The sequence below is a fragment of the Staurois parvus genome, unplaced genomic scaffold, assembly GCF_062004578.1.
Source record: "Staurois parvus isolate SC_StPar_1 unplaced genomic scaffold, SC_StPar_1.0 ptg001624c, whole genome shotgun sequence".
Taxonomy (NCBI): domain Eukaryota; kingdom Metazoa; phylum Chordata; class Amphibia; order Anura; family Ranidae; genus Staurois; species Staurois parvus.
In genome coordinates, this window is record NW_028319420.1 from 115 (window position 1) to 288472 (window position 288358).

Consider the following 288358-nt stretch of genomic DNA (forward strand, 5'->3'; position numbering starts at 1 on the left):
TAAAAAACAAAAAAAAAAAACCCAGTATATATACCGCCATTTGTAAACACTATAAATTTCACGTAAGCCAATTAATTTACACATATTGGGATTTTTTTATAGCAAAGACATGGAGCAGAACACATTTTGGCTTAAATTTGTGATGAAATGTGATTTTTAAAAAATTTTTACTGGACATGTCTAAATGTCTAATAGCAAAAAGTCAAAAATATTGTTTTTTTTTTTCAAAATCGTCACTTTTTTTTTTTTTATTGTGCAAAAAATAAAAATGCATAGGCAATCAAATACCACCGTATCATTGACCAGCCGTAATGCAAAACAATGGCCTGCTCAGGAAGGGGGTTAAATCCTCTGGAGGGCAAGTGGTTAAAGGTTAATTCACCTTTTGTAACATGTTACCCCCATATTCAGAGTGTAACATGTTATGAAAGCACTGGCCCCCGCTCCCTGCAGATCACCAGCTTTGTCAGCTAGTGAGCGATCTTCTCCCCGATAGCTGTCAAATGTTTAAAAAATGTGGCCGTGCGGGGCTCCATTTGCCTGGTCACATCACTCCTCTGTGAATGAGAAACTACTAGTCCCGACAGACTTAGCGGCTGTCAGTTTGTAGTTCTCAATGAACTACCACGGCACTGTGGAGCACTGGGATAGTTCATTCAGTCTTTCTGTCAGTATATCTGCTTGCTTGTACATCCTGTATGGGGTGAGCAGATGTACTGACAGATCTGCAGGAGACCTGCATGGCATCAGTGATCTGCCTATCGCTGGTGCAATGCTTTCCAGGCTTCGGCAGCAAAAAATAATGCACATTTTTTTACCTGCATATAAAATGTGCATTTTTTTTTTTTTTTTATCAAAAGGTGAACTTACCCGTGAACTAAAGGGCTTTGGAAGGTGAGAATACCGGCAGCAAGTATTATGGAGTATTTTAATTCTTGGGATTAGAAAGCCTTAATGTATAACTAAAGGAAAAACTTTTTTTTTTTTTTTTTGGGGGGTAGAGAGGAGAGGGATTAGAACACCTGTCAGGTTTTTATTGCTGTCTTTGTCCCTGAGAGATCCCCCCTCTCTATGTGTCCTGTTTGCCATTATCATCGAAGGTAAATGTAAAAGAAAATCCCAAATTTTGTGTTGTCCCCAGAAAAGTAATAGAGGGGAAATCTTCCAATGAGGGACCCCAAAGTATTCCCTTAATTTTCAGGGATTTTTTTGACTTCCTGTTTTGGCTATGGGACAGGAAGTGAAGGTAAATCTCCCCAATGGGACACAGATGGCAAAAAATAAAACTGACGGGGGTTATAAATGTCCAAAATGAAAAAGAAATGTTGCCTATAGTTCTACTTTATACCCCTATTAAAACATTGAACTCTTTCTTAGCAGGATCAGTGATGTTCTCGCCTATGCCGTCCCTTCACCCACTTGTCTCCCCCCCCCCCCCCCTTGAGCTGACATCTTAATTGTGGTCACCCAGCTGTGACACCTTTTGGCTTCACAGCTGGGTGCCCACTGCACGAGGTGTACTGCACCTCCCGAATGGTCCGGCAGTCTTCTTGGACCTGTAAAGTGTCCTAGAAGACTGTGGGGGGAAGGAGGAGGGCATGCTAGAACCAGGGACCCGCTCCCCCCCCCCCCCCAAAAAAAAGTGTAAAATGTGGCAGTGGAGGGGGTAGGAGGCAGACAAACAGAGCTGCCCCTTTTGGTGGAGCTCCCTTTAATATATCTATAAATTATTTTTTTTTAAATGCAAACAGTAACTGAAATTTGATTTATTATCAGCTTCTTGAAGTCAGCAGAGATCAGACTAAGGGGGGGGGGGTGCTGCAGCAGTGCAAGGGACCAGTTGATTGTGCTCATGTGCTGATAGGAGGAGAAGGGGAAGTGACAGAAAGATTCGGCTTTCTGCTTCTCTCTTTACTGTTCAGTCATAGGCTAGGGGAAAGGCAAGACCTGTAAGTGTTAGTTATCTGCAGCAGAGAAAAATGGGGTTCCTGCTCTGACAAACAGTACTGTGCTGTGTGGCAGAGCTGTGTAGATTTCAGGACTGGAGGGATAGAAATATAAGTCCTTTGTCAGATAAGACCTGTATAAATATTTCAGCCATATGTTTGAGGTTAATATTATATAAAGGCTGGTATGTGTGAAATGTATTTATATATTTTGTTGTTTCTTTTTGTGTATTTTTCTCCTGGTTTAAGGTTTCTGCTGGTTTCTCCTTGATCAGTGATGGTCCAGTGAGCCAAGCAGTGTGTGAGATGATTAAGTAAGAAGTTGGGACCATGGGGCAGAAGAAAAAGCCATTTCTCAGGTTACTGGATTACCTGGTGATCATAGGCGCAAGGTAAGCCATGGTTCCTTTTCATGTTTTATCACTAGAGTACTACAGCAGGCATCACTCGGGCAGTTTAGTTCTATAACCAAAACACACATACATTGTCAGCAGCAATCCACTGCCTATCCAGAGCTCCTTTTTATTCTTAGTAATTTCAGATCATACACTAGAAGGATAGATGACATTTTAGCAAAAATCAATATTCCATCTCTCTGTTCTCTCCTTTGTCTTTGGCTCAGAGACAGCAGCGGGAGCCATTGGCCAGTGAGGAGGAAGCCGGGCCAGGCTGTGCTTTGTGAGTCAATAGACACTCAGAGCTGGCTCTGCAGTGAACCTGCACGAGTGCTCCCATAGCCAGTGGCTTGTTATGAGGACACTTGGCAAAGGGGGAGGAGCCAGGGACCCGAGGGGAGCACAGAGCAGGTAAGTATGACATGTTTATTATTTTAAAGAAAATAAAATGGGTTTAGAATCACTTTAAGTTGCTGTTTTGAGACAATTACAGGGGATTGCCATATCTGTTTTCCTTTTGAAAATGTAAAAGTCAACACATTCTTCAATTTAAATCAGCTAAATACATTTTGGATGCTTCAAAACAAAAGTATTGTAACAAAAAAAAAATATTTTGTCTAGTGGTACATAGAAATGAAAATTCTGGTGCCGAAATGAAAATTCAAAATGCACTTAGCCGAGAACCGAAATGCACAATTTTTAAACATGAATATATATTTTTTTGAAAAAAATACACTTTGATTAGAAAAAAAACAACAATATATACCTCAATTTTTTTGTAAAATATGAAAGAGAATTTTACGGCGAGTAAATAGATGCCCAACATGTCATGCTTTAAAATTGTGCACGCTCTTGGAATGGTGTGAAACTGCGGTACTTAAAAAATCTCCATGGGTGATGCTGTAAAAATTTCTACAGGTTAGCAGTGTAAAGTTACAGAGGAGGTCTAGTGCGATAATTATTGTTCTTGCTCTGATGTTCGTGGCGATACCCTCACACGTGGTTTGAATATTGTTTACATATGTGGACATGGCCTACATATGCGTTCACCACTACGTGGGGTGACAGGGACACTTTCAACTTTTTTTTAATTTATTTATTTTTGTTTTGTTTTTTGCACTGTCCCTTTAAAAAAATTGTTATCACTTTTATTCTTATCACAAGAAATGCATGCATCCCCTGTGATAGAAATAATTAGTGACAGGTCCTCTTTATGGAGAGATATGGGGTCAATAAGACCCAACATCTCTCCTTTACAATGTAAAGAATTGGATCAAAAAAAAACCCATTGATCTAGTGCTTTAAAAAAAAAAAATGTCCGTAACCGGAAGTGACATCGCTCCGGTCCTCCAAGGGCATAGAGATGAGTGGAGGCCATCTTTCCTTCACTCATCTCTATGCCCAGCGCCGGGATCGATGGTTTCTCAGGTGAGGCTGAGAACTCCCGAGTGGCGGCAGCGAGGGGCGGGGTTTTTTTGGCACCCGTATCGGTGCTTTTTTTCATTTCGGCCGACGGCCGAAAGGGGTGTTTTTGGCAGAAACGCTTCGGGCCACTGAAATTTCGGTGCATCCCTAGTTTGGTCCACTACCTGCAATGCTGCTGAGAAGGACCCTTTCTCGCTGTGTGGAGGCAACGGTTGCCTTTCAGAGATCTGATACACCCACTGCTGAGTCAGAGACAGAACTCTCCAATCTGCAAGGTGCATGAGTGTCGCTGATCCCAAAGCTATAGGTCTGTCCTCTGCAGAACAACTGCTGCTTCCACAGAAAGAGCAAGGGTCCTTCACTGCAAAATGCTGTCAGGGGAAAAAAAGCTCAGTTCACGGGAAAGAAAGTACGTAAATTTCATTTGGGTTCAGCGTTGCATGACCACGAAATTGTCAGTTAAAGTAACGCAGCGCTGTAATGCAAAGAATGGGCTGGTAAGGAAGGGGGGGGGGGTAAATCCTCAGTAGGGCAAGGGGTTAAATATGTGTTAACCTCAACACAGTGTACCATAAATAATCAAATGCAAACTGCTCATATTACAACATTGTGTATACATTCGATAAACATAAAGTAAACCAAAGAATATGTAAGTTAAAAGTTCAAAAAGATAATACGAAGGTGTGAAAAGGGCCAGTGGTTTGGTACTTGTAATAACATGCTCCACTTAACAGTACTGTTGGTGCCCCACATGGACCAACACTCACCCTATGTAGGTGACCAATTATCTCTAGTATGGTCAACAGCACTTGTGGTGTATTCCCCTGTACAATCATCACAGTTTTGTTTATCCGGGTAGTATGCAGCACACCAGATGAATCCACTCATAGAAAGGATTCCCCCTCTATTTTTACTACATTCTCTCGGGCCCTTAGTAATGTGGGGTCCTTCAGTTGTTCAGTGGCAAAATTTTCCCTGTGTACTTCTAAGTCAAACACTAGGGGTTGTAGGCTCCTCCCTAGGCTCTGTTTTCCCTGCTAATACTGGCAAGGGAAACACAGGCTCAATCCTCACCCTCAGAGGATTCCCTAGGATAACCTTCAGGCTCTGAAGGACCATTTAATGGGAAATCTGGGCCATTCTAGAGCTCCCAGAATTTTGGGAAATCCCTCCCCACAATGGCGTCATGTGGCAGTTGGGGAACCAGATCCACCTGATGACACAGGTTACCGAGGGAGGTCTCAAAGGACACTGTTGCCACTGGATACTCTCTCGTGTCCCCATGAACACAAATGACTGCCAATTTTCTAGGGTGCAAGGTTTTTCCCGTTACCAATTCAGTTTTTTCCAAAGTAACCAGGCTACCTGAATCCAACAATGCAACAACATTTTTACCATCAATACCCATTTTGCATAAAGGTTTCTCATTTCCCTTTTCAGCAGTGCAAGTAACAGTTGCAAATGGGGACTGCTGTCTCTCAGTAAGAAAGTCACAGTGCATTGGTTCATCCGTACTTGGGCAATCTGCTGCTACATGTCCCTTTTCCCGGCAGCGGTAACAGATTATCCTTCTGCTCACCTCTGGCGGGTTTGGCTTTCCAGGCCGCTCACGCCAGATATTGGAAACAGTCCCAAAAGTACCTTTCGTTCCCCCTTTTCCAATCTCTCCACCCCCATCCCTTGGTGCAATGTTACCCATTGCTGGGGATGGTCTGGTCTTGGGGTGGAAAGTCGGTGATTCCTTGAGGGAAGACGTAAGATTTTCAGTCGCTAGATATCTCTCCACAAGGTCCAAAAGCTTGTCTGCTGTTTGTGGATCTCCATGACTCATCCATTTCTGCAAGGTAGTAGGGAGAGACCTCAGAAATTTGTCCATCACCACCCTTTCCACAATCTTTGGTCCAGACAGTGTATCTGGCTGCAGCCATTTCCTGGTCAAATGAATAAGGTCATACATTTGGGATCGGGGTGGTTTTCCCAGTCGATAACTCCAGTTGTGTACCCGATGAGCCCGGACAGCCAGGGTTACGCCCAGCCGCGCCAAAATTTCCATTTTTAAACGATCCTAGTTCTTGGCTTCCTCAGGCTCAAGGTCAAAATAAGCCTTTTGGGACTCGCCAGATAGTGGGGTGGCCACTAGTCCAGCCCACTGCTCTTTAGGTCAACTTTCTTTTTCAGCTGTCCTCTCAAAAGTGGTCAGAAACATCTCAGGGTCCTCATCTGCAGACATCTTTGGCAGCAGGTGACTTACACGGAAAGATGGTATGGTAGTAAAATCACTCCCAGCCTCAGTCTGCTCACTCTGCTGAAGCTGTTTCATGATGGCTGCAATTTGCTGTTGGTGTATCTGTTCCTGCCATTCCAACGATTCCCTAAGGCGTGCCTACGCCTGTTCCGGGGCTTGCTGCTGGGCTGCAAGGCTCTGTTGCAAAACCTGCTGCTGGGCTGCAAGGCTCTGTTGCAAAACCTGCTGCTGGACTGCAAGGCTCTGTTGCAAACTTGCATTTGTTTTCTGCTGACTTGCATTTGCCAAAGCAAGCTGTCTCAGTATCTCTTCCATGCTGGCCTTGCTTCACCTGCCTGCATCCTCCACCATATGTGAGGGATTAACTCAGTAGCGGGTTGTGCTTGGCCCCCTGGATGGGTCAGAACACCGTGAAAGAGGCTCAGCACGACAGCAGGATCTTGGTGAAAAGTTTGTGCTTTATTTACAAGTCGGGTGAACACACGGTGCAAATAGTCAAAACAGCAAAAAAATACAAACAGAAAATAAAACCTTGCCCTGCTGGGCATCTAACTACAAACACAGGTTTCCTATCTAGCTGTCTGAATACAGCCTATTGCTGCTTAGACACAGAGTGTTCACACAGTCTAAGATCACACAGATTATCTCTCACCACAGGATGGTTTGGTTGCTCCCCAGTCTGTCCTGCACAGCAAACTGGTTCCAGGTTGGAGCATCCTCTCTAAGCAGCCTGGGCGTTTTATAGAGCCCAGAGCCCTCAACTCGCTACAGCTGAGCTAATGAAATCATCAGTGACCTAAAACGGCTCACTACACAGCACAACAGGAGAAACAGTCCGTGTATAACATGAACCTGGGGCAAATATACCTTCCATCCTGGACACATCCCTTAGTTCTTCCTGCCTTCTTGTCACAGCACCCTTTGAAATTATGGACAATCCTGAGGCACCCTATTCTGAAATGTATAAAAGTATTCTAATAGTTTTATATAACGCAGCAACATCCGCATACATAGGACGCCCAACATTAGAGGTGATTTGTTTTTCCAAAGTAAATACACTTTTGCACACTGGTACTGACTAGTATTCCAATGTTTCTCTTCTCCCTCAGTTTTTCTCTATCACTGAGATGTGACCCCCAGCACAGACCGAGAGGGGCGGGAGAGGGTCAAACCAAGATACTGTGCAGGCAACCAACATCCTCCTTATCAACTGATGATGTCATTGGTTGTCAGGCACTGGTGGCTAAAAGGTCCTAATGGTGCACAATGAAAACCTGTGGCTTTGTGTTACTAAAAGGCAGGCTTGTTCCACCCGCTGGCTTGTGTACAAGTTTTGGGCAATTTTTAGACCTTTTTCCAAGGCACCCCTGAAGAAACCTCAAGGCACCCTGGTTGAGAAAGGCTGGTCTAGTGCGTTAGTGTACAGTGCATTGCAGTGTCCAGTGTGCCAGTGTACAGTGCATTGCGGTGTCCAGTACATCACACAGTACGCTGCATTGCGGTGTCCAGTGTACAGTGCATTGCGGTGTCCAGTACGTCACACAGTACAGTGCATTGCGGTGCCCGTTGCGTTAGTGTACAGTGCATGGCGGTGTCCAGTGCATCACAGTGTACAGTTAATGGCGGTGTCCAGTGCATCACAGTGTACAGTTAATGGCGGTGTCCAGTGCATCACAGTGTACTGTGCATTGTGGTGTCCAGTGCGTTAGAGTACAGTGTATTTTAAATATTGTATTGTTTTTTTCCAGTTTTTTTCCACTACAAATAAGATGTGTGTGGTGCGCATATGAATTTGTTCTTTTTTTTTTTTCTTCTTCAAACTAGAGTCCGGCCCCCCAACAGTGTGAAGGTCTGTGAACTGGCCCCCTGTTTAAATAGTTTGAGGACCCCTGGTATAACCTGTAGGTCATAAAGCTACACATAAACCTATATTTGTTTTCTTTATTCTTCAATAGTCACAAAGGATATAAGTTCACTTTGTGTGCACCAAATGTCTTTGCAAACTTGGTTATTACCTTGCAAAAGTAGCAGTCCCATCGCTAGGCTGTGTGGAGTCTAGAGCTGTGAGAGGTACCCAGAAGGTACCAGAGCTTTTGACGATCGACGGCTTGACGTCATATCCGGCGCGGGCGCCATCTTGGTGCTCCGGTTTCCGAATCACAGTACACCCCTGGAGTGGTGTAAAGGCTTGCTTGCTTTCAGGTCTATGTGAGTAGTTTTTAGTCTTCTTTGTTTTATAATAAAAGGTTTTACACTATACGAGTCTCTTTTGCCTCACTGGTGACCATACTGGAGGGCCATACACTGGAGAGACACCACGGACTTCATCCACCGCTTATGTTATAGCCAAGAGGAGGGATTTGCACCATTGCAAGAGGGATCCATCTACTATCTGGAGGAATATTCCATCTATTACACAAGGCTCTTTGGTCCCTGGGGGCCTGGGCAGGAAGGTGAGGGGGCACCCCAGCTATAGAGGATTGGCACACTGCAATTCACATCTGCATGGAGTTTGTGTGACACATAAGGACACTATTTCACCAATTTATTCATGTCACCTCTATGTATGTCATTTTCCTAGTTGTCCGCTTCACCCCACATTGATGTCAGTTATTTGTGTTCAAGTCTATTTGCATACTTGGGATATATATCACTGAGTCGCCTGTTTTAATATAGCGCCGTATTATTTGTTTATATTCATGCACCCAACCATCCACACAATGTAAAAATAGTGATGGGCCGAACACCCCCCCCCCCCTGAATTTCGAACTCATTGCAAGTCTATGGGACTCGAACTTGTAAATTCAAAAGTGCCCATTTTGAAGGCTTATATACAAGTTATTGGCCATGAAAGGGGTGTGGGGACTCGGGTACGGTCCTGAGGTACATAAATCAGTGAAAAAAAAAACTTACAAAAGTATTATTTTTAAAGGGGTAGTCATTTTTCATTGCCTACAGTTAAAAAAAAAAAAAAACCTTTAAATATCATGCCTGGGGGGTTCTCTTAAACTATCTGCAAACTTTCACATCTGTACAATGTATAGAACCTGCTTTAGCAAAAAAAAAGTGAAATGTAATATTTAGAAAAAAAACCTAATCCTTTACGTCTGGTAGGATGGTTTGGAGGGACTCTACAGTAAAAGATATTTTAAAAAGTGCGTGGGGTTCCCCCTAAAAGCCATACCAGGCCCTTTAGGCCACATGCCTTTTAAATTAGGACAGTGTCCCCATGCCGATGGGGACAAGGGCCTCTTCCCCACAACCCTGACCCAGTGGTTGTGGGGGTCTGCAGGCAGGGGAGCTCATTACCATCAGGGTACCCCTTTAAATAATGATTCTGCCCCCCTCCTTGTGAGTGAGTAAGGGGTACTTGTACCCCTACCCATTCACTAAAGGGTTAAATTGAGTAAAAAATAAAGAGACCAGACTTTTTAAAAATTCCTTTAACATAAAAAAAAACAAACGTTTGTAATAAGTCCTTTGCCGGTCAAATGTGAACAATCGGGCGGAGCTAGGGGTAACTATTGTGATGTGATTGGCCAAAACATTGCACCTGACGACCTGTGGTCAGTTGCATTGTTTGGCCAATCACAATACACTGTGAAAGTGCAGTGCATTGTGGGACCCGGCAGGTGAACAGCCTGCCAAATGCCCTTACCATTCATGTGTTCGCAGAACACATGAATGGCCGATGTTCGAGTCGAACTTACAGCCCATTACTATGTAAAAGGAAACGCGATTCATCAGACAGGCCACCTTCTTCCATTACTCCGTGATCCAGTTCTGATGCTGTTTTGCCCATTGTAGGCGCTTTTGCCAGTGGACATGGGTCAGCATGGGCACTCTGGATGGTCTGCGGATACACAGCTGCACACACCACAGACTGCACTGCCCGTTTATTCTGCTTTCGACACAACAATTTCAGGGACAACAGATTTACTTGCTGCCTACCTATTGCTGATTGGTATTTAAAAAAATAAATAAATATATATATATATATATATATATATATATATACACACACACACACGTGCGTATGAAGGGCAATTTATACAGATTTTCAGTGTCATCTACAGGAAACAAAATACTTATTCAAAGGAATATGGTGAAATGCATGAATGAAGGTCAGCAAGAGAGAGGCTTGAGCAGTGATGCAATCCCAGCACCCAGAGGCAAGGAGCTGTGGGTTAAAGGGGAAGGAAATTGCTCAAGGGAAGGGAGGTACACAGGGCAATCCTTACATAGCACAGATGGCTGAAATGTAGTAGGTCAATACCCAAGACAACACTAATAGAAAGGGCTGGGCACATAGGAGGAAAAAACAGGATCATAGTTAACAGAACAGTAATGAAGTGTGATGTTAGTGCATTACACTACTCCCATATTAAACGTCCCAACAGCACTCTATATTGGTCTGCTCCATAAGGGCTCTTGGTAATTACAATCCCCAGTCCCCAACTGTTTATGTACTGTACTGGTTCACATATATGCAGATTGGATGCGGTTTGAACCACATCCAATCTGCATGACAAGTGAAATAACATTGCTTCCTATGGTGCCTGTTCACATACTGTATGTCCTGTACACTGGCAGTGCTGATTCAATGCGGATTGAAAAAGAGTCCTGTCCGATTTCTGAGCAGTGCAGTCTGGTTCAGGTGCGGATTAACAGGCTATTGAATTCTATGGAAACTGTTTCTAAACCACACGTCATCAGTTGTGAACAGGATAAAATCTTGACCTGAACCTGATCTAAAACTAACCTGAACCGCTGAACAACTACTGTGTCACTTAGCTGTGATATCTGAGCTTCAATCTGCAACGCACATGTGTGTACCCACACGACTCCTTTGCAAGTAACTTTATGTCCACCAGATTTAAGAAATATTTTGGTCCAAAGACCTTTTTAAAAATCCTAATGTACCACTGGAAACTTGTGTTCAAACATGTCCCCTAGAAACCCAATAGCTGTATTCTGGTGGATGCGACTGTCAGTAAATGCAGGACACATCATTCAGACGTGAACAGACATCTGGGTTCAGGTATCTCTCAATATATGCTCTGGATATATTGCTGGCTTTTTGGAGGACATTATAAGGCTGGCCATACACTATACAATTTTCTGTCCAATTTCTGCCCATTTTCCTTTAGATTTAACTTCCACTATGTAAAGCAAGGGCCTGCCTAATTGGATACAGTTGAAAGTGTTTTTCAGGTTTGACCTCATATTCTATGGTTTTTGGTAAATCTAAAGCAAAATTCTCAAGAAAATTGTATAATGTATGGCCAGCCTAATTAAAAGAGCAAACTAAATGGGAGAAACCCGTCCTTTCAAAGCTTGTATGCTCACCTAGGCGAGGATGACATATGAAGTAGGATATCTACATATAGTTTACATGGGCGAAGATATGATGGGGATCTCTGTCAAGTCTATAACGCATGGCAGAGAGCTGCAGCGTGTGTACACATTTGTGCAATCCCACAAAACCCAAATTCATGTCTGGAAAGCAGTAGGTCCTTGCCAGTCTCTGGGGCCAGACAGAGACATACAGGTATTTCCATGCATACAATGGAGTCTCGCAGAGTTTTGCACATGCATAGACGTGCCATGGGCCTCTGCCAGGTCATATAGACTAGAAATAAAAAAAACTTTAGCTAGATAGGCTGCAGTTCCTCTTTCAAGAGTTCCTAAATTTTTTGTAGCCACAGATTGAGTATTATTATATACGGTTGTGCTCAAAAGTTTGCATCCCCTGGCAGAAATTGTGAAATTTGGGCATTGATATTGAAAATATGACTGATTATGCCAAATAATTGTCTTCTATTTAAGGATAGTGATCATATGAAGCCATTTATTTTCTCATAGTTATTTGGCTCCTTTTTAAATCATAATGATAACAGAAATCACTAATCCATTAGTCACCTTAAGTGTCATTGAATGTTTACGATGACACTAACTATAGACATTGGTCTCTGATGTGGGATGTACCCACTATGACCAGGAGACCAAATGTGTGGGTGAAGTGGACAAGCTGGTACTTTGGTAGCTAGAGATCTGCAGGTTGTCCTGATCTAGATGCTAAAACATATACAATTGTGCTCAAAAGTTTGCATACCCTGGCAGACATCGTGAAATTTTTGAATTGATATTGAAAATATGACTGATCATGCCAAAAGAAGTCTTTTATTTAAGGATAGTAATCATATGAAGCCATTTATTAAGTGTTCTTGCATGGCAAGACCACTTACTGTTATCTCACATATATATTCCTATTATTATAATAGCCAAATTTACCACCCTAACTCCTCCCACAGTTTTTACACTACATAGACAGTAATATACCGAAACGTGCGAATTGTTCCCGATTGGTGTGCTATTACTTTGTGGAACGATTCGACAAATGGTTCACGAAATATCGGCGTTTTTGTGGTGAAATTGGTCCCATAGGAATGAATGGCGGAATGTTCAAAACTAGAGTGGGAGCTGAAAAATCAGGACATGATTTCTAAACTGCCATCACTCCCTCATTTTCAAGCCCACCTACACAAATCTTATATCAAAACGTTCAGCTATCACTGCTGCCACTAAAAATGTCCACGGCTAAGCCATAGTCCTGATAGTTTTTACAATATGACCATTTGTTTGCAACTCACGCCGCCCATTGACATTCATTGAAACTCCACTCTAACCACCTCAAATTTGAAGGGCAATTTCTAAACTGCGACTGTGCCTTCATTTTTAATATTTCATATTTCAGAGACATACTATGCATCAAAGATGCATTTGAAGATGGCAACCGCCAGTGAAGTGAGCAAGTTGGAGCAGTTTGTTTTTTACCGCTCTTCTCTGCCCTTGCTGTAGAGTGAGTTGCCATAGGAACCCAGGTGTGTGAGCAGGCAGCAGAGTGACAAGCCACTCCACCCAGTTACTCCGTCCACTCCAGTTGTAGACTACTGGTGGAGGCAAGAACACTTCACACAATTTCCCCAGAAATTGTAGCTTTTCTAGTTATCACATAGTTGTTTGGTTCATTTTTAAATCATAATGATAACAGAAATCACCCAAGTTGCCCTGATCAAAAGTTTACATACCATGGAATGGCCTTTGTATAGACACACGAGGTGACACACACTGGTTAAAATGGCAAATAAAGGTTCATTTCCCATATCTGTGACTTTTTAAATTGCAGTTAGTGTCTGTGTATAATAGTCACTGAGTTTGTTAGCTCTTATGTGGAAGCACTGAGCAGGCGAGATACTAAGTCATGGGAAGCAGAACAGAACTGTCAAAAAACCAGCATAACAAGGTAAAGACACTTTATAAAGATGGAAAAGGATATTAAAAGATATCCAAAGCCTTGGATATGCAAATCAGTACTGTTCAATCACTTATTAAGAAGTGGAAAGTTTGAGGATCACTTGATACTAAGCCAAGGTCAGGTAGACCAAGAAAAATTGCAGCCACAACTGTCAGAAGCATTATTTGGGATACAAAGAAAAACCCACAAGCAACCTCAAATACAGGCTGCTCTTGGAAAAGATGGTGTGTTTGATGGAGCACAATATGACAATACTTGAAAAAATTAGGTGCATGGTCAAGTTGCCAGAAAGAAGCCTTTACTGCGGCAATGCGACAAAAAAGGTTAGTGACCCATGTCAAGGTGTTGTCAGGCATATTGTAGTAAACGGTCACTTGATGGCTAACCTGGAAAGTTAACCCAGGCAGATCCCACCCTCTATTCAGCGCTGCTGGCTTTGCTCTGTTATGTTAGTGACAGCGGTGGAGTCAATCTGGCGTCCGGCCCTAGGTTTCACCCCTCTGATATGACAGTCAGTAACACTGCTCTGGGGGGGTTCAGACCACCATGACCCCCCCCCCTTATCTATGCCCCAGCTCTTCAGTAGCTGGTTTCCTGTCTGGGTAAGCCTAGGTGCCCCACTTGAAAACTGGGTTCATGTGTATATTGTAGATATAGTATTATATGCATGTATTATGTTGTATTCATTCATTTTTCAGATGTTCTGCTCTCTGTTTTCTCCTGAAAAAATGGAATAACTGCAAAACATGTTGAGAAGAAGTGGGTAATTTTTATGCTCTAGATTGTACTCTCTGGCGTTTTGTATTCGTTTTCAGTAACATTAGTCCCGTTATGAAAGAATTATGAAAATTGTGTGGGCATATTATTGGTACATGTTTGTAAATGCTTGTATTTTAACATTGTAATAAAGTACTTTCGGCCTCAACCAAAAAATGTCCTTTGTATAACAGGCTTTGGACGTAGGTGCCCTTACATTTCAAAGTATATATATTTTTGCACATGTTTCTATGATCTCTTGTATCCTATCTGCAGCCTTTAACCATGTCCTGTTTCATGTCCACAATCTCTAACTATTTCTTGTATCGTGTCCACATTCACTAACCGTCTTCTGTATCATGTCCATAATCTCTGACCATCTCTTGTATCATGTCCACAGTTTTCGAATATCTCTTGTATCATGTCTGCAATCTCTGACCAATTCTTGTATGATGTCTGCAATCTCTGAAGAGGAGCCTGGAGAGGAGTCAAGAGCGAGAACGTTGCTAGCACAGGGGTCACAGGAGGAGTCAGATATATGTTGACTGTGGAGAGAATATCCAATGGAACCAGAGAACCAGAGCTGCCAAGCTGGAGTCCGGAGAGGATCATCTCACTGAACCCTACTTTGAGCATCTGAGAGGAGGTCATTGACAGTGCTACCAGTCCAGTCTGAGGGGGGTCACTGATGTAAGGAGGGACTGAATTGAGTTAGGTAAGGGGTAGGGATGCACCAAAATTTCGGTGGCCGAAACGTTTCAGCCGAAAACACTCCTTTCGGCTGTTGGCCGAAATGAAAAATAAGCACCGATACAGGTGCCGAAAAAACCCTGCCTCTCGCCGCCGCCCGCTGCCGCTCGGTAGTTCTCAGCCTTACCTGAGAAACCATCGATCTCAGCGCTGGGCTTAGAGATGAGTGAAGGAGAAATGGCTGCCACGCATCTCTATGCCCTTGGAGGTCCGCAGCGATGTCACTTCCCTTTCCAGCCATTTTTTTTTTTCTAAGGCACTAGATCAATGCTTTTTTTTATCGAATGCTTTACATTGCAGAGGAGAGATGTGGAGTCTTATTGACCCCCATTAAATTAATTTTAAAAAAAAGTTTAAAGTGCCCCCATCCCCCGTGCTACATGTAGTGGTGAACGCATACATAGGCCATGCCCACGTATGTAAATGGTGTTCAAACCACACATGTGAGGTATTGCCACTTACGTCAGAGCAAGAGCAATATTACTCACACCAGACCTCCTCTGTAACTTTACACTGCTAACCTGTACAAATTTTTAAAGCATCACCCATCAAGATTTTTAAGTACTGCAGTTTCACACCATTCCACGAGCGTGCACAATTTTAAAGCGTGACATGTTGGGTATCTAGTTACTTGCCATAACATCCTCTTTCTTATTTTACAAGAAATTGGGGCATATATTGTTTTTTTTTTTTGATTTTTTTTTTTTAACCAAAGTGTATTTTAAAAATATATATATATTCATATTTAAAAACTGCGCATTTCGGTTTTCGGCCAAGTGCATTATGAAGTTTTGGTTTCGGCACCAGAATTTTAATTTTGGTGAACCACTAGTAAGGGGTGCACTGATATACAGGTTCCCTGTCATATCAATAACCCCCCCCCCCGCACCTTAATTAATTAGTTCTGTGGAAATTGGTCTATTGCAGCAGTTTTTACTGGAACGGGTGGTGAGGGGAAACCATCACACGAGGACACCTGTCATACTGAAAACTGCAGCAAGCTCTTTGAACACATTTTTTTTTAACCAAGCATTAGCATTACTGTCTCTTTGGTAACTGATATGTCAGTTTTTAATGTTGTCTCTGTGCTCCAGCTGGGGAGAAATACCCTCCATTTGCCCTGTTCACTTTTCCACCAAGTTCAGAACAGAAATTGAGGGGATTTTTGCTCTCTTCATCCTGGGATTTCCCTTCTATTTCTGTGGTGATGGCTAATTGGCTATGGGACTGAAATTGAAGGAAAATCTCTCCAGATGGATGAAGGTGACAATACTGCTGTGTTATATCAACCTGACCTTCATGGAAATGGAAAAATATGTTTTTTTCACTTTTCATGTAACTTAAACAGATTGCTAATTGCACTAGCTATATGTTTATAGCTTAAATATTGATATTTGCACTGTTGTTCACTGAAAATTGACATTTTATGTACTTTTGTGAAGTAGGAAGATTCCAATGTTACAAACAACCTTTTCATTGGGGTGCAACCTATATGCTAGAGATGGTTTGCACCTAAATGTAAGGGGGTCTGCTGTGCTGGGGGAGAGGCTTATGGGAAGGCTGGAGGAGTATATAAACTAGGATCGAGGGGGGAGGGAGAATTGGATTAGAATGGGGTAGACAGATCAGGCAGGGGTCAGTCCTTATTGGTGGGTGGAATGTTGAAAGATGAGGGGAGGGCTATGGCAGATGATAAGAAGGTTCCCATGTTGCAAACAACCATTGGAACTGGTACCATTTGTAGAAAAATAAAAAACATGCAACATACGCGTGCAAAAGGTTTAAAAGAATTAAAGTATTTGTTCACCAATGCCAGAAGTCTGCCAAGCAAAATAGGTGAGTTGGAAGCAGGGCTGCTGTTAGCAATCATGGGGCTCCATACAGCCTACCTGATGGGGCCCCAAAACCCCAACCCTGCCCCACCCCCCTTACCCCGCCTACCCACCTAAAAAAATATGCAGCTTTGTCTTTAAGGATAGTTATTTTCCCCAGCCTGTTATAGGCAGGCCATACATGATGCAAATTTTGCAAAAATCGATCAATTCCCCCATCAACATCTATGGCTGGCTTAAGGATGCATCTGACTGTCCTATCTTCAGCCCTGACTCACACCACTGTGGCTTTGAAATTGTGCTACTTCAGTGTGATTTCAAAGCCACAGATCAGAGAGATTTGTACCTAGGATTTTACTGCGGCTTGCGACTCCATTTACCAGTCAATGCAAGTCGCAATGAAATCGGAAAAAATTAGTGCAGGAACCTTTTTCAAAGTCGCTGTGACATGAGTCGCAGTGATTTGAACGGTTCCAGTGTAAACCAGGGCTCATCAATCATCACGATTATCATGATAATCATAGTGCAGGTGCTGTGGCTCAAAGCACCTGTACTGTGTGACTATCATCATGACAATGATGATCTCATTTGGCTGCTCCCTGCTGTATAATTGAACATAGTCTAGGCAATGGTCAGGGCACAGGGAAAGGTGTGTATTGTGTCATGTAATTACTGTACCGTTCCTGTGACTTCTGCTGCTGCTGGGTCCGCAGGTGCCCGAAAAAGAAATAAAAGTCCCCCTTGTCTCCCAACCCTCAGGATGAACTGATGGAGCCCCCTCAGCCCAGGAATAATGTTACCACCACCCGGGAGCCATGTACACAGGGGAACAGTGTGTATGCACTGACTGTACATGTGATCCTACATGAAGCCTGAAGCTGCTGTCTGGGCCCCCCTTTTCTGTGGCAGAGCCCAGGCCCCCTACAGGAGGCCCGGTGGTACCCCCTTATCAGCAGCCCTGGCTGTAAGCTTTGGTACATGAAGAGAACTATGATTTGATTGGTATTGCTGAATCCTGGCTTCATTCTTTACATGACTGGGCCATTAATATTCCTGACGATGTTCTCTTTCGGGGAGAGATGGTAAAAAGGAAAGGTGGTGGTGTCTGTCTCTATGTGCGAAGTGATCTCAGAGCGAGTGTGAAAGAGGACCTAGTTGATGGAGAGTGTGATGAGGCTGAAGCATCATGGGTGGAACTGCATATGGGGGTGTGTACTACAAAGGTAATCATTGGAGTTTGTTATAGGCCTCCCAATGTTAATGAGGAGGTGGAGACTCAGCTCCTTGCACAGATTGAAAGGGCTGCAAGGGCTGGGACAGTGATAATAATGGGGGATTTTAACTACCCGGAAATTGACTGGAGTAATGGTACTGCAGGAACAGTAAAAGGGCAAACATTTATCATCCTACTACAGGACAATTTTATGGTACAATTCATAGAAGCCCCAACTTGGAATGGTGCTCTGCTGGACCTGGTAATCTCAAACCATGCAGAGCTTATTACTAATGTCCATATAAAAGAACATCTGGGCAGCAGTGACTATAACATGATTTCATTTATTGTTAGGATGTGGTGAGTGAGTGACAAGATAATAAATTGCACCACATCCCTGGAATTTGAAAACGTTGAACTAGATAGTGTGGGATTTTCAGGGTGCAAATTTACAATGATAAACACATTTAAAAACCACAATAAATTTTATTTAATCTTACAAAAAAAAGGGAAAAGAAAAAGAGTAAATAATTACAATACTGTAAAAAACAAAAATTGAAGCTTGGCTGTATTGTTGCAGTAATTCCCTACATGTTTCACCCAACAAGGGCTTCTTCAGGTGTGAGAGAGAGAGAAAAGCTTCAACCACGATACAGTCTATAATATATCAAAAAGAATATACATAAACAACGGAGTTATGACATACATCCACACAATGAACATAATAATCAAAAGTATAAAAGAACACGCCGGGTCACCCTAGATGTCAGGTTCACGGAGCTACTACCGCATATGAAAATGCACTATCAAAGAACCTAGTTGGCCTATGCATCCGTGCAATTGTAGAGGATATAATAGGGATCAAATATCCATCCAAACATAGGTATAAATATGCAAAAATTAATAATTACATTTCTACCAGATGGGGCAAAAAAAGAATCAGATAGAGGGAGAGAGAACACCAGGTGATGTCAAGTCATTGAAATAATTAAAAAATAAATGAAAAATGAATTTACCTTTAAATTATCACAATTCAGGCAATAGAGGAAGCAAGAAAACAGTTTTTGACTCAAATTGTTAATATACAATTCAGCCACTAGATGTCAGGAGAGGTCACAAGTTCATAGAATATTAGCTGTAAAAATCAAACCGTACTCAAAACAATGCAGTGTACAGAATCACCCAGGTGACTGAGCAGTCACCATTTTCCTGAAGCCCTCCCCTCAACACAAGTCTCTCAAATTACCTCCAGGGGGTCTCAAAACGTCTCAAGAGATCCTACATGTGCACAGTTGATTAGCCAAAGTACCATATCTTTATTCCCGCCATAATTTACCTTCCACGCCGGCCGACTTGTGACGTCACAGGCCGGGTGCAGAAGTCAGACATACAACTGCGCATGCGTGAGGTCTCTATTGCGCATGCACAAACTGAAGCCGACGAAAACACAGCCAGATCTCTTAATAGGAGCAACACCTAAGCAGGACAGCTGAAGAAAAGAAATAAAAACAAACAAACAAAAAAAACAAATCCATTTATACCATGTAAGGAAGACATCCAATCATTTCTATATAAGCCTGTTTTGGTCCAATCCAAACAAAAAATAATTAAGCCTAAAAGACAACAATTCCAAATCTAAGTAAAAGGGGGCCGGAATTATGGTTTGCAAGTTGTGTTTAGGCAAGCACATCGGAAAAGGAATCTTCAGGTGCAGCTACGCCCTGGGCGTCCGTACAATTGCACCTAGGGACGCATTATGGCATAAGTTACAAACACTAGAGATTGTAAGTAACATCCGAGTGAGCAAGGTGGGTTCCTAAATCAGAATAATTTTCTAGCAAATAACAGCATTTATTCTTTAATTTTATTACAATAGATAAAAAATGTACAGACTAAGCAAAATATTATAGCATTTATGTTTATCATTTCATAAGCATAGTATTAAAATATAACAACTTTTTTTAATCGGTCCTTACTGTGGGGTGATGGATAGGCAGGATAAAAGAAATTGTAAAATCACAAAAAACATGTTCATTGTGTGGATGTATGTCATAACTCCGTTGTTTATGTATATTCTTTTTGATATATTGTAGACTGTATTGCGATTGAAGATTTTCTCTCTCTCCCCTGAAGAAGCCCTTGTTGGGTGAAACATGTAGGGAATTACTGCAACAATACAGCCAAGCTTCAATTTTTGTTTTTACAGTATTGTAATTATTTTCTCTTTTTCTTTCCCCTTTTTTTGTAAGATTAAATAAAATTTATTGTGGTTTTTAAATGTGTTTATCATTGTAAATTTGCACCCTGAAAATCCCACACTATCTAGTTCAACATTTTCATGATTTCATTTATTGTTAGCTGTAAACAACAAGCATATATGGGAAAATAAAAACACTCAACTTTAAGAAAGCTAATTTTTCCAAGGCTAAGAGCTGCTCTCCAAGAATTAGACTGGGAGGGAATATTAGCATCGATAAACACAACACAGACATGGGAGTTCTTCAAAAAGACTGTATGTGAACACACTGCAAAATATATTCCCATGAGCAACAAGTTTAAAAGGCTAAAAATCAAACCTATGTGGCTTACGGCCAAAGTTAAAAAAGCAATAAATAATAAGAAAAGAGCTTTTATGAAATGTTAAAATGAAGGAACGCTATCATCGTTTAAACATTACAAAGAATATAACAGAATATACAAAAAAGAAAATCAAGGCCGCAAAAAATTGAAAAAAAAAAACGACAGATTGCAAAAGATAGCAGGATAAACCCGAAAAATTCTTCAAAATATATTAATAGAAAAAAGGTTCAGTCCGAGCATGTAGGCCCTTTATAAAATAATGAGAGTGGGTGACTGGGGACAAAGAGAAAGCAAATTTATTAAATACCTGCTTAAGCTCTGTGTATACAAAGGAGCATGGGGGAGCTCTTGTCCATAATGGACATGGTATTGACACAGCTCCAGATGATCCACATTGGCTTACAATTGATATGATCCAAAAATATTTAGACAGAATAAAGGTAAATAAAGCACCTGGACTAGATGGCATACACCCACGGGTCCTTAAAGAATTGAGCTCTGTCATTTCAAAGCCATTGTTTCTCATTTTTAGGGACTCTTTAATGACTGACATAGTACCACTGGATTGGCGTAAGGCCAATGTGGTGCCTATATTTAAAAAGGGGACAAAATCTTTAACAAGTAATTATAGACCTGTTAGTTTAACTTCTATAGTTGGGAAGATAATGGAGAGTTTATTAAAAGACCACATAGATGAGTTCTTGCTGGAAAAAAATATTTTAAGCAACAGACAGCATGGATTCATGAAAGACAGAAGTTGTCAAACAAATCTGATTTCTTTTTATGAGGAGGTAAGCAAAACCTTGTACAGAGGGGTGGCTGTGGTATACAGTACTTGGATTTTGCAGAAGCATTTTACACAGTTCCCCACACACCACCCAGACCCAGTGGTCAGAAAGGTGGTGGGGTTGGTTTGCTTCTATCCCCACTGAGCACCTTTCAAGTCTTCCCTAACCCTCTCTCTCTATCCTTCTCTTCTTTCGAGACTCCCTGCATCCGGCTGTTTTCTCCCATTTCTCTGAGGATCGCAGTGATCTATCGGCCTCCTGGACAGGTGTCCAGCTTTCTGGATAATTTCTCTGCCTGGCTACCCTACTTTCTCTCCTCTGAACTACCCGCTATCATTCTTGGAGATTTTATCATCCCTATTAATGTCAACAACCCGGCAACATCCCAACTCTTCAACATAACCTCATCTTTTGCATTAGCACAGTGTATACAGTCCTCCACTCACTTTAATGGGAATACATTAGACCTTGTTTCCTTCCATCTTTGCACTCCCTACAACCTCACAAACACCCCCTTTCCTCTCTCTGATCACAATCTCATCACCTTCACACACCTATCCCTCCAAACGGCAATTACCCACAGAAACCTTCACAACTTGAACCCTGCTCCTTTCCACTCTGCCACTGACCAACTCTATGACAGAATCTCTCCCCTGTCCTGCCCTGACCTGGCCACTGCTGTCTACAACAGTTTGCTTTCATCCGCATTAGACTCGGTTGCTCCTCTAACAACACAAAGCATCAGGCCCCGACCATTACAACCTTGGCAGACTGACCACACCAAAAATCTTAAACGACATAGTCATGCGCTGGAGCGATTGTGGTGTAAATCCAAATCCCACCAAGCATTCACCCGATATAAATCTGCTTTCTTAACATACAATTCCTCCCTTCATGCTGCCAAACAAGCCTACTTTGTCACTCTTATTAATACCTTCTCATCCAGTCCTCGTCGTCTCTTCTCTACTTTTAACTCTCTACTTTCTCCACCTCCACCCAGTACCTCACTCACTGCTCACGAGATTGCAAATCATTTCAAAAACAAGATTGACGCAATTTATAGGGGCATCGCCACTGCACAGACATCCATCCCACTTAGCATACGTTATACTAAACCTCCCTCAACACTTTCCTCTTTTGACCTCACTACTACCGAAGAGGTCACTAAGGTTTTCTCAGAAGCCCGTCTCACTACCTGCCCCCTGGATCCTGTCCCCTCACAACTACTACAGTTACCCTCTTCTTCCATCCTATGCTCCCTCACTCACATCTTCAATCTCTTCCTCTCTAACGGTGCCTTCCCCTCCCCTCTAAAGCATGTGAACGTCACTCCCATACTTAAAAAGCCCTTCCTGGACCCCACCAACCTGAACAACTTAAGACCCATCTCCCTGCTGCCATTTACCTCTAAACTCCTAGAACGCTTAGTCTACAATCACCTGAGCTCCCACCTCACCGACAACAACCTTCTTGACCCTTTACAGTCTGGCTTTCGCTCTCTACACTCCACTGAAACTGCTTTACTAAAACTCACTAATGATCTACTAACTGCTAAAACCAATGGCCACTACTCCGTACTCTTACTACTTGACGTCTCAGAGGCTTTTGATACAGTTGACCATCCCCTCCTCCTCAAAAAACTCCACTCTCTTGGCCTCAGAGACTCTGCTCTCTCCTGGTTCTCCTACCTATCGCAGCGCTCCTTCAGTGTTACCTATAACGCTGCCTCCTCCTCTTCACTCCCTCTTTCTGTAGGGGTCCCTCAAGGTTCTGTCCTTGGACCTCTTCTCTTTTCCATCTACACCTCCTCCCTTGGTCACTTGATAAACTCCCATGACTTTAAGTACCATCTCTATGCTGATGACACACAAATCTATCTTTCTACTCCTCACCTCACCCCTTCAGTCTCCACTCGCATTACTAACCTACTAAGTGACATATCGGCATGGATGTCACTCCACATCCTCAAACTCAATCTTTCCAAAACTGAGCTCTTAGTATCCCCCCCAGCCCGTGCCCCCTCCCCTGACTTCTCCATCAAGATCAATAACACAGTCATCAGTTCCTCCCCTCATGCCAGGGTACTAGGTGTAATCCTAGACTCCCATCTGTCCTTTCAGCCCCAAATCCAATCGCTGTCCAAATCATGTAGACTTCACCTCCGCAACATCTCCAAGATACGACCATTCCTAACCTCGGAAACTACTAAGCAACTTATTCACTCCCTTGTTATATCTCTCCTTGACTATTGTAACTCCCTCCTCATTGGCCGACCTCATCGCATGCTATCCCCTCTTCAGTCTATCATGAATGCTGCTGCCAGACTCATCCACCTTACTAACCATTCTGTATCTGCCACCCCTCTCTGCTGTGGTGGTTTATGTAAGGATTTATTCTATTTATGAAGGGCGGTGTCCCTTTCCCTTAGATTAAATGTTACAGTGCCTCCAGCCGTTAAAATACGGCAAATATTTAGTGAACCAATAATTTGGACACCTTGATAATTTGATCACCACTTTTATTATACCTTGAATTCTTTTAGCCAGTATGATTTCGTACCATACACACAAAATTTGCCTTATAATAGATAATTATATAAATTTATTTATGTACAAAAACTATATATATCTTAACACAAAACGCAAAAGACTGGTGATGAATGAATACTGGTACACACGATCAAAGATATACTATACCAATATTATACACAATACAATATTTCTAAATAATGATAAACAAGATAACAATTTTTCTAGATGATAATGATTAAAAATTAAATTTAATAATAACTGATAATTTAGAGTATCTCAGAGGTTATTTTCTCTCATAACGTGGCCATAGGAATGGGAGAAGATGTTCCCTGATACATTATACTCTAACTACTAATATTTAATAATTTATGAAATATGTAAATTTGCAATATGACACCAACAATATCTAACAGTAATACAGGATCTCTCTATATATATGTGAATACCCACTGCAGTTGTTATCACTCTAAGGTAATTCTTATCACTCTAAACACATAGGAAATATGCAATACAATATTAAATATAGACAGTCTCACCACACCCAGAACTTGGACTATGACACCTTCCCAGTGGATTCAGCTGGCAATGGAAACGCCTTCAGAATAATGGCCACAGGGCAAGTGATAGATAGGCAGTGTTGGAAAATGTAGGATGGGAGAAATTTAGAGAGTGTAGAAGTTTACTAAAAAGTTTTTAAAAGTTTGAAAGGATGAAAGAGTGGTTATTCAGCAGGGATGGATTTCAGCCTCGTCTGATTTCTTCAGCTTGTTTTTCTTTGGCTCCAGTGAGATTTTTCAGTGAGTCTTTCAGTCAGTCTTTTTTTTTAGTGAGGTTTTTTTTTCAGGTTTTTTTTTTTTTTCTAAATCGGGTGCATGGCTTTTTATACCATCTAAACTATTGTTTTAAAAGACCCTCCCAACAGGCTTTTGATTGGCCGGTCGAGAAGTGTATGTACCTAAGCTATCTCTCACCTGTCCGCCAGGTGGCAGTCAGGTACCATAGAACAATTTGAGTATTGATGATGACTCACACCTCGGGTGGAATTCAAGGTGATTTCAGGTATTAAATATACGTCTCATCCAGATATATATATTTGATTATACCTATAATGTCCTGGATAGGAACTATAGAAGATATATGTGTATTCAGTTATTCATTTCCCTGAGATACAAACTTGTGTGAAAGCATTTGTTTTCTGATAAAACATACAACTGATACTAATTCACAATATATCTTACTTTTCATCATTTCATACTCAATTTAGTGATATACAATCCCCATTGCTGAATGTATTTTTGTTTCAGAAAGAGTAGGAATAATGTCTCTTTTTGTTAATGTCTTTGTGGGTAAAATATAAGTTCCAAGCTTTAACTTTTAGTCTTAAGAATGACACAATACTGATGTTTACGTCCATTGTAAAGATAATAGGGCAACAACCAGTTGTCCTTGTAGTTTGAAAAAAAACAGTTTGAAAAGACTGTTGACTCATCACTCTTTTCAAGGCTTTGTTTACTCTTCTCAGACTTGCAAGTATGGTCTCATATATTGTTAACTGTCGGTGTGGTGACTCAATGTTTAGAGGTCCAACGTCTTATTTGACTGTCTGATTAACTTTTGTAGATGCACTTTCCCCAACCCCAATGGATAAATAGCATTTGTTGAGAATATACATTTTAACTAGTCTCATAGTCGCCAACTTAAACTTCTCAGGATTGTCTATCTTGGGCCACCTGTAGATAGTCAAACAGTCTATTGTCTCTGGAAAGAGCTCCTTCCACCCATTGTCTGCATGTAACTTCTAGAGATGAGCGAATTATTCAAAAATTTGATTCGGCTGATTCGCCGAATTTGCGGGAGAAATTCGATTCGATGCGAATTTATTCGCTGCGAATTTAACTAATTAAAAGGGTTTCTAGGCTTCAGAGAGCCTTTATATTAGTGCAGAACACTGTACCTTTAATTTAAATGCCCTTGGAGTCTGCTGGGGAAGAGAAATAATACTGTCAGTCAGTATGACATGCAGATGAGTGCCGTCGATCTTAGAATCACCGCAAACTTCACTCATTTGGGCAGTCACAGGGCACGACGAAGAAGAAGAAGAATGAAAAGAAGAAGAAGAATGAAAAGAAGAAGAAGAATGAAAAGAAGAATAAGAAGAATGAAAAGAAGAATGAAAAGAAGAAGAATGAAAAGAAGAATGAGAAGAATGAAAAGAAGAAGAAGAATGAAAAGAAGAATGAAAAGAAGAAGAATGAAAAGAAGAATGAGAAGAATGAAAAGAAGAATGAAAAGAAGAAGGAGAAGAATGAAAAGAAGAATGAAAAGAAGAAGAAGAATGAAAAGAAGAATGAGAAGAAGAATGAAAAGAAGAATGAGAAGAATGAAAAGAAGAATGAAAAGAAGAAGAAGAAGAAGAATGAAAAGAAGAAGAAGAATGAAAAGAAGAAGAAGAAGAAGAATGAAAAGAAGAAGAATGAAAAGAAGAATGAACTATATTACTATATCAGTCTCTAATGGATGCTGGAGAGTTAAACCCCCTAACACCTGCTGTGCCCATTATGAGGGGTTCCCACCATCCCTGTGCTGAGTTCCTGGGTCTGTACACCTGCTCTGCCCATTAGGAGGAGTTCCCACCATCCCTGTGCTAAATTCCTGGGTCTGTACACCTGCTGTTCCCATTATGAGGGGTTTCTACCATCCCTGTGCTGAGGTCCCAGGTCTGCACACCTGCTGCGCCCATTACTAGGGGTTCCCACCATCCCTGTGCTGAGGTTCTGGGTATGCACACCTGCTGTGCCCATTATGAGGGGTTCCTACCATCCATGTGCTGAGATTCCGGGTCTGCCCACCTGCTTTACCCATTATTAGGGGTTCCCACCATCCCTGTGCTGAGGTTCCAGGTCTGCACACCTGCTGCGCCATTATGAGAAGTTCCCACCATCCCTGTGCTGAGTTCCTGGGTCTGTACACCTGCTCTGCCCATTAGGAGGAGTTCCCACCATCCCTGTGCTAAATTCCTGGATCTGTACACCTGCTGTTCCCATTATGAGGGGTTTCTACCATCCCTGTGCTGAGGTCCCAGGTCTGCACACCTGCTGCGCCCATTACTAGGGGTTCCCACCATCCCTGTGCTGAGGTTCTTGGTATGCACACCTGCTGTGCCCATTATGAGGGGTTCCCACCATCCATGTGCTGAGATTCTGGGTCTGCCCACCTGCTTTACTCATTATTAGGGGTTTCCACCATCCCTGTGCTGAGGTTCCAGGTCTGCACACCTGCTGCGCCCATTATGAGAAGTTCCCACCATCCCTGTGCTGAGTTCCTGGGTCTGTACACCTGCTCTGCCCATTAGGAGGAGTTCCCACCATCCCTGTGCTAAATTCCTGGGACTGTACACCTGCTGTTCCCATTATGAGGGGTTTCTACCATCCCTGTGCTGAGGTCCCAGGTCTGCACACCTGCTGCGCCCATTACTAGGGGTTCCCACCATCCCTGTGCTGAGGTTCTGGGTATGCACACCTGCTGTGCCCATTATGAGGGGTCCCTACCATCCATGTGCTGAGATTCCGGGTCTGCCCACCTGCTTTACCCATTATTAGGGGTTCCCACCATCCCTGTGCTGAGGTTCCAGGTCTGCACACCTGCTGCGCCCATTATGAGAAGTTCCCACCATCCCTGTGCTGAGTTCCTGGGTCTGTACACCTGCTCTGCCCATTAGGAGGAGTTCCCACCATCCCTGTGCTAAATTCCTGGGTCTGTACACCTGCTGTTCCCATTATGAGGGGTTTCTACCATCCCTGTGCTGAGGTCCCAGGTCTGCACACCTGCTGCGCCCATTACTAGGGGTTCCCACCATCCCTGTGCTGAGGTTCTGGGTATGCACACCTGCTGTGCCCATTATGAGGGGTTCCTACCATCCATGTGCTGAGGTTCCAGGTCGGCACACCTGCTGCGCCCATTATGAGAAGTTCCCACCATCCCTGTGCTGAGTTCCTGGGTCTGTACACCTGCTCTGCCCATTAGGAGGAGTTCCCACCATCCCTGTGCTATATTCCTGGGTCTGTACATGAAAAGAAGAAGAAGAAGAATGAAAAGAAGAAGAAGAAGAATGAAAAGAAGAAGAATGAAAAGAAGAATGAAAAGAAGAAGAAGAATGAGAAGAATGAAAAGAAGAAGAATGAAAATAAGAAGAAGAAGAATGAAAAGAAGAATGAAAAGAAGAAGAAGAAGAATGAAAATAAGAAGAAGAATGAAAAGAACAATGAGAAGAATGAAAAGAAGAAGGAGAAGAATGAAAAGAAGAATGAAAAGAAGAAGAAGAAGAAGAATGAAAAGAATGAGAAGAATGAAAAGAAGAAGAAGAATGAAAAGAAGAATGAGAAGAATGAGAAGAATGAGAAGAATGAAAAGAAGAATGAAAAGAAGAATGAGAAGAATGAAAAGAAGAAGAAGAATGAAAAGAAGAATGAAAAGAAGAATGAGAAGAATGAAAAGAAGAAGAAGAAGAATGAAAAGAGGAATGAGAAGAAGAATGAAAAGAAGAAGAAGAAGAATGAAAAGAAGAAGAAGAAGAATGAAAAGAAGAAGAATGAAAAGAAGAATGAGAAGAATGAAAAGAAGAATGAGAAGAACACCTGCTGCGCCCATTACTAGGGGTTCCCACCATCCCTGTGCTGAGGTTCTGGGTATGCACACCTGCTGTGCCCATTATGAGGGGTTCCTACCATCCATGTGCTGAGATTCCGGGTTTGCCCACCTGCTTTACCCATTATTAGGGGTTCCCACCATCCCTGTGCTGAGGTTCCAGGTCTGCACACCTGCTGCGCCCATTATGAGAAGTTCCCACCATCCCTGTGCTGAGTTCCTGGGTCTGTACACCTGCTCTGCCCATTAGGAGGAGTTCCCACCATCCCTGTGCTAAATTCCTGGGTCTGTACACCTGCTGTTCCCATTATGAGGGGTTTCTACCATCCCTGTGCTGAGGTCCCAGGTCTGCACACCTGCTGCGCCCATTACTAGGGGTTCCCACCATCCCTGTGCTGAGGTTCTGGGTATGCACACCTGCTGTGCCCATTATGAGGGGTTCCTACCATCCATGTGCTGAGGTTCCAGGTCTGCACACCTGCTGCGCCCATTATGAGAAGTTCCCACCATCCCTGTGCTGAGTTCCTGGGTCTGTACACCTGCTCTGCCCATTAGGAGGAGTTCCCACCATCCCTGTGCTAAATTCCTGGGTCTGTACATGAAAAGAAGAAGAAGAACAATGAAAAGAAGAAGAAGAACAATGAAAAGAAGAAGAAGAAGAATGAGAAGAATGAAAAGAAGAAAAGAATGAGAAGAAGAATGAGAAGAATGAAAAGAAGAAGAATGAAAAGAAGAAGAAGAAGAATGAAAAGAAGAAGAAGAAGAATGAAAAGAAGAAGAAGAATGAAAAGAACAATGAGAAGAATGAAAAGAAGAAGGAGAAGTAGAAGGAGAGGAATGAAAAGAAGAATGAAAAGAACAATGAGAAGAATGAAAAGAAGGAGAAGAATGAAAAGAAGAATGAAAAGAAGAATGAGAAGAAGAATGAGAAGAATTAAAAGAAGAATGAGAAGAATGAAAAGAAGAATGAGAAGAATGAAAAGAAGAATGAGAAGAATGAAAAGAAGAAGAATGAAAAGAAGAAGAAGAAGAATGAAAAGAGGAATGAGAAGAAGAATGAAAAGAAGAAGAAGAAGAATGAAAAGAAGAAGAATGAAAAGAAGAAGAAGAAGAATGAAAAGAAGAATGAGAAGAATGAAAAGAAGAGGAATGAAAAGAAGAATGAGAAGAACACCTGCTGCGCCCATTACTAGGGGTTCCCACCATCCCTGTGCTGAGGTTCTGGGTATGCACACCTGCTGTGCCCATTATGAGGGGTTCCTACCATCCATGTGCTGAGATTCCGGGTCTGCCCACCTGCTTTACCCATTATTAGGGGTTCCCACCATCCCTGTGCTGAGGTTCCAGGTCTGCACACCTGCTGCGCCCATTATGAGAAGTTCCCACCATCCCTGTGCTGAGTTCCTGGGTCTGTACACCTGCTCTGCCCATTAGGAGGAGTTCCCACCATCCCTGTGCTAAATTCCTGGGTCTGTACACCTGCTGTTCCCATTATGAGGGGTTTCTACCATCCCTGTGCTGAGGTCCCAGGTCTGCACACCTGCTGCACCCATTACTAGGGGTTCCCACCATCCCTGTGCTGAGGTTCTGGGTATGCACACCTGCTGTGCCCATTATGAGGGGTTCCTACCATCCATGTGCTGAGGTTCCAGGTCGGCACACCTGCTGCGCCCATTATGAGAAGTTCCCACCATCCCTGTGCTGAGTTCCTGGGTCTGTACACCTGCTCTGCCCATTAGGAGGAGTTCCCACCATCCCTGTGCTAAATTCCTGGGACTGTACACCTGCTGTTCCCATTATGAGGGGTTTCTACCATCCCTGTGCTGAGGTCCCAGGTCTGCACACCTGCTGCGCCCATTACTAGGGGTTCCCACCATCCCTGTGCTGAGGTTCTGGGTATGCACACCTGCTGTGCCCATTATGAGGGGTTCCTACCATCCATGTGCTGAGGTTCCGGGTCTGCCCACCTGCTTTACCCATTATTAGGGGTTCCCACCATCCCTGTGCTGAGGTTCCAGGTCTGCACACCTGCTGCGCCCATTATGAGAAGTTCCCACCATCCCTGTGCTGAGTTCCTGGGTCTGTACACCTGCTCTGCCCATTAGGAGGAGTTCCCACCATCCCTGTGCTAAATTCCTGGGTCTGTACACCTGCTGTTCCCATTATGAGGGTTTTCTACCATCCCTGTGCTTAGGTCCCAGGTCTGCACACCTGCTGCGCCCATTACTAGGGGTTCCCACCATCCCTGTGCTGAGGTTCTGGGTATGCACACCTGCTGTGCCCATTATGAGGGGTTCCTACCATCCATGTGCTGAGGTTCCAGGTCGGCACACCTGCTGCGCCCATTATGAGAAGTTCCCACCATCCCTGTGCTGAGTTCCTGGGTCTGTACACCTGCTCTGCCCATTAGGAGGAGTTCCCCCCATCCCTGTGCTAAATTCCTGGGACTGTACACCTGCTGTTCCCATTATGAGGGGTTTCTACCATCCCTGTGCTGAGGTCCCAGGTCTGCACACCTGCTGCGCCCATTACTAGGGGTTCCCACCATCCCTGTGCTGAGGTTCTGGGTATGCACACCTGCTGTGCCCATTATGAAGGGTTCCTACCATCCATGTGCTGAGATTCCGGGTCTGCCCACCTGCTTTACCCATTATTAGGGGTTCCCACCATCCCTGTGCTGAGGTTCCAGGTCTGCACACCTGCTGCGCCCATTATGAGAAGTTCCCACCAACCCTGTGCTGAGTTCCTGGGTCTGTACACCTGCTCTGCCCATTAGGAGGAGTTCCCACCATCCCTGTGCTAAATTCCTGGGTCTGTACACCTGCTGTTCCCATTATGAGGGGTTTCTACCATCCCTCTGCTGAGGTCCCAGGTCTGCACACCTGCTGCGCCCATTACTAGGGGTTCCCACCATCCCTGTGCTGAGGTTCTGGGTATGCACACCTGCTGTGCCCATTATGAGGGGTTCCTACCATCCATGTGCTGAGGTTCCAGGTCGGCACACCTGCTGCGCCCATTATGAGAAGTTCCCACCATCCCTGTGCTGAGTTCCTGGGTCTGTACACCTGCTCTGCCCATTAGGAGGAGTTCCCACCATCCCTGTGCTAAATTCCTGGGACTGTACACCTGCTGTTCCCATTATGAGGGGTTTCTACCATCCCTGTGCTGAGGTCCCAGGTCTGCACACCTGCTGCGCCCATTACTAGGGGTTCCCACCATCCCTGTGCTGAGGTTCTGGGTATGCACACCTGCTGTGCCCATTATGAGGGGTTCCTACCATCCATGTGCTGAGATTCCGGGTCTGCCCACCTGCTTTACCCATTATTAGGGGTTCCCACCATCCCTGTGCTGAGGTTCCAGGTCTGCACACCTGCTGCGCCCATTATGAGAAGTTCCCACCATCCCTGTGCTGAGTTCCTGGGTCTGTACACCTGCTCTGCCCATTAGGAGGAGTTCCCACCATCCCTGTGCTAAATTCCTGGGTCTGTACACCTGCTGTTCCCATTATGAGGGGTTTCTACCATCCCTGTGCTGAGGTCCCAGGTCTGCACACCTGCTGCGCCCATTACTAGGGGTTCCCACCATCCCTGTGCTGAGGTTCTGGGTATGCACACCTGCTGTGCCCATTATGAGGGGTTCCTACCATCCATGTGCTGAGGTTCCAGGTCGGCACACCTGCTGCGCCCATTATGAGAAGTTCCCACCATCCCTGTGCTGAGTTCCTGGGACTGTACACCTGCTGTTCCCATTATGAGGGGTTTCTACCATCCCTGTGCTGAGGTCCCCGGTCTGCATACCTGCTGCGCCCATTACTAGGGGTTCCCACCATCCCTGTGCTGAGGTTCTGGGTATGCACACCTGCTGTGCCCATTATGAGGGGTTCCTACCATCCATGTGCTGAGATTCCGGGTCTGCCCACCTGCTTTACCCATTATTAGGGGTTCCCACCATCCCTGTGCTGAGGTTCCAGGTCTGCACACCTGCTGCGCCCATTATGAGAAGTTCCCACCATCCCTGTGCTGAGTTCCTGGGTCTGTACACCTGCTCTGCCCATTAGGAGGAGTTCCCACCATCCCTGTGCTAAATTCCTGGGTCTGTACACCTGCTGTTCCCATTATGAGGGGTTTCTACCATCCCTGTGCTGAGGTCCCAGGTCTGCACACCTGCTGCGCCCATTACTAGGGGTTCCCACCATCCCTGTGCTGAGGTTCTGGGTATGCACACCTGCTGTGCCCATTATGAGGGGTTCCTACCATCCATGTGCTGAGGTTCCAGGTCGGCACACCTGCTGCGCCCATTATGAGAAGTTCCCACCATCCCTGTGCTGAGTTCCTGGGTCTGTACACCTGCTCTGCCCATTAGGAGGAGTTCCCACCATCCCTGTGCTAAATTCCTGGGTCTGTACACCTGCTGTTCCCATTATGAGGGGTTTCTACCATCCCTGTGCTGAGGTCCCAGGTCTGCACACCTGCTGCGCCCATTACTAGGGGTTCCCACCATCCCTGTGCTGAGGTTCTGGGTATGCACACCTGCTGTGCCCATTATGAGGGGTTCCTACCATCCATGTGCTGAGATTCCGGGTCTGCCCACCTGCTTTACCCATTATTAGGGGTTCCCACCATCCCTGTGCTGAGGTTCCAGGTCTGCACACCTGCTGCGCCCATTATGAGAAGTTCCCACCATCCCTGTGCTGAGTTCCTGGGTCTGTACACCTGCTCTGCCCATTAGGAGGAGTTCCCACCATCCCTGTGCTAAATTCCTGGGTCTGTACACCTGCTGTTCCCATTATGAGGGGTTTCTACCATCCCTGTGCTGAGGTCCCAGGTCTGCACACCTGCTGCGCCCATTACTAGGGGTTCCCACCATCCCTGTGCTGAGGTTCTGGGTATGCACACCTGCTGTGCCCATTATGAGGGGTTCCTACCATCCATGTGCTGAGGTTCCAGGTCGGCACACCTGCTGCGCCCATTATGAGAAGTTCCCACCATCCCTGTGCTGAGTTCCTGGGTCTGTACACCTGCTCTGCCCATTAGGAGGAGTTCCCACCATCCCTGTGCTAAATTCCTGGGTCTGTACATGAAAAGAAGAAGAAGAAGAATGAAAAGAAGAAGAAGAAGAATGAAAAGAAGGAGAAGAAGAATGAAAAGAAGAATGAGAAGAATGAAAAGAAGAAGAAGAATGAGAAGAATGAAAAGAAGAAGAATGAAATAAGAAGAAGAAGAATGAAAAGAAGAAGGAGAAGAATGAAAAGAAGAAGAAGAAGAATGAAAAGAAGAAGAAGAATGAAAAGAACAATGAGAAGAATGAAAAGAAGAAGGAGAAGAATGAAAAGAAGAATGAAAAGAAGAAGAAGAAGAATGAAAAGAAGAATGAGAAGAATGAAAAGAAGAATGAGAAGAAGAATGAGAAGAATGAAAAGAAGAATGAGAAGAATGAAAAGAAGAATGAGAAGAATGAAAAGAAGAAGAAGAATGAAAAGAAGAATGAGAAGAAGAATGAGAAAAATGAAAAGAAGAAGAAGAAGAATGAAAAGAAGAATGAGAAGAAGAATGAAAAGAAGAAGAAGAAGAATGAAAAGAAGAATGAAAAGAAGAAGAAGAAGAATGAAAAGAAGAAGAAGAAGAATGAAAAGAAGAAGAAGAAGAAGAAAGAAAAGAAGAATGAGAAGAATGAAAAGAAGAAGAATGAAAAGAAGAATGAGAAGAACACCTGCTGCGCCCATTATGAGGGGTTCCTACCATCCATGTGCTGAGGTTCCAGGTCGGCACACCTGCTGCGCCCATTATGAGAAGTTCCCACCATCCCTGTGCTGAGTTCCTGGGTCTGTACACCTGCTCTGCCCATTAGGAGGAGTTCCCACCATCCCTGTGCTAAATTCCTGGGACTGTACACCTGCTGTTCCCATTATGAGGGGTTTCTACCATCCCTGTGCTGAGGTCCCAGGTCTGCACACCTGCTGCGCCCATTACTAGGGGTTCCCACCATCCCTGTGCTGAGGTTCTGGGTATGCACACCTGCTGTGCCCATTATGAGGGGTTCCTACCATCCATGTGCTGAGATTCCGGGTCTGCCCACCTGCTTTACCCATTATTAGGGGTTCCCACCATCCCTGTGCTGAGTTCCTGGGTCTGTACACCTGCTCTGCCCATTAGGAGGAGTTCCTACCATCCCTGTGCTAAATTCCTGGGTCTGTACATGAAAAGAAGAAGAAGAAGAATGAAAAGAAGAAGAAGAAGAATGAGAAGAATGAAAAGAAGAAGAAGAATGAGAAGAATGAAAAGAAGAAGAAGAATGAAAATAAGAAGAAGAAGAATGAAAAGAAGAATGAAAAGAAGAAGAAGAAGAATGAAAAGAAGAAGAAGAGGAATGAAAAGAAGAAGAAGAATGAAAAGAACAATGAGAAGAATGAAAAGAAGGAGAAGAATGAAAAGAAGAATGAAAAGAAGAAGAAGAAGAATGAAAAGAAGAATGAGAAGAATGAAAAGAAGAATGAGAAGAAGAATGAAAAGAAGAATGAAAAGAAGAATGAGAAGAATGAAAAGAAGAATGAGAAGAATGAAAAGAAGAAGAAGAATGAAAAGAAGAATGAGAAGAAGAATGAGAAGAATGAAAAGAAGAAGAAGAAGAATGAAAAGAAGAAGAAGAAGAATGAAAAGAAGAATGAGAAGAAGAATGAAAAGAAGAAGAAGAAGAATGAAAAGAAGAATGAAAAGAAGAAGAAGAAGAATGAAAAGAAGAAGAAGAAGAAGAATGAAAAGAAGAATGAGAAGAATGAAAAGAAGAAGAATGAAAAGAAGAATGAGAAGAACACCTGCTGAGCCCATTACTAGGGGTTCCCACCATCCCTGTGATGAGGTTCTGGGTATGCACTCCTGCTGTGCCCATTATGAGGGGTTCCTACCATCCATGTGCTGAGATTCCGGGTCTGCCCACCTGCTTTACCCATTTTTAGGGGTTCCCACCATCCCTGTGCTGAGGTTCCAGGTCTGCACACCTGCTGCGCCCATTATGAGAAGTTCCCACCATCCCTGTGCTGAGTTCCTGGGTCTGTACACCTGCTCTGCCCATTAGGAGGAGTTCCCACCATCCCTGTGCTAAATTCCTGGGTCTGTACACCTGCTGTTCCCATTATGAGGGGTTTCTACCATCCCTGTGCTGAGGTCCCAGGTCTGCACACCTGCTGCGCCCATTACTAGGGGTTCCCACCATCCCTGTGCTGAGGTTCTGGGTATGCACACCTGCTGTGCCCATTATGAGGGGTTCCTACCATCCATGTGCTGAGATTCCGGGTCTGCCCACCTGCTTTACCCATTATTAGGGGTTCCCACCATCCCTGTGCTGAGGTTCCAGGTCTGCACACCTGCTGCGCCCATTATGAGAAGTTCCCACCATCCCTGTGCTGAGTTCCTGGGTCTGTACACCTGCTCTGCCCATTAGGAGGAGTTCCCACCATCCCTGTGCTAAATTCCTGGGTCTGTACACCTGCTGTTCCCATTATGAGGGGTTTCTACCATCCCTGTGCTGAGGTCCCAGGTCTGCACACCTGCTGCGCCCATTACTAGGGGTTCCCACCATCCCTGTGCTGAGGTTCTGGGTATGCACACCTGCTGTGCCCATTATGAGGGGTTCCTACCATCCATGTGCTGAGGTTCCAGGTCGGCACACCTGCTGCGCCCATTATGAGAAGTTCCCACCATCCCTGTGCTGAGTTCCTGGGTCTGTACACCTGCTCTGCCCATTAGGAGGAGTTCCCACCATCCCTGTGCTAAATTCCTGGGTCTGTACACCTGCTGTTCCCATTATGAGGGGTTTCTACCATCCCTGTGCTGAGGTCCCAGGTCTGCACACCTGCTGCGCCCATTACTAGGGGTTCCCACCATCCCTGTGCTGAGGTTCTGGGTATGCACACCTGCTGTGCCCATTATGAGGGGTTCCTACCATCCATGTGCTGAGATTCCGGGTCTGCCCACCTGCTTTACCCATTATTAGGGGTTCCCACCATCCCTGTGCTGAGGTTCCAGGTCTGCACACCTGCTGCGCCCATTATGAGAAGTTCCCACCATCCCTGTGCTGAGTTCCTGGGTCTGTACACCTGCTCTGCCCATTAGGAGGAGTTCCCACCATCCCTGTGCTAAATTCCTGGGTCTGTACACCTGCTGTTCCCATTATGAGGGGTTTCTACCATCCCTGTGCTGAGGTCCCAGGTCTGCACACCTGCTGCGCCCATTACTAGGGGTTCCCACCATCCCTGTGCTGAGGTTCTGGGTATGCACACCTGCTGTGCCCATTATGAGAAGTTCCCACCATCCCTGTGCTGAGTTCCTGGGTCTGTACACCTGCTCTGCCCATTAGGAGGAGTTCCCACCATCCCTGTGCTAAATTCCTGGGACTGTACACCTGCTGTTCCCATTATGAGGGGTTTCTACCATCCCTGTGCTGAGGTCCCAGGTCTGCACACCTGCTGCGCCCATTACTAGGGGTTCCCACCATCCCTGTGCTGAGGTTCTGGGTATGCACACCTGCTGTGCCCATTATGAGGGGTTCCTACCATCCATGTGCTGAGATTCCGGGTCTGCCCACCTGCTTTACCCATTATTAGGGGTTCCCACCATCCCTGTGCTGAGGTTCCAGGTCTGCACACCTGCTGCGCCCATTATGAGAAGTTCCCACCATCCCTGTGCTGAGTTCCTGGGTCTGTACACCTGCTCTGCCCATTAGGAGGAGTTCCCACCATCCCTGTGCTAAATTCCTGGGTCTGTACACCTGCTGTTCCCATTATGAGGGGTTTCTACCATCCCTGTGCTGAGGTCCCAGGTCTGCACACCTGCTGCGCCCATTACTAGGGGTTCCCACCATCCCTGTGCTGAGGTTCTGGGTATGCACACCTGCTGTGCCCATTATGAGGGGTTCCTACCATCCATGTGCTGAGGTTCTGGGTATGCACACCTGCTGTGCCCATTATGAGGGGTTCCTACCATCCATGTGCTGAGGTTCCAGGTCGGCACACCTGCTGCGCCCATTATGAGAAGTTCCCACCATCCCTGTGCTGAGTTCCTGGGTCTGTACACCTGCTCTGCCCATTAGGAGGAGTTCCCACCATCCCTGTGCTAAATTCCTGGGTCTGTACATGAAAAGAAGAAGAAGAAGAATGAAAAGAAGAAGAAGAAGAATGAAAAGAAGAATGAGAAGAATGAAAAGAAGAAGAAGAATGAGAAGAAGAATGAGAAGAATGAAAAGAAGAAGAAGAAGAATGAAAAGAAGAAGAAGAATGAAAAGAACAATGAGAAGAATGAAAAGAAGAAGGAGAAGAATGAAAAGAAGAATGAAAAGAAGAAGAAGAAGAATGAAAAGAAGAATGAGAAGAATGAAAAGAAGAAGAAGAATGAAAAGAAGAATGAGAAGAAGAATGAGAAGAATGAAAAGAAGAATGAGAAGAATGAAAAGAAGAATGAGAAGAATGAGAAGAATGAAAAGAAGAAGAAGAATGAAAAGAAGAATGAGAAGAAGAATGAGAAGAATGAAAAGAAGAAGAAGAAGAATGAAAAGAAGAAGAAGAAGAATGAAAAGAAGAATGAAAAGAAGAAGAAGAAGAATGAAAAGAAGAAGAAGAATGAAAAGAAGAAGAAGAAGAATGAAAAGAAGAATGAGAAGAATGAAAAGAAGAAGAATGAAAAGAAGAATGAGAAGAACACCTGCTGCGCCCATTACTAGGGGTTCCCACCATCCCTGTGCTGAGGTTCTGGGTATGCACACCTGCTGTGCCCATTATGAGGGGTTCCTACCATCCATGTGCTGAGATTCCGGGTCTGCCCACCTGCTTTACCCATTATTAGGGGTTCCCACCATCCCTGTGCTGAGGTTCCAGGTCTGCACACCTGCTGCGCCCATTATGAGAAGTTCCCACCATCCCTGTGCTGAGTTCCTGGGTCTGTACACCTGCTCTGCCCATTAGGAGGAGTTCCCACCATCCCTGTGCTAAATTCCTGGGTCTGTACACCTGCTGTTCCCATTATGAGGGGTTTCTACCATCCCTGTGCTGAGGTCCCAGGTCTGCACACCTGCTGCGCCCATTACTAGGGGTTCCCACCATCCCTGTGCTGAGGTTCTGGGTATGCACACCTGCTGTGCCCATTATGAGGGGTTCCTACCATCCATGTGCTGAGGTTCCAGGTCTGCCCACCTGCTTTACCCATTATTAGGGGTTCCCACCATCCCTGTGCTGAGGTTCCAGGTCTGCACACCTGCTGCGCCCATTATGAGAAGTTCCCACCATCCCTGTGCTGAGTTCCTGGGTCTGTACACCTGCTCTGCCCATTAGGAGGAGTTCCCACCATCCCTGTGCTAAATTCCTGGGTCTGTACACCTGCTGTTCCCATTATGAGGGGTTTCTACCATCCCTTTGCTGAGGTCCCAGGTCTGCACACCTGCTGCGCCCATTACTAGGGGTTCCCACCATCCCTGTGCTGAGGTTCTGGGTATGCACACCTGCTGTGCCCATTATGAGGGGTTCCTACCATCCATGTGCTGAGGTTCTGGGTATGCACACCTGCTGTGCCCATTATGAGGGGTTCCTACCATCCATGTGCTGAGGTTCCAGGTCGGCACACCTGCTCTGCCCATTAGGAGGAGTTCCCACCATCCCTGTGCTAAATTCCTGGGTCTGTACATGAAAAGAAGAAGAAGAAGAATGAAAAGAAGCAGAAGAAGAATGAAAAGAAGAAGAAGAAGAATGAAAAGAAGAATGAGAAGAATGAAAAGAAGAAGAAGAATGAGAAGAATGAAAAGAAGAAGAAGAAGAATGAAAAGAAGAAGAAGAAGAATGAAAAGAAGAAGAAGAATGAAAAGAACAATGAGAAGAATGAAAAGAAGAAGGAGAAGAATGAAAAGAAGAATGAAAAGAAGAAGAAGAAGAATGAAAAGAAGAATGAAAAGAAGAAGAAGAATGAAAAGAAGAATGAGAAGAAGAATGAGAAGAATGAAAAGAAGAATGAGAAGAATGAAAAGAAGAATGAGAAGAATGAAAAGAAGAAGAAGAATGAAAAGAAGAATGAGAAGAAGAATGAAAAGAAGAAGAAGAAGAATGAAAAGAAGAAGAAGAAGAATGAAAAGAGGAATGAGAAGAAGAATGAAAAGAAGAAGAAGAAGAATGAAAAGAAGAATGAAAAGAAGAAGAAGAAGAATGAAAAGAAGAAGAAGAATGAAAAGAAGAAGAAGAAGAATGAAAAGAAGAAGAAGAAGAATGAAAAGAAGAATGAGAAGAATGAAAAGAAGAAGAATGAAAAGAAGAATGAGAAGAACACCTGCTGCGCCCATTACTAGGGGTTCCCACCATCCCTGTGCTGAGGTTCTGGGTATGCACACCTGCTGTGCCCATTATGAGGGGTTCCTACCATCCATGTGCTGAGATTCCGGGTCTGCCCACCTGCTTTACCCATTATTAGGGGTTCCCACCATCCCTGTGCTGAGGTCCCAGGTCAGCACACCTGCTGCGCCCATTACTAGGGGTTCCCACCATCCCTCTGCTGAGGTTCTGGGTATGCACACCTGCTGTGCCCATTATGAGGGGTTCCTACCATCCATGTGCTGAGATTCCGGGTCTGCCCACCTGCTTTACCCATTATTAGGGGTTCCCACCATCCCTGTGCTGAGGTTCCAGGTCTGCACACCTGCTGCGCCCATTATGAGAAGTTCCCACCATCCCTGTGCTGAGTTCCTGGGTCTGTACACCTGCTCTGCCCATTAGGATGAGTTCCCACCATCCCTGTGCTAAATTCCTGGGTCTGTACACCTGCTGTTCCCATTATGAGGGGTTTCTACCATCCCTGTGCTGAGGTCCCAGGTCTGCACACCTGCTGCGCCCATTACTAGGGGTTCCCACCATCCCTGTGCTGAGGTTCTGGGTATGCACACCTGCTGTGCCCATTATGAGGGGTTCCTACCATCCATGTGCTGAGGTTCCAGGTCGGCACACCTGCTGCGCCCATTATGAGAAGTTCCCACCATCCCTGTGCTGAGTTCCTGGGTCTGTACACCTGCTCTGCCCATTAGGAGGAGTTCCCACCATCCCTGTGCTAAATTCCTGGGACTGTACACCTGCTGTTCCCATTATGAGGGGTTTCTACCATCCCTGTGCTGAGGTCCCAGGTCTGCACACCTGCTGCGCCCATTACTAGGGGTTCCCACCATCCCTGTGCTGAGGTTCTGGGTATGCACACCTGCTGTGCCCATTATGAGGGGTTCCTACCATCCATGTGCTGAGATTCCGGGTCTGCCCACCTGCTTTACCCATTATTAGGGGTTCCCACCATCCCTGTGCTGAGGTTCCAGGTCTGCACACCTGCTGCGCCCATTATGAGAAGTTCCCACCATCCCTGTGCTGAGTTCCTGGGTCTGTACACCTGCTCTGCCCATTAGGAGGAGTTCCCACCATCCCTGTGCTAAATTCCTGGGTCTGTACACCTGCTGTTCCCATTATGAGGGGTTTCTACCATCCCTGTGCTGAGGTCCCAGGTCTGCACACCTGCTGCGCCCATTACTAGGGGTTCCCACCATCCCTGTGCTGAGGTTCTGGGTATGCACACCTGCTGTGCCCATTATGAGGGGTTCCTACCATCCATGTGCTGAGGTTCCAGGTCGGCACACCTGCTGCGCCCATTATGAGAAGTTCCCACCATCCCTGTGCTGAGTTCCTGGGTCTGTACACCTGCTCTGCCCATTAGGAGGAGTTCCCACCATCCCTGTGCTAAATTCCTGGGTCTGTACATGAAAAGAAGAAGAAGAAGAATGAAAAGAAGAAGAAGAAGAATGAAAAGAAGAATGAGAAGAATGAAAAGAAGAAGAAGAATGAGAAGAAGAAGAAGAATGAAAATAAGAAGAAGAAGAATGAAAAGAAGAAGAAGAAGAATGAAAAGAAGAAGAAGAAGAATGAAAAGAAGAAGAAGAATGAAAAGAACAATGAGAAGAATGAAAAGAAGAAGGAGAAGAATGAAAAGAAGAATGAAAAGAAGAAGAAGAAGAATGAAAAGAAGAATGAGAAGAATGAAAAGAAGAATGAGAAGAAGAATGAAAAGAAGAATGAGAAGAAGAATGAGAAGAAGAATGAGAAGAATGAAAAGAAGAAGAAGAATGAAAAGAAGAATGAGAAGAAGAATGAGAAGAATGAAAAGAAGAAGAAGAAGAAGAATGAAAAGAAGAATGAGAAGAAGAATGAAAAGCAGAAGAAGAAGAATGAAAAGAAGAATGAAAAGAAGAAGAATGAAAAGAAGAAGAAGAAGAATGAAAAGAAGAAGAAGAAGAATGAAAAGAAGAATGAGAAGAATGAAAAGAAGAAGAAGAATGAAAAGAAGAATGAGAAGAACACCTGCTGCGCCCATTACTAGGGGTTCCCACCATCCCTGTGCTGAGGTTCTGGGTATGCACACCTGCTGTGCCCATTATGAGGGGTTCCTACCATCCATGTGCTGAGATTCCGGGTCTGCCCACCTGCTTTACCCATTATTAGGGGTTCCCACCATCCCTGTGCTGAGGTTCCAGGTCTGCACACCTGCTGCGCCCATTATGAGAAGTTCCCACCATCCCTGTGCTGAGTTCCTGGGTCTGTACACCTGCTCTGCCCATTAGGAGGAGTTCCCACCATCCCTGTGCTAAATTCCTGGGTCTGTACACCTGCTGTTCCCATTATGAGGGGTTTCTACCATCCCTGTGCTGAGGTCCCAGGTCTGCACACCTGCTGCGCCCATTACTAGGGGTTCCCACCATCCCTGTGCTGAGGTTCTGGGTATGCACACCTGCTGTGCCCATTATGAGGGGTTCCTACCATCCATGTGCTGAGGTTCCAGGTCTGCACACCTGCTGCGCCCATTATGAGAAGTTCCCACCATCCCTGTGCTGAGTTCCTGGGTCTGTACACCTGCTCTGCCCATTAGGAGGAGTTCCCACCATCCCTGTGCTAAATTCCTGGGTCTGTACACCTGCTGTTCCCATTATGAGGGGTTTCTACCATCCCTGTGCTGAAGTCCCAGGTCTGCACACCTGCTGCGCCCATTACTATGTTTCAACCGCTGTACATGTGAAGGAACTGTCAGAGAACTGTCAGAAATAGCGGAGCTCTCTGCAGGGACACTTTTGCCGGCTGATCGGGAAAAATCCGGTTTGTGCACCCGAAGTTGGCTAATGTTCGGATTCGGCACAAATCGAATTTTTCCTGAAATTCGAAACGAATTCCACTTCGCCTGGTTCGATTCGCTCATCTCTAGTAACTTCATTAGAGGGTCCTTCGAATTCCGACCAAAAAGAGTTAACCCTTAACAGATGGCTAGGCTGGTTGGCTGTTGAAATAAAGTTATGTTTTTGATAAATAACTTCAAAAGGCACTACACTGCCTATCCCTCCACTGCCTTCCAGTTGCCCAACGAATAAAATTCAAAGCACTAACAATAACGTATAAAGCCATTTATAACTCTGCCCCAAATTACATCACCAATCTTGTCTCTAAATATCATCCAAACTGTACTCTCCGCTCCTCACAAGACCTCCTACTCTCTAGCTCCCTTGTCTCCTCCTCCCATGCTCGTCTCCAGGACTTCTCCAGAGCTTTCCCCATCCTCTGGAACTCTCTACCCCAATTTATCAGACTATCGCCTACTCTGCTCACTTTTAGGCGAGCTCTGAAAACCTATCTCTTCAGGGAAGCCTATCCTGCCCTCAGCTAATACTGGAATCTTCTACTCTTCCAACCAGTCCATCCCCCACAGTTACTACCTTTTGCACCACTAGCCCCTCCCTCCTAGATTGTAAGCTCCAAGGAGCAGGGCCCTAAAATCGCTCTTGTATTGAACTGTATTGTTACTGTATTGTCTCCCGTTATATTGTAAAGCGCTGAGCAAACTGTTGGCGCTATATAAATCCTGTATAATAATATAATAATAATATGGCTAATGTGTAAGGTAAAGTCTACAGGCTTGGAAAAATCTGTATCTAAATGGATAGAAAACTGGCTAAAAGATCGTATTCAGAGAGTAGCTGTTAATTATTATTATTATTATTATACAGTATTTATATAGCGCCAAAAAGGTTTGCTCAGCGCTGTACATTATAGTGGGGGACAGAACATGAGACAATACAGCAACAAACAATACACGAGGGGTTCGAGGGCCCTGCTCTTTCGAGCTTGCAATCTAGGAGGGAGGGGATAGTGGCACAGGAGGAAGTGGCTGTGGGGGATGGCGTGGTAGGAGGAGTGGAGGAGATCGGCAGTTAGGTGAGAGTGGGGTAGGCTTCCCTGAGGAGATGGGTTTTCAGGGTGCGCCTAAAGATGAGGAGGGAAGGTGACAGTCTGATGGATTGGGGTAGTGAGTTCCAGAGGATAGGGGAGGTCCTGGAGAAGTCTTGCAGTTGGGCGTGGGAGGTGGAGACCAGGGAGCTAGAAAGTAGGAGGTCTTGTGAGGAGCGAAGATTACGGGTTGGGTGGTATTTGGGTATCAAGTCGGTGAGGTAGTTTGGGGCAGCGTTGTGAATGGCTTTGTATGTCAGTGTTAGTAGTTTGAATTTGATGCGTTGGGCTATCGGGAGCCAATGGAGAGAATGACAGAGGGGGGTAGCAGAAGAGGAGCGGTTGGTAAGGTGGATGAGTCTGTCTGCTGAGTTCAGGATAGACTGAAGCAGGGATAGTCTGTGATGAGGTAGGCCGGTGAGGAGGGAGTTGCAGTAGTCCAGACGTGAGATAATAAGGGAGTAAACGAGTTGTTTAGTAGTGTCTGGGGTTAGGAAGGTATGTATTTTGGAGATGTTGTGGAGGTGGAGCCTGCATGAGCTTGCTAATGATTGGACATGGGGTTGGAAGGACAGGTTTGAATCTAGAGTGACACCTAGGACTTTGGCTTGCGGGGTGGGACTGATGGTGGCATTGTTGGTCGTTATGGAGAGGGGGGGGGGCGCGGGCTGGGGGGAAAATTAGGAGCTCGGTTTTGGAAAGGTTCCGTATGAGGAAGTGGAGCGACATGCAGTCTGATATGTCGTTCAGCAGGTGGGTGATACGGGTAAAGACTGAAGGGGTGAGTTGAGGGGTGGAGAGGTAAGTTTGCATGTCATCGGCGTAGAGGTGATAGTTAAAGCCATGGGAGTGTATCAGTTTGCCGAGGAAGGAGGTGTAGATGGAGAAGAGAAGGGGCCTGAGGACAGAGCCTTGGGGGACCCCAACAGAGAGGGGGAGAGAGGGGGAGGTGGTAGCGTTATAGGTAATACTGAAGGAGTGTTGGGAGAGATAGGAGGAGAGCCAGGAGAGAGCGGAGTCTCTGATGCCGAGGGAGTGTAGTTTATCAAGGAGGAGGGGGTGGTCAACTGTGTCGAAGGCCGCGGAAAGGTCAAGGAGTAAGAGGACTGAGTAGTGGCCATTAGCTTTGGCGGTTAGCAGGTCATTAGTGATTTTGAGTAGGGCGGTTTCGGTGGAGTGTATGGGACGGAAGCCAGACTGTAGTGGATCAAGGAGGTTGTTGTCAGTGAGGTGGCCGCTTAGGCGATTGTAGACTAAGCGCTCAAGGAGCTTGGATGTGAATGGCAGCAGGGAGATGGGTCTAAGGTTGTTCAGGTCAGTGGGGTCCAGGGAGGGTTTTTTGAGTATGGGAGTGATGTGCGCGTGCTTTAGGGGGAAGGGGAATGCGCCAGTAGAAAGGGAGAGATACTCTGAATGGTCTAGCTTTGTTAGTGGTGTACCCCAAGGTTCAGTGATGGGACCCTTACTTTTTAATATAATTATAAACAATATAGAGTCTGAGATTAAAAATACCATTTCAGTCTTTGCAGATGACACCAAGCTGTGCAGAGGAATAACGTCCTTACAGGATGTCTCCAATTTACAAGCTGACCTCAATGCACTGTTTAATTGAGCAGCTATGTGGCAAATGAGGTTTAATGTTGATAAATGTAGGTTAGCACTTGGGGACTAAGAATATGCATGCATCATACATACTAGGGGGCGGTACAACTGTGGGAATCAATGGTGGAGAAGGTTCTGGGAGTTCTGGTAGATCACATGCTTAATAATGGCATGCAATGCCAAGCTGCGGTTTCTAAAGCGACCAAATCCTCGCTTGTATTAAAAGAGGTATAGGCTCCAGAGAGAGATATCATATTACCCCTGTACACATCATTAGTAAGACCTCATCTGGAATATGCAGTTCAATTTTGGGCACCAATTCACAAAAAGAACATTGGGGAACTGAAGAAAGTACAGAGAAGGGCAACTAAACTGATAAAAGGCATGGGGGAGCTCAGCTATGAGGAAATATTAGAGGAACTGAATTTATTCTCTCTAGAGAAGAGGAGATTAGGGGGGATATGATCAGATGACATGTTTTACTAAGTTATCCAAGTAATGAATTATTTGATTGCATTTCAGATGATGAAGAGCAAGGATTTGTGAGTCGCACTTGAGGTAGAATCAGTGAAGGAGAAAATGGAAAGAGACAGAACGCAAAATGAACAAAGCTCTCCCTTATTTGGTCTACATTGTCACTGAGGTGAGTGTCATATTTTTTTCTTTTTAAGGGTTCATTAAAGGAGTAAAGCCAAAGCTCGTTTGGCTCTACTTCTCCTGGGAATCACAGTAGTGCAGTTCGTTCAGCACTCCTATGACCCATTTTCTGAAACCCCCTCAGCTGACATCACTCAGCTGGTCCAGGTTCAGGAAAGATCTTGACTTTAACCACTTGCCCTCCTGAGGATTCCCCCCCCCCCCTTTCATCCTGACCAGGCAATTTTTTGTGTTGCGGCGCTGCGTTACTTTAACTGACAATTGCACAGTCACACAACGCTGCACCCAAATGAAATTTATGTCCTTTTGTTCCCCACAAATTGAGCTTTCTTTCAGTGGTATTTGATTGCCTGTGCATTTTTGATCGACAATTTTGAAAGAAAAACAATATTTTTGACTTTTTCCTATTAAACATGTCCAGTAAAAATTTTTAAAAAATCAAATTTCATCAAATTTAGGCCAAAATATTTTCTGCTACATTTCTTTGTTGAAAATAACTTGAATCAGTGTTTATTATTTAGTCTGTAGGAAAGTTATAGAAACCACAAACTATCGTATATACAGTGCCTTGAAAAAGTATTCACACCCCTTGAAATTGTCCACATTTTGTCATGTTACAACCAAAAACATAAATGTATTTTATTGGGATTTTATGTGATAGACCAACACAAAGTGGCAAATAATTGTGAAGTGGAAGGAATGATAAATGGTTTTCAAAATTTTTACAAATATCTGAAAAGTGTGGTGTGCATTAGTATTCAGACTCTTTACTCTGATACCCCTAAGTAAGATCTAGTGGGACTAACTACCTTCAGAAATCATCTAATCAGTCCATCTATGTGTAATTTAATCTCAGTATAAATACAGCTGTTTTGTGAAGCCCTCAGAGGTTTGTTAGAGAACATTAGTGAACAAACAGCATCATGAAGGCGAAGGAACACACCAGACAGGTCAGGGATAAAGTTGTGGAGAGGTGTATTGCAGGGTTAGGTTATAAAAAAGCATCCCAAGCTTTGAACATCTCATGGAGCACTGTTCAATCCATCATCTGAAAATGGAGAGTATGGAACAACTGCACACCTACCGAGACATGGCCGTCCACGTAAACTGACAGGCCGGGCAAGGAGAGCATTAATCAGAAAAGCAACCAAGAGGACCATGGTAACTCTGGAGGAGCTGCAGAGATCCACAGCTCAGGTGTGAGAATCTGTCCACAGGACAACTAATAGTCATGCACTCCACAAATCTGGCCTTTATGAAAGAGTGGCAAGAAGAAAGCCATTGTTGAAAGAAAGCCATAAGAAGTCCAGTTTGCAAACACGTCGAAGAAATTGCTCTGGTCAGATGAGATCAAAATTGAACTTTTTGGCCTAAAAGCAAAACGCTATGTGTGGTAGAAAACTACCATTGCACATCACATCACCCTGAACACACCATCCCCACCGTGAAACATGGTGGTGGCAGCATCATGTTGTGGGGATGCTTTTCTTCAGCAAAAACAGGGAAGCTGGTCAGAGTTGAAGGAAAGATGGATGGAGCCAAATACAGGGCAATCTTAAAAGAAAACCTGTTAGAGTCTTCAAAAGACTTGAGTCTGGGGTGCAGGGTCACCTTCCAGCAGGACAACGACTCTAAACATACAGTCAGAGCTACAATGGAATGGTTTAGACCAAAGCATATTCATGTGTTAGAATGGCCCAGTCAAAGTCCAGACCTAAATCCAATTGAGAATCTGTGGAAAGACTTGAAAATTGATGTTCACAGACACTCTCCATACAATCTGACAGAGCTTGAGCTATTTTGCACAGAAGAATGGGCAAAAATTTCACTCTCTAGATATGCAAACCTGGTAGAGACATCCCCAAAAAGACTTGCAGCTGTAATTGCAGCGAAAGGTGGTTCTACAAAGTATTGATTCCGGGGGGCTGAATATAAATGCACGGCACACTTTTCACATATTTATTTGTAAAAAAATTTGAAAACCATTTCTCATTTTCCTTCCACTTCAAAATTATGTGCCACTTTGTGTTGGTCTATCACATAAAACCCTGATAAAATACATTTACGTTTTTGGTTGCAACATGACAAAATGTGGACAATTTCAAGGGGTATGAATACTTTTTTAAGGCACTGTATCTGAAAATCAATAATTCCTGATGTACTAATAGCCTGCCTCATTCTTAAGGCCCTAACATGCCAGGACAGTACAAATATCCCCCAAATGACCCCTTTTTGGAAAGTAGACAGTTCAAGGTATTTAGTAAGAGGCATGGCGAGTTTTTTGAAGTTGTAATTTTTTTGTCCTGATATTTTTAAAAATGAAGAATCAGGACAGTACAGCATCATCATATAACTGGTGTGGTGGTGATCAGGAAAACTGGTGACAGTACAAAAAAAATTGTTTTTCATTAATTCAGTTTTCATCTTTTTTTTTCTTATTTATTTTATTACGATTTTTAACACACTGTGACCAGAGCAAATACTCAAATATATAAAAAATACAACCAATTTTAGTAGTTTCACAATAAATAAAACTAAACTTATAAAATATGTCTCTCTGCTGTTGTTATTTCATATAGATACAAATACACCATCAATTATAGTACATAGGGAAAACTTGAAATGTAGAATTTGTCATACGAGATCCTGAGTGTTTCAGAGTCATAAAACTCCTTCTTTGGGGTATTTCTGCATAAACAGTGATGTAATCTATGAAACTGAAATTGCAATTTTATAATATATAGAATATCAATATATATGTACACGATGCATTAAAATCAATGTATCCACATAAGAATGCAATACTCACACTATAGTGAGTGAAGAGTTAAAACAGTCACTGGGGCCGCCTAAGTGACAGGTACATAAGGAAGGCTGCATTAATATCATATGACTGCGAAACACCCACCAACTGCTGTTTATGATAGATGTATGCACAGATAAGTGCAAAAGCATCCATATAAGATGATAAATAGTATTGGGATAGTGGAACAGAAGAAAATTCTCTACAAGAATATACACATATATATATATATATATATTTTTTTTTTTCTTTTGAAAGTATATTAAAGTAGAGGCATATATTTCAGTGGGGGGCATTAAACAGGCACCCAAAACACCAAAACAAATAAGATCGATTACATTTTGGTGAGTATATTGACTTGGTGGATATGTTTGTTTTTGTGACTTGGGAGCCTCTGTGTAATGCCCCCCACTGAAATATATGTCTCTACTTTAATATACTTCTAAAGGAATCTTTTGATATATATATACATTTTGTTTCTCTTGTAGAAAACTGTCTTCTGTTCCAACATCCAATACTAACTGTCATCTTAGATGGATGCTTTTGGACCTTATCTGTGCAGACATCTATCATAAAGAGCAATTGGTGGGTGTTTGGCAGTTACTTCCTTTTTACATCTTTTTTTGATTGTATTGACTGACATTAATGCAGCCTCCCTTACGTACCTATCACTTAGACAGACTGTTTGATGAGCCACAGGAAGCTGGGACCCTAAGGGGACACAAGTGGGGAAGTGATGGTCATGTGGTTTGTTTTTATGCTACGGCTGATGTTTCAACCTTATATTCACTCTAGTGTGAGTATTGCATACTTACATATATCTGTATATTGATAGTGTATTTATTCAAAAATTGCAATTTCAGTTCCATAGATTAAACTAACCTTCATGCAGAAATATCCCTGAAGAAGGAGCATTATGACTCTGAAACGCTTGGGGTCTTGCATGACAAATTGTACATTTCAAGTTTTCCTTATGTACTATGGTGGGTCGAAATAATTTTGTCCAGTCCATTTTTGGCATTTTGCATGGAATATGTCAGATTTGGCTTTTTGTTCCTCCATTTTTTTGTCTCATATCAATACAAACAAAAGAAATAAACATGAGAATGCTTAAACATTTATAATTGCAACAATTTTCTGGGGCAAAGTGGTGCATTGTCTGACAGAAATGTAGGGGTGCTAGTATTTTTGGCCATGACTGCATTTTATAAGTATTGTTTTATTTATTGTGAAACTACACAAAATTGTTTTTTTTACATATTGGCTGTAAAAATCCCAAACAATTGGGGAAAAGTCTCCATAGTCAACTTCTCAATGAAACTAAATTTACATCTGGAATATGGTACACCTTTGGATGAGCTGATTGTGGTGATAGGCACTGATCAACTCACTTGTATGCAGGTACAATGTAAATGTTTTCTGTATTAAAGTGGTTTTATCTGCACTCTCCAGTGTGCTCTGCTTCTGTCATGTATAATTGGCCCTTGGAGATATATATACAGAGCTTGACTGGATCCAATGTAGCCCGATACATTTGTAAGATTAGAGATACAGTATATATAAATATAGCCGGTAACTGACAGGCTCCAAACTGTCACATAGACCTATCAATCCAGGAAAGTCGTTGCATTCCAAAATGTCTCAATCAATATGTTTAATTCATTTCAGGTTTAACAGTTGCACAAGCGTTTCAAGTGTCCCCACTCTTCACCAGGTGCAGGTAAGCTCAACCATTGTTGTGCAGTTGTTACCTGGAATAAATTCAACATATAGAGCAAGAGGTTTGACTTCCCTGAATTGATGTGTGTGTGTATTATACCACCACCACCCGCCTGAACCATAGATACAAGGCAGGATGGATTCATGCTTTCATGTTTTTTACGCCAAATTCTAACCCTACCATTTGAATGTCTCAGCAACCAGTCTGCCCATACTCCTCTGACATCATCAAGGTATTTTCGTTCACACAACTGCCGCTTACTAGATATTTTCACTTTTTCAGACCATTCTCTGTAAATCCTAGAGATTGTTGTGCCTGAAAATCCCAGTATGTCAGCAGTTTCTGAAATACTCAGACCAGCCCATCTGGCACCAACAACCATGCCATGTTCAAGTCACTTAAATCCCTTTTCTACTCCATTCTGATGCTCGGTTTGAACTTCAGCAAGTCGTCTTGACCATGTCTAGATGCCTAAATGTATTGAGTTGCTGCCATGTGATTGGCTGATTAGCAATTTCTGTTACCAAGCAATTGAACAGGTTTACCTAATAAAGTGGCTGTTGAGTGTATAATTAGGCTTAAATAACTAAATGAATCACCTGACAAGAGCTATAGAAGATATATATCTTTATTATTTTCTAAAAAAAAAAAAAACCCTAAACATGATAGAATATGAGACCCTAGAATAAAAATCACTATTAAAGCAGTGTTTTTTTTTTAAGAAACATTTTCCTGTTTTCACACTTAAAATGGAGCTAACCTTACTGTTCCTTCAATGGTCTTGTCTCTCAATGGCATGTCCTCCTAGGTGACTGTCACATACCTGGTCGAGGGCAAGCTGACGAGAGGGCTTTCCCTTACACCTCCTGTCCTGTTTCACCTGGAGTTGATGACAGGTGATAACAGGGCATGGAGGGGCATGGGTGCCTTGCTGGAGATCCTGGCTGGAAGAGATGCCGGACAGCAGGCAGACTGGTGAACTTACAGATACAGAAGGCGCTGTAGCAGGTGCAGAAGAGCAGGCAGTAGTCAAGCAGGTGAGCAGGTGGATGCAGGATCTCAGGTGGGCAGAAGTCGGTAGTAGCCAGGTAGCCGAGGTACAGAATCGAGAACCAGAGCGTACTCCGAGCCAGGCCAGGGAAAGTAAAGTTTAGCAGAGAAGGTATGGGAACAGCTGGCAGGAGGCAGAGTCAGGTCACAAGCCGGAGTCAACAGAGTATCAGGAACAAGCGGAGTCAAACAGATCGGGCCAAACACAGGAGTGAGCACAGAATCAGGTCACAGGCAGTAGGAGCTGACGACCACTCAGCAATCCTCTGGTTTCTACAGCAGCTTTAAATAGGCAAGTGGGTGCCAAACACCCATGCTTACTCATGCTCATGTGCGTGAGTGTAATGACCATGCTAATGTGCTTACGCATGTGCATGAGTTGGGCACGTCCAGTTCTTGTTTTTGAGAGTTGTATTATACACATGCGCATATCTTCACACACGACCATATGATTCCCCTGGCAGTGTTAGTTATCAGCCATCTTCGTTGGCTGGTGCAGGATGAAGTCATTTCTGCACATGCTCAGAAGGCCATCATCCCAGCACACAGTGACCATACGCATGTGCAGCTCAGTTTACATAGCCAGAGAAGACAGCGGGCAGGCAGGTAGCTGTATTTTACTGCAAAAACACTGCATGTCTCTTTAGCAATAAAAAGCCTGCCTGCTCACTGATTATGGCAATGGAAGCTTAGTTCCGCTTTCAGAAAGTTGCATATACTCATTCTCTGGGCTGGGTGGTTATTAAATTATACCGAAGGGGTCTCACGTTAGCACCATCCGGTGCAGTAATTCTAAATAAAGGCTTGTTCATAACATGTCTGTTGAGTTGCATTTTACTGTACACCTCCACACATGTATGATGGCATGAAGTAAAATGCAGCTAAATAAACATGGTGTGAACAAGCCCTAAATGACAAAAATAAAAATCTGGCCTTCTTCATCACTGAAAGTCTGCTAGTTACATTCCTTTTTTCATTTTCTTCTTTTTTTGCCAGACCTGTTTAAAAAAAAAAATCCTGACTCCTCCTCCCCTTATAGCCAACCAGTCAAGCTCTCTTTTTTGCAAGATGTTTTTAAAAGTAAAATCCAGCAGCCTCCTCCTCCCCTTATAGCCTGCCAAGCATGCTCCTTTCTCTTTTTTGCAAGATGCTTAAAGAAAAAAAGAAAATCTGGCCTCCTCCTCCTTTTATAGCCGGCCAATCACACTCCTTAAAATGCAGCTAAATGAACATGGTGTGAACAAACCCTAAATGACAAAAATAAAAATCTGGCCTTCCCCATCACTGAAAGTCTGGTAATCTTTTTCTTTTTTTTTTTTTGCCAGATCTGTTTTAGAAAAAAAAAATCAGGCCTTCTCCTTCCCTTATAGCCATCCAATCAATCTCTTTTTTGCAAGATGCTTAAAAAAAAAAACAATTCGGTCTCCTCCCCTTATAGCCAGCCAATCACGCTTCTTTCTCTTTTTTGCAAGATGCTTAAAAAAAATAAAATTGCGGCCTCCTCCTCCCCTTATAGCCAACCAATCATGCTCCTTTCTGTTTTTTTGCAAGATGCTTAAAAAAAAATGAGGCCTCCTCCTCCCCTTATAGCCGGCCAATCACACTCCTTTCTCTTCTTTGCAAGGCACTTAAAATGCCATGGCAGATTTTAGGGAAAGGTGAACTAACCCTCTAAAGCAGTGGTTCTTAACCTGGGTTCGATCGAACCCCAGGGGTTCGGTGAGTCAGTCTCGCGGGTTCAGCGGAGGTGAAGACCCACACCCGACTCATATGATTCGTGCAGTAAATATTCATTATTATGTTTTTGTTTTTGTGTGAAAAACATGTTTTAATGGTTTTGTTCTTTGTTCTTAACGGTTTTGTTCATTTTGTGCACCTATGTATAAATATATACCTATGTTTTGAATTTTAAAAATCATATTTTATTTTTCCAATTAAGAAGGGTTCGGTGAATGCGCATATGAAACTGGTGGGGTTCAGTACCTCCAACAAGGTTAAGAACCACTGCTCTAAAGTCTAAGTTCCTTTTGCACCATGTTACACTTGTATTTCCCCGCACTGTGCTTAGTAGCAAACCTAGCCCCAGCATAGCTGGTAAAAGGGAGGGAGTTCTCCCTTACCTGTTAAAGCGGTTGTAAATTCTGTTGTTTTTTTTTTGTTTTTTTTTTTTAATTAAAATAACAAACAAACATGTCATTCTTTCCTTCTCTGTGTAATGGTATTGCACAGAGTGGACCCAATCTTCCTCTTCTGGTGTCCCCCACTGGCAATCTTGGTTCCTCCTCCACCAGATTTCCAGGCTCCATGCCTGATCCCGGTTATCCTGGGACGAGCATGGCAGATGCCACCGTGTAGATGGTAGGGAGATCTGTGAATGTCCATTTGCTGATCTCCCCTTCCCGTTAATGACTCAGAAGGGACATATAAGAGATACTTCTGAGTGGTGGTGTCCCTTTTCCCAGCCAGTATTATTATTATTATTATTATACAGTATTTATAAAGCGCCAATAGTTCGCTCAGCGTTGTACATTACAAAGGGGGACAGAACATGTGACAGAACAATACCAATACAATGTGATACACGAGGGGTTCGAGGGCCCTGCTCTTTCGAGCTTAGTATGGGAACTGCACTCTATTAGTTTCATTTCAGAGCAGGTGAGACATCAAGAGTCAGTCACCAAAAATGCATCACATGAGGGACTTTATGTCCCCTATGTGATGGGGAAAAAAAGACTTAGAAAAAATTGTGTAAAAAATTAAAGTTATACCCAAGCACTTCTGCTGGATTTCTTCCACATGCCCCAAGAATGCCTTTTAACCCCATGCACCCTCATTATTTTTTCCAGACTTTTTGTGCCCATCTGAAACTCAGGACCAGAATGGTTGATGCTGCTGGGTAGAGGGGAGGTAGATCAGTGAATAGGTCATGTCCTGGGGTTCAGGCTCGAAGACCAGTAGCTATAGCAGTAGAGAGGTTCCCACAGACCAGCAGGATAAGTACACTGGCAGGTCATCCTAATGGATGATGCAGGCTTACCCGAGGTGCAGGGTCTAAGTACCAACCCGTCTCCACCAGAGCTCCTGATGGTGGAGATAGTATTTAAGATAACAGTCTCTCGATGTGTGTGATATCCTCAAATCAATGTGAATTTGTGCTCCTAAAATTAGTCCACCTTCATGAAGGCATTCTTTATATCCATGTGTTCCTCAAAAAGAAAATTCTACATAGTGCATTACCCCACAAAACATTAGGGAATATAATAACCACCCGGTGCTAATAAAGTGTCACGCCACTCAGTGTCCACTTCTAAGTGGCTGTATTAAACACCCTTACCCTATCAAAGCTTGTAAACGACTTTCTATCTCATAATAATCCACAAAAACTGGTGCTCCATGCCGTCCTTTTCTCCCATCGGTATTACCTCCGACAAAAAACATATAATAGTGCAATATTCTTTGGGATACCAAAAAGTGCTCCCCTTATATTTCACAGCATTAGTGTAATGTAAATCCACTCCCCGTCACCTTACACACCATGCACCTTACCGGACTAAACACTTCCACAAGTATAAATGGCTCTCCTCATCTGATAATCCCTGCCCTGTTCAATCTCCATATGGCATCACGACATGGGTCAAAAAACAAGATCCTTATAGTGTAGTAAGTCTTAGAAAAAGGGTCTAGTTTATTAAAGTTATGCTTACAATTAAAACAGTAGTAAAACGCATTATCTTCCATTGTGGGGAACATGAATCCTCAGAAAAAACGTCAATCAGTGAATAAACCTCAATCAAGATGGCCACTCCGCAACTTCCGGTCTATGTCTATGTCCGATGTCAAGTCCTTGATGTGTTTCGTCACTTCCGACTTCTTCACAAAGGGTGCGTACGTCAGACCGGCGGCCACTTATATACTCTCACTCCTCCCCTTAACACAGACCGATAGCGCCATCTTGAAATAGGGCATTAGCCCACTGATAAAATAAATGAAAACCACCAACTCAAATGGGCCAGTATATAAATGCTAGTATGTATAATGCTCTATATACATATCATGGGGACATAACTGGCATAACACTCTATACCCGCACATATACACCCGCACACATATACACCCGGGCATACGATAACAATAGCAGCAATGCATAATATTATACCTAACACCATCTAGTGGTATAAATTGTATATGCACTATCCATCCACTATTCAAATAAATATTGGATAAATAGATAAATAATAATAAATACACAATTTTAAAAAAATCTCCTGACTATCTCATGAATAAATATGAATAAATTAATTAATTGTTATTAATATACAATATCCATAACACTATATGCAAATGAATCCTATAAATAATCCCCATAGCATATAATACCTCATAAATCTATCTATTAGTGGACAAATAAATGGGAATATTTTACCCCTATATAAAACTATACAATTTTGGTTAAAAATGAATGAGTTTAAAAATAGAAATAAGGCACCTAGACACAGTTATAATAAAACCCAATTACCGTATTTGCCGGCGTATAAGACGACTTTTTACCCCTTAAAAATCTTCTCAAAAGTCGGGGGTCGTCTTATACGCCGGTATAACATGACATGACACTTTTTAGGGGGGCGGCGCGGTGCCGCCGCCGCCCCGCCCCTTCCCCTAACGGAAGGGACACTAAGTACAGGGGTGGGCAGGGGCTATTTCTTACCTGGTTCCGGTCCCACGACGATCCGGTCCAGGAAGCGCGGCTGCGCCTTCAGTTCGGCCACTGGAGTTCGCGCGGCTGCTCGGCTCCGCCTCCTCACCAGCGATTGGCCGCCAGAACTGTAACTCAGGAAAGGCACACAGGCGGCCAATCACCGGCGAGAGGGTGGAGCCGAGCGGCCGCGCGAAAATCGAGTGCAGGACCAGCAGGTAAGTGGTCAGTGTAGAGGTGCTGCTGCAACCACATATGCTGGCTGCAGCAGCACCATACGAGAACAGAGTCAGCAAGTGTCAGTGGGAGGAATAGTGCCCCATCATTGGTGTCACTGATACCAATGATGGGGCACTATTCCTCCCACTGATACCAATGATGGGGCACTATTCCTCCCGCTGATACCTATGATGGGGCACTATTCCTCCCACTGACACCAACGATGGGGCACTATTCCTCCCCCCCTCTGACACCAACGATGGGGCACTATTCCCCCCCCCCACTGACACCAACGATGGGGCACTATTCCACCCCCCACTGACACCAATGATGGGGCACTATTCCACCCCCACTGACACCAATGATGGGGCACTATTCCTCCCCCCCACTGACACCAACGATGGGGCACTATTCCCCCCCCCCACTGACACCAACGATGGGGCACTATTCCCCCCCCCACTGACACCAACGATGGGGCACTATTCCACCCCCCACTGACACCAATGATGGGACACCATTCCTCCCACTGACACCAATGTTGGGATACTATTCCTCCTACTGACACCAATGATGGGGCACCATTCCCCCCACTGATACTAATGATGGGACACTATTCCCCCCACTGATACCAATGATGGGGCACTATTCCCCCCACTGATACCGATGATGGGGCACTATTCCTCCCACTGACTCCAATGATGGGGCACCATTCCCCCCACTGATACTAATGATGGGACACTATTCCCCCCACTGATACCAATGATGGGGCACTATTCCCCCCACTGATACCAATGATGGGGCACTATTCCCCCCACTGATACCGATGATGGGGCACTATTCCTCCCACTGGTGTGCACTGGAAGAGGGGTAGTCTTATACGGCGAGTATAGCCCAAACACTACATTTTAGCAGGAAAAGTAGGGGGGTCGTCTTATACGCCCAGTCGTCTTATACGCCGGCAAATACGGTACCATGTATTAAAATACCAAACGTTCATCTAAAATACCTCTAATCCAGTGGAAAGGCAACTACTCCTAATCCCCTAAATATCTATTCTAAAATAGACTAGAAACTAATAGAACCCGTCATGCAAACGGTATCTCTGTACTGAGCTTAAAGCCCGTCTAGAATATAAATAGTAATTACCATTACACTCCACCAGTATGCTAATATCCCAGAGCTGGGTATGGGAGATGGGACGTGGACAACTAGAAAATTTAGACTTAAATCCCTATTTAATATAATATATAGTAAAACTATTTATGTGTCTGAAATAAAACAATTAAGGTCCAGATCAACATCCAGACCTTTAGGTTTCAAAGTGTCCAGTTGGAAAATCCAAAACATTTCATTTCTAGAGATTTCTATAATTTTGTTACTTCCTCTCCAGTGTCCCTCCACTTCATCTATTCCACAAAATCGTTATTGTGTTGGATCACATTTGTGGACGTCTCTAAAATGCCTGGACAAATGATGGTCCTTCTTCCCCTTCTTTATATTAGAGACATGTTCTCTGAGTCTTTTACACAGTGACCTAGTCGTTCTGCCTACATATTGAAGTTTACATGAAGTTTCCAATAAATAGGTCACATAAGGGGTAGTGCATGTTATGAACTAATCAATCTTAAATTCTTTTGTCGTGACCTGTGACATAAAGCTCTCTATTTTCCTAGTTTTCATCCCTGTTGTTTTACAAATATTACACTTTTTACATGGGAAAAACCCTTTGAGATCAAACATCTTAATTGGATTTTTCCTTGGAGGGGAAATTATATTTTTAACCAGCTTGGTCCGTAGATTCGATGCCTTTCTATATATAAACCCAGGTTTATTTGGTAACTGTCACGTACCTGGTTGGGGAGCCTGACGTGGAGAGGATGGCGTCCTCTTACTACTCCCACTCGGGGCCCTTGATAGTGGGGACAGAGGGCACCGAGCCAGGAGTGGCACGAGTGCCTGGTGGGTCTTGAGATGACTGTAGGCAGGTGATGACTCGGACGATCCGAGTGCAGGCCAGGTGCGGGTGCAGGAGTGTAAGTGCAGCAGCAGGTAGGTATGGCGGCAACAAGGATACAGGCCAGGTGCGGATGCAGAAACGTAGGTGCAGCAGGTAAGTATGGCAGCAACCAGGATACAGGCCAGGTGTGGATGCAGGGATGTAGTTTCAACAGCAGGTATGGCGGCAATCAGGATACAGGCCAGGTGCGGATGTAGGAACGTAGGTGCAGCAGCAGGTAAGTATGGCGGCAACCAGGATACAGGCCAGGTGCGGATGCAGGAACGTAGTTTCAGCAGCAGGTAGGTATGGCGGTAACCAGGATATAGGCCAGATACGGATACAGGAACGTAGGTGCAGCAGCGTCAGACAAGCCAAGTCAGGATCAATCGGACAGATCAGGTACAAGGGAGCAGGTAAGCGGATAGTCAGGGATAAGCTGGGTCGGTGCAAGCGGAGTTCTTTCTTTGTCAGGGTCAGATCAGATATAGGCAACAGAATCAGGTTATGGAGTACAGGATGTTGTAGACCAGAAGGCATAGGCTAAAGTGTGTTGGTGATTTAAATAGCCCGCCTTGCAATGATGTGCACGCCAGTACGCATGTGTGTAACCGCATGCTCCCATGTGCATTGCCACAGCTGACAGGGATCCGGCACAGGCGCATAGATGTGCATCGGCGAGGGTACGATCCCTGACAGCTCCCCCCCCCCCAAGGGCAGCCTCTGGATGCCAACTGGGCCATTTTCTCTGGATGCCTACGTCTGATTGCCAAGATTAAGTCTTTAGCGTGGATGTTGGATTCCGATTCCCATGAATTGTCTTCAGGTCCATATCCTTTCCATTTAATTAAATATTGGAGCTGGTTCCTCCTCTTTCTACAGTCGATAATTGTCTCTACCTCATATTCCTCTTCACCATTGACGATCACTGGCTCAGGTGGCCCCAATCCCCGGCCAGGAAAAGGTTTTGAGCAGTGATACGTGGAATACCGGGTGAATCCTTAGTGATTCCGGTAATGTAAGCTCGTATGCTACGTCATTAATCTTTCTTTTTACTGGGAAGGGTCCCACGAACTTGGCACCTAGCTTCTTTGAGGGATAAGTCAATTTTAAATTGGCTGTTGACAACCATACTTCCTCACCAGGTTCCAGGACCAGGTCCCCCTTTTTTTTCCTGTCAAAGAATCTTTTGTTGTCCAGTTGAGCTTTTGTGATTGTCTCCTGTAGCACCTTGTTGTTTTGCTGAAGGAATTCAAAAGTGTTTTGGACCGCTGGAATTGATGATTCAGGCACTATTTTGTATAGAAACACAGGATAAAATCCATAATTAGAGAAAAAGGGGGACTGTTTCGTGGCCGAGTGTTTTGAATTGTTATATACAAACTCGGCCAAGAATAAAACTGATACCCAGTCATCTTGGGGAAATGACGTAAAACAGTGAATGTATTGTACCAAGGTCTGGTTGGTTCTTTCCGTTTGCCCGTTGGTCTGAGGGTGATAAGTGGAAGAGAAAGAGTCCCATTTTCAACTTCTCACAGAGTGCTTTCCAGAATTTTGAAGTGAATTGTACCTCTCGATCCGAGACAATGTTCCCTGAAACACCATGGAGCCTCACCACCTCTCTTATGAAGATTTGGGCAGTCTCAGCTGCAGAATGTACTCCCTTCATGGCAATAAAATGGGCCATTTATGAAAAACGATCCCTACGACAAAAATGGGCGAACATCCCTCTGATGGTGGCAGTTCTACAATGAAATCCATTGAGATAATTTCCCAAGGTCGAACAGGGACTGGTAGGGGCCTCAATCCCCAGGTCTTGCTTCTGTTGCCCTTGTTACATATACATGTGGGGCAGGAATTTACATAAGCTTTGCAGTCCTTCTCCCAATCAGGCCACCAGAACAGGCGCTGCACTAGGTCTAAAGTCTTGTGGACCCCAAAATGTCCTGCCAGGGGATGGTCATGACATAGCCCCAAAATGACCAATCGGATACTTTCTGGTGCAAAGATCTTGTCTACTGACCAGAGTAAACCTTCTCTAATGGATAGAGTTACTCCTGGTGGGGAAGGAGCCCCTAAAGATGCCTGCTGAATTTGTAAAAAAAGGTCTGTTTGTAAAAGACAGAAGTTGCCTGCTGAGAGCACCGTATCAGGGGTAGGAGGATCCTTAGGATCATTGGACATCCTAGACAGAACATTGGGCTTGATATTCTTAGAGCCTGGTCTGTAGGTAATGTGAAATATAAACCTGGCGAAACTAAAGTGCCCACCTGGCTTGTCGGGGTTTTAGACGTCTCGCAGTCTTCAGGTACTCCAGATTCTTGTGATCGGTATAGATCAAAATGGGGTGTGCTGCTCCCTCTAAAAGGTACCTCCATTCCTCCAAAGCTGGCTCGATGGCAAGTAATTCTCGATCCCCTACATCATAGTTTCTCTCCGCAGGGGATAGCTTACGGGAAAAAAAAGACAACTGGATGAAGTAAGAGTTGCAGGCCTTGCCGCTGTGATAGGACAGCCCCAACAACATTCTCCGAGGCATCTACCTCTACCACAAAGGGTAGTGCTGGATCTGGATGGTTTAGTATGGGTGCTGAAGTAAATAGTCCTTTTAATGAGTCAAAAGCGCTTTGAGCTTCTGGTGTCCAACAGAATCAGACCCCTTGTTTGGTCAGTTGGTTGATAGGAGCAATGATAGATGAGAATCCTTTGATAAATCTCCTATAAAAGTTTGCGAAACCTATGAAACGTTGTATTCCTCTTTTTTCAGATGGTGCAGGCCATTCCAGGATGGCAGAGACTTTTTGGGGGTCCATCCTAAAGCCTTCAGAGGATATAATTAATCCTAGGAATTGAATGCTCTGGCGTTCAAACTCGCATTTTTCAGGCTTTGCATATAGTCTGTGTAGTCTGAGGCGACCGAGGACCTTCTGCACAAGTCCTCGGTGAAGTTCAATAGATGTGGAAAAAATCAGAATGTCATCCAGGTAGACTATCACAAAATTATCTAAGAAGTCTCTGAAAATGTCATTTACCAGGTGCTGAAAGGTTGCAGGGGCATTACATAGTTCAAAGGGCATGACTAGGTACTCGAACTGCCCAAATCTGGTACAGAAGGCTGTCTTCCACTCATCTCCCTCCCGGATTCATACGAGATTGTATGCCCCTCTTAAGTCCAACTTGGTAAATACGGTTGCGGACCTGAGTCTTTGGATTAGTTCTGGGACTAATGGCAAGGGATAGCTGTTTTTAACCGTAATATTGTTCAACTTGCTGTAGTCTACACGTGGACGGAGGGAATGATCTTTTTTTTCTACAAAGAAGATACCTGCTCTTGCTGGGGAGGTGGAGGGGCGGATGAACCCCTTGTTTAGATTATCATCAATGTAGTCTTTCAGTGCCTCCAACTCACGCTCTGACAGTGGGAAGATCCGACCGAAGGGAATCTCAGCCCCGGGTAGCAGTTAAATTGGGCAGTCATAGGGTCTGTGGGGTGGAAGGGTGTCTGCACCACGTTTACTAAAAACATCCAGGAAGTCATGGTAGGCTGCAGGAACGATTTGGCATACCTCAGCATCAATGTCCATACACAGTAGGGGCACAGGTTGAGCAGGAAGTTGAGGTAAGCAATGCTTGTGGCAGTAGGCCAATTTAAAGTCCACTTCACCAGATACCCAATTCGCGCTGGGGTTGTGGGCTTGTAACCATGTGATTCCCAAGATAACTGGAAACAGTGGTGCTGCAATAACATCCAGGCATAGTAGTTCCTTGTGACTAGATGGAGGTATTACAATGGGTAGCGGAATGGTCTCCTGAGTGACTGCCCCAGATTTAATGTTGGATCTGTCAGCCAAGTATACTGTCAACTAAAAAATTTTTTTCCTGCGCCTAGTGAAACACCCTACTATAGGTTCTATCCTGCTGCTGTGCAATGTGATCAACACAAATTGTAAAAAATATATAAGTGATGTAAGGCAACCTCTCACAGAATCTCACATCACAGCTCCAGGTTACAGCAGCAGCTCCACAGAGACCACACATATACAGATCCCAAAAGATGGCCGCTGGAACGCACCGCTCAGCGTGCGCTCCACTCACCGGAAGTGACGTCAGACGTACGGGGTAGTGACCGGAAATTGACGCATTTCCGGTCACTACCCCGTACGTCTGACGTCACTTCCGGTGAGTGGAGCGCACGCTGAGCGGTGCGTTCCAGCGGCCATCTTTTGGGATCTGTATATGTGTGGTCTCTGTGGAGCTTCTGCTGTAACCTGGAGCTGTGATGTGAGATTCTGTGAGAGGTTGCCTTACATCTACTGTTCATCTGGAAAGAAGCTGGTCTTAATAAATATGCCTTTTTAAAGCGATTATAATGTGAGTGGCCTTAATCCTTGATTTCACTTATGAATGGTGTTTTGCAATATTACACTATCTGAGTTTTTTTCTCCCTGGTTGGATGGTGGAGTTGATGGTGGAGTCTATGCTGGAGGTGAGGATTCCTATAGAGTGGATACCAAAGAGGGTTTAGGATCCCATAAATTCCTAAAAGGCGTTTCATTCACCTTAATCTGGTGAGTGCATTTGATGTTGGTTTTCACGGGTGGAAGGTGGAAGTTTCTTTATAATAGAAGAAGAATTTGAAAATTTCTGTTTGCACAAACTATTTTTGAATTTTATGTTTATTAATTTTGATGGACTTCACTATTTATTTAATTTTTTATATATGTTTGCACTTTGTATATTGATTTGATGTAGAGGTCTATGTTTGCGCTGTTCACTTATATATTTTTTACAAGTATACTGTCAGTCTCTGCGTTTTGGCTTTTAAGGGTATCTGATGTTGCAGGGCGAAAGTTGAGTCGATAAAGCAGCTGCAGACCCCGGAATCAATGATAGCGGACACTGGCAGGGGTCTTTCCGGAAGCTGGAATGAGACAGAAATGGCATTGTGAGCAGGGTTGATGGTTGCAGGTGGTAGTTTAGCAGGCAGGATAGTCAGAGACTTACATAGCTTTGCGGGACAATTTCATACATAATGGCTGGGTTCTCCGTAATAGAGGCACGGCGTTGGCGTTCTTCCGGAGTAAGTGAGGTTCGTAGCAACCCTATTTGCATTGGTTCGGATTCTTCAACACTGGGTGTGGTAGGACTAGGTGGTACCATGTTTGCTGGAGATGGTGCCCTGGGTAGCATCCACATAGGGCGGACTTGGTTGGCAGACCTTTCCAGTCTTCGTTCCCTAAGCCGGCGGTCAATCTGGATAGCAAGATTAATGAGCTCTTCCAGTGTGTTTGGTACCCCTACACAGGCTAGCTCATCTTTAAGGGGTTCAGCAAGGCCTAAACAGAACTGATAGCGTAGGGCAGCATCGTTCCAATTGGTATCGGAGCTCCAGCGCCTAAACTCCGTCACATAGTCCTCAGCTGCCCTGCTAATGGGAATGGAGAGCTGCTTCTGCTGATGCAGATTGCTGGGGATCGTCATAGAGCTGAGCCATAGCCTCGAAGAAGCGATTTAAGGAAACTAACTTGACGTCTTCCTTTTCCAGCAGATTGTGAGCCCATGCTTGTGGTTCTCCCTGGAGGAGTGATATCACGAACCCCACCTTGGTTGCCTCTAATGAAAAGGTGCGAGGTTGTAATGCAAAATACAGTTCACATGCGTTGCGTAATGCCCTGAATTTGTTGCGATCACCAGAAAACCTTTCGGGTGTGGGGACCCTTGGCTCCGGGGGCAGCAGCATCACTGCAGGGTTCATCATAGCTCCCGAAGCGACAGTTGGAACAGATGTCGCTGTGGCGCTGGCAGAAAGTGCGGCTACAGATAGGGTTTGAAAACGATTTTCAAATCGGTTATATCCCTCTTGCATGCCCTTGACGGCTTGTGTCAGTGCCGCAATGTGCTGACAGATTTCTTCTAGAGGAGAGGCCCTTCTCTAAGGCTCCGACATGGCCTTCTGGTACTGTTACGTACCTGGTTGGGGAGCCTGATGTGGAGAGGAGGGCATCCTCTTACTACGCCCGCTCGGAGCCCCTGATAGTGGGGACAGAGGGCACTGAGCCAGGAGTGGTTTGAGTGCCTGGTGGGTCTTGAGATGACTGTAGGCAGGTGATGACCCAGGAGCAGGCCAGGGGACGATCCCTGACAGTAACAATAGGCCCAAAATGTTATCCCTTTTTAATATAGGCCAGTACTTACACATAATCCCTTCCATCTCCATACTGGCAACTGAAGTTGGAAATAAAAGCAAATTCCATCTTCTTTTCTTCTTTTTTAGGTCTCATTTCTTTTAGTGTTTTTATCTTTCTGTTTCCCATGTATTCTTTACTGATTTCAAATCTGTTTTTCCAATCTACCTGGATCATACCCTTTTTGCACAAACCTTTGTTTAATCAGTTCAGATTGATCAATATAATCCGTAACCCTCGAACAATTTCTCCTTATGCGACTAAACTGCCCCTTCGGTATCCCCTGAATCCATTGTGGATGGTGACAACTGGAGGTAGGCATGTATTCATTCCTATCTGTCTCCTTAAAGTATATTTTGGTATATAATCTCTGATTATCTTTAAAAATACATAAATCTAGAAAATTTACTGATTCAACATTTATAGTCTGGGAAAAACCCAAGCCGTGTGGATTATTTTCTATGTGTTTTAAAAAAAACCTGTAGTGGCTCCATATAACCAGGATATCATCTATAAATCACTTCCATGTTCTTAACCCTTTTCATACCTTCCCAAAAATTACTTCATGTTCCCATCTCGCCATGAAAATATTTGCTAGGCTAGGTGCAAATTTTGCGCCCATTGCCACGCTTTTTTTCTGGACAAAAATCTCCTGCATACCAGAAATAATTGTTAATTCTTAAATTGCTTAAAAAAAAAAATATCTGGCCTCCTCCTTCCTTCATAGCCGGCCAATCACACTCCTTTCTCTTTTTTGCAAGATGCTTAAAAAATAAATCCGGCCTCTTCCTCCCCTTAGAGCCGGCCAATCACGATCCTTTTTTTTTTTTGTTGAATAGAAAAAGAGTAAAAAAAATGAAAGCCATAGAAACGTATTAAAAAACATATGCATATATATTATTTATTTTTTGTGAAAGGTGAACATATGCATTGACAGATTTGGCGGAAAGGTGAACTATTCCTAAAAGGTGGCTATAAATCTTTTCTTTTGATATCCCCCCACCAGCAATCTTAGCACATGCTTTCACTGGATTTCCAGGTTCTACACCCAATCGGTGAACCCAGAACCAGCATGCTGTGTGCCGCTGGGTAGATGGGAGGAAGATCAGTAAATGGATCTTCCATTTCTGTTAATGACCCAGAAGTGGCATGTAAAATGTAATTTCCAGGTCCTGGTGTTCCTAGCCGGGGAAGAAACTAGTAAAGTGAGATATTCAGGGCTTTTTTTCAGCTGGAACATGGCGGAATGGCATTCCGCTACTTCCAACACTAGCCCTGTGCTCACCACTATCTACTGCCCGGCTCCCCTGTGACAGCACAGCTGAGCTAAACTAGCAGGCGGCTCTCTACAGCTCTCCCTGCCTTTGCACACAGTGCAGACGGAATTCACGGCAGTCAAATCATTAATTTGAGTGACTTAAGCACTTGCAGCTTCAGCTCTAACTAGCCTCTTTATCTCTGCGCCTCTGAATGGGGATGGTGCAGTGCCCTCCCTCCCGCTCATCAGCTAGTAAGCCATCCCGCCCTACCACCCTCCAGCTTATCAGCTACTAAGCCTGGCAATTCTATTCTGGCTCTCCCTTCCTTTTAATGTGTGGGCAGATTAGGTGGGGGGGGGGGGGGGGTGCAGAAGTAAGAATTGATGAGAAAAGAGTGGAGGGCAGAGATAAGACTGGTGAAAGTTTAACTTTAATATTTATTTTAGCATAAAAGTCAATTCTTCTGTTGCTGGAGGGTGCAGAAATTAGCTTTGGAGAGGAGTACAGGGTGTGAACTTTGGGCAAGGTACTGGGGTGAGCTGCGAGTAGGGTACAGGGGTGATCTGCGGGCAGGGTACAGGAGTGAGCTGCGGGCAGGGTACAAAGGTCAGCAGTGGACAGAGGTAAATGTGTGAGCTGCGAGCAAGGGTGAACTGTTGGTAGGGTACAGGGGTGAGCTGTGGCAGGGGTACAGAGGTGAGCTTTGGAGAGGAGTACAGAGGTGAGCTGCAGCCAGGGTATTGGGGTGAGCTGCGGGCAGGGTACTGGGGTGAGAGGTGGACAGGGGTACTGAGGTGAGCTGAGGGCAGGTTACAGAGGTGAACTATGGGCAGGGTACTGGGGTGAGAGGTGGACAGGGGTATAGGGTTGAGCCATACACAGGGGTATAGAGTTGAGCTGTGGGTAGGGTACAGAGGTGAACTGTGGACAGGGTATGGGATGAGCTTTGGCAGGGTTACAGAGATGAGCTTTATAGAGAGAGTACAGAAGTGAACTGTGGTCATGATACAGGGGTGAGCTGTGGGCAGGGGTACAGAGGTAAGCTTTGAAAAAGGGTACAGAAGTGAGCTGTGGGCTTGGGTACAGGGGTGAGCTTTGGACAGAGATATAGAGGTGAGCTTTGGAGAGGGATACAGGGCTGAGCTTTGGCCAAAGATATAGAGGTGAGCTTTGGAGAGGGACACGGGTGAGCTGTGGACAAAGATATAGAGGTGAGCTTTGGAGAGGGATACAGAGGTGAGCTGTGGACAGGCGTGAGCTTTGAACAGTGGTACAGAGGAGAGCTTTGGACATGGGGGAGAGGTGAGCAGTGGATAGGAGGTGCATAGGTGAGTGTTGGGTTTTGCTTTTTTAGGGAATACAATTTGTAAAGTTTTCACTGGGGAAGATTTTTACTTGGTAGGCAGGGACAGCATACATACAGTATAGCAGGGCTTGAAAAAGCCGCTCGCCCGCTCGCCAAATGTGAGGAGCAATTCCTCTGTGGAGAGCGGCGAGCACAGATGAAGCTTGGAGCGACTGCACCTGTGCTCCAAGCCTCATTGTGAAGCCAAGTTCCGGTTTATAACTTCCGGTTTCCGACTTCTGCGGCACCGCCGCCGAGGGAACAAGTGCAGGAGAGGTCTGCTCTCCTCCGCTGAGAGGAGACACCCTCTCCACCGCCGCGGGGGACTCGAGGGGACAGTAAGTACTGTATACAACATGTCCTATCACTATAATGGAGTACAGGGGAGCTGGGATATACATTACTCAGTAATGTACGTATATCCCAGCTCCTCTGTACTCCATTATAGTGATATGACATGTATACAGTAATGTATATCCCAGCTCCCCTGTACTCCATTATAGTGATGACATGTATACAGTAATGATTACTGTATACATGTCATATCACTATAATGGAGTACAGGGGAGCTGGGATATACATTACTATGATTACTGTTTACATGTCATATCACTATAATGGAGAACAGGGGAGCTGGGATATACATTACTGTGTACATGTCGTATCACTATAATGGAGTACAGGGGAGCTGGGATATACATTACTGTGAACATGTCATATCACTATAATGGAGTACAGGGGAGCTGGGATACACATTACTGTGTACATGTCATATCACTATAATGGAGTACAGGGGAGCTGGGATACACATTACTGTGTACATGTCATATCACTATAATGGAGTACAGGGGAGCTGGGATACACATTACTGTATACACGTCATATCACTATAATGGAGTACAGGGGAGGGGAGATATACATTACTGTATACACGTCATATCACTATAATGGAGTACAGGGGAGGGGAGATATACATTACTGTATACACGTCATATCACTATAATGGAGTACAGGGGAGGGGGGATATACATTACTGTATACACGTCATATCACTATAATGGAGTACAGGGGAGGGGGGATATACATTACTGTATACATGTCATATCACTATAATGGAGTACAGGGGAGGGGGGATATACATTACTGTATACATGTCATATCACTATAATGGAGTACAGGGGAGCTGGGATATACATTACTATGACTACTGTATACATGTCATATCACTATAATGGAGTACAGGGGGGCTGAGATATACATTACTATGATTACTGTATACATGTCATATCACTATAATGGAGTACAGGGGAGCTGGGATATACATTACTATGATTACTGTATACATGTCATATCACTATAATGGAGTACAGGGGAGCTGGGATATACATTACTGTGATTACTGTATACATGTCATATCACTATAATGGAGTACAGGGGAGCTGGGATATACATTACTGTGTACAGTTTTATATTTCGGACTATTTATTCTAAAGAAAAATGTAATTTCATAAGCTTTGGTTGGGGTTGGGGCGGGGTTGGGGGTGGACCTGGGCAAGGTTGGGTGGGGCAACTGGTGGGGAATAAGTTTTGTGACCGGCTAGTAGGTCTGGACTCGAAATTTAAACCCCTGCAGTATAGCATACAGAGATCATTGGTGCAACAATGTCTCTTTAACTCCCACTGTAAAATTAGGCCACACCCGCTCGATGATTTGAGTTCCTGCACCTATTCTCTGAGAAAAAAAAGCCCTGGAGATATAAGATTTACATTTGTACAGGGCTCAACAAATCCCAGGCCCAGGATTAGAAATTGCTTCCTGGCACCTTGGTTCACATACTGCTTTGCATTGACTTCAATGGGAAATCCTCATAGACTTCAGAGGGAAATCACGCCCTGTAGACTTCAATGGGAAATTGCACCTCATAGACTTCAGTGATAAATCGTGACCCGTGCAATTCAAAGGAAGATCACACCCCGTGCAGTTTAATGGGAAATCGTGCCCCGTGCCCCATCATTAGTGTCAGTGTGTGAGGAATAGTGCCCCATTGTTGGTATCAGTGGGAGGAATCATGCCCCATCATTGGTGTCAGTGGGAGGAATCGTGCCCCATCATTGGTGTCAGTGGGAGAATCATGCCCCGTCATTGGTGTCAGGGGGAGGAATAGTGCCCCATCATTGGTATCAGTGGGAGGAATAGTGCCCCATAATTGGTGTCAGTGAGAGGCCCAGAGGCATAGTTCCCCATCATTGGTGTCAGTGGAATAGTGCCCCATCATTGGTGTCAGTGGGAGGAAAAGTGCCCCCTCATTGGTGTCAGTGACACCAATGAGAGGAACTATTCCTCCCACACTGACACTAATGATGGGACACTATTACTCCCACTGACACCAATTATACTTACATCGCCGTGCCGCCCCCCTGAAAAGTGCCGCCCTAGGCAAATGCTTTGTTTGCCTCGTGGCAAATACGCCCCTGGGACAAGTGAGGGGCAGTGGGACAGGAGGAGCGCAGTGGGACAAGTGAGGGGCAGTGGGACAGAAGGAGCGCAGAAGGACAGGTAGGGGGCAGCGTGACGGGGGCATAGAACAGAATCAGGGCAGCGAGACAGGAGAAGCGCAGTGGGACAGGAGAAGCGCAGAAGGATAGGTGAGGGGCAGTGGGACAGGATGAGCGCAGAGGGACAGGTGGGGGGCAGCGTGACTGGGGACATGAGACAGTATCGGGGCAGCTGGACAGGAGGAGCACAGAGGGACATTTAGGGGGCAGCGTGACGGGGGGGCATTGGACAGGAGAAGTGCAGAAGGATAGGTGGGGGGCAGAGGGACAGGAGGAGCGCAGAGGGACAGGTGAGGGGCAGTGGGACAGGAGGAGCGCAGTGGGACAGGTGAGGGGCAGTGGGACAGGAGGAGCGCAGTGGGACAGGTGAGGGGCAATGGGACAGGAGAAGGCGCACAGAGGGACCGGAGGAGCCCAGAAGGATAGGTGAGGGGCAGTGGAACAGGTGAGGGGCAGTGGGACAGGAGGAGTGCAGAAGGATAGGTGGGGGGCAGTGGGACAGGAGGAGTGCAGTGGGACAGGAGGAGTGCAGTGGGACAGGTGAGGGGCAGTGGGACAGGAGGAGCGTAGTGGGACAGGTGAGGGGCAATGGGACAGGTGAGGGGCAGTGGGGCAGGAGAAGGAGCACAGAGGGACAGGAGGAGCGCAGAAGGATAGGTGAGGGGCAGTGGGACAGGAGGAGCGCAGAAGGATAGGTGGGGGGCAGTGGGACAGGTGAGGGGCAGTGGGACAGGAGGAGCGCAGTGGGACAGGTGAGCGGCAGTGGGACAGGAGGAGCGCAGTGGGACAGGTGATGGGCAGTGGGACAGGAGGAGCGCAGAGGGACAGATGGGGGGCAACGTGACAGGGGGGCATGGGACAGGATCGGGGAAGCAAGACAGGAGAAGCGCAGTGGGACAGGAGGAATGCAGAAGGGTAGGTGAGGGGCAGTGGGACAGGATGAGCGCAGCGTGACAGGGGGCATGGGACAGTATCAGGGCAGCTGGACAGGAGGAGCGCAGAGGGATAGGTAGGGGGCAGCGTGACAGGGGGACATGGGACAGGATCGGGGCAGCGGGACAGGAGAAGCACATTGGGACAAGAGAAGCGCAGAAGGATAGGTGCGGGGCAGTGGGACAGGAGGAGTGCAGAGGGACAGGTGGGGGGCAGCGTGACAGTGGGCATGGGACAGGTGAGGGGCAGTGGGACAGGTGACGGGCAGTGGGACAGGAGGAGCTCAGTGGGACAGGTGAGGGGCAGTGGGGCAGGAGAAGGAGCACAGAGAGACAGGAGGAGCGCAGAAGGATAGGTGAGGGGCAGTGGGACAGGAGGAGCACAGAAGGATAAGTGGGGGGCAGTGGGACAGGTGAGGGGCAGTTGGACAGGAGGAGCACAGTGGGACAGGTGACGGGCCGTGGTACAGGAGGAGCGCAGTGGGACAGGAGGAGTGCAGAGGGACAGATGGGGGGCAGCGTGACGGGGGGGCATGGGACAGGGTCGGGACAGCGGGAGGAGTAGCGCAGTGGGACAGGTGAGGCCAGTGGGACAGGTGAGGGGCACTGTGACAGGAGGAGCGCAGTGGGACAGGTGAGGGGCAGTTGGACAGGAGGAGCGCAGTGGAACAGATGAGGGGCAGTGGGACAGGAGAAGGAGCACAGAGGGACAGGAGGAGCGCAGAGGGATAGGTGGGGGGCAGTGGGACAGGAGGAGCGCAGAGGGACAGGTGAGGGGCAGATGGACAGGAGGAGCGCAGAGGGATAGGTGGGGGGCAGCGTGACAGGGGGCATGGGACAGGATTGGGGCAGCTGCACAGGAGGAACGCAGAGGGACAGGTGAGGGGCAGATGGACAGGAGGAGCACAGAGGGACAGGTGGGGGGCAGTGGGGACAGATGGGTGGTAGTGGGGACAGATGGGTGGTAGTGGGACAATGTGGGGGACAGAAGGGGGAAGTGGAACAGGTGTGGGGCAGGGTGACATGTGGGGGCAGTGTGATGGATGGAGAGCAATGGTATGGGGGAGGGAAGTAGAACAGGTGGGGGGCAGTGTATCAGGGGACAGTGAGACAGGACCGAGGGAGCACCAGTCCTCCAAGCACTTACCTGTCCAGCAGCGGCTCCTCCAGATGGTGTCAGGATCATTCCTGTGCCTGTGTCCCTTCTCCCCCACGATCTCTGGCGGCAGCTGCAAAGGACCGGGCGGGCTCCGCCCCTCTGACCTCGTCCTCTTCTGCTTCCTCCTTCGCGGCACCTTCTGGCCTTTCTGCAGATCCCGGCACACTGACAGCGGGCCCCGCCCCTCACGCGCTCTGAGCGCACACCGGGGATCCACCCACCACTCCGCTCTCCTCTGCAGCCGGTCCCTCAGCCATGGCGGCCCTGCCGCTGTGCCGCCCCCCTGAAAAGTGCCGCCCTAGGCAAATGCCTAGTTTGCCACGCGGCAAATACGCCCCTGCTCATACCAATAATGGTATAATATTTTTTGTTGTTTCATTTTTGTTTTGTTTTTTTAATTATTAACTACTACAAGAAGAAAATAGCTGTACCCAAATGAAATTTCCTTCCTGTTTTTCACACAAATAGAGCTTTCTTTCAGTGGTATTTCATCACCTGTGCGCTTTTTATTTTTTTGTGCTATTTTTCTGCTACATGTTTTTGGTAAAAAAAAATCCCAGTAAGTGAATATTGATTGCTCTGTGTGAAAGTTATAGTATCTACAAACTAAGGTATAGAGAATGGAATTCACACAGTTTTTACTTTCTGACTGCCCATCACATTTCTTGAGGCGCTAAAATACCAGTCACTAGTCACTTAAATGATATATTTCTCACACAAGCCATGGGTATATGTGGAATTACACCCCAAAATACATTCTGCTACTTCTACCGAGTGTGGGGGTACCACGTGTGAGAGACTTTTTGGGAGCCTAGCCAAATACAGGAGCCTGAAATCCAATGAACACTTTGAAAGCTGGACGGTGTGTAACTTCCTCATTTCACTTCCTCACCACCTATCACAGTTTCGGAGGCCCTGAAATGCCAGGATAGCACAACCCCCCCCCCCCCCCAAATAAACCCTGCCGATCTAATTTTTTCTCACAAGGTTTTGAAATATAAAAAAAACAAAAAAAGTATGTTTTTGTTTTCTTTCTTCATTTTCCAAAAACTTGTGGCAACAAATGAGATCTGCAAAATACTAACCATGCTTCTTATCAAATTTCTTAGGGTGTCTACTTTTCAAAAAGGGGGGGGGAGATTGGTGCTATCCTGGCATTTCAGGGCCTCCTAAATTGTGATAGGTAGTCAGGAAGTGTAATGAGTAAATAAAGCCCTTTAAACGCCTGAAGGAGCATATTGGATTTTGGGGTCCTGTACTTGGCTAGACTGCTAAAGTCTCTCACATGTGGTACCCCCATACTCAAGAGACACAGCAGAATGTATTTTATATATGTAATTCCACATATACCCATGGCTTGTGTGAGCAATATATCATTTAAGTGACAACTTTGTGTAAAAAAAAATGTTTTTGTCATTCTCCAAAAACTTGTGGAGAAAAAAATAAATTTTTAATGAAGTTTAAAGTTATTTTGATTTTTTAAATTATTTTTACACTGTCCCTTTCATTTTTTTTTTATCACTTTTAATGCTATCTCAGGGAATGCAAATATCCCCTATAACTGCGATGGACATTGTCATACATAAATTTTTGAGAAATTTGGGGTCTATCAGACTCTAGATATCTCCTCTGCTCTTACATTATCTAATCTCACCAAGATCGGTGTGATCAGATGCTTTCCCAATTTACAAATGGCGCTGTTTATATCCTGCAAAACTGAAGTGATCAAATGCTGGTAAGCTTCCGATTTCTTAGACTACAGAGATGATTGGCACCATGGCGGTTTCCAGTCAAATCTATGGTTAGCTGGCAGAAACACCGGCTGCATTCTCAGTTTCCCCTGATGGCACGGGAAAGCCTGAGAAGGCAGTGGAAAGCAGCGGGGGCATCTTCTCCCGCTGCTTGTAAAAACAATCCTGCAGCTAATTAGCCACTAGGATTGCTTTTACATGAAAACTGATCGCCAGCTGAAAATAATTATACAAGGATCCTGATATAACCACTCAAAGTCCAGTGATGTACCAGTACATCGCTTGTTTGGTATATATGCTATGTTTTTTTTTCTTTTATGCAGCCTGTGTACTGAATGAAAAAAAAAGAAGAAATCTCTGCCAGAAAAAGTGTGTGGTATGCCCACCATTAGAATATACCTCTCTGTCCACCCACTTCTAATGGTGGGCACGCATGAAACGAAAAAAAAATAAACTAACAGGTTCCTCTATTCACATCGGTCGATGTGGATGAAGAAATCTCTGCCAACAATTTAAAAAAAAATATATATACTGAAGCATAGGGGCCATCCACCCACTGGCCACCCCAGGCCCCCATGCTTCGGCATATACCGTATGCTCTTTTTTTAACTGCGCATGAAAAATCTCATCCCACACTGACTAATGTATATTCTGAGAGCAAGTTCCTGTTGCTGTCAAAATAAACAGGTCGGTGCTGCAGCTGAATGACATTCCTGCAAAGAAATATATATTTTTTTTTTTAAAGCATAAACTATTATAACTACTTCAAGCCAGAACACATCTTAAAATATATCATCATAATAATATTAATATACAATAACAATATTTTTTTGTATTTTTTTTAATCATTAACTACAATGAGCAGAAAATATCTTAAAATATATAATAATAATAATAATAATAACAATAATAAAAATAACAATAAAAGTAATTTTTAAGCATAAACTATTAGACTACTACAATAAAGAACTTATTTTAAAATATATAATACTAATAATAATATTCAATAACTATATATATTTTTTGGGGTTTTTTTTTCAAAGCATTAAATACTATAACTTCTAGAAGACAGGAAAGCTCTTAAAATATATAATACAATAAATACATCTAAGCTGATAATATTATAAATAAAAATTATATATATATATATATTTTTTTTTTTTTTTTAAAGCACAAACTATTATAACTACTTCAAGCCAGAGCACATCTTAAATTATATCATTATAATAATACTAATATACAATAACAATATTTTTTTGTATTTTTTTTTAATCATTAACTACTATGAGCAGAAAATATCTTAAAATATATAATATTAACCACTTGCACTCCTGAGGATTTACCCCCCTTAATGACCAGGCCTTTTTTTGCTTTTTGGTGCTGCACTAATTCAACTGATAATTGCGCGGTCATGCAATGCTGTACCCAAATGAAATTTACGTCCTTTTTTTTCACACAAATAGAGCTTTTTTTTGGTGGTATTTGATCACTTCTGTGATTTTCATTTTTTGCGCTATAAACAAAAAACCACGAAAATTTTGAAAAAAAAAACAATATTTTCTCCTTTCGGCTATAAAAAAATATATCGTAAACTCAAAGTTAGTCATAAATTTAAGCCAAAATGTATTCTGCTGCATGTTTTTGGTAAAAAAAAATCACAATAAGTGTATATTGATTGCTTTGTGTGAACGTTATAGTGTCTACAAACTATGGTATAGATACTGTAATTTATCCCATTTTTTGCTATACAGCGCTGCACTAGTTTAACTGACAATTGCGCGGTCATGCAAAGCTGCACCCAAACAAAATTTATGTCCTTTCTTTCACACAAATAGAGCTTTCTTTCAGTGGTATTTGATCACCTGTGCGCTTTTTATTTTTTGCGCTATAAACAAAAAAAAACCCCAAATTTTGAAAAACCCAATATTTTTTCATTTCCGTCATAAAAAATATCCACAAATCTCCAATTTCATCATAAATTTATGCCAAAATGTATTCTGCTACATGTTTTTGGTAACAAAATAAAAAAAATCCCAATAAGTGTATATTGATTGCTTTGTGTGAAAGTTATAGCATCTACAAACTATGGTATAGATAATTTGAAATTTGCACAGCTTTTACTTTCTGACAGCCCATCACATTTCTTGAGGTGTTAAAATACCAGGATAGAACAAACACCCCCAAATGACCCCTTATCGGAAAGTAGACACCCTAAGCTATCTGCTGAGAGGCATATAGTGTCCATGGAAGATATATTTTTTTTCCACAAGTTTCTGGAAAATGACAAAAACATTTTTTTTTTTTTGTACCCAAAGTTGTCATTTAAATTATTTATTTATCGCACAAGCCATGGGTATTTGTGGAATTATACCCCCAAAATACATTCTGCTACTTCTACCGAGTATGAGGTTACCACACGTGTGAGACTTTTTGGGAGCCTAGCCACATACAGGAGCCTGAAATCCAATGACAACTTTGAAAGCCTGAAGGTGCGTAACTTCTTCATTTCACTTCCTCACTACCTATCACAATTTTGAAGGCCCTGACATGCCAGGATAGCACCAACCCCCCCCCCCCCCCCCAAATGACCCCTTTCTGGAAAGGTTTTGAAATATAAAAAAAGAAAAGAAAAAAATATGTTTTTGTTTTCTTTCTTCATCTTCCAAAAACTTTTGGCAACAAACGAGATCTGCAAAATACTCATCATGCTTCTTATAAAATTCCTTGGGGTGTCTACTTTCCAAAAATTGGTCATTCGAGGGGGTTTGGTGCTATTCTGGCATTCCAGGGCCTCCGAAACTGTGATAGGTAGTCAGGAAGTGTAATGAGGAAATAAAGCCCTTTAAAAGCCTGAAGGTGCTTATTGGATTTTGGGGTCCTGTACTTGGCTAGACTGCGAAAATGTCTCTCACATGTGGTACCCCCATACTTGGGAGAAGTAGCAGAATGTATTTTGGGGAGTAATTCCACATATACATATGGCATGTGTGAGCAAGAAACGATTTAAATGACAATTTTGTGTAATTTTTTGTCATTTTCCAAAAACTTGTGGTAAAAAATATATTTTTCTATCGATTCAACATGTCTCTCAGCAAATAGTTTGGGGTGTCTACTTTCCAAAAAGGGGTCATTTTGGGGGTTTGGGGCATTTTATGCTTAGCATTAGAAGTTTATGCCACACATCACTCACTCTTCTAACCACCTGAAGACCAAGCCTTTTCTGACACTTTTTGTTCACATTAAAAAAATCAGTATTTTTGCTAGAAAATTAAAGTGAACCCCCAAACATTATATATTTTTTTAGAGCAGACACCCTAGTAAATAAAATGGTGGGTGCTGCAACTTTTTATCTCACATAGTACTTACACAGCGATTTTTCAAAAGCAATTGTTTTTTAAAATATACACTTTTTTTACATTTTAATGCACAAAAACACAATATATTGGCCAGTTGTTTGGTATGATATAAAAGATGATGCTATGCTGAGTAAATAGATACCAAACATGACATGCTTTAAAATTGCGCATGCCCTGTGCAATGGCGACAAATTGCATACATTTTTAATATCTATAGGCAACGCTTTAAAAGCCTTTACAAGCTACCATTTTAAATTTAGAGAGGAGGTCTAGAGCTATAATTACTGCCCTTGATCCAACGTTCGTGGCGATACCTCACCTGCATGGTGCAATCGCTGTTTCCATACTGGCACAGGGTCAACGCTGTCGACCGCAGGTGAGGGTGGGCGAGGTTCCTTTTTTTTTTCTGATTTAATTATTTTTACACTGTCCCTTTAATTTTTTTTTTTGATCACTGTTAATGCTATCTCAGGGAGGGGGAGGGGGGCATTTTCTGCAGCTAATTAGCCACTAGGAATGCTTTTACATGAAAGCCCATCGCCGGCTGAAAAAAATGATACCAGGATGATGCCTGCAGCTGCAGGCATCACCCTGGTATAACCATTCAAAGGCCAGTGGTGTACCAGTACGTCGCTGGTCCTTGTTGGGTGTATATGCTATGTTCTTTTTTTCTTTATGCAGCCTGTGGGCTGAATGAAAAAAAAGAGAAGAAATCTCTGCAAGGAAAAGTGTGTGGTGGTATGCCCACCATTAGAAACCTCCCTGCATCCACCCACTTCTAATGGTGGGCACACATGAAATGTGCCAACAAATATAAAATATATATACCGAAGCATAGGGGCCATCCACCCACTGGCCACCCCAGGCCCCCATGCTTCGGCATATATGCTCTTTTTTTTAACTGCGGATGAAAAATCTCATCCGACAGCACTGCACACACCTACTTATGTCTATTCTGAAAGCAAGACCCTGTTGCTGTCAGAATAAACAGGTCAGTGCTGCAGTTTGACATTCCTGCAAAGAAATCAACAATGGTTAACAATAAAACATTAACTCAATAAAACAACTTTATAATTGAAATATCTCTTCAAGGAAAAGTGTGTGGTGGTATGCCCACCATTAGAAACCTCCCTGCATCCACCCACTTCTAATGGTGGGCACACATGAAATGTGCCAACAAATATAAATATTTTCCTCGCCGGCTGTTTTCCACCTTCAACTCCCTGCTCTCTCTGCCCCCACCTCCACCCAGTACCTCACTCACCGCCCACGAGATTGCTAACCACTTCCAAAGCAAGATCGACGCAATTCGCAGGGACATCACCACTGCTCAGACTTCCGCCCCACCTAGCATCCCTCACACGAAAACCCCCTCGACACTCCTCTCCTTCAACCTCACCACTGTCCAGACCTCCACCCCACCCAACATTCCTCACGCTAAAACCCCCTCAACACTCCACTCCTTCGACCCCGTTACCACCCAAGAGGTCACTAAGATCTCTGAAGCTCGCCTTAGCACCTGCCCCCTTGACCCTGTCCCCACACAACTCCTACGATCACCCTCCTCCTCCATCCTACGCTCCCTCACTCACATCTTTAATCTCTTCCTCTCTACTGGCACATTCCCCTCCACTCTGAAGCACGCGCACATCACTCCCATACTTAAAAAACCCTCCCTGGATCCCACTGACCTGAACAACCTTAGACCCATCTCCCTGCTGCCATTTACATCCAAACTCATCGAGCGCTTTGCCTATAATCGCTTAAGCTCCCACCTCACCGACAACAACCTCCTTGATCCTATTAATATATAGTACCCCCTGTGCTATTATACCGTTAAAACGCTAAGCAGCCAGCACTTAAGTGCCACAACCCAGGCACCAAACACAGTCAAAAAATAGAAAACATAAAACAGTGCAGCGCTACAAATTCCTATACAAATGAACATATAATATATGCTAATCCAATATATCTCATCCCTTGTAGGAATATAGTACTGTGGTCACTCCCAGTGACATCTAAAATAGCGTTTGTTACACCACACCATAGGTGTACTGCCTGTGTGGATCCTAATAGGGTGCACCAAGATGGCACCCACGCTGGATATGACATCACTGCGCGGTCCCTTTAGGCCCCTCCCACTGGGGTATCTATGCGTTACGTCACGATTGGTGCACGTGACTTCCTCAGGATGACCTGAGGAAGTCACATGCACCAATCGTGACGTAACGCGTAGATACGCCAGTGGGAGGGGCCTAAACGGACCGCGCAGTGACGTCATATCCAGCGTGGGTGCCATCTTGGTGCACCCTATTAGGATCCACACAGGCAGTACACCTATGGTGTGGTGTAACAAACGCTGATGAATAGCTGCATAAGTGTGAGTAGACAACTGTAGTGTGGCTTTTAATAAAGTAAACGGTTTTACACTATGTTGGATCTTTTGGCTTTACTGGGGATGCTTATGGAGAGGCACCTGTCCTAGTACCGGGAGGTATTAACTGGACACAAAACCTACCAGAGGAGGAGAGTCCCACCACTACTGCTGAGGAGGATTCCACGGTTTTGGAGGAACATAAAGAGGCACTTTTAGCTCATTGGTCCTGAGGGGCCTGGGCAGGAAGGTGAGGGGGCACCCCTGTCACTGTGGATTCACACTCAGTTTGGAGCACCTGCATGAAGAGTTGTTGTGTTTCACTTATTAGGACACTCAAGGACTTAGTATTTTATATGTCACTGGGAGTGACCACAGTACTATATTCTTACAAGGGATAAGATATATTGGATTAGCATATATTATATGTTCATTTGTATAGGAATTTGTAGCGCTGCACTGTTTTATGTTTTCTATTTTTTAACCTCCTTGATCCCCTACAATCTGGCTTCCGTCCTCTACACTCCACTGAAACCGCCCTACTCAAACTCACCAACGACCTGCTAACCGCTAAAGCCAATGGCCACTACTCAGTGCTACAACTCCTCAACCTCTCCGCGGCTTTCAATATGGTCGACCACCCCCTCGTCCTCAAAAGACTATACTCTTTCGGCCTCAGAGACTCCGCTATCTCCTGGCTCTCTTCCTATCACAACGCTCCTTCAGCGTTACCTATAACGCTGCCACCTCCCCCTCACTCCCCCTCTCTGTTGGGGTCCCCCAAGGTTCTGTCCTCGGGCCCCTTCTCTTCTCCATCTACACCTCCTCCCTTGGTCATCTGATAAACTCCCATGGCTTCCACTACCATCTCTATGCCGATGACACTCAAATCTATCTCTCTACCCCTCGCCTCACCCCTTCAGTCTCCGCCCGAATCACTAGCCTTCTGATCGACATTTCAGATTGGATGTCACTTCACTTCCTCAAATTAAACCTTGCCAAAACCGAGCTCCTAGTTTTCCCCCCAGCCCGTGTCTCTCACATGTGGTACCCCCATACTCGGGAGAAGTAGCAGAATGTATTTTGGGGAGTAATTCCACATATACATATGGCATGTGTGAGCAAGAAACGATTTAAATGACAATTTTGTGTAATTTTTTGTCATTTTCCAAAAACTTGTGGTAAAAAAATAAATTCTTCTATCGATTCAACATGCCTCTCAGCAAATAGTTTGGGGTGTCTACTTTCCAAAAAGGGGTCATTTTGGGGGTTTGGGGCATTTTATGCTTAGCATTAGAAGTTTATGCCACACATCACTCACTCTTCTAACCACCTGAAGACCAAGCCTTTTCTGACACTTTTTGTTCACATTAAAAAAATCAGTATTTTTGCTAGAAAATTAAAGTGAACCCCCAAACATTATATATTTTTTTAGAGCAGACACCCTAGTAAATAAAATGGTGGGTGCTGCAACTTTTTATCTCACATAGTACTTACACAGCGATTTTTCAAACGCAATTGTTTTTTAAAATATACACTTTTTTACATTTTAATGCACAAAAACACAATATATTGGCCAGTTATTTGGTATGATATAAAAGATGATGCTATGCTGAGTAAATAGATAACAAACATGACATGCTTTAAAATTGCGCATGCCCTGTGCAATGGCGACAAATTGCATACATTTTTAATATCTATAGGCAACGCTTTAAAAGCCTTTACAAGCTACCATTTTAAATTTAGAGAGGAGGTCTAGAGCTATAATTACTGCCCTTGATCCAACGTTCGTGGCGATACCTCACCTGCATGGTGCAATCGCTGTTTCCATACTGGCACAGGGTCAACGCTGTCGACCGCAGGTGAGGGTGGGCGAGGTTCCTTTTTTTTTTTCTGATTTAATTATTTTTACACTGTCCCTTTAATTTTTTTTTTTGATCACTGTTAATGCTATCTCAGGGAGGGGGAGGGGGCATTTTCTGCAGCTAATTAGCCACTAGGAATGCTTTTACATGAAAGCCCATCGCCGGCTGAAAAAAATGATACCAGGATGATGCCTGCAGCTGCAGGCATCACCCTGGTATAACCATTCAAAGTCCAGTGGTGTACCAGTACGTCGCTGGTCCTTGTTGGGTGTATATGCTATGTTCTTTTTTTCTTTATGCAGCCTGTGGGCTGAATGAAAAAAAAGAGAAGAAATCTCTGCAAGGAAAAGTGTGTGGTGGTATGCCCACCATTAGAAACCTCCCTGCATCCACCCACTTCTAATGGTGGGCACACATGAAATGTGCCAACAAATATAAAATATATATACCGAAGCATAGGGGCCATCCACCCACTGGCCACCCCAGGCCCCCATGCTTCGGCATATATGCTCTTTTTTTTAACTGCGGATGAAAAATCTCATCCGACAGCACTGCACACACCTACTTATGTCTATTCTGAAAGCAAGACCCTGTTGCTGTCAGAATAAACAGGTCAGTGCTGCAGTTTGACATTCCTGCAAAGAAATCAACAATGGTTAACAATAAAACATTAACTCAATAAAACAACTTTATAATTGAAATATCTCTTCAAGGAAAAGTGTGTGGTGGTATGCCCACCATTAGAAACCTCCCTGCATCCACCCACTTCTAATGGTGGGCACACATGAAATGTGCCAACAAATATAAATATTTTCCTCGCCAGCTGTTTTCCACCTTCAACTCCCTGCTCTCTCTGCCCCCACCTCCACCCAGTACCTCACTCACCGCCCACGAGATTGCTAACCACTTCCAAAGCAAGATCGACGCAATTCGCAGGGACATCACCACTGCTCAGACTTCCGCCCCACCTAGCATCCCTCACACGAAAACCCCCTCGACACTCCTCTCCTTCAACCTCACCACTGTCCAGACCTCCACCCCACCCAACATTCCTCACGCTAAAACCCCCTCAACACTCCACTCCTTCGACCCCGTTACCACCCAAGAGGTCACTAAGATCTCTGAAGCTCGCCTTAGCACCTGCCCCCTTGACCCTGTCCCCACACAACTCCTACGATCACCCTCCTCCTCCATCCTACGCTCCCTCACTCACATCTTTAATCTCTTCCTCTCTACTGGCACATTCCCCTCCACTCTGAAGCACGCGCACATCACTCCCATACTTAAAAAACCCTCCCTGGATCCCACTGACCTGAACAACCTTAGACCCATCTCCCTGCTGCCATTTACATCCAAACTCATCGAGCGCTTTGCCTATAATCGCTTAAGCTCCCACCTCACCGACAACAACCTCCTTGATCCTATTAATATATAGTACCCCCTGTGCTATTATACCGTTAAAACGCTAAGCAGCCAGCACTTAAGTGCCACAACCCAGGCACCAAACACAGTCAAAAAATAGAAAACATAAAACAGTGCAGCGCTACAAATTCCTATACAAATGAACATATAATATATGCTAATCCAATATATCTCATCCCTTGTAGGAATATAGTACTGTGGTCACTCCCAGTGACATCTAAAATAGCGTTTGTTACACCACACCATAGGTGTACTGCCTGTGTGGATCCTAATAGGGTGCACCAAGATGGCACCCACGCTGGATATGACGTCACTGCGTGGTCCCTTTAGGCCCCTCCCACTGGCGTATCTATGCGTTACGTCACGATTGGTGCACGTGACTTCCTCAGGATGACCTGAGGAAGTCACATGCACCAATCGTGACGTAACGCGTAGATACGCCAGTGGGAGGGGCCTAAACGGACCGCGCAGTGACGTCATATCCAGCGTGGGTGCCATCTTGGTGCACCCTATTAGGATCCACACAGGCAGTACACCTATGGTGTGGTGTAACAAACGCTGATGAATAGCTGCATAAGTGTGAGTAGACAACTGTAGTGTGGCTTTTAATAAAGTAAACGGTTTTACACTATGTTGGATCTTTTGGCTTTACTGGGGATGCTTATGGAGAGGCACCTGTCCTAGTACCGGGAGGTATTAACTGGACACAAAACCTACCAGAGGAGGAGAGTCCCACCACTACTGCTGAGGAGGATTCCACGGTTTTGGAGGAACATAAAGAGGCACTTTTAGCTCATTGGTCCTGAGGGGCCTGGGCAGGAAGGTGAGGGGGCACCCCTGTCACTGTGGATTCACACTCAGTTTGGAGCACCTGCATGAAGAGTTGTTGTGTTTCACTTATTAGGACACTCAAGGACTTAGTATTTTATATGTCACTGGGAGTGACCACAGTACTATATTCTTACAAGGGATAAGATATATTGGATTAGCATATATTATATGTTCATTTGTATAGGAATTTGTAGCGCTGCACTGTTTTATGTTTTCTATTTTTTAACCTCCTTGATCCCCTACAATCTGGCTTCCGTCCTCTACACTCCACTGAAACCGCCCTACTCAAACTCACCAACGACCTGCTAACCGCTAAAGCCAATGGCCACTACTCAGTGCTACAACTCCTCAACCTCTCCGCGGCTTTCAATATGGTCGACCACCCCCTCGTCCTCAAAAGACTATACTCTTTCGGCCTCAGAGACTCCGCTATCTCCTGGCTCTCTTCCTATCACAACGCTCCTTCAGCGTTACCTATAACGCTGCCACCTCCCCCTCACTCCCCCTCTCTGTTGGGGTCCCCCAAGGTTCTGTCCTCGGGCCCCTTCTCTTCTCCATCTACACCTCCTCCCTTGGTCATCTGATAAACTCCCATGGCTTCCACTACCATCTCTATGCCGATGACACTCAAATCTATCTCTCTACCCCTCGCCTCACCCCTTCAGTCTCCGCCCGAATCACTAGCCTTCTGATCGACATTTCAGATTGGATGTCACTTAACTTCCTCAAATTAAACCTTGCCAAAACCGAGCTCCTAGTTTTCCCCCCAGCCCGTGTCTCTCACATGTGGTACCCCCATACTCGGGAGAAGTAGCAGAATGTATTTTGGGGAGTAATTCCACATATACATATGGCATGTGTGAGCAAGAAACGATTTAAATGACAATTTTGTGTAATTTTTTGTCATTTTCCAAAAACTTGTGGTAAAAAAATAAATTCTTCTATCGATTCAACATGCCTCTCAGCAAATAGTTTGGGGTGTCTACTTTCCAAAAAGGGGTCATTTTGGGGGTTTGGGGCATTTTATGCTTAGCATTAGAAGTTTATGCCACACATCACTCACTCTTCTAACCACCTGAAGACCAAGCCTTTTCTGACACTTTTTGTTCACATTAAAAAAATCAGTATTTTTGCTAGAAAATTAAAGTGAACCCCCAAACATTATATATTTTTTTAGAGCAGACACCCTAGTAAATAAAATGGTGGGTGCTGCAACTTTTTATCTCACATAGTACTTACACAGCGATTTTTCAAACGCAATTGTTTTTTAAAATATACACTTTTTTACATTTTAATGCACAAAAACACAATATATTGGCCAGTTATTTGGTATGATATAAAAGATGATGCTATGCTGAGTAAATAGATACCAAACATGACATGCTTTAAAATTGCGCATGCCCTGTGCAATGGCGACAAATTGCATACATTTTTAATATCTATAGGCAACGCTTTAAAAGCCTTTACAAGCTACCATTTTAAATTTAGAGAGGAGGTCTAGAGCTATAATTACTGCCCTTGATCCAACGTTCGTGGCGATACCTCACCTGCATGGTGCAATCGCTGTTTCCATACTGGCACAGGGTCAACGCTGTCGACCGCAGGTGAGGGTGGGCGAGGTTCCTTTTTTTTTTCTGATTTAATTATTTTTACACTGTCCCTTTAATTTTTTTTTTTGATCACTGTTAATGCTATCTCAAGGAGGGGGAGGGGGGCATTTTCTGCAGCTAATTAGCCACTAGGAATGCTTTTACATGAAAGCCCATCGCCGGCTGAAAAAAATGATACCAGGATGATGCCTGCAGCTGCAGGCATCACCCTGGTATAACCATTCAAAGGCCAGTGGTGTACCAGTACGTCGCTGGTCCTTGTTGGGTGTATATGCTATGTTCTTTTTTTCTTTATGCAGCCTGTGGGCTGAATGAAAAAAAAGAGAAGAAATCTCTGCAAGGAAAAGTGTGTGGTGGTATGCCCACCATTAGAAACCTCCCTGCATCCACCCACTTCTAATGGTGGGCACACATGAAATGTGCCAACAAATATAAAATATATATACCGAAGCATAGGGGCCATCCACCCACTGGCCACCCCAGGCCCCCATGCTTCGGCATATATGCTCTTTTTTTTAACTGCGGATGAAAAATCTCATCCGACAGCACTGCACACACCTACTTATGTCTATTCTGAAAGCAAGACCCTGTTGCTGTCAGAATAAACAGGTCAGTGCTGCAGTTTGACATTCCTGCAAAGAAATCAACAATGGTTAACAATAAAACATTAACTCAATAAAACAACTTTATAATTGAAATATCTCTTCAAGGAAAAGTGTGTGGTGGTATGCCCACCATTAGAAACCTCCCTGCATCCACCCACTTCTAATGGTGGGCACACATGAAATGTGCCAACAAATATAAATATTTTCCTCGCCGGCTGTTTTCCACCTTCAACTCCCTGCTCTCTCTGCCCCCACCTCCACCCAGTACCTCACTCACCGCCCACGAGATTGCTAACCACTTCCAAAGCAAGATCGACGCAATTCGCAGGGACATCACCACTGCTCAGACTTCCGCCCCACCTAGCATCCCTCACACGAAAACCCCCTCGACACTCCTCTCCTTCAACCTCACCACTGTCCAGACCTCCACCCCACCCAACATTCCTCACGCTAAAACCCCCTCAACACTCCACTCCTTCGACCCCGTTACCACCCAAGAGGTCACTAAGATCTCTGAAGCTCGCCTTAGCACCTGCCCCCTTGACCCTGTCCCCACACAACTCCTACGATCACCCTCCTCCTCCATCCTACGCTCCCTCACTCACATCTTTAATCTCTTCCTCTCTACTGGCACATTCCCCTCCACTCTGAAGCACGCGCACATCACTCCCATACTTAAAAAACCCTCCCTGGATCCCACTGACCTGAACAACCTTAGACCCATCTCCCTGCTGCCATTTACATCCAAACTCATCGAGCGCTTTGCCTATAATCGCTTAAGCTCCCACCTCACCGACAACAACCTCCTTGATCCTATTAATATATAGTACCCCCTGTGCTATTATACCGTTAAAACGCTAAGCAGCCAGCACTTAAGTGCCACAACCCAGGCACCAAACACAGTCAAAAAATAGAAAACATAAAACAGTGCAGCGCTACAAATTCCTATACAAATGAACATATAATATATGCTAATCCAATATATCTCATCCCTTGTAGGAATATAGTACTGTGGTCACTCCCAGTGACATCTAAAATAGCGTTTGTTACACCACACCATAGGTGTACTGCCTGTGTGGATCCTAATAGGGTGCACCAAGATGGCACCCACGCTGGATATGACATCACTGCGCGGTCCCTTTAGGCCCCTCCCACTGGGGTATCTATGCGTTACGTCACGATTGGTGCACGTGACTTCCTCAGGATGACCTGAGGAAGTCACATGCACCAATCGTGACGTAACGCGTAGATACGCCAGTGGGAGGGGCCTAAACGGACCGCGCAGTGACGTCATATCCAGCGTGGGTGCCATCTTGGTGTACCCTATTAGGATCCACACAGGCAGTACACCTATGGTGTGGTGTAACAAACGCTGATGAATAGCTGCATAAGTGTGAGTAGACAACTGTAGTGTGGCTTTTAATAAAGTAAACGGTTTTACACTATGTTGGATCTTTTGGCTTTACTGGGGATGCTTATGGAGAGGCACCTGTCCTAGTACCGGGAGGTATTAACTGGACACAAAACCTACCAGAGGAGGAGAGTCCCACCACTACTGCTGAGGAGGATTCCACGGTTTTGGAGGAACATAAAGAGGCACTTTTAGCTCATTGGTCCTGAGGGGCCTGGGCAGGAAGGTGAGGGGGCACCCCTGTCACTGTGGATTCACACTCAGTTTGGAGCACCTGCATGAAGAGTTGTTGTGTTTCACTTATTAGGACACTCAAGGACTTAGTATTTTATATGTCACTGGGAGTGACCACAGTACTATATTCTTACAAGGGATAAGATATATTGGATTAGCATATATTATATGTTCATTTGTATAGGAATTTGTAGCGCTGCACTGTTTTATGTTTTCTATTTTTTAACCTCCTTGATCCCCTACAATCTGGCTTCCGTCCTCTACACTCCACTGAAACCGCCCTACTCAAACTCACCAACGACCTGCTAACCGCTAAAGCCAATGGCCACTACTCAGTGCTACAACTCCTCAACCTCTCCGCGGCTTTCAATATGGTCGACCACCCCCTCGTCCTCAAAAGACTATACTCTTTCGGACTCAGAGACTCCGCTATCTCCTGGCTCTCTTCCTATCACAACGCTCCTTCAGCGTTACCTATAACGCTGCCACCTCCCCCTCACTCCCCCTCTCTGTTGGAGTCCCCCAAGGTTCTGTCCTCGGGCCCCTTCTCTTCTCCATCTACACCTCCTCCCTTGGTCATCTGATAAACTCCCATGGCTTCCACTACCATCTCTATGCCGATGACACTCAAATCTATCTCTCTACCCCTCGCCTCACCCCTTCAGTCTCCGCCCGAATCACTAGCCTTCTGATCGACATTTCAGATTGGATGTCACTTCACTTCCTCAAATTAAACCTTGCCAAAACCGAGCTCCTAGTTTTCCCCCCAGCCCGTGTCTCTCACATGTGGTACCCCCATACTCGGGAGAAGTAGCAGAATGTATTTTGGGGAGTAATTCCACATATACATATGGCATGTGTGAGCAAGAAACGATTTAAATGACAATTTTGTGTAATTTTTTGTCATTTTCCAAAAACTTGTGGTAAAAAAATTAATTCTTCTATCGATTCAACATGCCTCTCAGCAAATAGTTTGGGGTGTCTACTTTCCAAAAAGGGGTCATTTTGGGGGTTTGGGGCATTTTATGCTTAGCATTAGAAGTTTATGCCACACATCATCCACTCTTCTAACCACCTGAAGACCAAGCCTTTTCTGACACTTTTTGTTCACATTAAAAAAATCAGTATTTTTGCTAGAAAATTAAAGTGAACCCCCAAACATTATATATTTTTTTAGAGCAGACACCCTAGTAAATAAAATGGTGGGTGCTGCAACTTTTTATCTCACATAGTACTTACACAGCGATTTTTCAAACGCAATTGTTTTTTAAAATATACACTTTTTTACATTTTAATGCACAAAAACACAATATATTGGCCAGTTATTTGGTATGATATAAAAGATGATGCTATGCTGAGTAAATAGATAACAAACATGACATGCTTTAAAATTGCGCATGCCCTGTGCAATGGCGACAAATTGCATACATTTTTAATATCTATAGGCAACGCTTTAAAAGCCTTTACAAGCTACCATTTTAAATTTAGAGAGGAGGTCTAGAGCTATAATTACTGCCCTTGATCCAACGTTCGTGGCGATACCTCACCTGCATGGTGCAATCGCTGTTTCCATACTGGCACAGGGTCAACGCTGTCGACCGCAGGTGAGGGTGGGCGAGGTTCCTTTTTTTTTTTCTGATTTAATTATTTTTACACTGTCCCTTTAATTTTTTTTTTTGATCACTGTTAATGCTATCTCAGGGAGGGGGAGGGGGCATTTTCTGCAGCTAATTAGCCACTAGGAATGCTTTTACATGAAAGCCCATCGCCGGCTGAAAAAAATGATACCAGGATGATGCCTGCAGCTGCAGGCATCACCCTGGTATAACCATTCAAAGTCCAGTGGTGTACCAGTACGTCGCTGGTCCTTGTTGGGTGTATATGCTATGTTCTTTTTTTCTTTATGCAGCCTGTGGGCTGAATGAAAAAAAAGAGAAGAAATCTCTGCAAGGAAAAGTGTGTGGTGGTATGCCCACCATTAGAAACCTCCCTGCATCCACCCACTTCTAATGGTGGGCACACATGAAATGTGCCAACAAATATAAAATATATATACCGAAGCATAGGGGCCATCCACCCACTGGCCACCCCAGGCCCCCATGCTTCGGCATATATGCTCTTTTTTTTAACTGCGGATGAAAAATCTCATCCGACAGCACTGCACACACCTACTTATGTCTATTCTGAAAGCAAGACCCTGTTGCTGTCAGAATAAACAGGTCAGTGCTGCAGTTTGACATTCCTGCAAAGAAATCAACAATGGTTAACAATAAAACATTAACTCAATAAAACAACTTTATAATTGAAATATCTCTTCAAGGAAAAGTGTGTGGTGGTATGCCCACCATTAGAAACCTCCCTGCATCCACCCACTTCTAATGGTGGGCACACATGAAATGTGCCAACAAATATAAATATTTTCCTCGCCGGCTGTTTTCCACCTTCAACTCCCTGCTCTCTCTGCCCCCACCTCCACCCAGTACCTCACTCACCGCCCACGAGATTGCTAACCACTTCCAAAGCAAGATCGACGCAATTCGCAGGGACATCACCACTGCTCAGACTTCCGCCCCACCTAGCATCCCTCACACGAAAACCCCCTCGACACTCCTCTCCTTCAACCTCACCACTGTCCAGACCTCCACCCCACCCAACATTCCTCACGCTAAAACCCCCTCAACACTCCACTCCTTCGACCCCGTTACCACCCAAGAGGTCACTAAGATCTCTGAAGCTCGCCTTAGCACCTGCCCCCTTGACCCTGTCCCCACACAACTCCTACGATCACCCTCCTCCTCCATCCTACGCTCCCTCACTCACATCTTTAATCTCTTCCTCTCTACTGGCACATTCCCCTCCACTCTGAAGCACGCGCACATCACTCCCATACTTAAAAAACCCTCCCTGGATCCCACTGACCTGAACAACCTTAGACCCATCTCCCTGCTGCCATTTACATCCAAACTCATCGAGCGCTTTGCCTATAATCGCTTAAGCTCCCACCTCACCGACAACAACCTCCTTGATCCTATTAATATATAGTACCCCCTGTGCTATTATACCGTTAAAACGCTAAGCAGCCAGCACTTAAGTGCCACAACCCAGGCACCAAACACAGTCAAAAAATAGAAAACATAAAACAGTGCAGCGCTACAAATTCCTATACAAATGAACATATAATATATGCTAATCCAATATATCTCATCCCTTGTAGGAATATAGTACTGTGGTCACTCCCAGTGACATCTAAAATAGCGTTTGTTACACCACACCATAGGTGTACTGCCTGTGTGGATCCTAATAGGGTGCACCAAGATGGCACCCACGCTGGATATGACGTCACTGCGTGGTCCCTTTAGGCCCCTCCCACTGGCGTATCTATGCGTTACGTCACGATTGGTGCACGTGACTTCCTCAGGATGACCTGAGGAAGTCACATGCACCAATCGTGACGTAACGCGTAGATACGCCAGTGGGAGGGGCCTAAACGGACCGCGCAGTGACGTCATATCCAGCGTGGGTGCCATCTTGGTGCACCCTATTAGGATCCACACAGGCAGTACACCTATGGTGTGGTGTAACAAACGCTGATGAATAGCTGCATAAGTGTGAGTAGACAACTGTAGTGTGGCTTTTAATAAAGTAAACGGTTTTACACTATGTTGGATCTTTTGGCTTTACTGGGGATGCTTATGGAGAGGCACCTGTCCTAGTACCGGGAGGTATTAACTGGACACAAAACCTACCAGAGGAGGAGAGTCCCACCACTACTGCTGAGGAGGATTCCACGGTTTTGGAGGAACATAAAGAGGCACTTTTAGCTCATTGGTCCTGAGGGGCCTGGGCAGGAAGGTGAGGGGGCACCCCTGTCACTGTGGATTCACACTCAGTTTGGAGCACCTGCATGAAGAGTTGTTGTGTTTCACTTATTAGGACACTCAAGGACTTAGTATTTTATATGTCACTGGGAGTGACCACAGTACTATATTCTTACAAGGGATAAGATATATTGGATTAGCATATATTATATGTTCATTTGTATAGGAATTTGTAGCGCTGCACTGTTTTATGTTTTCTATTTTTTAACCTCCTTGATCCCCTACAATCTGGCTTCCGTCCTCTACACTCCACTGAAACCGCCCTACTCAAACTCACCAACGACCTGCTAACCGCTAAAGCCAATGGCCACTACTCAGTGCTACAACTCCTCAACCTCTCCGCGGCTTTCAATATGGTCGACCACCCCCTCGTCCTCAAAAGACTATACTCTTTCGGCCTCAGAGACTCCGCTATCTCCTGGCTCTCTTCCTATCACAACGCTCCTTCAGCGTTACCTATAACGCTGCCACCTCCCCCTCACTCCCCCTCTCTGTTGGGGTCCCCCAAGGTTCTGTCCTCGGGCCCCTTCTCTTCTCCATCTACACCTCCTCCCTTGGTCATCTGATAAACTCCCATGGCTTCCACTACCATCTCTATGCCGATGACACTCAAATCTATCTCTCTACCCCTCGCCTCACCCCTTCAGTCTCCGCCCGAATCACTAGCCTTCTGATCGACATTTCAGATTGGATGTCACTTAACTTCCTCAAATTAAACCTTGCCAAAACCGAGCTCCTAGTTTTCCCCCCAGCCCGTGTCTCTCACATGTGGTACCCCCATACTCGGGAGAAGTAGCAGAATGTATTTTGGGGAGTAATTCCACATATACATATGGCATGTGTGAGCAAGAAACGATTTAAATGACAATTTTGTGTAATTTTTTGTCATTTTCCAAAAACTTGTGGTAAAAAAATAAATTCTTCTATCGATTCAACATGCCTCTCAGCAAATAGTTTGGGGTGTCTACTTTCCAAAAAGGGGTCATTTTGGGGGTTTGGGGCATTTTATGCTTAGCATTAGAAGTTTATGCCACACATCACTCACTCTTCTAACCACCTGAAGACCAAGCCTTTTCTGACACTTTTTGTTCACATTAAAAAAATCAGTATTTTTGCTAGAAAATTAAAGTGAACCCCCAAACATTATATATTTTTTTAGAGCAGACACCCTAGTAAATAAAATGGTGGGTGCTGCAACTTTTTATCTCACATAGTACTTACACAGCGATTTTTCAAACGCAATTGTTTTTTAAAATATACACTTTTTTACATTTTAATGCACAAAAACACAATATATTGGCCAGTTATTTGGTATGATATAAAAGATGATGCTATGCTGAGTAAATAGATAACAAACATGACATGCTTTAAAATTGCGCATGCCCTGTGCAATGGCGACAAATTGCATACATTTTTAATATCTATAGGCAACGCTTTAAAAGCCTTTACAAGCTACCATTTTAAATTTAGAGAGGAGGTCTAGAGCTATAATTACTGCCCTTGATCCAACGTTCGTGGCGATACCTCACCTGCATGGTGCAATCGCTGTTTCCATACTGGCACAGGGTCAACGCTGTCGACCGCAGGTGAGGGTGGGCGAGGTTCCTTTTTTTTTTTCTGATTTAATTATTTTTACACTGTCCCTTTAATTTTTTTTTTTGATCACTGTTAATGCTATCTCAGGGAGGGGGAGGGGGCATTTTCTGCAGCTAATTAGCCACTAGGAATGCTTTTACATGAAAGCCCATCGCCGGCTGAAAAAAATGATACCAGGATGATGCCTGCAGCTGCAGGCATCACCCTGGTATAACCATTCAAAGTCCAGTGGTGTACCAGTACGTCGCTGGTCCTTGTTGGGTGTATATGCTATGTTCTTTTTTTCTTTATGCAGCCTGTGGGCTGAATGAAAAAAAAGAGAAGAAATCTCTGCAAGGAAAAGTGTGTGGTGGTATGCCCACCATTAGAAACCTCCCTGCATCCACCCACTTCTAATGGTGGGCACACATGAAATGTGCCAACAAATATAAAATATATATACCGAAGCATAGGGGCCATCCACCCACTGGCCACCCCAGGCCCCCATGCTTCGGCATATATGCTCTTTTTTTTAACTGCGGATGAAAAATCTCATCCGACAGCACTGCACACACCTACTTATGTCTATTCTGAAAGCAAGACCCTGTTGCTGTCAGAATAAACAGGTCAGTGCTGCAGTTTGACATTCCTGCAAAGAAATCAACAATGGTTAACAATAAAACATTAACTCAATAAAACAACTTTATAATTGAAATATCTCTTCAAGGAAAAGTGTGTGGTGGTATGCCCACCATTAGAAACCTCCCTGCATCCACCCACTTCTAATGGTGGGCACACATGAAATGTGCCAACAAATATAAATATTTTCCTCGCCGGCTGTTTTCCACCTTCAACTCCCTGCTCTCTCTGCCCCCACCTCCACCCAGTACCTCACTCACCGCCCACGAGATTGCTAACCACTTCCAAAGCAAGATCGACGCAATTCGCAGGGACATCACCACTGCTCAGACTTCCGCCCCACCTAGCATCCCTCACACGAAAACCCCCTCGACACTCCTCTCCTTCAACCTCACCACTGTCCAGACCTCCACCCCACCCAACATTCCTCACGCTAAAACCCCCTCAACACTCCACTCCTTCGACCCAGTTACCACCCAAGAGGTCACTAAGATCTCTGAAGCTCGCCTTAGCACCTGCCCCCTTGACCCTGTCCCCACACAACTCCTACGATCACCCTCCTCCTCCATCCTACGCTCCCTCACTCACATCTTTAATCTCTTCCTCTCTACTGGCACATTCCCCTCCACTCTGAAGCACGCGCACATCACTCCCATACTTAAAAAACCCTCCCTGGATCCCACTGACCTGAACAACCTTAGACCCATCTCCCTGCTGCCATTTACATCCAAACTCATCGAGCGCTTTGCCTATAATCGCTTAAGCTCCCACCTCACCGACAACAACCTCCTTGATCCTATTAATATATAGTACCCCCTGTGCTATTATACCGTTAAAACGCTAAGCAGCCAGCACTTAAGTGCCACAACCCAGGCACCAAACACAGTCAAAAAATAGAAAACATAAAACAGTGCAGCGCTACAAATTCCTATACAAATGAACATATAATATATGCTAATCCAATATATCTCATCCCTTGTAGGAATATAGTACTGTGGTCACTCCCAGTGACATCTAAAATAGCGTTTGTTACACCACACCATAGGTGTACTGCCTGTGTGGATCCTAATAGGGTGCACCAAGATGGCACCCACGCTGGATATGACGTCACTGCGTGGTCCCTTTAGGCCCCTCCCACTGGCGTATCTATGCGTTACGTCACGATTGGTGCACGTGACTTCCTCAGGATGACCTGAGGAAGTCACATGCACCAATCGTGACGTAACGCGTAGATACGCCAGTGGGAGGGGCCTAAACGGACCGCGCAGTGACGTCATATCCAGCGTGGGTGCCATCTTGGTGCACCCTATTAGGATCCACACAGGCAGTACACCTATGGTGTGGTGTAACAAACGCTGATGAATAGCTGCATAAGTGTGAGTAGACAACTGTAGTGTGGCTTTTAATAAAGTAAACGGTTTTACACTATGTTGGATCTTTTGGCTTTACTGGGGATGCTTATGGAGAGGCACCTGTCCTAGTACCGGGAGGTATTAACTGGACACAAAACCTACCAGAGGAGGAGAGTCCCACCACTACTGCTGAGGAGGATTCCACGGTTTTGGAGGAACATAAAGAGGCACTTTTAGCTCATTGGTCCTGAGGGGCCTGGGCAGGAAGGTGAGGGGGCACCCCTGTCACTGTGGATTCACACTCAGTTTGGAGCACCTGCATGAAGAGTTGTTGTGTTTCACTTATTAGGACACTCAAGGACTTAGTATTTTATATGTCACTGGGAGTGACCACAGTACTATATTCTTACAAGGGATAAGATATATTGGATTAGCATATATTATATGTTCATTTGTATAGGAATTTGTAGCGCTGCACTGTTTTATGTTTTCTATTTTTTAACCTCCTTGATCCCCTACAATCTGGCTTCCGTCCTCTACACTCCACTGAAACCGCCCTACTCAAACTCACCAACGACCTGCTAACCGCTAAAGCCAATGGCCACTACTCAGTGCTACAACTCCTCAACCTCTCCGCGGCTTTCAATATGGTCGACCACCCCCTCGTCCTCAAAAGACTATACTCTTTCGGCCTCAGAGACTCCGCTATCTCCTGGCTCTCTTCCTATCACAACGCTCCTTCAGCGTTACCTATAACGCTGCCACCTCCCCCTCACTCCCCCTCTCTGTTGGGGTCCCCCAAGGTTCTGTCCTCGGGCCCCTTCTCTTCTCCATCTACACCTCCTCCCTTGGTCATCTGATAAACTCCCATGGCTTCCACTACCATCTCTATGCCGATGACACTCAAATCTATCTCTCTACCCCTCGCCTCACCCCTTCAGTCTCCGCCCGAATCACTAGCCTTCTGATCGACATTTCAGATTGGATGTCACTTAACTTCCTCAAATTAAACCTTGCCAAAACCGAGCTCCTAGTTTTCCCCCCAGCCCGTGTCTCTCACATGTGGTACCCCCATACTCGGGAGAAGTAGCAGAATGTATTTTGGGGAGTAATTCCACATATACATATGGCATGTGTGAGCAAGAAACGATTTAAATGACAATTTTGTGTAATTTTTTGTCATTTTCCAAAAACTTGTGGTAAAAAAATAAATTCTTCTATCGATTCAACATGCCTCTCAGCAAATAGTTTGGGGTGTCTACTTTCCAAAAAGGGGTCATTTTGGGGGTTTGGGGCATTTTATGCTTAGCATTAGAAGTTTATGCCACACATCACTCACTCTTCTAACCACCTGAAGACCAAGCCTTTTCTGACACTTTTTGTTCACATTAAAAAAATCAGTATTTTTGCTAGAAAATTAAAGTGAACCCCCAAACATTATATATTTTTTTAGAGCAGACACCCTAGTAAATAAAATGGTGGGTGCTGCAACTTTTTATCTCACATAGTACTTACACAGCGATTTTTCAAACGCAATTGTTTTTTAAAATATACACTTTTTTACATTTTAATGCACAAAAACACAATATATTGGCCAGTTATTTGGTATGATATAAAAGATGATGCTATGCTGAGTAAATAGATAACAAACATGACATGCTTTAAAATTGCGCATGCCCTGTGCAATGGCGACAAATTGCATACATTTTTAATATCTATAGGCAACGCTTTAAAAGCCTTTACAAGCTACCATTTTAAATTTAGAGAGGAGGTCTAGAGCTATAATTACTGCCCTTGATCCAACGTTCGTGGCGATACCTCACCTGCATGGTGCAATCGCTGTTTCCATACTGGCACAGGGTCAACGCTGTCGACCGCAGGTGAGGGTGGGCGAGGTTCCTTTTTTTTTTTCTGATTTAATTATTTTTACACTGTCCCTTTAATTTTTTTTTTTGATCACTGTTAATGCTATCTCAGGGAGGGGGAGGGGGGCATTTTCTGCAGCTAATTAGCCACTAGGAATGCTTTTACATGAAAGCCCATCGCCGGCTGAAAAAAATGATACCAGGATGATGCCTGCAGCTGCAGGCATCACCCTGGTATAACCATTCAAAGTCCAGTGGTGTACCAGTACGTCGCTGGTCCTTGTTGGGTGTATATGCTATGTTCTTTTTTTCTTTATGCAGCCTGTGGGCTGAATGAAAAAAAAGAGAAGAAATCTCTGCAAGGAAAAGTGTGTGGTGGTATGCCCACCATTAGAAACCTCCCTGCATCCACCCACTTCTAATGGTGGGCACACATGAAATGTGCCAACAAATATAAAATATATATACCGAAGCATAGGGGCCATCCACCCACTGGCCACCCCAGGCCCCCATGCTTCGGCATATATGCTCTTTTTTTTAACTGCGGATGAAAAATCTCATCCGACAGCACTGCACACACCTACTTATGTCTATTCTGAAAGCAAGACCCTGTTGCTGTCAGAAGAAACAGGTCAGTGCTGCAGTTTGACATTCCTGCAAAGAAATCAACAATGGTTAACAATAAAACATTAACTCAATAAAACAACTTTATAATTGAAATATCTCTTCAAGGAAAAGTGTGTGGTGGTATGCCCACCATTAGAAACCTCCCTGCATCCACCCACTTCTAATGGTGGGCACACATGAAATGTGCCAACAAATATAAATATTTTCCTCGCCGGCTGTTTTCCACCTTCAACTCCCTGCTCTCTCTGCCCCCACCTCCACCCAGTACCTCACTCACCGCCCACGAGATTGCTAACCACTTCCAAAGCAAGATCGACGCAATTCGCAGGGACATCACCACTGCTCAGACTTCCGCCCCACCTAGCATCCCTCACACGAAAACCCCCTCGACACTCCTCTCCTTCAACCTCACCACTGTCCAGACCTCCACCCCACCCAACATTCCTCACGCTAAAACCCCCTCAACACTCCACTCCTTCGACCCCGTTACCACCCAAGAGGTCACTAAGATCTCTGAAGCTCGCCTTAGCACCTGCCCCCTTGACCCTGTCCCCACACAACTCCTACGATCACCCTCCTCCTCCATCCTACGCTCCCTCACTCACATCTTTAATCTCTTCCTCTCTACTGGCACATTCCCCTCCACTCTGAAGCACGCGCACATCACTCCCATACTTAAAAAACCCTCCCTGGATCCCACTGACCTGAACAACCTTAGACCCATCTCCCTGCTGCCATTTACATCCAAACTCATCGAGCGCTTTGCCTATAATCGCTTAAGCTCCCACCTCACCGACAACAACCTCCTTGATCCTATTAATATATAGTACCCCCTGTGCTATTATACCGTTAAAACGCTAAGCAGCCAGCACTTAAGTGCCACAACCCAGGCACCAAACACAGTCAAAAAATAGAAAACATAAAACAGTGCAGCGCTACAAATTCCTATACAAATGAACATATAATATATGCTAATCCAATATATCTCATCCCTTGTAGGAATATAGTACTGTGGTCACTCCCAGTGACATCTAAAATAGCGTTTGTTACACCACACCATAGGTGTACTGCCTGTGTGGATCCTAATAGGGTGCACCAAGATGGCACCCACGCTGGATATGACGTCACTGCGCGGTCCCTTTAGGCCCCTCCCACTGGCGTATCTATGCGTTACGTCACGATTGGTGCACGTGACTTCCTCAGGATGACCTGAGGAAGTCACATGCACCAATCGTGACGTAACGCGTAGATACGCCAGTGGGAGGGGCCTAAACGGACCGCGCAGTGACGTCATATCCAGCGTGGGTGCCATCTTGGTGCACCCTATTAGGATCCACACAGGCAGTACACCTATGGTGTGGTGTAACAAACGCTGATGAATAGCTGCATAAGTGTGAGTAGACAACTGTAGTGTGGCTTTTAATAAAGTAAACGGTTTTACACTATGTTGGATCTTTTGGCTTTACTGGGGATGCTTATGGAGAGGCACCTGTCCTAGTACCGGGAGGTATTAACTGGACACAAAACCTACCAGAGGAGGAGAGTCCCACCACTACTGCTGAGGAGGATTCCACGGTTTTGGAGGAACATAAAGAGGCACTTTTAGCTCATTGGTCCTGAGGGGCCTGGGCAGGAAGGTGAGGGGGCACCCCTGTCACTGTGGATTCACACTCAGTTTGGAGCACCTGCATGAAGAGTTGTTGTGTTTCACTTATTAGGACACTCAAGGACTTAGTATTTTATATGTCACTGGGAGTGACCACAGTACTATATTCTTACAAGGGATAAGATATATTGGATTAGCATATATTATATGTTCATTTGTATAGGAATTTGTAGCGCTGCACTGTTTTATGTTTTCTATTTTTTAACCTCCTTGATCCCCTACAATCTGGCTTCCGTCCTCTACACTCCACTGAAACCGCCCTACTCAAACTCACCAACGACCTGCTAACCGCTAAAGCCAATGGCCACTACTCAGTGCTACAACTCCTCAACCTCTCCGCGGCTTTCAATATGGTCGACCACCCCCTCGTCCTCAAAAGACTATACTCTTTCGGCCTCAGAGACTCCGCTATCTCCTGGCTCTCTTCCTATCACAACGCTCCTTCAGCGTTACCTATAACGCTGCCACCTCCCCCTCACTCCCCCTCTCTGTTGGGGTCCCCCAAGGTTCTGTCCTCGGGCCCCTTCTCTTCTCCATCTACACCTCCTCCCTTGGTCACCTGATAAACTCCCATGGCTTCCACTACCATCTCTATGCCGATGACACTCAAATCTATCTCTCTACCCCTCGCCTCATCCCTTCAGTCTCCGCCCGAATCACTAGCCTTCTGAACGACATTTCAGATTGGATGTCACTTCACTTCCTCAAAGTAAACCTTGCCAAAACCGAGCTCCTAGTTTTCCCCCCAGCCCGCGCCCCCCCCCCCCGACCTCTCCATCACGACCAACAACACCACCATCAGCCCCACCCCGCAAGCCAGAGTACTTGGTGTCATTCTAGACTCCAATCTGTCTTTCCAGCCCCAGATCCAATCGCTGACAAATTCATGCAGACTCCACCTCCACAACATCTCCAAAATACGCACATTCCTAACTCCAGAAACTACAAAGCAACGCGTTCACTCCCTTATCATATAACGACTTGACTACTGTAACTCCCTCCTTGTCGGCTTACCCCAACACAGGCTAACCCTGCTTCAGTCTACTCTGAATTCTGCGGCCAGACTCATCCACCTTACTAACTGCTCCGTATCTGCCACCCCCCTCTGCCAATCCCTCAACTGGCTTCCGATTGCCCAACGCATAACACTCAAAATACTAACACTGATGTACAAAGCTGTTCATAACACTGCCCCAAACTACATCACCGACCTGATATCCATCTACCACCCAAATCGCACTCTCCGCTCCTCACAAGACCTCCTACTCTCTAGTTCCCTGGTCTCCTCCTCCCATGCCCGCCTCCAGGGCTTCTCCCATCCTCTGGAACTCACTACCCCAATCCATCAGACTGTCACCTACCCTCCTCACCTTTAGGCGCACCCTGAAAACCCATCTCTTCAGAGAAGCCTACCCCGCCCTCACCTAACTGCTGATCTCCTCCGCTCCCCCCACCACTCCATCCCCCACTGCTATTTCCTCCTGTACCACTCTCCCCTCCCTCCTAGATTGTAAGCTCCAAGGAGCAGGGCCCTCGAACCCCTCATGTATTTTATTGTATTGTTACTGTATTGTCTCATGTATTGTCTCCCATTGTAATGTACAGCGCTGAGCAAACTGTTGGCGCTATATAAATACAGTATAATAATAATATTTAGACTACTACAATAAAGAACATATTTTAAAATATATAATACTAATAATAATATTCAACAACTATATTTTTTTTTGTTTTTTTTTTGTTTTTTTTTTTAATTTTTTTGTTTTTTTGGTTTTTTTTTTAAAGCATTAAATACTATAACTTCTACAAGACAGGAAAACTCTTAAAATATATAATACAATAAATACATCTAAGCTGATAATATTAATAATAGATCTCTATAATACCATTCTCCTCATCGATCACGTAGTCGATTCCATTGTCATCTAGAAACTCTCTCATACGGTTGAAATCCTGGTTCCCTCGCACGATAGGAATGTTCGCCCGGCACATGGGACAGGTAGCACTCTGTTCAACCCATTGTTGGAGGCAGCGGTTGTGGAATTGGTGATCGCAGGGTAGGGTAGTATTGGCGTCTCCATCTTCACAATCTGCTAAACAAATGGTACAGATTACCTGCTCCTCGCCGCGAGGCTCCATGGCCGGTGCTCCCTGTGGCTCCATGGCTGGTGCACCCTGTGGCTCCATGGCTGGTGCACCCTGTGGCTCCATGGCTGGTGCACCCTGTGGCTCCATGGCCAGAGCTCCCTGTGGCTCCATGGCCAGAGCTCCCTGTGGCTCCATGGCCAGAGCTCCCTGTGGCTCCATGGCCGGTGCTCCCTGTGGCTCTGGGTGGTGCTCAGCAGCCCTGTTGCGGTCTCTTGGAGATCGGCTTCGGCTGATGGCGGCGTCCTCCCTTCTCTGCCGATGTTGCGCTCTGGACCTCGTCCGATGAGCTATGGGAGACTCTCCGCCCTCCTGACGTGATAGCCTTCCACGAGATGGACGTCGTGAAGATCTCGGCATCCTGGTAGTAATTGATGCCGGAGTACCTGAAAACAGCTTAAATATATCTAATATTAAGTAGAAAAGGTACAATTTCTGGGGAAATTGTGTTCTTGCCTGCAGCAGTAGTCTACAAGTGCAGTGGGCGGAGTAGCATTTGTCACTCTGCTGGCTGCTCACACACCTGGGTTCCTATGGCAACTCACTCTACAGCAAGGGCAGAGGAGTGGGCGGAGCCTCTGTTGACACAGCTGGGTTGCTATGGCAACTCACTCTGAGAGGCATTTTTATATACACACTGCTCCAACTTGCCAACTTCACTGGCGATTGCCATCTTCAAACACTTGTAGTTTTAAAAGTATAAATGCTACCGTGAAAAGGTTTATATTGTTAGAATCACAAGAACCAGACCTAAATTTTGATGTATAGTATGTGTCTGAAATATTAAAAATGAATGCACAGTCGCAGTTTAAAAATGTCCCTTAAAATTTCAGGTGACTGTGAGTGAAGTTTCAATGAAAGTCAATGGGAGGGGTGAGTTGCAAACAAATGGTCATATTGTGAAAACTATCAGAACTATGGCTTAGCCGTGAACATTTTTAGTGACAGCAGGGTTAGCTGAACGTTTTGATATAAGATATGTGTAGGTGGGCTTGAAAATGACATAGTGATGGCAGTTTACAAATCATGTTCTGATTTTTCCTTCCACACTGTAGCTTTGTCATTTCTCACTCTAGTTGCACCATTCATTCCTATGGGAAAATTTCACCACAAAAACCGCGATATTTCGTGAACGATTCGGCGAAACGTTCCACAAAGTGATAGCAATCCGATCGGGAACAATCCGCACGTTTTGATATATTACTTGTCTTTGTAGTGTAAAAACTGTGGGAGGAGTTAGCGTGGCAAATTTGGCTATAAGAATAAGAATATATTTGTGAGATAACAATAAGTGATCTTTGCAAGAACACTGAATTACACAGGATTGGGGCCATTCAATGGTTATTATTGAGTTCTGCCACAAGATGGCATTCTCAGATGTAATACCGCTCCTCGCCATAGATGTCTCCCTTCCCAGTCGGCTCTATACAGAGAAAACGGCGGCCATCTTTAGCTATGTAAAGTCTATGGGAGGCGGAGGAGAGGAGCAGCTGAGAGGGGAACAGGAAAGGAACGGCCGGGGTGGGGATGATGGCCTCCCGGGGGGAGCTGAGCTGAGCAGGTGAGGAGGACAGAGGGCAGGAGAGCTGGGTAGGTGGATGGAGGAGGCCGGGGGGCTTTGTGGAGAAGGCTGGGGGGATTGTCTGTATAAAAAGGCTGATAGGAGGTCATGTCTGGAGAAGGTGGGGGAATAAGAGGCACAGATATAGCTGGGGCTCCCCAACCTGCCCCCCAGCGTCCCCCCCACCTGCCTCCTCAGCATCTCCCCAATTTCCCCCTCAGCGTTATCCCCCCCGCCCCATTCAGCTTTATCCCCCCCACACCCTCAGCTTTATCCCCCCCCAGCTTTATCCCCCCACACCCTCAGCTTTATCCCCCCCCCTCCACACCCTCTGGGTTATCCCCCCCGCACCCACTTAGCTTTATCCCCCCCTCCGCCCACTTAGCGTTCTTCCCCCCTGCCCCCTTAGCGTTTCCCCCCCCCCCCACCTTTTCCCCCAGTTTCCCCCCCCCAGCCCAGTGTTTCCCTCCACCTGCCTCCCCCAGTTTTCCCCCAGAACACTGGGGAGGCAGACTGTGGCTGACCCCCCCCAGGCCTGCACAGGGTACAGCTCACTGAAATCAAAATAAAAGAAAAACAAAACTGTGTGACTGGCCCCCAAGTTGTGGCCAACAATGCCCTGAGTGTCCGAGTTCTCCAGTCCTCCCACTTCTTCCACAAGTCTTTCAGTGCCGCATTCCTGGGCCGTCCTGGTGTCATCCGGCCCTCAGAGTGTAACCAGTCCTCACCCAGGGTGCGTTTTTTTAGGTCATGTGGCAGAAATGTGCTGGTTGTTAAGAAGTGGCCGCCCACCGGCATCCTTCACAGCCAATCAATAGCTGCTAGTTAAAGGATAAGTTCACTTTTTATGAATAAAAGCACTTTTTTTTTTTAATTTTCTGGTGGAAAAAAAATGTGCACTTATTTATTTGTTTCAGGAGCCTGTAAAGCTTTGTACCAGCAATCAGCAGATGGCTGATTGCTGGTACTCAGCAATCACAGAGATCACCAGATGCGCGCTGCTGGGGGCACGCGGGAGGGCGCGTTCTAGGAGGATGTCGTATGACGCCCTCCCAGAACTGGACAACTGCGCTGTAGCCTTTATTCGGCTATAGGCTGGTTGTCAAATGGTTAAGAAGCCAGTACCTGATGACGTCCTTAACAACCAGCTATTCACCAATATGCTTTGCAATGCAACACATTTAACACACACCACAAAACGCACAGCAACCGTGGTATAAACGTGTGAAATATGCATATGTGTTTTTGCCGCAAGTCAGCGTGAAAGTAGCCTAAGTGATGACACAGCCCCTGTGATGTTGCTTGTCACATGGTGTTTCGGGAAGTAAACAGAGGAAGGCTTGTGAGAGTGAGAACCAATACTATAGATCTGTGATCATGTCATTAGAGCAAAGGTGTCTTCACATCGCAGCATTTTAGGATACTGAGAATATTCGTTAGAATGCACACGTGCCAGAGGTGTCCCCAGGAAGGTAAACATCAGTATTGTATTAACCGCTTCCCGTCCACCCTATAGCAGAAGTACTGCTACAAGGCGGCACGGGTGCACAAAATCACGTGTATATACCTGATTTTGCATTTCCAGGTAGGGGGCGCCCATGTGCCCTACCCGCGTCACCATTCGCGGCTGCAGCTATCAGTCACCGGGTCCCAGTCGGTGTTTACTCACCGGCACACGGTGATTGCCGAACATCTCCGACAGTGAAGGGGGGGGGGGGGGGAATGGTTTGTAAACAAAACAGTTCTCTCCCCTGTCAGCTCCTGCCCACTGCTTTGCATGGCTGTGCAGAGCACTAACACACAGCCCCATAGTAACACAGAACACAGGTTAACCCTTTAATTGCCCCACATGTTAACCCCTTCCTCCCAGCTGCCATTAGTACAGTGTCAGTGGTTTTTATTAGCACTGATCACTGTATTGGTGTTCTTAGGGATGTCAGTGAAAACAGGTCAGTTCCACCCAGTGTCAGAATGCCCACTGCAGTCCCGCTATAAGTTACTGATCGCCGTCATTACTAGTAAAAAACAAAAAAAAAAAACCCAGTATATATACCGCCATTTGTAAACACTATAAATTTCACGTAAGCCAATTAATTTACACATATTGGGATTTTTTTATAGCAAAGACATGGAGCAGAACACATTTTGGCTTAAATTTGTGATGAAATGTGATTTTTAAAAAATTTTTACTGGACATGTCTAAATGTCTAATAGCAAAAAGTCAAAAATATTGTTTTTTTTTTTCAAAATCGTCACTTTTTTTTTTTTTATTGTGCAAAAAATAAAAATGCATAGGCAATCAAATACCACCGTATCATTGACCAGCCGTAATGCAAAACAATGGCCTGCTCAGGAAGGGGGTTAAATCCTCTGGAGGGCAAGTGGTTAAAGGTTAATTCACCTTTTGTAACATGTTACCCCCATATTCAGAGTGTAACATGTTATGAAAGCACTGGCCCCCGCTCCCTGCAGATCACCAGCTTTGTCAGCTAGTGAGCGATCTTCTCCCCGATAGCTGTCAAATGTTTAAAAAATGTGGCCGTGCGGGGCTCCATTTGCCTGGTCACATCACTCCTCTGTGAATGAGAAACTACTAGTCCCGACAGACTTAGCGGCTGTCAGTTTGTAGTTCTCAATGAACTACCACGGCACTGTGGAGCACTGGGATAGTTCATTCAGTCTTTCTGTCAGTATATCTGCTTGCTTGTACATCCTGTATGGGGTGAGCAGATGTACTGACAGATCTGCAGGAGACCTGCATGGCATCAGTGATCTGCCTATCGCTGGTGCAATGCTTTCCAGGCTTCGGCAGCAAAAAATAATGCACATTTTTTTACCTGCATATAAAATGTGCATTTTTTTTTTTTTTTTATCAAAAGGTGAACTTACCCGTGAACTAAAGGGCTTTGGAAGGTGAGAATACCGGCAGCAAGTATTATGGAGTATTTTAATTCTTGGGATTAGAAAGCCTTAATGTATAACTAAAGGAAAAACTTTTTTTTTTTTTTTTTGGGGGGTAGAGAGGAGAGGGATTAGAACACCTGTCAGGTTTTTATTGCTGTCTTTGTCCCTGAGAGATCCCCCCTCTCTATGTGTCCTGTTTGCCATTATCATCGAAGGTAAATGTAAAAGAAAATCCCAAATTTTGTGTTGTCCCCAGAAAAGTAATAGAGGGGAAATCTTCCAATGAGGGACCCCAAAGTATTCCCTTAATTTTCAGGGATTTTTTTGACTTCCTGTTTTGGCTATGGGACAGGAAGTGAAGGTAAATCTCCCCAATGGGACACAGATGGCAAAAAATAAAACTGACGGGGGTTATAAATGTCCAAAATGAAAAAGAAATGTTGCCTATAGTTCTACTTTATACCCCTATTAAAACATTGAACTCTTTCTTAGCAGGATCAGTGATGTTCTCGCCTATGCCGTCCCTTCACCCACTTGTCTCCCCCCCCCCCCTTGAGCTGACATCTTAATTGTGGTCACCCAGCTGTGACACCTTTTGGCTTCACAGCTGGGTGCCCACTGCACGAGGTGTACTGCACCTCCCGAATGGTCCGGCAGTCTTCTTGGACCTGTAAAGTGTCCTAGAAGACTGTGGGGGGAAGGAGGAGGGCATGCTAGAACCAGGGACCCGCTCCCCCCCCCCCCAAAAAAAAGTGTAAAATGTGGCAGTGGAGGGGGTAGGAGGCAGACAAACAGAGCTGCCCCTTTTGGTGGAGCTCCCTTTAATATATCTATAAATTATTTTTTTTTAAATGCAAACAGTAACTGAAATTTGATTTATTATCAGCTTCTTGAAGTCAGCAGAGATCAGACTAAGGGGGGGGGGGTGCTGCAGCAGTGCAAGGGACCAGTTGATTGTGCTCATGTGCTGATAGGAGGAGAAGGGGAAGTGACAGAAAGATTCGGCTTTCTGCTTCTCTCTTTACTGTTCAGTCATAGGCTAGGGGAAAGGCAAGACCTGTAAGTGTTAGTTATCTGCAGCAGAGAAAAATGGGGTTCCTGCTCTGACAAACAGTACTGTGCTGTGTGGCAGAGCTGTGTAGATTTCAGGACTGGAGGGATAGAAATATAAGTCCTTTGTCAGATAAGACCTGTATAAATATTTCAGCCATATGTTTGAGGTTAATATTATATAAAGGCTGGTATGTGTGAAATGTATTTATATATTTTGTTGTTTCTTTTTGTGTATTTTTCTCCTGGTTTAAGGTTTCTGCTGGTTTCTCCTTGATCAGTGATGGTCCAGTGAGCTAAGCAGTGTGTGAGATGATTAAGTAAGAAGTTGGGACCATGGGGCAGAAGAAAAAGCCATTTCTCAGGTTACTGGATTACCTGGTGATCATAGGCGCAAGGTAAGCCATGGTTCCTTTTCATGTTTTATCACTAGAGTACTACAGCAGGCATCACTCGGGCAGTTTAGTTCTATAACCAAAACACACATACATTGTCAGCAGCAATCCACTGCCTATCCAGAGCTCCTTTTTATTCTTAGTAATTTCAGATCATACACTAGAAGGATAGATGACATTTTAGCAAAAATCAATATTCCATCTCTCTGTTCTCTCCTTTGTCTTTGGCTCAGAGACAGCAGCGGGAGCCATTGGCCAGTGAGGAGGAAGCCGGGCCAGGCTGTGCTTTGTGAGTCAATAGACACTCAGAGCTGGCTCTGCAGTGAACCTGCACGAGTGCTCCCATAGCCAGTGGCTTGCTATGAGGACACTTGGCAAAGGGGGAGGAGCCAGGGACCCGAGGGGAGCACAGAGCAGGTAAGTATGACATGTTTATTATTTTAAAGAAAATAAAATGGGTTTAGAATCACTTTAAGTTGCTGTTTTGAGACAATTACAGGGGATTGCCATATCTGTTTTCCTTTTGAAAATGTAAAAGTCAACACATTCTTCAATTTAAATCAGCTAAATACATTTTGGATGCTTCAAAACAAAAGTATTGTAACAAAAAAAAAATATTTTGTCTAGTGGTACATAGAAATGAAAATTCTGGTGCCGAAAATGAAAATTCAAAATGCACTTAGCCGAGAACCGAAATGCACAATTTTTAAACATGAATATATATTTTTTTGAAAAAAATACACTTTGATTAGAAAAAAAACAACAATATATACCTCAATTTTTTTGTAAAATATGAAAGAGAATTTTACGGCGAGTAAATAGATGCCCAACATGTCATGCTTTAAAATTGTGCACGCTCTTGGAATGGTGTGAAACTGCGGTACTTAAAAAATCTCCATGGGTGATGCTGTAAAAATTTCTACAGGTTAGCAGTGTAAAGTTACAGAGGAGGTCTAGTGCGATAATTATTGTTCTTGCTCTGATGTTCGTGGCGATACCCTCACACGTGGTTTGAATATTGTTTACATATGTGGACATGGCCTACATATGCGTTCACCACTACGTGGGGTGACAGGGACACTTTCAACTTTTTTTTAATTTATTTATTTTTGTTTTGTTTTTTGCACTGTCCCTTTAAAAAAATTGTTATCACTTTTATTCTTATCACAAGAAATGCATGCATCCCCTGTGATAGAAATAATTAGTGACAGGTCCTCTTTATGGAGAGATATGGGGTCAATAAGACCCAACATCTCTCCTTTACAATGTAAAGAATTGGATCAAAAAAAAACCCATTGATCTAGTGCTTTAAAAAAAAAAAATGTCCGTAACCGGAAGTGACATCGCTCCGGTCCTCCAAGGGCATAGAGATGAGTGGAGGCCATCTTTCCTTCACTCATCTCTATGCCCAGCGCCGGGATCGATGGTTTCTCAGGTGAGGCTGAGAACTCCCGAGTGGCGGCAGCGAGGGGCGGGGTTTTTTTGGCACCCGTATCGGTGCTTTTTTTCATTTCGGCCGACGGCCGAAAGGGGTGTTTTTGGCAGAAACGCTTCGGGCCACTGAAATTTCGGTGCATCCCTAGTTTGGTCCACTACCTGCAATGCTGCTGAGAAGGACCCTTTCTCGCTGTGTGGAGGCAACGGTTGCCTTTCAGAGATCTGATACACCCACTGCTGAGTCAGAGACAGAACTCTCCAATCTGCAAGGTGCATGAGTGTCGCTGATCCCAAAGCTATAGGTCTGTCCTCTGCAGAACAACTGCTGCTTCCACAGAAAGAGCAAGGGTCCTTCACTGCAAAATGCTGTCAGGGGAAAAAAAGCTCAGTTCACGGGAAAGAAAGTACGTAAATTTCATTTGGGTTCAGCGTTGCATGACCACGAAATTGTCAGTTAAAGTAACGCAGCGCTGTAATGCAAAGAATGGGCTGGTAAGGAAGGGGGGGGGTAAATCCTCAGTAGGGCAAGGGGTTAAATATGTGTTAACCTCAACACAGTGTACCATAAATAATCAAATGCAAACTGCTCATATTACAACATTGTGTATACATTCGATAAACATAAAGTAAACCAAAGAATATGTAAGTTAAAAGTTCAAAAAGATAATACGAAGGTGTGAAAAGGGCCAGTGGTTTGGTACTTGTAATAACATGCTCCACTTAACAGTACTGTTGGTGCCCCACATGGACCAACACTCACCCTATGTAGGTGACCAATTATCTCTAGTATGGTCAACAGCACTTGTGGTGTATTCCCCTGTACAATCATCACAGTTTTGTTTATCCGGGTAGTATGCAGCACACCAGATGAATCCACTCATAGAAAGGATTCCCCCTCTATTTTTACTACATTCTCTCGGGCCCTTAGTAATGTGGGGTCCTTCAGTTGTTCAGTGGCAAAATTTTCCCTGTGTACTTCTAAGTCAAACACTAGGGGTTGTAGGCTCCTCCCTAGGCTCTGTTTTCCCTGCTAATACTGGCAAGGGAAACACAGGCTCAATCCTCACCCTCAGAGGATTCCCTAGGATAACCTTCAGGCTCTGAAGGACCATTTAATGGGAAATCTGGGCCATTCTAGAGCTCCCAGAATTTTGGGAAATCCCTCCCCACAATGGCGTCATGTGGCAGTTGGGGAACCAGATCCACCTGATGACACAGGTTACCGAGGGAGGTCTCAAAGGACACTGTTGCCACTGGATACTCTCTCGTGTCCCCATGAACACAAATGACTGCCAATTTTCTAGGGTGCAAGGTTTTTCCCGTTACCAATTCAGTTTTTTCCAAAGTAACCAGGCTACCTGAATCCAACAATGCAACAACATTTTTACCATCAATACCCATTTTGCATAAAGGTTTCTCATTTCCCTTTTCAGCAGTGCAAGTAACAGTTGCAAATGGGGACTGCTGTCTCTCAGTAAGAAAGTCACAGTGCATTGGTTCATCCGTACTTGGGCAATCTGCTGCTACATGTCCCTTTTCCCGGCAGCGGTAACAGATTATCCTTCTGCTCACCTCTGGCGGGTTTGGCTTTCCAGGCCGCTCACGCCAGATATTGGAAACAGTCCCAAAAGTACCTTTCGTTCCCCCTTTTCCAATCTCTCCACCCCCATCCCTTGGTGCAATGTTACCCATTGCTGGGGATGGTCTGGTCTTGGGGTGGAAAGTCGGTGATTCCTTGAGGGAAGACATAAGATTTTCAGTCGCTAGATATCTCTCCACAAGGTCCAAAAGCTTGTCTGCTGTTTGTGGATCTCCATGACTCATCCATTTCTGCAAGGTAGTAGGGAGAGACCTCAGAAATTTGTCCATCACCACCCTTTCCACAATCTTTGGTCCAGACAGTGTATCTGGCTGCAGCCATTTCCTGGTCAAATGAATAAGGTCATACATTTGGGATCGGGGTGGTTTTCCCAGTCGATAACTCCAGTTGTGTACCCGATGAGCCCGGACAGCCAGGGTTACGCCCAGCCGCGCCAAAATTTCCATTTTTAAACGATCCTAGTTCTTGGCTTCCTCAGGCTCAAGGTCAAAATAAGCCTTTTGGGACTCGCCAGATAGTGGGGTGGCCACTAGTCCAGCCCACTGCTCTTTAGGTCAACTTTCTTTTTCAGCTGTCCTCTCAAAAGTGGTCAGAAACATCTCAGGGTCCTCATCTGCAGACATCTTTGGCAGCAGGTGACTTACACGGAAAGATGGTATGGTAGTAAAATCACTCCCAGCCTCAGTCTGCTCACTCTGCTGAAGCTGTTTCATGATGGCTGCAATTTGCTGTTGGTGTATCTGTTCCTGCCATTCCAACGATTCCCTAAGGCGTGCCTACGCCTGTTCCGGGGCTTGCTGCTGGGCTGCAAGGCTCTGTTGCAAAACCTGCTGCTGGGCTGCAAGGCTCTGTTGCAAAACCTGCTGCTGGACTGCAAGGCTCTGTTGCAAACTTGCATTTGTTTTCTGCTGACTTGCATTTGCCAAAGCAAGCTGTCTCAGTATCTCTTCCATGCTGGCCTTGCTTCACCTGCCTGCATCCTCCACCATATGTGAGGGATTAACCCAGTAGCGGGTTGTGCTTGGCCCCCTGGATGGGTCAGAACACCGTGAAAGAGGCTCAGCACGACAGCAGGATCTTGGTGAAAAGTTTGTGCTTTATTTAGAAGTCAGGTGAACACACGGTGCAAATAGTCAAAACAGCAAAAAAATACAAACAGAAAATAAAACCTTGCCCTGCTGGGCATCTAACTACAAACACAGGTTTCCTATCTAGCTGTCTGAATACAGCCTATTGCTGCTTAGACACAGAGTGTTCACACAGTCTAAGATCACACAGATTATCTCTCACCACAGGATGGTTTGGTTGCTCCCCAGTCTGTCCTGCACAGCAAACTGGTTCCAGGTTGGAGCATCCTCTCTAAGCAGCCTGGGCGTTTTATAGAGCCCAGAGCCCTCAACTCGCTACAGCTGAGCTAATGAAATCATCAGTGACCTAAAACGGCTCACTACACAGCACAACAGGAGAAACAGTCCGTGTATAACATGAACCTGGGGCAAATATACCTTCCATCCTGGACACATCCCTTAGTTCTTCCTGCCTTCTTGTCACAGCACCCTTTGAAATTATGGACAATCCTGAGGCACCCTATTCTGAAATGTATAAAAGTATTCTAATAGTTTTATATAACGCAGCAACATCCGCATACATAGGACGCCCAACATTAGAGGTGATTTGTTTTTCCAAAGTAAATACACTTTTGCACACTGGTACTGACTAGTATTCCAATGTTTCTCTTCTCCCTCAGTTTTTCTCTATCACTGAGATGTGACCCCCAGCACAGACCGAGAGGGGCGGGAGAGGGTCAAACCAAGATACTGTGCAGGCAACCAACATCCTCCTTATCAACTGATGATGTCATTGGTTGTCAGGCACTGGTGGCTAAAAGGTCCTAATGGTGCACAATGAAAACCTGTGGCTTTGTGTTACTAAAAGGCAGGCTTGTTCCACCCGCTGGCTTGTGTACAAGTTTTGGGCAATTTTTAGACCTTTTTCCAAGGCACCCCTGAAGAAACCTCAAGGCACCCTGGTTGAGAAAGGCTGGTCTAGTGCGTTAGTGTACAGTGCATTGCAGTGTCCAGTGTGCCAGTGTACAGTGCATTGCGGTGTCCAGTACATCACACAGTACGCTGCATTGCGGTGTCCAGTGTACAGTGCATTGCGGTGTCCAGTACGTCACACAGTACAGTGCATTGCGGTGCCCGTTGCGTTAGTGTACAGTGCATGGCGGTGTCCAGTGCATCACAGTGTACAGTTAATGGCGGTGTCCAGTGCATCACAGTGTACAGTTAATGGCGGTGTCCAGTGCATCACAGTGTACAGTTAATGGCGGTGTCCAGTGCATCACAGTGTACTGTGCATTGTGGTGTCCAGTGCGTTAGAGTACAGTGTATTTTAAATATTGTATTGTTTTTTTCCAGTTTTTTTCCACTACAAATAAGATGTGTGTGGTGCGCATATGAATTTGTTCTTTTTTTTTTTTCTTCTTCAAACTAGAGTCCGGCCCCCCAACAGTGTGAAGGTCTGTGAACTGGCCCCCTGTTTAAATAGTTTGAGGACCCCTGGTATAACCTGTAGGTCATAAAGCTACACATAAACCTATATTTGTTTTCTTTATTCTTCAATAGTCACAAAGGATATAAGTTCACTTTGTGTGCACCAAATGTCTTTGCAAACTTGGTTATTACCTTGCAAAAGTAGCAGTCCCATCGCTAGGCTGTGTGGAGTCTAGAGCTGTGAGAGGTACCCAGAAGGCCTCTCCCACTAAAGATTTTACAGAAAGCTGCTGTACAGAGATAACATTTCACACTGGATTGCTGCACAGATGTGGCAGAGATACACAAAGCACACAAAGATTGAAGGAAGAATACACACGCCTCTGGTAATTAGACAAGATTTGGTTATTCCAGGGTTTAGCTTTCAGATTTTTTTTCTGTATCTTGTTTAGGAGACTTTTACTTTCTTTTTCAGCGAAAGGTGCCTGCTCCGCAGGGGCTGCAGACTTTTAATTTTTTGGGATATTTAGGGTTATTGTTAGAAATAAGAGCACAGTTAGCCATAATGATATGACTGCGGTTCTTACATTTCCATATTGTATGAAAGACACACAAAGAAGGTAACTTGGACTGCAAGTCCACTTATAAACACCAATTAACCACTTCCTTACCGCCCTATAGCAGAAATGCTGCCAAAGGGCAGCACGGGTGCACAAAAACACGTATGTACACGTGATTTTGCATTTCCAAGTAGGGGGTGCGCGCAGGCCGCGTTCATGCCCTACCCACGCCGCCATTCGCGGCCACGGCTGTCAATCAGCGGGCCCAGGCCGATGATTACCTGCCAGCACCCGGTGATTACCGACAATCACTGACGGGGAGGAGGGCTACTTTGTTTACTAACAGTCATCCTCCCCGTCGGCTCGGGCACACTGCTCCGGGTGTAAGCACGCCCCCATAGTAAAACAGCGCACAGTTAACCCTTTGATCACCCCTTATGTTAACCCTTTTTTGCCCAGTGCCATTAGTACAGTGTCAGTGCTTTTTTTTTTTTTTTTAGGACTGATCACTCTATTGGTGTCACTGGGGATATCAGTGACACCAAGTCAGTTCCTCCCAGTGTCAGAATGCCCACCACAGTCCCGCTATAAGTCGCTGATCGCCGTCATTATTTATAGAAAAAAGAAAATAAATTCCAGTATCTATACCGCCATTTCTAGACGCTATAACTTTCACGTAAACCAATTAATTTACTCTTATTGGGATTTTATTTTAGCAAAGACATGGAGCAGAATACATTTTGGACTAAATTTATGACCAAATTTTACTTTTTAATTTTTTTTTTTTTTTACTGGACATGTTTAATCGCTTCCGCGCCACCCTATAGTAGAAATACAGGGCGGCACGGGTTCATAAAATCACATATATGTATGTGATTTGCACTCCCACGGTTTTCGTGCCCCTCCCAGATAGCGTCAGATTTCCTGACAGTACACCAGTAATCCCATTTAACCCCTTGTTTGCCAGGAGCACACTCACATACACTATAAACCTCCATTGCTAGTATAGTCTTTGAATGGATCAATATCTTTGATCAGATCAGCACTATACCAGTGTTCACATTAGTATAGCGTCCCCAAAAACGCAGTATTAGCGGGATCAGCCCCGATACCTGCCAGCACCTGCGTTTGGCCCCTACGCTTACCGCCCCCTTCTCCCCCAGCAAGTGCAGTGTCAGTAGGTCACTGTCACTTGATACATTGCACACAAAACCGCAGTGTTTGTAGAATCAGGCCTGATCTCTGTTAGCACTTGCTGGTACATTTTTTTGTAGTGGTTCAAGCAGTCCCTGACAGCTAGGTGCTCCTTTTACCGTGGGGCGCACTAGGTACCTATAAATGTAGTGGCCAAAATGCCAATGGAAAGGTACTCTAGTGAAGAGGCCTACAGGATTCTGAGTATGTCAGGTGAGAACGAAGGGGAAGACTCCCTGACACAATCAGCCTCAAAATACGAACCTATAGACAACAGCTGCATCCTGACAGATAGCTCAGATGATGGAGAAGAGGTCTCTGCTAAGATCAGGCGTACCCAACCCCAATCCCAGGTTGCTGAGATGTTACAATTGCATGATGACTCTCATATGCAGCAGAGTGCCAGTACTAGTGCCACTCTACCTTTTGGTGAACTGGCGAGCACCAGCAGCCTAGTACATCCTGGTCTTTCACATACTAGCACTGCAGTATCACTTGGTGATGTGGCAAGTCCCACAAGTGTAGTACAAGCTGGTGCTGCAGGCATCATCCTGGTATAATGTTTTTCAGCCAGTGATCAGCTTTCATGTAAAAGCAATCCTAGTGGCTAATTAGCTGCAAGATTGCTTTTACAAGCAGCGAGAGACGATGCCCCCCTCCCCCGCTGCCTTCCACGGCCTTCTCGGGGGAACCTGAGAATGCAGCGGGTGTTTCTGCCAGCTGACCATAGAGCTGATTGGAGACCAGAATGGTGACAATCATCTCTATAGTCTAAGAAATCAGAAGCTACGAGCATTTCATCACTTCAGTTTCGCAGGATATAAACAGCGCCATTTGTAAATTGGGAAAGCATCTGATCACACCGATCTTGGTGAGATTAGATAATGTAAGAGTAGAGGAGATATCTAGAGTCTCATAGACCCCAGATTTCTCAAAAATGAATGTATGACAATATCCATTGAAGTTATAAGGGATATTTGCATTCCCTGTGATAGCATTAAAAGTGATCAAAAAAATGAAAAGGACAGTGTAAAAATAATGTAAAAAATCAAAATAACTTAAAAAATAAAGCACCCTCGCCCCCCCCCCCCCCCACATTGATCCCGTGCCAGTATGTTAACATCGGTTGCACCATGCATGTGAGGTATCGTTGCAAAAGTCAGATTAAGGTCAGTAATTCTAGCACTAGACCTCTGTAAATCTAAAATGGTAGCTTGTAAAGGCTTTTAAAGCATTACCTATGGATATTAAAAATGTATGCAGTTTGTCGCCATTGCACAGGGCATGCGCAGTTTTAAAGCATGTCATGTTTGGTATCAATTTACTCGGCATACCATCATCTTTTATATTTTACCAAATAATTGGCCAATATATTGTGTTTTTGTGCATTAAAAGTAAAGAAAGTGTATTTTTAAAAAAACAAATCGCTGCTCGAGTACTATGTGCCATAAATTGCAGCACCCACCATTTTATTCACTAGCGTGTCTGCTTTAAAAAATATATGATGTTGGCGGGTTCAAAGTAATTTCCTAGAACAAAATACTGATTTTTTTTCATGTGAACAGAGAAGTGTCGGAAAAGGCTTAGTCTTCAGGTGGTTAGAAGAGTGAATGATGTGTGGCATAAACTTCTAATGCTGGGCATAAAATGCCCCCACCCCCAAAACGACCCCTTTTTGGAAAGTAGACACCCCAAACTATTTGCTCCCGTGTATGGGGATACCATATGTGAGAGACGTCTTGGCAGTCTAGCCAAGTACAGGACCCCAAAATCCAATATGCTCCTTCAGGCTTTTAAAGGGCTTTATTTCCTCATTACACTTCCTGACTACCTATCACAGTTTCGGAGACCCTGAAATGCCAAGATAGCACCAACCCCCCCAAATGATCCCTTTTTGGAAAGTAGACACCTCAAGGAATTTACAAGAGGCATGGTGAGTGCTTTGCAGATCTTGTTTGTTGCCACGCGTTTTTAGAAACTTTTTTTTTTTTATATTTCAAAACCTTGTGAGGAAAAAATGAGATCTGAAAAATACTCACCATGCCTCTTTCAAATTCCTTGAGGTGTCTAGTTTCCAAAAAGGGGTCATTTTGGGGGGGTTGGTGCTGTCCTGGCATGTCAGGGCCTCCAAAACTGTGCTAGGTAGTTAGGAGGTGAAATGAGGAAGTTACGCACCTTCAGGCTTTCAAAGTGGTCATTGGATTTCAGGCTCCTGTATGTGGCTAGGCTCCCAAAAAGTCTCACACATGATATAAAAAAGCACACAGGTGATCAAATACCACCGAAAGAAAGCTCTATTTGTGTGAAAAAGTACATAAATTTTGTTCATGCGGTCATGCAATGCTGCACCCAATTATCAGTTGAAATAGTGCAGCGCCGAATAGCAAAAAAAAGCCTGGTCAGGAAGGGAGGTAAATCCTCAGGAGGGCAAGTGGTCAACACATTTATATGCGCTCACAAGTGTAAAATAGGATGGCAGGAATATATCCGAGCAGGACCAGTCACAGGTGTCAGAGCTTCAGGTGATCAGGCTGGAGCTGCTGTGAAAAGGGCCATGCATAGGGATTTCTGGAGCCAGGATAGATGCCTCCGCATCAGATGGGGAGCCAAGACTGTTCCTGCTAGTTTTCCACTTGCAAGGAGTCACGAAAGGATTATGAGAAATTAGTTTTTAAGAGTAACACCTCGTCTTCATCATCCTCCAGGCAGCAGAGAGCAGGCAAGTTTCAACAGTTACCGGAATTGTCAGATTGGCCTGACATTGAAGCATAGAGGGCCATGACACTTGCTGTAGCCAGGTACACGTGCAACTACATACCTAAACATACTTTATTCTTTGTTAAATATGTTGTACGCTTTCAAATAGTTATTCGTGTAATTCTACACCTTGTGTTTTCTGTTTATCTCACCTTGTAATCAGGGGCGGACTGACAACTCATGGGGTCCCCGGGCAATAGGGGATCATGGGGCCCCTGTGTCTTTGCCCAAACTCAAAAAAGCCTATGAAAAAGGTACCACGGGCATCTCATGGGGCCCCCCTACTGACCCCGGGCCCTCGGGCAGTGCCCAAGTTTCCAAATGGTCAGTCCGCCCCTGCTTGTAATGATAGGCTGATCAGTTCTCCTGTGTCTATGTATTCATACACCTAACTTGTCCCTTAGGACAGGCAACTACTTGTTTTGGGTCACACAGGGTCCTGTGCATGGAAATGCAGGCTGCACGTTATTCCTCATCCCCGAAATAACTACACTTATTTAAATAATGACACATACACAATATTTCTTCTTTTGGCATAAAATTTTGGCTGCGGCACTTTTATTGGTAATTACACACAACATAAATTAAATTTGCAATATCGTTTATTCAAAACTTTTACATTTTAATTATCAACCAGGAATAAACTTGCTCAGTCTTTTAGGACTCGAGCTATCTGAAATAATTCTATCAATAAGACCCCACCAGCCAAACTATTTACAACGTCCGGCCTACCCAAGAGCCGCAGGCCAATTCTATACTATTTTGTAATGCTAAATGAAAGATATCTATACCTACGTTTGATAGATGCACACCGTCTGAACGATAAATGCCACTAACTCCTCCTTCTAGATCCGTGTGATGGTATGAAATTCCACCTATCAGAGGCATGAATTTTTCCATAGACTTGTTTAGTCGTCTTTTTTAATTGAGGATTAACTAACCATACAAGTCTAGGGACTACTTCTGAAAAGATAATGGTAGTATTCGGGGATGGTAAGTGGCAACGGTGTAAGTCCCGTTACGTCATGAACATTAGTTCTAGAGTTTTCTCATTGTCTATGGCATTTCCCCCAAGGTGTATGATTAATATCTGAGGTGCAGGCCAAACTTCAAACAACTTAGAAAGATGAAAAAACAAGTTAAACCATTTAAGACCACGTATTCCTTTCCATAAAATTAGAGATTTTGCAGGATCCGTTGTTAAATTAGCTGAATATGAACGCTGAGCCGCTCTTTTCAAAGCCCAGTAGACAAATGAATGTCCCAGTATCCATATATATCTTCTATCACCTGAAGAAATAAACAGACAGGTTAGGTCTAACATATAATTGGAAACGTTGTGACTCCTATCTACCTAATTTTTTTATTATTTCATCATCCAAGCCCATTTTTGCAGTTTGCGTAGCTGCGCCTATTCTAAACGAATGAGATGTGAATTTAAATTGTATAAGACCTAGTTTGTTAATGCCTTCTTTAACCACTTGAGCGCCTGAGGATTTACCCCCCTTAATGACCAGGCCTTTTTTTGCTGTTTTGGCGCTGCACTAATTCAAATAATTGTGCGGTCATGCAATGCTGTACCCAAACGAAATTTACGTCCTTTTTTTCACACAAATAGAGCTTTCTTTTGATGGTATTTTATCATCTGTGCGCTTTTTATTTTTTGCGCTATAAACAAAAAAATCACAAAAATTTTGAAAAAAAAACAATATTTTCTACTTTCAGCTATAAAAAATATATCGTAAACTCAAAGTTAGTCATAAATTTAAGCCAAAATGTATTCTGCTACATGTTTTTGGTAAAAAAAAATCCCGTGCATTAGCGGGCAAACTGGCGCTATATGGGAGGGGCGCTAACACTATCGGAAGTCACCAGTGACACTAATACAGTGATCAGTAAAAATCTGTTCACTGTAATCAATGACACTGGTGACAGGGCAGTGAAGGGGTTAACTGGGGGGGGGCGATCAAGGGGTTAAACGGGATTACTGGTGTACTGGCGGGCAATCTGGCGCTATCTGGGAGGGACGCTAACACTATCGGAAGTCGCCAGCGACACTGATACAGTGATGAGTAAAAATCGATTCACTGATCAGTGACACTGGTGACAGGGCAGTGAAGGGGTTAACTGGGGGGGGGGGCGGGGCGATCAGGGGGTTGAATGTGTCCTAGGTGTGTTCTAACTGTGGGTATGTGCTGTTTTACTCATTTTTACTGTGTCTTCTTCTCTGTCTGGAACGGAATGTGTCCAGGCAGAGAAGAATGACATCATATCCTGTCCTGTGTAAACTTCAACAAAGGACAGGATAGGACAGGGACCAATCATCTGATTTCAGCCAGACATCACTGGCTGAAATCTAATGATTGATCCCTCCGGGATCGAATGGTGTCACCCGCGGGTCGGCGGGAGCGCACGCGCCCCCTGCTGGTGAAAACATCGGGAGCGCGGAACCCGTTTTAAAACGTGGTTTTGCGCCTGAGTGCCGCCCTGCACACGTATATATACAGTGGCAGGGCGGGAAGCTGTTTAAAATGGCATTAAATTGAGACTTACAGCTGATGCATCAGCATGCACCAGAAAAAGACCCAGGCTGACCGGTCTAATATTCAAATACTTTTTTACCATGACAAAAGGGCAAATATCCATGTCTCCCCAAGTATTATTATTATTATACAGTAAGTATAAAGATTGATCCATTTTCCTCTTCCAGCCTGATCTGTTTTTGAAAATGGAATAAACAAACTAATTCCATTTTCCAAAACCGTCACATTTTGTAGTAGTAGACCAGACATTTCTTTTTTTATTTGGGGGCAATAGTTCTGATATGCGTAATGCTCCAAAAAATGCTAGAATAAATGCCACGTTAAACAGTATAGATTTGGAGTCTGAAAAACAAATTTCTTTGGTAATCCTACATATTTTTTTTAATAATTCGATAGATATGGGATGTCTTGTGTCTGGAGAATAATGCTGTTTTTTATATCCATTGAGCGCTTGTTTCACCGAAAAGAATGATGTACATGCTGGAAAATTACTTGAGGAAAAAGGAAACTCCTGCTAGAATTTTAACTATATGGCTATAAGCAAAATTCATGTGCATGAATGAGCACAAAAAAGAAAGAATTGTATTCTCAGATGGGCAATTGAACTGATAACCCAATTCTCTGGAAAACTGCTTCCATTTATTCCATGAAGATGAATATTCAACCCATGTGCTGTTGGATACCGAATTTTTTATGGCCTTTATCAGTACGTTTAAATCCGGTTGCACAGGTGATCTGGGCACTCGAAACCCTTTTAAATCTGCTGTTGGAAATAATTGTCTGAATCTTGATATCTGGAATCGAGATAAGGCGTCAGCTATTTGATTTTCTTTACCTGGGACATATCTTGCTTTAATCCAAATATTAAGTTTTAAACATTTCAAAACTAAATATCTAAGCAATTTTACCACCAAAATTGACCTAGATGATAAACAATATACTGCATACATAACCCCTTTATTATCTGTCTGTACTAACAGCCTTTTGTTGGAAAAGTGCTCTCCCCATAATTCCAACGCTACTATTAGAGGAAATAGTTCTAGCAAAACTACCGTATTTTCCGGCGTATAAGACGACTGGGCGTATAAGAAGACCTCCTACTTTTCCTGTTAAAATATAGGGTTTGGGCTATACTCGCCATGGAAGACTACCCCTCTTCCAACGCACACCAAATAAAAATTAAAAAACATCAGATTTGATTTCAATATGGTCATTTTAATTCAAATGCTTATGACATGCAGATACCTAGCAGGAAAACTGTCACTTATAAACAAAGGCTGTTTGTCATCAAACATGTAAACATAAAACAGTGCAAGTGGATTAAACTTTTCCTAATTCACTCTAAAGCTGAAAGGAAGGATAAGACAATAAACCCATGGGAGCTGCCATGCTGTTTATTTTCTAAGCAGTCAACCAAACTGGAACTGATGATGATAGGAGGAAGATAACAAACAATAGAGAGAGAGCAAGTTCCTGGCGAGTCAGCAACGCCCATCATAACTGCAAGGTTTTGCTGGTGTGACAGTTTCCCTTTAAAAGCCTTCAAAATCCTCCTGTTTGTCATCTGATATCATAAGTACATCAATGACATCTTGTGATACATTTGTAAGGCAGTCATCGTATGGATCTAATTCCGTATCAGATGGTGTGGTCTCAGCTTCGGCTTCCTCTTCATCTTGCCACAAGTAGTCATCCTCCATACCATCTAATGAATTTGATATGCCACACTTCTTGAAAGACTTGATTACTGTTTCTGTATCAATATCATTCCAGGCTTTTATGACAAACTTGCACAAAACATCCAGCTGTGGAGCCCGCATGTTTCCTCCTTTTGTGAATGACTTTCCGCCGCTAACCATCCACTCATTCCACTGTTCTCAAATGCGATCTTTAAATGGCTTGTTTAGGCACACATCCAGTGGCTGTACCAACGATGTCAATCCTGCAGGAATAACTGCCGCATCTGTGTTTATTCTTGCAAGCCTTTGCTTGGTGCTGGGAGTTAAATGAGCCCTGAACATATCCCACACCAGTAGACTACGTTTTTGAATAAGTCCACCTGGTCGCCTGCTCCATACATTATCAAGCCATAGCTTTACCCCTTCTTCATCCATCCAGCCTTTTTCATTCACGTGTACAAAACAACCAACAGGGAACTTGAGTTTCGGCATTGTTTTTCTTTTAAAAATAATCGCTGGTCTCAGTTTGGCACCATCAGCTGTGCATGCTAGTACCACTGTAAAACTGGACTTCTCATGTCCTGTTGTTTTTAATTAAAATTGTTTTTTCACCTTTTGGATGGACAGCTTTATTTCCAACCATATCAAAATTCATTGGAGTTTCATCCATATTTCCGATACTACTTAACGCATAGCCATGTTTATTGCGCTGTTGTATTACGTATCGATGGAAACTATTTACTTTGGCATCAAGATCTGCAGGTAATTCTTGTGCAATTTTCATCTTTTGCCTAAGTGTCATATTATGCCTTTCCAAGAATCTAGTACACCAGGATACAGTGGCCTTAAATCTGTTGCTGTGATCTGGGTTAGATTTGGCCCACTGAAGTGCAAACAAACGTATTTTATTTCGGGTCACTATATAACCGTTTTGGCGATGCTTATTCACCATGTCTGCTACATGTTTTTCGAGTTCTGGCCAATGTGGGGTGCCTCTTCTTAATGCACACTTACCCCTTGGCATACACTTTAATGCTTTTTCATTTGCTTTCCAGTCCCGAACCATCTTTTCTGTTACTCCATATTGTCTTGCAGCAGCACAGTTATTCTGTTCCATGGCAAAGTTTACAACTTTAAGTTTGAAACTGGCTTCATATTTCTTTCTTCTTGCTGGTGGAGCCATGATGGGGTCTTGACTGTTATCCATTTGTATACTGTACTGTATGTACTGGTGCTGTACTGTATGAACCGGTACAGATACTGGTGCTGTACTGTATGAACCGGTACAGATACTGGTGCTGTACTGTATGAACCGGTACAGATACTGGTGCTGTACTGTATGAACCGGTACAGATACTGGTGCTGTACTGTATGAACCGGTACAGATACTGGTGCTGTACTGTATGAACCGGTACAGATACTGGTGCTGTACTGTATGAACCGGTACAGATACTGGTGCTGTACTGTATGAACCGGTACAGATACTGGTGCTGTACTGTATTCACCACCACATGTATCTGCTCACCAGATAGACTCTGTTTTTTCACCACATATAAGATGCACACCAAACTTCATTAGAGATGCGCTGTTCCAACATTCGAATTGGTTGAAGTGCAGATGCTCCTGCTTCCCCCTGCCTTCCCTCAGAATCGCCAATCCAACCCAGTATACAACAACCAACAAATCACGGCAAGCGATGTATTTTTTGTGCACACTGCATACAAAGCCTGCTTGGATTGGGTGGGTCAGCTCTCCCTGCCCAGCCCTCCCTGTCTCCAAGATGATCCGAGCGGTACCGTAGTTTGCACAGAACTGCCACAGTGAAGACATTATTATTATGATTATAATGCTTAGCTAATTACCGTATTTCATTAAGATATTGCCATGAAGGGGTCAATTCAACAAGGTCGGATGCAGCAGTTGAGTGCTCGATTGATTGTGACTGAAACTGTGACATGCGCAGAAGCGTCAGGGATACACATCTTCATGGGCATACTCATCTTGCTGCTAGCCGATGTGTATCCCTTTTCTGCATGTCACAGTTTCAGTCCAGCTCAATCGAGCACTCAACTGCTGCATCCGACCTTGTTGAAGTTTCATGCAGTTCTGCTATGAATGGTGATCGGCGATCGTCTACTGCTACCGAAGACATGCGCAGAAGCGTCAGCTCGGAAGTACCGGTATGGATTCAACACAACACCCGGCATATAAGACGACCCCCAACTTTGTAGAAGATTTCCATGGGGTAAAAAGTCGTCTTATATGCCGGAAAATACGGTATGTTCTTTGTTGCATTCATTCGAATCCATTTTGATGGCCATTTACCACAACTCCAATGTGATTTCCATATTTCCGCAAAACCAAATGAGCCAGCTGAATCAGTGAACAATTCAAAATCCGTTGCAAAGATAAATTCATCCTGAAAAAACGAACAACCTTTATATTCCTCAAAAAATTTTAACCACACTACTAAATCCTCCTTTAATTCACAGGTTAATCTTACATGTGAGAAAGGAGATTTAAACCCGAAATCGCTAAATAAAGCGTACACGAAAATATTTTTCCCACTGGCATTATTCTGGATGCAAATGCCAGTAGGCCTAATAATGACTGTAATTCTATTAATAATACTTTTTTTTACCCTCTTATTGTTGTCAATTTTTTCCTCTTGGCAGTCGAAATTCAAATTTTTCTGTGTCTATCAGTATTCCTAAAAATTCCAATTTTGTGGTTGGATAAATCGTTTTCATTTGCTAATGGTATACCGAAATGCTGCGTTACCTTACTGAACATTTGCAGCATGTCTACACATATTGTCGAAAATGCTGGGCCTATAAACAAAAAATCATCCAGATAATGAGTTCTCCCATTCTGGCCTGATTCTTTTTCAATAGCCCATTGTAAGAATTTTGAAAATGTTTCGAAATACGCACAAGACAGTGAACAACCCATTGGTAAACATCTATCGTAGTAAAGTTGACCTTCATAATGGATACCCAATGAGTTAAATGCTTCTGGGTTAATAGGTAATAGCCTAAATGCTGCCTTTATATCTGCCTTGGCTAGCAATGCTCCTTTTCCAAACTTTCTTATTTTATGAATGGCTCCTTCAAACGTGCAACATGATGCTGATCCTTCATCTATTTTGTCGTTTAAAGAAAAGCCTTTTGGGAATGATAGGTGGTGAATAAGCCGATACGTATTCGGTTCTTATTTAGGAATATTACCCAGTGGCGATATCCTAAAATTATGAAAAGGTGGTTCCTTAACCCCTTTGCGCCGGCGCCTCCCGGCCCTTTTAAGAGTTTCAGAAGCCGGGAGGCGGGGTTCAGGGTCATGTGACCGCTGTGATGCGGCGGTCACATGATCGGGAAAGGTCCCAATCGAAAGAGGAGATCGGGACCTTTCCGTGAGTATCGGACATGTGTGCTGGGAGCACGGCAGGGTGTGCGCTCTCGTCACATATGTCCTTTTTTAATAGAATGCAAATGTGCGACCGCTCGGCGTCTAGGCCCAGACGCCGGGAGGCCGCACATTTGCGTTCGGCCAGTGTGAAGAGGTTAAAAGGACCAGCCAGGCGTCCTTCTTTTATTTCTGTTTCTAATTTTTTTCTAACAATGTGAAATTGATCTACCGACTTTAAATTATCAACAATATTACATCCATAACCTGAAAATATTGGTAACAAAAACCATTCAAAAAACCATCCGTTTAAAAACTTAACTGTCTCCTTGTTTGGATATATTTCCAACTTTGACGCATGTTTTCCAAATTCACTGGTGTGCTGCCTTTTGATACATTCTCTCTTTTGTCCTTGAAAAGCCATGTTTCTTTTGAAACCTTTAAGAAATGAATGTGGGCCTGAACAATGCGAACATTCGTGTTTTGTACCTACATGACCCTGCCCACTTACATTGACTTTCATTGAATGCGTAACCATATCCCTTTTATATAAGGGAATACTGTGATGGAAGATTGTGGTTTTTGAAATGTCTGTTTTTGAGGTAATATTAAGTTTAGCCACAAGCCTACATTCTTCATACCCCATTTTAGTGATGGATATATAGATAGTTTTTGCCGGAAAGATTTGTCGTAATGATACCATCCTAATCCTCCAAAATTTTTATAGGCCTCTAAAACTTGTTCCAAATGTTGGAATAAACCACTGCAATGCTCTGGGTGTTTTTCCCCTAGCACGCTAGAATATATTGCAAAAGCTTGCAGCCAATTATGAAATGATCTCGCTATTGGTCTACGCCTGTCTTCATCGTCGGATTTTCTATCAGTTTTGCCTGTGAAATCTTTTGCTGAGGGTAACAATGACAGAATAACCACAAATTCTCCTTTCCATATTTTTTCTTTTAATTGCGTTGATAAATGATATCCTAGCGGGGATATTTCACATAGCAAAACTTCTTTTAAACATGTTTCTGGTATTGGCGAATTAATATTCATTCCCGTATTATTTTTTTCTATACTCATGCTACCTAAATTACTGGACAATTTATCATTAATATTAACATTACTATCCTTATTAACCCACACATTAGCATGACTACTATTTTTAACAAATTATCACTATTAACATTTTTGTTTAAATTATTAGTAAGTGTTGTAATGAAATCTAATATTTTTTAATAAGCTGTTAATCTCATCATTTCCACAAGATGTCGCTGTTTCGATTTCTGGATCCCTGTGCTGACCTCTGTTGCCACCACTGGATAAAGTCGGTATTGCATGCACAGGCTCGTTTCTCTTCGGGCTTTCCTGACTCAGCTCCAGTTGAGGTTGTTGCCTAGCAACCACTTCGGAGGCCGCAGCCTCACTTTCAGCTCCGAGGGATGCTCGACTTCCATGAATACTTACTCTTCCTGGCAGCGAAGGAACCTGTCTCTTCCTCCTCTCATGCTGGCTTGCTCTTCCGACCACCGTTTCTTCCGATGCCCAGCCGGACTCCTCTTGCCCTGCTGATGATGCTGGTCAACCACTGGAACCGTGCCGAGACTCGCTCTTCTGTGACAGGCTCTATTCGGCCGCTCTTCCTCTGACAGCGCTTCGGTGAGTTCTCCAACCCCTGTTCTGTGTCTTCCCGCTCCTTCCCCTCTTCCCCTTCGGCTGCCATATCAAGGCAGCGCCACAGCCATTCTTCTCCTCCGCTGCTCCTGGCTTGCTCCAAAACTTGCCTCATGAGGGTCTTCATGGTCAGAATTAGCACAAACCGGCTCCTTAATATTATAGCTCCTTGCAACCTGTTGGCCAACTCTGACCAACTGTGAGAATTCTGTTACGAAGTGCCCTGTATATAATGAGCCCCAAACAATTCCAGAATGTTCCAGGTCACATGATTTTTCCCGCTTTTTCTAAGGTCACGTGGTTATTCTCTTCTTGCGTTTTTCTCTGTCAGATTTCTTAAAGGGGCCCTAACCTAATTCCTACCTATTCCTGAGGAGAAGTTTTTTTTTTTTTCTTTTTTATTAAATTAGGGATGGCGTCCGCATGCCCATGCTTTCAGGCTCATATGTTAGAGCCCTCGTTTTTTTTATTCCTGTTGTATCACAAATGTGGAAGTGCTAATGTGATAAAACACATCCTTCGGCATGGTGATCTGTTGTTTGGTTTGCCTGCTTGTGTCTGTGTCAGATCTAATTACTGTGTAGGTCTCCTTTGCACAGCACCAGACTGAGATACCCAGGGACTGTGGGATATATAGTTTCTTCACAGGATGGTTCAGTTTTCAGGTTACAGACAGAGGCCATGCACTATTTGGTGCAGTGCCAGGCTGCATGCCTCATGTTTGAACACAACAGAAAATTCTGACACAAAAATGTCAAGATTTAGAGCTGATTCACACGTGTAGAGCGGATTGAAGCTCAGGTTTCACTGCTAATTGACACAGTAGTTGTTCAGCGGTTCATGTCAGGTTTACATCAGGTTCAGGACAGGATTAGCTCAGGATCTTATCCTATTCGCCCATCTGTGGCTTAGAAATGGTTCCCCAGAAGGTAATAGCCTGTAATCTGCACCTGCAGGCACTGCTCAGAAATCGGAACGGACTTTTCCACACCGCACTGAATCCGCATTGGACATATGTGAACAGGCACAATAGGAAGCAATGTTTTTTCACATGTCATGCGGATTGGATGCGGTTCAAACCACATGCAATCCATATATACAGTTGTGTTCAAAATAATAGCAGTGTGTTGAAAAAAGTGAATAAAGCTCAAAATCCTTCTAATAGCTTTTATTTCCATACACACAAATGCATTGGGAACACTACACATTCTATTCCAAATCAAAACATGAAGAAAAATATCAAATTTGTGTTGTTCCTCTAAAAAAAATTGAAGAAAAGTGAATATTAGACTGTTCAAAAAAATAGCAGTGTTTGTGTTCTTCTTTACAAACTCAAGCATTCACTATATAAAATGAAAAATGTTTGACGATTTTGCTTTCCTTTGAATCACTTAATGAATATTTAGTTGTATAAACACTGTTTCTGAGAACTGCTGTACATCTGTGTTGCATGGAGTCAACCAACTTCTGGCACCTGTGAACAGGTATTCCAGCCCAGGATGATTGGACTACATTCCACAGTTCTTCTCTATTTCTTGGTTTTGCCTCAGAAACTGCATTTTTAATGTCACCCCACAAGTTTTCTATTGGATTAAGATCCGGGGATTGGGCTGACCACTCCATAACGTCACTCTTGTTGGTCTGGAACCAAGATGTTGCACGTATACTGGTGTGTTTGGGGTCGTTGTCTTGTTGGAACACCCATTTCAAGGGCATTTCCTCTTCAGCATAAGGCAGCATGACCTCTTCAAGTATTCTGATGTATTCAAACTGATCCATGATCCCTGGTATGCGATAAATAGGCCCAACACCGTAGTATGAGAAACATCCCCATATCATGATGCTTGCACCACCATGCTTCACTCTCTTCACAGTGTACTGTGGCTTGAATTCAGTGTTTGGGGGTCGTCTGACAAACTGTCTCCGGCCACTAGACCCAAAAAGAACAATCTTACTTTCATTAGTCCACAAAATGTTGCGCCATTTCTCTTTAGGCCAGTCAATGTGCTCTTTGGCAAATTGTAGCCTCTTCAGCGCGTCTTTTTTTTCAACAGTGGGACTTTGCAGGGGCTTCTTGCAGATAGCTTGGCTTCACATAGGCGTCTTCTAATTGTAACAGTACTCACAGGTAACTTTAGACCTTCTTTGATCTTCCTGGAGCTGATTGTTGGCTGAGTCCTTGCCATTTTGACTATTCTATCCATTTGAATGGTAGTTTTTTGCTTTCTTCCACGACTTTCAGGTTTTGGTTGCCATTTTAAAGCATTTGCGATCATTTTAGCTGAGCAGCCTATCATTTTCTGCACTTCTTTATATGTTTTCCCCTCTCCAATCAACTTTTTAATCAAGGAAAATGTCTGGAACGACCCATTTTCCTCAGAATTTCAGAGAGAAATGCACTGTAACCAGCATGTACATTTGCTGCCTTCCTTCCTTAAATAAGGGCAATAACTGCCACCTGTTTTTCAAAGAATGAATGACCTCACTAATAGAACTCCACACTGCTATTATTTTGAAAATGCCCCTTTCAATTAGTGATTCAGTTACACAGAATCAGCAGCATGCATGTCATGACTGTTGGGTCTGTTGGATTTCTATTACTCTACTACACCTGCTAGTAAATTATTTGCCATGTAGAAATATCATTTCTACCAAAAACAGTGATTGATCAGGTTAGTGATGTCTGACTGCTATTATTTTGAACACAACTGTATGTGAACCGGCACTAACTCTACTATAGTGTGTGCATATGTGGCAACAAATGACACCATGAAGCTACACAATCAATGCACATCTGATCCAGGTAAAATACAAAAGATGCAAGTGGGAAGGTTTATAATGAAAAAGTCACATTCACTTAATTAGAAAAATTCTATTATTTCCTTTTGTTTATATTATCAGTGTATTCTAAAACATTTTACATACAGTGCCTTGAAAAAGTCTTCATTCCCCTTGAAATTTTCCACATTTGTGTCATTTTACAGCCAAAAACTTAAATGTATTTTATTGGGATTTTATGTGAAAAATACATTTCGTTTTTGGTCATGATGAAAATTATGTGGAAAATTTCAAGGGGTAAAAATACTTTTTCAAGGCACCGCAGATCAGTGGCTTGCCACCTAGTTAACCGCTGTTCCAGCTGAGCTTACAACCACGTTTGTAGTTACATGCACTCATACAACCACACTGGGGTTTAACCAACCTAATTGCACCTTTCATTGTAGGGTAAAATGAGAATTCTAAGTGGTGTATTTTAAAAAAAAAAAAAAAAAAAAAAGGAATAACCACTTCCCAGCCACCCTATAGCAGTTTTACTACTCCAGGGTGGCCACTCTGCACAAAATTCCATTTTTTTTTTTGCATTTGTGGTTAGGGGGCAAGAAAGTAAGGAATGCATTGAAGGTAAACCAAAATGAAAACATGCACCAGTTCAGCTTTCAGAAAGAACATTGCCTGGAGTTACATTCCAGTTTGGCAACACTTTCATAGAACACAAATTAGTATATGAGGTACAGGTAGCCAAAGGAAATCCTTAGAACTGGATATATTCCATTACAAGGAATAGTGCAATCATCATCATTGTGTTGAAAAGGAACATGAATAAAATAAACCATCGTCTGGCTAAGAGTTTTGACAACTGATTTTACATGACAATTTGGCCTACACCAGAAAAAGCAAAAGCTGATGTTTAACAGTAGCCAATGACTAGACGTTTGAGAACAGTGGGAGCACAGGCTAAACAGAAAAAAAAAAGGATTATGTATAAATAGGCTACTGTATATGGATACCTTAGGTATAAAAATATCTGTGCCTAGAACATCACAGCCCATAAAGCAAAAAAGTGCCTGCACTATTCAATATGGATCATACAATTCCATGTTTAAAAACAGTCAACAAATAGTGACCCTGGAAGATACTAGAACAATCACTGTAAACTACATTAAACAATACATTTTATAATATGTATCTAAATATGCAGTTATTGCGACTCTGCTAGAACAGTCCTCTTCTATTCTAAGTTACCTCCAAGAGAAATTTTCATTAACACTGTAGTCACCACAGATGGCATCACAGAGTAAAATACAGTCCTGGCAGAGTGTAGGCATACAGCTCCTAATGTGTACAAAAGCATTTTGCGCAGTTTTGCAGCCATTGTGTCTTTATTGATGACAGGAAGGCAATGTGGTGCCTCTTCCACTAGCGCCACCAGCTCTGAAGGCTCTTCTGACTTTACTTTCCATAGAACTTCTTGTTTAGAAGGAAGATGAGAAGGTTTACATTGACCTTTGCTCGGTCAATCATCTTCATAACCGCAACACCCTCATACTGCAGCTGGAGAAGGTCCTGAAAGTGCAAATGGGGAAAATCAGGAAGGTGAACACTTGGTATAAAAGCCTGCATTCAATCTGCAAAGTTGATTGGAGAACACATAATACATGTCTTGTTTTCATACAAATTTAGGATACACACGCAGACCTTTACATGGATGATCTGGACACGTACTGGCACATTCATTGAGCTATGTTACAGGGTATCATTGTCAGTAACAAAACTAGCAATAGTTGAGCCCACTGGTAGAATGGTGTGGAAATCTCTGCAAACTATATATATATAAAAAAAAAAACCCTTCAGTTCTACATTTCTGTTCTCTTCTCTTGTTAATATGATCTTTTTGCAAACTGCTAAAATCTATTTCTTGGAATTGATTGATGAACACAGAAATTCAGATGCTGTCAGGTTCTACTATTATCCGCAGGAAGATTAAACATTGGAAAACCAACAAATTGTAAACCAACCTCATGATAACCCTTCATCTACAAAAGCATGCCTCAGATGGTAGCAAGCAGTACCTGAACATTAACACAGAATGGTAGGACCTGTGTCCCTCAATTGGCTGCTAGATACTCTGCATTCCTACTTCTTTTCTTGCCCATTGAGAGACACACAATTTAGATGCTGCTGGGACACCCAAATGTGGTGTGCTACAGAGGAACAACCTCTAACAAGCCCAACAGGACTGGGGAAGAGATGCTTGAAGGACCAACATCTGACACTTGATTAGGCTAAGCCTCTTACCCGATAGAGTAACCTGCCAGACAACCAAGGAAGGACACAGAATCAGCCTGATGCTCAAGACCAGGGGTCTCCAAACTTTTTAAGCAAAGGGCCAGGTTGCTGTCCTTCCGCCTTTAGGGGTGCTGGACTGTGGCCAGTGGGAGTAGAAAATGCCCTGGCAACAGTGCCCTATCATTGGCTTTAACCACATGCCGCCCAGCCACTGTAGAAATACGTTGGCAGGGCGGCATGGCTGGGCAAAACCACGTTTAAAACGTGTTTGCAAAACAGGTAGGGGGCGCGCCACCGCCCTACCTGTCCCGCCGATCACGGCCACGGGTGTCAGTTACCGGCTGTGTCCCGCCGATTAGCGGCAATCACTGACAGAGAGCAGGGCTGCAGTAACTCTAGAATATTGTTTTTTTTTCTCAAAATTGTCAGCTTTTTTTTTTTTATAGCGCAAAAAATAAAAACCCGCACAGGCGATCAAATACCACCGAAAGAAAGCTCTATTTGTGTGAAAAAAAGGACATAAATTTCATTTATGTATCGATTGCATGACCGCACAATTGTCCGTTAAACTAGCGCAGCGCTGTATAGCAAAAAAATGGCGTAAATTGCAGTATCTATACCATAGTTTGTAGACGCTATAACTTTCACACAAAGCAATCAATATACACTCATTGGGATTTTTTTTTACCAAAAACATGTAGAAGAATACATTTTGGCTTAAATTTATAACTAACTTTGAGTTTACTATATATTTTTTATAGCTGAAAGTAAAAAATATAGTTTTTCTTCAAAATTGTTGGTCTTTTTTTGTTTATAGCGTGAAAGATAAAAAGCGCACAGGTGATCAAATACCACCGAAAGAAAGCTCTATTTGTGTGAAAAATAGGACGTAAATTTTGTTTGGGTGCAGCATTGCATGACCGCGCAATTATCAGTTGAATTAGTGCAGCGCCGAGTAGCAAAAAGAGGCCTGGTCATTAAGTGGGGTAAATCCTCTGGAGGACAAGTGGTTAATAGGAGGAATAGTGCCACATTGTTGATAACAAAAAGAACAGTGCCCCATTGATGGTGTCAGTAGGGGGAATGGTGCTCCATCATTGGTTTCAGTTGGTGGAATAGTGCCCCAAGGGCCAGATAAAGGCAAGCAAAGGGCCACAGTTTGGAGATCACTGCCAGAGAGTTGCACCAAACAGAAAGGAATGCTAAACATGGATCTAAAAGCTGATCAACCACTACCCACTAAAACAGATGGAACAACTATAGTAACAAAAGAAAATAAAAACACAACTGGATGTGATCAACAGAAAATGGGGACAAACCCTGGAAGGAAAAAGTCCCAAGAAGTAATTAGGACAAACCAGGTCCAGGTGAGAAAGACTAGCCAATCTTCATGGGAAGGACTAAGCTGTCTAGAATCAAAACGACACAAAGTCAAGCATTAAAGAGGAGGTCTGGCTAGACAACCAAACTGGCTATGTGACACTTACCAGGGAAAACTTGAGCAGCAAAAACAAACAGCCATCGGGTGTGAAAAAGAGTGAGACCAGAGAATCCAAGGGATAGATTCCACAAAGTCAATGTGACTCAAGGGTTTGACTGAAGAGAAGGCACCCCCCACAAGGGTAGGCAGGAAATGGAATCGAAAGCATAGCCCCATATACTGGTGAGAAGGGGACCACTGGCGCTCATACATGCTCCCTGGCATGCACAGGTGCTGTTGTTACATTTCAGAGGATCCTGTTGAGAAACTGCCTTGTCTATCCCTGACCTCAAGCGCTGGATCTATGAAAGCTCCCAAGGAAACAATGGTATGCCTCCTTGAATGTTGTATGGCTAGCAAAAATCAGGGAAATCAATGAAATGGAAGACTTGGTTGCAACAGAGAGCACAAGAGATACATGTTTGAAAAAAATGTCTGCTCTGATTATTCAGCCCTACTAAACTTGGATCTAAACCCTGTAATGTTAGCAGAACACAACTTGTCTTATGGGACCCGAAAGTAAGAGCACGGCATCTATCCTTTCCCACGCTATTGTATCCTTTCCCACGCTGTTCAGGTGAGTTTACCCCCACCCATTTTTAAAAATGTTAATGAGTGCAGAGAGCCACGTGTAACATGGCACATATGGTATCGGATTTCCTCTCTTCAGTCTGTACAGCTCTGCTGAGCAAGCTGGCTGGCGAGTTGATTTTTGAACCATTTTTCCTTTATTACGGATATGCGTTGCCCGGTTCACTTAGTCCTTGCTTCATAAGCCAGTTATAGACCAGGGCAGGTGCCATGTTTTATTTTTCTGCTGAGCCGGGGGATTAAATAAGCTCATAATTTTATTTGCTGTGTTTTACAAAGTCTACTATTTGTATTATGGACATTATAATTATGATGTTGTACACGGAAATCCCTGTATACTTTTCTTTTTACCATTGTTGTGTATGATCTCTGTACTCTGTTTTATTGTTAAATAAAGATATGGAGGAGAAAAAAAAAAAAAAAAGGAAAGCCCCCGATCCTTCAGATCTAGAGAAGTATCAGACATCATGGAGCAAGGGACAGATATCTTTGTAGTACAGCTAAAAGCAATACATTGAGGGCAGAACAAAACAAAGCATCTGAAGAACCTTTCTTAAGAAGCTGATGATCAGTCAAAGGAAGGGGACCTATCTGCAGGTGCACAGGTCTCACAAAGTCATCAGGATATACTCTGTTCTTTTCAGAGGATACCTGCTGCAGTGAAAGAACCAGACTATTTTCCTTCACGCAGAAAGGACTCCCTACTCCTTCTTGTTGAAGACGTGGCAGCAGATGATGCCCAAACTGTTTTGAAGGGCAAGACAGTAGCCCCAGGAATAGTGGCTCTCCAGTGAGCAAAACCATATAGGGGAAGGGGGTGCCACAGGAAAAAAGGATTAGCCTGTGAGTAGAAAGAGGCATTCTCTGAACCTGAATTCCTGAGACACAAACTACCCAAGGACCCCTGGGGTTCACAATCAACCCCCCCCCCCCAAAGTGCTTGCTGCATCTTCATACTGAAACTTTTTAAATAGAGTTTGTGGACTGCCTAAGTGGGCCTGGGGGCAGAAGTAGATGAAAGAAGCATAGGCTTCAGCCGATATTTCCCTACACCTGAGAAAGCATTGGAAGCCTTCGGCTCTCACTGCTGTCATGCAGGCACTTGGCAGGAGAGAGGGACCAGGAGCGTCGGCGGGGGACCTGAGAAGAGGATGGTTGGGGCTACTCTGTGCAAAGGCATTGCACAGAGCAGGTAAGTATAACAAGTTTTTTGATTTAAAAATAAAATAGAGAAACTTATCTTTAAAATCACTTTAAGAAAATAATATATATTTTCACACTACCCCTACACAAACACTTCAATGGTCATTCTTGTGAGGAGAAAAAAAAACACTTTCAAAGATTCACATCTTTGCTTTGCGGTAAAACACATTTTAAATTTGAAATGCACATTCCCAATGCATAAAAGACCTACATTTTAGGTGCTACAGTGCACAAATGTTATTAGGGTCCTGTGGTGTGCTGCAAATTAAAAAAAAAAAAACCGTTGCATGTGCATTACAAAGGTCTGCTATGGTGCTTTGGCAGCCCATATCAAATGAATGATCTTTCTTACCTCTACACACATACAGGCATGCAGTAATGAATAGTAAAGGCATGAAAAGTGTCCCTTCCCCTTTCTATAAATCATAATTTATCTTTATAAAAGTTATATAGTAGTATTGCGACTTAATTTAAAAAAGAAAAAAAAGCAATTAAGTCTGGTTTAATTTTTCAGTAAGCACATGAATCGTAACTTCAGAGTTATAATAACCTAGACATCTCTCTGCTATATTGGAAATGTGCAGTCTTTCATTTTTTGGCAGACCATGAGCAAATAGTACAGATAATGGGTTAACAAAACTCCAATGAGATTACCTGATAATGCAACATATATGTTTCCATTTGAACACCCATGAACTTGGCTTTCACTTCAAAATCACCAACTTCTTCCATAGGAGATATTTCAAAGATCACATTTTTAAATCTGCATAGACAACAGATGACAAGTGTGAGGGGTGTGTCAGACAGACAGTGTTGCAACACATATATACAGCATGAGATAAAAAAAAGAAATTCATCTTCAACACTGAAACCAGCAATGAAATTCTGCACCTTCTTTAGAAAATCGGAAATTTTGTGCATTTTGTAATCCAATGGTGCCACCAGTGATTTTGAAATTTGACCAACCAAGCCTTCAATTTCACCTCAAGTTGCTAAAGAAAAGAATTTTCGTGGCTGGGAATCTTCTTTTCTTTCCAGGCCACAGCTCATGCTTCTTTTTCGATTAAGTTTCTCGCATGATTCTTCCATCAATGATTAGAAACTAATGGTGCGAAATTCGAATGAAAATTCTTCGTTCCAATTTTCGAAAGAAAATTCTTACAGAATTCGACCTGTGTGTGGCTTGCATTACACAAAATCTGGAATTTCTGCTTCCCTGTCTTGTTATCTCAGGAGAGTAAACTTAATTTTTAATGTAAAAGGTGAAATGTATACTAACTTATGCTTATTAGGAAACATTTTGTTGATCTGGTGAAATACAAGAAGGAAGGTGAGCAAAAGACAGGCTTGAGAAGTGATGCAATCCCAGCACCCAGAGGGGAAGCAGCTGTGGGTTAAAGGGGAAGGGAATTGTTCAAGGGAAGGGAGGTACACAGGGCAATCCTCTCATAACACAAATGGCTGAAATCCAGTGGGTAGATACACAAGACAACACTAGCAGAATGGGCTAGGTGTGTAAACAAGAGAGAAACAGGATCCTAGTTAACAGAGTAATGAAGTGTAATTTTAGTGTGGAAGAAGGGGCTTCCGTCTAGACACTCTGCCATAAAGCCCAGATCAGTGGAAGGCTGCAGTAATGGGATCTCTGGAGAGCAATCAGAGTGACCATCAGGTTCTTGGTCACCTCTCTTACAGAAGTCCTTCTTCCCCGATTGCTCAGTTTGGCCGGGCAACCAGATCATTGAAGAGTCCTGGCTGTGCCAAACTTCTTTCAATTCAGAATTATGGAGGCCTCTGTGCTCTTGGCAACCTTCAGCGCAGCAGAAATGATTTATCGCCTTCCCCAGATCTGTGCCTTGCAATAGTCCTATCCCGGAGCTCTACAGACCGTTTCTTTGAATCATGGCTTTTTTTTCTGATACAGTATGCATTGTAAACTGTGAGGCCTTTTACCCCCGGTTCACATATATGCAGCCGTGCGGGCTTCGTTTTGCGCGGGCACAAGAGCCAATTCATTTGAATGGACTCCTGTGACATGCAGGGAAGTCCCTGCACTTCTTCTGAATACACAGCCCGCATGGGAGCCTCGGTTCGCATTACGGCTGCGTCTTCCAGTGCGGGCAGCGTGCCATTAGAACTAATGGCACCAGCCCCCGGGTCCGCATTCCTCAGTGCGGGTGGTACAGCTGCACGGATTTTCGTGCGGATCCGCAGCCGCACCACCCTCCTTATGCAGGCCATAGACGGGTCGAAAACCGGCCATTTTTAAAAAAACGAAAAATCGGTCGTTTAATAGGCCGCCGTTACCACCAATGGTAAAAAATAAAAAAATCGGCCGATTTTCGTCCCGTCTACGGCCGGCATTTAATTATTTCTGTTCCTTGCAGAGAGCACAGCTATTATATTTGACATGAAAACATATTGCGGTTGCAACAATGTATCCATTTCGGATACAGCTGTTTTTTATTCGGATACAAATAGATACATTGTTGCAACCGCAATACTTTTCATATAAAATATAATAGCGGACTGGAATTCTTCTTTTTCTTATTTTTTCTTCTTCTTGCAGGTCACGGCTCATGTGCAGATTTTTTATTGGTAAAACAATCGGCCGATTTGCCCATCATTGCCGGGAAAATCGGCTGATTTTTTCCTAACTTTACCGATAAAAAAAGTGCCAAAACCCCAAAAAATGGCCGACCAATTAACCCACTAACGGTGTGAAAATCGGCTGATTTTTTTTCTTTTTTCGGCTGAAAAATCGGCCGATTTTCGACCCGTCTATGGCCTGCATTATAGAGAGGTGTGTGCCTTTCCAAATCACATCTAATCAATTCATCTTACCACAGGTGGACTCCAATCAAGGTGTAGAAACATCTCAGCAATGATCAAGAGAAATGGGAGGCACCTGAGCTAAATTTCAAGTGTTGCTGCAAAGGGTCTGAATACTTATGCCAATGTGATATTTCAGTTTTTTATTTTTAATAAATTCACAGACATTTCTAAAATCCTGTTTTCATTTTGTTATTATGGGGTACTGAGTGTAGATTAATGAAAAAAATTATTTAAACTGTAGTATCAGGTTGCAACATGACAAAATTGAGAAAAGTAAATGAGAGTCTGAATACTTTCTAATCACACCACTGCAATTTAAAATCGTGCGATTTGTGTGTAATTTCAGGTCTGATTTCTGAAGACTTTATTGCTACTTGTAAAGATTTTCAGCAATTTCTTGCAATTTGCAGTGTGATTTCCATTATATTCTATGTATGTGAAATTGCAACAAAACTGAAGAAAAGGTAATGCAAGAACTACTTTAGAAATCGCGCTGTAGCAAATCGCACATGTTAAGACACTGAAATTCACATTCATTAGATGCGATTTCAATTCACAAATTGCACCTGAAATCGCACCGGTTTGACCGGGCATAAGGAAATGGAACTACTCAGTAATTGCCCAATAGTACAAAATCAAACTGCTAACAGTCTTATGTATGATACTTATTTTCACTTATACCTCCCGCATGCTTTTTAGTCAGTGTATTTTGGAATGTCGGGCAGGGTAAGGTACAGTCAACAGCATAGCAGCAGGGAGATGATAGATGAACAAGGGACTTCAAAAAAGACTGACAAATACAGAGGCTGGCCTAATAAAGACAGCTACAGTTTTCTTACAACTGCTTTTTATTGGAAGAGGCAATGCTAAAAAAAACCCTTTTGGCTAATAAAGTATTTTTGCATTAACTGCATAAAAGTTACATTATAGTGATTGATGAAAAACATACTCAAGACAGACTGGTCCTTTACTTTTCCCCTTGAGCCCTCACACTTATGCGGTGTGGTATATCACATGTGATTCACACAGAAACCGCACTGCATTCCTGGGCAAGCTGCAGGACCCTTTTTTTTTGTTCGCACTAGAATTGGATTTCATGGGTATTCACACCTATGCAATCTGATTCTGCACATCTCACCATGTTTTGCAAACCGATTTCGGGGTGCTGTTACCATACACACCCACAGCGTTTTGTATGAACGGGGTGCGAATATGATGAGGTGTAGAATTTGCACACAAACCAGTGCAAATCCCGCACTGCATCAGTGTGAACCCGGGCTCAAAGTACTTCGTTAGTGCACCAACTGGGTTGGAGAGAGTGTTTGTTTTGTTTTTTTCTCAATGGAACGTGCCTCAGTGGCTCTTGAAAACACAGATATTCCACTTCAAAATCTTTGTCCTGCCACATGTCTATCCCATGGATGGACTGCCCTCTGCAATTTAACTTATTCTAGTTTCCATAAAAAAAAACATCAAGTAGATTGCTTGTCAGCATGAAGTTCGGGTACGTGTGCACATCTTCCATTTGCAGTCTAATATCTTTGAATGAAGGGCACGGTTTTATGTATAAAGTCACTCAGGCTGGTATACACTTACTGGTTTGCTTGTAGATCCTCAATCTCCAGTAGCACACCTTTCTCATGGAGCCGGGCTGCCGTATATTTCAGAGATATCTTCTTGCTCTTTTTCACCCCTCCTGGTTTCTTGGAAACTCTGAATTTAAGAAATAAAAAAATAAACTGAATGTTTCCCAATTCTGTGTTTTTTTTTATAGAAAAGGAGAAAGTATCTAATATTTAAAAAGCAAAAAAAAAAAAGCAGTCAGCAGCAACCAAATTTCAAATCATCTAAGTTCTGAAAGTGACCAATTCTAAAATCTGATTGCTTGATATTGGTAACGAAACATCACTTTTTAAATATAATTAAAAAAAATAAGTCTATTTGTGTTGAAAACACAAGTCAAACCAAGCCCGCCCAAATCACAGAAAGAATATCTTTGGTACTCACTTGCCCTTGCTTGCCAGGTTGTCCAGGCAAGTCTTGATGTAACTCTTGTAATAGTCTACTTGTTCTTCATAAAACAGAGCCTTGGAGTTCAGAGCAGAATGAGTCTGCTGCAGCTTCACCAGTTCAGCCTTTCTCCTTTGTCGGTATCGCCTTTGATTACAAATCTCCTGAAGTAGAAAGCACAGCAAGCTTTTAATTAAAATTCAGGACAGATTTATTTATTGCATACATGTTCAGTAAAGTTTTCTGCCTTTTTCGTTTTAAACATAAAATTTCTGGTTTATCTTCTGCACTAAGTGCCTTACATGATCATATACTATTCCTCACATTGTAAATATCCCTGGTGCCCAATGCACAGCCTGGTGGTTCCTATGTGAGGCCAGCCATGTTTTGGGCTGGGTCCATCACCAGTTGGAGACTAGAGGGTTTAAGCAGTATCAACCGTAGTGTTGCCCACTAGCCTTGCCGCCTGCCCACCAACATTCCTAGTGCCAACTGTACCTGCTGGTCCCACCCTTTCCCAACCATTATTCCCACCCCTAGCTTGCAATTGTCAGCGCATTGCCCACTGAATCAGTGATAGGGCAGGGCTGTATACAGGTGGGAAGAAGGCAGTTTGAAAACTCAGTTGGAACCTGTGACAATCTTCCGCTTTGTGACGACTGACCATGCCTAACCAATGTGAGGGGGTCACCTAACCACTGAACACCAAATTGGCAGTCACTATGACGTGCCTCCATACATTGGTGGGCATTGAAGTGCCCTCTTAACCATTTCAATACCGAGCAATTTTACACCTTCCTGCCCAGGCCATTTTCAGCGCTCTCTCACACTTTGAATGACAATTGCGCGGTCATACAACATTTTACCCAAACTAAAATGTTATCATTTTCTTCACACAACTAGAGCTTTCTTTTGGTGGTATTTAATCACCGCTGGGGTTTTTATTTTTTGCTAAATTAACAAAAAAAGACCACAAATTTTGAAAAAAAACCCACGTTTTTCTTTGTTTCTGTTATAAAAGTTTACAAATAAATAATTGTTCTTCATAAATTTAGGCCGAGATGTATTCTGCTACATGTCTTTGGTGAAAATAACCCAAATTAAGATGTATTATTTAGTTTGTAGGAAAGTTATAGCGTTCACAAACTACGGTATAGATCTGAAAATTGATCAGTCCTGAAGTACTGACAGCCAATCTAATTTCTTGAGGTCCAAGAATGTCATAATAGTACAGATATCCCCCAAATGACCCCTTTTTGCAGAGTAGACAGTCCGACGTACTTCATAAGAGGAATGGCGAGTTTTTTGAAGTTGTATTTTATTTTCATAATTTTTTGAAAAATGAAAAAATTATTTTCACTATTTTTTTTTTTTTACATACTGTCACCAGTGCAGTACAGCGTCATCATATAACTGACATGGCGGTGAACAGGGACACTGACTGGTGACAGTATGAAAAAAAAATATATATATATTTTTTTTATTTTTTTATTATTTTTAATTAAATTTTTTTTTTTTTTTTTTAAGATTTTTTTTTCATATTTTACTATGACCAAAGTAGTACAATGTTACCAAAGTAACATTGTACTACTTTGGGGAAGTGATCAGATTTTTTTTTTTTTTTATAGAATTTGCTTATAGCAAAGAATTACTTTGCTATAAGCAAGCATTTACCTGAATGAAATCGATTCATTCAGGTTTTTTTTTTTGTGCTTAGCTGTGATTTGGCCACAGCTAATCGCATGACATGTGCATGTGACCTGCTGTGACCATTCACAGCTAGGCACTAGTATACAATGGATGGCATGAATGAAGCCATCCATTGTATACAACTGTCATGTGACCTGCTGTGATTAGTCACAGCAGGTCACATGGTACCGGCAACGGGGCCGGTACTCAGATCTGTCATCGGCCGTGTCCGAGGCACACGGCCGGTGACAGATCGCACCGCTGCGCGGCTCTGCAACCGCGCGAACTGCGCATGTGCGGGAGCACGCCAAATGGCGTGCACCCGGAAGGCTGCAGCATTTTTGCGACCGCCAAATGGCTATAGGCCGGGCGGCTAATGGCTAAATTGAATGACAATGAACAAGGAGGAAACAAGTTAAGTAAAACTGCCACTGACCACCAATGAAGGGGGTTTAAATAGCACAATACTGATCACCAATATAGGTGTAATTATTGCAGTCACAGACAGCAATGCAGGGGGACATTACTTTATCAATTGACATCAATGTGGGCAATTACTATTACTGCTATGAACACCAATGATGAGGCTTGTTTTACCCCCACTTTCTCCTCAGTGTGCACTGCAGTATAAAATACAGCAGGACCAACATTTTCAGGTGTTGAGGTGTTTTACAGCCAATGAGTGCTCTGCCTAACTTGATGCAATGCACTTCAATCCACGAAAAAGTGCTGCTATTGTGTAGTCCGCTGGATATGAAGGCAGTAAGCATATAAGGTCTGTCTCTTAATATGAATTTAGAGAAAGAAATATAAGATCCAGCATCTTAAGGGGAAGTTCCGCTTTAAAGATTGGTCCCCCACTTCCCATTAAGGATTGACACCTTTGGGGAGAGGGGGGGGTCAGTGGAATGGGTACCCGAATTTGACAGGTACCCACTTCCACTGCGATTGCCTAGGCGATCGTAAGCGGTAGTTGTCCTCCCTCCCCGAAGTCTTGTGTGGCACGTGACAGGTCCCAGAAGATGATGGGGCATATTCAAGGCTTTGGACTTCTTTTTATTTCCTTTTCCATCTTTATAACATTCCATTACCTTGTTATGCAGGTCTTTTAACAGATCTTTTCTGATCCCCATGGCTCAGTATCTAGCTTGCTCAGGTCATCCACATAAGAGCTAACAAACTGATTATTTATACACAGACACTTACCCTTGGTTCACAAATCCACGTTCCTGTGGGCTGTCTTTTGCACGGGCTCGAGAGCCCATTCATTTGAATGGAATCCCGTGCCCTGGGACACGCAGGGAAGAAGTCCCTGTACTTCTTTGGAAACCGCAGCCCGCATGGGAACCTCGGTTCCCAGTGCGGTTGCGATTTCCAGTGCGGGCTGCGTGCCATTAGAATTAATGGTATCCGCCCGTGGGTCCCCATTCTTCTGTGTGGGTAGTGCGGCTGCACGGATTTTTGTGCAGATCCGCAGCGGCACCACCCGCACATATGTGAACCTAGCCTAATTGCAATTTAAAAAGACACAGATGTAGGAAATTAAATTTAATTGCCATTCTAACCTGTGTGTGTCACTTTGTGTGTCTGTACCAAGACCAAACATTCCAGGGTATGTAAACTTTTGATCATGGCTATTTGGGTGATTTATGTTATTATGATTTAAAAAGGATCCAAACAACTATGTGATAATAAATGGCTTCATATGATCACTATCCTTAACCTCCCTAGCGGTATGATTATTTCAGATTTTGGTGCTGAAAGCGGTACCATTATTTTGCATGGAAATATGTCGTTTTTTTTATTTTAGGCTGTAATTTTTAGGAATAACTCACTGAAATCTGTCCGAACAAGAGTCTATTAAACATCCCGGGTAGGATAAAATTTGAAACACGAAATCATAAATTATAATTTAATAAATAATCATAAAAAATAATAATATAATAATAATACATTTAATTCAATAATATAATCAAACCGAAAACACTGAAATTTGAAATAAAGCGCCAAGTTTGCACATTGCTGAGCAAAGTCGCAAAATCGTTTTCAGTGTCTGATGACGAATTTCCCCACGAATCATCACTCAATTTTGCAAGTGGTTCTGATTTACTATCGCTGTTCTCTAGCTGATCTAAACCCGCTTTTGACCTAAAAGGACGCTTTTTGGACGCCATGGACGTTTCTCAGTTTCCAGGCAGAAAGAACAGACAAAATGCAAGCAGGGCACAGGACAAAGCACTAGGGACAATATGTATGTGAAATGGGTTGAAACAGCAATGTTTTACTATGTAAAATTTGTTTGGAAAAAAATGACATTTTTAAAAATTTTCAAATTTCCCGCCGGCACCCGTACGTCCCGACGTCACAGGGACCGGAACACAGAAGCCGGATGCCGGCATCGGCCAGAGGAGATGGCCGGGGATGCTGCAGGGGACACATCGTGGGAGCGAAGGACAAGGTAAGCTCTGCAGGGACTCCCTATGCAGCGCCGCATGGTAAGCCCGAGTGTAGCTCGGGGTTTCCGCTTTTGGTACTGACATTTTACCCCGAGCTACACTTGGGAATACCGCTAGGGAGGTTAAATAAAAGACTGTCTTTTTGGCATATTAGTCAATTAAAAAATGTCACGATGTCTGCCAGGGTATGCAAACTTTTGATTACAACTGTATATGTTTTAGCATCTAGATCAGGACAACCTGCAGATCTCCAGCTACCAAAGTCCCAGCTTGTCCACTTCACCCACACATTTGGTCTCCTGGTCATAGTGGGTCCATTCCACATTAGAGACCAATGCTGTCTATAGTTGGTGTCATCATGAACATTCAATGACGCTTAAGGTGACTAATGGATTGGTAAAAAAATTTTAAAGATACCTTCAAGGTGCATTCAGTGGTCACCAAACGGTCAATATGTACTGGCACCGGTGTTCACCATATAAAAATGTATTTGGCAGTAATTACGGGTGGGGAGGGGTTGGTGGACAAAGAATATTCAAGAACATTCATATTCTTTTTATTATGCGGCCATAGAGATTTAAGCGGTTGATTTACTAAAGGCAAATATACTGTGCCCTGCAAGTGCAGTTGCTCTAGACCCGAGGGGAAGCTCTGAAACGAGAGGAAACTTCTATCATCCAAGCATGTGAAAGCAAAAATGCAGTTTTTTTTTTAAATTTTCCTTGCTTGTGATTGGGTAGTCTTTGCTAAGTCAAGCTGTACCTCATTTACTAAGCTCTGGAGCAACTGCACTTGCAGTGCCCATTATATCTGCCTTTAGTAAATTAACCCCAGTTTTGATAAAGGTACTTCTTTTCACTGCATACATTACTATAAAACACTTTTATAGGAGAAGTTTTAACTAATTCAGTATTTTTACAATGTTAAATAACTAATTCTGCAGAAACCAGGATTGCAGTGAAAATATATGAGATGATGATGCTGGATCCAACATTTTAAACCCTTCCATAGTATAATATAATTTGAAAAATCTAAACAAAACATTATGCCAGAAAGCATTGAAGTTAAAAAAAAATGCACCAGTTCTGCTTTCAGAAAACAAATAAAATTGCCTGGAGTTACATTCCAGTTTGGCAACACTTTCATAGAACACAGAAACTAGTATACAAGGTATAGGTAGCCAAAAGGAAATCCATATATAGTTGTGCTCAAAAGTTTGCATACCCTGGCAAAAATCATGAAATTTTGGAATTGATATTGAAAATATGACTAATCATGCTATTAAACGGTCTTTTATTTAAAGATAGTGATCATATGAAGCCATTTATTATCACATAGTTGTTTTGGCTCCTTTTTAAATCATATTGATATGAGAAATCACCCAAATAGCCCTGACCAGAAGTTTACATACCCTGGAATGTTTGCCCTTGGTACAGACACAAAAGGTGACACACACAGGTTAAAAATGGCAATTAAAGGTTAATTTCCCACATCCGTGGCTTTTTACATTGCAATTAATGCCTATTTATAAAATGTCACTGAGTTTGTTAGCTCTCACGTGGATGAAGGCTAGATACTGAGCCATGGGGATCAGAAAAGAACTGTCAAAAGACCTGTGTAACAAGGTAATGGAACTTTATAATGCTGGAAAATGATATAAAAAGATATCCAAAGCCTTGAATATGCCTATCAGTACTGTCCAATCACTTATTAAGAACTGAAAAGTTTTGGGATCTTTTGAAACCAAGCCAAGGTCAAGTAGACCAAGAAAGATTGCAGTCACAGCTTCCGGAAGAATTGTTCAAGTTCTAAAGGAAAACCTACAAGTAACCTCAAGAGAAATACACGCTTATCTGGAAAAAGATGGTGTGGTTGTTTTGAAGGAGCACAATACACAGATACTTGGACAAAAATGAGCTGCATTGTCAAGTGGCCAGAAAGAAGCCTGTACTGCGCCAATGCCACAAAAAAGGCTGGTGAGGCATATCAAGGTGTTGTCGGGATATTGTAACCAGGCATTTTTGAGGCATTGATACAGTAATGGCTTCTTTCTGGCCACTCGACCATGTAGCTAATTTTTGTGCAAGTATTGTAGTGTGCTCCTCCAAAACAACCACGCCGTAATTTTCCAAAGCAGCCTGTATTCCTCCTGAGGTTACCTGTGGGTTTTTCTTTGTATCCCAAACAATTTTTCTGGCACTTGTGTCTGCAATCTTTTTTTGGTCTACCTGACCTTGGCTTGGTATCAAGGGATCCCTGAATTTTCCACTTCTTAATAAATGATTGAACAGTACTGACTGTCATATTCAAGGCTTTGGATATCTTTTATATCTTTTTCCATCTTTATAAAGTTCCATTACCTTGTTATGCAGGTCTTTTGACAGTTCTTTTCTGCTCCCCATGGCTCAATATCTAGCCTGCTCAGTGCATTCATGTGAGAGCTTACAAACTCTAATACTATTTATAAACAGAAACTAACAACAACAACAACCTCCTCGATCCCCTACAGTCCGGCTTCTGTCCCCTACACTCCACCGAAACTGCCCTACTTAAACTCTCCAACGACCTGCTAACCGCCAAAGCTAATGGCCACTATTCAGTGCTCCTACTCCTTGACCTCTCTGCGGCCTTCGACACAGTCGACCACCCCCTCCTCCTCAAAAAACTACACTCTCTTGGCCTCAGAGATTCTGCTCCCTCCTGGCTCTCATCCTACCTGTCACAATGCTCTTTCAGCGTTACCTATAATGCTACCACCTCCCCCTCACTCCCCCTCTCTGTTCGGGTCCCTCAAGGCTCCGTCCTCGGGCCCCTTCTCTTCTCCATCTACACCTCCTCCCTTGGCCAACTCATACACTCTCACGGCTTCAACTACTACCTATATGCCGACGACACACAAATCTATCTCTCAACCCCCCACCTCACCACCTCAGTCTCTGCCCGAATCACACACCTACTGAGCGACATATCAGACCGGATGTCGCTCCACTTCCTGAAACTGAACCTCTCCAAAACAGAGTTTCTTGTCTTCCCCCCAGCCCTGACACCACCCCCCATTGACTTCTTCATCACATCCAACAACGCCACCATCAAACCCGCCCCGCAGGCCAGAGTACTTGGTGTCATTCTGGACTCCAACCTATTCTTCCAGCCCCAAGTCCAATCTTTACCAAGCTCGTGCAGACTCCACCTCCGCAACATCGCCAAAATACGCACGTTCCTAACCCCAGAAACCACTAAACAGCTCATCCACTCCCTCATCATATCACGACTCGACTACTGCAACTCCCTCCTTACTGGCCTGCCTCGTCGCTGGCTATCCCCGCTTCAGTCGATCCTGAATACGGCTGCCAGACTCATTCACCTTTCCAACCGCTCCATTTCCGCCACCCCCCTCTGCCAATCCCTCCACTGGCTTCCGATTGCGCAACAGATCAAATTCAAAATCCTAACACTGACGTACAAAGCTGCCCACCATACTGCCCCGAACTACATCACTGACCTACTATCCAAGTACCACCCAGCACGCACACTCCGCTCCTCACAAGACCTCCTTCTCTCTAGTTCCCTGGTCTCCTCCTTCCATGCCCACCTCCAGGACTTCTCCAGAGTTTCACCCATCCTCTGGAACTCCCTGCCCCAACCCATCAGATTATCACCTACTCTCCTCTCCTTTATGCGCACCCTGAAAACCCACCTCTTCAGGGAAGCCTACCCCACCCCCTGCTAACTTGCCAACCTCCTCCACTCTTCCTACCACCCCATCCCCCACAGCTATCTCCTCCTGTGCCACCATCCCCTCCCTCCTAGATTGTAAGCTCGAAAGAGCAGGGCCCTTGATCCCCTCATGTTTTGCATTGTATTGTTGTTGTTCTGTCACATGTTCTGTCCCCCTTTGTAATGTACAGCGCTGAGCGAACTATTGGCGCTTTATAAATACTGTATAATAATAATAATTGCAATTTAAAAGCCACAGATGTAGGAAATTAACCTTTAATTGCCATTTTAACCTGTGTGTGTCACCTTGTGTGTCTGTACCAAGGCCAAACATTCCAAGGGATGGAAACTTTTAATCAGGGCTATTTGTTAGATTTCTGTTATTACGATTTAAAAAGGAGCCAAACAACTATGTGAAAATAAATGGCTTCATATGATTACTATCCTTTAATAAAAGACTGTTTTTTGGAATGATCAGTCATATTTTCAATATCAATTCAAATATTTCAGTTTCTGACAGGGTATACAAACATTTGAACACAACTGTATATCAAAGACCACATTTTTTAAACCTGCACAGACAATAGATGACAAGTGTGAGGGTGTGTCAGGCAGAACACACATATAGTAGCACATATATACAGCATGTGATAAAAAACGAAAGTCACCTTGAGCACTAAAAACAGCACTGAAATTCTGCACCTAACACAAATTACTGGAATTTCCACTTCCCTGTTTTGTATGTCATCTCATGAGAGCAAAATTTTTAAATCTTAATGTGACAGGTTAAACATGTAAAATGTCAGTACTGCAAACTAGATAAGTGGCTCATTTTGCATGGTCTATTTAAGTATATCTCGATGGCCACCCACCTAATGTTGAATAGCTCCCCCTTTTGTCACCAAAACAGCCCTGACCCATTGTGAGGTGAGGCCTCCATGGATCATACTTAGTTTTCCAGCACATCCTGCAGATGCTAGATTGGATCGAGATCTGCAGAATTTGGAAGCCAAATCAACACCTTGAACTCATTGCATTCCTCAAAGCTTTCTTGAACCATTTTTGCAGTGGGGCGGGGCGCTTTATTCTGCTGAAAGAGGCCACTGCCATTATAAAATACAGTTTGGTATCTGTCACCAAGCCATCAGTAACAGCCTTTAAGTTATGTAAATTGTGAGGTGAGGCCTCAATGGATTAGACTTATTTTTCCAGCACATTCTACATATGCTAGATTGGATCGAGATATGTAGAATGTGGAAGCCAAATCAGCACCTTTAACTTATTGCATTCCTCAAAGCATTCTTGAACCATTTTTGCAGTGGGGCAGGGCACATTATCCTGCTGAAAGAGGCCACTGCCATTATAAAATACAGTTTCCCTGAAGGGGTGTACTTGGTCAGCAACAATGCTTAGAAAGGTGGTATATATACGTATATATATATGTATGTATATGCGTTTATAAAAACTACAAAAGATTGCACTTTAAATAACCCCCTCCAACCCCTCATCTTATAACAAGTAGAGGAGGTTGAGCTTTGCTCCCAAGGCATCTAGCCCTGGTTATTTACTACTTGACCTCCATACAGGTTGGTCATCAGCTCTGAGGAAAGGGATTCGTCCCCGAAACGCGTCAGCCATTTGACCGCACTGACAGTGAGAACACCTTGCCCGCCGTTGTGGCCATTGTCATTTTTCTATGCTTTTTAGATACATGCTTCGTCTGTGAGTATATTTTTATTATTTCATTCCTACAATAAACCTTGGATAATGCACTAGGTGTGTGCGCCACATGTTTTCTCTCTATCTGGTATGTGTCAAGTAATATCCACATGAAAAGGCAGCACCCAAGGCTTCCCATAACATTTTCCAAAACATCACACTGCCACCGCTGGCTTGCCTTCTTCCCATAATGCATCCTGATGCCATTTCTTCCCCAGGTATGCAACACACACATGCACCCAACCAAGTCACGTGCGAGAGTGACGTAACGCGTAGATACGCCAGCGGGAGGAGCTTTTGACGATCGACGGCTTGACGTCATATCCGGCGCGGGCGCCATCTTGGTGCTCCGGTTTCCGAATCACAGTACACCCCTGGAGTGGTGTAAAGGCTTGCTTGCTTTCAGGTCTATGTGAGTAGTTTTTAGTCTTCTTTGTTTTATAATAAAAGGTTTTACACTATACGAGTCTCTTTTGCCTCACTGGTGACCATACTGGAGGGCCATACACTGGAGAGACACCACGGACTTCATCCACCGCTTATGTTATAGCCAAGAGGAGGGATTTGCACCATTGCAAGAGGGATCCATCTACTATCTGGAGGAATATTCCATCTATTACACAAGGCTCTTTGGTCCCTGGGGGCCTGGGCAGGAAGGTGAGGGGGCACCCCAGCTATAGAGGATTGGCACACTGCAATTCACATCTGCATGGAGTTTGTGTGACACATAAGGACACTATTTCACCAATTTATTCATGTCACCTCTATGTATGTCATTTTCCTAGTTGTCCGCTTCACCCCACATTGATGTCAGTTATTTGTGTTCAAGTCTATTTGCATACTTGGGATATATATCACTGAGTCGCCTGTTTTAATATAGCGCCGTATTATTTGTTTATATTCATGCACCCAACCATCCACACAATGTAAAAATAGTGATGGGCCGAACACCCCCCCCTGAATTTCGAACTCATTGCAAGTCTATGGGACTCGAACTTGTAAATTCAAAAGTGCCCATTTTGAAGGCTTATATACAAGTTATTGGCCATGAAAGGGGTGTGGAGACTCGGGTACGGTCCTGAGGTACATAAATCAGTGAAAAAAAAAACTTACAAAGTATTATTTTTAAAGGGGTAGTCATTTTTCATTGCCTACAGTTAAAAAAAAAAAAAAACCTTTAAATATCATGCCTGGGGGGTTCTCTTAAACTATCTGCAAACTTTCACATCTGTACAATGTATAGAACCTGCTTTAGCAAAAAAAAAGTGAAATGTAATATTTAGAAAAAAAACCTAATCCTTTACGTCTGGTAGGATGGTTTGGAGGGACTCTACAGTAAAAGATATTTTAAAAAGTGCGTGGGGTTCCCCCTAAAAGCCATACCAGGCCCTTTAGGCCACATGCCTTTTAAATTAGGACAGTGTCCCCATGCCGATGGGGACAAGGGCCTCTTCCCCACAACCCTGACCCAGTGGTTGTGGGGGTCTGCAGGCAGGGGAGCTCATTACCATCAGGGTACCCCTTTAAATAATGATTCTGCCCCCCTCCTTGTGAGTGAGTAAGGGGTACTTGTACCCCTACCCATTCACTAAAGGGTTAAATTGAGTAAAAAATAAAGAGACCAGACTTTTTAAAAATTCCTTTAACATAAAAAAAACAAACGTTTGTAATAAGTCCTTTGCCGGTCAAATGTGAACAATCGGGCGGAGCTAGGGGTAACTATTGTGATGTGATTGGCCAAAACATTGCACCTGACGACCTGTGGTCAGTTGCATTGTTTGGCCAATCACAATACACTGTGAAAGTGCAGTGCATTGTGGGACCCGGCAGGTGAACAGCCTGCCAAATGCCCTTACCATTCATGTGTTCGCAGAACACATGAATGGCCGATGTTCGAGTCGAACTTACAGCCCATTACTATGTAAAAGGAAACGCAATTCATCAGACAGGCCACCTTCTTCCATTACTCCGTGATCCAGTTCTGATGCTGTTTTGCCCATTGTAGGAGCTTTTGCCAGTGGACATGGGTCAGCATGGGCACTCTGGATGGTCTGCGGATACACAGCTGCACACACCACAGACTGCACTGCCCGTTTATTCTGCTTTCGACACAACAATTTCAGGGACAACAGATTTACTTGCTGCCTACCTATTGCTGATTGGTATTTAAAAAAAAAAAAATATATATATATATATATATATATATATACACACACACACACACACGTGCGTATGAAGGGCAATTTATACAGACTTTCAGTGTCATCTACAGGAAACAAAATACTTATTCAAAGGAATATGGTGAAATGCATGAATGAAGGTCAGCAAGAGAGAGGCTTGAGCAGTGATGCAATCCCAGCACCCAGAGGCAAGGAGCTGTGGGTTAAAGGGGAAGGAAATTGCTCAAGGGAAGGGAGGTACACAGGGCAATCCTTACATAGCACAGATGGCTGAAATGTAGTAGGTCAATACCCAAGACAACACTAATAGAAAGGGCTGGGCACATAGGAGGAAAAAACAGGATCATAGTTAACAGAACAGTAATGAAGTGTGATGTTAGTGCATTACACTACTCCCATATTAAAACGTCCCAACAGCACTCTATATTGGTCTGCTGCATAAGGGCTCTTGGTAATTACAATCCCCAGTCCCCAACTGTTTATGTACTGTACTGGTTCACATATATGCAGATTGGATGCGGTTTGAACCACATCCAATCTGCATGACAAGTGAAATAACATTGCTTCCTATGGTGCCTGTTCACATACTGTATGTCCTGTACACTGGCAGTGCTGATTCAATGCGGATTGAAAAAGAGTCCTGTCCGATTTCTGAGCAGTGCAGTCTGGTTCAGGTGCGGATTAACAGGCTATTGAATTCTATGGGAACTGTTTCTAAACCACACGTCATCAGTTGTGAACAGGATAAAATCTTGACCTGAACCTGATCTAAAACTAACCTGAACCGCTGAACAACTACTGTGTCACTTAGCTGTGATATCTGAGCTTCAATCTGCAACGCACATGTGTGTACCCACACGACTCCTTTGCAAGTAACTTTATGTCCACCAGATTTAAGAAATATTTTGGTCCAAAGACCTTTTTAAAAATCCTAATGTACCACTGGAAACTTGTGTTCAAACATGTCCCCTAGAAACCCAATAGCTGTATTCTGGTGGATGCGACTGTCAGTAAATGCAGGACACATCATTCAGACGTGAACAGACATCTGGGTTCAGGTATCTCTCAATATATGCTCTGGATATATTGCTGGCTTTTTGGAGGACATTATAAGGCTGGCCATACACTATACAATTTTCTGTCCAATTTCTGCCCATTTTCCTTTAGATTTAACTTCCACTATGTAAAGCAAGGGCCTGCCTAATTGGATACAGTTGAAAGTGTTTTTCAGGTTTGACCTCATATTCTATGGTTTTTGGTAAATCTAAAGCAAAATTCTCAAGAAAATTGTATAATGTATGGCCAGCCTAATTAAAAGAGCAAACTAAATGGGAGAAACCCGTCCTTTCAAAGCTTGTATGCTCACCTAGGCGAGGATGACATATGAAGTAGGATATCTACATATAGTTTACATGGGCGAAGATATGATGGGGATCTCTGTCAAGTCTATAACGCATGGCAGAGAGCTGCAGCGTGTGTACACATTTGTGCAATCCCACAAAACCCAAATTCATGTCTGGAAAGCAGTAGGTCCTTGCCAGTCTCTGGGGCCAGACAGAGACATACAGGTATTTCCATGCATACAATGGAGTCTCGCAGAGTTTTGCACATGCATAGACGTGCCATGGGCCTCTGCCAGGTCATATAGACTAGAAATAAAAAAACTTTAGCTAGATAGGCTGCAGTTCCTCTTTCAAGAGTTCCTAAATTTTTTGTAGCCACAGATTGAGTATTATTATATACGGTTGTGCTCAAAAGTTTGCATCCCCTGGCAGAAATTGTGAAATTTGGGCATTGATATTGAAAATATGACTGATTATGCCAAATAATTGTCTTCTATTTAAGGATAGTGATCATATGAAGCCATTTATTTTCTCATAGTTATTTGGCTCCTTTTTAAATCATAATGATAACAGAAATCACTAATCCATTAGTCACCTTAAGTGTCATTGAATGTTTACGATGACACTAACTATAGACATTGGTCTCTGATGTGGGATGTACCCACTATGACCAGGAGACCAAATGTGTGGGTGAAGTGGACAAGCTGGTACTTTGGTAGCTGGAGATCTGCAGGTTGTCCTGATCTAGATGCTAAAACATATACAATTGTGCTCAAAAGTTTGCATACCCTGGCAGACATCGTGAAATTTTTGAATTGATATTGAAAATATGACTGATCATGCCAAAAGAAGTCTTTTATTTAAGGATAGTAATCATATGAAGCCATTTATTAAGTGTTCTTGCATGGCAAGACCACTTACTGTTATCTCACATATATATTCCTATTATTATAATAGCCAAATTTACCACCCTAACTCCTCCCACAGTTTTTACACTACATAGACAGTAATATACCGAAACGTGCGAATTGTTCCCGATTGGTGTGCTATTACTTTGTGGAACGATTCGACAAATGGTTCACGAAATATCGGCGTTTTTGTGGTGAAATTGGTCCCATAGGAATGAATGGCGGAATGTTCAAAACTAGAGTGGGAGCTGAAAAATCAGGACATGATTTCTAAACTGCCATCACTCCCTCATTTTCAAGCCCACCTACACAAATCTTATATCAAAACGTTCAGCTATCACTGCTGCCACTAAAAATGTCCACGGCTAAGCCATAGTCCTGATAGTTTTTACAATATGACCATTTGTTTGCAACTCACGCCGCCCATTGACATTCATTGAAACTCCACTCTAACCACCTCAAATTTGAAGGGCAATTTCTAAACTGCGACTGTGCCTTCATTTTTAATATTTCATATTTCAGAGACATACTATGCATCAAAGATGCATTTGAAGATGGCAACCGCCAGTGAAGTGAGCAAGTTGGAGCAGTTTGTTTTTTACCGCTCTTCTCTGCCCTTGCTGTAGAGTGAGTTGCCATAGGAACCCAGGTGTGTGAGCAGGCAGCAGAGTGACAAGCCACTCCACCCAGTTACTCCGTCCACTCCAGTTGTAGACTACTGGTGGAGGCAAGAACACTTCACACAATTTCCCCAGAAATTGTAGCTTTTCTAGTTATCACATAGTTGTTTGGTTCATTTTTAAATCATAATGATAACAGAAATCACCCAAGTTGCCCTGATCAAAAGTTTACATACCATGGAATGGCCTTTGTATAGACACACGAGGTGACACACACTGGTTAAAATGGCAAATAAAGGTTCATTTCCCATATCTGTGACTTTTTAAATTGCAGTTAGTGTCTGTGTATAATAGTCACTGAGTTTGTTAGCTCTTATGTGGAAGCACTGAGCAGGCGAGATACTAAGTCATGGGAAGCAGAACAGAACTGTCAAAAAACCAGCATAACAAGGTAAAGACACTTTATAAAGATGGAAAAGGATATTAAAAGATATCCAAAGCCTTGGATATGCAAATCAGTACTGTTCAATCACTTATTAAGAAGTGGAAAGTTTGAGGATCACTTGATACTAAGCCAAGGTCAGGTAGACCAAGAAAAATTGCAGCCACAACTGTCAGAAGCATTATTTGGGATACAAAGAAAAACCCACAAGCAACCTCAAATACAGGCTGCTCTTGGAAAAGATGGTGTGTTTGATGGAGCACAATATGACAATACTTGAAAAAATTAGGTGCATGGTCAAGTTGCCAGAAAGAAGCCTTTACTGCGGCAATGCGACAAAAAAGGTTAGTGACCCATGTCAAGGTGTTGTCAGGCATATTGTAGCAAACGGTCACTTGATGGCTAACCTGGAAAGTTAACCCAGGCAGATCCCACCCTCTATTCAGCGCTGCTGGCTTTGCTCTGTTATGTTAGTGACAGCGGTGGAGTCAATCTGGCGTCCGGCCCTAGGTTTCACCCCTCTGATATGACAGTCAGTAACACTGCTCTGGGGGGGTTCAGACCACCATGACCCCCCCTTATCTATGCCCCAGCTCTTCAGTAGCTGGTTTCCTGTCTGGGTAAGCCTAGGTGCCCCACTTGAAAACTGGGTTCATGTGTATATTGTAGATATAGTATTATATGCATGTATTATGTTGTATTCATTCATTTTTCAGATGTTCTGCTCTCTGTTTTCTCCTGAAAAAATGGAATAACTGCAAAACATGTTGAGAAGAAGTGGATAATTTTTATGCTCTAGATTGTACTCTCTGGCGTTTTGTATTCGTTTTCAGTAACATTAGTCCCGTTATGAAAGAATTATGAAAATTGTGTGGGCATATTATTGGTACATGTTTGTAAATGCTTGTATTTTAACATTGTAATAAAGTACTTTCGGCCTCAACCAAAAAATGTCCTTTGTATAACAGGCTTTGGACGTAGGTGCCCTTACATTTCAAAGTATATATATTTTTGCACATGTTTCTATGATCTCTTGTATCCTATCTGCAGCCTTTAACCATGTCCTGTTTCATGTCCACAATCTCTAACTATTTCTTGTATCGTGTCCACATTCACTAACCGTCTTCTGTATCATGTCCATAATCTCTGACCATCTCTTGTATCATGTCCACAGTTTTCGAATATCTCTTGTATCATGTCTGCAATCTCTGACCAATTCTTGTATGATGTCTGCAATCTCTGAAGAGGAGCCTGGAGAGGAGTCAAGAGCGAGAACGTTGCTAGCACAGGGGTCACAGGAGGAGTCAGATATATGTTGACTGTGGAGAGAATATCCAATGGAACCAGAGAACCAGAGCTGCCAAGCTGGAGTCCGGAGAGGATCATCTCACTGAACCCTACTTTGAGCATCTGAGAGGAGGTCATTGACAGTGCTACCAGTCCAGTCTGAGGGGGGTCACTGATGTAAGGAGGGACTGAATTGAGTTAGGTAAGGGGTAGGGATGCACCAAAATTTCGGTGGCCGAAACGTTTCAGCCGAAAACACTCCTTTCGGCTGTTGGCCGAAATGAAAAATAAGCACCGATACAGGTGCCGAAAAAACCCTGCCTCTCGCCGCCGCCCGCTGCCGCTCGGTAGTTCTCAGCCTTACCTGAGAAACCATCGATCTCAGCGCTGGGCATAGAGATGAGTGAAGGAGAAATGGCTGCCACGCATCTCTATGCCCTTGGAGGTCCGCAGCGATGTCACTTCCCTTTCCAGCCATTTTTTTTTTTCTAAGGCACTAGATCAATGCTTTTTTTTTATCGAATGCTTTACATTGCAGAGGAGAGATGTGGAGTCTTATTGACCCCCATTAAATTAATTTTAAAAAAAAGTTTAAAGTGCCCCCATCCCCCGTGCTTACATGTAGTGGTGAACGCATACATAGGCCATGCCCACGTATGTAAATGGTGTTCAAACCACACATGTGAGGTATTGCCACTTACGTCAGAGCAAGAGCAATAATACTCACACCAGACCTCCTCTGTAACTTTACACTGCTAACCTGTACAAATTTTTAAAGCATCACCCATCAAGATTTTTAAGTACTGCAGTTTCACACCATTCCACGAGCGTGCACAATTTTAAAGCGTGACATGTTGGGTATCTAGTTACTTGCCATAACATCCTCTTTCTTATTTTACAAGAAATTGGGGCATATATTGGGTTTTTTTTTTGAATTTTTTTTTTAACCAAAGTGTATTTTAAAAATATATATATATATTCATATTTAAAAACTGCGCATTTCGGTTTTCGGCCAAGTGCATTATGAAGTTTTGGTTTCGGCACCAGAATTTTAATTTTGGTGAACCACTAGTAAGGGGTGCACTGATATACAGGTTCCCTGTTATATCAATAACCCCCCCCCCCCCCCGCACCTTAATTAATTAGTTCTGTGGAAATTGGTCTATTGCAGCAGTTTTTACTGGAACGGGTGGTGAGGGGAAACCATCACACGAGGACACCTGTCATACTGAAAACTGCAGCAAGCTCTTTGAACACATTTTTTTTTAACCAAGCATTAGCATTACTGTCTCTTTGGTAACTGATATGTCAGTTTTTAATGTTGTCTCTGTGCTCCAGCTGGGGAGAAATACCCTCCATTTGCCCTGTTCACTTTTCCACCAAGTTCAGAACAGAAATTGAGGGGATTTTTGCTCTCTTCATCCTGGGATTTCCCTTCTATTTCTGTGGTGATGGCTAATTGGCTATGGGACTGAAATTGAAGGAAAATCTCTCCAGATGGATGAAGGTGACAACACTGCTGTGTTATATCAACCTGACCTTCATGGAAATGGAAAAATATGTTTTTTTCACTTTTCATATAACTTAAACAGATTGCTAATTGCACTAGCTATATGTTTATAGCTTAAATATTGATATTTGCACTGTTGTTCACTGCAAATTGACATTTTATGTACTTTTGTGAAGTAGGAAGATTCCAATGTTACAAACAACCTTTTCATTGGGGTGCAACCTATATGCTAGAGATGGTTTGCACCTAAATGTAAGGGGGTCTGCTGTGCTGGGGGAGAGGCTTATGGGAAGGCTGGAGGAGTATATAAACTAGGATCGAGGGGGGAGGGAGAATTGGATTAGAATGGGGTAGACAGATCAGGCAGGGGTCAGTCCTTATTGGTGGGTGGAATGTTGAAAGATGAGGGGAGGGCTATGGCAGATGATAAGAAGGTTCCCATGTTGCAAACAACCATTGGAACTGGTACCATTTGTAGAAAAATAAAAAACATGCAACATACGCGTGCAAAAGGTTTAAAAGAATTAAAGTATTTGTTCACCAATGCCAGAAGTCTGCCAAGCAAAATAGGTGAGTTGGAAGCAGGGCTGCTGTTAGCAATCATGGGGCTCCATACAGCCTACCTGATGGGGCCCCAAAACCCCAACCCTGCCCCACCCCCCTTACCCCGCCTACCCACCTAAAAAAATATGCAGCTTTGTCTTTAAGGATAGTTATTTTCCCCAGCCTGTTATAGGCAGGCCATACATGATGCAAATTTTGCAAAAATCGATCAATTCCCCCATCAACATCTATGGCTGGCTTAAGGATGCATCTGACTGTCCTATCTTCAGCCCTGACTCACACCACTGTGGCTTTGAAATTGTGCTACTTCAGTGTGATTTCAAAGCCACAGATCAGAGAGATTTGTACCTAGGATTTTACTGCGGCTTGCGACTCCATTTACCAGTCAATGCAAGTCGCAATGAAATCGGAAAAAATTAGTGCAGGAACCTTTTTCAAAGTCGCTGTGACATGAGTCGCAGTGATTTGAACGGTTCCAGTGTAAACCAGGGCTCATCAATCATCACGATTATCATGATAATCATAGTACAGGTGCTGTGGCTCAAAGCACCTGTACTGTGTGACTATCATCATGACAATGATGATCTCATTTGGCTGCTCCCTGCTGTATAATTGAACATAGTCTAGGCAATGGTCAGGGCACAGGGAAAGGTGTGTATTGTGTCATGTAATTACTGTACCGTTCCTGTGACTTCTGCTGCTGCTGGGTCCGCAGGTGCCCGAAAAAGAAATAAAAGTCCCCCTTGTCTCCCAACCCTCAGGATGAACTGATGGAGCCCCCTCAGCCCAGGAATAATGTTACCACCACCCGGGAGCCATGTACACAGGGGAACAGTGTGTATGCACTGACTGTACATGTGATCCTACATGAAGCCTGAAGCTGCTGTCTGGGCCCCCCTTTTCTGTGGCAGAGCCCAGGCCCCCTACAGGAGGCCCGGTGGTACCCCCTTATCAGCAGCCCTGGCTGTAAGCTTTGGTACATGAAGAGAACTATGATTTGATTGGTATTGCTGAATCCTGGCTTCATTCTTTACATGACTGGGCCATTAATATTCCTGACGATGTTCTCTTTCGGGGAGAGATGGTAAAAAGGAAAGGTGGTGGTGTCTGTCTCTATGTGCGAAGTGATCTCAGAGCGAGTGTGAAAGAGGACCTAGTTGATGGAGAGTGTGATGAGGCTGAAGCATCATGGGTGGAACTGCATATGGGGGTGTGTACTACAAAGGTAATCATTGGAGTTTGTTATAGGCCTCCCAATGTTATTGAGGAGGTGGAGACTCAGCTCCTTGCACAGATTGAAAGGGCTGCAAGGGCTGGGACAGTGATAATAATGGGGGATTTTAACTACCCGGAAATTGACTGGAGTAATGGTACTGCAGGAACAGTAAAAGGGCAAACATTTATCATCCTACTACAGGACAATTTTATGGTACAATTCATAGAAGCCCCAACTTGGAATGGTGCTCTGCTGGACCTGGTAATCTCAAACCATGCAGAGCTTATTACTAATGTCCATATAAAAGAACATCTGGGCAGCAGTGACTATAACATGATTTCATTTATTGTTAGGATGTGGTGAGTGAGTGACAAGATAATAAATTGCACCACATCCCTGGAATTTGAAAACGTTGAACTAGATAGTGTGGGATTTTCAGGGTGCAAATTTACAATGATAAACACATTTAAAAACCACAATAAATTTTATTTCATCTTACAAAAAAAAGGGAAAAGAAGAAGAGTAAATAATTACAATACTGTAAAAAACAAAAATTGAAGCTTGGCTGTATTGTTGCAGTAATTCCCTACATGTTTCACCCAACAAGGGCTTCTTCAGGTGTGAGAGAGAGAGAAAAGCTTCAACCACGATACAGTCTACAATATATCAAAAAGAATATACATAAACAACGGAGTTATGACATACATCCACACAATGAACATAATAATCAAAAGTATAAAAGAACACGCCGGGTCACCCTAGATGTCAGGTTCACGGAGCTACTACCGCATATGAAAATGCACTATCAAAGAACTTAGTTGGCCTATGCATCCGTGCAATTGTAGAGGATATAATAGGGATCAAATATCCATCCAAACATAGGTATAAATAAGCGAAAATTAATAATTACATTTCTACCAGATGGGGCAAAAAAAGAATCAGATAGAGGGAGAGAGAACACCAGGTGTGATGTCAAGTCATTGAAATAATTAAAAAATAAATGAAAAATGAATTTACCTTTAAATTATCACAATTCAGGCAATAGAGGAAGCAAAAAAACAGTTTTTGACTCAAATTGTTAATATACAATTCAGCCACTAGATGTCAGGAGAGGTCACAAGTTCATAGAATATTAGCTGTAAAAATCAAACAGTACTCGAAACAATGCAGTGTACAGAATCACCCAGGTGACTGAGCAGTCACCATTTTCCTGAAGCCCTCCCCTCAACACAAGTCTCTCAAATTACCTCCAGGGGGTCTCAAAACGTCTCAAGAGATCCTACATGTGCACAGTTGATTAGCCAAAGTACCATATCTTTATTCCCGCCATAATTTATACCTTCCACGCCGGCCGACTTGTGACGTCACAGGCCGGGTGCAGAAGTCAGACATACAACTGTGCATGCGTGAGGTCTCTATTGCGCATGCACAAACTGAAGCCGACAAAAACACAGCCAGATCTCTTAATAGGAGCAACACCTAAGCAGGACAGCTGAAGAAAAGAAATACAAACAAAAAAAACAAATCCATTTATACCATGTAAGGAAGACATCCAATCATTTCTATATAAGCCTGTTTTGGTCCAATCCAAACAAAAAATAATTAAGCCTAAAAGACAACAATTCCAAATCTAAGTAAAAGGGGTCCGGAATTATGGTTTGCAAGTTGTGTTTAGGCAAGCACATCGGAAAAGGAATCTTCAGGTGCAGCTACGCCCTGGGCGTCCGTACAATTGCACCTAGGGACGCATTATGGCATAAGTTACAAACACTAGAGATTGTAAGTAACATCCGAGTGAGCAAGGTGGGTTCCTAAATCAGAATAATTTTCTAGCAAATAATAGCATTTATTCTTTAATTTTATTACAATAGATAAAAAATGTACAGACTAAGCAAAATATTATAGCATTTATGTTTATCATTTCATAAGCATAGTATTAAAATATAACAACTTTTTTTAATCGGTCCTTACTGTGGGGTGATGGATAGGCAGGATAAAAGAAATTGTAAAATCACAAAAAACATGTTCATTGTGTGGATGTATGTCATAACTCCGTTGTTTATGTATATTCTTTTTGATATATTGTAGACTGTATTGCGATTGAAGATTTTCTCTCTCTCCCCTGAAGAAGCCCTTGTTCGGCGAAACATGTAGGGAATTACTGCAACAATACAGCCAAGCTTCAATTTTTGTTTTTACAGTATTGTAATTATTTTCTCTTTTTCTTTCCCCTTTTTTTGTAAGATTAAATAAAATTTATTGTGGTTTTTAAATGTGTTTATCATTGTAAATTTGCACCCTGAAAATCCCACACTATCTAGTTCAACATTTTCATGATTTCATTTATTGTTAGCTGTAAACAACAAGCATATATGGGAAAATAAAAACACTCAACTTTAAGAAAGCTAATTTTTCCAAGGCTAAGAGCTGCTCTCCAAGAATTAGACTGGGAGGGAATATTAGCATCGATGAACACAACACAGACATGGGAGTTCTTCAAAAAGACTGCATGTGAACAGACTGCAAAATATATTCCCATGAGCAACAAGTTTAAAAGGCTAAAAATCAAACCTATGTAACTTACGGCCAAAGTTAAAAAAGCAATAAATAATAAGAAAAGAGCTTTTATGAAATGTTAAAATGAAGGAACGCTATCATCGTTTAAACATTACAAAGAATATAACAGAATATACAAAAAAGAAAATCAAGGCCGCAAAAAATTGAAAAAAAAAACGACAGATTGCAAAAGATAGCAGGATAAACCCGAAAAATTCTTCAAAATATATTAATAGAAAAAAGGTTCGGTCCGAGCATGTAGGCCCTTTATAAAATAATGAGAGTGGGTGACTGGGGACAAAGAGAAAGCAAATTTATTAAATACCTGCTTAAGCTCTGTGTATACAAAGGAGCATGGGGGAGCTCTTGTCCATAATGGACATGGTATTGACACAGCTCCAGATGATCCACATTGGCTTACAATTGATATGATCCAAAAATATTTAGACAGAATAAAGGTAAATAAAGCACCTGGACTAGATGGCATACACCCACGGGTCCTTAAAGAATTGAGCTCTGTCATTTCAAAGCCATTGTTTCTCATTTTTAGGGACTCTTTAATGACTGACATAGTACCACTGGATTGGCGTAAGGCCAATGTGGTGCCTATATTTAAAAAGGGGACAAAATCTTTAACAAGTAATTATAGACCTGTTAGTTTAACTTCTATAGTTGGGAAGATAATGGAGAGTTTATTAAAAGACCACATAGATGAGTTCTTGCTGGAAAAAAATATTTTAAGCAACAGACAGCATGGATTCATGAAAGACAGAAGTTGTCAAACAAATCTGATTTCTTTTTATGAGGAGGTAAGCAAAACCTTGTACAGAGGGGTGGCTGTGGTATACAGTACTTGGATTTTGCAGAAGCATTTTACACAGTTCCCCACACACTACCCAGACCCAGTGGTCAGAAAGGTGGTGGGGTTGGTTTGCTTCTATCCCCACTGAGCACCTTTCAAGTCTTCCCTAACGCTCTCTCTCTATCCTTCTCTTCTTTCGAGACTCACTGCATCCGGCTGTTTTCTCCCATTTCTCTGAGGATCGCAGTGATCTATCGGCCTCCTGGACAGGTGTCCAGCTTTCTGGACAATTTCTCCGCCTGGCTACCCTACTTTCTCTCCTCTGAACTACCCGCTATCATTCTTGGAGATTTTAACATCCCTATTAATGTCAACAACCCGGCAACATCCCAACTCTTCAACATAACCTCATCTTTTGCATTAGCACAGTGTATACAGTCCTCCACTCACTTTAATGGGAATACATTAGACCTTGTTTTCTTCCATCTTTGCACTCCCTACAACCTCACAAACACCCCCTTTCCTCTCTCTGATCACAATCTCATCACCTTCACACACCTATCCCTCCAAACGGCAATTACCCGCAGAAACCTTCACAACTTGAACCCTGCTCCTTTCCACTCTGCCACTGACCAACTCTATGACAGAATCTCTCCCCTGTCCTGCCCTGACCTGGCCACTGCTGTCTACAACAGTTTGCTTTCATCCGCATTAGACTCGGTTGCTCCTCTAACAACACAAAGCATCAGGCCCCGACCATTACAACCTTGGCAGACTGACCACACCAAAAATCTTAAACGACATAGTCATGCGCTGGAGCGATTGTGGTGTAAATCCAAATCCCACCAAGCATTCACCCGATATAAATCTGCTTTCTTAACATACAATTCCTCCCTTCATGCTGCCAAACAAGCCTACTTTGTCACTCTTATTAATACCTTCTCATCCAGTCCTCGTCGTCTCTTCTCTACTTTTAACTCTCTACTTTCTCCACCTCCACCCAGTACCTCACTCACTGCTCACGAGATTGCAAATCATTTCAAAAACAAGATTGACGCAATTTATAGGGGCATCGCCACTGCACAGACATCCATCCCACTTAGCATACGTTATACTAAACCTCCCTCAACACTTTCCTCTTTTGACCTCACTACTACCGAAGAGGTCACTAAGGTTTTCTCAGAAGCCCGTCTCACTACCTGCCCCCTGGATCCTGTCCCCTCACAACTACTACAGTTACCCTCTTCTTCCATCCTATGCTCCCTCACTCACATCTTCAATCTCTTCCTCTCTAACGGTGCCTTCCCCTCCCCTCTAAAGCATGTGACTGTCACTCCCATACTTAAAAAGCCCTTCCTGGACCCCACCAACCTGAACAACTTAAGACCCATCTCCCTGCTGCCATTTACCTCTAAACTCCTAGAACGCTTAGTCTACAATCACCTGAGCTCCCACCTCACCGACAACAACCTTCTTGACCCTTTACAGTCTGGCTTTCGCTCTCTACACTCCACTGAAACTGCTTTACTAAAACTCACTAATGATCTACTAACTGCTAAAACCAATGGCCACTACTCCGTACTCTTACTACTTGACGTCTCAGAGGCTTTTGATACAGTTGACCATCCCCTCCTCCTCAAAAAACTCCACTCTCTTGGCCTCAGAGACTCTGCTCTCTCCTGGTTCTCCTACCTATCGCAGGGCTCCTTCAGTGTTACCTATAACGCTGCCTCCTCCTCTTCACTCCCTCTTTCTGTAGGGGTCCCTCAAGGTTCTGTCCTTGGACCTCTTCTCTTTTCCATCTACACCTCCTCCCTTGGTCACTTGATAAACTCCCATGACTTTAAGTACCATCTCTATGCTGATGACACACAAATCTATCTTTCTACTCCTCACCTCACCCCTTCAGTCTCCACTCGCATTACTAACCTACTAAGTGACATATCGGCATGGATGTCACTCCACATCCTCAAACTCAATCTTTCCAAAACTGAGCTCTTAGTATTCCCCCCAGCCCGTGCCCCCTCCCCTGACTTCTCCATCAAGATCAATAACACAGTCATCAGTTCCTCCCCTCATGCCAGGGTACTAGGTGTAATCCTAGACTCCCATCTGTCCTTTCAGCCCCAAATCCAATCGCTGTCCAAATCATGTAGACTTCACCTCCGCAACATCTCCAAGATACGACCATTCCTAACCTCGGAAACTACTAAGCAACTTATTCACTCCCTTGTTATATCTCTCCTTGACTATTGTAACTCCCTCCTCATTGGCCGACCTCTTCGCAGGCTATCCCCTCTTCAGTCTATCATGAATGCTGATGCCAGACTCATCCACCTAACTAACCATTCTGTATCTGCCACCCCTATCTGCTGTGGTGGTTTATGTAAGGATTTATTCTATTTATGAAGGGCGGTGTCCATTTCCCTTAGATGAAATGTTACAGTGCCTCCAGCCGTTAAAATACGGCAAATATTTAGTGAACCAATAATTTGGACACCTTGATAATTTGATCACCACTTATTATTATACCTTGAATTCTTTTAGCCAGTGTGATTTCGTACCATACACACAAAATTTGCCTTATAATAGATAAATATATAAATTTATTTATGTACAAAAATTATATATATATTAACACAAAACGCAAAAGACTGGTGATGAATGAATACTGGTACACACGATCAAAGATATACTATACCAATATCATACACAATACAATATTTCTAAATAATGATAAACAAGATAACAATTTTTCTAGATGATAATGATTAAAAATTAAATTTAATAATAACTGATAATTTAGAGTATCTCAGAGGTTATTTTCTCTCATAACGTGGCCATAGGAATGGGAGAAGATATTCCCTGATAAATTATACTCTAACTACTAATATTTAATAATTTATGAAATATGTAAATTTGCAATATGACACCAACAATATCTAACAGTAATACAGGATCTCTTTATATATATGTGAATACCCACTGCAGTTGTTATCACTCTAAGGTAATTCTTATCACTCTAAACACATAGGAAATATGCAATACAATATTAAATATAGACAGTCTCACCACACCCAGAACTTGGACTATGACACCTTCCCAGTGCATTCAGCTGGCAATGGAAACGCCTTCAGAATAATGGCCACAGGGCAAGTGATAGATAGGCAGTGTTGGAAAATGTAGGATGGGAGAAATTTAGAGAGTGTAGAAGTTTAGTAAAAAGTTTTTAAAAGTTTGAAAGGATGAAAGAGTGGTTATTCAGCAGGGATGGATTTCAGCCTCGTCTGATTTCTTCAGCTTGTTTTTCTTTGGCTCCAGTGAGATTTTTCAGTGAGTCTTTCAGTCAGTCTTTTTTTTTAGTGAGGTTTTTTTTTCAGGTTTTTTTTTTTTTCTAAATCAGGTGCATGGCTTTTTATACCATCTAAACTATTGTTCTAAAAGACCCTCCCAACAGGCTTTTGATTGGCCGGTCGAGAAGTGTATGTACCTAAGCTATCTCTCACCTGTCCGCGAGGTGACAGTCAGGTACCATAGAACAATTTGAGTATTGATGATGACTCACACCTCGGGTGGAATTCAAGGTGATTTCAGGTATTAAATATACGTCTCATCCAGATATATATATTTGATTATACCTATAATGTCCTGGATAGGAACTATAGAAGATATATGTGTATTCAGTTATTCATTTCCCTGAGATACAAACTTGTGTGAAAGCATTTGTTTTCTGATAAAACATACAACTGATACTAATTCACAATATATCTTACTTTTCATCATTTCATACTCAATTTAGTGATATACAATCCCCATTGCTGAATGTATTTTTGTTTCAGAAAGAGTAGGAATAATGTCTCTTTTTGTTAATGTCTTTGTGGGTAAAATATAAGTTCCAAGCTTTAACTTTTAGTCTTAAGAATGACACAATACTGATGTTTACGTCCATTGTAAAGATAATAGGGCAACAACCAGTTGTCCTTGTAGTTTGAAAAAAAACAGTTTGAAAAGACTGTTGACTCATCACTCTTTTCAAGGCTTTGTTTACTCTTCTCAGACTTGCAAGTATGGTCTCATATATTGTTAACTGTCGGTGTGGTGACTCAATGTTTAGAGGTCCAACGTCTTATTTGACTGTCTGATTAACTTTTGTAGATGCACTTTCCCCAACCCCAATGGATAAATAGCATTTGTTGAGAATATACATTTTAACTAGTCTCATAGTCGCCAACTTAAACTTCTCAGGATTGTCTATCTTGGGCCACCTGTAGATAGTCAAACAGTCTATTGTCTCTGGAAAGAGCTCCTTCCACCCATTGTCTGCATGTAACTTCATTAGAGGGTCCTTCGAATTTCGACCAAAAAGAGTTAACCCTTAACAGATGGCTAGGCTGGTTGGCTGTTGAAATAAAGTTATGTTTTTGATAAATAACTTCAAAAGGCACTACACTGCCTATCCCTCCACTGCCTTCCAGTTGCCCAACGAATAAAATTCAAAGCACTAACAATAACGTATAAAGCCATTTATAACTCTGCCCCAAATTACATCACCAATCTTGTCTCTAAATATCACCCAAACTGTACTCTCCGCTCCTCACAAGACCTCCTACTCTCTAGCTCCCTTGTCTCCTCCTCCCATGCTCGTCTCCAGGACTTCTCCAGAGCTTTCCCCATCCTCTGGAACTCTCTACCCCAATTTATCAGACTATCACCTTCTCTGCTCACTTTTAGGCGAGCTCTGAAAACCTATCTCTTCAGGGAAGCCTATCCTGCCCTCAGCTAATACTGGAATCTTCTACTCTTCCAACCAGTCCATCCCCCACAGTTACTACCTTTTGCACCACTAGCCCCTCCCTCCTAGATTGTAAGCTCCAAGGAGCAGGGCCCTAAAATCGCTCTTGTATTGAACTGTATTGTTACTGTATTGTCTCCCGTTATATTGTAAAGCGCTGAGCAAACTGTTGGCGCTATATAAATCCTGTATAATAATATAATAATAATATGGCTAATGTGTAAGGTAAAGTCTACAGGCTTGGAAAAATCTGTATCTAAATGGATAGAAAACTGGCTAAAAGATCGTATTCAGAGAGTAGCTGTTAATTATTATTATTATTATTATTATACAGTATTTATATAGCGCCAAAAAGGTTTGCTCAGCGCTGTACATTATAGTGGGGGACAGAACATGAGACAATACAGCAACAAACAATACACGAGGGGTTCGAGGGCCCTGCTCTTTCGAGCTTGCAATCTAGGAGGGAGGGGATAGTGGCACAGGAGGAAGTGGCTGTGGGGGATGGAGTGGTAGGAGGAGTGGAGGAGATCGGCAGTTAGGTGAGAGTGGGGTAGGCTTCCCTGAGGAGATGGGTTTTCAGGGTGCGCCTAAAGGTGAGGAGGGAAGGTGACAGTCTGATGGATTGGGGTAGTGAGTTCCAGAGGATAGGGGAGTCCTGCAGTTGGGCGTGGGAGGTGGAGACCAGGGAGCTAGAAAGTAGGAGGTCTTGTGAGGAGCAAAGATTACGGGTTGGGTGGTATTTGGGTATCAAGTCGGTGAGGTAGTTTGGGGCAGCGCTGTGAATGGCTTTGTATGTCAGTGTTAGTAGTTTGAATTTGATGCGTTGGGCTATCGGGAGCCAATGGAGAGAATGACAGAGGGGGGTAGCAGAAGAGGAGCGGTTGGTAAGGTGGATGAGTCTGTCTGCTGAGTTCAGGATAGACTGAAGCAGGGATAGTCTGTGATGAGGTAGGCCGGTGAGGAGGGAGTTGCAGTAGTCCAGACGTGAGATAATAAGGGAGTAAACGAGTTGTTTAGTAGTGTCTGGGGTTAGGAACGTATGTATTTTGGAGATGTTGCGGAGGTGGAGCCTGCATGAGCTTGCTAATGATTGGACATGGGGTTGGAAGGACAGGTTTGAATCTAGAGTGACACCTAGGACTTTGGCTTGCGGGGTGGGACTGATGGTGGCATTGTTGGTCGTTATGGAGAGGGTGGGGGGGGGCGCGGGCTGGGGGGAAAATTAGGAGCTCGGTTTTGGAAAGGTTCTGTATAAGGAAGTGGAGCGACATCCAGTCTGATATGTCATTCAGCAGGTGGGTGATACGGGTGGAGACTGAAGGGGTGAGTTGAGGGGTGGAGAGGTAAGTTTGCATGTCATCGGCGTAGAGGTGATAGTTAAAGCCATGGGAGTGTATCAGTTTGCCGAGGAAGGAGGTGTAGATGGAGAAGAGAAGGGGCCCGAGGACAGAGCCTTGGGGGACCCCAACAGAGAGGGGGAGAGAGGGGGAGGTGGTAGCGTTATAGGTAATGCTGAAGGAGCATTGGGAGAGATAGGAGGAGAGCCAGGAGAGAGTGGAGTCTCTGATGCCGAGGGAGTGTAGTTTATCAAGGAGGAGGGGGTGGTCAACTGTGTCGAAGGCCGCGGAAAGGTCAAGGAGTAAGAGGACTGAGTAGTGGCCATTAGCTTTGGCGGTTAGCAGGTCATTAGTGATTTTGAGTAGGGCGGTTTCGGTGGAGTGTATGGGACGGAAGCCAGACTGTAGTGGATCAAGGAGGTTGTTGTCAGTGAGGTGGGCGCTTAGGCGATTGTAGACTAAGCACTCAAGGAGCTTGGATGTGAATGGCAGCAGGGAGATGGGTCTAAGGTTGTTCAGGTCAGTGGGGTCCAGGGAGGGTTTTTTGAGTATGGGAGTGATGTGTGCGTGCTTTAGGGAGAAGGGGAATGCGCCAGTAGAAAGGGAGAGATACTCTGAATGGTCTAGCTTTGTTAGTGGTGTACCCCAAGGTTCAGTGATGGGACCCTTACTTTTTAATATAATTATAAACAATATAGGGTCTGGGATTAAAAATACCATTTCAGTCTTTGCAGATGACACCAAGCTGTGCAGAGGAATAACGTCCTTACAGGATGTCTCCAATTTACAAGCTGACCTCAATGCACTGTTTAATTGAGCAGCTATGTGGCAAATGAGGTTTAATGTTGATAAATGTAGGTTAGCACTTGGGGACTAAGAATATGCATGCATCATACATACTAGGGGGCGGTACAACTGTGGGAATCAATGGTGGAGAAGGTTCTGGGAGTTCTGGTAGATCACAAGCTTAATAATGGATGCAATGCCAAGCTGCGGTTTCTAAAGCGACCAAATCCTCGCTTGTATTAAAAGAGGTATAGGCTCCAGAGAGAGATATCATATTACCCCTGTACACATCATTAGTAAGACCTCATCTGGAATATGCAGTTCAATTTTGGGCACCAATTCACAAAAAGAACATTGGGGAACTGAAGAAAGTACAGAGAAGGGCAACTAAACTGATAAAAGGCATGGGGGAGCTCAGCTATGAGGAAATATTAGAGGAACTGAATTTATTCTCTCTAGAGAAGAGGAGATTAGGGGCGATATGATCAACATGTATAAATACATCAGTGGTTCATATAGTGAACTGGGTGTAGAGCTATTCCCCCTGAGGTCATCACAGAGGACAAGGAGGAACTCTTTATGTCTGGAGGAAAAGAAATTTAATCTCCAAACACAGAAAAGTTTCTTCACAGTGAGAGCTGTGAAAAGGTGGAATAGACTCCCTCAAGAGTTGGTTCTGGCCAGCTCGGTGGATTTCTTTAAAAAAAAGCCTGGATTCTTTCCTAGATACACAGAATATAACTGGATACTAACAGTTATAGGTAAAGTTGATCCAGGGAATATCCGATTGCCTCTCGGGGGATCAGGAAGCAACTTTTTTCCCTGCAGGAGCAAAATTCGATCATGCTTTGCTGAGTTTTTTGCTTTCCTCTGGATCAACTGTGGGTATAGGATTTTAACTTTTTTTTTAATGGTTAACTGGATGGACTTTTGTCTTTTTTCAGCCAGACTAACAATGTAACTATGTAAATAAAGTCTTGTAATCAGGTAGGTGATCCCCAATGCAGCGGGGTAACTTTCACTACTTTGGCCACTAATGCAGGGGAAAGGAACCAATAGGCTGCAGATTTAATTTTATTTTTATCCCTCTTCCACACAGAAATGGGGTCTTCTGTTGTACAGATGACATGTTTTACTAAGTTATCCAAGTAATGAATTATTTGATTGCATTTCAGATGATGAAGAGCAAGGATTTGTGAGTCGCACTTGAGGTAGAATCAGTGAAGGAGAAAATGGAAAGAGACAGAACGCAAAATGAACAAAGCTCTCCCTTATTTGGTCTACATTGTCACTGAGGTGAGTGTCATATTTTTTTCTTTTTAAGGGTTTATTAAAGGAGTAAAGCTCGTTTGGCTCTACTTCTCCTGGGAATCACAGTAGTGCAGTTCGTTCAGCACTCCTATGACCCATTTTCTGAAACCCCGTCAGCTGACATCACTCAGCTGGTCCAGGTTCAGGAAAGATCTTGACTTTAACCACTTGCCCTCCTGAGGATCCCCCCTTCATCCTGACCAGGCAATTTTTTGTGTTGCGGCGCTGCGTTACTTTAACTGACAATTGCACAGTCACACAACGCTGCACCCAAATGAAATTTATGTCCTTTTGTTCCCCACAAATTGAGCTTTCTTTCAGTGGTATTTGATCGCCTGTGCATTTTTGATCGACAATTTTGAAAAAAAAACAATATTTTTGACTTTTTGCTATTAAACATGTCCAGTAAAAATTTTTAAAAAATCAAATTTCATCAAATTTAGGCCAAAATATTTTCTGCTACATTTCTTTGTTGAAAATAACTCGAATCAGTGTTTATTATTTAGTCTGTAGGAAAGTTATAGAAACCACAAACTATCGTATATACAGTTCCTTGAAAAAGTATTCATACCCCTTGAAATTGTCCACATTTTGTCATGTTACAACCAAAAACATAAATGTATTTTATTGGGATTTTATGTGATAGACCAACACAAAGTGGCAAATAATTGTGAAGTGGAAGGAATGATAAATGGTTTTCAAAATTTTTACAAATAAATATCTGAAAAGTGTGGTGTGCATTAGTATTCAGACTCTTTACTCTGATACCCCTAAGTAAGATCTAGTGGGACTAACTACCTTAAGAAATCATCTAATCAGTCCATCTATGTGTAATTTAATCTCAGTATAAATACAGCTGTTTTGTGAAGCCCTCAGAGGTTTGTTAGAGAACATTAGTGAACAAACAGCATCATGAAGGCGAAGGAACACACCAGACAGGTCAGGGATGAAGTTGTGGAGAGGTGTAATGCAGGGTTAGGTTATAAAAAAGCATCCCAAGCTTTGAACATCTCATGGAGCACTGTTCAATCCATCATCTGAAAATGGAGAGTATGGAACAACTGCACACCTACCGAGACATGGCCGTCCACGTAAACTGACAGGCCGGGCAAGGAGGGCATTAATCAGAAAAGCAACCAAGAGGAGAATCTGTCCACAGGACAACTAATAGTCATGCACTCCACAAATCTGGCCTTTATGAAAGAGTGGCAAGAAGAAAGCCATTGTTGAAAGAAAGCCATAAGAAGTCCAGTTTGCAAACACGTCGAAGAAATTGCTCTGGTCAGATGAGATCAAAATTGAACTTTTTGGCCTAAAAGCAAAACGCTATGTGTGGTAGAAAACTACCATTGCACATCACATCACCCTGAACACACCATCCCCACCGTGAAACATGGTGGTGGCAGCATCATGTTGTGGGGATGCTTTTCTTCAGCAAAAACAGGGAAGCTGGTCAGAGTTGAAGGAAAGATGGATGGAGCCAAATACAGGGCAATCTTAAAAGAAAACCTGTTAGAGTCTTCAAAAGACTTGAGTCTGGGGTGCAGGGTCACCTTCCAGCAGGACAACGACTCTAAACATACAGTCAGAGCTACAATGGAATGGTTTAGACCAAAGCATATTCATGTGTTAGAATGGCCCAGTCAAAGTCCAGACCTAAATCCAATTGAGAATCTGTGGAAAGACTTGAAAATTGATGTTCACAGACACTCTCCATACAATCTGACAGAGCTTGAGCTATTTTGCACAGAAGAATGGGCAAAAATTTCACTCTCTAGATATGCAAACCTGGTAGAGACATCCCCAAAAAGACTTGCAGCTGTAATTGCAGCGAAAGGTGGTTCTACAAAGTATTGATTCCGGGGGGCTGAATATAAATGCACGGCACACTTTTCACATATTTATTTGTAAAAAAATTTGAAAACCATTTCTCATTTTCCTTCCACTTCACAATTATGTGCCACTTTGTGTTGATCTATTACATAAAACCCTGATAAAATACATTTACGTTTTTGGTTGTAACATGACAAAATGTGGACAATTTCAAGGGGTATGAATACTTTTTTAAGGCACTGTATCTGAAAATCAATAATTCCTGATGTACTAATAGCCTGCCTCATTCTTAAGGCCCTAACATGCCAGGACAGTACAAATATCCCCCAAATGACCCCTTTTTGGAAAGTAGACAGTTCAAGGTATTTAGTAAGAGGCATGGCGAGTTTTTTGAAGTTGTAATTTTTTTGTCCTGATATTTTTAAAAATGAAGAATCAGGACAGTACAGCATCATCATATAACTGGTGTGGTGGTGATCAGGAAAACTGGTGACAGTACAAAAAAAATTGTTTTTCATTAATTCAGTTTTCATCTTTTTTTTTCTTATTTATTTTATTACGATTTTTAACACACTGTGACCAGAGCAAATACTCAAATATATAAAAAATACAACCAATTTTAGTAGTTTCACAATAAATAAAACTAAACTTATAAAATATGTCTCTCTGCTGTTGTTATTTCATATAGATACAAATACACCATCAATTATAGTACATAGGGAAAACTTGAAATGTAGAATTTGTCATACGAGATCCTGAGTGTTTCAGAGTCATAAAACTCCTTCTTTGGGGTATTTCTGCATAAACAGTGATGTAATCTATGAAACTGAAATTGCAATTTTATAATATATAGAATATCAATATATATGTACACGATGCATTAAAATCAATGTATCCACATAAGAATGCAATACTCACACTATAGTGAGTGAAGAGTTAAAAACAGTCACTGGGGCCGCCTAAGTGACAGGTACATAAGGAAGGCTGCATTAATATCATATGACTGCGAAACACCCACCAACTGCTGTTTATGATAGATGTATGCACAGATAAGTGCAAAAGCATCCATATAAGATGATAAATAGTATTGGGATAGTGGAACAGAAGAAAATTCTCTACAAGAATATACACATATATATATATATATATATTTTTTTTTTTTCTTTTGAAAGTATATTAAAGTAGAGGCATATATTTCAGTGGGGGGCATTAAACAGGCACCCAAAACACCAAAACAAATAAGATCGATTACATTTTGGTGAGTATATTGACTTGGTGGATATGTTTGTTTTTGTGACTTGGGAGCCTCTGTGTAATGCCCCCCACTGAAATATATGTCTCTACTTTAATATACTTCTAAAGGAATCTTTTGATATATATATACATTTTGTTTCTCTTGTAGAAAACTGTCTTCTGTTCCAACATCCAATACTAACTGTCATCTTAGATGGATGCTTTTGGCCCTTATCTGTGCAGACATCTATCATAAAGAGCAATTGGTGGGTGTTTGGCAGTTACTTCCTTTTTACATCTTTTTTTGATTGTATTGACTGACATTAATGCAGCCTCCCTTACGTACCTATCACTTAGACAGACTGTTTGATGAGCCACAGGAAGCTGGGACCCTAAGGGGACACAAGTGGGGAAGTGATGGTCATGTGGTTTGTTTTTATGCTACGGCTGATGTTTCAACCTTATATTCACTCTAGTGTGAGTATTGCATACTTACATATATCTGTATATTGATAGTGTATTTATTCAAAAATTGCAATTTCAGTTCCATAGATTAAACTATCCTTCATGCAGAAATATCCCTGAAGAAGGAGCATTATGACTCTGAAACGCTTGGGGTCTTGCATGACAAATTGTACATTTCAAGTTTTCCTTATGTACTATGGTGGGTTGAAATAATTTTGTCCAGTCCATTTTTGGCATTTTGCATGGAATATGTCAGATTTGGCTTTTTGTTCCTCCATTTTTTTGTCTCATATCAATACAAACAAAAGAAATAAACATGAGAATGCTTAAACATTTATAATTGCAACAATTTTCTGGGGCAAAGTGGTGCATTGTCTGACAGAAATGTAGGGGTGCTAGTATTTTTGGCCATGACTGCATTTTATAAGTATTGTTTTATTTATTGTGAAACTACACAAAATTGTTTTTTTTACATATTGGCTGTAAAAATCCCAAACAATTGGGGAAAAGTCTCCATAGTCAACTTCTCAATGAAACTAAATTTACATCTGGAATATGGTACACCTTTGGATGAGCTGATTGTGGTGATAGGCACTGATCAACTCACTTGTATGCAGGTACAATGTAAATGTTTTCTGTATTAAAGTGGTTTTATCTGCACTCTCCAGTGTGCTCTGCTTCTGTCATGTATAATTGGCCCTTGGAGATATATATACAGAGCTTGACTGGATCCAATGTAGCCCGATACATTTGTAAGATTAGAGATACAGTCTATATAAATATAGCCGGTAACTGACAGGCTCCAAACTGTCACATAGACCTATCAATCCAGGAAAGTCGTTGCATTCCAAAATGTCTCAATCAATATGTTTAATTCATTTCAGGTTTAACAGTTGCACAAGCGTTTCAAGTGTCCCCACTCTTCACCAGGTGCAGGTAAGCTCAACCATTGTTGTGCAGTTGTTACCTGGAATAAATTCAACATATAGAGCAAGAGGTTTGACTTCCCTGAATTGATGTGTGTGTGTATTATACCACCACCACCCGCCTGAACCATAGATACAAGGCAGGATGGATTCATGCTTTCATGTTTTTTACGCCAAATTCTAACCCTACCATTTGAATGTCTCAGCAACCAGTCTGCCCATACTCCTCTGACATCATCAAGGTATTTTCGCTCACACAACTGCCGCTTACTAGATATTTTCACTTTTTCAGACCATTCTCTGTAAATCCTAGAGATTGTTGTGCCTGAAAATCCCAGTATGTCAGCAGTTTCTGAAATACTCAGACCAGCCCATCTGGCACCAACAACCATGCCATGTTCAAGTCACTTAAATCCCTTTTCTACTCCATTCTGATGCTCGGTTTGAACTTCAGCAAGTCGTCTTGACCATGTCTAGATGCCTAAATGTATTGAGTTGCTGCCATGTGATTGGCTGATTAGCAATTTGTGTTACCAAGCAATTGAACAGGTTTACCTAATAAAGTGGCTGTTGAGTGTATAATTAGGCTTAAATAACTAAATGAATCACCTGACAAGAGCTATAGAAGATATATATCTTTATTATTTTCTAAAAAAAAAAAAAACCCTAAACATGATAGAATATGAGACCCTAGAATAAAAATCACTATTAAAGCAGTGTTTTTTTTTTAAGAAACATTTTCCTGTTTTCACACTTAAAATGGAGCTAACCTTACTGTTCCTTCAATGGTCTTGTCTCTCAATGGCATGTCCTCCTAGGTGACTGTCACATACCTGGTCGAGGGCAAGCTGACGAGAGGGCTTTCCCTTACACCTACTGTCCTGTTTCACCTGGAGTTGATGACAGGTGATAACAGGGCATGGAGGGGCATGGGTGCCTTGCTGGAGATCCTGGCTGGAAGAGATGCCGGACAGCAGGCAGACTGGTGAACTTACAGATACAGAAGGCGCTGTAGCAGGTGCAGAAGAGCAGGCAGTAGTCAAGCTGGTGAGCAGGTGGATGCAGGATCTCAGGTGGGCAGAAGTCGGTAGTAGCCAGGTAGCCGAGGTACAGAATCGAGAACCAGAGCGTACTCCGAGCCAGGCCAGGGAAAGTAAAGTTTAGCAGAGAAGGTATGGGAACAGCTGGCAGGAGGCAGAGTCAGGTCACAAGCCGGAGTCAACAGAGTATCAGGAACAAGCGGAGTCAAACAGATCGGGCCAAACACAGGAGTGAGCACAGAATCAGGTCACAGGCAGTAGGAGCTGACGACCACTCAGCAATCCTCTGGTTTCTACAGCAGCTTTAAATAGGCAAGTGGGTGCCAAACACCCATGCTTACTCATGCTCATGTGCGTGAGTGTAATGACCATGCTAATGTGCTTACGCATGTGCATGAGTTGGGCACGTCCAGTTCTTGTTTTTGAGAGTTGTATTATACACATGCGCATATCTTCACACACGACCATATGATTCCCCTGGCAGTGTTAGTTATCAGCCATCTTCGTTGGCTGGTGCAGGATGAAGTCATTTCTGCACATGCTCAGAAGGCCATCATCCCAGCACACAGTGACCATACGCATGTGCAGCTCAGTTTACATAGCCAGAGAAGACAGCGGGCAGGCAGGTAGCTGTATTTTACTGCAAAAACACTGCATGTCTCTTTAGCAATAAAAAGCCTGCCTGCTCACTGATTATGGCAATGGAAGCTTAGTTCCGCTTTCAGAAAGTTGCATATACTCATTCTCTGGGCTGGGTGGTCATTAAATTATACCGAAGGGATCTCACGTTAGCACCATCCGGTGCAGTAATTCTAAATAAAGGCTTGTTCATAACATGTCTGTTGAGTTGCATTTTACTGTACACCTCCACACATGTATGATGGCATGAAGTAAAATGCAGCTAAATAAACATGGTGTGAACAAGCCCTAAATGACAAAAATAAAAATCTGGCCTTCTTCATCACTGAAAGTCTGCTAGTTACATTCCTTTTTTAATTTTTCTTCTTTTTTTGCCAGACCTGTTTAAAAAAAAAATCCTGACTCCTCCTCCCCTTATAGCCAACCAGTCAAGCTCTCTTTTTTGCAAGATGTTTTTAAAAGTAAAATCCAGCAGCCTCCTCCTCCCCTTATAGCCTGCCAAGCACGCTCCTTTCTCTTTTTTGCAAGATGCTTAAAGAAAAAAAGAAAATCTGGCCTCCTCCTCCTTTTATAGCCGGCCAATCACACTCCTTAAAATGCAGCTAAATGAACATGGTGTGAACAAACCCTAAATGACAAAAATAAAAATCTGGCCTTCCCCATCACTGAAAGTCTGGTAATCTTTTTCTTTTTTTTTTTTGCCAGATCTGTTTTAGAAAAAAAAAATCAGGCCTTCTCCTTCCCTTATAGCCATCCAATCAATCTCTTTTTTGCAAGATGCTTAAAAAAAAAAACAATTCGGTCTCCTCCCCTTATAGCCAGCCAATCACGCTTCTTTCTCTTTTTTGCAAGATGCTTAAAAAAAATAAAATTGCGGCCTCCTCCTCCCCTTATAGCCAACCAATCATGCTCCTTTCTGTTTTTTTGCAAGATGCTTAAAAAAAAAATGAGGCCTCCTCCTCCCCTTATAGCCGGCCAATCACACTCCTTTCTCTTCTTTGCAAGGCACTTAAAATGCCATGGCAGATTTTAGGGAAAGGTGAACTAACCCTCTAAAGCAGTGGTTCTTAACCTGGGTTCGATCGAACCCCAGGGGTTCGGTGAGTCAGTCTCGCGGGTTCAGCGGAGGTGAAGACCCACACCCGACTCATATGATTCGTGCAGTAAATATTCATTATTATGTTTTTGTTTTTGTGTGAAAAACATGTTTTAATGGTTTTGTTCTTTGTTCTTAACGGTTTTGTTCATTTTGTGCACCTATGTATAAATATATACCTATGTTTTGAATTTTAAAAATCATATTTTATTTTTCCAATTAAGAAGGGTTCGGTGAATGCGCATATGAAACTGGTGGGGTTCAGTACCTCCAACAAGGTTAAGAACCACTGCTCTAAAGTCTAAGTTCCTTTTGCACCATGTTACACTTGTATTTCCCCGCACTGTGCTTAGTAGCAAACCTAGCCCCAGCATAGCTGGTAAAAGGGAGGGAGTTCTCCCTTACCTGTTAAAGCGGTTGTAAATTCTGTTGTTTTTTTTTTGTTTTTTTTTTTTAATTAAAATAACAAACAAACATGTCATTCTTTCCTTCTCTGTGTAATGGTATTGCACAGAGTGGACCCAATCTTCCTCTTCTGGTGTCCCCCACTGGCAATCTTGGTTCCTCCTCCACCAGATTTCCAGGCTCCATGCCTGATCCCGGTTATCCTGGGACGAGCATGGCAGATGCCACCGTGTAGATGGTAGGGAGATCTGTGAATGTCCATTTGCTGATCTCCCCTTCCCGTTAATGACTCAGAAGGGACATATAAGAGATACTTCTGAGTGGTGGTGTCCCTTTTCCCAGCCAGTATTATTATTATTATTATTATACAGTATTTATAAAGCGCCAATAGTTCGCTCAGCGCTGTACATTACAAAGGGGGACAGAACATGTGACAGAACAATACCAATACAATGTGATACACGAGGGGTTCGAGGGCCCTGCTCTTTCGAGCTTAGTATGGGAACTGCACTCTATTAGTTTCATTTCAGAGCAGGTGAGACATCAAGAGTCAGTCACCAAAAATGCATCACATGAGGGACTTTATGTCCCCTATGTGATGGGGAAAAACAGACTTAGAAAAAATTGTGTAAAAAATTAAAGTTATACCCAAGCACTTCTGCTGGATTTCTTCCACATGCCCCAAGAATGCCTTTTAACCCCATGCACCCTCATTATTTTTTCCAGACTTTTTGTGCCCATCTGAAACTCAGGACCAGAATGGTTGATGCTGCTGGGTAGAGGGGAGGTAGATCAGTGAATAGGTCATGTCCTGGGGTTCAGGCTCGAAGACCAGTAGCTATAGCAGTAGAGAGGTTCCCACAGACCAGCAGGATAAGTACACTGGCAGGTCATCCTAATGGATGATGCAGGCTTACCCGAGGTGCAGGGTCTAAGTACCAACCCGTCTCCACCAGAGCTCCTGATGGTGGAGATAGTATTTAAGATAACAGTCTCTCGATGTGTGTGATATCCTCAAATCAATGTGAATTTGTGCTCCTAAAATTAGTCCACCTTCATGAAGGCATTCTTTATATCCATGTGTTCCTCAAAAAGAAAATTCTACATAGTGCATTACCCCACAAAACATTAGGGAATATAATAACCACCCGGTGCTAATAAAGTGTCACGCCACTCAGTGTCCACTTCTAAGCGGCTGTATTAAACACCCTTACCCTATCAAAGCTTGTAAACGACTTTCTATCTCATAATAATCCACAAAAACTGGTGCTCCATGCCGTCCTTTTCTCCCATCGGTATTACCTCCGACAAAAAACATATAATAGTGCAATATTCTTTGGGATACCAAAAAGTGCTCCCCTTATATTTCACAGCATTAGTGTAATGTAAATCCACTCCCCGTCACCTTACACACCATGCACCTTACCGGACTAAACACTTCCACAAGTATAAATGGCTCTCCTCATCTGATAATCCCTGCCCTGTTCAATCTCCATATGGCATCACGACATGGGTCAAAAAACAAGATCCTTATAGTGTAGTAAGTCTTAGAAAAAGGGTCTAGTTTATTAAAGTTATGCTTACAATTAAAACAGTAGTAAAACGCATTATCTTCCATTGTGGGGAACATGAATCCTCAGAAAAAACGTCAATCAGTGAATAAACCTCAATCAAGATGGCCACTCCGCAACTTCCGGTCTATGTCTATGTCCGATGTCAAGTCCTTGATGTGTTTCGTCACTTCCGACTTCTTCACAAAGGGTGCGTACGTCAGACCGGCGGCCACTTATATACTCTCACTCCTCCCCTTAACACAGACCGATAGCGCCATCTTGAAATAGGGCATTAGCCCACTGATAAAATAAATGAAAACCACCAACTCAAATGGGCCAGTATATAAATGCTAGTATGTATAATGCTCTATATACATATCATGGGGACATAACTGGCATAACACTCTATACCCGCACATATACACCCGCACACATATACACCCGGGCATACGATAACAATAGCAGCAATGCATAATATTATACCTAACACCATCTAGTGGTATAAATTGTATATGCACTATCCATCCACTATTCAAATAAATATTGGATAAATAGATAAATAATAATAAATACACAATTTTAAAAAAATCTCCTGACTATCTCATGAATAAATATGAATAAATTAATTAATTGTTATTAATATACAATATCCATAACACTATATGCAAATGAATCCTATAAATAATCCCCATAGCATATAATACCTCGTAAATCTATCTATTAGTGGACAAATAAATGGGAATATTTTACCCCTATATAAAACTATACAATTTTGGTTAAAAATGAATGAGTTTAAAAATAGAAATAAGGCACCTAGACACAGTTATAATAAAACCCAATTACCATGTATTAAAATACCAAACGTTCATCTAAAATACCTCTAATCCAGTGGAAAGGCAACTACTCCTAATCCCCTAAATATCTATTCTAAAATAGACTAGAAACTAATAGAACCCGTCATGCAAACGGTATCTCTGTACTGAGCTTAAAGCCCGTCTAGAATATAAATAGTAATTACCATTACACTCCACCAGTATGCTAATATCCCAGAGCTGGGTATGGGAGATGGGACGTGGACAACTAGAAAATTTAGACTTAAATCCCTATTTAATATAATATATAGTAAAACTATTTATGTGTCTGAAATAAAACAATTAAGGTCCAGATCAACATCCAGACCTTTAGGTTTCAAAGTGTCCAGTTGGAAAATCCAAAACATTTCATTTCTAGAGATTTCTATAATTTTGTTACTTCCTCTCCAGTGTCCCTCCACTTCATCTATTCCACAAAATCGTTATTGTGTTGGATCACATTTGTGGACGTCTCTAAAATGCCTGGACAAATGATGGTCCTTCTTCCCCTTCTTTATATTAGAGACATGTTCTCTGAGTCTTTTACACAGTGACCTAGTCGTTCTGCCTACATATTGAAGTTTACATGAAGTTTCCAATAAATAGGTCACATAAGGGGTAGTGCATGTTATGAACTAATCAATCTTAAATTCTTTTGTCGTGACCTGTGACATAAAGCTCTCTATTTTCCTAGTTTTCATCCCTGTTGTTTTACAAATATTACACTTTTTACATGGGAAAAACCCTTTGAGATCAAACATCTTAATTGGATTTTTCCTTGGAGGGGAAATTATATTTTTAACCAGCTTGGTCCGTAGATTCGATGCCTTTCTATATATAAACCCAGGTTTATTTGGTAACTGTCACGTACCTGGTTGGGGAGCCTGACGTGGAGAGGATGGCGTCCTCTTACTACTCCCACTCGGGGCCCTTGATAGTGGGGACAGAGGGCACCGAGCCAGGAGTGGCACGAGTGCCTGGTGGGTCTTGAGATGACTGTAGGCAGGTGATGACTCGGACGATCCGAGTGCAGGCCAGGTGCGGGTGCAGGAGTGTAAGTGCAGCAGCAGGTAGGTATGGCGGCAACAAGGATACAGGCCAGGTGCGGATGCAGAAACGTAGGTGCAGCAGGTAAGTATGGCAGCAACCAGGATACAGGCCAGGTGCGGATGCAGGGATGTAGTTTCAACAGCAGGTATGGCGGCAATCAGGATACAGGCCAGGTGCGGATGTAGGAACGTAGGTGCAGCAGCAGGTAAGTATGGCGGCAACCAGGATACAGGCCAGGTGCGGATGCAGGAACGTAGTTTCAGCAGCAGGTAGGTATGGCGGTAACCAGGATATAGGCCAGATACGGATACAGGAACGTAGGTGCAGCAGCGTCAGACAAGCCAAGTCAGGATCAATCGGACAGATCAGGTACAAGGGAGCAGGTAAGCGGATAGTCAGGGATAAGCTGGGTCGGTGCAAGCGGAGTTCTTTCTTTGTCAGGGTCAGATCAGATATAGGCAACAGAATCAGGTTATGGAGTACAGGATATTGTAGACCAGAAGGCATAGGCTAAAGTGTGTTGGTGATTTAAATAGCCCGCCTTGCAATGATGTGCACGCCAGTACGCATGTGTGTAACCGCATGCTCCCATGTGCATTGCCACAGCTGACAGGGATCCGGCACAGGCGCATAGATGTGCATCGGCGAGGGTACGATCCCTGACAGCTCCCCCCCCCCCAAGGGCAGCCTCTGGATGCCAACTGGGCCATTTTCTCTGGATGCCTGCGTCTGATTGCCAAGATTAAGTCTTTAGCGTGGATGTTGGATTCCGATTCCCATGAATTGTCTTCAGGTCCATATCCTTTCCATTTAATTAAATATTGGAGCTGGTTCCTCCTCTTTCTACAGTCGATAATTGTCTCTACCTCATATTCCTCTTCACCATTGACGATCACTGGCTCAGGTGGCCCCAATCCCCGGCCAGGAAAAGGTTTTGAGCAGTGATACGTGGAATACCGGGTGAATCCTTAGTGATTCCGGTAATGTAAGCTCGTATGCTACGTCATTAATCTTTCTTTTTACTGGGAAGGGTCACACGAACTTGGCACCTAGCTTCTTTGAGGGATAAGTCAATTTTAAATTGGCTGTTGACAACCATACTTCCTCACCAGGTTCCAGGACCAGGTCCCCCTTTTTTTTCCTGTCAAAGAATCTTTTGTTGTCCAGTTGAGCTTTTGTGATTGTCTCCTGTAGCACCTTGTTGTTTTGCTGAAGGAATTCAAAAGTGTTTTGGACCGCTGGAATTGATGATTCAGGCACTATTTTGTATAGAAACACAGGATAAAATCCATAATTAGAGAAAAAGGGGGACTGTTTCGTGGCCGAGTGTTTTGAATTGTTATATACAAACTCGGCCAAGGATAAAACTGATACCCAGTCATCTTGGGAAAATGACATAAAACAGTGAATGTATTGTACCAAGGTCTGGTTGGTTCTTTCCGTTTGCCCGTTGGTCTGAGGGTGATAAGTGGAAGAGAAAGAGTCCCATTTTCAGCTTCTCACAGAGTGCTTTCCAGAATTTTGAAGTGAATTGTACCTCTCGATCCGAGACAATGTTCCCTGGAACACCATGGAGCCTCACCACCTCTCTTATGAAGATTTGGGCAGTCTCAGCTGCAGAATGTACTCCCTTCATGGCAATAAAATGGGCCATTTATGAAAAACGATCCCTACGACAAAAATGGGCGAACATCCCTCTGATGGTGGCAGTTCTACAATGAAATCCATTGAGATAATTTCCCAAGGTCGAACAGGGACTGGTAGGGGCCTCAATCCCCAGGTCTTGCTTCTGTTGCCCTTGTTACATATACATGTGGGGCAGGAATTTACATAAGCTTTGCAGTCCTTCTCCCAATCAGGCCACCAGAACAGGCGCTGCACTAGGTCTAAAGTCTTGTGGACCCCAAAATGTCCTGCCAGGGGATGGTCATGACATAGCCCCAAAATGACCAATCGGATACTTTCTGGTGCAAAGATCTTGTCTACTGACCAGAGTAAACCTTCTCTAATGGATAGAGTTACTCCTGGTGGGGAAGGAGCCCCTAAAGATGCCTGCTGAATTTGTAAAAAAAGGTCTGTTTGTAAAAGACAGAAGTTGCCTGCTGAGAGCACCGTATCAGGGGTAGGAGGATCCTTAGGATCATTGGACATCCTAGACAGAACATTGGGCTTGATATTCTTAGAGCCTGGTCTGTAGGTAATGTGAAATATAAACCTGGCGAAACAAAAGTGCCCACCTGGCTTGTCGGGGTTTTAGACGTCTCGCAGTCTTCAGGTACTCCAGATTCTTGTGATCGGTATAGATCAAAATGGGGTGTGCTGCTCCCTCTAAAAGGTACCTCCATTCCTCCAAAGCTGGCTCGATGGCAAGTAATTCTCGATCCCCTACATCATAGTTTCTCTCCGCAGGGGATAGCTTACGGGAAAAAAAAGACAACTGGATGAAGTAAGAGTTGCAGGCCTTGCCGCTGTGATAGGACAGCCCCAACAACATTCTCCGAGGCATCTACCTCTACCACAAAGGGTAGTGCTGGATCTGGATGGTTTAGTATGGGTGCTGAAGTAAATAGTCCTTTTAATGAGTCAAAAGCGCTTTGAGCTTCTGGTGTCCAACAGAATCAGACCCCTTGTTTGGTCAGTTGGTTGATAGGAGCAATGATAGATGAGAATCCTTTGATAAATCTCCTATAAAAGTTTGCGAAACCTATGAAACGTTGTATTCCTCTTTTTTCAGATGGTGCAGGCCATTCCAGGATGGCAGAGACTTTTTGGGGGTCCATCCTAAAGCCTTCAGAGGATATAATTAATCCTAGGAATTGAATGCTCTGGCGTTCAAACTCGCATTTTTCAGGCTTTGCATATAGTCTGTGTAGTCTGAGGCGACCGAGGACCTTCTGCACAAGTCCTCGGTGAAGTTCAATAGATGTGGAAAAAATCAGAATGTCATCCAGGTAGACTATCACAAAATTATCTAAGAAGTCTCTGAAAATGTCATTTACCAGGTGCTGAAAGGTTGCAGGGGCATTACATAGTTCAAAGGGCATGACTAGGTACTCGAACTGCCCAAATCTGGTACAGAAGGCTGTCTTCCACTCATCTCCCTCCCGGATTCATACGAGATTGTATGCCCCTCTTAAGTCCAACTTGGTAAATACGGTTGCGGACCTGAGTCTTTGGATTAGTTCTGGGACTAATGGCAAGGGATAGCTGTTTTTAACCGTAATATTGTTCAACTTGCTGTAGTCTACACGTGGACGGAGGGAATGATCTTTTTTTTCTACAAAGAAGATACCTGCTCTTGCTGGGGAGGTGGAGGGGCGGATGAACCCCTTGTTTAGATTATCATCAATGTAGTCTTTCAGTGCCTCCAACTCACGCTCTGACAGTGGGAAGATCCGACCGAAGGGAATCTCAGCCCCGGGTAGCAGTTAAATTGGGCAGTCATAGGGTCTGTGGGGTGGAAGGGTGTCTGCACCACGTTTACTAAAAACATCCAGGAAGTCATGGTAGGCTGCAGGAACGATTTGGCATACCTCAGCATCAATGTCCATACACAGTAGGGGCACAGGTTGAGCAGGAAGTTGAGGTAAGCAATGCTTGTGGCAGTAGGCCAATTTAAAGTCCACTTCACCAGATACCCAATTCGCGCTGGGGTTGTGGGCTTGTAACCATGTGATTCCCAAGATAACTGGAAACAGTGGTGCTGCAATAACATCCAGGCATAGTAGTTCCTTGTGACTAGATGGAGGTATTACAATGGGTAGCGGAATGGTCTCTTGAGTGACTGCCCCAGATTTAATGTTGGATCTGTCAGCCAAGTATACTGTCAGTCTCTGCGTTTTGGCTTTTAAGGGTATCTGATGTTGCAGGGCGAAAGTTGAGTCGATAAAGCAGCTGCAGACCCCGGAATCAATGATAGCGGACACTGGCAGGGGTCTTCCCGGAAGCTGGAATGAGACAGAAATGGCATTGTGAGCAGGGTTGATGGTTGCAGGTGGTAGTTTAGCAGGCAGGATAGTCAGAGACTTACATAGCTTTGCGGGACAATTTCATACATAATGGCTGGGTTCTCCGTAATAGAGGCACGGCGTTGGCGTTCTTCCGGAGTAAGTGAGGTTCGTAGCAACCCTATTTGCATTGGTTCGGATTCTTCAACACTGGGTGTGGTAGGACTAGGTGGTACCATGTTTGCTGGAGATGGTGCCCTGGGTAGCATCCACATAGGGCGGACTTGGTTGGCAGACCTTTCCAGTCTTCGTTCCCTAAGCCGGCGGTCAATCTGGATAGCAAGATTAATGAGCTCTTCCAGTGTGTTTGGTACCCCTACACAGGCTAGCTCATCTTTAAGGGGTTCAGCAAGGCCTAAACAGAACTGATAGCGTAGGGCAGCATCGTTCCAATTGGTATCGGAGCTCCAGCGCCTAAACTCCGTCACATAGTCCTCAGCTGCCCTGCTAATGGGAATGGAGAGCTGCTTCTGCTGATGCAGATTGCTGGGGATCGTCATAGAGCTGAGCCATAGCCTCGAAGAAGCGATTTAAGGAAACTAACTTGACGTCTTCCTTTTCCAGCAGATTGTGAGCCCATGCTTGTGGTTCTCCCTGGAGGAGTGATATCACGAACCCCACCTTGGTTGCCTCTAATGAAAAGGTGCGAAGTTGTAATGCAAAATACAGTTCACATGCGTTGCGTAATGCCCTGAATTTGTTGCGATCACCAGAAAACCTTTCGGGTGTGGGGACCCTTGGCTCCGGGGGCAGCAGCATCACTGCAGGGTTCATCATAGCTCCCGAAGCGACAGTTGGAACAGATGTCGCTGTGGCGCTGGCAGAAAGTGCGGCTACAGATAGGGTTTGAAAACGATTTTCAAATCGGTTATATCCCTCTTGCATGCCCTTGACGGCTTGTGTCAGTGCCGCAATGTGCTGACAGATTTCTTCTAGAGGAGAGGCCCTTCTCTAAGGCTCCGACATGGCCTTCTGGTACTGTTACGTACCTGGTTGGGGAGCCTGATGTGGAGAGGAGGGCATCCTCTTACTACGCCCGCTCGGAGCCCCTGATAGTGGGGACAGAGGGCACTGAGCCAGGAGTGGTTTGAGTGCCTGGTGGGTCTTGAGATGACTGTAGGCAGGTGATGACCCGGGAGCAGGCCAGGGGACGATCCCTGACAGTAACAATAGGCCCAAAATGTTATCCCTTTTTAATATAGGCCAGTACTTACACATAATCCCTTCCATCTCCATACTGGCAACTGAAGTTGGAAATAAAAGCAAATTCCATCTTCTTTTCTTCTTTTTTAGGTCTCATTTCTTTTAGTGTTTTTATCTTTCTGTTTCCCATGTATTCTTTACTGATTTCAAATCTGTTTTTCCAATCTACCTGGATCATACCCTTTTTGCACAAACCTTTGTTTAATCAGTTCAGATTGATCAATATAATCCGTAACCCTCGAACAATTTCTCCTTATGCGACTAAACTGCCCCTTCGGTATCCCCTGAATCCATTGTGGATGGTGACAACTGGAGGTAGGCATGTATTCATTCCTATCTGTCTCCTTAAAGTATGTTTTGGTATATAATCTCTGATTATCTTTAAAAATACATAAATCTAGAAAATTTACTGATTCAACATTTATAGTCTGGGAAAAACCCAAGCCGTGTGGATTATTTTCTATGTGTTTTAAAAAAAACCTGTAGTGGCTCCATATAACCAGGATATCATCTATAAATCTCTTCCATGTTCTTAACCCTTTTCATACCTTCCCAAAAATTACTTCATGTTCCCATCTCGCCATGAAAATATTTGCTAGGCTAGGTGCAAATTTTGCGCCCATTGCCACGCTTTTTTTCTGGACAAAAATCTCCTGCATACCAGAAATAATTGTTAATTCTTAAATTGCTTAAAAAAAAAAATATCTGGCCTCCTCCTTCCCTCATAGCCGGCCAATCACACTCCTTTCTCTTTTTTGCAAGATGCTTAAAAAATAAATCCGGCCTCTTCCTCCCCTTAGAGCCGGCCAATCACGATCCTTTTTTTTTTTTGTTGAATAGAAAAAGAGTAAAAAAAATGAAAGCCATAGAAACGTATTAAAAAACATATGCATATATATTATTTATTTTTTGTGAAAGGTGAACATATGCATTGACAGATTTGGCGGAAAGGTGAACTATTCCTAAAAGGTGGCTATAAATCTTTTCTTTTGATATCCCCCCACCAGCAATCTTAGCACATGCTTTCACTGGATTTCCAGGTTCTACACCCAATCGGTGAACCCAGAACCAGCATGCTGTGTGCCGCTGGGTAGATGGGAGGAAGATCAGTAAATGGATCTTCCATTTCTGTTAATGACCCAGAAGTGGCATGTAAAATGTAATTTCCAGGTCCTGGTGTTCCTAGCCGGGGAAGAAACTAGTAAAGTGAGATATTCAGGGCTTTTTTTCAGCTGGAACATGGCGGAATGGCATTCCGCTACTTCCAACACTAGCCCTGTGCTCACCACTATCTACTGCCCGGCTCCCCTGTGACAGCACAGCTGAGCTAAACTAGCAGGCGGCTCTCTACAGCTCTCCCTGCCTTTGCACACAGTGCAGACGGAATTCACGGCAGTCAAATCATTAATTCGAGTGACTTAAGCACTTGCAGCTTCAGCTCTAACTAGCCTCTTTATCTCTGCGCCTCTGAATGGGGATGGTGCAGTGCCCTCCCTCCCGCTCATCAGCTAGTAAGCCATCCCGCCCTACCACCCTCCAGCTTATCAGCTACTAAGCCTGGCAATTCTATTCTGGCTCTCCCTTCCTTTTAATGTGTGGGCAGATTAGGTGGGGGGGGGGGTGCAGAAGTAAGAATTGATGAGAAAAGAGTGGAGGGCAGAGATAAGACTGGTGAAAGTTTAACTTTAATATTTATTTTAGCATAAAAGTCAATTCTTCTGTTGCTGGAGGGTGCAGAAATTAGCTTTGGAGAGGAGTACAGGGTGTGAACTTTGGGCAAGGTACTGGGGTGAGCTGCGAGTAGGGTACGGGGGTGATCTGCGGGCAGGGTACAGGAGTGAGCTGCGGGCAGGGTACAAAGGTCAGCAGTGGACAGAGGTAAATGTGTGAGCTGCGAGCAAGGGTGAACTGTTGGTAGGGTACAGGGGTGAGCTGTGGCAGGGGTACAGAGGTGAGCTTTGGAGAGGAGTACAGAGGTGAGCTGCAGCCAGGGTATTGGGGTGAGCTGCGGGCAGGGTACTGGGGTGAGAGGTGGACAGGGGTACTGAGGTGAGCTGAGGGCAGGTTACAGAGGTGAACTATGGGCAGGGTACTGGGGTGAGAGGTGGACAGGGGTACAGGGTTGAGCCATACACAGGGGTATAGAGTTGAGCTGTGGGTAGGGTACAGAGGTGAACTGTGGACAGGGTATGGGGTGAGCTTTGGCAGGGTTACAGAGATGAGCTTTATAGAGAGAGTACAGAAGTGAACTGTGGTCATGATACAGGGGTGAGCTATGGGCAGGGGTACAGAGGTAAGCTTTGAAAAAGGGTACAGAAGTGAGCTGTGGGCTTGGGTACAGGGGTGAGCTTTGGACAGAGATATAGAGGTGAGCTTTGGAGAGGGATACAGGGCTGAGCTTTGGCCAAAGATATAGAGGTGAGCTTTGGAGAGGGACACGGGTGAGCTGTGGACAAAGATATAGAGGTGAGCTTTGGAGAGGGATACAGAGGTGAGCTGTGGACAGGCGTGAGCTTTGAACAGTGGTACAGAGGAGAGCTTTGGACATGGGGGAGAGGTGAGCAGTGGATAGGAGGTGCATAGGTGAGTGTTGGGTTTTGCTTTTTTAGGGAATACAATTTGTAAAGTTTTCACTGGGGAAGATTTTTACTTGGTAGGCAGGGACAGCATACATACAGTATAGCAGGGCTTGAAAAAGCCGCTCGCCCGCTCGCCAAATGTGAGGAGCAATTCCTCTGTGGAGAGCGGCGAGCACAGATGAAGCTTGGAGCGACTGCACCTGTGCTCCAAGCCTCATTGTGAAGCCAAGTTCCGGTTTATAACTTCCGGTTTCCGACTTCTGCGGCACCGCCGCCGAGGGGACAAGTGCAGGAGAGGTCTGCTCTCCTCCGCTGAGAGGAGACACCCTCTCCACCGCCGCGGGGGACTCGAGGGGACAGTAAGTACTGTATACAACATGTCCTATCACTATAATGGAGTACAGGGGAGCTGGGATATACATTACTCAGTAATGTACGTATATCCCAGCTCCTCTGTACTCCATTATAGTGATATGACATGTATACAGTAATGTATATCCCAGCTCCCCTGTACTCCATTATATGATGACATGTATACAGTAATGATTACTGTATACATGTCATATCACTATAATGGAGTACAGGGGAGCTGGGATATACATTACTATGATTACTGTTTACATGTCATATCACTATAATGGAGAACAGGGGAGCTGGGATATACATTACTGTGTACATGTCGTATCACTATAATGGAGTACAGGGGAGCTGGGATATACATTACTGTGAACATGTCATATCACTATAATGGAGTACAGGGGAGCTGGGATACACATTACTGTGTACATGTCATATCACTATAATGGAGTACAGGGGAGCTGGGATACACATTACTGTATACACGTCATATCACTATAATGGAGTACAGGGGAGGGGAGATATACATTACTGTATACACGTCATATCACTATAATGGAGTACAGGGGAGATATACATTACTGTATACACGTCATATCACTATAATGGAGTACAGGGGAGGGGGGATATACATTACTGTATACACGTCATATCACTATAATGGAGTACAGGGGAGGGGGGATATACATTACTGTATACATGTCATATCACTATAATGGAGTACAGGGGAGGGGGGATATACATTACTGTATACATGTCATATCACTATAATGGAGTACAGGGGAGCTGGGATATACATTACTATGACTACTGTATACATGTCATATCACTATAATGGAGTACAGGGGGGCTGAGATATACATTACTATGATTACTGTGTACATGTCATATCACTATAATGGAGTACAGGGGAGCTGGGATATACATTACTATGATTACTGTATACATGTCGTATCACTATAATGGAGTACAGGGGAGCTGGGATATACATTATTGTATACATGTCATATCACTATAATGGAGTACAGGGGAGCTGGGATATACATTACTATGATTACTGTATACATGTCATATCACTATAATGGAGTACAGGGGGGCTGAGATATACATTACTATGATTACTGTATACATGTCATATCACTATAATGGAGTACAGGGGAGCTGGGATATACATTACTATGATTACTGTATACATGTCATATCACTATAATGGAGTACAGGGGAGCTGGGATATACATTACTGTGATTACTGTATACATGTCATATCACTATAATGGAGTACAGGGGAGCTGGGATATACATTACTGTGTACAGTTTTATATTTCGGACTATTTATTCTAAAGAAAAATGTAATTTCTTTGGTTGGGGTTGGGGCGGGGTTGGGGGTGGACCTGGGCAAGGTTGGGTGGGGCAACTGGTGGGGAATAAGTTTTGTGACCGGCTAGTAGGTCTGGACTCGAAATTTAAACCCCTGCAGTATAGCATACAGAGATCATTGGTGCAACAATGTCTCTTTAACTCCCACTGTAAAATTAGGCCACACCCGCTCGATGATTTGAGTTCCTGCACCTATTCTCTGAGAAAAAAAAGCCCTGGAGATATAAGATTTACATTTGTACAGGGCTCAACAAATCCCAGGCCCAGGATTAGAAATTGCTTCCTGGCACCTTGGTTCACATACTGCTTTGCATTGACTTCAATGGGAAATCCTCATAGACTTCAGAGGGAAATCACGCCCTGTAGACTTCAATGGGAAATTGCACCTCATAGACTTCAGTGATAAATCGTGACCCGTGCACTTCAAAGGAAGATCACACCCCGTGCAGTTTAATGGGAAATCGTGCCCCGTGCCCCATCATTAGTGTCAGTGTGTGAGGAATAGTGCCCCATTGTTGGTATCAGTGGGAGGAATCATGCCCCATCATTGGTGTCAGTGGGAGGAATCGTGCCCCATCATTGGTGTCAGTGGGAGAATCATGCCCCATCATTGGTGTCAGGGGGAGGAATAGTGCCCCATCATTGGTATCAGTGGGAGGAATAGTGCCCCATAATTGGTGTCAGTGAGAGGCCCAGAGGCATAGTTCCCCATCATTGGTGTCAGTGGAATAGTGCCCCATCATTGGTGTCAGTGGGAGGAAAAGTGCCCCCTCATTGGTGTCAGTGACACCAATGAGAGGAACTATTCCTCCCACACTGACACTAATGATGGGACACTATTACTCCCACTGACACCAATTATACTTACATCGCCGTGCCGCCCCCCTGAAAAGTGCCGCCCTAGGCAAATGCTTTGTTTGCCTCGTGGCAAATACGCCCCTGGGACAAGTGAGGGGCAGTGGGACAGGAGGAGCGCAGTGGGACAAGTGAGGGGCAGTGGGACAGAAGGAGCGCAGAAGGACAGGTAGGGGGCAGCGTGACGGGGGCATAGAACAGAATCGGGGCAGCGAGACAGGAGAAGCGCAGTGGGACAGGAGAAGCGCAGAAGGATAGGTGAGGGGCAGTGGGACAGGATGAGCGCAGAGGGACAGGTGGGGGGCAGCGTGACTGGGGACATGAGACAGTATCGGGGCAGCTGGACAGGAGGAGCACAGAGGGACATTTAGGGGGCAGCGTGACGGGGGGGCATTGGACAGGAGAAGTGCAGAAGGATAGGTGGGGGGCAGAGGGACAGAAGGAGCGCAGAGGGACAGGTGAGGGGCAGTGGGACAGGAGGAGCGCAGTGGGACAGGTGAGGGGCAGTGGGACAGGAGGAGCGCAGTGGGACAGGTGAGGGGCAATGGGACAGGAGAAGGCGCACAGAGGGACCGGAGGAGCCCAGAAGGATAGGTGAGGGGCAGTGGAACAGGTGAGGGGCAGTGGGACAGGAGGAGTGCAGAAGGATAGGTGGGGGGCAGTGGGACAGGAGGAGTGCAGTGGGACAGGAGGAGCGCAGTGGGACAGGTGAGGGGCAGTGGGACAGGAGGAGCGTAGTGGGACAGGTGAGGGGCAATGGGACAGGTGAGGGGCAGTGGGGCAGGAGAAGGAGCACAGAGGGACAGGAGGAGCGCAGAAGGATAGGTGAGGGGCAGTGGGACAGGAGGAGCGCAGAAGGATAGGTGGGGGGCAGTGGGACAGGTGAGGGGCAGTGGGACAGGAGGAGCGCAGTGGGACAGGTGAGGGGCAGTGGGACAGGAGGAGCGCAGTGGGACAGGTGAGGGGCAGTGGGACAGGAGGAGCGCAGTGGGACAGGTGAGGGGCAATGGGACAGGAGAAGGCGCACAGAGGGACCGGAGGAGCCCAGAAGGATAGGTGAGGGGCAGTGGAACAGGTGAGGGGCAGTGGGACAGGAGGAGTGCAGAAGGATAGGTGGGGGGCAGTGGGACAGGAGGAGTGCAGTGGGACAGGAGGAGCGCAGTGGGACAGGTGAGGGGCAGTGGGACAGGAGGAGCGTAGTGGGACAGGTGAGGGGCAATGGGACAGGTGAGGGGCAGTGGGGCAGGAGAAGGAGCACAGAGGGACAGGAGGAGCGCAGAAGGATAGGTGAGGGGCAGTGGGACAGGAGGAGCGCAGAAGGATAGGTGGGGGGCAGTGGGACAGGTGAGGGGCAGTGGGACAGGAGGAGCACAGTGGGACAGGAGGAGCGCAGTGGGACAGGTGATGGGCAGTGGGACAGGAGGAGCGCAGAGGGACAGATGGGGGGCAACGTGACAGGGGGGCATGGGACAGGATCGGGGAAGCAAGACAGGAGAAGCGCAGTGGGACAGGAGGAACGCAGAAGGGTAGGTGAGGGGCAGTGGGACAGGATGAGCGCAGCGTGACAGGGGGCATGGGACAGTATCAGGGCAGCTGGACAGGAGGAGCGCAGAGGGATAGGTAGGGGGCAGCGTGACAGGGGGACATGGGACAGGATCGGGGCAGCGGGACAGGAGAAGCACATTGGGACAAGAGAAGCGCAGAAGGATAGGTGCGGGGCAGTGGGACAGGAGGAGTGCAGAGGGACAGGTGGGGGGCAGCGTGACAGTGGGCATGGGACAGGTGAGGGGCAGTGGGACAGGTGAGGGGCAGTGGGACAGGTGACGGGCAGTGGGACAGGAGGAGCTCAGTGGGACAGGTGAGGGGCAGTGGGGCAGGAGAAGGAGCACAGAGAGACAGGAGGAGCGCAGAAGGATAGGTGAGGGGCAGTGGGACAGGAGGAGCACAGAAGGATAGGTGGGGGGCAGTGGGACAGGTGAGGGGCAGTTGGACAGGAGGAGCACAGTGGGACAGGTGACGGGCCGTGGTACAGGAGGAGCGCAGTGGGACAGGAGGAGTGCAGAGGGACAGATGGGGGGCAGCGTGACGGGGGGGGGCATGGGACAGGGTCGGGACAGCGGGAGGAGTAGCGCAGTGGGACAGGTGAGGCCAGTGGGACAGGTGAGGGGCACTGTGACAGGAGGAGCGCAGTGGGACAGGTGAGGGGCAGTTGGACAGGAGGAGCGCAGTGGAACAGATGAGGGGCAGTGGGACAGGAGAAGGAGCACAGAGGGACAGGAGGAGCGCAGAGGGATAGGTGGGGGGCAGTGGGACAGGAGGAGCGCAGAGGGACAGGTGAGGGGCAGATGGACAGGAGGAGCGCAGAGGGATAGGTGGGGGGCAGCGTGACAGGGGGCATGGGACAGGATTGGGGCAGCTGCACAGGAGGAACGCAGAGGGACAGGTGAGGGGCAGATGGACAGGAGGAGCACAGAGGGACAGGTGGGGGGCAGTGGGGACAGATTGGTGGTAGTGGGGACAGATGGGTGGTAGTGGGACAATGTGGGGGACAGAAGGGGGAAGTGGAACAGGTGTGGGGCAGGGTGACATGTGGGGGCAGTGTGATGGATGGAGAGCAATGGTATGGGGGAGGGAAGTAGAACAGGTGGGGGGCAGTGTATCAGGGGACAGTGAGACAGGACCGAGGGAGCACCAGTCCTCCAAGCACTTACCTGTCCAGCAGCGGCTCCTCCAGATGGTGTCAGGATCATTCCTGTGCCTGTGTCCCTTCTCCCCCACGATCTCTGGCGGCAGCTGCAAAGGACCGGGCGGGCTCCGCCCCTCTGACCTCGTCCTCTTCTGCTTCCTCCTTCGCGGCACCTTCTGGCCTTTCTGCAGATCCCGGCACACTGACAGCGGGCCCCGCCCCTCACGCGCTCTGAGCGCACACCGGGGATCCACCCACCACTCCGCTCTCCTCTGCAGCCGGTCCCTCAGCCATGGCGGCCCTGCCGCTGTGCCGCCCCCCTGAAAAGTGCCGCCCTAGGCAAATGCCTAGTTTGCCACGCGGCAAATACGCCCCTGCTCATACCAATAATGGTATAATATTTTTTGTTGTTTCATTTTTGTTTTGTTTTTTTAATTATTAACTACTACAAGAAGAAAATAGCTGTACCCAAATGAAATTTCCTTCCTGTTTTTCACACAAATAGAGCTTTCTTTCAGTGGTATTTCATCACCTGTGCGCTTTTTATTTTTTTGTGCTATTTTTCTGCTACATGTTTTTGGTAAAAAAAAATCCCAGTAAGTGAATATTGATTGCTCTGTGTGAAAGTTATAGTATCTACAAACTAAGGTATAGAGAATGGAATTCACACAGTTTTTACTTTCTGACTGCCCATCACATTTCTTGAGGCGCTAAAATACCAGTCACTAGTCACTTAAATGATATATTTCTCACACAAGCCATGGGTATATGTGGAATTACACCCCAAAATACATTCTGCTACTTCTACCGAGTGTGGGGATACCACGTGTGAGAGACTTTTTGGGAGCCTAGCCAAATACAGGAGCCTGAAATCCAATGAACACTTTGAAAGCTGGACGGTGTGTAACTTCCTCATTTCACTTCCTCACTACCTATCACAGTTTCGGAGGTCCTGAAATGCCAGGATAGCACAACCCCCCCCCCCCCCCCCAAATAAACCCTGCCGATCTAATTTTTTCTCACAAGGTTTTGAAATATAAAAAAAACAAAAAAAAGTATGTTTTTGTTTTCTTTCTTCATTTTCCAAAAACTTGTGGCAACAAATGAGATCTGCAAAATACTAACCATGCTTCTTATCAAATTTCTTAGGGTGTCTACTTTTCAAAAAGGGGGGGGGGAGATTGGTGCTATCCTGGCATTTCAGGGCCTCCTAAATTGTGATAGGTAGTCAGGAAGTGTAATGAGTAAATAAAGCCCTTTAAACACCTGAAGGAGCATATTGGATTTTGGGGTCCTGTACTTGGCTAGACTGCTAAAGTCTCTCACATGTGGTACCCCCATACTCAAGAGACATAGCAGAATGTATTTTATATATGTAATTCCACATATACCCATGGCTTGTGTGAGCAATATATCATTTAAGTGACAACTTTGTGTAAAAAAAAATGTTTTTGTCATTCTCCAAAAACTTGTGGAGAAAAAAATAAATTTTTAATGAAGTTTAAAGTTATTTTGATTTTTTAAATTATTTTTACACTGTCCCTTTCATTTTTTTTTTATCACTTTTAATGCTATCTCAGGGAATGCAAATATCCCCTATAACTGCGATGGACATTGTCATACATTAATTTCTGAGAAATTTGGGGTCTATCAGACTCTAGATATCTCCTCTGCTCTTACATTATCTAATCTCACCAAGATCGGTGTGATCAGATGCTTTCCCAATTTACAAATGGCGCTGTTTATATCCTGCAAAACTGAAGTGATCAAATGCTGGTAAGCTTCCGATTTCTTAGACTACAGAGATGATTGGCACCATGGCGGTTTCCAGTCAAATCTATGGTTAGCTGGCAGAAACACCGGCTGCATTCTCAGTTTCCCCTGATGGCACGGGAAAGCCTGAGAAGGCAGTGGAAAGCAGCGGGGGCATCTTCTCCCGCTGCTTGTAAAAACAATCCTGCAGCTAATTAGCCACTAGGATTGCTTTTACATGAAAACTGATCGCCAGCTGAAAATAATTATACAAGGATCCTGATATAACCACTCAAAGTCCAGTGATGTACCAGTACATCGCTTGTTTGGTATATATGCTATGTTTTTTTTTCTTTTATGCAGCCTGTGTACTGAATGAAAAAAAAAGAAGAAATCTCTGCCAGAAAAAGTGTATATATACTGAAGCATAGGGGCCATCCACCCACTGGCCACCCCAGGCCCCCATGCTTCGGCATATACCGTATGCTCTTTTTTTAACTGCGCATGAAAAATCTCATCCCACACTGACTAATGTATATTCTGAGAGCAAGTTCCTGTTGCTGTCAAAATAAACAGGTCGGTGCTGCAGCTGAATGACATTCCTGCAAAGAAATATATATTTTTTTTTTTAAAGCATAAACTATTATAACTACTTCAAGCCAGAACACATCTTAAAATATATCATCATAATAATATTAATATACAATAACAATATTTTTTTGTATTTTTTTTAATCATTAACTACAATGAGCAGAAAATATCTTAAAATATATAATAATAATAATAATAATAACAATAATAAAAATAACAATAAAAGTAATTTTTAAGCATAAACTATTAGACTACTACAATAAATAACTTATTTTAAAATATATAATACTAATAATAATATTCAATAACTATATATATTTTTTGGGTTTTTTTTTTCAAAGCATTAAATACTATAACTTCTAGAAGACAGGAAAGCTCTTAAAATATATAAGACAATAAATACATCTAAGCTGATAATATTATAAATAAAAATTATATATATATATATATTTTTTTTTTTTTTTTTTTTTTTTTAAAGCACAAACTATTATAACTACTTCAAGCCAGAGCACATCTTAAATTATATCATTATAATAATACTAATATACAATAACAATATTTTTTTGTATTTTTTTTTAATCATTAACTACTATGAGCAGAAAATATCTTAAAATATATAATATTAACCACTTGCACTCCTGAGGATTTACCCCCCTTAATGACCAGGCCTTTTTTTGCTTTTTGGTGCTGCACTAATTCAACTGATAATTGCGCGGTCATGCAATGCTGTACCCAAATGAAATTTACGTCCTTTTTTTTCACACAAATAGAGCTTTTTTTTGGTGGTATTTGATCACTTCTGTGATTTTAATTTTTTGCGCTATAAACAAAAAACCACGAAAATTTTGAAAAAAAAAACAATATTTTCTCCTTTCGGCTATAAAAAAATATATCGTAAACTCAAAGTTAGTCATAAATTTAAGCCAAAATGTATTCTGCTGCATGTTTTTGGTAAAAAAAAATCACAATAAGTGTATATTGATTGCTTTGTGTGAACGTTATAGTGTCTACAAACTATGGTATAGATACTGTAATTTATCCCATTTTTTGCTATACAGCGCTGCACTAGTTTAACTGACAATTGCGCGGTCATGCAAAGCTGCACCCAAACAAAATTTATGTCCTTTCTTTCACACAAATAGAGCTTTCTTTCAGTGGTATTTGATCACCTGTGCGCTTTTTATTTTTTGCGCTATAAACAAAAAAAAACCCCAAATTTTGAAAAACCCAATATTTTTTCATTTCCGTCATAAAAAATATCCACAAATCTCCAATTTCATCATAAATTTATGCCAAAATGTATTCTGCTACATGTTTTTGGTAACAAAATAAAAAAAATCCCAATAAGTGTATATTGATTGCTTTGTGTGAAAGTTATAGCATCTACAAACTATGGTATAGATAATTTGAAATTTGCACAGCTTTTACTTTCTGACAGCCCATCACATTTCTTGAGGTGTTAAAATACCAGGATAGAACAAACACCCCCAAATGACCCCTTATCGGAAAGTAGACACCCTAAGCTATCTGCTGAGAGGCATATAGTGTCCATGGAAGATATATTTTTTTTCCACAAGTTTCTGGAAAATGACAAAAACATTTTTTTTTTTTTTTTACCCAAAGTTGTCATTTAAATTATTTATTTCTCGCACAAGCCATGGGTATTTGTGGAATTATACCCCCAAAATACATTCTGCTACTTCTACCGAGTATGAGGTTACCACACGTGTGAGACTTTTTGGGAGCCTAGCCGCATACAGGAGCCTGAAATCCAATGACAACTTTGAAAGCCTGAAGGTGCGTAACTTCTTCATTTCACTTCCTCACTACCTATCACAATTTTGAAGGCCCTGACATGCCAGGATAGCACCAACCCCCCCCCCCCCAAATGACCCCTTTCTGGAAAGGTTTTGAAATATAAAAAAAGAAAAGAAAAAATATGTTTTTGTTTTCTTTCTTCATTTTCCAAAAACTTTTGGCAACAAACGAGATCTGCAAAATACTCATCATGCTTCTTATCAAATTCCTTGGGGTGTCTACTTTCCAAAAATTGGTAATTCGAGGGGGTTTGGTGCTATTCTGGCATTCCAGGGCCTCCGAAACTGTGATAGGTAGTCAGGAAGTGTAATGAGGAAATAAAGCCCTTTAAAAGCCTGAAGGTGCTTATTGGATTTTGGGGTCCTGTACTTGGCTAGACTGCGAAAATGTCTCTCACATGTGGTACCCCCATACTCGGGAGAAGTAGCAGAATGTATTTTGGGGAGTAATTCCACATATACATATGGCATGTGTGAGCAAAAAACGATTTAAATGACAATTTTGTGTAATTTTTTGTCATTTTCCAAAAACTTGTGGTAAAAAATAAATTCTTCTATCGATTCAACATGCCTCTCAGCAAATAGTTTGGGGTGTCTACTTTCCAAAAAGGGGTCATTTTGGGGGTTTGGGGCATTTTATGCTTAGCATTAGAAGTTTATGCCACACATCACTCACTCTTCTAACCACCTGAAGACCAAGCCTTTTCTGACACTTTTTGTTCACATTAAAAAAATCAGTATTTTTGCTAGAAAATTAAAGTGAACCCCCAAACATTATATATTTTTTTAGAGCAGACACCCTAGTAAATAAAATGGTGGGTGCTGCATCTTTTTATCTCACATAGTACTTACACAGCGATTTTTCAAACGCAATTGTTTTTTAAAATATACACTTTTTTGCATTTTAATGCACAAAAACACAATATATTGGCCAGTTATTTGGTATGATATAAAAGATGATGCTATGCTGAGTAAATAGATACCAAACATGACATGCTTTAAAATTGCGCATGCCCTGTGCAATGGCGACAAATTGCATACATTTTTAATATCTATAGGCAACGCTTTAAAAGCCTTTACAAGCTACCATTTTAAATTTAGAGAGGAGGTCTAGAGCTATAATTACTGCCCTTGATCCAACGTTCGTGGCGATACCTCACCTGCATGGTGCAATCGCTGTTTCCATACTGGTGCAGGGTCAACGCTGTCGACCGCAGGTGAGGGTGGGCGAGGTTCCTTTTTTTTTTTCTGATTTAATTATTTTTACACTGTCCCTTTAATTTTTTTTTTTGATCACTGTTAATGCTATCTCAGGGAGGGGGAGGGGGGCATTTTCTGCAGCTAATTAGCCACTAGGAATGCTTTTACATGAAAGCCCATCGCCGGCTGAAAAAAATGATACCAGGATGATGCCTGCAGCTGCAGGCATCACCCTGGTATAACCATTCAAAGTCCAGTGGTGTACCAGTACGTCGCTGGTCCTTGTTGGGTGTATATGCTATGTTCTTTTTTTCTTTATGCAGCCTGTGGGCTGAATGAAAAAAAAGAGAAGAAATCTCTGCAAGGAAAAGTGTGTGGTGGTATGCCCACCATTAGAAACCTCCCTGCATCCACCCACTTCTAATGGTGGGCACACATGAAATGTGCCAACAAATATAAAATATATATACCGAAGCATAGGGGCCATCCACCCACTGGCCACCCCAGGCCCCCATGCTTCGGCATATATGCTCTTTTTTTTAACTGCGGATGAAAAATCTCATCCGACAGCACTGCACACACCTACTTATGTCTATTCTGAAAGCAAGACCCTGTTGCTGTCAGAAGAAACAGGTCAGTGCTGCAGTTTGACATTCCTGCAAAGAAATCAACAATGGTTAACAATAAAACATTAACTCAATAAAACAACTTTATAATTGAAATATCTCTGCAAGGAAAAGTGTGTGGTGGTATGCCCACCATTAGAAACCTCCATGCATCCACCCACTTCTAATGGTGGGCACACATGAAATGTGCCAACAAATATAAATATTTTCCTCGCCGGCTCTTTTCCACCTTCAACTCCCTGCTCTCTCTGCCCCCACCTCCACCCAGTACCTCACTCACCGCCCACGAGATTGCTAACCACTTCCAAAGCAAGATCGACGCAATTCGCAGGGACATCACCACTGCTCAGACTTCCGCCCCACCTAGCATCCCTCACACGAAAACCCCCTCGACACTCCTCTCCTTCAACCTCACCACTGTCCAGACCTCCACCCCGCCCAACATTCCTCACGCTAAAACCCCCTCAAGACTCCACTCCTTCGACCCCGTTACCACCCAAGGGGTCACTAAGATCTCTGAAGCTCGTCTTAGCACCTGCCCCCTTGACCCTGTCCCCACACAACTCCTACGATCACCCTCCTCCTCCATCCTACGCTCCCTCACTCACATCTTTAATCTCTTCCTCTCTACTGGCACATTCCCCTCCACTCTGAAGCACGCGCACATCACTCCCATACTTAAAAAACCCTCCCTGGATCCCACTGACCTGAACAACCTTAGACCCATCTCCCTGCTGCCATTTACATCCAAACTCATTGAGCGCTTTGCCTATAATCGCTTAAGCTCCCACCTCACCGACAACAACCTCCTTGATCCTATTAATATATAGTACCCCCTGTGCTATTATACCATTAAAACGCTAAGCAGCCAGCACTTAAGTGCCACAACCCAGGCACCAAACACAGTCAAAAAATAGAAAACATAAAACAGTGCAGCGCTACAAATTCCTATACAAATGAACATATAATATATGCTAATCCAATATATCTCATCCCTTGTAAGAATATAGTACTGTGGTCACTCCCAGTGACATCTAAAATAGCGTTTGTTACACCACACCATAGGTGTACTGCCTGTGTGGATCCTAATAGGGTGCACCAAGATGGCACCCACGCTGGATATGATGTCACTGCGCGGTCCGTTTAGGCCCCTCCCACTGGCGTATCTATGCGTTATGTCACGATTGGTGCACGTGACTTCCTCAGGATATCCTGAGGAAGTCACGTGCACCAATCGTGACGTAACGCGTAGATACGCCAGTGGGAGGGGCCTAAACGGACCGCGCAGTGACGTCATATCCAGCGTGGGTGCCATCTTGGTGCACCCTATTAGGATCCACACAGGCAGTACACCTATGGTGTGGTGTAACAAATGCTGATGAATAGCTGCATAAATGTGAGTAGACAACTGTAGTGTGGCTTTTAATAAAGTAAACGGTTTTACACTATGTTGGATCTTTTGGCTTTACTGGGGATGCTTATGGAGAGGCACCTGTCCTAGTACCGGGAGGTGTTAACTGGACACAAAACCTACCAGAGGAGGAGAGTCCCACCACTACTGCTGAGGAGGATTCCACGGTTTTGGAGGAACATAAAGAGGCACTTTTAGCTCATTGGTCCTGAGGGGCCTGGGCAGGAAGGTGAGGGGGCACCCCTGTCACTGTGGATTCACACTCAGTTTGGAGTACCTGCATGAAGAGTTGTTGTGTTTCACTTATTAGGACACTCAAGGACTTAGTATTTTAGATGTCACTGGGAGTGACCACAGTACTATATTCTTACAAGGGATAAGATATATTGGATTAGCATATATTATATGTTCATTTGTATAGGAATTTGTAGCGCTGCACTGTTTTATGTTTTCTATTTTTTAACCTCCTTGATCCCCTACAATCTGGCTTCCGTCCTCTACACTCCACTGAAACCGCCCTACTCAAACTCACCAACGACCTGCTAACCGCTAAAGCCAATGGCCACTATTCAGTGCTACAACTCCTCAACCTCTCCGCGGCTTTCAACATGGTCGACCACCCCCTCGTCCTCAAAAGACTATACTCTTTCGGCCTCAGAGACTCCGCTATCTCCTGGCTCTCTTCCTATCTATCACAACGCTCCTTCAGCGTTACCTATAACGCTGCCACCTCCCCCTCACTCCCCCTCTCTGTTGGGGTCCCCCAAGGTTCTGTCCTCGGGCCCCTTCTCTTCTCCATCTACACCTCCTCCCTTTGTCACCTGATAAACTCCCATGGCTTCCACTACCATCTCTATGCCGATGACACTCAAATCTATCTCTCTACCCCTCGCCTCACCCCTTCAGTCTCCGCCCGAATCACTAGCCTTCTGAACGACATTTCAGATTGGATGTCACTTCACTTCCTCAAATTAAACCTTTCCAAAACCGAGCTCCTAGTTTTCCCCCCAGCCCGTGTCTCTCACATGTGGTACCCCCATACTCGGGAGAAGTAGCAGAATGTATTTTGGGGAGTAATTCCACATATACATATGGCATGTGTGAGCAAAAAACGATTTAAATGACAATTTTGTGTAATTTTTTGTCATTTTCCAAAAACTTGTGGTAAAAAATAAATTCTTCTATCGATTCAACATGTCTCTCAGCAAATAGTTTGGGGTGTCTACTTTCCAAAAAGGGGTAATTTTGGGGGTTTGGGGCATTTTATGCTTAGCATTAGAAGTTTATGCCACACATCACTCACTCTTCTAACCACCTGAAGACCAAGCCTTTTCTGACACTTTTTGTTCACATTAAAAAAATCAGTATTTTTGCTAGAAAATTAAAGTGAACCCCCAAACATTATATATTTTTTTAGAGCAGACACCCTAGTAAATAAAATGGTGGGTGCTGCAACTTTTTTTCTCACATAGTACTTACACAGCGATTTTTCAAACGCAATTGTTTTTTAAAATATACACTTTTTTACATTTTAATGCACAAAAACACAATATATTGGCCAGTTATTTGGTATGATATAAAAGATGATGCTATGCTGAGTAAATAGATACCAAACATGACATGCTTTAAAATTGCGCATGCCCTGTGCAATGGCGACAAATTGCATACATTTTTAATATCTATAGGCAACGCTTTAAAAGCCTTTACAAGCTACCATTTTAAATTTAGAGAGGAGGTCTAGAGCTATAATTACTGCCCTTGATCCAACGTTCGTGGCGATACCTCACCTGCATGGTGCAATCGCTGTTTCCATACTGGTGCAGGGTCAACGCTGTCGACCGCAGGTGAGGGTGGGCGAGGTTCCTTTTTTTTTTCTGATTTAATTATTTTTACACTGTCCCTTTAATTTTTTTTTTTGATCACTGTTAATGCTATCTCAGGGAGGGGGAGGGGGGCATTTTCTGCAGCTAATTAGCCACTAGGAATGCTTTTACATGAAAGCCCATCGCCGGCTGAAAAAAATGATACCAGGATGATGCCTGCAGCTGCAGGCATCACCCTGGTATAACCATTCAAAGGCCAGTGGTGTACCAGTACGTCGCTGGTCCTTGTTGGGTGTATATGCTATGTTCTTTTTTTCTTTATGCAGCCTGTGGGCTGAATGAAAAAAAAGAGAAGAAATCTCTGCAAGGAAAAGTGTGTGGTGGTATGCCCACCATTAGAAACCTCCCTGCATCCACCCACTTCTAATGGTGGGCACACATGAAATGTGCCAACAAATATAAAATATATATACCGAAGCATAGTGGCCATCCACCCACTGGCCACCCCAGGCCCCCATGCTTCGGCATATATGCTCTTTTTTTTTAACTGCGGATGAAAAATCTCATCCGACAGCACTGCACACACCTACTTATGTCTATTCTGAAAGCAAGACCCTGTTGCTGTCAGAATAAACAGGTCAGTGCTGCAGTTTGACATTCCTGCAAAGAAATCAACAATGGTTAACAATAAAACATTAACTCAATAAAACAACTTTATAATTGAAATATCTCTTCAAGGAAAAGTGTGTGGTGGTATGCCCACCATTAGAAACCTCCCTGCATCCACCCACTTCTAATGGTGGGCACACATGAAATGTGCCAACAAATATAAATATTTTCCTCGCCGGCTCTTTTCCACCTTCAACTCCCTGCTCTCTCTGCCCCCACCTCCACCCAGTACCTCACTCACCGCCCACGAGATTGCTAACCACTTCCAAAGCAAGATCGACGCAATTCGCAGGGACATCACCACTGCTCAGACTTCCGCCCCACCTAGCATCCCTCACACGAAAACCCCCTCGACACTCCTCTCCTTCAACCTCACCACTGTCCAGACCTCCACCCCGCCCAACATTCCTCACGCTAAAACCCCCTCAACACTCCACTCCTTCGACCCCGTTACCACCCAAGAGGCCACTAAGATCTCTGAAGCTCGTCTTAGCACCTGCCCCCTTGACCCTGTCCCCACACAACTCCTACGATCACCCTCCTCCTCCATCCTACGCTCCCTCACTCTCATCTTTAATCTCTTCCTCTCTACTGGCACATTCCCCTCCACTCTGAAGCACGCGCACATCACTCCCATACTTAAAAAACCCTCCCTGGATCCCACTGACCTGAACAACCTTAGACCCATCTCCCTGCTGCCATTTACATCCAAACTCATCGAGCGCTTTGCCTATAATCGCTTAAGCTCCCAACTCACCGACAACAACCTCCTTGATCCTATTAATATATAGTACCCCCTGTGCTATTATACCGTTAAAACGCTAAGCAGCCAGCACTTAAGTGCCACAACCCAGGCACCAAACACAGTCAAAAAATAGAAAACATAAAACAGTGCAGCGCTACAAATTCCTATACAAATGAACGTATAATATATGCTAATCCAATATATCTCATCCCTTGTAAGAATATAGTACTGTGGTCACTCCCAGTGACATCTAAAATAGCGTTTGTTACACCACACCATAGGTGTACTGCCTGTGTGGATCCTAATAGGGTGCACCAAGATGGCACCCACGCTGGATATGACGTCACTGCGCGGTCCCTTTAGGCCCCTCCCACTGGCGTATCTATGCGTTACGTCACGATTGGTGCACGTGACTTCCTCAGGATGACCTGAGGAAGTCACGTGCACCAATCGTGACGTAACGCGTAGATACGCCAGTGGGAGGGGCCTAAACGGACCGCGCAGTGACGTCATATCCAGCGTGGGTGCCATCTTGGTTCACCCTATTAGGATCCACACAGGCAGTACACCTATGGTGTGGTGTAACAAACGCTGATGAATAGCTGCATAAGTGTGAGTAGACAACTGTAGTGTGGCTTTTAATAAAGTAAACGGTTTTACACTATGTTGGATCTTTTGGCTTTACTGGGGATGCTTATGGAGAGGCACCTGTCCTAGTACCGGGAGGTGTTAACTGGACACAAAACCTACCAGAGGAGGAGAGTCCCACCACTACTGCTGAGGAGGATTCCACGGTTTTGGAGGAACATAAAGAGGCACTTTTAGCTCATTGGTCCTGAGGGGCCTGGGCAGGAAGGTGAGGGGGCACCCCTGTCACTGTGGATTCACACTCAGTTTGGAGCACCTGCATGAAGAGTTGTTGTGTTTCACTTATTAGGACACTCAAGGACTTAGTATTTTAGATGTCACTGGGAGTGACCACAGTACTATATTCTTACAAGGGATAAGATATATTGGATTAGCATATATTATATGTTCATTTGTATAGGAATTTGTAGCGCTGCACTGTTTTATGTTTTCTATTTTTTAACCTCCTTGATCCCCTACAATCTGGCTTCCGTCCTCTACACTCCACTGAAACCGCCCTACTCAAACTCACCAACGACCTGCTAACCGCTAAAGCCAATGGCCACTATTCAGTGCTACAACTCCTCAACCTCTCCGCGGCTTTCAACATGGTCGACCACCCCCTCGTCCTCAAAAGACTATACTCTTTCGGCCTCAGAGACTCCGCTATCTCCTGGCTCTCTTCCTATCTATCACAACGCTCCTTCAGCGTTACCTATAACGCTGCCACCTCCCCCTCACTCCCCCTCTCTGTTGGGGTCCCCCAAGGTTCTGTCCTCGGGCCCCTTCTCTTCTCCATCTACACCTCCTCCCTTTGTCACCTGATAAACTCCCATGGCTTCCACTACCATCTCTATGCCGATGACACTCAAATCTATCTCTCTACCCCTCGCCTCACCCCTTCAGTCTCCGCCCGAATCACTAGCCTTCTGAACGACATTTCAGATTGGATGTCACTTCACTTCCTCAAATTAAACCTTGCCAAAACCGAGCTCCTAGTTTTCCCCCCAGCCCGTGTCTCTCACATGTGGTACCCCCATACTCGGGAGAAGTAGCAGAATGTATTTTGGGGAGTAATTCCACATATACATATGGCATGTGTGAGCAAAAAACGATTTAAATGACAATTTTGTGTAATTTTTTGTCATTTTCCAAAAACTTGTGGTAAAAAATAAATTCTTCTATCGATTCAACATGTCTCTCAGCAAATAGTTTGGGGTGTCTACTTTCCAAAAAGGGGTCATTTTGGGGGTTTGGGGCATTTTATGCTTAGCATTAGAAGTTTATGCCACACATCACTCACTCTTCTAACCACCTGAAGACCAAGCCTTTTCTGACACTTTTTGTTCACATTAAAAAAATCAGTATTTTTGCTAGAAAATTAAAGTGAACCCCCAAACATATATTTTTTTAGAGCAGACACCCTAGTAAATAAAATGGTGGGTGCTGCAACTTTTTATCTCACATAGTACTTACACAGCGATTTTTCAAACGCAATTGTTTTTTAAAATATACACTTTTTTACATTTTAATGCACAAAAACACAATATATTGGCCAGTTATTTGGTATGATATAAAAGATGATGCTATGCTGAGTAAATAGATACCAAACATGACATGCTTTAAAATTGCGCATGCCCTGTGCAATGGCGACAAATTGCATACATTTTTAATATCTATAGGCAACGCTTTAAAAGCCTTTACAAGCTACCATTTTAAATTTAGAGAGGAGGTCTAGAGCTATAATTACTGCCCTTGATCCAACGTTCGTGGCGATACCTCACCTGCATGGTGCAATCGCTGTTTCCATACTGGCACAGGGTCAACGCTGTCGACCGCAGGTGAGGGTGGGCGAGGTTCCTTTTTTTTTTTCTGATTTAATTATTTTTACACTGTCCCTTTAATTTTTTTTTTTGATCACTGTTAATGCTATCTCAGGGAGGGGGAGGGGGGCATTTTCTGCAGCTAATTAGCCACTAGGAATGCTTTTACATGAAAGCCCATCGCCGGCTGAAAAAAATGATACCAGGATGATGCCTGCAGCTGCAGGGATCACCCTGGTATAACCATTCAAAGTCCAGTGGTGTACCAGTACGTCGCTGGTCCTTGTTGGGTGTATATGCTATGTTCTTTTTTTCTTTATGCAGCCTGTGGGCTGAATGAAAAAAAAGAGAAGAAATCTCTGCAAGGAAAAGTGTGTGGTGGTATGCCCACCATTAGAAACCTCCCTGCATCCACCCACTTCTAATGGTGGGCACACATGAAATGTGCCAACAAATATAAAATATATATACCGAAGCATAGGGGCCATCCACCCACTGGCCACCCCAGGCCCCCATGCTTCGGCATATATGCTCTTTTTTTTAACTGCGGATGAAAAATCTCATCCGACAGCACTGCACACACCTACTTATGTCTATTCTGAAAGCAAGACCCTGTTGCTGTCAGAAGAAACAGGTCAGTGCTGCAGTTTGACATTCCTGCAAAGAAATCAACAATGGTTAACAATAAAACATTAACTCAATAAAACAACTTTATAATTGAAATATCTCTGCAAGGAAAAGTGTGTGGTGGTATGCCCACCATTAGAAACCTCCATGCATCCACCCACTTCTAATGGTGGGCACACATGAAATGTGCCAACAAATATAAATATTTCCCTCGCCGGCTCTTTTCCACCTTCAACTCCCTGCTCTCTCTGCCCCCACCTCCACCCAGTACCTCACTCACCGCCCACGAGATTGCTAACCACTTCCAAAGCAAGATCGACGCAATTCGCAGGGACATCACCACTGCTCAGACTTCCGCCCCACCTAGCATCCCTCACACGAAAACCCCCTCGACACTCCTCTCCTTCAACCTCACCACTGTCCAGACCTCCACCCCGCCCAACATTCCTCACGCTAAAACCCCCTCAAGACTCCACTCCTTCGACCCCGTTACCACCCAAGGGGTCACTAAGATCTCTGAAGCTCGTCTTAGCACCTGCCCCCTTGACCCTGTCCCCACACAACTCCTACGATCACCCTCCTCCTCCATCCTACGCTCCCTCACTCACATCTTTAATCTCTTCCTCTCTACTGGCACATTGCCCTCCACTCTGAAGCACGCGCACATCACTCCCATACTTAAAAAACCCTCCCTGGATCCCACTGACCTGAACAACCTTAGACCCATCTCCCTGCTGCCATTTACATCCAAACTCATCAAGCGCTTTGCCTATAATCGCTTAAGCTCCCACCTCACCGACAACAACCTCCTTGATCCTATTAATATATAGTACCCCCTGTGCTATTATACCGTTAAAACGCTAAGCAGCCAGCACTTAAGTGCCACAACCCAGGCACCAAACACAGTCAAAAAATAGAAAACATAAAACAGTGCAGCGCTACAAATTCCTATAGAAATGAACATATAATATATGCTAATCCAATATATCTCATCCCTTGTAAGAATATAGTACTGTGGTCACTCCCAGTGACATCTAAAATAGCGTTTGTTACACCACACCATAGGTGTACTGCCTGTGTGGATCCTAATAGGGTGCACCAAGATGGCACCCACGCTGGATATGACGTCACTGCGCGGTCCCTTTAGGCCCCTCCCACTGGCGTATCTATGTGTTATGTCACGATTGGTGCACTTGACTTCCTCAGGATATCCTGAGGAAGTCACGTGCACCAATCGTGACGTAACGCGTAGATACGCCAGTGGGAGGGGCCTAAAGGGACCACGCAGTGACGTCATATCCAGCGTGGGTGCCATCTTGGTGCACCCTATTAGGATCCACACAGGCAGTACACCTATGGTGTGGTGTAACAAACGCTGATGAATAGCTGCATAAATGTGAGTAGACAACTGTAGTGTGGCTTTTAATAAAGTAAACTGTTTTACACTATGTTGGATCTTTTGGCTTTACTGGGGATGCTTATGGAGAGGCACCTGTCCTAGTACCGGGAGGTGTTAACTGGACACAAAACCTACCAGAGGAGGAGTGTCCCACCACTACTGCTGAGGAGGATTCCACGGTTTTGGAGGAACATAAAGAGGCACTTTTAGCTCATTGGTCCTGAGGGGCCTGGGCAGGAAGGTGAGGGGGCACCCCTGTCATTGTGGATTCACACTCAGTTTGGAGCACCTGCATGAAGAGTTGTTGTGTTTCACTTATTAGGACACTCAAGGACTTAGTATTTTAGATGTCACTGGGAGTGACCACAGTACTATATTCTTACAAGGGATAAGGTATATTGGATTAGCATATATTATATGTTCATTTGTATAGGAATTTGTAGCGCTGCACTGTTTTATGTTTTCTATTTTTTAACCTCCTTGATCCCCTACAATCTGGCTTCCGTCCTCTACACTCCACTGAAACCGCCCTACTCAAACTCACCAACGACCTGCTAACCGCTAAAGCCAATGGCCACTACTCAGTGCTACAACTCCTCAACCTCTCCGCGGCTTTCAACATGGTCGACCACCCCCTCGTCCTCAAAAGACTATACTCTTTCGGCCTCAGAGACTCCGCTATCTTTTGGCTCTCTTCCTATCTATCACAACGCTCCTTCAGCGTTACCTATAACGCTGCCACCTCCCCCTCACTCCCCCTCTCTGTTGGGGTCCCCCAAGGTTCTGTCCTCGGGCCCCTTCTCTTCTCCATCTACACCTCCTCCCTTTGTCACCTGATAAACTCCCATGGCTTCCACTACCATCTCTATGCCGATGACACTCAAATCTATCTCTCTACCCCTCGCCTCACCCCTTCAGTCTCCGCCCGAATCACTAGCCTTCTGATCGACATTTCAGATTGGATGTCACTTCACTTCCTCAAATTAAACCTTGCCAAAACCGAGCTCCTAGTTTTCCCCCCAGCCCGTGTCTCTCACATGTGGTACCCCCATACTCGGGAGAAGTAGCAGAATGTATTTTGGGGAGTAATTCCACATATACATATGGCATGTGTGAGCAAAAAACGATTTAAATGACAATTTTGTGTAATTTTTTGTCATTTTCCAAAAACTTGTGGTAAAAAAATAAATTCTTCTATCGATTCAACATGCCTCTCAGCAAATAGTTTGGGGTGTCTACTTTCCAAAAAGGGGTCATTTTGGGGGTTTGGGGCATTTTATGCCTAGCATTAGAAGTTTATGCCACACATCACTCACTCTTCTAACCACCTGAAGACCAAGCCTTTTCTGACACTTTTTGTTCACATTAAAAAAATCAGTATTTTTGCTAGAAAATTAAAGTGAACCCCCAAACATTATATATTTTTCTAGAGCAGACACCCTAGTAAATAAAATGGTGGGTGCTGCAACTTTTTATCTCACATAGTACTTACACAGCGATTTTTCAAACGCAATTGTTTTTTAAAATATACACTTTTTTGCATTTTAATGCACAAAAACACAATATATTGGCCAGTTATTTGGTATGATAAAAAAGATCCACCCACTGGCCACCCCAGGCCCCCATGCTTCGGCATATATGCTCTTTTTTTTAACTGCGGATGAAAAATCTCATCCGACAAATATAAAATATATATACCGAAGCATAGGGGCCATCCACCCACTGGCCACCCCAGGCCCCCATGCTTCGGCATATATGCTCTTTTTTTTAACTGCGGATGAAAAATCTCATCCGACAGCACTGCACACACCTACTTATGTCTATTCTGAAAGCAAGACCCTGTTGCTGTCAGAATAAACAGGTCAGTGCTGCAGTTTGACATTCCTGCAAAGAAATCAACAATGGTTAACAATAAAACATTAACTCAATAAAACAACTTTATAATTGAAATATCTCTGCAAGGAAAAGTGTGTGGTGGTATGCCCACCATTAGAAACCTCCCTGCATCCACCCACTTCTAATGGTGGGCACACATGAAATGTGCCAACAAATATAAATATTTTCCTCGCCGGCTCTTTTCCACCCTTAACTCCCTGCTCTCTCTGCCCCCACCTCCACCCAGTACCTCACTCACCGCCCACGAGATTGCTAACCACTTCCAAAGCAAGATCGACGCAATTCGCAGGGACATCACCACTGCTCAGACTTCCGCCCCACCTAGCATCCCTCACACGAAAACCCCCTCGACACTCCTCTCCTTCAACCTCACCACTGTCCAGACCTCCACCCCGCCCAACATTCCTCACGCTAAAACCCCCTCAAGACTCCACTCCTTCGACCCCGTTACCACCCAAGAGGTCACTAAGATCTCTGAAGCTCGTCTTAGCACCTGCCCCCTTGACCCTGTCCCCACACAACTCCTACGATCACCCTCCTCCTCCATCCTACGCTCCCTCACTCACATCTTTAATCTCTTCCTCTCTACTGGCACATTCCCCTCCACTCTGAAGCACGCGCACATCACTCCCATACTTAAAAAACCCTCCCTGGATCCCACTGACCTGAACAACCTTAGACCCATCTCCCTGCTGCCATTTACATCCAAACTCATTGAGCGCTTTGCCTATAATCACTTAAGCTCCCACCTCACCGACAACAACCTCCTTGATCCTATTAATATATAGTACCCCCTGTGCTATTATACCGATAAAACGCTAAGCAGCCAGCACTTAAGTGCCACAACCCAGGCACCAAACACAGTCAAAAAATAGAAAACATAAAACAGTGCAGCGCTACAAATTCCTATACAAATGAACGTATAATATATGCTAATCAAATATATCTCATCCCTTGTAAGAATATAGTACTGTGGTCACTCCCAGTGACATCTAAAATAGCGTTTGTTAAACCACACCATAGGTGTACTGCCTGTGTGGATCCTAATAGGGTGCACCAAGATGGCACCCACGCTGGATATGACGTCACTGCGCGGTCCCTTTAGGCCCCTCCCACTGGCGTATCTATGCGTTACGTCACGATTAGTGCACGTGACTTCCTCAGGATGACCTGAGGAAGTCACGTGCACCAATCGTGACGTAACGCGTAGATACGCCAGTGGGAGGGGCCTAAATGGACCGCGCAGTGACGTCATATCCAGCGTGGGTGCCATCTTGGTGCACCCTGTTAGGATCCACACAGGCAGTACACCTATGGTGTGGTGTAACAAACGCTGATGAATAGCTGCATAAGTGTGAGTAGACAACTGTAGTGTGGCTTTTAATAAAGTAAACGGTTTTACACTATGTTGGATCTTTTGGCTTTACTGGGGATGCTTATGGACAGGCACCTGTCCTAGTACCGGGAGGTGTTAACTGGACACAAAACCTACCAGAGGAGGAGAGTCCCACCACTACTGCTGAGGAGGATTCCACGGTTTTGGAGGAACATAAAGAGGCACTTTTAGCTCATTGGTCCTGAGGGGCCTGGGCAGGAAGGTGAGGGGGCACCCCTGTCACTGTGGATTCACACTCAGTTTGGAGCACCTGCATGAAGAGTTGTTGTGTTTCACTTATTAGGACACTCAAGGACTTAGTATTTTAGATGTCACTGGGAGTGACCACAGTACTATATTCTTACAAGGGATAAGATATATTGGATTAGCATATATTATATGTTCATTTGTATAGGAATTTGTAGCGCTGCACTGTTTTATGTTTTCTATTTTTTAACCTCCTTGATCCCCTACAATCTGGCTTCCGTCCTCTACACTCCACTGAAACCGCCCTACTCAAGCTCACCAACGACCTGCTAACCGCTAAAGCCAATGGCCACTATTCAGTGCTACAACTCCTCAACCTCTCCGCGGCTTTCAACATGGTCGACCACCCCCTCGTCCTCAAAAGACTATACTCTTTCGGCCTCAGAGACTCCGCTATCTCCTGGCTCTCTTCCTATCTATCACAACGCTCCTTCAGCGTTACCTATAACGCTGCCACCTCCCCCTCACTCCCCCTCTCTGTTGGGGTCCCCCAAGGTTCTGTCCTCGGGCCCCTTCTCTTCTCCATCTACACCTCCTCCCTTTGTCACCTGATAAACTCCCATGGCTTCCACTACCATCTCTATGCCGATGACACTCAAATCTATCTCTCTACCCCTCGCCTCACCCCTTCAGTCTCCGCCCGAATCACTAGCCTTCTGAACGACATTTCAGATTGGATGTCACTTCACTTCCTCAAATTAAACCTTGCCAAAACCGAGCTCCTAGTTTTCCCCCCAGCCCGTGTCTCTCACATGTGGTACCCCCATACTCGGGAGAAGTAGCAGAATGTATTTTGGGGAGTAATTCCACATATACATATGGCATGTGTGAGCAAGAAACGATTTAAATGACAATTTTGTGTAATTTTTTGTCATTTTCCAAAAACTTGTGGTAAAAAATAAATTTTTCTATCGATTCAACATGTCTCTCAACAAATAGTTTGGGGTGTCTACTTTCCAAAAAGGGGTCATTTTGGGGGTTTGGGGCATTTTATGCTTAGCATTAGAAGTTTATGCCACACATCACTCACTCTTCTAACCACCTGAAGACCAAGCCTTTTCTGACACTTTTTGTTCACATTAAAAAAATCAGTATTTTTGCTAGAAAATTAAAGTGAACCCCCAAACATTATATATTTTTTTAGAGCAGACACCCTAGTAAATAAAATGGTGGGTGCTGCAACTTTTTATCTCACATAGTACTTACACAGCGATTTTTCAAAAGCAATTGTTTTTTAAAATATACACTTTTTTTACATTTTAATGCACAAAAACACAATATATTGGCCAGTTGTTTGGTATGATATAAAAGATGATGCTATGCTGAGTAAATAGATACCAAACATGACATGCTTTAAAATTGCGCATGCCCTGTGCAATGGCGACAAATTGCATACATTTTTAATATCTATAGGCAATGCTTTAAAAGCCTTTACAAGCTACCATTTTAAATTTAGAGAGGAGGTCTAGAGCTATAATTACTGCCCTTGATCCAACGTTCGTGGCGATACCTCACCTGCATGGTGCAATCGCTGTTTCCATACTGGCACAGGGTCAACGCTGTCGACCGCAGGTGAGGGTGGGCGAGGTTCCTTTTTTTTTTTTCTGATTTAATTATTTTTACACTGTCCCTTTAATTTTTTTTTTTGATCACTGTTAATGCTATCTCAGGGAGGGGGAGGGGGGCATTTTCTGCAGCTAATTAGCCACTAGGAATGCTTTTACATGAAAGCCCATCGCCGGCTGAAAAAAATGATACCAGGATGATGCCTGCAGCTGCAGGCATCACCCTGGTATAACCATTCAAAGGCCAGTGGTGTACCAGTACGTCGCTGGTCCTTGTTGGGTGTATATGCTATGTTCTTTTTTTCTTTATGCAGCCTGTGGGCTGAATGAAAAAAAAGAGAAGAAATCTCTGCAAGGAAAAGTGTGTGGTGGTATGCCCACCATTAGAAACCTCCCTGCATCCACCCACTTCTAATGGTGGGCACACATGAAATGTGCCAACAAATATAAAATATATATACCGAAGCATAGGGGCCATCCACCCACTGGCCACCCCAGGCCCCCATGCTTCGGCATATATGCTCTTTTTTTTAACTGCGGATGAAAAATCTCATCCGACAGCACTGCACACACCTACTTATGTCTATTCTGAAAGCAAGACCCTGTTGCTGTCAGAAGAAACAGGTCAGTGCTGCAGTTTGACATTCCTGCAAAGAAATCAACAATGGTTAACAATAAAACATTAACTCAATAAAACAACTTTATAATTGAAATATCTCTTCAAGGAAAAGTGTGTGGTGGTATGCCCACCATTAGAAACCTCCCTGCATCCACCCACTTCTAATGGTGGGCACACATGAAATGTGCCAACAAATATAAATATTTTCCTCGCCGGCTGTTTTCCACCTTCAACTCCCTGCTCTCTCTGCCCCCACCTCCACCCAGTACCTCACTCACCGCCCACGAGATTGCTAACCACTTCCAAAGCAAGATCGACGCAATTCGCAGGGACATCACCACTGCTCAGACTTCCGCCCCACCTAGCATCCCTCACACGAAAACCCCCTCGACACTCCTCTCCTTCAACCTCACCACTGTCCAGACCTCCACCCCGCCCAACATTCCTCACGCTAAAACCCCCTCAACACTCCACTCCTTCGACCCCGTTACCACCCAAGAGGCCACTAAGATCTCTGAAGCTCGTCTTAGCACCTGCCCCCTTGACCCTGTCCCCACACAACTCCTACGATCACCCTCCTCCTCCATCCTACGCTCCCTCACTCACATCTTTAATCTCTTCCTCTCTACTGGCACATTCCCCTCCACTCTGAAGCACGCGCACATCACTCCCATACTTAAAAAACCCTCCCTGGATCCCACTGACCTGAACAACCTTAGACCCATCTCCCTGCTGCCATTTACATCCAAACTCATCGAGCGCTTTGCCTATAATCGCTTAAGCTCCCACCTCACCGACAACAACCTCCTTGATCCTATTAATATATAGTACCCCCTGTGCTATTATACCGTTAAAACGCTAAGCAGCCAGCACTTAAGTGCCACAACCCAGGCACCAAACACAGTAAAAAAATAGAAAACATAAAACAGTGCAGCGCTACAAATTCCTATACAAATGAACGTATAATATATGCTAATCCAATATATCTCATCCCTTGTAAGAATATAGTACTGTGGTCACTCCCAGTGACATCTAAAATAGCGTTTGTTAAACCACACCATAGGTGTACTGCCTGTGTGGATCCTAATAGGGTGCACCAAGATGGCACCCACGCTGGATATGACGTCACTGCGCGGTCCGTTTAGGCCCCTCCCACTGGCGTATCTATGCGTTACGTCACGATTGGTGCACGTGACTTCCTCAGGATATCCTGAGGAAGTCACGTGCACCAATCGTGACGTAACGCGTAGATATGCCAGTGGGAGGGGCCTAAACGGACCACGCAGTGACGTCATATCCAGCGTGGGTGCCATCTTGGTGCACCCTATTAGGATCCACACAGGCAGTACACCTATGGTGTGGTGTAACAAACGCTGATGAATAGCTGCATAAGTGTGAGTAGACAACTGTAGTGTGGCTTTTAATAAAGTAAACGGTTTTACACTATGTTGGATCTTTTGGCTTTACTGGGGATGCTTATGGAGAGGCACCTGTCCTAGTACCGGGAGGTATTAACTGGACACAAAACCTACCAGAGGAGGAGAGTCCCACCACTACTGCTGAGGAGGATTCCATGGTTTTGGAGGAACATAAAGAGGCACTTTTAGCTCATTGGTCCTGAGGGGCCTGGGCAGGAAGGTGAGGGGGCACCCCTGTCACTGTGGATTCACACTCAGTTTGGAGCACCTGCATGAAGAGTTGTTGTGTTTCACTTATTAGGACACTCAAGGACTTAGTATTTTAGATGTCACTGGGAGTGACCACAGTACTATATTCTTACAAGGGATAAGATATATTGGATTAGCATATATTATATGTTCATTTGTATAGGAATTTGTAGCGCTGCACTGTTTTATGTTTTCTATTTTTTAACCTCCTTGATCCCCTACAATCTGGCTTCCGTCCTCTACACTCCACTGAAACCGCCCTACTCAAACTCACCAACGACCTGCTAACCGCTAAAGCCAATGGCCACTACTCAGTGCTACAACTCCTCAATCTCTCCGCGGCTTTCAACATGGTCGACCACCCCCTCGTCCTCAAAAGACTATACTCTTTCGGCCTCAGAGACTCCGCTATCTCCTGGCTCTCTTCCTATCACAACGCTCCTTCAGCGTTACCTATAACGCTGCCACCTCCCCCTCACTCCCCCTCTCTGTTGGGGTCCCCCAAGGTTCTGTCCTCGGGCCCCTTCTCTTCTCCATCTACACCTCCTCCCTTGGTCATCTGATAAACTCCCATGGCTTCCACTACCATCTCTATGCCGATGACACTCAAATCTATCTCTCTACCCCTCGCCTCACCCCTTCAGTCTCCGCCCGAATCACTAGCCTTCTGATCGACATTTCAGATTGGATGCCACTTCACTTCCTCAAATTAAACCTTGCCAAAACCGAGCTCCTAGTTTTCCCCCCAGCCCGTGTCTCTCACATGTGGTACCCCCATACTCGGGAGAAGTAGCAGAATGTATTTTGGGGAGTAATTCCACATATACATATGGCATGTGTGAGCAAGAAACGATTTAAATGACAATTTTGTGTAATTTTTTGTCATTTTCCAAAAACTTGTGGTAAAAAAATAAATTCTTCTATCGATTCAACATGCCTCTCAGCAAATAGTTTGGGGTGTCTACTTTCCAAAAAGGGGTCATTTTGGGGGTTTGGGGCATTTTATGCTTAGCATTAGAAGTTTATGCCACACATCACTCACTCTTCTAACCACCTGAAGACCAAGCCTTTTCTGACACTTTTTGTTCACATTAAAAAAATCTGTATTTTTGCTAGAAAATTAAAGTGAACCCCCAAACATTATATATTTTTTTAGAGCAGACACCCTAGTAAATAAAATGGTGGGTGCTGCAACTTTTTATCTCACATAGTACTTACACAGCGATTTTTCAAACGCAATTGTTTTTTAAAATATACACTTTTTTACATTTTAATGCACAAAAACACAATATATTGGCCAGTTATTTGGTATGATATAAAAGATGATGCTATGCTGAGTAAATAGATAACAAACATGACATGCTTTAAAATTGCGCATGCCCTGTGCAATGGCGACAAATTGCATACATTTTTAATATCTATAGGCAACGCTTTAAAAGCCTTTACAAGCTACCATTTTAAATTTAGAGAGGAGGTCTAGAGCTATAATTACTGCCCTTGATCCAACGTTCGTGGCGATACCTCACCTGCATGGTGCAATCGCTGTTTCCATACTGGCACAGGGTCAACGCTGTCGACCGCAGGTGAGGGTGGGCGAGGTTCCTTTTTTTTTTTCTGATTTAATTATTTTTACACTGTCCCTTTAATTTTTTTTTTTGATCACTGTTAATGCTATCTCAGGGAGGGGGAGGGGGGCATTTTCTGCAGCTAATTAGCCACTAGGAATGCTTTTACATGAAAGCCCATCGCCGGCTGAAAAAAATGATACCAGGATGATGCCTGCAGCTGCAGGCATCACCCTGGTATAACCATTCAAAGTCCAGTGGTGTACCAGTACGTCGCTGGTCCTTGTTGGGTGTATATGCTATGTTCTTTTTTTCTTTATGCAGCCTGTGGGCTGAATGAAAAAAAAGAGAAGAAATCTCTGCAAGGAAAAGTGTGTGGTGGTATGCCCACCATTAGAAACCTCCCTGCATCCACCCACTTCTAATGGTGGGCACACATGAAATGTGCCAACAAATATAAAATATATATACCGAAGCATAGGGGCCATCCACCCACTGGCCACCCCAGGCCCCCATGCTTCGGCATATATGCTCTTTTTTTTAACTGCGGATGAAAAATCTCATCCGACAGCACTGCACACACCTACTTATGTCTATTCTGAAAGCAAGACCCTGTTGCTGTCAGAAGAAACAGGTCAGTGCTGCAGTTTGACTTTCCTGCAAAGAAATCAACAATGGTTAACAATAAAACATTAACTCAATAAAACAACTTTATAATTGAAATATCTCTTCAAGGAAAAGTGTGTGGTGGTATGCCCACCATTAGAAACCTCCCTGCATCCACCCACTTCTAATGGTGGGCACACATGAAATGTGCCAACAAATATAAATATTTTCCTTGCCGGCTGTTTTCCACCTTCAACTCCCTGCTCTCTCTGCCCCCACCTCCACCCAGTACCTCACTCACCGCCCACGAGATTGCTAACCACTTCCAAAGCAAGATCGACGCAATTCGCAGGGACATCACCACTGCTCAGACTTCCGCCCCACCTAGCATCCCTCACACGAAAACCCCCTCGACACTCCTCTCCTTCAACCTCACCACTGTCCAGACCTCCACCCCACCCAACATTCCTCACGCTAAAACCCCCTCAACACTCCACTCCTTCGACCCCGTTACCACCCAAGAGGTCACTAAGATCTCTGAAGCTCGCCTTAGCACCTGCCCCCTTGACCCTGTCCCCACACAACTCCTACGATCACCCTCCTCCTCCATCCTACGCTCCCTCACTCACATCTTTAATCTCTTCCTCTCTACTGGCACATTCCCCTCCACTCTGAAGCACGCGCACATCACTCCCATACTTAAAAAACCCTCCCTGGATCCCACTGACCTGAACAACCTTAGACCCATCTCCCTGCTGCCATTTACATCCAAACTCATCGAACGCTTTGCCTATAATCGCTTAAGCTCCCACCTCACCGACAACAACCTCCTTGATCCTATTAATATATAGTACCCCCTGTGCTATTATACCGTTAAAACGCTAAGCAGCCAGCACTTAAGTGCCACAACCCAGGCACCAAACACAGTCAAAAAATAGAAAACATAAAACAGTGCAGCGCTACAAATTCCTATACAAATGAACATATAATATATGCTAATCCAATATATCTCATCCCTTGTAGGAATATAGTACTGTGGTCACTCCCAGTGACATCTAAAATAGCGTTTGTTACACCACACCATAGGTGTACTGCCTGTGTGGATCCTAATAGGGTGCACCAAGATGGCACCCACGCTGGATATGACGTCACTGCGCGGTCCGTTTAGGCCCCTCCCACTGGCGTATCTATGCGTTACGTCACGATTGGTGCACGTGATTTCCTCAGGATATCCTGAGGAAGTCACGTGCACCAATCGTGACGTAACGCGTAGATACACCAGTGGGAGGGGCCTAAACGGACCGCGCAGTGACGTCATATCCAGCGTGGGTGCCATCTTGGTGCACCCTATTAGGATCCACACAGGCAGTACACCTATGGTGTGGTGTAACAAACGCTGATGAATAGCTGCATAAGTGTGAGTAGACAACTGTAGTGTGGCTTTTAATAAAGTAAACGGTTTTACACTATGTTGGATCTTTTGGCTTTACTGGGGATTGTTATGGAGAGGCACCTGTCCTAGTACCGGGAGGTATTAACTGGACACAAAACCTACCAGAGGAGGAGAGTCCCACCACTACTGCTGAGGAGGATTCCATGGTTTTGGAGGAACATAAAGAGGCACTTTTAGCTCATTGGTCCTGAGGGGCCTGGGCAGGAAGGTGAGGGGGCACCCCTGTCACTGTGGATTCACACTCAGTTTGGAGCACCTGCATGAAGAGTTGTTGTGTTTCACTTATTAGGACACTCAAGGACATAGTATTTTAGATGTCACTGGGAGTGACCACAGTACTATATTCTTACAAGGGATAAGATATATTGGATTAGCATATAATATATGTTCATTTGTATAGGAATTTGTAGCGCTGCACTGTTTTATGTTTTCTATTTTTTAACCTCCTGATCCCCTACAATCTGGCTTCCGTCCTCTACACTCCACTGAAACCGCCCTACTCAAACTCACCAACGACCTGCTAACCGCTAAAGCCAATGGCCACTACTCAGTGCTACAACTCCTCAACCTCTCCGCGGCTTTCAACATGGTCGACCACCCCCTCATCCTCAAAAGACTATACTCTTTCGGCCTCAGAGACTCCGCTATCTCCTGGCTCTCTTCCTATCTATCACAACGCTCCTTCAGCGTTACCTATAACGCTGCCACCTCCCCCTCACTCCCCCTCTCTGTTGGGGTCCCCCAAGGTTCTGTCCTCGGGCCCCTTCTCTTCTCCATCTACACCTCCTCCCTTGGTCACCTGATAAACTCCCATGGCTTCCACTACCATCTCTATGCCGATGACACTCAAATCTATCTCTCTACCCCTCGCCTCATCCCTTCAGTCTCCGCCCGAATCACTAGCCTTCTGAACGACATTTCAGATTGGATGTCACTTCACTTCCTCAAAGTAAACCTTGCCAAAACCGAGCTCCTAGTTTTCCCCCCAGCCCGCGCCCCCCCCCCCCCGACCTCTCCATCACGACCAACAACACCACCATCAGCCCCACCCCGCAAGCCAGAGTACTTGGTGTCATTCTAGACTCCAATCTGTCTTTCCAGCCCCAGATCCAATCGCTGACAAATTCATGCAGACTCCACCTCCACAACATCTCCAAAATACGCACATTCCTAACTCCAGAAACTACAAAGCAACGCGTTCACTCCCTTATCATATAACGACTTGACTACTGTAACTCCCTCCTTGTCGGCTTACCCCAACACAGGCTAACCCTGCTTCAGTCTACTCTGAATTCTGCGGCCAGACTCATCCACCTTACTAACTGCTCCGTATCTGCCACCCCCCTCTGCCAATCCCTCAACTGGCTTCCGATTGCCCAACGCATAACACTCAAAATACTAACACTGATGTACAAAGCTGTTCATAACACTGCCCCAAACTACATCACCGACCTGATATCCATCTACCACCCAAATCGCACTCTCCGCTCCTCACAAGACCTCCTACTCTCTAGTTCCCTGGTCTCCTCCTCCCATGCCCGCCTCCAGGGCTTCTCCCATCCTCTGGAACTCACTACCCCAATCCATCAGACTGTCACCTACCCTCCTCACCTTTAGGCGCACCCTGAAAACCCATCTCTTCAGAGAAGCCTACCCCGCCCTCACCTAACTGCTGATCTCCTCCGCTCCCCCCACCACTCCATCCCCCACTGCTATTTCCTCCTGTACCACTCTCCCCTCCCTCCTAGATTGTAAGCTCCAAGGAGCAGGGCCCTCGAACCCCTCATGTATTTTATTGTATTGTTACTGTATTGTCTCATGTATTGTCTCCCATTGTAATGTACAGCGCTGAGCAAACTGTTGGCGCTATATAAATACAGTATAATAATAATATTTAGACTACTACAATAAAGAACATATTTTAAAATATATAATACTAATAATAATATTCAACAACTATATTTTTTTTTGTTTTTTTTTTGTTTTTTTTTTTAATTTTTTTGTTTTTTTGGGTTTTTTTTTAAAGCATTAAATACTATAACTTCTACAAGACAGGAAAACTCTTAAAATATATAATACAATAAATACATCTAAGCTGATAATATTAATAATAGATCTCTATAATACCATTCTCCTCATCGATCACGTAGTCGATTCCATTGTCATCTAGAAACTCTCTCATACGGTTGAAATCCTGGTTCCCTCGCACGATAGGAATGTTCGCCCGGCACATGGGACAGGTAGCACTCTGTTCAACCCATTGTTGGAGGCAGCGGTTGTGGAATTGGTGATCGCAGGGTAGGGTAGTATTGGCGTCTCCATCTTCACAATCTGCTAAACAAATGGTACAGATTACCTGCTCCTCGCCGCGAGGCTCCATGGCCGGTGCTCCCTGTGGCTCCATGGCTGGTGCACCCTGTGGCTCCATGGCTGGTGCACCCTGTGGCTCCATGGCTGGTGCACCCTGTGGCTCCATGGCCAGAGCTCCCTGTGGCTCCATGGCCAGAGCTCCCTGTGGCTCCATGGCCAGAGCTCCCTGTGGCTCCATGGCCGGTGCTCCCTGTGGCTCTGGGTGGTGCTCAGCAGCCCTGTTGCGGTCTCTTGGAGATCGGCTTCGGCTGATGGCGGCGTCCTCCCTTCTCTGCCGATGTTGCGCTCTGGACCTCGTCCGATGAGCTATGGGAGACTCTCCGCCCTCCTGACGTGATGGCCTTCCACGAGATGGACGTCGTGAAGATCTCGGCATCCTGGTAGTAATTGATGCCGGAGTACCTGAAAACAGCTTAAATATATCTAATATTAAGTAGAAAAGGTACAATTTCTGGGGAAATTGTGTTCTTGCCTGCAGCAGTAGTCTACAAGTGCAGTGGGCGGAGTAGCATTTGTCACTCTGCTGGCTGCTCACACACCTGGGTTCCTATGGCAACTCACTCTACAGCAAGGGCAGAGGAGTGGGCGGAGCCTCTGTTGACACAGCTGGGTTGCTATGGCAACTCACTCTGAGAGGCATTTTTATATACACACTGCTCCAACTTGCCAACTTCACTGGCGATTGCCATCTTCAAACACTTGTAGTTTTAAAAGTATAAATGCTACCGTGAAAAGGGTTATATTGTTAGAATCACAAGAACCAGACCTAAATTTTGATGTATAGTATGTGTCTGAAATATTAAAAATGAATGCACAGTCGCAGTTTAAAAATGTCCCTTAAAATTTCAGGTGACTGTGAGTGAAGTTTCAATGAAAGTCAATGGGAGGGGTGAGTTGCAAACAAATGGTCATATTGTGAAAACTATCAGGACTATGGCTTAGCCGTGAACATTTTTAGTGACAGCAGGGTTAGCTGAACGTTTTGATATAAGATATGTGTAGGTGGGCTTGAAAATGACATAGTGATGGCAGTTTACAAATCATGTTCTGATTTTTCCTTCCACACTGTAGCTTTGTCATTTCTCACTCTAGTTGCACCATTCATTCCTATGGGAAAATTTCACCACAAAAACCGCGATATTTCGTGAACGATTCGGCGAAACGTTCCACAAAGTAATAGCAATCCGATCGGGAACAATCCGCACGTTTTGATATATTACTTGTCTTTGTAGTGTAAAAACTGTGGGAGGAGTTAGCGTGGCAAATTTGGCTATAAGAATAAGAATATATTTGTGAGATAACAATAAGTGATCTTTGCAAGAACACTGAATTACACAGGATTGGGGCCATTCAATGGTTATTATTGAGTTCTGCCACAAGATGGCATTCTCAGGTGTAATACCGCTCCTCGCCATAGATGTCTCCCTTCCCAGTCGGCTCTATACAGAGAAAACGGCGGCCATCTTTAGCTATGTAAAGTCTATGGGAGGCGGAGGAGAGGAGCAGCTGAGAGGGGAACAGGAAAGGAACGGCCGGGGTGGGGATGATGGCCTCCCGGGGGGAGCTGAGCTGAGCAGGTGAGGAGGACAGAGGGCAGGAGAGCTGGGTAGGTGGATGGAGGAGGCCGGGGGGCTTTGTGGAGAAGGCTGGGGGGATTGTCTGTATAAAAAGGCTGATAGGAGGTCATGTCTGGAGAAGGTGGGGGAATAAGAGGCACAGATATAGCTGGGGCTCCCCAACCTGCCCCCCAGCGTCCCCCCCACCTGCCTCCTCAGCATCTCCCCAATTTCCCCCTCAGCGTTATCCCCCCCGCCCCATTCAGCTTTATCCCCCCCACACCCTCAGCTTTATCCCCCCCCAGCTTTATCCCCCCACACCCTCAGCTTTATCCCCCCCCCCTCCACACCCTCTGGGTTATCCCCCCCGCACCCACTTAGCTTTATCCCCCCCTCCGCCCACTTAGCGTTCTTCCCCCCTGCCCCCTTAGCGTTTCCCCCCCCCCACCTTTTCCCCCAGTTTCCCCCCCCCCAGCCCAGTGTTTCCCTCCACCTGCCTCCCCCAGTTTTCCCCCAGAACACTGGGGAGGCAGACTGTGGCTGACCCCCCCCAGGCCTGCACAGGGTACAGCTCACTGAAATCAAAATAAAAGAAAAACAAAACTGTGTGACTGGCCCCCAAGTTGTGGCCAACAATGCCCTGAGTGTCCGAGTTCTCCAGTCCTCCCACTTCTTCCACAAGTCTTTCAGTGCCGCATTCCTGGGCCGTCCTGGTGTCATCCGGCCCTCAGAGTGTAACCAGTCCTCACCCAGGGTGCGTTTTTTTAGGTCATGTGGCAGAAATGTGCTGGTTGTTAAGAAGTGGCCGCCCACCGGCATCCTTCACAGCCAATCAATAGCTGCTAGTTAAAGGATAAGTTCACTTTTTATGAATAAAAGCACTTTTTTTTTTAAATTTTCTGGTGGAAAAAAAATGTGCACTTATTTATTTGTTTCAGGAGCCTGTAAAGCTTTGTACCAGCAATCAGCAGATGGCTGATTGCTGGTACTCAGCAATCACAGAGATCACCAGATGCGCGCTGCTGGGGGCACGCGGGAGGGCGCGTTCTAGGAGGATGTCGTATGACGCCCTCCCAGAACTGGACAACTGCGCTGTAGCCTTTATTCGGCTATAGGCTGGTTGTCAAATGGTTAAGAAGCCAGTACCTGATGACGTCCTTAACAACCAGCTATTCACCAATATGCTTTGCAATGCAACACATTTAACACACACCACAAAACGCACAGCAACCGTGGTATAAACGTGTGAAATATGCATATGTGTTTTTGCCGCAAGTCAGCGTGAAAGTAGCCTAAGTGATGACACAGCCCCTGTGATGTTGCTTGTCACATGGTGTTTCGGGAAGTAAACAGAGGAAGGCTTGTGAGAGTGAGAACCAATACTATAGATCTGTGATCATGTCATTAGAGCAAAGGTGTCTTCACATCGCAGCATTTTAGGATACTGAGAATATTCGTTAGAATGCACACGTGCCAGAGGTGTCCCCAGGAAGGTAAACATCAGTATTGTATTAACCGCTTCCCGTCCACCCTATAGCAGAAGTACTGCTACAAGGCGGCACGGGTGCACAAAATCACGTGTATATACCTGATTTTGCATTTCCAGGTAGGGGGCGCCCATGTGCCCTACCCGCGTCACCATTCGCGGCTGCAGCTATCAGTCACCGGGTCCCAGTCGGTGTTTACTCACCGGCACACGGTGATTGCCGAACATCTCCGACAGTGAAGGGGGGGGGGGGGGAATGGTTTGTAAACAAAACAGTTCTCTCCCCTGTCAGCTCCTGCCCACTGCTTTGCATGGCTGTGCAGAGCACTAACACACAGCCCCATAGTAACACAGAACACAGGTTAACCCTTTAATTGCCCCACATGTTAACCCCTTCCTCCCAGCTGCCATTAGTACAGTGTCAGTGGTTTTTATTAGCACTGATCACTGTATTGGTGTTCTTAGGGATGTCAGTGAAAACAGGTCAGTTCCACCCAGTGTCAGAATGCCCACTGCAGTCCCGCTATAAGTTACTGATCGCCGTCATTACTAGTAAAAAACAAAAAAAAAAAACCCAGTATATATACCGCCATTTGTAAACACTATAAATTTCACGTAAGCCAATTAATTTACACATATTGGGATTTTTTTATAGCAAAGACATGGAGCAGAACACATTTTGGCTTAAATTTGTGATGAAATGTGATTTTTAAAAAATTTTTACTGGACATGTCTAAATGTCTAATAGCAAAAAGTCAAAAATATTGTTTTTTTTTTTCAAAATCGTCACTTTTTTTTTTTTTATTGTGCAAAAAATAAAAATGCATAGGCAATCAAATACCACCGTATCATTGACCAGCCGTAATGCAAAACAATGGCCTGCTCAGGAAGGGGGTTAAATCCTCTGGAGGGCAAGTGGTTAAAGGTTAATTCACCTTTTGTAACATGTTACCCCCATATTCAGAGTGTAACATGTTATGAAAGCACTGGCCCCCGCTCCCTGCAGATCACCAGCTTTGTCAGCTAGTGAGCGATCTTCTCCCCGATAGCTGTCAAATGTTTAAAAAATGTGGCCGTGCGGGGCTCCATTTGCCTGGTCACATCACTCCTCTGTGAATGAGAAACTACTAGTCCCGACAGACTTAGCGGCTGTCAGTTTGTAGTTCTCAATGAACTACCACGGCACTGTGGAGCACTGGGATAGTTCATTCAGTCTTTCTGTCAGTATATCTGCTTGCTTGTACATCCTGTATGGGGTGAGCAGATGTACTGACAGATCTGCAGGAGACCTGCATGGCATCAGTGATCTGCCTATCGCTGGTGCAATGCTTTCCAGGCTTCGGCAGCAAAAAATAATGCACATTTTTTTACCTGCATATAAAATGTGCATTTTTTTTTTTTTTTTATCAAAAGGTGAACTTACCCGTGAACTAAAGGGCTTTGGAAGGTGAGAATACCGGCAGCAAGTATTATGGAGTATTTTAATTCTTGGGATTAGAAAGCCTTAATGTATAACTAAAGGAAAAACTTTTTTTTTTTTTTTTTGGGGGGTAGAGAGGAGAGGGATTAGAACACCTGTCAGGTTTTTATTGCTGTCTTTGTCCCTGAGAGATCCCCCCTCTCTATGTGTCCTGTTTGCCATTATCATCGAAGGTAAATGTAAAAGAAAATCCCAAATTTTGTGTTGTCCCCAGAAAAGTAATAGAGGGGAAATCTTCCAATGAGGGACCCCAAAGTATTCCCTTAATTTTCAGGGATTTTTTTGACTTCCTGTTTTGGCTATGGGACAGGAAGTGAAGGTAAATCTTCCCAATGGGACACAGATGGCAAAAAATAAAACTGACGGGGGTTATAAATGTCCAAAATGAAAAAGAAATGTTGCCTATAGTTCTACTTTATACCCCTATTAAAACATTGAACTCTTTCTTAGCAGGATCAGTGATGTTCTCGCCTATGCCGTCCCTTCACCCACTTGTCTCCCCCCCCCCCCCCCCCTTGAGCTGACATCTTAATTGTGGTCACCCAGCTGTGACACCTTTTGGCTTCACAGCTGGGTGCCCACTGCACGAGGTGTACTGCACCTCCCGAATGGTCCGGCAGTCTTCTTGGACCTGTAAAGTGTCCTAGAAGACTGTGGGGGGAAGGAGGAGGGCATGCTAGAACCAGGGACCCGCTCCCCCCCCCCCCCAAAAAAAAGTGTAAAATGTGGCAGTGGAGGGGGTAGGAGGCAGACAAACAGAGCTGCCCCTTTTGGTGGAGCTCCCTTTAATATATCTATAAATTATTTTTTTTTAAATGCAAACAGTAACTGAAATTTGATTTATTATCAGCTTCTTGAAGTCAGCAGAGATCAGACTAAGGGGGGGGGGGTGCTGCAGCAGTGCAAGGGACCAGTTGATTGTGCTCATGTGCTGATAGGAGGAGAAGGGGAAGTGACAGAAAGATTCGGCTTTCTGCTTCTCTCTTTACTGTTCAGTCATAGGCTAGGGGAAAGGCAAGACCTGTAAGTGTTAGTTATCTGCAGCAGAGAAAAATGGGGTTCCTGCTCTGACAAACAGTACTGTGCTGTGTGGCAGAGCTGTGTAGATTTCAGGACTGGAGGGATAGAAATATAAGTCCTTTGTCAGATAAGACCTGTATAAATATTTCAGCCATATGTTTGAGGTTAATATTATATAAAGGCTGGTATGTGTGAAATGTATTTATATATTTTGTTGTTTCTTTTTGTGTATTTTTCTCCTGGTTTAAGGTTTCTGCTGGTTTCTCCTTGATCAGTGATGGTCCAGTGAGCCAAGCAGTGTGTGAGATGATTAAGTAAGAAGTTGGGACCATGGGGCAGAAGAAAAAGCCATTTCTCAGGTTACTGGATTACCTGGTGATCATAGGCGCAAGGTAAGCCATGGTTCCTTTTCATGTTTTATCACTAGAGTACTACAGCAGGCATCACTCGGGCAGTTTAGTTCTATAACCAAAACACACATACATTGTCAGCAGCAATCCACTGCCTATCCAGAGCTCCTTTTTATTCTTAGTAATTTCAGATCATACACTAGAAGGATAGATGACATTTTAGCAAAAATCAATATTCCATCTCTCTGTTCTCTCCTTTGTCTTTGGCTCAGAGACAGCAGCGGGAGCCATTGGCCAGTGAGGAGGAAGCCGGGCCAGGCTGTGCTTTGTGAGTCAATAGACACTCAGAGCTGGCTCTGCAGTGAACCTGCACGAGTGCTCCCATAGCCAGTGGCTTGTTATGAGGACACTTGGCAAAGGGGGAGGAGCCAGGGACCCGAGGGGAGCACAGAGCAGGTAAGTATGACATGTTTATTATTTTAAAGAAAATAAAATGGGTTTAGAATCACTTTAAGTTGCTGTTTTGAGACAATTACAGGGGATTGCCATATCTGTTTTCCTTTTGAAAATGTAAAAGTCAACACATTCTTCAATTTAAATCAGCTAAATACATTTTGGATGCTTCAAAACAAAAGTATTGTAACAAAAAAAAAATATTTTGTCTAGTGGTACATAGAAATGAAAATTCTGGTGCCGAAATGAAAATTCAAAATGCACTTAGCCGAGAACCGAAATGCACAATTTTTAAACATGAATATATATTTTTTTGAAAAAAATACACTTTGATTAGAAAAAAAACAACAATATATACCTCAATTTTTTTGTAAAATATGAAAGAGAATTTTACGGCGAGTAAATAGATGCCCAACATGTCATGCTTTAAAATTGTGCACGCTCTTGGAATGGTGTGAAACTGCGGTACTTAAAAAATCTCCATGGGTGATGCTGTAAAAATTTCTACAGGTTAGCAGTGTAAAGTTACAGAGGAGGTCTAGTGCGATAATTATTGTTCTTGCTCTGATGTTCGTGGCGATACCCTCACACGTGGTTTGAATATTGTTTACATATGTGGACATGGCCTACATATGCGTTCACCACTACGTGGGGTGACAGGGACACTTTCAACTTTTTTTTAATTTATTTATTTTTGTTTTGTTTTTTGCACTGTCCCTTTAAAAAAATTGTTATCACTTTTATTCTTATCACAAGAAATGCATGCATCCCCTGTGATAGAAATAATTAGTGACAGGTCCTCTTTATGGAGAGATATGGGGTCAATAAGACCCAACATCTCTCCTTTACAATGTAAAGAATTGGATCAAAAAAAAACCCATTGATCTAGTGCTTTAAAAAAAAAAAATGTCCGTAACCGGAAGTGACATCGCTCCGGTCCTCCAAGGGCATAGAGATGAGTGGAGGCCATCTTTCCTTCACTCATCTCTATGCCCAGCGCCGGGATCGATGGTTTCTCAGGTGAGGCTGAGAACTCCCGAGTGGCGGCAGCGAGGGGCGGGGTTTTTTTGGCACCCGTATCGGTGCTTTTTTTCATTTCGGCCGACGGCCGAAAGGGGTGTTTTTGGCAGAAACGCTTCGGGCCACTGAAATTTCGGTGCATCCCTAGTTTGGTCCACTACCTGCAATGCTGCTGAGAAGGACCCTTTCTCGCTGTGTGGAGGCAACGGTTGCCTTTCAGAGATCTGATACACCCACTGCTGAGTCAGAGACAGAACTCTCCAATCTGCAAGGTGCATGAGTGTCGCTGATCCCAAAGCTATAGGTCTGTCCTCTGCAGAACAACTGCTGCTTCCACAGAAAGAGCAAGGGTCCTTCACTGCAAAATGCTGTCAGGGGAAAAAAAGCTCAGTTCACGGGAAAGAAAGTACGTAAATTTCATTTGGGTTCAGCGTTGCATGACCACGAAATTGTCAGTTAAAGTAACGCAGCGCTGTAATGCAAAGAATGGGCTGGTAAGGAAGGGGGGGGGGGTAAATCCTCAGTAGGGCAAGGGGTTAAATATGTGTTAACCTCAACACAGTGTACCATAAATAATCAAATGCAAACTGCTCATATTACAACATTGTGTATACATTCGATAAACATAAAGTAAACCAAAGAATATGTAAGTTAAAAGTTCAAAAAGATAATACGAAGGTGTGAAAAGGGCCAGTGGTTTGGTACTTGTAATAACATGCTCCACTTAACAGTACTGTTGGTGCCCCACATGGACCAACACTCACCCTATGTAGGTGACCAATTATCTCTAGTATGGTCAACAGCACTTGTGGTGTATTCCCCTGTACAATCATCACAGTTTTGTTTATCCGGGTAGTATGCAGCACACCAGATGAATCCACTCATAGAAAGGATTCCCCCTCTATTTTTACTACATTCTCTCGGGCCCTTAGTAATGTGGGGTCCTTCAGTTGTTCAGTGGCAAAATTTTCCCTGTGTACTTCTAAGTCAAACACTAGGGGTTGTAGGCTCCTCCCTAGGCTCTGTTTTCCCTGCTAATACTGGCAAGGGAAACACAGGCTCAATCCTCACCCTCAGAGGATTCCCTAGGATAACCTTCAGGCTCTGAAGGACCATTTAATGGGAAATCTGGGCCATTCTAGAGCTCCCAGAATTTTGGGAAATCCCTCCCCACAATGGCGTCATGTGGCAGTTGGGGAACCAGATCCACCTGATGACACAGGTTACCGAGGGAGGTCTCAAAGGACACTGTTGCCACTGGATACTCTCTCGTGTCCCCATGAACACAAATGACTGCCAATTTTCTAGGGTGCAAGGTTTTTCCCGTTACCAATTCAGTTTTTTCCAAAGTAACCAGGCTACCTGAATCCAACAATGCAACAACATTTTTACCATCAATACCCATTTTGCATAAAGGTTTCTCATTTCCCTTTTCAGCAGTGCAAGTAACAGTTGCAAATGGGGACTGCTGTCTCTCAGTAAGAAAGTCACAGTGCATTGGTTCATCCGTACTTGGGCAATCTGCTGCTACATGTCCCTTTTCCCGGCAGCGGTAACAGATTATCCTTCTGCTCACCTCTGGCGGGTTTGGCTTTCCAGGCCGCTCACGCCAGATATTGGAAACAGTCCCAAAAGTACCTTTCGTTCCCCCTTTTCCAATCTCTCCACCCCCATCCCTTGGTGCAATGTTACCCATTGCTGGGGATGGTCTGGTCTTGGGGTGGAAAGTCGGTGATTCCTTGAGGGAAGACGTAAGATTTTCAGTCGCTAGATATCTCTCCACAAGGTCCAAAAGCTTGTCTGCTGTTTGTGGATCTCCATGACTCATCCATTTCTGCAAGGTAGTAGGGAGAGACCTCAGAAATTTGTCCATCACCACCCTTTCCACAATCTTTGGTCCAGACAGTGTATCTGGCTGCAGCCATTTCCTGGTCAAATGAATAAGGTCATACATTTGGGATCGGGGTGGTTTTCCCAGTCGATAACTCCAGTTGTGTACCCGATGAGCCCGGACAGCCAGGGTTACGCCCAGCCGCGCCAAAATTTCCATTTTTAAACGATCCTAGTTCTTGGCTTCCTCAGGCTCAAGGTCAAAATAAGCCTTTTGGGACTCGCCAGATAGTGGGGTGGCCACTAGTCCAGCCCACTGCTCTTTAGGTCAACTTTCTTTTTCAGCTGTCCTCTCAAAAGTGGTCAGAAACATCTCAGGGTCCTCATCTGCAGACATCTTTGGCAGCAGGTGACTTACACGGAAAGATGGTATGGTAGTAAAATCACTCCCAGCCTCAGTCTGCTCACTCTGCTGAAGCTGTTTCATGATGGCTGCAATTTGCTGTTGGTGTATCTGTTCCTGCCATTCCAACGATTCCCTAAGGCGTGCCTACGCCTGTTCCGGGGCTTGCTGCTGGGCTGCAAGGCTCTGTTGCAAAACCTGCTGCTGGGCTGCAAGGCTCTGTTGCAAAACCTGCTGCTGGACTGCAAGGCTCTGTTGCAAACTTGCATTTGTTTTCTGCTGACTTGCATTTGCCAAAGCAAGCTGTCTCAGTATCTCTTCCATGCTGGCCTTGCTTCACCTGCCTGCATCCTCCACCATATGTGAGGGATTAACTCAGTAGCGGGTTGTGCTTGGCCCCCTGGATGGGTCAGAACACCGTGAAAGAGGCTCAGCACGACAGCAGGATCTTGGTGAAAAGTTTGTGCTTTATTTACAAGTCGGGTGAACACACGGTGCAAATAGTCAAAACAGCAAAAAAATACAAACAGAAAATAAAACCTTGCCCTGCTGGGCATCTAACTACAAACACAGGTTTCCTATCTAGCTGTCTGAATACAGCCTATTGCTGCTTAGACACAGAGTGTTCACACAGTCTAAGATCACACAGATTATCTCTCACCACAGGATGGTTTGGTTGCTCCCCAGTCTGTCCTGCACAGCAAACTGGTTCCAGGTTGGAGCATCCTCTCTAAGCAGCCTGGGCGTTTTATAGAGCCCAGAGCCCTCAACTCGCTACAGCTGAGCTAATGAAATCATCAGTGACCTAAAACGGCTCACTACACAGCACAACAGGAGAAACAGTCCGTGTATAACATGAACCTGGGGCAAATATACCTTCCATCCTGGACACATCCCTTAGTTCTTCCTGCCTTCTTGTCACAGCACCCTTTGAAATTATGGACAATCCTGAGGCACCCTATTCTGAAATGTATAAAAGTATTCTAATAGTTTTATATAACGCAGCAACATCCGCATACATAGGACGCCCAACATTAGAGGTGATTTGTTTTTCCAAAGTAAATACACTTTTGCACACTGGTACTGACTAGTATTCCAATGTTTCTCTTCTCCCTCAGTTTTTCTCTATCACTGAGATGTGACCCCCAGCACAGACCGAGAGGGGCGGGAGAGGGTCAAACCAAGATACTGTGCAGGCAACCAACATCCTCCTTATCAACTGATGATGTCATTGGTTGTCAGGCACTGGTGGCTAAAAGGTCCTAATGGTGCACAATGAAAACCTGTGGCTTTGTGTTACTAAAAGGCAGGCTTGTTCCACCCGCTGGCTTGTGTACAAGTTTTGGGCAATTTTTAGACCTTTTTCCAAGGCACCCCTGAAGAAACCTCAAGGCACCCTGGTTGAGAAAGGCTGGTCTAGTGCGTTAGTGTACAGTGCATTGCAGTGTCCAGTGTGCCAGTGTACAGTGCATTGCGGTGTCCAGTACATCACACAGTACGCTGCATTGCGGTGTCCAGTGTACAGTGCATTGCGGTGTCCAGTACGTCACACAGTACAGTGCATTGCGGTGCCCGTTGCGTTAGTGTACAGTGCATGGCGGTGTCCAGTGCATCACAGTGTACAGTTAATGGCGGTGTCCAGTGCATCACAGTGTACAGTTAATGGCGGTGTCCAGTGCATCACAGTGTACTGTGCATTGTGGTGTCCAGTGCGTTAGAGTACAGTGTATTTTAAATATTGTATTGTTTTTTTCCAGTTTTTTTCCACTACAAATAAGATGTGTGTGGTGCGCATATGAATTTGTTCTTTTTTTTTTTTCTTCTTCAAACTAGAGTCCGGCCCCCCAACAGTGTGAAGGTCTGTGAACTGGCCCCCTGTTTAAATAGTTTGAGGACCCCTGGTATAACCTGTAGGTCATAAAGCTACACATAAACCTATATTTGTTTTCTTTATTCTTCAATAGTCACAAAGGATATAAGTTCACTTTGTGTGCACCAAATGTCTTTGCAAACTTGGTTATTACCTTGCAAAAGTAGCAGTCCCATCGCTAGGCTGTGTGGAGTCTAGAGCTGTGAGAGGTACCCAGAAGGTACCAGAGCTTTTGACGATCGACGGCTTGACGTCATATCCGGCGCGGGCGCCATCTTGGTGCTCCGGTTTCCGAATCACAGTACACCCCTGGAGTGGTGTAAAGGCTTGCTTGCTTTCAGGTCTATGTGAGTAGTTTTTAGTCTTCTTTGTTTTATAATAAAAGGTTTTACACTATACGAGTCTCTTTTGCCTCACTGGTGACCATACTGGAGGGCCATACACTGGAGAGACACCACGGACTTCATCCACCGCTTATGTTATAGCCAAGAGGAGGGATTTGCACCATTGCAAGAGGGATCCATCTACTATCTGGAGGAATATTCCATCTATTACACAAGGCTCTTTGGTCCCTGGGGGCCTGGGCAGGAAGGTGAGGGGGCACCCCAGCTATAGAGGATTGGCACACTGCAATTCACATCTGCATGGAGTTTGTGTGACACATAAGGACACTATTTCACCAATTTATTCATGTCACCTCTATGTATGTCATTTTCCTAGTTGTCCGCTTCACCCCACATTGATGTCAGTTATTTGTGTTCAAGTCTATTTGCATACTTGGGATATATATCACTGAGTCGCCTGTTTTAATATAGCGCCGTATTATTTGTTTATATTCATGCACCCAACCATCCACACAATGTAAAAATAGTGATGGGCCGAACACCCCCCCCCCCCTGAATTTCGAACTCATTGCAAGTCTATGGGACTCGAACTTGTAAATTCAAAAGTGCCCATTTTGAAGGCTTATATACAAGTTATTGGCCATGAAAGGGGTGTGGGGACTCGGGTACGGTCCTGAGGTACATAAATCAGTGAAAAAAAAAACTTACAAAAGTATTATTTTTAAAGGGGTAGTCATTTTTCATTGCCTACAGTTAAAAAAAAAAAAAAACCTTTAAATATCATGCCTGGGGGGTTCTCTTAAACTATCTGCAAACTTTCACATCTGTACAATGTATAGAACCTGCTTTAGCAAAAAAAAAGTGAAATGTAATATTTAGAAAAAAAACCTAATCCTTTACGTCTGGTAGGATGGTTTGGAGGGACTCTACAGTAAAAGATATTTTAAAAAGTGCGTGGGGTTCCCCCTAAAAGCCATACCAGGCCCTTTAGGCCACATGCCTTTTAAATTAGGACAGTGTCCCCATGCCGATGGGGACAAGGGCCTCTTCCCCACAACCCTGACCCAGTGGTTGTGGGGGTCTGCAGGCAGGGGAGCTCATTACCATCAGGGTACCCCTTTAAATAATGATTCTGCCCCCCTCCTTGTGAGTGAGTAAGGGGTACTTGTACCCCTACCCATTCACTAAAGGGTTAAATTGAGTAAAAAATAAAGAGACCAGACTTTTTAAAAATTCCTTTAACATAAAAAAAAACAAACGTTTGTAATAAGTCCTTTGCCGGTCAAATGTGAACAATCGGGCGGAGCTAGGGGTAACTATTGTGATGTGATTGGCCAAAACATTGCACCTGACGACCTGTGGTCAGTTGCATTGTTTGGCCAATCACAATACACTGTGAAAGTGCAGTGCATTGTGGGACCCGGCAGGTGAACAGCCTGCCAAATGCCCTTACCATTCATGTGTTCGCAGAACACATGAATGGCCGATGTTCGAGTCGAACTTACAGCCCATTACTATGTAAAAGGAAACGCGATTCATCAGACAGGCCACCTTCTTCCATTACTCCGTGATCCAGTTCTGATGCTGTTTTGCCCATTGTAGGCGCTTTTGCCAGTGGACATGGGTCAGCATGGGCACTCTGGATGGTCTGCGGATACACAGCTGCACACACCACAGACTGCACTGCCCGTTTATTCTGCTTTCGACACAACAATTTCAGGGACAACAGATTTACTTGCTGCCTACCTATTGCTGATTGGTATTTAAAAAAATAAATAAATATATATATATATATATATATATATATATATATATACACACACACACACGTGCGTATGAAGGGCAATTTATACAGATTTTCAGTGTCATCTACAGGAAACAAAATACTTATTCAAAGGAATATGGTGAAATGCATGAATGAAGGTCGTCAGCAAGAGAGAGGCTTGAGCAGTGATGCAATCCCAGCACCCAGAGGCAAGGAGCTGTGGGTTAAAGGGGAAGGAAATTGCTCAAGGGAAGGGAGGTACACAGGGCAATCCTTACATAGCACAGATGGCTGAAATGTAGTAGGTCAATACCCAAGACAACACTAATAGAAAGGGCTGGGCACATAGGAGGAAAAAACAGGATCATAGTTAACAGAACAGTAATGAAGTGTGATGTTAGTGCATTACACTACTCCCATATTAAACGTCCCAACAGCACTCTATATTGGTCTGCTCCATAAGGGCTCTTGGTAATTACAATCCCCAGTCCCCAACTGTTTATGTACTGTACTGGTTCACATATATGCAGATTGGATGCGGTTTGAACCACATCCAATCTGCATGACAAGTGAAATAACATTGCTTCCTATGGTGCCTGTTCACATACTGTATGTCCTGTACACTGGCAGTGCTGATTCAATGCGGATTGAAAAAGAGTCCTGTCCGATTTCTGAGCAGTGCAGTCTGGTTCAGGTGCGGATTAACAGGCTATTGAATTCTATGGAAACTGTTTCTAAACCACACGTCATCAGTTGTGAACAGGATAAAATCTTGACCTGAACCTGATCTAAAACTAACCTGAACCGCTGAACAACTACTGTGTCACTTAGCTGTGATATCTGAGCTTCAATCTGCAACGCACATGTGTGTACCCACACGACTCCTTTGCAAGTAACTTTATGTCCACCAGATTTAAGAAATATTTTGGTCCAAAGACCTTTTTAAAAATCCTAATGTACCACTGGAAACTTGTGTTCAAACATGTCCCCTAGAAACCCAATAGCTGTATTCTGGTGGATGCGACTGTCAGTAAATGCAGGACACATCATTCAGACGTGAACAGACATCTGGGTTCAGGTATCTCTCAATATATGCTCTGGATATATTGCTGGCTTTTTGGAGGACATTATAAGGCTGGCCATACACTATACAATTTTCTGTCCAATTTCTGCCCATTTTCCTTTAGATTTAACTTCCACTATGTAAAGCAAGGGCCTGCCTAATTGGATACAGTTGAAAGTGTTTTTCAGGTTTGACCTCATATTCTATGGTTTTTGGTAAATCTAAAGCAAAATTCTCAAGAAAATTGTATAATGTATGGCCAGCCTAATTAAAAGAGCAAACTAAATGGGAGAAACCCGTCCTTTCAAAGCTTGTATGCTCACCTAGGCGAGGATGACATATGAAGTAGGATATCTACATATAGTTTACATGGGCGAAGATATGATGGGGATCTCTGTCAAGTCTATAACGCATGGCAGAGAGCTGCAGCGTGTGTACACATTTGTGCAATCCCACAAAACCCAAATTCATGTCTGGAAAGCAGTAGGTCCTTGCCAGTCTCTGGGGCCAGACAGAGACATACAGGTATTTCCATGCATACAATGGAGTCTCGCAGAGTTTTGCACATGCATAGACGTGCCATGGGCCTCTGCCAGGTCATATAGACTAGAAATAAAAAAAACTTTAGCTAGATAGGCTGCAGTTCCTCTTTCAAGAGTTCCTAAATTTTTTGTAGCCACAGATTGAGTATTATTATATACGGTTGTGCTCAAAAGTTTGCATCCCCTGGCAGAAATTGTGAAATTTGGGCATTGATATTGAAAATATGACTGATTATGCCAAATAATTGTCTTCTATTTAAGGATAGTGATCATATGAAGCCATTTATTTTCTCATAGTTATTTGGCTCCTTTTTAAATCATAATGATAACAGAAATCACTAATCCATTAGTCACCTTAAGTGTCATTGAATGTTTACGATGACACTAACTATAGACATTGGTCTCTGATGTGGGATGTACCCACTATGACCAGGAGACCAAATGTGTGGGTGAAGTGGACAAGCTGGTACTTTGGTAGCTGGAGATCTGCAGGTTGTCCTGATCTAGATGCTAAAACATATACAATTGTGCTCAAAAGTTTGCATACCCTGGCAGACATCGTGAAATTTTTGAATTGATATTGAAAATATGACTGATCATGCCAAAAGAAGTCTTTTATTTAAGGATAGTAATCATATGAAGCCATTTATTAAGTGTTCTTGCATGGCAAGACCACTTACTGTTATCTCACATATATATTCCTATTATTATAATAGCCAAATTTACCACCCTAACTCCTCCCACAGTTTTTACACTACATAGACAGTAATATACCGAAACGTGCGAATTGTTCCCGATTGGTGTGCTATTACTTTGTGGAACGATTCGACAAATGGTTCACGAAATATCGGCGTTTTTGTGGTGAAATTGGTCCCATAGGAATGAATGGCGGAATGTTCAAAACTAGAGTGGGAGCTGAAAAATCAGGACATGATTTCTAAACTGCCATCACTCCCTCATTTTCAAGCCCACCTACACAAATCTTATATCAAAACGTTCAGCTATCACTGCTGCCACTAAAAATGTCCACGGCTAAGCCATAGTCCTGATAGTTTTTACAATATGACCATTTGTTTGCAACTCACGCCGCCCATTGACATTCATTGAAACTCCACTCTAACCACCTCAAATTTGAAGGGCAATTTCTAAACTGCGACTGTGCCTTCATTTTTAATATTTCATATTTCAGAGACATACTATGCATCAAAGATGCATTTGAAGATGGCAACCGCCAGTGAAGTGAGCAAGTTGGAGCAGTTTGTTTTTTACCGCTCTTCTCTGCCCTTGCTGTAGAGTGAGTTGCCATAGGAACCCAGGTGTGTGAGCAGGCAGCAGAGTGACAAGCCACTCCACCCAGTTACTCCGTCCACTCCAGTTGTAGACTACTGGTGGAGGCAAGAACACTTCACACAATTTCCCCAGAAATTGTAGCTTTTCTAGTTATCACATAGTTGTTTGGTTCATTTTTAAATCATAATGATAACAGAAATCACCCAAGTTGCCCTGATCAAAAGTTTACATACCATGGAATGGCCTTTGTATAGACACACGAGGTGACACACACTGGTTAAAATGGCAAATAAAGGTTCATTTCCCATATCTGTGACTTTTTAAATTGCAGTTAGTGTCTGTGTATAATAGTCACTGAGTTTGTTAGCTCTTATGTGGAAGCACTGAGCAGGCGAGATACTAAGTCATGGGAAGCAGAACAGAACTGTCAAAAAACCAGCATAACAAGGTAAAGACACTTTATAAAGATGGAAAAGGATATTAAAAGATATCCAAAGCCTTGGATATGCAAATCAGTACTGTTCAATCACTTATTAAGAAGTGGAAAGTTTGAGGATCACTTGATACTAAGCCAAGGTCAGGTAGACCAAGAAAAATTGCAGCCACAACTGTCAGAAGCATTATTTGGGATACAAAGAAAAACCCACAAGCAACCTCAAATACAGGCTGCTCTTGGAAAAGATGGTGTGTTTGATGGAGCACAATATGACAATACTTGAAAAAATTAGGTGCATGGTCAAGTTGCCAGAAAGAAGCCTTTACTGCGGCAATGCGACAAAAAAGGTTAGTGACCCATGTCAAGGTGTTGTCAGGCATATTGTAGCAAACGGTCACTTGATGGCTAACCTGGAAAGTTAACCCAGGCAGATCCCACCCTCTATTCAGCGCTGCTGGCTTTGCTCTGTTATGTTAGTGACAGCGGTGGAGTCAATCTGGCGTCCGGCCCTAGGTTTCACCCCTCTGATATGACAGTCAGTAACACTGCTCTGGGGGGGTTCAGACCACCATGACCCCCCCTTATCTATGCCCCAGCTCTTCAGTAGCTGGTTTCCTGTCTGGGTAAGCCTAGGTGCCCCACTTGAAAACTGGGTTCATGTGTATATTGTAGATATAGTATTATATGCATGTATTATGTTGTATTCATTCATTTTTCAGATGTTCTGCTCTCTGTTTTCTCCTGAAAAAATGGAATAACTGCAAAACATGTTGAGAAGAAGTGGATAATTTTTATGCTCTAGATTGTACTCTCTGGCGTTTTGTATTCGTTTTCAGTAACATTAGTCCCGTTATGAAAGAATTATGAAAATTGTGTGGGCATATTATTGGTACATGTTTGTAAATGCTTGTATTTTAACATTGTAATAAAGTACTTTCGGCCTCAACCAAAAAATGTCCTTTGTATAACAGGCTTTGGACGTAGGTGCCCTTACATTTCAAAGTATATATATTTTTGCACATGTTTCTATGATCTCTTGTATCCTATCTGCAGCCTTTAACCATGTCCTGTTTCATGTCCACAATCTCTAACTATTTCTTGTATCGTGTCCACATTCACTAACCGTCTTCTGTATCATGTCCATAATCTCTGACCATCTCTTGTATCATGTCCACAGTTTTCGAATATCTCTTGTATCATGTCTGCAATCTCTGACCAATTCTTGTATGATGTCTGCAATCTCTGAAGAGGAGCCTGGAGAGGAGTCAAGAGCGAGAACGTTGCTAGCACAGGGGTCACAGGAGGAGTCAGATATATGTTGACTGTGGAGAGAATATCCAATGGAACCAGAGAACCAGAGCTGCCAAGCTGGAGTCCGGAGAGGATCATCTCACTGAACCCTACTTTGAGCATCTGAGAGGAGGTCATTGACAGTGCTACCAGTCCAGTCTGAGGGGGGTCACTGATGTAAGGAGGGACTGAATTGAGTTAGGTAAGGGGTAGGGATGCACCAAAATTTCGGTGGCCGAAACGTTTCAGCCGAAAACACTCCTTTCGGCTGTTGGCCGAAATGAAAAATAAGCACCGATACAGGTGCCGAAAAAACCCTGCCTCTCGCCGCCGCCCGCTGCCGCTCGGTAGTTCTCAGCCTTACCTGAGAAACCATCGATCTCAGCGCTGGGCATAGAGATGAGTGAAGGAGAAATGGCTGCCACGCATCTCTATGCCCTTGGAGGTCCGCAGCGATGTCACTTCCCTTTCCAGCCATTTTTTTTTTTCTAAGGCACTAGATCAATGCTTTTTTTTTATCGAATGCTTTACATTGCAGAGGAGAGATGTGGAGTCTTATTGACCCCCATTAAATTAATTTTAAAAAAAAGTTTAAAGTGCCCCCATCCCCCGTGCTTACATGTAGTGGTGAACGCATACATAGGCCATGCCCACGTATGTAAATGGTGTTCAAACCACACATGTGAGGTATTGCCACTTACGTCAGAGCAAGAGCAATAATACTCACACCAGACCTCCTCTGTAACTTTACACTGCTAACCTGTACAAATTTTTAAAGCATCACCCATCAAGATTTTTAAGTACTGCAGTTTCACACCATTCCACGAGCGTGCACAATTTTAAAGCGTGACATGTTGGGTATCTAGTTACTTGCCATAACATCCTCTTTCTTATTTTACAAGAAATTGGGGCATATATTGGGTTTTTTTTTTGAATTTTTTTTTTAACCAAAGTGTATTTTAAAAATATATATATATATTCATATTTAAAAACTGCGCATTTCGGTTTTCGGCCAAGTGCATTATGAAGTTTTGGTTTCGGCACCAGAATTTTAATTTTGGTGAACCACTAGTAAGGGGTGCACTGATATACAGGTTCCCTGTTATATCAATAACCCCCCCCCCCCCGCACCTTAATTAATTAGTTCTGTGGAAATTGGTCTATTGCAGCAGTTTTTACTGGAACGGGTGGTGAGGGGAAACCATCACACGAGGACACCTGTCATACTGAAAACTGCAGCAAGCTCTTTGAACACATTTTTTTTTAACCAAGCATTAGCATTACTGTCTCTTTGGTAACTGATATGTCAGTTTTTAATGTTGTCTCTGTGCTCCTGCTGGGGAGAAATACCCTCCATTTGCCCTGTTCACTTTTCCACCAAGTTCAGAACAGAAATTGAGGGGATTTTTGCTCTCTTCATCCTGGGATTTCCCTTCTATTTCTGTGGTGATGGCTAATTGGCTATGGGACTGAAATTGAAGGAAAATCTCTCCAGATGGATGAAGGTGACAACACTGCTGTGTTATATCAACCTGACCTTCATGGAAATGGAAAAATATGTTTTTTTCACTTTTCATATAACTTAAACAGATTGCTAATTGCACTAGCTATATGTTTATAGCTTAAATATTGATATTTGCACTGTTGTTCACTGCAAATTGACATTTTATGTACTTTTGTGAAGTAGGAAGATTCCAATGTTACAAACAACCTTTTCATTGGGGTGCAACCTATATGCTAGAGATGGTTTGCACCTAAATGTAAGGGGGTCTGCTGTGCTGGGGGAGAGGCTTATGGGAAGGCTGGAGGAGTATATAAACTAGGATCGAGGGGGGAGGGAGAATTGGATTAGAATGGGGTAGACAGATCAGGCAGGGGTCAGTCCTTATTGGTGGGTGGAATGTTGAAAGATGAGGGGAGGGCTATGGCAGATGATAAGAAGGTTCCCATGTTGCAAACAACCATTGGAACTGGTACCATTTGTAGAAAAATAAAAAACATGCAACATACGCGTGCAAAAGGTTTAAAAGAATTAAAGTATTTGTTCACCAATGCCAGAAGTCTGCCAAGCAAAATAGGTGAGTTGGAAGCAGGGCTGCTGTTAGCAATCATGGGGCTCCATACAGCCTACCTGATGGGGCCCCAAAACCCCAACCCTGCCCCACCCCCCTTACCCCGCCTACCCACCTAAAAAAATATGCAGCTTTGTCTTTAAGGATAGTTATTTTCCCCAGCCTGTTATAGGCAGGCCATACATGATGCAAATTTTGCAAAAATCGATCAATTCCCCCATCAACATCTATGGCTGGCTTAAGGATGCATCTGACTGTCCTATCTTCAGCCCTGACTCACACCACTGTGGCTTTGAAATTGTGCTACTTCAGTGTGATTTCAAAGCCACAGATCAGAGAGATTTGTACCTAGGATTTTACTGCGGCTTGCGACTCCATTTACCAGTCAATGCAAGTCGCAATGAAATCGGAAAAAATTAGTGCAGGAACCTTTTTCAAAGTCGCTGTGACATGAGTCGCAGTGATTTGAACGGTTCCAGTGTAAACCAGGGCTCATCAATCATCACGATTATCATGATAATCATAGTACAGGTGCTGTGGCTCAAAGCACCTGTACTGTGTGACTATCATCATGACAATGATGATCTCATTTGGCTGCTCCCTGCTGTATAATTGAACATAGTCTAGGCAATGGTCAGGGCACAGGGAAAGGTGTGTATTGTGTCATGTAATTACTGTACCGTTCCTGTGACTTCTGCTGCTGCTGGGTCCGCAGGTGCCCGAAAAAGAAATAAAAGTCCCCCTTGTCTCCCAACCCTCAGGATGAACTGATGGAGCCCCCTCAGCCCAGGAATAATGTTACCACCACCCGGGAGCCATGTACACAGGGGAACAGTGTGTATGCACTGACTGTACATGTGATCCTACATGAAGCCTGAAGCTGCTGTCTGGGCCCCCCTTTTCTGTGGCAGAGCCCAGGCCCCCTACAGGAGGCCCGGTGGTACCCCCTTATCAGCAGCCCTGGCTGTAAGCTTTGGTACATGAAGAGAACTATGATTTGATTGGTATTGCTGAATCCTGGCTTCATTCTTTACATGACTGGGCCATTAATATTCCTGACGATGTTCTCTTTCGGGGAGAGATGGTAAAAAGGAAAGGTGGTGGTGTCTGTCTCTATGTGCGAAGTGATCTCAGAGCGAGTGTGAAAGAGGACCTAGTTGATGGAGAGTGTGATGAGGCTGAAGCATCATGGGTGGAACTGCATATGGGGGTGTGTACTACAAAGGTAATCATTGGAGTTTGTTATAGGCCTCCCAATGTTAATGAGGAGGTGGAGACTCAGCTCCTTGCACAGATTGAAAGGGCTGCAAGGGCTGGGACAGTGATAATAATGGGGGATTTTAACTACCCGGAAATTGACTGGAGTAATGGTACTGCAGGAACAGTAAAAGGGCAAACATTTATCATCCTACTACAGGACAATTTTATGGTACAATTCATAGAAGCCCCAACTTGGAATGGTGCTCTGCTGGACCTGGTAATCTCAAACCATGCAGAGCTTATTACTAATGTCCATATAAAAGAACATCTGGGCAGCAGTGACTATAACATGATTTCATTTATTGTTAGGATGTGGTGAGTGAGTGACAAGATAATAAATTGCACCACATCCCTGGAATTTGAAAACGTTGAACTAGATAGTGTGGGATTTTCAGGGTGCAAATTTACAATGATAAACACATTTAAAAACCACAATAAATTTTATTTCATCTTACAAAAAAAAGGGAAAAGAAGAAGAGTAAATAATTACAATACTGTAAAAAACAAAAATTGAAGCTTGGCTGTATTGTTGCAGTAATTCCCTACATGTTTCACCCAACAAGGGCTTCTTCAGGTGTGAGAGAGAGAGAAAAGCTTCAACCACGATACAGTCTACAATATATCAAAAAGAATATACATAAACAACGGAGTTATGACATACATCCACACAATGAACATAATAATCAAAAGTATAAAAGAACACGCCGGGTCACCCTAGATGTCAGGTTCACGGAGCTACTACCGCATATGAAAATGCACTATCAAAGAACTTAGTTGGCCTATGCATCCGTGCAATTGTAGAGGATATAATAGGGATCAAATATCCATCCAAACATAGGTATAAATAAGCGAAAATTAATAATTACATTTCTACCAGATGGGGCAAAAAAAGAATCAGATAGAGGGAGAGAGAACACCAGGTGTGATGTCAAGTCATTGAAATAATTAAAAAATAAATGAAAAATGAATTTACCTTTAAATTATCACAATTCAGGCAATAGAGGAAGCAAAAAAACAGTTTTTGACTCAAATTGTTAATATACAATTCAGCCACTAGATGTCAGGAGAGGTCACAAGTTCATAGAATATTAGCTGTAAAAATCAAACAGTACTCGAAACAATGCAGTGTACAGAATCACCCAGGTGACTGAGCAGTCACCATTTTCCTGAAGCCCTCCCCTCAACACAAGTCTCTCAAATTACCTCCAGGGGGTCTCAAAACGTCTCAAGAGATCCTACATGTGCACAGTTGATTAGCCAAAGTACCATATCTTTATTCCCGCCATAATTTATACCTTCCACGCCGGCCGACTTGTGACGTCACAGGCCGGGTGCAGAAGTCAGACATACAACTGTGCATGCGTGAGGTCTCTATTGCGCATGCACAAACTGAAGCCGACAAAAACACAGCCAGATCTCTTAATAGGAGCAACACCTAAGCAGGACAGCTGAAGAAAAGAAATACAAACAAAAAAAACAAATCCATTTATACCATGTAAGGAAGACATCCAATCATTTCTATATAAGCCTGTTTTGGTCCAATCCAAACAAAAAATAATTAAGCCTAAAAGACAACAATTCCAAATCTAAGTAAAAGGGGTCCGGAATTATGGTTTGCAAGTTGTGTTTAGGCAAGCACATCGGAAAAGGAATCTTCAGGTGCAGCTACGCCCTGGGCGTCCGTACAATTGCACCTAGGGACGCATTATGGCATAAGTTACAAACACTAGAGATTGTAAGTAACATCCGAGTGAGCAAGGTGGGTTCCTAAATCAGAATAATTTTCTAGCAAATAATAGCATTTATTCTTTAATTTTATTACAATAGATAAAAAATGTACAGACTAAGCAAAATATTATAGCATTTATGTTTATCATTTCATAAGCATAGTATTAAAATATAACAACTTTTTTTAATCGGTCCTTACTGTGGGGTGATGGATAGGCAGGATAAAAGAAATTGTAAAATCACAAAAAACATGTTCATTGTGTGGATGTATGTCATAACTCCGTTGTTTATGTATATTCTTTTTGATATATTGTAGACTGTATTGCGATTGAAGATTTTCTCTCTCTCCCCTGAAGAAGCCCTTGTTCGGCGAAACATGTAGGGAATTACTGCAACAATACAGCCAAGCTTCAATTTTTGTTTTTACAGTATTGTAATTATTTTCTCTTTTTCTTTCCCCTTTTTTTGTAAGATTAAATAAAATTTATTGTGGTTTTTAAATGTGTTTATCATTGTAAATTTGCACCCTGAAAATCCCACACTATCTAGTTCAACATTTTCATGATTTCATTTATTGTTAGCTGTAAACAACAAGCATATATGGGAAAATAAAAACACTCAACTTTAAGAAAGCTAATTTTTCCAAGGCTAAGAGCTGCTCTCCAAGAATTAGACTGGGAGGGAATATTAGCATCGATGAACACAACACAGACATGGGAGTTCTTCAAAAAGACTGCATGTGAACAGACTGCAAAATATATTCCCATGAGCAACAAGTTTAAAAGGCTAAAAATCAAACCTATGTAACTTACGGCCAAAGTTAAAAAAGCAATAAATAATAAGAAAAGAGCTTTTATGAAATGTTAAAATGAAGGAACGCTATCATCGTTTAAACATTACAAAGAATATAACAGAATATACAAAAAAGAAAATCAAGGCCGCAAAAAATTGAAAAAAAAAACGACAGATTGCAAAAGATAGCAGGATAAACCCGAAAAATTCTTCAAAATATATTAATAGAAAAAAGGTTCGGTCCGAGCATGTAGGCCCTTTATAAAATAATGAGAGTGGGTGACTGGGGACAAAGAGAAAGCAAATTTATTAAATACCTGCTTAAGCTCTGTGTATACAAAGGAGCATGGGGGAGCTCTTGTCCATAATGGACATGGTATTGACACAGCTCCAGATGATCCACATTGGCTTACAATTGATATGATCCAAAAATATTTAGACAGAATAAAGGTAAATAAAGCACCTGGACTAGATGGCATACACCCACGGGTCCTTAAAGAATTGAGCTCTGTCATTTCAAAGCCATTGTTTCTCATTTTTAGGGACTCTTTAATGACTGACATAGTACCACTGGATTGGCGTAAGGCCAATGTGGTGCCTATATTTAAAAAGGGGACAAAATCTTTAACAAGTAATTATAGACCTGTTAGTTTAACTTCTATAGTTGGGAAGATAATGGAGAGTTTATTAAAAGACCACATAGATGAGTTCTTGCTGGAAAAAAATATTTTAAGCAACAGACAGCATGGATTCATGAAAGACAGAAGTTGTCAAACAAATCTGATTTCTTTTTATGAGGAGGTAAGCAAAACCTTGTACAGAGGGGTGGCTGTGGTATACAGTACTTGGATTTTGCAGAAGCATTTTACACAGTTCCCCACACACTACCCAGACCCAGTGGTCAGAAAGGTGGTGGGGTTGGTTTGCTTCTATCCCCACTGAGCACCTTTCAAGTCTTCCCTAACGCTCTCTCTCTATCCTTCTCTTCTTTCGAGACTCACTGCATCCGGCTGTTTTCTCCCATTTCTCTGAGGATCGCAGTGATCTATCGGCCTCCTGGACAGGTGTCCAGCTTTCTGGACAATTTCTCCGCCTGGCTACCCTACTTTCTCTCCTCTGAACTACCCGCTATCATTCTTGGAGATTTTAACATCCCTATTAATGTCAACAACCCGGCAACATCCCAACTCTTCAACATAACCTCATCTTTTGCATTAGCACAGTGTATACAGTCCTCCACTCACTTTAATGGGAATACATTAGACCTTGTTTTCTTCCATCTTTGCACTCCCTACAACCTCACAAACACCCCCTTTCCTCTCTCTGATCACAATCTCATCACCTTCACACACCTATCCCTCCAAACGGCAATTACCCGCAGAAACCTTCACAACTTGAACCCTGCTCCTTTCCACTCTGCCACTGACCAACTCTATGACAGAATCTCTCCCCTGTCCTGCCCTGACCTGGCCACTGCTGTCTACAACAGTTTGCTTTCATCCGCATTAGACTCGGTTGCTCCTCTAACAACACAAAGCATCAGGCCCCGACCATTACAACCTTGGCAGACTGACCACACCAAAAATCTTAAACGACATAGTCATGCGCTGGAGCGATTGTGGTGTAAATCCAAATCCCACCAAGCATTCACCCGATATAAATCTGCTTTCTTAACATACAATTCCTCCCTTCATGCTGCCAAACAAGCCTACTTTGTCACTCTTATTAATACCTTCTCATCCAGTCCTCGTCGTCTCTTCTCTACTTTTAACTCTCTACTTTCTCCACCTCCACCCAGTACCTCACTCACTGCTCACGAGATTGCAAATCATTTCAAAAACAAGATTGACGCAATTTATAGGGGCATCGCCACTGCACAGACATCCATCCCACTTAGCATACGTTATACTAAACCTCCCTCAACACTTTCCTCTTTTGACCTCACTACTACCGAAGAGGTCACTAAGGTTTTCTCAGAAGCCCGTCTCACTACCTGCCCCCTGGATCCTGTCCCCTCACAACTACTACAGTTACCCTCTTCTTCCATCCTATGCTCCCTCACTCACATCTTCAATCTCTTCCTCTCTAACGGTGCCTTCCCCTCCCCTCTAAAGCATGTGACTGTCACTCCCATACTTAAAAAGCCCTTCCTGGACCCCACCAACCTGAACAACTTAAGACCCATCTCCCTGCTGCCATTTACCTCTAAACTCCTAGAACGCTTAGTCTACAATCACCTGAGCTCCCACCTCACCGACAACAACCTTCTTGACCCTTTACAGTCTGGCTTTCGCTCTCTACACTCCACTGAAACTGCTTTACTAAAACTCACTAATGATCTACTAACTGCTAAAACCAATGGCCACTACTCCGTACTCTTACTACTTGACGTCTCAGAGGCTTTTGATACAGTTGACCATCCCCTCCTCCTCAAAAAACTCCACTCTCTTGGCCTCAGAGACTCTGCTCTCTCCTGGTTCTCCTACCTATCGCAGGGCTCCTTCAGTGTTACCTATAACGCTGCCTCCTCCTCTTCACTCCCTCTTTCTGTAGGGGTCCCTCAAGGTTCTGTCCTTGGACCTCTTCTCTTTTCCATCTACACCTCCTCCCTTGGTCACTTGATAAACTCCCATGACTTTAAGTACCATCTCTATGCTGATGACACACAAATCTATCTTTCTACTCCTCACCTCACCCCTTCAGTCTCCACTCGCATTACTAACCTACTAAGTGACATATCGGCATGGATGTCACTCCACATCCTCAAACTCAATCTTTCCAAAACTGAGCTCTTAGTATTCCCCCCAGCCCGTGCCCCCTCCCCTGACTTCTCCATCAAGATCAATAACACAGTCATCAGTTCCTCCCCTCATGCCAGGGTACTAGGTGTAATCCTAGACTCCCATCTGTCCTTTCAGCCCCAAATCCAATCGCTGTCCAAATCATGTAGACTTCACCTCCGCAACATCTCCAAGATACGACCATTCCTAACCTCGGAAACTACTAAGCAACTTATTCACTCCCTTGTTATATCTCTCCTTGACTATTGTAACTCCCTCCTCATTGGCCGACCTCTTCGCAGGCTATCCCCTCTTCAGTCTATCATGAATGCTGATGCCAGACTCATCCACCTAACTAACCATTCTGTATCTGCCACCCCTATCTGCTGTGGTGGTTTATGTAAGGATTTATTCTATTTATGAAGGGCGGTGTCCATTTCCCTTAGATGAAATGTTACAGTGCCTCCAGCCGTTAAAATACGGCAAATATTTAGTGAACCAATAATTTGGACACCTTGATAATTTGATCACCACTTATTATTATACCTTGAATTCTTTTAGCCAGTGTGATTTCGTACCATACACACAAAATTTGCCTTATAATAGATAAATATATAAATTTATTTATGTACAAAAATTATATATATATTAACACAAAACGCAAAAGACTGGTGATGAATGAATACTGGTACACACGATCAAAGATATACTATACCAATATCATACACAATACAATATTTCTAAATAATGATAAACAAGATAACAATTTTTCTAGATGATAATGATTAAAAATTAAATTTAATAATAACTGATAATTTAGAGTATCTCAGAGGTTATTTTCTCTCATAACGTGGCCATAGGAATGGGAGAAGATATTCCCTGATAAATTATACTCTAACTACTAATATTTAATAATTTATGAAATATGTAAATTTGCAATATGACACCAACAATATCTAACAGTAATACAGGATCTCTTTATATATATGTGAATACCCACTGCAGTTGTTATCACTCTAAGGTAATTCTTATCACTCTAAACACATAGGAAATATGCAATACAATATTAAATATAGACAGTCTCACCACACCCAGAACTTGGACTATGACACCTTCCCAGTGCATTCAGCTGGCAATGGAAACGCCTTCAGAATAATGGCCACAGGGCAAGTGATAGATAGGCAGTGTTGGAAAATGTAGGATGGGAGAAATTTAGAGAGTGTAGAAGTTTAGTAAAAAGTTTTTAAAAGTTTGAAAGGATGAAAGAGTGGTTATTCAGCAGGGATGGATTTCAGCCTCGTCTGATTTCTTCAGCTTGTTTTTCTTTGGCTCCAGTGAGATTTTTCAGTGAGTCTTTCAGTCAGTCTTTTTTTTTAGTGAGGTTTTTTTTTCAGGTTTTTTTTTTTTTCTAAATCAGGTGCATGGCTTTTTATACCATCTAAACTATTGTTCTAAAAGACCCTCCCAACAGGCTTTTGATTGGCCGGTCGAGAAGTGTATGTACCTAAGCTATCTCTCACCTGTCCGCGAGGTGACAGTCAGGTACCATAGAACAATTTGAGTATTGATGATGACTCACACCTCGGGTGGAATTCAAGGTGATTTCAGGTATTAAATATACGTCTCATCCAGATATATATATTTGATTATACCTATAATGTCCTGGATAGGAACTATAGAAGATATATGTGTATTCAGTTATTCATTTCCCTGAGATACAAACTTGTGTGAAAGCATTTGTTTTCTGATAAAACATACAACTGATACTAATTCACAATATATCTTACTTTTCATCATTTCATACTCAATTTAGTGATATACAATCCCCATTGCTGAATGTATTTTTGTTTCAGAAAGAGTAGGAATAATGTCTCTTTTTGTTAATGTCTTTGTGGGTAAAATATAAGTTCCAAGCTTTAACTTTTAGTCTTAAGAATGACACAATACTGATGTTTACGTCCATTGTAAAGATAATAGGGCAACAACCAGTTGTCCTTGTAGTTTGAAAAAAAACAGTTTGAAAAGACTGTTGACTCATCACTCTTTTCAAGGCTTTGTTTACTCTTCTCAGACTTGCAAGTATGGTCTCATATATTGTTAACTGTCGGTGTGGTGACTCAATGTTTAGAGGTCCAACGTCTTATTTGACTGTCTGATTAACTTTTGTAGATGCACTTTCCCCAACCCCAATGGATAAATAGCATTTGTTGAGAATATACATTTTAACTAGTCTCATAGTCGCCAACTTAAACTTCTCAGGATTGTCTATCTTGGGCCACCTGTAGATAGTCAAACAGTCTATTGTCTCTGGAAAGAGCTCCTTCCACCCATTGTCTGCATGTAACTTCATTAGAGGGTCCTTCGAATTTCGACCAAAAAGAGTTAACCCTTAACAGATGGCTAGGCTGGTTGGCTGTTGAAATAAAGTTATGTTTTTGATAAATAACTTCAAAAGGCACTACACTGCCTATCCCTCCACTGCCTTCCAGTTGCCCAACGAATAAAATTCAAAGCACTAACAATAACGTATAAAGCCATTTATAACTCTGCCCCAAATTACATCACCAATCTTGTCTCTAAATATCACCCAAACTGTACTCTCCGCTCCTCACAAGACCTCCTACTCTCTAGCTCCCTTGTCTCCTCCTCCCATGCTCGTCTCCAGGACTTCTCCAGAGCTTTCCCCATCCTCTGGAACTCTCTACCCCAATTTATCAGACTATCACCTTCTCTGCTCACTTTTAGGCGAGCTCTGAAAACCTATCTCTTCAGGGAAGCCTATCCTGCCCTCAGCTAATACTGGAATCTTCTACTCTTCCAACCAGTCCATCCCCCACAGTTACTACCTTTTGCACCACTAGCCCCTCCCTCCTAGATTGTAAGCTCCAAGGAGCAGGGCCCTAAAATCGCTCTTGTATTGAACTGTATTGTTACTGTATTGTCTCCCGTTATATTGTAAAGCGCTGAGCAAACTGTTGGCGCTATATAAATCCTGTATAATAATATAATAATAATATGGCTAATGTGTAAGGTAAAGTCTACAGGCTTGGAAAAATCTGTATCTAAATGGATAGAAAACTGGCTAAAAGATCGTATTCAGAGAGTAGCTGTTAATTATTATTATTATTATTATTATACAGTATTTATATAGCGCCAAAAAGGTTTGCTCAGCGCTGTACATTATAGTGGGGGACAGAACATGAGACAATACAGCAACAAACAATACACGAGGGGTTCGAGGGCCCTGCTCTTTCGAGCTTGCAATCTAGGAGGGAGGGGATAGTGGCACAGGAGGAAGTGGCTGTGGGGGATGGAGTGGTAGGAGGAGTGGAGGAGATCGGCAGTTAGGTGAGAGTGGGGTAGGCTTCCCTGAGGAGATGGGTTTTCAGGGTGCGCCTAAAGGTGAGGAGGGAAGGTGACAGTCTGATGGATTGGGGTAGTGAGTTCCAGAGGATAGGGGAGTCCTGCAGTTGGGCGTGGGAGGTGGAGACCAGGGAGCTAGAAAGTAGGAGGTCTTGTGAGGAGCAAAGATTACGGGTTGGGTGGTATTTGGGTATCAAGTCGGTGAGGTAGTTTGGGGCAGCGCTGTGAATGGCTTTGTATGTCAGTGTTAGTAGTTTGAATTTGATGCGTTGGGCTATCGGGAGCCAATGGAGAGAATGACAGAGGGGGGTAGCAGAAGAGGAGCGGTTGGTAAGGTGGATGAGTCTGTCTGCTGAGTTCAGGATAGACTGAAGCAGGGATAGTCTGTGATGAGGTAGGCCGGTGAGGAGGGAGTTGCAGTAGTCCAGACGTGAGATAATAAGGGAGTAAACGAGTTGTTTAGTAGTGTCTGGGGTTAGGAACGTATGTATTTTGGAGATGTTGCGGAGGTGGAGCCTGCATGAGCTTGCTAATGATTGGACATGGGGTTGGAAGGACAGGTTTGAATCTAGAGTGACACCTAGGACTTTGGCTTGCGGGGTGGGACTGATGGTGGCATTGTTGGTCGTTATGGAGAGGGTGGGGGGGGGCGCGGGCTGGGGGGAAAATTAGGAGCTCGGTTTTGGAAAGGTTCTGTATAAGGAAGTGGAGCGACATCCAGTCTGATATGTCATTCAGCAGGTGGGTGATACGGGTGGAGACTGAAGGGGTGAGTTGAGGGGTGGAGAGGTAAGTTTGCATGTCATCGGCGTAGAGGTGATAGTTAAAGCCATGGGAGTGTATCAGTTTGCCGAGGAAGGAGGTGTAGATGGAGAAGAGAAGGGGCCCGAGGACAGAGCCTTGGGGGACCCCAACAGAGAGGGGGAGAGAGGGGGAGGTGGTAGCGTTATAGGTAATGCTGAAGGAGCATTGGGAGAGATAGGAGGAGAGCCAGGAGAGAGTGGAGTCTCTGATGCCGAGGGAGTGTAGTTTATCAAGGAGGAGGGGGTGGTCAACTGTGTCGAAGGCCGCGGAAAGGTCAAGGAGTAAGAGGACTGAGTAGTGGCCATTAGCTTTGGCGGTTAGCAGGTCATTAGTGATTTTGAGTAGGGCGGTTTCGGTGGAGTGTATGGGACGGAAGCCAGACTGTAGTGGATCAAGGAGGTTGTTGTCAGTGAGGTGGGCGCTTAGGCGATTGTAGACTAAGCACTCAAGGAGCTTGGATGTGAATGGCAGCAGGGAGATGGGTCTAAGGTTGTTCAGGTCAGTGGGGTCCAGGGAGGGTTTTTTGAGTATGGGAGTGATGTGTGCGTGCTTTAGGGAGAAGGGGAATGCGCCAGTAGAAAGGGAGAGATACTCTGAATGGTCTAGCTTTGTTAGTGGTGTACCCCAAGGTTCAGTGATGGGACCCTTACTTTTTAATATAATTATAAACAATATAGGGTCTGGGATTAAAAATACCATTTCAGTCTTTGCAGATGACACCAAGCTGTGCAGAGGAATAACGTCCTTACAGGATGTCTCCAATTTACAAGCTGACCTCAATGCACTGTTTAATTGAGCAGCTATGTGGCAAATGAGGTTTAATGTTGATAAATGTAGGTTAGCACTTGGGGACTAAGAATATGCATGCATCATACATACTAGGGGGCGGTACAACTGTGGGAATCAATGGTGGAGAAGGTTCTGGGAGTTCTGGTAGATCACAAGCTTAATAATGGATGCAATGCCAAGCTGCGGTTTCTAAAGCGACCAAATCCTCGCTTGTATTAAAAGAGGTATAGGCTCCAGAGAGAGATATCATATTACCCCTGTACACATCATTAGTAAGACCTCATCTGGAATATGCAGTTCAATTTTGGGCACCAATTCACAAAAAGAACATTGGGGAACTGAAGAAAGTACAGAGAAGGGCAACTAAACTGATAAAAGGCATGGGGGAGCTCAGCTATGAGGAAATATTAGAGGAACTGAATTTATTCTCTCTAGAGAAGAGGAGATTAGGGGCGATATGATCAACATGTATAAATACATCAGTGGTTCATATAGTGAACTGGGTGTAGAGCTATTCCCCCTGAGGTCATCACAGAGGACAAGGAGGAACTCTTTATGTCTGGAGGAAAAGAAATTTAATCTCCAAACACAGAAAAGTTTCTTCACAGTGAGAGCTGTGAAAAGGTGGAATAGACTCCCTCAAGAGTTGGTTCTGGCCAGCTCGGTGGATTTCTTTAAAAAAAAGCCTGGATTCTTTCCTAGATACACAGAATATAACTGGATACTAACAGTTATAGGTAAAGTTGATCCAGGGAATATCCGATTGCCTCTCGGGGGATCAGGAAGCAACTTTTTTCCCTGCAGGAGCAAAATTCGATCATGCTTTGCTGAGTTTTTTGCTTTCCTCTGGATCAACTGTGGGTATAGGATTTTAACTTTTTTTTTAATGGTTAACTGGATGGACTTTTGTCTTTTTTCAGCCAGACTAACAATGTAACTATGTAAATAAAGTCTTGTAATCAGGTAGGTGATCCCCAATGCAGCGGGGTAACTTTCACTACTTTGGCCACTAATGCAGGGGAAAGGAACCAATAGGCTGCAGATTTAATTTTATTTTTATCCCTCTTCCACACAGAAATGGGGTCTTCTGTTGTACAGATGACATGTTTTACTAAGTTATCCAAGTAATGAATTATTTGATTGCATTTCAGATGATGAAGAGCAAGGATTTGTGAGTCGCACTTGAGGTAGAATCAGTGAAGGAGAAAATGGAAAGAGACAGAACGCAAAATGAACAAAGCTCTCCCTTATTTGGTCTACATTGTCACTGAGGTGAGTGTCATATTTTTTTCTTTTTAAGGGTTTATTAAAGGAGTAAAGCTCGTTTGGCTCTACTTCTCCTGGGAATCACAGTAGTGCAGTTCGTTCAGCACTCCTATGACCCATTTTCTGAAACCCCGTCAGCTGACATCACTCAGCTGGTCCAGGTTCAGGAAAGATCTTGACTTTAACCACTTGCCCTCCTGAGGATCCCCCCTTCATCCTGACCAGGCAATTTTTTGTGTTGCGGCGCTGCGTTACTTTAACTGACAATTGCACAGTCACACAACGCTGCACCCAAATGAAATTTATGTCCTTTTGTTCCCCACAAATTGAGCTTTCTTTCAGTGGTATTTGATCGCCTGTGCATTTTTGATCGACAATTTTGAAAAAAAAACAATATTTTTGACTTTTTGCTATTAAACATGTCCAGTAAAAATTTTTAAAAAATCAAATTTCATCAAATTTAGGCCAAAATATTTTCTGCTACATTTCTTTGTTGAAAATAACTCGAATCAGTGTTTATTATTTAGTCTGTAGGAAAGTTATAGAAACCACAAACTATCGTATATACAGTTCCTTGAAAAAGTATTCATACCCCTTGAAATTGTCCACATTTTGTCATGTTACAACCAAAAACATAAATGTATTTTATTGGGATTTTATGTGATAGACCAACACAAAGTGGCAAATAATTGTGAAGTGGAAGGAATGATAAATGGTTTTCAAAATTTTTACAAATAAATATCTGAAAAGTGTGGTGTGCATTAGTATTCAGACTCTTTACTCTGATACCCCTAAGTAAGATCTAGTGGGACTAACTACCTTAAGAAATCATCTAATCAGTCCATCTATGTGTAATTTAATCTCAGTATAAATACAGCTGTTTTGTGAAGCCCTCAGAGGTTTGTTAGAGAACATTAGTGAACAAACAGCATCATGAAGGCGAAGGAACACACCAGACAGGTCAGGGATGAAGTTGTGGAGAGGTGTAATGCAGGGTTAGGTTATAAAAAAGCATCCCAAGCTTTGAACATCTCATGGAGCACTGTTCAATCCATCATCTGAAAATGGAGAGTATGGAACAACTGCACACCTACCGAGACATGGCCGTCCACGTAAACTGACAGGCCGGGCAAGGAGGGCATTAATCAGAAAAGCAACCAAGAGGAGAATCTGTCCACAGGACAACTAATAGTCATGCACTCCACAAATCTGGCCTTTATGAAAGAGTGGCAAGAAGAAAGCCATTGTTGAAAGAAAGCCATAAGAAGTCCAGTTTGCAAACACGTCGAAGAAATTGCTCTGGTCAGATGAGATCAAAATTGAACTTTTTGGCCTAAAAGCAAAACGCTATGTGTGGTAGAAAACTACCATTGCACATCACATCACCCTGAACACACCATCCCCACCGTGAAACATGGTGGTGGCAGCATCATGTTGTGGGGATGCTTTTCTTCAGCAAAAACAGGGAAGCTGGTCAGAGTTGAAGGAAAGATGGATGGAGCCAAATACAGGGCAATCTTAAAAGAAAACCTGTTAGAGTCTTCAAAAGACTTGAGTCTGGGGTGCAGGGTCACCTTCCAGCAGGACAACGACTCTAAACATACAGTCAGAGCTACAATGGAATGGTTTAGACCAAAGCATATTCATGTGTTAGAATGGCCCAGTCAAAGTCCAGACCTAAATCCAATTGAGAATCTGTGGAAAGACTTGAAAATTGATGTTCACAGACACTCTCCATACAATCTGACAGAGCTTGAGCTATTTTGCACAGAAGAATGGGCAAAAATTTCACTCTCTAGATATGCAAACCTGGTAGAGACATCCCCAAAAAGACTTGCAGCTGTAATTGCAGCGAAAGGTGGTTCTACAAAGTATTGATTCCGGGGGGCTGAATATAAATGCACGGCACACTTTTCACATATTTATTTGTAAAAAAATTTGAAAACCATTTCTCATTTTCCTTCCACTTCACAATTATGTGCCACTTTGTGTTGATCTATTACATAAAACCCTGATAAAATACATTTACGTTTTTGGTTGTAACATGACAAAATGTGGACAATTTCAAGGGGTATGAATACTTTTTTAAGGCACTGTATCTGAAAATCAATAATTCCTGATGTACTAATAGCCTGCCTCATTCTTAAGGCCCTAACATGCCAGGACAGTACAAATATCCCCCAAATGACCCCTTTTTGGAAAGTAGACAGTTCAAGGTATTTAGTAAGAGGCATGGCGAGTTTTTTGAAGTTGTAATTTTTTTGTCCTGATATTTTTAAAAATGAAGAATCAGGACAGTACAGCATCATCATATAACTGGTGTGGTGGTGATCAGGAAAACTGGTGACAGTACAAAAAAAATTGTTTTTCATTAATTCAGTTTTCATCTTTTTTTTTCTTATTTATTTTATTACGATTTTTAACACACTGTGACCAGAGCAAATACTCAAATATATAAAAAATACAACCAATTTTAGTAGTTTCACAATAAATAAAACTAAACTTATAAAATATGTCTCTCTGCTGTTGTTATTTCATATAGATACAAATACACCATCAATTATAGTACATAGGGAAAACTTGAAATGTAGAATTTGTCATACGAGATCCTGAGTGTTTCAGAGTCATAAAACTCCTTCTTTGGGGTATTTCTGCATAAACAGTGATGTAATCTATGAAACTGAAATTGCAATTTTATAATATATAGAATATCAATATATATGTACACGATGCATTAAAATCAATGTATCCACATAAGAATGCAATACTCACACTATAGTGAGTGAAGAGTTAAAAACAGTCACTGGGGCCGCCTAAGTGACAGGTACATAAGGAAGGCTGCATTAATATCATATGACTGCGAAACACCCACCAACTGCTGTTTATGATAGATGTATGCACAGATAAGTGCAAAAGCATCCATATAAGATGATAAATAGTATTGGGATAGTGGAACAGAAGAAAATTCTCTACAAGAATATACACATATATATATATATATATATATTTTTTTTTTCTTTTGAAAGTATATTAAAGTAGAGGCATATATTTCAGTGGGGGGCATTAAACAGGCACCCAAAACACCAAAACAAATAAGATCGATTACATTTTGGTGAGTATATTGACTTGGTGGATATGTTTGTTTTTGTGACTTGGGAGCCTCTGTGTAATGCCCCCCACTGAAATATATGTCTCTACTTTAATATACTTCTAAAGGAATCTTTTGATATATATATACATTTTGTTTCTCTTGTAGAAAACTGTCTTCTGTTCCAACATCCAATACTAACTGTCATCTTAGATGGATGCTTTTGGACCTTATCTGTGCAGACATCTATCATAAAGAGCAATTGGTGGGTGTTTGGCAGTTACTTCCTTTTTACATCTTTTTTTGATTGTATTGACTGACATTAATGCAGCCTCCCTTACGTACCTATCACTTAGACAGACTGTTTGATGAGCCACAGGAAGCTGGGACCCTAAGGGGACACAAGTGGGGAAGTGATGGTCATGTGGTTTGTTTTTATGCTACGGCTGATGTTTCAACCTTATATTCACTCTAGTGTGAGTATTGCATACTTACATATATCTGTATATTGATAGTGTATTTATTCAAAAATTGCAATTTCAGTTCCATAGATTAAACTATCCTTCATGCAGAAATATCCCTGAAGAAGGAGCATTATGACTCTGAAACGCTTGGGGTCTTGCATGACAAATTGTACATTTCAAGTTTTCCTTATGTACTATGGTGGGTTGAAATAATTTTGTCCAGTCCATTTTTGGCATTTTGCATGGAATATGTCAGATTTGGCTTTTTGTTCCTCCATTTTTTTGTCTCATATCAATACAAACAAAAGAAATAAACATGAGAATGCTTAAACATTTATAATTGCAACAATTTTCTGGGGCAAAGTGGTGCATTGTCTGACAGAAATGTAGGGGTGCTAGTATTTTTGGCCATGACTGCATTTTATAAGTATTGTTTTATTTATTGTGAAACTACACAAAATTGTTTTTTTTACATATTGGCTGTAAAAATCCCAAACAATTGGGGAAAAGTCTCCATAGTCAACTTCTCAATGAAACTAAATTTACATCTGGAATATGGTACACCTTTGGATGAGCTGATTGTGGTGATAGGCACTGATCAACTCACTTGTATGCAGGTACAATGTAAATGTTTTCTGTATTAAAGTGGTTTTATCTGCACTCTCCAGTGTGCTCTGCTTCTGTCATGTATAATTGGCCCTTGGAGATATATATACAGAGCTTGACTGGATCCAATGTAGCCCGATACATTTGTAAGATTAGAGATACAGTCTATATAAATATAGCCTGTAACTGACAGGCTCCAAACTGTCACATAGACCTATCAATCCAGGAAAGTCGTTGCATTCCAAAATGTCTCAATCAATATGTTTAATTCATTTCAGGTTTAACAGTTGCACAAGCGTTTCAAGTGTCCCCACTCTTCACCAGGTGCAGGTAAGCTCAACCATTGTTGTGCAGTTGTTACCTGGAATAAATTCAACATATAGAGCAAGAGGTTTGACTTCCCTGAATTGATGTGTGTGTGTATTATACCACCACCACCCGCCTGAACCATAGATACAAGGCAGGATGGATTCATGCTTTCATGTTTTTTACGCCAAATTCTAACCCTACCATTTGAATGTCTCAGCAACCAGTCTGCCCATACTCCTCTGACATCATCAAGGTATTTTCGCTCACACAACTGCCGCTTACTAGATATTTTCACTTTTTCAGACCATTCTCTGTAAATCCTAGAGATTGTTGTGCCTGAAAATCCCAGTATGTCAGCAGTTTCTGAAATACTCAGACCAGCCCATCTGGCACCAACAACCATGCCATGTTCAAGTCACTTAAATCCCTTTTCTACTCCATTCTGATGCTCGGTTTGAACTTCAGCAAGTCGTCTTGACCATGTCTAGATGCCTAAATGTATTGAGTTGCTGCCATGTGATTGGCTGATTAGCAATTTGTGTTACCAAGCAATTGAACAGGTTTACCTAATAAAGTGGCTGTTGAGTGTATAATTAGGCTTAAATAACTAAATGAATCACCTGACAAGAGCTATAGAAGATATATATCTTTATTATTTTCTAAAAAAAAAAAAAACCCTAAACATGATAGAATATGAGACCCTAGAATAAAAATCACTATTAAAGCAGTGTTTTTTTTTTAAGAAACATTTTCCTGTTTTCACACTTAAAATGGAGCTAACCTTACTGTTCCTTCAATGGTCTTGTCTCTCAATGGCATGTCCTCCTAGGTGACTGTCACATACCTGGTCGAGGGCAAGCTGACGAGAGGGCTTTCCCTTACACCTACTGTCCTGTTTCACCTGGAGTTGATGACAGGTGATAACAGGGCATGGAGGGGCATGGGTGCCTTGCTGGAGATCCTGGCTGGAAGAGATGCCGGACAGCAGGCAGACTGGTGAACTTACAGATACAGAAGGCGCTGTAGCAGGTGCAGAAGAGCAGGCAGTAGTCAAGCTGGTGAGCAGGTGGATGCAGGATCTCAGGTGGGCAGAAGTCGGTAGTAGCCAGGTAGCCGAGGTACAGAATCGAGAACCAGAGCGTACTCCGAGCCAGGCCAGGGAAAGTAAAGTTTAGCAGAGAAGGTATGGGAACAGCTGGCAGGAGGCAGAGTCAGGTCACAAGCCGGAGTCAACAGAGTATCAGGAACAAGCGGAGTCAAACAGATCGGGCCAAACACAGGAGTGAGCACAGAATCAGGTCACAGGCAGTAGGAGCTGACGACCACTCAGCAATCCTCTGGTTTCTACAGCAGCTTTAAATAGGCAAGTGGGTGCCAAACACCCATGCTTACTCATGCTCATGTGCGTGAGTGTAATGACCATGCTAATGTGCTTACGCATGTGCATGAGTTGGGCACGTCCAGTTCTTGTTTTTGAGAGTTGTATTATACACATGCGCATATCTTCACACACGACCATATGATTCCCCTGGCAGTGTTAGTTATCAGCCATCTTCGTTGGCTGGTGCAGGATGAAGTCATTTCTGCACATGCTCAGAAGGCCATCATCCCAGCACACAGTGACCATACGCATGTGCAGCTCAGTTTACATAGCCAGAGAAGACAGCGGGCAGGCAGGTAGCTGTATTTTACTGCAAAAACACTGCATGTCTCTTTAGCAATAAAAAGCCTGCCTGCTCACTGATTATGGCAATGGAAGCTTAGTTCCGCTTTCAGAAAGTTGCATATACTCATTCTCTGGGCTGGGTGGTCATTAAATTATACCGAAGGGATCTCACGTTAGCACCATCCGGTGCAGTAATTCTAAATAAAGGCTTGTTCATAACATGTCTGTTGAGTTGCATTTTACTGTACACCTCCACACATGTATGATGGCATGAAGTAAAATGCAGCTAAATAAACATGGTGTGAACAAGCCCTAAATGACAAAAATAAAAATCTGGCCTTCTTCATCACTGAAAGTCTGCTAGTTACATTCCTTTTTTAATTTTTCTTCTTTTTTTGCCAGACCTGTTTAAAAAAAAAATCCTGACTCCTCCTCCCCTTATAGCCAACCAGTCAAGCTCTCTTTTTTGCAAGATGTTTTTAAAAGTAAAATCCAGCAGCCTCCTCCTCCCCTTATAGCCTGCCAAGCACGCTCCTTTCTCTTTTTTGCAAGATGCTTAAAGAAAAAAAGAAAATCTGGCCTCCTCCTCCTTTTATAGCCGGCCAATCACACTCCTTAAAATGCAGCTAAATGAACATGGTGTGAACAAACCCTAAATGACAAAAATAAAAATCTGGCCTTCCCCATCACTGAAAGTCTGGTAATCTTTTTCTTTTTTTTTTTTGCCAGATCTGTTTTAGAAAAAAAAAATCAGGCCTTCTCCTTCCCTTATAGCCATCCAATCAATCTCTTTTTTGCAAGATGCTTAAAAAAAAAAACAATTCGGTCTCCTCCCCTTATAGCCAGCCAATCACGCTTCTTTCTCTTTTTTGCAAGATGCTTAAAAAAAATAAAATTGCGGCCTCCTCCTCCCCTTATAGCCAACCAATCATGCTCCTTTCTGTTTTTTTGCAAGATGCTTAAAAAAAAAATGAGGCCTCCTCCTCCCCTTATAGCCGGCCAATCACACTCCTTTCTCTTCTTTGCAAGGCACTTAAAATGCCATGGCAGATTTTAGGGAAAGGTGAACTAACCCTCTAAAGCAGTGGTTCTTAACCTGGGTTCGATCGAACCCCAGGGGTTCGGTGAGTCAGTCTCGCGGGTTCAGCGGAGGTGAAGACCCACACCCGACTCATATGATTCGTGCAGTAAATATTCATTATTATGTTTTTGTTTTTGTGTGAAAAACATGTTTTAATGGTTTTGTTCTTTGTTCTTAACGGTTTTGTTCATTTTGTGCACCTATGTATAAATATATACCTATGTTTTGAATTTTAAAAATCATATTTTATTTTTCCAATTAAGAAGGGTTCGGTGAATGCGCATATGAAACTGGTGGGGTTCAGTACCTCCAACAAGGTTAAGAACCACTGCTCTAAAGTCTAAGTTCCTTTTGCACCATGTTACACTTGTATTTCCCCGCACTGTGCTTAGTAGCAAACCTAGCCCCAGCATAGCTGGTAAAAGGGAGGGAGTTCTCCCTTACCTGTTAAAGCGGTTGTAAATTCTGTTGTTTTTTTTTTGTTTTTTTTTTTTAATTAAAATAACAAACAAACATGTCATTCTTTCCTTCTCTGTGTAATGGTATTGCACAGAGTGGACCCAATCTTCCTCTTCTGGTGTCCCCCACTGGCAATCTTGGTTCCTCCTCCACCAGATTTCCAGGCTCCATGCCTGATCCCGGTTATCCTGGGACGAGCATGGCAGATGCCACCGTGTAGATGGTAGGGAGATCTGTGAATGTCCATTTGCTGATCTCCCCTTCCCGTTAATGACTCAGAAGGGACATATAAGAGATACTTCTGAGTGGTGGTGTCCCTTTTCCCAGCCAGTATTATTATTATTATTATTATACAGTATTTATAAAGCGCCAATAGTTCGCTCAGCGCTGTACATTACAAAGGGGGACAGAACATGTGACAGAACAATACCAATACAATGTGATACACGAGGGGTTCGAGGGCCCTGCTCTTTCGAGCTTAGTATGGGAACTGCACTCTATTAGTTTCATTTCAGAGCAGGTGAGACATCAAGAGTCAGTCACCAAAAATGCATCACATGAGGGACTTTATGTCCCCTATGTGATGGGGAAAAACAGACTTAGAAAAAATTGTGTAAAAAATTAAAGTTATACCCAAGCACTTCTGCTGGATTTCTTCCACATGCCCCAAGAATGCCTTTTAACCCCATGCACCCTCATTATTTTTTCCAGACTTTTTGTGCCCATCTGAAACTCAGGACCAGAATGGTTGATGCTGCTGGGTAGAGGGGAGGTAGATCAGTGAATAGGTCATGTCCTGGGGTTCAGGCTCGAAGACCAGTAGCTATAGCAGTAGAGAGGTTCCCACAGACCAGCAGGATAAGTACACTGGCAGGTCATCCTAATGGATGATGCAGGCTTACCCGAGGTGCAGGGTCTAAGTACCAACCCGTCTCCACCAGAGCTCCTGATGGTGGAGATAGTATTTAAGATAACAGTCTCTCGATGTGTGTGATATCCTCAAATCAATGTGAATTTGTGCTCCTAAAATTAGTCCACCTTCATGAAGGCATTCTTTATATCCATGTGTTCCTCAAAAAGAAAATTCTACATAGTGCATTACCCCACAAAACATTAGGGAATATAATAACCACCCGGTGCTAATAAAGTGTCACGCCACTCAGTGTCCACTTCTAAGCGGCTGTATTAAACACCCTTACCCTATCAAAGCTTGTAAACGACTTTCTATCTCATAATAATCCACAAAAACTGGTGCTCCATGCCGTCCTTTTCTCCCATCGGTATTACCTCCGACAAAAAACATATAATAGTGCAATATTCTTTGGGATACCAAAAAGTGCTCCCCTTATATTTCACAGCATTAGTGTAATGTAAATCCACTCCCCGTCACCTTACACACCATGCACCTTACCGGACTAAACACTTCCACAAGTATAAATGGCTCTCCTCATCTGATAATCCCTGCCCTGTTCAATCTCCATATGGCATCACGACATGGGTCAAAAAACAAGATCCTTATAGTGTAGTAAGTCTTAGAAAAAGGGTCTAGTTTATTAAAGTTATGCTTACAATTAAAACAGTAGTAAAACGCATTATCTTCCATTGTGGGGAACATGAATCCTCAGAAAAAACGTCAATCAGTGAATAAACCTCAATCAAGATGGCCACTCCGCAACTTCCGGTCTATGTCTATGTCCGATGTCAAGTCCTTGATGTGTTTCGTCACTTCCGACTTCTTCACAAAGGGTGCGTACGTCAGACCGGCGGCCACTTATATACTCTCACTCCTCCCCTTAACACAGACCGATAGCGCCATCTTGAAATAGGGCATTAGCCCACTGATAAAATAAATGAAAACCACCAACTCAAATGGGCCAGTATATAAATGCTAGTATGTATAATGCTCTATATACATATCATGGGGACATAACTGGCATAACACTCTATACCCGCACATATACACCCGCACACATATACACCCGGGCATACGATAACAATAGCAGCAATGCATAATATTATACCTAACACCATCTAGTGGTATAAATTGTATATGCACTATCCATCCACTATTCAAATAAATATTGGATAAATAGATAAATAATAATAAATACACAATTTTAAAAAAATCTCCTGACTATCTCATGAATAAATATGAATAAATTAATTAATTGTTATTAATATACAATATCCATAACACTATATGCAAATGAATCCTATAAATAATCCCCATAGCATATAATACCTCGTAAATCTATCTATTAGTGGACAAATAAATGGGAATATTTTACCCCTATATAAAACTATACAATTTTGGTTAAAAATGAATGAGTTTAAAAATAGAAATAAGGCACCTAGACACAGTTATAATAAAACCCAATTACCATGTATTAAAATACCAAACGTTCATCTAAAATACCTCTAATCCAGTGGAAAGGCAACTACTCCTAATCCCCTAAATATCTATTCTAAAATAGACTAGAAACTAATAGAACCCGTCATGCAAACGGTATCTCTGTACTGAGCTTAAAGCCCGTCTAGAATATAAATAGTAATTACCATTACACTCCACCAGTATGCTAATATCCCAGAGCTGGGTATGGGAGATGGGACGTGGACAACTAGAAAATTTAGACTTAAATCCCTATTTAATATAATATATAGTAAAACTATTTATGTGTCTGAAATAAAACAATTAAGGTCCAGATCAACATCCAGACCTTTAGGTTTCAAAGTGTCCAGTTGGAAAATCCAAAACATTTCATTTCTAGAGATTTCTATAATTTTGTTACTTCCTCTCCAGTGTCCCTCCACTTCATCTATTCCACAAAATCGTTATTGTGTTGGATCACATTTGTGGACGTCTCTAAAATGCCTGGACAAATGATGGTCCTTCTTCCCCTTCTTTATATTAGAGACATGTTCTCTGAGTCTTTTACACAGTGACCTAGTCGTTCTGCCTACATATTGAAGTTTACATGAAGTTTCCAATAAATAGGTCACATAAGGGGTAGTGCATGTTATGAACTAATCAATCTTAAATTCTTTTGTCGTGACCTGTGACATAAAGCTCTCTATTTTCCTAGTTTTCATCCCTGTTGTTTTACAAATATTACACTTTTTACATGGGAAAAACCCTTTGAGATCAAACATCTTAATTGGATTTTTCCTTGGAGGGGAAATTATATTTTTAACCAGCTTGGTCCGTAGATTCGATGCCTTTCTATATATAAACCCAGGTTTATTTGGTAACTGTCACGTACCTGGTTGGGGAGCCTGACGTGGAGAGGATGGCGTCCTCTTACTACTCCCACTCGGGGCCCTTGATAGTGGGGACAGAGGGCACCGAGCCAGGAGTGGCACGAGTGCCTGGTGGGTCTTGAGATGACTGTAGGCAGGTGATGACTCGGACGATCCGAGTGCAGGCCAGGTGCGGGTGCAGGAGTGTAAGTGCAGCAGCAGGTAGGTATGGCGGCAACAAGGATACAGGCCAGGTGCGGATGCAGAAACGTAGGTGCAGCAGGTAAGTATGGCAGCAACCAGGATACAGGCCAGGTGCGGATGCAGGGATGTAGTTTCAACAGCAGGTATGGCGGCAATCAGGATACAGGCCAGGTGCGGATGTAGGAACGTAGGTGCAGCAGCAGGTAAGTATGGCGGCAACCAGGATACAGGCCAGGTGCGGATGCAGGAACGTAGTTTCAGCAGCAGGTAGGTATGGCGGTAACCAGGATATAGGCCAGATACGGATACAGGAACGTAGGTGCAGCAGCGTCAGACAAGCCAAGTCAGGATCAATCGGACAGATCAGGTACAAGGGAGCAGGTAAGCGGATAGTCAGGGATAAGCTGGGTCGGTGCAAGCGGAGTTCTTTCTTTGTCAGGGTCAGATCAGATATAGGCAACAGAATCAGGTTATGGAGTACAGGATATTGTAGACCAGAAGGCATAGGCTAAAGTGTGTTGGTGATTTAAATAGCCCGCCTTGCAATGATGTGCACGCCAGTACGCATGTGTGTAACCGCATGCTCCCATGTGCATTGCCACAGCTGACAGGGATCCGGCACAGGCGCATAGATGTGCATCGGCGAGGGTACGATCCCTGACAGCTCCCCCCCCCCCAAGGGCAGCCTCTGGATGCCAACTGGGCCATTTTCTCTGGATGCCTGCGTCTGATTGCCAAGATTAAGTCTTTAGCGTGGATGTTGGATTCCGATTCCCATGAATTGTCTTCAGGTCCATATCCTTTCCATTTAATTAAATATTGGAGCTGGTTCCTCCTCTTTCTACAGTCGATAATTGTCTCTACCTCATATTCCTCTTCACCATTGACGATCACTGGCTCAGGTGGCCCCAATCCCCGGCCAGGAAAAGGTTTTGAGCAGTGATACGTGGAATACCGGGTGAATCCTTAGTGATTCCGGTAATGTAAGCTCGTATGCTACGTCATTAATCTTTCTTTTTACTGGGAAGGGTCCCACGAACTTGGCACCTAGCTTCTTTGAGGGATAAGTCAATTTTAAATTGGCTGTTGACAACCATACTTCCTCACCAGGTTCCAGGACCAGGTCCCCCTTTTTTTTCCTGTCAAAGAATCTTTTGTTGTCCAGTTGAGCTTTTGTGATTGTCTCCTGTAGCACCTTGTTGTTTTGCTGAAGGAATTCAAAAGTGTTTTGGACCGCTGGAATTGATGATTCAGGCACTATTTTGTATAGAAACACAGGATAAAATCCATAATTAGAGAAAAAGGGGGACTGTTTCGTGGCCGAGTGTTTTGAATTGTTATATACAAACTCGGCCAAGGATAAAACTGATACCCAGTCATCTTGGGAAAATGACATAAAACAGTGAATGTATTGTACCAAGGTCTGGTTGGTTCTTTCCGTTTGCCCGTTGGTCTGAGGGTGATAAGTGGAAGAGAAAGAGTCCCATTTTCAGCTTCTCACAGAGTGCTTTCCAGAATTTTGAAGTGAATTGTACCTCTCGATCCGAGACAATGTTCCCTGGAACACCATGGAGCCTCACCACCTCTCTTATGAAGATTTGGGCAGTCTCAGCTGCAGAATGTACTCCCTTCATGGCAATAAAATGGGCCATTTATGAAAAACGATCCCTACGACAAAAATGGGCGAACATCCCTCTGATGGTGGCAGTTCTACAATGAAATCCATTGAGATAATTTCCCAAGGTCGAACAGGGACTGGTAGGGGCCTCAATCCCCAGGTCTTGCTTCTGTTGCCCTTGTTACATATACATGTGGGGCAGGAATTTACATAAGCTTTGCAGTCCTTCTCCCAATCAGGCCACCAGAACAGGCGCTGCACTAGGTCTAAAGTCTTGTGGACCCCAAAATGTCCTGCCAGGGGATGGTCATGACATAGCCCCAAAATGACCAATCGGATACTTTCTGGTGCAAAGATCTTGTCTACTGACCAGAGTAAACCTTCTCTAATGGATAGAGTTACTCCTGGTGGGGAAGGAGCCCCTAAAGATGCCTGCTGAATTTGTAAAAAAAGGTCTGTTTGTAAAAGACAGAAGTTGCCTGCTGAGAGCACCGTATCAGGGGTAGGAGGATCCTTAGGATCATTGGACATCCTAGACAGAACATTGGGCTTGATATTCTTAGAGCCTGGTCTGTAGGTAATGTGAAATATAAACCTGGCGAAACAAAAGTGCCCACCTGGCTTGTCGGGGTTTTAGACGTCTCGCAGTCTTCAGGTACTCCAGATTCTTGTGATCGGTATAGATCAAAATGGGGTGTGCTGCTCCCTCTAAAAGGTACCTCCATTCCTCCAAAGCTGGCTCGATGGCAAGTAATTCTCGATCCCCTACATCATAGTTTCTCTCCGCAGGGGATAGCTTACGGGAAAAAAAAGACAACTGGATGAAGTAAGAGTTGCAGGCCTTGCCGCTGTGATAGGACAGCCCCAACAACATTCTCCGAGGCATCTACCTCTACCACAAAGGGTAGTGCTGGATCTGGATGGTTTAGTATGGGTGCTGAAGTAAATAGTCCTTTTAATGAGTCAAAAGCGCTTTGAGCTTCTGGTGTCCAACAGAATCAGACCCCTTGTTTGGTCAGTTGGTTGATAGGAGCAATGATAGATGAGAATCCTTTGATAAATCTCCTATAAAAGTTTGCGAAACCTATGAAACGTTGTATTCCTCTTTTTTCAGATGGTGCAGGCCATTCCAGGATGGCAGAGACTTTTTGGGGGTCCATCCTAAAGCCTTCAGAGGATATAATTAATCCTAGGAATTGAATGCTCTGGCGTTCAAACTCGCATTTTTCAGGCTTTGCATATAGTCTGTGTAGTCTGAGGCGACCGAGGACCTTCTGCACAAGTCCTCGGTGAAGTTCAATAGATGTGGAAAAAATCAGAATGTCATCCAGGTAGACTATCACAAAATTATCTAAGAAGTCTCTGAAAATGTCATTTACCAGGTGCTGAAAGGTTGCAGGGGCATTACATAGTTCAAAGGGCATGACTAGGTACTCGAACTGCCCAAATCTGGTACAGAAGGCTGTCTTCCACTCATCTCCCTCCCGGATTCATACGAGATTGTATGCCCCTCTTAAGTCCAACTTGGTAAATACGGTTGCGGACCTGAGTCTTTGGATTAGTTCTGGGACTAATGGCAAGGGATAGCTGTTTTTAACCGTAATATTGTTCAACTTGCTGTAGTCTACACGTGGACGGAGGGAATGATCTTTTTTTTCTACAAAGAAGATACCTGCTCTTGCTGGGGAGGTGGAGGGGCGGATGAACCCCTTGTTTAGATTATCATCAATGTAGTCTTTCAGTGCCTCCAACTCACGCTCTGACAGTGGGAAGATCCGACCGAAGGGAATCTCAGCCCCGGGTAGCAGTTAAATTGGGCAGTCATAGGGTCTGTGGGGTGGAAGGGTGTCTGCACCACGTTTACTAAAAACATCCAGGAAGTCATGGTAGGCTGCAGGAACGATTTGGCATACCTCAGCATCAATGTCCATACACAGTAGGGGCACAGGTTGAGCAGGAAGTTGAGGTAAGCAATGCTTGTGGCAGTAGGCCAATTTAAAGTCCACTTCACCAGATACCCAATTCGCGCTGGGGTTGTGGGCTTGTAACCATGTGATTCCCAAGATAACTGGAAACAGTGGTGCTGCAATAACATCCAGGCATAGTAGTTCCTTGTGACTAGATGGAGGTATTACAATGGGTAGCGGAATGGTCTCTTGAGTGACTGCCCCAGATTTAATGTTGGATCTGTCAGCCAAGTATACTGTCAGTCTCTGCGTTTTGGCTTTTAAGGGTATCTGATGTTGCAGGGCGAAAGTTGAGTCGATAAAGCAGCTGCAGACCCCGGAATCAATGATAGCGGACACTGGCAGGGGTCTTCCCGGAAGCTGGAATGAGACAGAAATGGCATTGTGAGCAGGGTTGATGGTTGCAGGTGGTAGTTTAGCAGGCAGGATAGTCAGAGACTTACATAGCTTTGCGGGACAATTTCATACATAATGGCTGGGTTCTCCGTAATAGAGGCACGGCGTTGGCGTTCTTCCGGAGTAAGTGAGGTTCGTAGCAACCCTATTTGCATTGGTTCGGATTCTTCAACACTGGGTGTGGTAGGACTAGGTGGTACCATGTTTGCTGGAGATGGTGCCCTGGGTAGCATCCACATAGGGCGGACTTGGTTGGCAGACCTTTCCAGTCTTCGTTCCCTAAGCCGGCGGTCAATCTGGATAGCAAGATTAATGAGCTCTTCCAGTGTGTTTGGTACCCCTACACAGGCTAGCTCATCTTTAAGGGGTTCAGCAAGGCCTAAACAGAACTGATAGCGTAGGGCAGCATCGTTCCAATTGGTATCGGAGCTCCAGCGCCTAAACTCCGTCACATAGTCCTCAGCTGCCCTGCTAATGGGAATGGAGAGCTGCTTCTGCTGATGCAGATTGCTGGGGATCGTCATAGAGCTGAGCCATAGCCTCGAAGAAGCGATTTAAGGAAACTAACTTGACGTCTTCCTTTTCCAGCAGATTGTGAGCCCATGCTTGTGGTTCTCCCTGGAGGAGTGATATCACGAACCCCACCTTGGTTGCCTCTAATGAAAAGGTGCGAAGTTGTAATGCAAAATACAGTTCACATGCGTTGCGTAATGCCCTGAATTTGTTGCGATCACCAGAAAACCTTTCGGGTGTGGGGACCCTTGGCTCCGGGGGCAGCAGCATCACTGCAGGGTTCATCATAGCTCCCGAAGCGACAGTTGGAACAGATGTCGCTGTGGCGCTGGCAGAAAGTGCGGCTACAGATAGGGTTTGAAAACGATTTTCAAATCGGTTATATCCCTCTTGCATGCCCTTGACGGCTTGTGTCAGTGCCGCAATGTGCTGACAGATTTCTTCTAGAGGAGAGGCCCTTCTCTAAGGCTCCGACATGGCCTTCTGGTACTGTTACGTACCTGGTTGGGGAGCCTGATGTGGAGAGGAGGGCATCCTCTTACTACGCCCGCTCGGAGCCCCTGATAGTGGGGACAGAGGGCACTGAGCCAGGAGTGGTTTGAGTGCCTGGTGGGTCTTGAGATGACTGTAGGCAGGTGATGACCCGGGAGCAGGCCAGGGGACGATCCCTGACAGTAACAATAGGCCCAAAATGTTATCCCTTTTTAATATAGGCCAGTACTTACACATAATCCCTTCCATCTCCATACTGGCAACTGAAGTTGGAAATAAAAGCAAATTCCATCTTCTTTTCTTCTTTTTTAGGTCTCATTTCTTTTAGTGTTTTTATCTTTCTGTTTCCCATGTATTCTTTACTGATTTCAAATCTGTTTTTCCAATCTACCTGGATCATACCCTTTTTGCACAAACCTTTGTTTAATCAGTTCAGATTGATCAATATAATCCGTAACCCTCGAACAATTTCTCCTTATGCGACTAAACTGCCCCTTCGGTATCCCCTGAATCCATTGTGGATGGTGACAACTGGAGGTAGGCATGTATTCATTCCTATCTGTCTCCTTAAAGTATGTTTTGGTATATAATCTCTGATTATCTTTAAAAATACATAAATCTAGAAAATTTACTGATTCAACATTTATAGTCTGGGAAAAACCCAAGCCGTGTGGATTATTTTCTATGTGTTTTAAAAAAAACCTGTAGTGGCTCCATATAACCAGGATATCATCTATAAATCTCTTCCATGTTCTTAACCCTTTTCATACCTTCCCAAAAATTACTTCATGTTCCCATCTCGCCATGAAAATATTTGCTAGGCTAGGTGCAAATTTTGCGCCCATTGCCACGCTTTTTTTCTGGACAAAAATCTCCTGCATACCAGAAATAATTGTTAATTCTTAAATTGCTTAAAAAAAAAAATATCTGGCCTCCTCCTTCCCTCATAGCCGGCCAATCACACTCCTTTCTCTTTTTTGCAAGATGCTTAAAAAATAAATCCGGCCTCTTCCTCCCCTTAGAGCCGGCCAATCACGATCCTTTTTTTTTTTTGTTGAATAGAAAAAGAGTAAAAAAAATGAAAGCCATAGAAACGTATTAAAAAACATATGCATATATATTATTTATTTTTTGTGAAAGGTGAACATATGCATTGACAGATTTGGCGGAAAGGTGAACTATTCCTAAAAGGTGGCTATAAATCTTTTCTTTTGATATCCCCCCACCAGCAATCTTAGCACATGCTTTCACTGGATTTCCAGGTTCTACACCCAATCGGTGAACCCAGAACCAGCATGCTGTGTGCCGCTGGGTAGATGGGAGGAAGATCAGTAAATGGATCTTCCATTTCTGTTAATGACCCAGAAGTGGCATGTAAAATGTAATTTCCAGGTCCTGGTGTTCCTAGCCGGGGAAGAAACTAGTAAAGTGAGATATTCAGGGCTTTTTTTCAGCTGGAACATGGCGGAATGGCATTCCGCTACTTCCAACACTAGCCCTGTGCTCACCACTATCTACTGCCCGGCTCCCCTGTGACAGCACAGCTGAGCTAAACTAGCAGGCGGCTCTCTACAGCTCTCCCTGCCTTTGCACACAGTGCAGACGGAATTCACGGCAGTCAAATCATTAATTCGAGTGACTTAAGCACTTGCAGCTTCAGCTCTAACTAGCCTCTTTATCTCTGCGCCTCTGAATGGGGATGGTGCAGTGCCCTCCCTCCCGCTCATCAGCTAGTAAGCCATCCCGCCCTACCACCCTCCAGCTTATCAGCTACTAAGCCTGGCAATTCTATTCTGGCTCTCCCTTCCTTTTAATGTGTGGGCAGATTAGGTGGGGGGGGGGGTGCAGAAGTAAGAATTGATGAGAAAAGAGTGGAGGGCAGAGATAAGACTGGTGAAAGTTTAACTTTAATATTTATTTTAGCATAAAAGTCAATTCTTCTGTTGCTGGAGGGTGCAGAAATTAGCTTTGGAGAGGAGTACAGGGTGTGAACTTTGGGCAAGGTACTGGGGTGAGCTGCGAGTAGGGTACGGGGGTGATCTGCGGGCAGGGTACAGGAGTGAGCTGCGGGCAGGGTACAAAGGTCAGCAGTGGACAGAGGTAAATGTGTGAGCTGCGAGCAAGGGTGAACTGTTGGTAGGGTACAGGGGTGAGCTGTGGCAGGGGTACAGAGGTGAGCTTTGGAGAGGAGTACAGAGGTGAGCTGCAGCCAGGGTATTGGGGTGAGCTGCGGGCAGGGTACTGGGGTGAGAGGTGGACAGGGGTACTGAGGTGAGCTGAGGGCAGGTTACAGAGGTGAACTATGGGCAGGGTACTGGGGTGAGAGGTGGACAGGGGTACAGGGTTGAGCCATACACAGGGGTATAGAGTTGAGCTGTGGGTAGGGTACAGAGGTGAACTGTGGACAGGGTATGGGGTGAGCTTTGGCAGGGTTACAGAGATGAGCTTTATAGAGAGAGTACAGAAGTGAACTGTGGTCATGATACAGGGGTGAGCTATGGGCAGGGGTACAGAGGTAAGCTTTGAAAAAGGGTACAGAAGTGAGCTGTGGGCTTGGGTACAGGGGTGAGCTTTGGACAGAGATATAGAGGTGAGCTTTGGAGAGGGATACAGGGCTGAGCTTTGGCCAAAGATATAGAGGTGAGCTTTGGAGAGGGACACGGGTGAGCTGTGGACAAAGATATAGAGGTGAGCTTTGGAGAGGGATACAGAGGTGAGCTGTGGACAGGCGTGAGCTTTGAACAGTGGTACAGAGGAGAGCTTTGGACATGGGGGAGAGGTGAGCAGTGGATAGGAGGTGCATAGGTGAGTGTTGGGTTTTGCTTTTTTAGGGAATACAATTTGTAAAGTTTTCACTGGGGAAGATTTTTACTTGGTAGGCAGGGACAGCATACATACAGTATAGCAGGGCTTGAAAAAGCCGCTCGCCCGCTCGCCAAATGTGAGGAGCAATTCCTCTGTGGAGAGCGGCGAGCACAGATGAAGCTTGGAGCGACTGCACCTGTGCTCCAAGCCTCATTGTGAAGCCAAGTTCCGGTTTATAACTTCCGGTTTCCGACTTCTGCGGCACCGCCGCCGAGGGGACAAGTGCAGGAGAGGTCTGCTCTCCTCCGCTGAGAGGAGACACCCTCTCCACCGCCGCGGGGGACTCGAGGGGACAGTAAGTACTGTATACAACATGTCCTATCACTATAATGGAGTACAGGGGAGCTGGGATATACATTACTCAGTAATGTACGTATATCCCAGCTCCTCTGTACTCCATTATAGTGATATGACATGTATACAGTAATGTATATCCCAGCTCCCCTGTACTCCATTATATGATGACATGTATACAGTAATGATTACTGTATACATGTCATATCACTATAATGGAGTACAGGGGAGCTGGGATATACATTACTATGATTACTGTTTACATGTCATATCACTATAATGGAGAACAGGGGAGCTGGGATATACATTACTGTGTACATGTCGTATCACTATAATGGAGTACAGGGGAGCTGGGATATACATTACTGTGAACATGTCATATCACTATAATGGAGTACAGGGGAGCTGGGATACACATTACTGTGTACATGTCATATCACTATAATGGAGTACAGGGGAGCTGGGATACACATTACTGTATACACGTCATATCACTATAATGGAGTACAGGGGAGGGGAGATATACATTACTGTATACACGTCATATCACTATAATGGAGTACAGGGGAGATATACATTACTGTATACACGTCATATCACTATAATGGAGTACAGGGGAGGGGGGATATACATTACTGTATACACGTCATATCACTATAATGGAGTACAGGGGAGGGGGGATATACATTACTGTATACATGTCATATCACTATAATGGAGTACAGGGGAGGGGGGATATACATTACTGTATACATGTCATATCACTATAATGGAGTACAGGGGAGCTGGGATATACATTACTATGACTACTGTATACATGTCATATCACTATAATGGAGTACAGGGGGGCTGAGATATACATTACTATGATTACTGTGTACATGTCATATCACTATAATGGAGTACAGGGGAGCTGGGATATACATTACTATGATTACTGTATACATGTCGTATCACTATAATGGAGTACAGGGGAGCTGGGATATACATTATTGTATACATGTCATATCACTATAATGGAGTACAGGGGAGCTGGGATATACATTACTATGATTACTGTATACATGTCATATCACTATAATGGAGTACAGGGGGGCTGAGATATACATTACTATGATTACTGTATACATGTCATATCACTATAATGGAGTACAGGGGAGCTGGGATATACATTACTATGATTACTGTATACATGTCATATCACTATAATGGAGTACAGGGGAGCTGGGATATACATTACTGTGATTACTGTATACATGTCATATCACTATAATGGAGTACAGGGGAGCTGGGATATACATTACTGTGTACAGTTTTATATTTCGGACTATTTATTCTAAAGAAAAATGTAATTTCTTTGGTTGGGGTTGGGGCGGGGTTGGGGGTGGACCTGGGCAAGGTTGGGTGGGGCAACTGGTGGGGAATAAGTTTTGTGACCGGCTAGTAGGTCTGGACTCGAAATTTAAACCCCTGCAGTATAGCATACAGAGATCATTGGTGCAACAATGTCTCTTTAACTCCCACTGTAAAATTAGGCCACACCCGCTCGATGATTTGAGTTCCTGCACCTATTCTCTGAGAAAAAAAAGCCCTGGAGATATAAGATTTACATTTGTACAGGGCTCAACAAATCCCAGGCCCAGGATTAGAAATTGCTTCCTGGCACCTTGGTTCACATACTGCTTTGCATTGACTTCAATGGGAAATCCTCATAGACTTCAGAGGGAAATCACGCCCTGTAGACTTCAATGGGAAATTGCACCTCATAGACTTCAGTGATAAATCGTGACCCGTGCACTTCAAAGGAAGATCACACCCCGTGCAGTTTAATGGGAAATCGTGCCCCGTGCCCCATCATTAGTGTCAGTGTGTGAGGAATAGTGCCCCATTGTTGGTATCAGTGGGAGGAATCATGCCCCATCATTGGTGTCAGTGGGAGGAATCGTGCCCCATCATTGGTGTCAGTGGGAGAATCATGCCCCATCATTGGTGTCAGGGGGAGGAATAGTGCCCCATCATTGGTATCAGTGGGAGGAATAGTGCCCCATAATTGGTGTCAGTGAGAGGCCCAGAGGCATAGTTCCCCATCATTGGTGTCAGTGGAATAGTGCCCCATCATTGGTGTCAGTGGGAGGAAAAGTGCCCCCTCATTGGTGTCAGTGACACCAATGAGAGGAACTATTCCTCCCACACTGACACTAATGATGGGACACTATTACTCCCACTGACACCAATTATACTTACATCGCCGTGCCGCCCCCCTGAAAAGTGCCGCCCTAGGCAAATGCTTTGTTTGCCTCGTGGCAAATACGCCCCTGGGACAAGTGAGGGGCAGTGGGACAGGAGGAGCGCAGTGGGACAAGTGAGGGGCAGTGGGACAGAAGGAGCGCAGAAGGACAGGTAGGGGGCAGCGTGACGGGGGCATAGAACAGAATCGGGGCAGCGAGACAGGAGAAGCGCAGTGGGACAGGAGAAGCGCAGAAGGATAGGTGAGGGGCAGTGGGACAGGATGAGCGCAGAGGGACAGGTGGGGGGCAGCGTGACTGGGGACATGAGACAGTATCGGGGCAGCTGGACAGGAGGAGCACAGAGGGACATTTAGGGGGCAGCGTGACGGGGGGGCATTGGACAGGAGAAGTGCAGAAGGATAGGTGGGGGGCAGAGGGACAGAAGGAGCGCAGAGGGACAGGTGAGGGGCAGTGGGACAGGAGGAGCGCAGTGGGACAGGTGAGGGGCAGTGGGACAGGAGGAGCGCAGTGGGACAGGTGAGGGGCAATGGGACAGGAGAAGGCGCACAGAGGGACCGGAGGAGCCCAGAAGGATAGGTGAGGGGCAGTGGAACAGGTGAGGGGCAGTGGGACAGGAGGAGTGCAGAAGGATAGGTGGGGGGCAGTGGGACAGGAGGAGTGCAGTGGGACAGGAGGAGCGCAGTGGGACAGGTGAGGGGCAGTGGGACAGGAGGAGCGTAGTGGGACAGGTGAGGGGCAATGGGACAGGTGAGGGGCAGTGGGGCAGGAGAAGGAGCACAGAGGGACAGGAGGAGCGCAGAAGGATAGGTGAGGGGCAGTGGGACAGGAGGAGCGCAGAAGGATAGGTGGGGGGCAGTGGGACAGGTGAGGGGCAGTGGGACAGGAGGAGCGCAGTGGGACAGGTGAGGGGCAGTGGGACAGGAGGAGCGCAGTGGGACAGGTGAGGGGCAGTGGGACAGGAGGAGCGCAGTGGGACAGGTGAGGGGCAATGGGACAGGAGAAGGCGCACAGAGGGACCGGAGGAGCCCAGAAGGATAGGTGAGGGGCAGTGGAACAGGTGAGGGGCAGTGGGACAGGAGGAGTGCAGAAGGATAGGTGGGGGGCAGTGGGACAGGAGGAGTGCAGTGGGACAGGAGGAGCGCAGTGGGACAGGTGAGGGGCAGTGGGACAGGAGGAGCGTAGTGGGACAGGTGAGGGGCAATGGGACAGGTGAGGGGCAGTGGGGCAGGAGAAGGAGCACAGAGGGACAGGAGGAGCGCAGAAGGATAGGTGAGGGGCAGTGGGACAGGAGGAGCGCAGAAGGATAGGTGGGGGGCAGTGGGACAGGTGAGGGGCAGTGGGACAGGAGGAGCACAGTGGGACAGGAGGAGCGCAGTGGGACAGGTGATGGGCAGTGGGACAGGAGGAGCGCAGAGGGACAGATGGGGGGCAACGTGACAGGGGGGCATGGGACAGGATCGGGGAAGCAAGACAGGAGAAGCGCAGTGGGACAGGAGGAACGCAGAAGGGTAGGTGAGGGGCAGTGGGACAGGATGAGCGCAGCGTGACAGGGGGCATGGGACAGTATCAGGGCAGCTGGACAGGAGGAGCGCAGAGGGATAGGTAGGGGGCAGCGTGACAGGGGGACATGGGACAGGATCGGGGCAGCGGGACAGGAGAAGCACATTGGGACAAGAGAAGCGCAGAAGGATAGGTGCGGGGCAGTGGGACAGGAGGAGTGCAGAGGGACAGGTGGGGGGCAGCGTGACAGTGGGCATGGGACAGGTGAGGGGCAGTGGGACAGGTGAGGGGCAGTGGGACAGGTGACGGGCAGTGGGACAGGAGGAGCTCAGTGGGACAGGTGAGGGGCAGTGGGGCAGGAGAAGGAGCACAGAGAGACAGGAGGAGCGCAGAAGGATAGGTGAGGGGCAGTGGGACAGGAGGAGCACAGAAGGATAGGTGGGGGGCAGTGGGACAGGTGAGGGGCAGTTGGACAGGAGGAGCACAGTGGGACAGGTGACGGGCCGTGGTACAGGAGGAGCGCAGTGGGACAGGAGGAGTGCAGAGGGACAGATGGGGGGCAGCGTGACGGGGGGGGGCATGGGACAGGGTCGGGACAGCGGGAGGAGTAGCGCAGTGGGACAGGTGAGGCCAGTGGGACAGGTGAGGGGCACTGTGACAGGAGGAGCGCAGTGGGACAGGTGAGGGGCAGTTGGACAGGAGGAGCGCAGTGGAACAGATGAGGGGCAGTGGGACAGGAGAAGGAGCACAGAGGGACAGGAGGAGCGCAGAGGGATAGGTGGGGGGCAGTGGGACAGGAGGAGCGCAGAGGGACAGGTGAGGGGCAGATGGACAGGAGGAGCGCAGAGGGATAGGTGGGGGGCAGCGTGACAGGGGGCATGGGACAGGATTGGGGCAGCTGCACAGGAGGAACGCAGAGGGACAGGTGAGGGGCAGATGGACAGGAGGAGCACAGAGGGACAGGTGGGGGGCAGTGGGGACAGATTGGTGGTAGTGGGGACAGATGGGTGGTAGTGGGACAATGTGGGGGACAGAAGGGGGAAGTGGAACAGGTGTGGGGCAGGGTGACATGTGGGGGCAGTGTGATGGATGGAGAGCAATGGTATGGGGGAGGGAAGTAGAACAGGTGGGGGGCAGTGTATCAGGGGACAGTGAGACAGGACCGAGGGAGCACCAGTCCTCCAAGCACTTACCTGTCCAGCAGCGGCTCCTCCAGATGGTGTCAGGATCATTCCTGTGCCTGTGTCCCTTCTCCCCCACGATCTCTGGCGGCAGCTGCAAAGGACCGGGCGGGCTCCGCCCCTCTGACCTCGTCCTCTTCTGCTTCCTCCTTCGCGGCACCTTCTGGCCTTTCTGCAGATCCCGGCACACTGACAGCGGGCCCCGCCCCTCACGCGCTCTGAGCGCACACCGGGGATCCACCCACCACTCCGCTCTCCTCTGCAGCCGGTCCCTCAGCCATGGCGGCCCTGCCGCTGTGCCGCCCCCCTGAAAAGTGCCGCCCTAGGCAAATGCCTAGTTTGCCACGCGGCAAATACGCCCCTGCTCATACCAATAATGGTATAATATTTTTTGTTGTTTCATTTTTGTTTTGTTTTTTTAATTATTAACTACTACAAGAAGAAAATAGCTGTACCCAAATGAAATTTCCTTCCTGTTTTTCACACAAATAGAGCTTTCTTTCAGTGGTATTTCATCACCTGTGCGCTTTTTATTTTTTTGTGCTATTTTTCTGCTACATGTTTTTGGTAAAAAAAAATCCCAGTAAGTGAATATTGATTGCTCTGTGTGAAAGTTATAGTATCTACAAACTAAGGTATAGAGAATGGAATTCACACAGTTTTTACTTTCTGACTGCCCATCACATTTCTTGAGGCGCTAAAATACCAGTCACTAGTCACTTAAATGATATATTTCTCACACAAGCCATGGGTATATGTGGAATTACACCCCAAAATACATTCTGCTACTTCTACCGAGTGTGGGGATACCACGTGTGAGAGACTTTTTGGGAGCCTAGCCAAATACAGGAGCCTGAAATCCAATGAACACTTTGAAAGCTGGACGGTGTGTAACTTCCTCATTTCACTTCCTCACTACCTATCACAGTTTCGGAGGTCCTGAAATGCCAGGATAGCACAACCCCCCCCCCAAATAAACCCTGCCGATCTAATTTTTTCTCACAAGGTTTTGAAATATAAAAAAAACAAAAAAAAGTATGTTTTTGTTTTCTTTCTTCATTTTCCAAAAACTTGTGGCAACAAATGAGATCTGCAAAATACTAACCATGCTTCTTATCAAATTTCTTAGGGTGTCTACTTTTCAAAAAGGGGGGGGGGAGATTGGTGCTATCCTGGCATTTCAGGGCCTCCTAAATTGTGATAGGTAGTCAGGAAGTGTAATGAGTAAATAAAGCCCTTTAAACACCTGAAGGAGCATATTGGATTTTGGGGTCCTGTACTTGGCTAGACTGCTAAAGTCTCTCACATGTGGTACCCCCATACTCAAGAGACATAGCAGAATGTATTTTATATATGTAATTCCACATATACCCATGGCTTGTGTGAGCAATATATCATTTAAGTGACAACTTTGTGTAAAAAAAAATGTTTTTGTCATTCTCCAAAAACTTGTGGAGAAAAAAATAAATTTTTAATGAAGTTTAAAGTTATTTTGATTTTTTAAATTATTTTTACACTGTCCCTTTCATTTTTTTTTTATCACTTTTAATGCTATCTCAGGGAATGCAAATATCCCCTATAACTGCGATGGACATTGTCATACATTAATTTCTGAGAAATTTGGGGTCTATCAGACTCTAGATATCTCCTCTGCTCTTACATTATCTAATCTCACCAAGATCGGTGTGATCAGATGCTTTCCCAATTTACAAATGGCGCTGTTTATATCCTGCAAAACTGAAGTGATCAAATGCTGGTAAGCTTCCGATTTCTTAGACTACAGAGATGATTGGCACCATGGCGGTTTCCAGTCAAATCTATGGTTAGCTGGCAGAAACACCGGCTGCATTCTCAGTTTCCCCTGATGGCACGGGAAAGCCTGAGAAGGCAGTGGAAAGCAGCGGGGGCATCTTCTCCCGCTGCTTGTAAAAACAATCCTGCAGCTAATTAGCCACTAGGATTGCTTTTACATGAAAACTGATCGCCAGCTGAAAATAATTATACAAGGATCCTGATATAACCACTCAAAGTCCAGTGATGTACCAGTACATCGCTTGTTTGGTATATATGCTATGTTTTTTTTTCTTTTATGCAGCCTGTGTACTGAATGAAAAAAAAAGAAGAAATCTCTGCCAGAAAAAGTGTATATATACTGAAGCATAGGGGCCATCCACCCACTGGCCACCCCAGGCCCCCATGCTTCGGCATATACCGTATGCTCTTTTTTTAACTGCGCATGAAAAATCTCATCCCACACTGACTAATGTATATTCTGAGAGCAAGTTCCTGTTGCTGTCAAAATAAACAGGTCGGTGCTGCAGCTGAATGACATTCCTGCAAAGAAATATATATTTTTTTTTTTAAAGCATAAACTATTATAACTACTTCAAGCCAGAACACATCTTAAAATATATCATCATAATAATATTAATATACAATAACAATATTTTTTTGTATTTTTTTTAATCATTAACTACAATGAGCAGAAAATATCTTAAAATATATAATAATAATAATAATAATAACAATAATAAAAATAACAATAAAAGTAATTTTTAAGCATAAACTATTAGACTACTACAATAAATAACTTATTTTAAAATATATAATACTAATAATAATATTCAATAACTATATATATTTTTTGGGTTTTTTTTTTCAAAGCATTAAATACTATAACTTCTAGAAGACAGGAAAGCTCTTAAAATATATAAGACAATAAATACATCTAAGCTGATAATATTATAAATAAAAATTATATATATATATATATTTTTTTTTTTTTTTTTTTTTTTTTAAAGCACAAACTATTATAACTACTTCAAGCCAGAGCACATCTTAAATTATATCATTATAATAATACTAATATACAATAACAATATTTTTTTGTATTTTTTTTTAATCATTAACTACTATGAGCAGAAAATATCTTAAAATATATAATATTAACCACTTGCACTCCTGAGGATTTACCCCCCTTAATGACCAGGCCTTTTTTTGCTTTTTGGTGCTGCACTAATTCAACTGATAATTGCGCGGTCATGCAATGCTGTACCCAAATGAAATTTACGTCCTTTTTTTTCACACAAATAGAGCTTTTTTTTGGTGGTATTTGATCACTTCTGTGATTTTAATTTTTTGCGCTATAAACAAAAAACCACGAAAATTTTGAAAAAAAAAACAATATTTTCTCCTTTCGGCTATAAAAAAATATATCGTAAACTCAAAGTTAGTCATAAATTTAAGCCAAAATGTATTCTGCTGCATGTTTTTGGTAAAAAAAAATCACAATAAGTGTATATTGATTGCTTTGTGTGAACGTTATAGTGTCTACAAACTATGGTATAGATACTGTAATTTATCCCATTTTTTGCTATACAGCGCTGCACTAGTTTAACTGACAATTGCGCGGTCATGCAAAGCTGCACCCAAACAAAATTTATGTCCTTTCTTTCACACAAATAGAGCTTTCTTTCAGTGGTATTTGATCACCTGTGCGCTTTTTATTTTTTGCGCTATAAACAAAAAAAAACCCCAAATTTTGAAAAACCCAATATTTTTTCATTTCCGTCATAAAAAATATCCACAAATCTCCAATTTCATCATAAATTTATGCCAAAATGTATTCTGCTACATGTTTTTGGTAACAAAATAAAAAAAATCCCAATAAGTGTATATTGATTGCTTTGTGTGAAAGTTATAGCATCTACAAACTATGGTATAGATAATTTGAAATTTGCACAGCTTTTACTTTCTGACAGCCCATCACATTTCTTGAGGTGTTAAAATACCAGGATAGAACAAACACCCCCAAATGACCCCTTATCGGAAAGTAGACACCCTAAGCTATCTGCTGAGAGGCATATAGTGTCCATGGAAGATATATTTTTTTTCCACAAGTTTCTGGAAAATGACAAAAACATTTTTTTTTTTTTTTACCCAAAGTTGTCATTTAAATTATTTATTTCTCGCACAAGCCATGGGTATTTGTGGAATTATACCCCCAAAATACATTCTGCTACTTCTACCGAGTATGAGGTTACCACACGTGTGAGACTTTTTGGGAGCCTAGCCGCATACAGGAGCCTGAAATCCAATGACAACTTTGAAAGCCTGAAGGTGCGTAACTTCTTCATTTCACTTCCTCACTACCTATCACAATTTTGAAGGCCCTGACATGCCAGGATAGCACCAACCCCCCCCCCCAAATGACCCCTTTCTGGAAAGGTTTTGAAATATAAAAAAAGAAAAGAAAAAATATGTTTTTGTTTTCTTTCTTCATTTTCCAAAAACTTTTGGCAACAAACGAGATCTGCAAAATACTCATCATGCTTCTTATCAAATTCCTTGGGGTGTCTACTTTCCAAAAATTGGTAATTCGAGGGGGTTTGGTGCTATTCTGGCATTCCAGGGCCTCCGAAACTGTGATAGGTAGTCAGGAAGTGTAATGAGGAAATAAAGCCCTTTAAAAGCCTGAAGGTGCTTATTGGATTTTGGGGTCCTGTACTTGGCTAGACTGCGAAAATGTCTCTCACATGTGGTACCCCCATACTCGGGAGAAGTAGCAGAATGTATTTTGGGGAGTAATTCCACATATACATATGGCATGTGTGAGCAAGAAACGATTTAAATGCCAATTTTGTGTAATTTTTTGTCATTTTCCAAAAACTTGTGGTAAAAAAATAAATTCTTCTATCGATTCAACATGCCTCTCAGCAAATAGTTTGGGGTGTCTACTTTCCAAAAAGGGGTCATTTTGGGGGTTTGGGGCATTTTATGCTTAGCATTAGAAGTTTATGCCACACATCACTCACTCTTCTAACCACCTGAAGACCAAGCCTTTTCTGACACTTTTTGTTCACATTAAAAAAATCAGTATTTTTGCTAGAAAATTAAAGTGAACCCCCAAACATTATATATTTTTTTAGAGCAGACACCCTAGTAAATAAAATGGTGGGTGCTGCATCTTTTTATCTCACATAGTACTTACACAGCGATTTTTCAAACGCAATTGTTTTTTAAAATATACACTTTTTTGCATTTTAATGCACAAAAACACAATATATTGGCCAGTTATTTGGTATGATATAAAAGATGATGCTATGCTGAGTAAATAGATACCAAACATGACATGCTTTAAAATTGCGCATGCCCTGTGCAATGGCGACAAATTGCATACATTTTTAATATCTATAGGCAACGCTTTAAAAGCCTTTACAAGCTACCATTTTAAATTTAGAGAGGAGGTCTAGAGCTATAATTACTGCCCTTGATCCAACGTTCGTGGCGATACCTCACCTGCATGGTGCAATCGCTGTTTCCATACTGGTGCAGGGTCAACGCTGTCGACCGCAGGTGAGGGTGGGCGAGGTTCCTTTTTTTTTTCTGATTTAATTATTTTTACACTGTCCCTTTAATTTTTTTTTTTGATCACTGTTAATGCTATCTCAGGGAGGGGGAGGGGGGCATTTTCTGCAGCTAATTAGCCACTAGGAATGCTTTTACATGAAAGCCCATCGCCGGCTGAAAAAAATGATACCAGGATGATGCCTGCAGCTGCAGGCATCACCCTGGTATAACCATTCAAAGTCCAGTGGTGTACCAGTACGTCGCTGGTCCTTGTTGGGTGTATATGCTATGTTCTTTTTTTCTTTATGCAGCCTGTGGGCTGAATGAAAAAAAAGAGAAGAAATCTCTGCAAGGAAAAGTGTGTGGTGGTATGCCCACCATTAGAAACCTCCCTGCATCCACCCACTTCTAATGGTGGGCACACATGAAATGTGCCAACAAATATAAATATTTTCCTCGCCGGCTCTTTTCCACCTTCAACTCCCTGCTCTCTCTGCCCCCACCTCCACCCAGTACCTCACTCACCGCCCACGAGATTGCTAACCACTTCCAAAGCAAGATCGACGCAATTCGCAGGGACATCACCACTGCTCAGACTTCCGCCCCACCTAGCATCCCTCACACGAAAACCCCCTCGACACTCCTCTCCTTCAACCTCACCACTGTCCAGACCTCCACCCCGCCCAACATTCCTCACGCTAAAACCCCCTCAAGACTCCACTCCTTCGACCCCGTTACCACCCAAGAGGTCACTAAGATCTCTGAAGCTCGTCTTAGCACCTGCCCCCTTGACCCTGTCCCCACACAACTCCTACGATCACCCTCCTCCTCCATCCTACGCTCCCTCACTCACATCTTTAATCTCTTCCTCTCTACTGGCACATTCCCCTCCACTCTGAAGCACGCGCACATCACTCCCATACTTAAAAAACCCTCCCTGGATCCCACTGACCTGAACAACCTTAGACCCATCTCCCTGCTGCCATTTACATCCAAACTCATTGAGCGCTTTGCCTATAATCACTTAAGCTCCCACCTCACCGACAACAACCTCCTTGATCCTATTAATATATAGTACCCCCTGTGCTATTATACCGATAAAACGCTAAGCAGCCAGCACTTAAGTGCCACAACCCAGGCACCAAACACAGTCAAAAAATAGAAAACATAAAACAGTGCAGCGCTACAAATTCCTATACAAATGAACGTATAATATATGCTAATCAAATATATCTCATCCCTTGTAAGAATATAGTACTGTGGTCACTCCCAGTGACATCTAAAATAGCGTTTGTTAAACCACACCATAGGTGTACTGCCTGTGTGGATCCTAATAGGGTGCACCAAGATGGCACCCACGCTGGATATGACGTCACTGCGCGGTCCCTTTAGGCCCCTCCCACTGGCGTATCTATGCGTTACGTCACGATTAGTGCACGTGACTTCCTCAGGATGACCTGAGGAAGTCACGTGCACCAATCGTGACGTAACGCGTAGATACGCCAGTGGGAGGGGCCTAAATGGACCGCGCAGTGACGTCATATCCAGCGTGGGTGCCATCTTGGTGCACCCTGTTAGGATCCACACAGGCAGTACACCTATGGTGTGGTGTAACAAACGCTGATGAATAGCTGCATAAGTGTGAGTAGACAACTGTAGTGTGGCTTTTAATAAAGTAAACGGTTTTACACTATGTTGGATCTTTTGGCTTTACTGGGGATGCTTATGGACAGGCACCTGTCCTAGTACCGGGAGGTGTTAACTGGACACAAAACCTACCAGAGGAGGAGAGTCCCACCACTACTGCTGAGGAGGATTCCACGGTTTTGGAGGAACATAAAGAGGCACTTTTAGCTCATTGGTCCTGAGGGGCCTGGGCAGGAAGGTGAGGGGGCACCCCTGTCACTGTGGATTCACACTCAGTTTGGAGCACCTGCATGAAGAGTTGTTGTGTTTCACTTATTAGGACACTCAAGGACTTAGTATTTTAGATGTCACTGGGAGTGACCACAGTACTATATTCTTACAAGGGATAAGATATATTGGATTAGCATATATTATATGTTCATTTGTATAGGAATTTGTAGCGCTGCACTGTTTTATGTTTTCTATTTTTTAACCTCCTTGATCCCCTACAATCTGGCTTCCGTCCTCTACACTCCACTGAAACCGCCCTACTCAAGCTCACCAACGACCTGCTAACCGCTAAAGCCAATGGCCACTATTCAGTGCTACAACTCCTCAACCTCTCCGCGGCTTTCAACATGGTCGACCACCCCCTCGTCCTCAAAAGACTATACTCTTTCGGCCTCAGAGACTCCGCTATCTCCTGGCTCTCTTCCTATCTATCACAACGCTCCTTCAGCGTTACC

The 288358-nt window shown here is 43.8% G+C and overlaps 3 long non-coding RNA genes and 1 pseudogene across 6 annotated transcripts; 2 read left to right on the top strand and 2 right to left on the bottom strand.

Annotated features, from left to right (window-relative positions):
• The first annotated feature begins 2199 nt into the window (after window positions 1-2199).
• On the top strand, window positions 2200-137673 carry LOC149435011 (uncharacterized). 4 transcript variants are annotated; one of them, XR_016308576.1, is made up of 5 exons: window positions 2200-2338; window positions 45819-45939; window positions 50425-50476; window positions 106847-106989; window positions 137515-137673. It is a non-coding gene; the product is annotated as an uncharacterized LOC149435011 (long non-coding RNA). The 4 variants fall into 4 exon arrangements; XR_016308577.1 differs by lacking the exon at window positions 50425-50476; XR_016308578.1 differs by lacking the exons at window positions 45819-45939; window positions 50425-50476 and having other exon boundaries at window positions 2210-2338.
• On the bottom strand, window positions 124971-126402 carry LOC149435012 (uncharacterized; annotated as a pseudogene).
• On the bottom strand, window positions 130183-135413 carry LOC149435013 (uncharacterized). Its single transcript, XR_016308580.1, has 2 exons — window positions 135320-135413; window positions 130183-130668 (listed from the first exon to the last, which is right to left on the bottom strand). It is a non-coding gene; the product is annotated as an uncharacterized LOC149435013 (long non-coding RNA).
• A 12625-nt stretch (window positions 137674-150298) lies between the features above and the next one.
• Window positions 150299-170733, top strand: LOC149435014 (uncharacterized). Its single transcript, XR_016308579.1, has 2 exons — window positions 150299-156073; window positions 170613-170733. It is a non-coding gene; the product is annotated as an uncharacterized LOC149435014 (long non-coding RNA).
• The last annotated feature ends 117625 nt before the right edge of the window (window positions 170734-288358 follow it).